Source organism: Xyrauchen texanus, chromosome 13 (genome assembly GCF_025860055.1).
Source record: "Xyrauchen texanus isolate HMW12.3.18 chromosome 13, RBS_HiC_50CHRs, whole genome shotgun sequence".
Taxonomy (NCBI): domain Eukaryota; kingdom Metazoa; phylum Chordata; class Actinopteri; order Cypriniformes; family Catostomidae; genus Xyrauchen; species Xyrauchen texanus.
In genome coordinates this window covers 27,542,913-27,784,331 of record NC_068288.1, presented here as the reverse complement: position 1 = coordinate 27,784,331, position 241,419 = coordinate 27,542,913, and the positions used below count along the sequence as shown (strand labels likewise).

At 38.8% G+C, this 241,419-nt stretch overlaps 3 protein-coding genes across 4 annotated transcripts; 2 read left to right on the top strand and 1 right to left on the bottom strand.

The window, feature by feature from the left end:
* Positions 1–812: 812 nt before the first annotated feature.
* LOC127653982 (vasculin-like protein 1) lies at positions 813–25,857 on the bottom strand. Its single transcript, XM_052140882.1, has 12 exons — positions 25,693–25,857; positions 22,546–23,764; positions 21,142–21,255; positions 20,803–20,932; positions 18,785–19,101; positions 18,203–18,278; positions 15,690–15,886; positions 15,284–15,424; positions 14,927–15,082; positions 9,500–9,618; positions 9,294–9,396; positions 813–2,758 (listed from the first exon to the last, which is right to left on the bottom strand). Exons 3-12 carry the CDS (start codon positions 21,199–21,201, stop codon positions 2,603–2,605), a joined length of 1,455 nt encoding a protein of 484 aa, XP_051996842.1. The 5' UTR covers positions 21,202–21,255; positions 22,546–23,764; positions 25,693–25,857; the 3' UTR covers positions 813–2,602.
* Positions 25,858–31,597: 5,740 nt separating this feature from the next.
* tmem69 (transmembrane protein 69) lies at positions 31,598–33,637 on the top strand. Its single transcript, XM_052140532.1, is given in 7 exon segments — positions 31,598–31,655; positions 33,055–33,168; positions 33,171–33,237; positions 33,239–33,318; positions 33,321–33,489; positions 33,491–33,576; positions 33,579–33,637. Coding segments are annotated over 7 exon segments (633 nt in total).
* A 1,891-nt stretch (positions 33,638–35,528) lies between these two features.
* On the top strand, positions 35,529–240,940 carry mast2 (microtubule associated serine/threonine kinase 2). 2 transcript variants are annotated; one of them, XM_052140868.1, is made up of 30 exons: positions 35,529–36,384; positions 102,395–102,539; positions 103,377–103,522; positions 173,519–173,550; positions 206,219–206,310; positions 212,670–212,745; positions 213,485–213,505; positions 216,230–216,308; positions 216,960–217,114; positions 221,291–221,366; positions 224,093–224,302; positions 226,885–226,986; positions 228,227–228,359; positions 228,482–228,549; positions 228,635–228,750; positions 229,094–229,302; positions 229,417–229,555; positions 229,799–229,931; positions 230,076–230,241; positions 230,387–230,488; positions 230,666–230,788; positions 230,934–231,043; positions 231,399–231,553; positions 231,983–232,275; positions 232,791–233,003; positions 234,335–234,561; positions 234,654–234,776; positions 234,878–235,014; positions 235,135–235,319; positions 235,615–240,940. In XM_052140868.1, the coding sequence occupies exons 1-30, from the start codon at positions 36,304–36,306 to the stop codon at positions 237,540–237,542; spliced, it is 5,775 nt and encodes a 1,924-aa protein (XP_051996828.1). In that variant the 5' UTR covers positions 35,529–36,303; the 3' UTR covers positions 237,543–240,940. The 2 variants fall into 2 exon arrangements, with proteins under 2 accessions (XP_051996828.1, XP_051996827.1); XM_052140867.1 differs by having other exon boundaries at positions 102,392–102,539.
* Positions 240,941–241,419: the final 479 nt, after the last annotated feature.

Below are 241,419 nucleotides of genomic sequence, written 5' to 3'. Positions count from 1 at the left end.
TATTCACATTCAAATGTGAAAACTCTTTGCATTTATAAAGTGACAAAAGGAAATTGTGAATACCATTATTTATTAAAAAGATATATATATATATTTTTTAATAATACACAATGCATTTTATTCATAACATGGCTCAATTGCAAGTGAAGTTTTTGGAATGAAAAAGTAAAAGGTTTGTTCTATTACTTACAAAAATTAAGTCAGGTGTCCTTGCCCTTGTAGGATGCACTGTTCTCACAGCTGCTTTTTCTGTCTCAGAGATACCCAACCGTCCTCTCTGTTAAGTTCCCGGGTATTTTAAGTCTGTGCCAATGCAGGATTTGGCCTTGTGCTAATCCAGGAGTCCAGTAGAATGGAATGCCAGGTTTCAATCCTGACAAATGTACGCCCTCAAACTTTCCATCTCACCACTGATCAATTAATTACTCTACAGAAGTTGAAAGCCCCCACTAATTTAAACGGAAAAAACCTGGACGTAATTTGGAATTGCAATGGTCCTTTGTAAAATGTTTAGTAAATTTACTGGTTAGAATGTACACCTAAACTTCCTTTATCTATTCACTGCATTTGTTGATAGGCGAGGTTTAGTTAAAGTTATAATCACCTTGGAAAAAGGGACAGATAAAGAATGGGTGGTAGATCAGGGTAAAGCAGCCCTTAAATTCTTTGAGCTAATTTATTTTCTTTAAAAAAAAAAAGTTTTTTTTTTTTTAACATGCATCTTCAGAACATTACCATTGGTCTTGATAAAATATTAAGAAATTGTATAGGTTTCCCCAAGCATTTCAGCAGAAAACGAAAGGCTGGACATGTTTGGAAAACTGATGCAAAATATTTATTAAAATCTTTCCTCTGTTCTTTTTCATTATGATGCAGTACGTTTATGTCTGCTTTGTCTAATACAGGTAAACCCATACATGACACCTTTTTTTTCTTCTCAAATCTGTAAATAATGTTATCAAAATAATCTTAATCTTCCAAAACTCACAATTTTTTTTATTTCTTATATTTTTTACAATCCACCCTGAATGTCAAGGCTGCAGAAACAATATAATGCAAACATAAGAAGAAAACTATTTATGTGGGAATTTTTACAGCTGTACCAAAATTAAAAAAAAGAAACTTAAGTCTGTGATAAAGCAATTTTTATACCCTATCATCAAGAACAAGGTACAAAAAAATAAAAGTAGATGCACAATTTACACCAGCAGTCCCTCATGAAATAAAGAACTGGATCATTACTTCACTGCCAGCAGCAGGGGTAGAACTCGGCCTCAAGATTTCTTAACCTCAAATGAACAGTTTAAAGAACAACATAGCGTGCAAGTCATCTTACTGAATCGCTCACACAAATTTCACAGTAATAACAAATCTTTGATAACTTCGATCAATTCCTGTATTGTAAACTTAAGCCCAATAATTTCTTACTTTTCTATTCCATTGGGTAGATTTTATTATGGTTCTTTGATGGAATAATTTTGGAACAAAACTTTCTAGTGTTTATTGTATAACCCTTATCATCTACATGGAATGAAAGCTTTGGAAAATGATGTTGTAAGCATGAAAAGCATGAGAACGCTTTTTATGAAGTCACTGAAATATTCAGGATTTCAATATGGCTCAAATCAAACTGCTTTAAGTTATTCAGGGGTAAAGAATCTGAACAAAACGGACAGTCTGTTTATGATTTTTTTCTTCTTTTTTTTTTTTTTCCTAGACAGAACCGAGCATCAGTGAATTTAACAGATTTATGCTGAACTGGTTTCCCAGAACCTTGCATATAAAACATTAGATCCTTCCATCCAAATGTAACCTTTATTCAAAAGCCAGCTCCTGACAAACTCTACCTTGAGCTAGGGTTCAAATCTAACTTTTAAACATCCTTTAAAGTATGCTCATATGTGTACATGGCAGACAAAATTAAATCAGGTATATTGGTATGAATTTGATACTGTAGAATGAAAACTGTGGAAATCAGCAGAGTTTGGTGGAACTGAAGCCAGAAATGGACTGATGTTCTAGCTGCCAGACTGCCCATGACAGTCCATTTAATGTTGCTTTAGTTCTTCCTTGCGGCAGGGATGACTGGCTTTAGTTCATTTCTATGAGGGACCGGGAGCAACATAGCAGTCAGCGGCTCACAATGATTGTTTCATCTTAACACTAATGCTACTAATTGTTCTCGCGAAAAAAAAAGAAAAGGTTTAGAAATGTGTCAAAGCCATTTTATAGAACATTCAGATGATGTCATATTTCATGTTAAATCACGGTTATAATTGGTGTTATTATTAATTAGTCTTTTCCCAAGCAAAACAAAAAAAAATCTGGTGGAGAGTGTGTGGCTTTCTTTGACATTTCTAGTTCAGGATAAAGAACAAAATGCAGACAAGGAGATAGAGGGGGGAAAAAATCAAATAGAAAGACCTATGAGGTGACAATTGAATGCTTTTTCTCTTCCTCTCCAACTGGGATATGACTGATGTTCCTTGTCCATGAAAACAAGTTTTTCTGTCTTTCTTTTCATTTGAAATAAATGGGTGTGATGGAGACAGATTAAGAGAAAGCGAGAATGGAAATTCAGGGAGGGGAGTTTAAAGCCACATTAGGTATCATCATCATCGGAGGACTGGCTGCTACTGCTCGTCTCAGACTCAGAGCCCTCTCCCAGGCCAGGTTCAGGGGTGATCCTCCAGGTTAGCAGGGCCCCACTACGTGGCTTTAAGAACACACCATTACGTCCCAGACCAATCTTCTTCATCTGACATAAAACACAGAATAAAGTCAGAGAGAAATGTATTGATTTCACAACAAATGTACATTCCTCGAAGGCTTGCTAGTACTGTTTTGAGCATTCAGACATTATTTCTTTATTTTTGCATGATGGACAATATAACGGGGGGTGGGGGGGGTACAGAGCTGTGTACAGACACCAGATTTTATTTCAGCGCACACACACAGAATGGACAGCTAGCAGACCGTGAAGAGATATTCACGGAATTTGACAAAGTGCTTGGGATTATAATTACTTACGCCACCTTTAAAGTGAATATTAGATGTAGGTTTTAATGAGTAAAATGTACCTCCCTAACCTAAAACTTCAACCAAAACTTAATTAATTGTGATCTAAAATCAAATGAGAGGTGAACTTTTGAATCACGTGTCAGCTTTCATGTTTGGCTAAGCGCGAACCGCAGTCTTCTTAGTTCTAAGACCAACACTATGAGGTGAGCCAATCACGTTGGAATAAGTGTGTAAAGGTAGGTGAGTCTGTAATAGAAGCGTTAAAATGTAGTTTTTTTAAATAATGCGTTCTAGTTAAAGTGGTTCGATACCACAACATAGCAGTGTGTGAGTAATAGTGTTAAAAATAAGTATTTATATGGTCATAATCAGCCGTTGTAGTTGTGATTTGTGTCAAAGTAAATAAAACGCACCATTGCTGTAGTGCCTCTAGTATTCATTTCACTAGAAAACCACAGCAAAATATACAACGGGGCACATAAATGTCAATTTGCAAAACTGTAACGTTCATCCTGAGACTAGGTTTGTCGTATTTCAATTATACTGAAGGCATACTTTAGATTTCAGTGAGAAACAAGGCAAAATGTAAGATATTATAATGGGAACATTTTTTGTAAAAAAGTGAAAGCAGAAAGAGCTTGCTTTCACTTTTGCTTTTCACTCAAGATTTAAAGCAAATTAAAAAATTTTCACTGTATGCCTTAGGTGCGATAGAGCGAGTGCAATACCGCCCCTGCTGCCCCGACTCTCCGGCCAACCTCCCGCTCCATTGTCCCCTCACTCGTGAACAAGACCCCGAGGTACTTGAACTCCTTCACTTGGGGCAAAACCTCATTCCCTACCTGGAGTACGCACTCCATCGGTTTCCTGCTGAGAACCATGGCCTCAGATTTAGAGGTGCTAATCCTCATCCCAGCTGCTTCACACTCGACTGCCAAGCGATCCAGTGAGAGCTGAAGGTCACGGACCGATGATGACATGAAGACAACATCATCTGCAAAAAGCAGCGATGAGATCCCCAGCCCACCGAACCGCACACCTTCCCCACCCCGACTACGCCTCGATATCCTGTCCATGAATATCACAAACAGGATTGGTGACAAAGCGCAGCCTTGGCGGAGACCAACCCCCACATGGAATGAACTCGACTTTGTGCCGAGGACCTGGACACAGCCCTCGCTTTGGACGTACAGAATAAAGTCAGCACCGTTGTCACGAAAAGAGAGCTGAGCCGAAAGGCAAAGCTCTCGATCTACCGGTCAATTTTTGATCCTACCCTCACCTATGGTCATGAAGGTTGGGTCATGACCGAAAGAACTAGGTCGCGAGTACAAGCGGCCGAAATGGGCTTCCTCAGAAGGGTGGCGGGCTTCTCCCTTAGAGATAGGGTGAGGAGCTCAGTCATCCGTGAGGAGCTCGGAGTAGAGCCACTGCTCCTTTGCGTTGAAAGGAGTCAGTTGAGGTGGTTTGGGCATCTGGTAAGGATGCCCCTGGCCGCCTCCCTAGGGAGGTGTTTCAGGCACGTCCAGCTGGGAGGAGGCCTCGGGAAGACCCAGGACTAGGTGGAGAGATTACATCTCCACACTGGCCTGGGAACGCCTCGGGTCAGCCCAGTCAGAGCTGGTTAATGTGGCTTGGGATAGGGAAGTTTGGGGCCCCCTGCTGGAGCAGCTGCCCCCGCGACCCGACTTCGGATAAGCGGTTGAAGATGGATGGATGGATGGATGTATGCCTTAGGACAGGGGTGCCCAATACGTCGATCGCAAAGGCAATGCTGGTAGATCGCACAAAATTTAAATGTACTTTCGTTCAATTTTAATAAAAATAATAATAATCCTTCTTTTAGTTTCTGTCTGACTTGCACTTGACGAGGAAATATTGACCAGGCGTGATTTTTGTTTATTCAGTTGCCATGACAACTAGGTTTGCGCATACGCACCTTCCAAGGGCTTCTGAGAACGGAGCACGAAATTGCGATGCTAGCAGTGTTTGAGACCTGCTACCAGCAGCTACTGCCTGGATTATGCAAAACTGTCTGATTCCATTCAGTGCAAGTCATCAGAATAAGGTAAATGCCCTGGCTATTGTAATTTATTGTGCTGTAGTTGTTTTGGGTTTAGTTTTAAAGTGAATGATATCAACATTGAACATTATTATATATTTTTTTATTAAATAGAAGATTAATTCCCTGTAGGGATACATGCAGTAGTCCCAACAAACATTTTCTTTTTTTAAATGAAACTGTTTTTTTTAGTTGGTAGATATTATTGAGTTGGTCATTTAAAAGTAGATCATCACGCAAAAAAGTGTGGGCACCCCTGCCTTAGGAAGACTTGGAATATGATGCATGAACAGCATGGACTACTTTGATGACACCTAGTTCTTAGTAAGCTTTATAGTGAGTCACCATCAACTGCCTTTGTACTGAAATCAGTGAACATCCTTTAAAATTCCTCCTTTTGTGTTGGAATGACATGAGGGTGAGTAAATGACAACAGAACTTTCATTTTTGGGTGAACTATTCTAGGGCGATACTAATTGCGACACTCATCAACAATATCTAAAAATTACAAAACCATAGAGCTGGGAAGTCGCCAACTATATTTAATAGTAGCCCATGGTATGAAATAAGCACCTGCCAAATGCGGGTATTTCATGCGCAGTAATTTTGCTCATCTGCTTGCCACTGTGAAGGGTGACCAAAGATGCGCACAAACACATTTTATTCTATTTTTAAGAAAAGGTGTCAATGCAAATGTCTGATTCACGCATGTAAAAAGTTATCACCGTTTATTCTCGGTTTCAGTCATCTGAAAACAGTTTGAAAGTGTCATCTATGAGAATGCTGCAAATGACCATCTCAGGAGTTCAGGTTTTAGAGTCAAGTTCACACTTAACATGCATTGTGAATGCAACTCTGTAGGTAGGTTGGGAGGGTTAAGTTTAAATGTAATCTGTTACAGATTACTTAATAAATGTAATCACATTATTTTTAATTACTTTTGGATTACTACAAGGGCACATATGTAAATAAAGTCAAGATAAAATCAATGTGATCTCTAAAACTTAAACATTTTCTGCTTGCATTCAAGTAATAATTTAAGAGTAATATTAAGAGTAGGCCTACTGTTGTAGCTATTATTATATCTACCGTAATTTCAGGACTATTGAGCGCACCTGAATATAAGCCGCACCCACTGAATTTAAAAAAAAATATTATTTTGAACATAAATAAGCCGCACCTGTCTATAAGCCGCAGGTGCCTACAGGTACATTGAAACAAATGAACTTTACACAGGCTTTAATGAAACACGGCTTGTAACAAAAATAAACAGGCTTTAACGAAACACGGTGTGGCAGCGGGGGCGTGGTCAAGCGCCCGTCCGGGAGAGAAAAGCGGTAAGGGTGCTTACATCAAGTGTAGAAAACTGTCACACTGGTGCCAGTGTGACAGTTTTCCCAAGAAGGACACGTGAAGCAGGGCACTTGACGTTCCAGGTAAATCTTTTAATGGCCACAGCAATGTTTACAATCAATTTTATAAAGTTTCTCAATTCTTGGTCTTCTATGCGCCAACACTAGACTGACGTGTGTCTGTCACTCACTCACTCTCTCACTGCTGCCTTTTTATGCCGCTCTCCCCACGCTTACTGAAATTAGACACAGGTGTTAGACATTAGCTCAGATGTAAGCGCCCTTACCGCTTTTCTCTCCTGGACGGGCGCTTGACCACGCCCCTGCTGCCACACACGGCTTGTAACAAAAAATTAGCAGTAAACAGTAGCCTAGCAAGAAAGTCATTGGTCACTATCTTCCTCCTCTTGTGCACATGAAACCACTGAAGTCATCTCCTTCGGTGTCGGAGTTGAATAGCCTCAGCTTTAGTTGTCTTTTTGCACTGAGTCAATTCATCACGCTGCTGTTTCCAACGTCTCCCATGCAGCAGCTCTATTTCCTTTTCCAACAGCCGTGTCTTGAGGGTGACAAAATGACTACCGTAATCAGAATGATGGGAAGTTTGAGCGCGCTCGATTTAATCTAAACAGTAAACAAAAAAGTTGTTTGACCTTAACCCGTTCGGCAATTTCATTGGTCTAATAAAAGCTTCATGCCGCCAAAAAACTGAGCACGTCACAGAATGTTTTTTTTTTTTTTAAATAAAATTTGAAAGCGGGAAAAATCCATATATTAGCCGCGTCGTTGTTTAAGCCGCGAGGTTCAAAGCGTGGGAAAAAAGTTGCAGCTTATAATCCGGAAATTACAGTAAAAGATAAAAGGGGGAGTGGGGTTGGTGACCTTGGTGTGCACACATGTTAAGTTTGTACAGAGATGATTTCACCTCTAAAGAACTAAACTGTGCCAAAAAAAATGACCAAAATAAATGACTAAAACAGCAATTGCGAGTGGGGTGGCCAGGCCACGGACACCCCTGGCCACCCCCTAGCTCTGCCACTGTTAAGACTGTATTCAATAGGTAGATCACATATCATCATCATTATTATTGTCATAATTAAATGCTGGAGTGTGTCTTCCCTCTGCTTGCTCATGATCCAAAGTCAAACATCACCAGATAACAGTAAATGGCAGATTTCTATGCGTATGTTTCTGTTTAAGGAGGATTTTAAAGTGGAAAAAAGTTGAGATTCCAAATAGAAAACAATATCTACTTTTAACAGATTTAAACTTTTAGTGTCTTTTCAATGACTTATTCCTAATTACTATAAGGGTTGAACAGGTTACATTTGCCAGAATGTCTCCCTCACCCAGACATTTGAACTGTTCTCAACAATAACTGATCAAAATCAGATACATTCTTCATTGATCTTTCTTTCCTAAGAACTTAAAACACATTTTCAATTAATTTGGTATTTATGTGTACAATTTGGATTTGTTAATAAATGATCAGGGATGCAAAATGATGAGAGGTGAAAAAGGAGAGAAAGTTTGATTTTTGCATCGCTGTTATATTCAAAACCTTTTTTTTTTTTCTTAAATTATGAAATTTTAGGTACTTCAATACAGAGTGGAACAACATACAGGATATCCATAATATAGTACAGTTCACATTAGCAACCATGCAAACCAGGTGATTTCTATGTCGTACCATCAATGATGCGTAATCGTGTCAGTTTTGTCAGCTACAACTGCTCCCGCCAATTGATGAGGGTCAAGGATTTCTTTGAGCACAAAAGCCAACTCATTTTAACACATTTTAATATTAACAAATTTTAGCTAACTTTCTGTGTGCCGATTACTACCTTCAAATTCTCAGGTTCTTGGATAATGAGAGCATCTTCACAGCTAGAAGGCATAATTTCCACCGAACTTTAATGTTGTTTCACTTTTAAAGAGCGATCAATGTCGAAATTTCCATGAAAATAATACATGTTCTTCCGTGGCCATCGCGATGAAGCAGCAGTTTGCCTCGAGAGCAGAGTGCTGATGCGAGACAGGTGTTATTTGCGCATGTGACAGTAGGATGTGCTCCTGACTCAAGTGAGTAATGAGACGCACATCTAAAGCATCTCTAACTCTAAACAGCTGTCTATAGGCCCATCGCTTTATGTCAGGAAAATTCACCATTTTGTTTGTCAGATATTAAAAATTGAAATACTGACAGTAATCCCAATTTTTTGAAAATGTAACTGTAATCATTTTAGGTTTCTTTATATAATTAGAACGGATCACAGTTACCTAAATTTTGTATTCTGCTTACCCAACATTACAAGTAATCCTTTATTCCCCAAGCCTGTTAGTAGGTTCACTTTATATAGATATATTTCTGTTAAATCATAAAATATAAAAAAACACATTTAAATTGTCTTTGATTTTAATTCGTAGGAGTAATTTTCCACCTGTTGTTGTAGATGGATGGTTGCCGTGATGTGGAATGAGATGTGGTTAAACACGATTTTTTTGACCACTTTGTTATTTTAATTGGTTTTTCGTTTAGTTTGAAATGCAATTAGAATTTAGAAATATCTTTGGTTTAAGTAAATATAAATTAATTACATTTAAGACAAATTAAAAAACAGTAAAGCAAATCTATTACATGCACCCTCAGCAGTGTGGGCAGGGGGACTGACGATGTAATCGGATATTGCAATGTTTTTTTTTATACAAATATCGTGAACATATTTCTTGTATATTGCCCAGCCTTAAACCATTCCTTTAAAGTTAAACATCTTGGCATTTTATGAGGGAAAAAATACACAAAACCCAAGATGGAAACTAAACATTTATTTACTTTTACATGTCTAAGTGACCCATACCTGTTCAGTTTTAGCTTGAAACTCCTTGAGTTCATCCTCAGTGAGGGGTTGGAAGTTGTCATCATTTTCTGGGTATTCCTGCCAACCCATGGCCTTCAGCAACCTGTCACAGAAAAAAAAAAAGAGAGAAGGGTGAGTATGTCGATAATGGACACTGCCTATGCATGGCTGGATGACTATTTGTGTGTATGTGTCATCACTCTGACCTGTGTTCAGCCTCCAGAGAGCTGGACAAGTGCTCTGTGTCTGAGTCACTGAGAGAGTGGGAGATGCCGTTCTCATGTCTTTCTCCAAATTCTTTTAGTTCAGGGGTACTTGCCTCTCCCTACACATAAGGACAACCCACAAACAATGGTTTTAGCAAGAATGTTGAACGCATAACCAAATCATTCATTTTGATCCTCAGTGTTCACTTGTCGATGACCAATATATCAGCGAGGCCAATAAATTGGACGATACTCATCAGCCGATACATTTTCCTGTTTGGCCGATATTTTTTTTGAGGGCTCTGAAAATCGCCTTTTTGCATGTGAAGTGACCGAGACATGTAAACGACCAGTCACGGTTCGTTTTGTTGTTACGTGCCATCGTGTTCCTACAATAATAGACGGGCATGCAACACAGTGTCATTTAAATGGTCCACATATCAGAGCCGTGCCAGACGCTTTGGAGTTCATAATATTAAAGTGCTTGCCCGTTTCATTCTGCCTCTCTCTCCTCAACAGTTCCCTGTAACTTTTTACTGTCTTGTCTAATGATAAAAATGCAATACCTATAAAACTAATATCATATAGTCAAATATTCGTTTTAAACAGATGTAATAAACCAACCTCACACAACTTCAGCAGATCCAGCACCCTATGGAGCGCTCATAAATCTTCCACAAACAGCCTCTCCTAAACAGTTCCCTTCTACTTTTAACTAACTTTTCTAATGAAAAATTGCAAATATCAATAAAAAAAAAAAATATATTATATACCATCTGCAAATATGCAGATATCTCGTTTAAACAAATGTAATTCACAAACCTAAAAAAAAATCCAGCGTTTTCTTCCCATCAAGCACTCATCTAATATCTTGCTTTGAAACACGTATTCTATCAGCCAGAATCAAAAATGCAGGATCAGGATCAAAAGATCCTCGGATTCACAAATCAAGATCCAAGAATGCAAGCAGGCGATCCAGGTCATTTAAACTGTCAAGAGATTTCTGCTCACGATGGATCCGTATGGAGCACCCGAGCGCAGCTTCAAAGTAAAAGCGCTTCACGAGTGCTAGGAGAAAATGTCAGATTCACTATGCACTGCACGTATGATTTGTTTCATTCTTTATATTTTGATTGCAAATGTGGGCATGCCATCCATGGTTGCTGGACTACTATGTGTACCATTATTTTCTTCCTAATATTACCAATTTCTAAAATGGGCAAATAAATGATTAAAATGATGAATAAACAGAAATCAGAAGAAACTGCTACCTACCAATTAAAATGTTGATACTTTTTACAAAGTTAAAGTTTTGAGTGAAATTGAGAAAATATACAGTAGAGCTAAATAAGAGTTCATAATTTCAATGTATTATTAAATGTTATTTACTATATTAAATTGTTTGATTTATCAGCATTGTATTGGCCTATCGGCCACCCTGCTCTGGATATCGGCCATTAAAAAAACAGATTGGATGATCATCAGTTTTCACCTATCAAAAGCATACATTGTTGACAATGGTAGGCTACGTGCCTACAACTAAACATTTAAAATGAAGCAATAGCCAACAGTGGTGCACCAATCAGGAAATGTGAAGCTGATACCAATCTCCGATTTTTTATGAAAACCGATACCAATTAATTATTTATTTTTAAAGTACCATTAGCCACACTTTTACAAGTTATATTGTGCAGTTATATGTTTAAGCCTCACACAGTAAAATTACAGTAATGCTACAAAAAGGTAGTACAACATTAACGTTGTTAACATGAACTAATGAACTTAATGTTCATTAGTTTACCATTACATTTTTTAAATCAAAAGTTGTATTAGTTAACATTAGTTAATGCACTATGAACTAACAAGATCAAACAATGAACAATAGCAATTTTATTAACTGACATTATAATTAATAAAATGGCTGTAAAAATATATTGTGCATTAATGTTAACAAATAGAACCTTTTTATAAAGTTACCAAAATTACAGTAAAATTACATTAATTTTGAATTGCAAACATTTATTTGTTTTGAAACAGTTATGAACAGTTCTGCTGTCAATATCAAAAGGTCATTGTGACATAATGGTAAGCAGTAAAAACCATTACACACAGCAGAGACACTTTCAAAAATAAGAAAAATATTTCCTTAAACTGCCCCAGTGAGAAATCATTAATATCTCTGATTTGTTTACTGTCTTTGGCATTTTGCTGTAACACAAATCACTAATTATTAAGCAAATGCATGAAGACAAGGTGCCGTTATAGTTGAAATGTAATTGCTGCGATTAGTGGTAATGTGACCAATATTATCTGATCTAAAAATTAATCTGATTTAAATTGGGATCCTCACAGAATAGCGCTGAGATGAGTGACTGATGAGATATTGAGAGCACCTGGAAAGCGTACATGTTTGATTGACACAGAGTGAGCATATCGAAGGAAAGTGAAGCTGAAAGTGCTCATGCTCGCTCAAACAGTCTCTATCGCTCAACACAATGTTTGATTGTCAAGACTCACATTACATACACCAAGACAAGCCCCAGGCCATTGAACTGAATACTCTTCTGGCCTCATTTGACTTGGAAAGACTACACACCACAGCAACTCACAGGTCGGGCAACCAGCTGGACCTCATTTTTACACGTAAGTGTACCACCTCTAATATTCTTGTTACACCTTTACATGTCTCTGATCACTACTTTGTTCAATTCAACATGATTCTCCCATCCATTGTAAAACCGACTCCGCCTTTGGTTTCCTTTCGCCGTAACCTCCGTTCCCTCTCACCCTCTCGCCTTTCCACTGATGTCTCTGCCTCACTTCCCACAATAAATGTATTTTCCATGCTTGATGTAAACAATGCCACAGACACATTTAGCTCTACTTTAACAACCTGTCTAGACAACATCTGTCCTCTCTCCTCTAGACCAGCACGGACTACACCACCCAGCCCCTGGCTGTCTGATGTCCTTCGTGAACATCGGACTGATCTCAGGGCAGCTGAGAGGAGATGGCGGAAATCTAAAGATCCAGCTGATCTAGGTAAATATCAGCTTCCGCTTGCAACTTTTTCAAATAACGTTAAAACTGCAAAAACTTCATATTACCAGACCAAGATCAACAGCACCACAGACCCTCGTAGCTTGTTTAGAACATTCAACACACTTCTCTCCCCTCCCCCTCCACCACCTGACACATCACTGACAGCAGATATATTCGTTTTTTACTGATAAGGTTACAGCCATCAGCAATACATTCACTGCACCACACCCTGTCAAACACCTGGCTCCTGTATGCAACTCTTCTTTCCCTATGTTCTCTCCTTTAACTGACACTGAGGTCTCTAATCTCCTCCTCTCCAACCACCCCACAACCTGTTCCCTTGACCCCATTCCATCACACCTTCTCCAGGCCATCTCTCCGTCCATCCTACCGGCACTTACATACATAATTAACACATCCCTTCTTGCAGGCACTTTTCCCACTATATTTAAGCAGGCTTGAGTAACCCCACTGCTGAAAAAACCTGCACTTAACCCCACACAGATAGAACACTACAGACCAGTCTCTCTCATCCCAGTTTTCAATCAGATCTACGCCTATCTCTCACAGAACAAGCTGTTGGATGACAATAAGTCAGGCTTCAAAAGTGGACACTCCACTAAGTCGCTGAGACAGGCGAAAGCTGAATACAGATCATCCGTTCTGATTCTGCTAGACCTTTCTGCTGCCTTTGACACAGTCAACCATCAGATCCTACTCTCCACCCTCTCTAAACTGGGCATCACTGGAACTGTGCTTGACTGGTTCAACTCTTATCTCTCAGAAAGGTCCTTTGAGGTAGCCTGGAGAGGGAGGTATCCAAGCCACACCAGTTACTTAATGGGGTACTTCAGAGATCAGTGCTTGGGCCACTTCTCTTCTCCATATACACAACATCACTGGGACCCATCATCCAGTCACATGGTTTCTCTTACCACTGCTACGCTGATGACACTCAACTCTACTTGTCCTTCCAGCCCAACGACACCACAGTGACCGCTTGAATTGCTGCCTGTCTGGCAGACATCTCAGCCTGGATGAAGGAACACGACCTTCAACTCAACCCAGCCAAGACCGAACTCCTTGTCTTTCCAGCCAACCCTGCTGTTGAACACAACATCACCATGCAGGTGGGTCCAACTACAGTTTCACCTTCCAAAACGGTCAGAAATCTAGGGGTAACCATTGATGATGAGCTAAATTTCACAGACCACATTTCAAAGACTGCAAGATCATGTAGCTTTACACTCTACAATATCAGAAAGATAAGACCCTTCCTCTCTGTACATGCCAAACAACTGCTCATTCAGTCCCTTGTCATAACTAGACTGGACCACTGTAATGCTCTCATTGCAGGCCTTCCTGCATGTGCTATTAGACCTCTCCAAATGATCCAGAATGCAGCAGCACATCTGGTCTTTAATGAACGTAAGAGAGCACGTTACACCACTTTTTGTCTCTCTCCACTGGCTGCCGGTTCATGCACGTATTAAATTCAAGGCCCTGATGCTGGCCTACAAAACAGTCACTGGGTCTGTTCCAGCATACCTAAAAACATTTATGCAGAGCTACGTTCCCACCAGAAGCCTGTGGTCGGCTAAGGAACGTCGCCTTGTCGTACCAAAACAAAGAGGCACCAAAACACTTTCCCGGACTTTCAGTTTCGTCATACCACGGTGGAAGCTAACTCACTCTCCATCTTCAAAAAACAGCTAAAAACACATCTTTTCCAAAAGCACTTAACCGGTCACTATTCTGATGATAGTGAAACTTTGTAATATGGCACTTTTTGTACCACTGTCTCCCTAAGATGATTCGCTGATGTTTTTCCTCTTTTGTAAGTTGCTTTGGATAAAAGCGTCTGCCAAATGAATAAATGTAAATGTACTCAATTTGTATACAAATGTTTATTTGTTGTTTAGTTCGTTTTTATACCGTTTACATACTCTTTATCCTCTCTGTGCTCACAGTGCAGTGAATCAGAATTACTACCATAATGACTAGAAAATGGGCATCTTAATATTCATACACTTGTAATTCTTGCATATTCATATGAATAACAGCATGTCTGAAAGTTTCAAATCATGAATGCCTAAAGGGGCCACACTGTCATACATCAAGGGCTGAGAAAGCGCTCATTCACTACAGTAGCAGAGTATGTGTGATTCCCTGCATGCTGCAAGAAAGATTGACCATGATTCTAGGATTTAAGATGAAGATTGGCCGATTTAGATCGGTGGCTGATCGATCGGTGCACCCCTAATAGCCAATACATCATATTTATACAGATTATATATTCATACATATGAGCCTTTATACTTATCAGCGGTCATGAAGTACAGCAACATCTAACAGACAACTGATCACAGCTAAATTCATCAGCACCTCTGCTGGGGTTCCTGGGCTGTGGCAGCCACTCACATCCCCGTTTCTCTCATCCTTTAGTCCACGGAGGAATTCACTCTTCCGGTCTGTACTGCGGCGCATCAGCTTTAGCCGTGAGGGGGTGATGTCTATGGGAGGGGTGGTGCTGGAAGGTGGCTATGGAGATTGAAAAGAGGGAAAGATAAATACAACAAAGACAAAAGAAAATGTTGGACAAGCAGACATATTGATTATTATTCTGCCAAGGATAAACTCAAAGGAGAGTATTGCAGACAAAAAAAACATTATCAGAAAGTTTCAATAAAAAATATAGAATGACATTGCTTCTATGCCTGACCCAATCATACTTCATCATACCTCTTTAGAAGTGCCATGGGCAGGTGCACTGACAGGCGTCAGAGGTTTGGTCACAGAAACAGGGCTGGTGAAGGCCGAATCCCGTCCAGAAAAATGCAAACCCACTTTAGCTTCCCTTCCATTGGGTTTCCATGGGCCAGACTACAAAGGGAGAGAATAACGTTATTCATAAAAGGAAAAATAATTTCACTGTCTGTTACACAAATGCCCTAATAATTACTTTGTTACAAAAAGTGTAGGAGTAAGAATCCTCTGCCTCTTCAAAGGAATCTCACATAAAAAAAAGAAAAAAGTTTGGCCTATAACATAAAATTAGTCATGCATGTCATTTGATACATCCGCTTAATGGATCACATCATTTAGTCATAAGTACTCTTTTTAAACCCACTAGCTCAAAATGCAGTACCTTGGTAGGGGCAGTGGTAGGTTTGGGCACCAAATTCTTGTAGACACTGGGCCCAGTGATGGGGACTTTAGAACCATTGACGGGTAGAGGGCCAGCACTTGCAAAGCCAGCTGAGAATGCAGCACTGGGGTCCTCCTTAGACACTTTCTTAATGACCAGCATCTTAGACATAGTCTGCTTAGCACTAGGGGGGTTTTCTGTAATGAGGGAAACATTTACGTTAGTGCGCTTTGCATCGGACACCTATCCACTGGAAGCTGGTTTTAAAAACTTCTACTTAATTTTATTAAGGTCATCCATAAGTTAGTGTGCAACTAAACCTTTATAAAATTCACAAATATAAACTGTACATTTGAAATGTTTTCTCTTCCAAGAAAACACTGAACAGATCTAAAATATTGATGACTGCACCAAACAGATTTTTGTCAGATCAAAAAACAACTTATTAATGAGATGGGCCCTCTGATAAAGGCCTGATTGGGCAGATACATGTTGGTGTTTTAAGATATAACCCTCTCTAATAAAGGCTTTGAAATTCCATGTGAGTGCCTGGATTTGGATTCATGTTTTCACCATACAGGGAAAAACCCACTTAAATTTGTATGTATTCTGTACCCTTTCTGGAGCACATGTGGCATTTTGGAGTACCAGATGTGCTCTTGGATATAATTTATTTTCAATTATTCTAATCAATTGACACTCCTAGTTTCAGTTAATATAATTTGAAAAAAAGCAGCTTTGTCATCATTATGGCAGTGCCAGAGGAAACATTAATGAGAGGGCTTTGGAATTATGTCTTGGACAAATGGGCGGCCTTAAAAAAGTTAAAAAGGTTGAGAACCATTAAAAAGCCAAAGTAAACTTCAGTTGTGCGCGCTGCTGCACGGAACTCGGACAATATGCGTGAAGCAAATTTTGTAATCAGCAAAGTCTGCGGACACTGTCCACGCGCAGCCCAGGTTCTCGACACGCAGACAAGTCCTCATCAATGCGTATCATCAGCGCATGCGACTGCCGTTGACAGTAATAAAAAGAGTATCACAACATAGTCATGGTGCAAATGCGTCGAATGCATTTGTATTCGCTCACAGTTAGAAGAGCATACATGGAAAGGCAAAGCGTTCAACTGGGCATGAATCGATCCGGAATGCATAACAAAGATAACCTGGGCCTTAAGCCTGCAATATATTCACATCGATGTTCTCAGAGCTAAAAACAAAAAGAAGTTTGCAACAATTGTGCAATAGCAATGGCATAATGTTTGTTAACATTCAAACACCAGCCACACTGCTGGGGGAGACGTTAAGGAGCATTTAAATATTACATGTAAAACCTCAACTAATATGACATTACAATGTGTTATCAAATGACTACTTGCCTCACTCTAGGAGTAGAATTCACATGAGATCAGTAAAAGATGCTGCTTTAACAACTTGATTATGATTTAAAGCAATATACACAGTATGCAGAATACAATTTTCAAATGGTCATGTTTGCATTCATGACGCTAATGCTCTAACACGCTATACGTGACCTTATGGACCAGTTACCATGTGTTATTGTATATTATTACGATGATACTACTACAAAAGAAGTATAAGAGTGCCAGACAGGTGTAAATGAGCAGAATACAGACAGAAAGAATGATGATGATTAGATGCATATCTCTAGTGTGAAAGGGTGAATGGCTTTCGGCATCAGACGCCACATGTATGCAGCAGCATCAAACAACAGCGTGAATGGGCACTTAAAAATACTTGAGTAGATTTGGTTTCTTTTGAAGACTAATGTAAAAAAACATATATATATAAAAAAATAAATAAATACAACATGGTTTTGGTAAATGCCTCTACGCAAATTATCCTAAAGATGTAGGTAAGCTTGCAATGGCTTGGTAACTCAGCACGCCGGTGTGTTTATGTTGACTGATATTAACTGACTGAAGAATGTAACTGGAATTTGTTGTCAACCTCAAAGTAGGTGGAGCACTGTGTCACAGCCACCGATGATGTGGACCAATGGCAGTATGAAGGCGTTTAGCAGCCGGTACAAAGTTTAAGATAGTTCATGCTGGCGAGCTGTTTCGAACCACAGAAACCAACAAAAAAAAAAAAAAGTTACGTCAGATTTGGTTTGAAATAACGTCACACTCGTTTGTTCTTTGATTTCGCTTGTAGTATATCGGGGCATTCACTCAAGAATGAGAATTTCACTCCATCTCTTACTACCTGCATTGGACTTGCAAGTATCAAATCCCGGTTCATGGCTATAACATGGCACATTGGATATTTTAGAATGGTTTTAAAATAAAAATATAAGATGAACCCTTCAATACGTCCCTTCAAAACAAACTGTTTGAATAAGAAATTAGTCAACACAGAGTAGAATATTTCACCTGTCAAATGAATTCCCGTGGTCTTCACATTACAATATCAGAATAATGTTAAAAGAAGACAAAAGATGAATTTGATTTAACTGAAATAAAGTGACTCCATAAATTAAAGCATTTTTACCCCATACTCCAGCTGGAGTCCCAACAGCACGAGGCTGATTTGCTGGCTTTCCAGTTGTCTCAGGGTTCAAGGAGGGCTGAAATTTACATAAACATAGGAAGCATGAGCTCAAACTCAGTATGCTGTCAGTACATGTATTGCATGTGAAGTATGACAGTAAATACATAATCATTTATTTCATGACTAGGTGAGGTGGAACCTCACTATACAAGTAGGCAAGCCAAAGAAGGGCTGAGTATTGATACAGATTTCTCCATTCCAGAACAATTCATTTGTGTATATTTCAATAATGTTTCAGATATGCAAGAGCTAATGCTATTTTTTTATGCAGGGCACTTTCTAACTTAGTACATTAAAAATATATGTATTTAACAAATGTTATTTTATCATAAGTTTTCAATTATAAATGTTATACAAGTATATAAATAAGTTACCAGTTTATTGACTATATTTATAATTTGTACAATTTCAAACCAAAATTTTGTTCTTTTAATAATCAATCTCGGATCGTCCAAATGAAGAATGCAATTAATCGATATATTTACCCAGCTCTAAGTCATAGTGATAAAAAAAAGCACTTACAAAATCCTCATCAGCAAACTTGAGTTTGTCGTCGTTGCGCTCCTCGTCAGAATATCTGTCCTGATATGCGCCACCTTTGCGTGTATGAAAGTTTCCATTACGCTGCCGGTGACTCCCTTGTCTGTCCCTCTCACCTCCACCACGTTTGATATGCCGAGCATGGTGGTGGTGAGGACCATCCTGGCCCCTCTGCGCCCCATGCCAGCTGGGGGTCTCCTTCCACCCTGGTCCACCTCCCAATCCCCCCTGACTGCCCTTTGCAACTCCAGAGTCTACAGAGTCATGTCTCAACAGAGATGGCTGCTGCCACCCATTACCTAAAGAGAAAATGAAAGCAGCTATCACACAGAGCACATGTAAATATACAGGAACACACAGGTTACTTAGAGGTAGGACATTTTCTCAATTAATTTGAATTTACGTTTTGACCATTTTATAAAAGAAGTTAAATGTTTTGAGATTTTGCATAAAAATATTAGCAAATGCAATAGAAAACATTTTTATAGCGCTTGGCTTGATGCCGCTACTAATCTGATCAGTTGCACATGTGTGCGTTCTCCAAATGAACAGTTTACAACACTGATGACATAAATATCATCTGTAATATTTCCTGTATGACTGTACAATGTGATGGAAGATCAAATTTGTCCATCATTCATGTATATACTGGCTTAAGAACATAAATGGCTTCAGCGCTCTGCGCATGTAGATGAACTGTCTCCTTTCTTTTCTTTAAACACTCAAAATGAAGTGTTAGTTACATGAGTTATGGGTGCTTCATATCAAATCATATGGATAGGTTATATGGAAGAATCAAACATCCACCGCTCCTTCCTTTACCGTGATGATTCAGATAAATCGTTAATTATTGAAGTGTAATGAAAAATAATTTCATACTGCAGGGCTGCTTAGCATGTACTGCTAGAGGGTGCCGTATGCCCTGGACTCGGCAGCAGTTTATGATTATACATACAAATTGTTTGATATAAATTTCTATATAGCGTTCCTTCTAGACAAACTTGATCTCTAGATAACGGTCTAGATAGACTTGGTTTACATAAAAATGAATAGCTTTATTGGCAAAGAAGTATTTAACAGTTTTCGTATTTTATACTATTATTTCTCAACATCTGGGTTTATTAGATTTGTATTTATTTTACATTTACACTATGTTGACAATTTCCTGTGTGGTGCAGTTTTTTGTTCTTACACACCACTAATGAAAATAACTTTATCAAGGTTGCCTTGCATTCTTATAAACATGTTATTTGAATCATGTTGGAGTTACTTTCAATTGAGCACATCCAAAAGTTGAAAAATCTAATTGCGAATCATCAATCATCCTTAAAGGTGCTATAAGCGAGCCGTTGGATTAGCCATGCCCCCTCTTTCCAAAACCCTGCCCGCTAAAGATACCAAAAAAGCTTTGAGACCGACACATGAAGAATCGGTTGTCAAAAACAACAGCAGCAAAATAGTGCCCTCAACTGACAACTGTTATGAGCAACATGCCATAAAAATGGCATTTAAGCTTCAATAATTTGCAATACTACAATACTATGAGAATGCAAAAAATTACTGACAGGAAGAAAGCATCAGCACAGACACATTTTTGTTTGCTGTTTACAGTCTAGAGCTGTCACAGAGACCGGTGAGATATCTCAGGACACTTATTTCATTAATATCTTTCAGGGAGTAGGACATTTTTTTTTAATTCCTTTCCATGAAATAAAATTAAATACATCACATACAGCACCTTTAAGATTGAAAAAAAAAAAAAAAAAGCCTTAGGTTAAATACCTTTCATTACTCTTTCACTGAAATGGTGCTGGTTTGTGAAATGATCTTAAAACTAATCTCAGAACTTTTCCACTGACTTGAGAATGTAATAATGATGTAACTTACTATGTTACTACATAACCTGCCCAGTTCCAGATCTGGCACCGGTTCTAGAGTCAGCATCCGGTCAATAGAAATATGTAATGTTTGAAGAAGTAAAGATTTGCATGTGCTACTACCTCCAGGGGCTCTGAGCGGGTCATTGTTGAAAAAGCCATCAGAGGAGTTGTGTCTGCGGCGGTTTACTCCCGGCTGGCTGTCTCCGCGGGGAAAGTGCTCTCCATGCTTATCAATGGGGGCAGCAGGGGACTAAATCACAGACACACACACAATTAAAAATATTTCATCTGCATTTAGCAGTTGCAGACAGGTTCAGCTTTAAAAAGCTTATTTTAGAAAGAATGCTTAGGCTTTCAACTCAAGAAATATAAGAATGGTCTTTGAGCCATGCTGTCCTGAATAAATAATAACAAAAAGCTTGCAAATCAATTAAAAGTCGAAACAATCTGTTACAATACCTTGGCGGGCTGAGGCGTGGAGAAGTTAAGCCAGGCAGGAACAAAGTCATGCTGCGCCATTTAGGTCCAGTGTCTCCCGTCAGTGGATGGAGGCATCAAACCTCATGGCCTGAACTAACAGTGCAAGCAACAACAAATCAACTATAGTCACCAGAGGTCTACCAATACATCGGTTTTATAGATTAATCTGTGCAGATAGTTGCATTTTGTAACTATTGGTAATCATAAAAAATAGATGCCGATTAAATTTTTTATAAATACTCTATGTTTTTCTATGGCCAAAACCCTTCACCTGGTAAACATATGGGCTATAAAAAGCTTGATTTGGTTCATATTCACATATTTTATAACAGAGCCAAAACTCTGTCATAATCAGTCCCCCGTGTATTTCGGGCTTGTTTAATAATTAAAAGTCCCACTTTAAGCCCCAAATCTTCAATTTAATTCTAATTATTGAGATTTTGATTGCACAAGAAACACGCATCTTATCACCTTTGTCAAAAGTATCACAAAATCAGCTATCGATTAACCTCTAATAACCACTATAACCTAGTACTACAAATACCGCCCACAAATATATGCAAACTCAATTAACATTTAATAAAACAGCATTTCATTTTTTTTTTAAAAACACTTTTCTAAAAGACAAGGTAACACAGCACTAAACGTTGTAATTCTGTGTAATCTCTTGGCCTTGGTATGATTGATCAAGCCTAGTGCATTTATACAGGTAGTTCCACAAAAATGACAATTTCAAACTTATTTTACTTCATCATGCAGCCATGATGTGTATTATAACATAATATGATACATCTCAGAAGTCTGCAGATTTCAAAACGTTTTGATGGTTTCCCCTTATGCAAGTGCTGCTTTCACAACTGTCATGTCCATAATGATTTATACCCCATTTATGTGAAAACAACAATGAATTAAAAAATAATATGTCCTTAGGAGTGCCAACACTTCTACATTCCGTGGCTATTATAATTTCTGGATTGTGCAATTCAAATCAAGAATTTTTACAAAATGTGTGGTCTTCCAAAAACTTGTCCATTTTTGTCACATCCGTAACGCAAGCTAATTTCCCGATCTAAACTGAGAAAAAAATAAAAACTCGTCCAGACTGAAATTTTTCTGATGTCTGGACTCTATCCGCAGGGTCTATGATTATACATAAAAATTGTTTGATACACTGGTAATGAGTACTTTATATGAAGTTAAATTTCACATATTTACTGAAAATGCCATATCCATAATGCTGGAATTCCCCATATACAAACTCTGCTAAAATTGTTTTAATTTTACTATATAATAAATGTCAAGTTTCATTAGAAAGAGGTAACTCATTCAAGATGCAATTAATAAAAAATAAAAACATTCCAGCCAAATTATGTGTCTCCTTACCCCAGAGACAAAGGCTCTGTAGTTCGATGGCCCTGTCCTTGGTTGTGTCTGTGCAGTGGGCCGACCAACGCACTCTCACAGGCTTAGCAGCCTCAGGATAACAGCGGCTCCTGCCACAGGCAAACTCCAGTTTCCAGGATGGTGCAGTGAGGAGGATGGAAGCAAAACTTATCCAAGCCAAAGGGAACTTGTCAACTTCCCACACAAGGTGAAATTGTAAGGTGATGGAAGAGATGGTGACGTTAGGCGTGTTGTTCTTGATCAATGTGACTGGCGTGTGGTTGTGGAAGAGTAGCGGAAGTGTTTGATCAGTAATGCCTGAGTGATTCTCCAGGACACCCGTTGTTCACAGACAGTGACGGCTTGCATTCAGGCTGTCCACATACAAACAATGAAACCCAATGTCTTTTGAAATGGAACTCTGTCCGTATGAGTCTCAGATTGACCAGTCTCTTACTCTGGGGGCTTGTGGTAGCAGCACGTTGTGCCTGCTCGGACACTCAGATGCTCCTTTACGAATTCATTTTCAGATGAAGACACACATACAATGACAAAAAACGGAAAGTGGGGTTGTACCACACAATGCTGTTTTGCGGAAAGTGGCGATCTAAATATGTTCACCACATCAAAACAGCGAAGGTGCTTTGTCAGGGCGAAAGGGGGAGGGGGGCTGATTTGTCACATCACAATAGCTAAGAGTGCTTAATGTTATGAAGTCATGAGAACTGCTTTAGCCTTCAACAGCTCATACTTTAGATGTTTCAGCTAACCAAAAAATAATCAAAAAACTTGACATGTTTAATTTGTGCTCCTCATAACTGAAAAATGCCTGGTAAACCAATATCATGTCAAGCTACCAGAAATATTGAAGGTAAATATGATCTGACCCCCAACAGCACTTCCAATCTTCCAGTTCATCAAATCAGAAAAGACTTCTGCGGATGAATAAATTGATGCCAAAGTGTGCAGATTCTTAACAGAGGTGTTGTTAAACACACTGTACCGTGCATTGGTGATTCAACAGCCACTCAACAAGACCAAATCAAAAGCGTCTGGGTGCAGGCAAACCTTGAACATTCACTTAGAATCAACAGCTCTACCCCAGTTTATATTATTGCATGTAGGGAGATCTCAGGTCTCTTAAAATCCTTGCACTCTGAGAAGAAATCCAACAGGATGTTCCTCCTCCAGATATTCACAATTAATCAGCAGACCAACCCTGTAAAATAACACAAACAATATTTTACATTAATAACATTAAACATTTTCAATCTTTTAGAAACAAATTTTTTTCTCCAATCATAATATATCAATGCCTATGCTTTGGACATCTAAAAGGAATAGTTTTCACAAAAATGTAATCACATAATTTACTCATCTTCATGCCATCCCAGATCTGTATGACTTACTTTCTTCAATAGAACACAAATGAAGATTTTTAGAAGAACATCTCAGCTCTGTAAGTCCATAGAATGCAAGTGAAAGGTGACCAAAACTTTGAAGCTCCAAAAAGTACATAAAGGCAGCATAAAAGTAATACATAACATCATGATTTAATCCATGTTTTCTGAAGTTATCTAATTGGTTTTGGGTGAGAACAAAGCAAAATATTATTCCTTTTTCACTACGAATCTTGACATCAGTAGTAGAATCCAATGGCAAGATGTACAATGCAAAAGTAGTTACATTTTGTCTGTTGTCACTCAAAATTGATTAGATTATTTCAGAAGACATGGATAAACCACTGGAGTCATATGGCTTACTTTTTAGCTGTCTTTATGTGCTTTTTAGAGCTTCAAAGTTTTGGTGCTATGACGCTACAGTGGAGGTATTCTTCAAACAAAAACAATCTATGTTTGTGTTCAGCAAAAGCAAAGAACTCATACACATCTGGGATGGCATGAGGGTGAGTAAATGATGAGAGAATTTTCATTTTTAGTGATCTATCCCTTTAAGCAAATCGATAGCAGTCTGACAAGCTACAGGCTAAAACAATGCAACATTTATTAAGCATGGAGTTTTTTTAACCTAATGTAATGTAATTCCTATTTAACCACAAAATAAATAAATGATAAATATGAAAGATTTATGAACTTGTAGTGAAAAAGCAATTCATATAAACTTGAACTTAATTAAATTCATGTCCATGTTATTTGACAATAACCCAAATACTGGCTTCTGACCTAAACATTCCGGTGCTGAAACACTAAAGTTTAACCGCTCACAGCAATTACAGGTTACAAATGTGCTACCAAAACTGATCCCATATTCATTTTAATAAAGCTACCTGCGAAAATCCCATGTTAAAAAGTGACCAACACAAATTCGTATCTTCTTTCATTTAACAGAAACGTGTTTTAACTGTAGTGTTTCGCTTCGCAAGAAAGTTATCTTTACAGAATAAAAGTTTGTAACACTTTTGCAAACTCAAGCTGAATCTGTCAGGGGCACTGAAGACGACTAGCTTGTGACAAAAGTTGAACTCTACTTATATTAGACTCCTTTTACAAGTGTCTGTTGCTTAAATTAACATTCTTAACATGACTAATCAGCACTCTGTCAGATTTTATAAGAAACATTTTTGTCAGCGGCCATGAATTATCTAGCTAACCTTACAGTAACATAAACTGAGTTATTTGGGTAATGTGTACAGTTAAAGTAGCAAGTAAACAAGTTGAATGCTAAAACCAAACTTGTAACTCACATCAGAGTTAGTTGCGTGATATTAACTTGAAATGTATTTATGATATTAGCAAACTAATCATTAATATATCCAGCGACGAGCTCCTGCATCTACCGTGGCTAATATTGGTGGGAAACATAGCAAATTAGAAGTAAATACGCATTTGCCTTCCTACTCACTGAACACTCGCTAGCACTGCATTTAGCATAGGAGGCCATTCAATGTGCGTATAAACCTCACAGTCCATGCTGACTGTTTAAAGCTGAGCTTTTTTGACTAAAGAGAATTTTAGGCATCATTAGACGCCTGGATAGCCAAGTAGCTGTAATATATAACGCGTATGTATGTTGTTTTAGCTACGGCGCGAGCTAAGCTAAGTTAGCATTCCGAACAGATATAAAGTGTTGTAAAATGGCTCCCTCTCGACACCAAACCTCTGAATAAACACTTCCACATTCACCTACCTTTTGATCCCTTGTCTGTCCCAATACGTAAATCGAAGACAACGATGCACCGCTTGTCAAGTCAATTTGACAGCTTGGAGGTTGTCGTATTACTGATTATGTATTTTGTTGTGTTTTTTAATCACACTCGTTCCGACTTTGCCAATCTCCGTCTAGCTTGTTCCTGTCTACTTCTGCACAGACCAGCTAATCGATCGCAGAGCGCCCTGACTGGCCGCGTCATAATAATCCCTTAACTCCAGCCAGCCGAAGGATTTTCTCATAATACAGCTTGAAACAAAGTTGTATTTAGTATGTTTTCACTACTCGTGAAATACACCTAGTAAGATGGTTATAAAAGATTATTTGAACAACGTCGCAAACAGTTTGCTCTATAGTAACGCAAATGTGAATCTCCTGGTGTCATCCCTTGAGTCCACGTTGTCTGAAAGAATTTGACTGCCATAAGCAAACTTGAAGTAATGCAAAAATAGCCAAACGTGTGTGGTCCTATATATTACAGATTACTTAAGAATACGCAGAGCAGTCATCAAAACTTGAACAGTTTGTGTGTGTGTGTGTGTGTGTGTGTGTGTGTGTGTGTGTGTGTGTGTGTGTGTGTGTGTGTGTGTGTGTGTGTGTGTGTGTGTATACTGCCCCTTGGGTGTAATAATAATCAAACTTTGAGAATTCATCATTATTAATTAATTAACTAATTAACTCCCTTGTTCAGTCTAACCATTTATTGTTCACATTCATTGTGTGCAATCTGTAGCCTATATTTAATTTTTATATTACTCTTACCTCTTCAGAGGATAGTTTACCCCCATAAATTAGCATTTTCTCATCATTTACTCCCCTTATGCACCTCCGATGTGTATGATGTTCTTTCATCTGCTGAACACAAATTAATATTTTCAGAAGAATTTCTCAGCTCTGTAGGTCCATACAATGCAAATTAATGGGTGCCAAATATTTGAAGGTCCAAAAATGACACTTAAGTCAGTATAAAAGTAATCCATATGACCCCAGTGGTTCATGTCTTCAGAAGTGATATGATAGAAAAGATAAATATTTAAGGCCTTTTTTTTTCCTATAAATTGTCCTCCTTGCTTATTTAATCTCCACTTTCACCAATAACATTCACATTCTTCTTGTATATCGCCACCTGCTAGGCAGGGAGAATAATTATCTGTTTCTCACCCACACCTGTCATATCACTTATAAAGATATGGATTAAAACACTGGAGTCATTTGGATTACTTTTATGCTCTATTTATGTGCTTTTTGGAATGCACACATTTACTTGCATTGTATGAATCTACAGAACTGCAATATTCTTCAAAAACTCAAAATTTCTGTTCTGCAGAAGAAAGAAACTCATACACATCTGGGATAGCATGTGGATGAGTAAATTATGAGAGAATTTTTATTTTTGGGTGAACTATCCCTTTAACAGAACTTTTCTAAATAATCCATAACGTACCTAAGCAACACATTTTCTGCTTGTCTATGCATGCACATACATACATTCATATATATATATATATATATATATATATATATATATATATATATATATATATATATATATATATATATATATTAAGGCTGTCGATTTAACGCGTTAATAATGAGAATGATGTAAAAAAATTTACGCATTTAATCGCAATGCTCAATGCTTTGCAACGCAAGCTTGTATTACCACCTGTTTACTCCAGAGGGCAGTAAGTGAAATTTCAGCTGTGTGAGCAACACACAGTTTATTACAGCAAACAAAACATTAACAACACTTCAGCGGACACATGCGTTATGTTCTTGCGTTCAAAACACTCAAAGGAGCGCAGAAGCGAACCTTGAGATTTGCGAGATTGAGTATTAAACTATATTTAACTTGACACAGGGACCTAAACATTTTACTTTTATGACGCAACACACCCGAGACGCGACACAAGCTTGTCTGACGCAGGTCGAATGGTCTTTACCTCACAAATATTTCATTACCAACAAGGTTAAGGAGGTGTCCTTTAAACTGTTACACCGTTTTTACCCAGTCAATCTTTATTTAAGAAACATGCTCCCTGAAATAGATCCACTTTGCTCCTTCAGTAATGCTGTAGATGAATCTGCCCATCACCTTTTTTGGGAATGTGTCCTCGCTGTAGTATTTTGGAGAAAATTTTGCTTGTTTGTACATACCTCTATTTTAACTAGTTTTTCTTTGCTTTATAAAAATTTTTTATTTGGTTTTCACAGTTTTGATAACTTAAGTTAATATTTTCTGATTAATCTGTTTATTTTTCTTGCCAAGGTTTTTTATACATAAGTGTAAATGTATGTCTATAAAGCCCCTATTTGCACTTTTTTGTGAAGACTTGAAATATTATTTAAATACTCTTTGTACCTCCAACAACTCCAAAGCATTGAAAACCATTGCACTATGTAATGAATATAATGTCATTATTGTAAAATATATCTGTAGTATTGTGTACTATGTATACCCCTGGCTTGTTTCTAAAAAAAAATAAAAAAATGTCTGACGCAGGTGTACATTGACGGGTCCTTAAACAAGCCCTCATAATAAATCTTCAACTGATTGACAAATTCACTTGTGAAATGGATTGTGGTGAACTGTATGCCAATGATTGTCTTATGAACAATAATATGGTAGTAAACAATACATTATTCTAAATCCGCTTTTTGTATTGTCTTATCAATGATTAACACTTCTGCTACAAGAATGTACTGCTTTTTAATTATCTGAATGTCTTTATATATATATATATATATATATATATATATATATATATATATATATATATATATATATATATAGTAATATTTAAAGATAACTATGTATAATTATTTCATCATTATATATTGAATTATTGTTATATGAGGGGCTTTCTCAGCAAATATTTGTATATACGATTAATCACGATTGATTAATCGGGACGCTATGTAATTAATTTGATTAAAAATTTTTAGCGATTGACAGCCCAAATATATATATATATATATATATATATATATATATATATATATATATATATATATATATATATACACACACACACAAACACTGGTGGCTGGCCAGAAGTTTGGAATAATGTACAGATTTTGCTCTTATGGAAAGTAATTGTTACTTTTATTCACCAAAGTTGCATTCAACTGATCACAATGTATATTCAGGACAGTAAGTAAACTTTAAAGTATTCTCATAAAAAATATCCTCCACATGCAGCAATGACAGCTTTGCAGATCCTTGGCATTCTGGCTGTCAGTTTGTCCAGATACTCAGGTAGTAAGGCCTGCCCCCCTGAGTCTTCTCTTTACTGTTGTACATGAAACTTGTGTTGAGTGGGTAGAATTCAATGAAGCTGTCAGCTGAGGACATGCGAGGCCTCTATTTCTCACACTAGAGACTCTGATGTACTTATCCTCGTTTAGTTGTATATCTGGCCTTCCATATCTCTTTCTGTCCTTGTTAGAGCCAGTTGTCCTTTGTCTTTGAAGACTATAGTGTATGTACACCTTTGTATGAAATCTTTGGCAATTTCAAGCATTGTGTAGCCTTCATTCCTCAAAACAATGATTGAATGATGAGTTACTAAAGCGGTTTCTTTTTTATTTTTTTGCCATTTTTGACCTAATATTGACCTTAAGACATGACAGTCTATTTCATACAGTGGCAACTCAAAAACAAAAACAAAGACAATGTTAAGCTTCCTTTAACAAACCAAATAGTTTCAGCTGTGTTTGATATAATGGCAAGTGATTTTCTAGTACCAAATTAGCAATTTAGCATGATTACTCAAGGATAAGGTGTTGGAGTGATGGCTGTTGGAAATGGGGCCTGACTTTTTTCAAATAGTGATGGTAATGTTTTTTTTACATCAGTAATGTCCAGACTATACTGTGTGATCAGTTGAATGCCACTTTGGTGAATTAAAGAAACAATTTCCTTCCAAAACAGCAAAATCTTTACATTATTCCAAACTTTTGGTTGCTCTCTCTCTCTCTCTCTCTCTCTCTCTCTATATATATATATATATCAAGTCAAGTGGTTTTTATTGTCGTTCAACCATATACAGTTAGTACAGTACATAGCGAAACGAGACAATGTTCCTCCAGGACCATGGTGCTACATACAACAACATAGGACAAACACAGAACCACATGAGACTACACATAACATTCCTACATAAAGTGCATGTGTAACTCATGAAAAAAGTACAGGACAGTGCAATAATTACTAAAAGGAACAGGACAATAGGCACAGTGAGAGACAGTGCATCACCGACCAGAACACCAGAATTTGTAATCGAGTAATGCAAAAAGATGACACTTCCTAAAAATGCCAAACGTAAACATAACATACTATGAAATAGTGTTCTATGGACATAGCAGTTATTGAGGTAGCAGCCAGGTATAAAGTGACAATGAATTAAGTGCAACTCTGGACACGTGTTTGTGTGTGTGTGTCAGTCCAGTCTCTGAGTATTGAGGAGTCTGATAGCTTGGGGGAAGAAGCTGTTACACAGTCTGGCCGTGAGGGCCCGAATGCTTCGGTACCTCTTGCCAGACGGCAGGAGGGTGAAGCGTTTGTGTGAGGGGTGTGTGGGGTTAGACCCCAATGATCTTCTCAGCTGTCCTCACTATCCTCTGCAGGGCTTTGCGGTCTGAAACGGTGCAAGTCACAAACCAAGCAGTGATGCAGCTGCTCAGGATGCTCTCAATAGTCCCTCTATAGAATGTAGTGAGGATGGGGGGGTGGGAGATGTGCTTTTCTCAGCCTTCGAAGAAAGTAGAGATGCTGCTTGGCTTTCTTGGTAATAGAGCTGGTGTTGAGGGACCAGGTGAGGTTCTCCACCAGATGAACACCAAGGAATTTGGTGCTCTTGACGATCTCCACAGAGGAGCCATCGATGTTCAGCGGAGAGTGGTCACTCTGTGCTCTCCTGAAGTCAACAACCATCTCTTTTGTTTTGTCCACATTCAGAGACAGGTTGTTGGATCTATACCAGTCCGTTAGCTGCCGCACCTCCTCTCTGTATGCTGACTCATTATTCTTGCTGATGAGACCCACCATGGTCATGTCATTGGCGAACTTGATGTGGTTCGATCTGTGCATTGCTGCAGAGTTGTCAGTCAGCAGAGTGAACAGCAGTGGACTGAGCACACAGCCCTGGGGGGCCCCAGTGCTCAGTGTAGTGGTGGTGGAGATGCTGTTCCCGATCCAGACTGACTGAGATCTCCCAGTCAGGAAGTCCAGGATCCAGTTGCAGAGGGAGGTGTCCAGGCCCAGCAGGTTCAGCTGAGGAATAATTGTGTTGAATGCTGAGCTGAAGTCTATGAACATCTTTCGAACGTATGAGTCCTTTTTATCTAGGTGGGTGAGGGCCAGATGGAGGGTGGTGGCAATGGCATCATCTGTTGAACAGTTAGGACGATACGCAAACTGCAGTGGGTCTAGTGAGGTGGGCAGCTGGGTCTTGATGTGCCTCATGACGAGCCTCTCGAAGCACTTCATGATGATGGGTGTGAGCGCAACAGCATGGTAGTCATTGAGGCAGGACACTGAAGACTTCTTCGGCATGGGACGATGGTGGTGGCCTTGAAGCACGTTGGAACGAAGGCGCTGCTCAGAGAGATGTTGAAGATGTCGGTAAGAACATCTGCCAGCTGGTCTGCACATCCCCTGAGCACTCTTGTCTGGTCCAGCAGCCTTCCGTGGGTTGAATCTACGTAGAGTTTTCCTCACATCAGCATTGGTAAGACAGAGCACCTGGTCGTTGGAAGGAGGGGTGGTCTTCCTCGCCACCACGTCGTTCTGCGCCTCAAACCGACCGTAGAAGTCATATCTGGAATGGAGGCATCTTTGTCACAGGTAACTGATGTTGTCCTGTAGTTGGTGATGGCCTGGATGCCCTGCCACATGTGCCGTGTCGCAGCTGTCCAGGAAGTGACTGTGGATTCTCTGGGTGTGTACGCACTGTGCCTCTCTGATGGCCTGGTACAGTTTGGCCCTCGCTGTTCTTAGGGCCGCCGTGTCACCTGCTCTGAAGGCTAGGGTCCTCAGCAGTGCACACACCTCCGCAGTCATCCACGGCTTCTGGTTTGAGCTTGTGGTGATGGTCTTGGAGAAAGTGATATCTTCAATGCACTTGCTGATGTAGATGATCACTGATGCTGTGTATTCCTCCAACTTGGTAGAGTCGCCATATGTTGCAGCCTCCCTGAACATGTGCCAGTCAGTATAATCAAAACAGTCTTGAAGAGCAGAGATGGCTCCTGCTGGCCAGGTTTTCACCTGCTTCTGAAGTGGTTTTGTGTGCCTGATGAGCTGTCTGTATGCTGGGATTAGCATAACAGAGATGTGGTCTGAGTAGCTGAGGTGGGCTTTGCCCGGTACGCGCCTGGGATGTTTGTGTAAACAAGATCTAGCGTGTTTGCCCCTCTCATTGCAAAGTCCACATACTGATGGAATTTAGGGAGCACTGTCTTGAGATTTTCATGGTTGAAATCTCCGGCGACAATAAACAGCCCGTCAGGGTGAGCATTCTGCAGTTCGCTAATAGCCCCATACAGTTCACAGAGCGCTTCCTTAGCATTAGCACTGGTGGGAATGTAAACTCCAGTTTTAATGACAGTGTTGAATTCCCTTGGTAAATAAAAAGGTCTGCATCTAACAGTCACAAGCTCCATCAGCGATGAGCAGTAGCTAGAGACTAGCATAGAGTTCTTGCACCATTCCATGTTGATGTAAATACCCAAGCCACCACCACGAGTCTTACCGCATAGAGCTGCATTTCTGTTAGTACGAAACGAGGTGAACCCGTCTAGCTGAATGGCGCCGTCCTGAACTCTGTCGCTGAGCCACGTCTCTGTGAAAACAAAGACGCAGCAGTCTCTAAATACACGCTGCGTAGTCTGCTGGAGTCTGATGTATTCCAGTTTATTGTCCAGGGAGCAAACATTTGAGAGCTGGATAGACGGAGGGTAGAGTCACATGGGGTAACCTCCTCGTAGTCACTATAATGTGGTTCTTGCTCTCGGTGGGGCGTGTGGTTGCATGTGGAGCTGTGTCTGTGGTTGCTGCGTTTGCACCACCACATGTGCTATGTCTTCACGTTAACACGCTCATCAAGCCAATTGATGAGATGCGTATGTTGATGGTCTCATACGCAGAGTCACTACACCATCACAAGGATTTATAGTGCTTTGGGCATTCCAAATTTGTGAAAAAAAGAAAGAAAAAGAAATTACATATAACTTGTATATACAAATTTCAAACAAAATTGTATTATTACTATTATAATTTATTTATTTATTTATTTATTAAAATGTTTCAATTCTTTTTGTTCGTCTCTTTAATAACAGGGAAGGCAGTGGAGTGGCCTTCTGCAGATGGCCAACAAGTCTGTTTAGGGCATCAGACTGATCACTGTTCACCACTGTTTACTAGAGGCTTAAATGGGCAGCTACCACCAAGACATTTGCCGGTGCTGCTCTAAGAACCCAGTCTTTCCACTTGTCTGCATAGAGACTAAAGAAAAGGCCACAAGAAGAGTCCACCAAGAGAACTTGATTTACATCGTTATGACATAGGAGACCTGAAGAAAGCTCCAAAGCCAGCCCTCTTTCTTGATTAGCTGGTCTCATTCTTTTTGTATCAGCTCCTCTACTTATGGCTGTTACAGAGCTGTATTTACCTAAAGTTGCATTTGCTAAAGTTTCATATGGACCCTCCATTGCTTCCTTTCTAGGTGGGGCACACTGGGGCTTTGCCTTGCCTGCCAGGAGTCCAGCAAAACCTGTCTAGTTTAGCCAGTAGTGTGATTTCATGGGTAGCACTCCTTTATAGCCATGACATTACAAAGTCTGCTTTACTTGTGATAATGGGGCTTTGCATTATTACCTGTCCCTGCTGCCCACAATCCCCCTCCCTCAAGCCACAGATTAAAGACACAAACTTTCCATATGGCTTATAATGAGTACTTCATCTGCTCAGCAGTTCAGAATAGAGGTGGATCCTTTGTTAAAATAGTTTTTTTACTTGATTTATAGAACGTTAAAACATTTTCTTATTCTTTCCTTACTATGACGGGCACAGACACAGAGGCTACAAGAGTCTAAAATGAATAGAATCTTAGATGCTGTTTATTGTTCAACCAAAATAAGGAAGATTTTGTGCATATTGTGGGACTTTTAGCTGTAAACAATCCCAAAACACACAAGTGGCTCTTATTTTGAAATGATGGTGAATTGGCCCCTGCAATACTCTAGATTTAAAGGGATAGTTCACTCAAATTGAAAATTCTCTCATAATTTACTCACTCTCATTCCATATGTGTGTGACTTCCTTCTGCACAACACAAATTAGGATTTTTATAAGAACATCTCAGTTTTGTAGGTCCTCATAATGCAAGTGAATGGTGGCTAAAAATTAGAATCTCCAAAAATCACAAAGTCAACATAAAAGTAATCCATGCGACTCCAGTGGTTAAATCCATGTCTTTAGAAGTGATATGATAGGTGTGGGTGGGAAACAGATCAATATTTAATACATTTGTTCTACGAATCTCCACTTTCACTTCCACATTCTTCTATTGTTGTTTGGGGATTCATATTTTTCATGCATATCACAACCTACTGGTTGGGGCTGGTCAAAGGTGGAGATTTATCAACAGATGAGGTTTAATGAGGAACAAGGTTTATTATTATTCACAAGATGGAGACACGATGTGCTGGCGGGGCATGTTTTCATATAGTCACAGTTTTCTTTGCCTGCGCTTGCTTTAATTTAGAAAACATATTAATATAATAATAATAATAATAATAATAATAATAATAATAATAATAATAAAAAAATATGCATTGAAGTGATGATCAAAATATGAATGAATATTGTCAAGAATGAATTATTGAGATATATCAATACCTACCTACCTCTAGTTCAATTGACTTTACTGCACCTGGGAAAATTACCCCAATGATTACATTTTACACACGTTTAATTTGCATTCTAAAGAAATGCATGTGAACTAGTGACTATGTGTGTTGATCACCCCAATCTCAGCTCAGAACATATGACTAATGAAAAAAATGTAATCTTCAGGCAATGATATTCAATTCAGTTTAATTCTGTAGTGCTTTTTACAATACACAATGCTTCAAAATCAGCAACAGAAAATAGAAAAATAGATAAATAGAAAAATAAAGCATAAAAGACATACGCCCTCTTCTTGAAAACCACCAAACCAATCATTCTTTTTTATGATTAATTATAATCAGTAAGTTATTTTTCAATTCCCATGAAGGTTGTTGAATAAATTCAGATTTTCTGAATTTTCTGTCCCTACCCCTTTAAAGATTCAAAACTTTATTACAGACTCAGGGTCAAATAAAAATACAAGACAATACATAAAATGAGCAGCGTACATTAAAAAAACCTATATGATTGCATAAGAAGGAAAGCGTTACATTCTGTATTAAAGTGGCATAACGTGTCCTAAATTGTCTACTTGAAATAATAATATTACTCAGTAGGCTCAGTAGATGGCACCAAAAACAAAGCAGTCGTTTCTCATAGAAAAACGGTATTTTCACTTGCCGCTAACCACTAGGGGAACAACGTTCCCAGGTCAGTGCTTTAGTGTTTATGCAGGACTCTGCCGCTCAGACTCGTTCTTAGGGACTGAACTCAGATCAGCATTTAGAGCGCAGCGATTTCCATTCACTTGATCCGATCTTCAGGAAGCCGCTAGATTTCCACCCCCCCAAAAAAGCAACGACATGAACCGGCTCTGATCAGCAATTACAATCGCCACCGGTCATTTCCCCCGCACCTGCCGAATAGTGAGAGTGGATAAGAGCGGCGCTACACGCGTGAATGATATAACGTTCCGTGTCAAAACAGAGCTCGCGCTCTCTAGACCTGACCAGACGCGATGAACAGACTGAGTTGAGCTCGCGCTGTTTTGTGGTTCAGCGGTTAAGTACGTCTCCAGTCAGGCAGTTGACTGGACGAGAAGTTCCTGTGTTTTAGGCTTTTTGTTATGGCTGAAATATCCGCGGAATGCTCAAGTATTAGTTTACAGAGGATAGAAAATCCGCGGACTAAAAACTGCAACAGACACGTTGGAAATGTTGCATTATTCAGTGTAATGTGACCTGGTTTATACGCTGAGGAGCTGATGCCCCAACTTGACAGAAACGAGGCCGAAGATTTTATTTACACATTGTTTCTAAATAGTCCTTTTATTTGTCTAAACCCGAAGCCGGACAACATTTGCGGATGTTGTCAAACTTAATCAGCAAACAGCTAGCGAGCTAGCGGTTGTCTCGACGCAGTTTACAGCAAAGTGAAGATAAAACAGGATTTGAGGGAAAACTGAAGAGCTGTCATGGCAACTCGGATTCTAATTTAGGAGTCGGGAGAGCAACACACAAACCCTTATGTCAGGAGGGCGATGATTCTGCCTTAGTGTATTTAGAGCAAAGTTGAGGAGAGCTTTGTTCGCCAGGTACCAGTGCAAGATCCGTTTCACCATCTAAATGCATTAAGCACCAGTCAGCAGGATTCATTGATAAAGTACTACAGTGTTTCCTCAGCCCTCATCCAGTAGAATGAAGAGAACCGAGACCAAAAACAAAAGGAAACTCTGCACCTCTGAGCAGCGGGAGAGCAGCACTGAAGGCAAAGATGAGGTGAGTGATTATGGTATGTTAACATTGAAACATTGCACTTTTATTTGAAATGCACTGTAAAACATGCTCATTGCTCCGTTTGACAGTACTACAAATATAGAACTGGGATACTGGTGCATGTGATGCTGATGCCCTGCGGGCTGAGCGCAATGCCTAATTGCAGTCCATCCATATGCACATTGACTTTTATATGAAGGATCTATATGATCTGTTGATTACGGATTAAGTACATTACGACTTTGACCAATTTCTTGAAATAATTTCTTATCAAGGCATGATGTGAAGTTTATTTCCCACATAATGTGTCTTGAGAGTTTTTAATTGGCTCTTTGTGTCCTGACACTGCTTGTGTATCAAGTTGATCAGGTGTCACATAGAGTGAGTAAATAATGCTTTTTTAAAAAATCAAGTGCAAAATTCCTACTATTTTGATTAAACAAAAGAGTATTTTCCTATTTGAAAGTGGTTTCTGATTTGAAGGTTTTCTAATTGACGGTTTCTCATAATTTGGCTAATAATGCATTTATGTATGGCAAACATCTATTTTTTTTCCTGGAATGTAACACCGTCTGATCTCATTCCTGAAATTTTTGATAAGCAGTCTGCTGTATTGTTTTAGATTCTTTGTCTCGGACCTATCCAAAGGTCAGGTTTGTGTTCTCCCCATAAATTTGGCAAGTTTGGCCATAGTAATCTTATCATAGCCAAGTGTAAATAAAATTCACCCAGTGAATGTTGTGATTCAGTGTTCATTGTTTCAATAATGTTGACAACAGATGAAGTCATTTAGGGAGTGGTAAAATCGAGTTGAGCTGTCTTAAACCTGACCCAGTTGGGACTTGGCAGTATTGTGGTGAACATTTGTAAAACAAGAAATCCTGGGGCATGATTTTTTTTTTTCGAGACAGTCTACAGTGCTGTGAAAAAGTATTTGCCCCATCCTGATTTCTATTGTTTTTGTGTACATGTCATACTAAATTGTTGCAAATTCAAATAAAACCTAACATTAAACAAAGGCAATATGAGTAAACACAAAATACAGTTTTTAAATGATAATGTTATTTATTGAAGTAAAAAAAGCTAACCAATACCAACTGAGCCTGTGTGAAAATTATTTGTCCCCTTTAGGGCTGCAACTAACAATTATTTTGATAATCGATTAATCTAACGATTAATAGAATGATTATTCACAGATTATTGCAAAGATTAATCCTTAGCCCTTTTACCGATTATTCAGCTTGTGACCCGACTTAAAAGGTTGGATTAAACGTGCTTACTAACAATAAATAGGACAAAATCATCTTTTAAAAATATCTCTAAAAGACATTCACTGAATTAACGGGAAAATAATACTTTTTATTAAGTTGAATTCAGGAAAGAAATTCACTGCAAAAAACCTATTGTTATAAAATCTATGAAACCGCATTATGGGGTTCAGTTGGAATAGATACACCCAGGCCTGATTACTGCCAGCCCTATTCAATCAAATCAACACCTAAATATAATGTTTTCAGCAGCATAAAGTTGGCTAAAAGGTCTCACACAGTAGCACACTATGCCAAGGTCAAAAGAAATTCCAGAAATTATGAAGAAAAAGGTGATTGAAATACATCAGTCTGGGAAGGGTTACAAAGCTATTTCAAAAGCTCTGGGACTCCAAAGAACCACAGTGAGAGCCATTATCACCAAATGAAGAAAACTTGGCACAGTAGTGATCCTTGCCAGATATGGTAAGAACCTTCCAAAATTCCTCCAAGAGCACAGCGACGACTCATCCAGGAAGTCACAAAAAATCCAAGGACAGCATCCAAGGAACTGCAGGCCTCTCTTGCATCAATAAATGTCACTGTTCATGACTCCACTATCAGAAAGACACAGGCTAAAAATGCCATCCATGGAAGAGAGGTGAAAACCACTGCTAATATGATGGGGTGGGGATGCTTGGCTGCTTCAGGGGCAGGGTGACTTGCCATAATTGAGGGTAAAATGAATTTGCTCTCTACCAGAAAATCCTAAAGGAGAAGGTCTGTGAGTTGAAGCTCAAGCGAGACAATGATCCAAAGCATAGGAGTAAGTCCACCTCTAAATGGCTCAAAAGAAGCAAAATGAAAGTTTTTGAGTGGCTTAGTCAAAGTCCTGGCTTGAACCCAATTGAGATGCTGTGGCAGGATCTTAAACGGGCAGTTCATGCTCTAAAACCCTCCAGTGTGGGTGAACTAAAGCAGTTCTGCAAATAAGACTGGGCCAAAATTCCACCACAGCATTGTGAAAGACTGAAGACTAAAGGTGGCACAACCAGCCATTAACTTTAAGGGGCAGTTTGTTTTTCACATGGGTGATATAGGTGTTGGATAACTTTTTAGCTTCAATAATAATAATAATATATATATATATATATTTTGAAAACTGTATTTTGAGTCTACTCAGGTTGCCTTTGTTTTATGTTATATCTGGTTTGAAGATCTAAAAAATGTAGTATGAAAAAAAAACAAGGAAGGGGCAACATACAGCACTGTATGTTTATGATGGTAAACCCAACTGTAATCTTACATGTGAATGTGAGAGGTTTTGGAAAAGGGTTTGTTTGTGTGTGTGTGGGTGCATGTCTGTATTGATGTTGAATGTATTGAAACATTATGCATATTAAAGGGATAGTTCACCCAAAAATGAAAATTCTCTCATTCTTTACTCACCCTCATGATATCCCAGGTGAGTATGACTTACTTTCTTCACCAGAATACATTTTAAGAAACAATATATAATATCTTAGCAGTAGGCCCTTAAATGCAAGTGAAAAATGATTTCTCTTTTGAAGCTGTAAAAATAAGACAGTCGGCATAAACGTCATCTATATGACTCAAGCATTTAAATGAATGTCTTCTTAAGTGACACGATCACTTTTTGTGTGAAAAAGATCAACATTTAAGTACTTTTTAACTATAAATCATCGCTTCTGTTAGGACTTACGAGAGGGTGGAGCCTAAGCGGTCTCTTGTGTGACGTATTCACAGTGCCATGATAAATTTAGTTGAGACATCCAGGATGAGCAAACAAACACACCATTGTGATAAAAGAAATTGATAAATACAGATCAGGGCTCAATGCTAAGGATTTTTTCTACTGGCCAGTGCTTCAGACTTTTACTTGCCCTGCCAAATTTTTCACTATCCTCAAAACAAAAATGAAAAATAGATGACACATCATGGCTTAGAAATATTGTCCAAAGATATTTTATTTAGTTTGGAATAATGTTCAGATTTTACTCTAAAGGAAAGAAATTGGTAATTTTATACATCAAAATGGCATTCGACCGATCACAATGTATAGTCAGGACATTAATAATGTGAAAAATTACTATTACATTTTGAAAAAAATGTTCAGAACTTCTGCTCAATGGGGTTAAGATCCATAACATTCTTTTCCAATTATCTGTTGTCCAATGTCTGTGTTTCTTTGCCCATTCTAACATTTTCTTATTATTTTTCTGTTTCAAAAGTGGCCTTTTCTTTGCGATTCTTTCCATAAGGCCTGCACCCCTGAGTCTTCTCTTTACTGTTGTACATGAAACTGGTGTTGAGCATGTAGAATTCAATGAAGCTGTCAGCTGAGGACATGCAAGGTGTCCATTTATCAAACTAGAGACTCTGATGTACTTATCCTCTTGTTTAGTTATGCTTAATTTAATGAACCAAATAGCTTTCAGCTGTGTTTGATATAATGGGAAGTGATTTTCTAGTATCAAATGATCAAATTACCATGATTTCTCATGGTAAGTTCTCAAGATGTTGGAGTGATAACTGCTGGAAACGGGGCCTGTCTAGATTTGATAAAAAAATTACTTTTTTCAAATAGTGATGGTGCTGTTTTTACATCAGTAATGTCCCGACTATAATTTGTGATCAGTTGAATGCCGCTTTGGTGAATTGAAGTACCAATTTCCTTCCGAAACAGCTAAATCTGTACATTATTCAATTTTTTTTGGCCACCAGTGTGTTTCATTCAAATTTATTTACCGATTCATTCAGATATCCATTTCTGATGAACAAGTCTAATTATACTTTTTCAATATACTATTCAAACCAGCGTGTCTACTAAGAGACTTTATCAGTGTTTAAATATCATAAGTGTTTTCCCTGCAAATTACAACAAAGCATATCATTTTGTGAATTGTTGTGCATGACCATCAAGGAATATACAAAAAAGACAACATTGCCTAAAAGTAATTACAGGTTTTAATTACATCCTGATGTCATTGTAGTCACATTTACTCTTAATTAATCCAGCTCCTTTCTCTCCTTGTTAAACGGGATTACCGAACTAAACGAGCGACATGCCTCCTCTGTCAATTGGTCATAATAAGATGCTGATCCTTGCTCATTCATAAATTGAATGAGGAAATGGGGTGTATTATTTCAGTGGCTCAAACCAATGATATGCTCCATCACAGCCCACAATCAAATGCTATTGGCTCACACTACAGTCAGTCTTTACATGTGGGAAAAGAAACCAAAGTGCCAAGTGCAGTGTTGCAGCTGTTTAGAACAGTTATGTGCTGATTGCAAAGTTACATCATTTTAGGGGGGTTGAATCCCTCCTAAAAAGGCCTAATAATGGCAATGGCTGCTGCTAAGACACTTGGAAATAAGTGAGGACAGTTCTAGGAGAGCGCGCTCGGTGTCTGCACGCTCGTGTGCTCACTAGACTGTTCCTCACTGCTTCCAGTATATTATGCACTCGCGCGATTGCAAGCTAAATATAATCACGCTCTCTCATCTCCGAGTGCTCGGTTAGAAGGCTTTGTTCACTCCATATATTTTTTGTGCTCTCTCGCTCATTGTCTGCTAACACTAACGTTATAAATGCAGCACTGGCCAGATTGGGCAAGTGACAGTTCCAGCAACCTGCCCGAACCTCTCTCACACTGGACCCGGGCCATCGGGCAGTCCTTATTGTCGAGCCCAGCAGACCTAAACCAAAACCAACCAAGCTACTGTACAGTGTTCCTCCTCACTAGTAAAATGTGCTGCCCTTCCTCTGTGACACACTGGCCTCAGTTCTTGTGTTTCAAATGCCACTGCTGTTAGTTAACACGTGCATACCTCTGCAGAACAAAAGCATGATTTAGAGTTAAAAAGTTCTTCAATATTTATCTCTTTCACACCAAAAGCTATCGTGTCGCTTTAGAAGACATTAATTTAATAGCTGGAGTCATATTGATGACATTTTAACAGATCAAGGACGGGCAAAGAGGAGACAGGAACCGGCTAAACGGTAAACATAAACTTTAATGGTAAACTTAAAACCAACATAAACAAACGTGCAGCGCAGCCATGTGTGTCTTTCTCTCTCTCAAACCTGTGCTTCCGGATAGTCTTTATCCCCTCCTGGCTGATTAGCCCAATTCAGGGCCGGCCTTGTGTCATCACGGGCCTGCTCTGCCGCCCTCCTCATCACACACCTCCATCGCTCATCTCAGGCCCGGCATGATGCTCTCCCCACCCCTCTACGACAGCGCATCCCTCCTCCCTCCCAGGTTTCAGCACTACTGTAACAGATAAAGGTCGGGCAAGGAGAAGGCGGGTACCGGCTGAACAGTCAACAAAGTTTTTATTTATTTATAATCCCTTTTCTCCCTAATTTGGCATGCCCAAATCCCACTACTATTTACTAGGTCCTTGTAGTGATGCGGTTACTCACCTCAGTCCGGGTGGCGGAGGACAAGTCTCAGTTGCCTCTGCTTCTGAGACAGTCAATCTGCGCATCTTATCACATGGCTCATTGTGCATGACTCTTCAGAGACTCACAGCATGATGAGGTTCATATTATTCTCCGCGATCCACGCGCAACTTACCATACACCCTATTGAGAGCGAGAACCACTAATCGTGCCCACGAACATCTGAGAAAGAAACTATCCTTCCCCTCTTTCAAGAAAACAAATTAGCCCAGACTTTGGGTTTATAGAAGGCTGCAACTAGGATTATACATTGTGAATTCATTACAGTAAAGTTTTTGTTAACCGGAAAATTCAAGGGATGGGTGTTACTGTAAGCTCATAGTCCTTTTTGGCAAGGCCACTGCACTCTCTTTGCTTGGACATTTCAAACGTTCACCATGTGCAAATCATTCCATTCTTCCTATATGATTGTAAATCAGAATGGAAATGAAAATCTTAACAGGTTTGGCTGTTTAGTTATTGAAGGGTTCTGTTTTTCCCATTTTCAACCTTTATGGTGGTGAGCTAAGCATCTGTGGGATTCATCTTTGTTTCCAAAGTTCCTGTCCCGGGTAGTTGCTGAACCATGTGATTGTAAAAGATCTCTGACCAGCACAGATGGCTTGGACTGGTGCAGTAAGCTGTTACATAAGCAAATCCCAACCCAAATCAGCTTTTAATCCCTGCATTTACTTGTATAAATATTTCTGATCATTTGAGGGATGAACTGACATAAGACATGGTTAGATAATGGAAAAATGGTTTCCAACATGTTGATTTTACTATAGACTAATTCCCTTTTGGAAGCATGTAATTGTGCATGTGCATTGCGGTGCTCTCAGATCAGTTAATGTGCATGAAATCAAAGTAATGCAAGTTTATGCATTCGTGCAATTCCAAACATTAGTAACCGTTACAAGTTATTATACAAATCTACAAACGCGGTATCAAAAATCATAATGTTTCTGATACCTTATTTCACCTGAAATATGTCAAACGTTTGATTAGGGGTTTATTGTGACATTTTTAAGCAGCCAAAATATTATCATTTATGTTTTTTATTTATAATATTAGCTATAATATCAGTTATCCGCTGTATCTTCACATGCTGGGTTACCATTTGGGTAACTATATGAATATTAAATATTGTGAAATTCTAAATGTGCAATAAGGTGATGGAGTTTATTCACAAAACGATGGTGTGTATTAAACATTTGTGATGATATTACTTTCAACTCCTTCTCACGACAATAATGTTTTTTTAACATAGCCCTTGACATTCAGAAGTGTTGAACCCACTGCTGGTCATTAAAGTGGGTCCTCACAATTCACCAGAATAGTTTAAGTGCTGGCTCTCCCAGGTATATGCACATACACTATATGGGCATAGTAGCTAGGGCTGCACGATTTGGACAAAAAGTCATATAACGATTATTTCGAAAAAGATTGCGATTATGATGGTAATGTTTTGCACTTGTTCAACTCAAAAAGGCTACTGGGGTTTTCACATTTGAGCCTTCTTAAAAATAACAAAACTGAGACCTTTTTTCAGTTCAACCACAACCAAATAAATCCATTGAGATTTGATATGATATGATTTAATATATGATTAGATATTTAGACCAGTGTTTCTCAACTGGTGGGTCGCAACCCAAACGAGTCAATAGTTCTTGTTGCACACACCAGAACAGTCTCTCTCTGGTCTCTCTCTTTCTGCCGACTGATGCGCTTTGTTTGCCTTTTCAGGTCTCCCTTTCGCCATTACTATAACGAGAGACAGGTATTAATGATAATGACAGCCCAGGTGACGAGCCTTACCGCTCTCCCTCTCCCACAGACAGACACATGACCACGCCCCCATCCCCATATACATACTGTACACAGTGAATAAGACATTTACTGATAACTCACGTGAAGCGCTTTTACTCTGAAGTTGCACTCACGTGATTGTGCAGTTTAAACGGTCTGGATCACCTGCTTGGATTGTCACGAAGTGACTGTCATGATTTCTGAATCAAAGGAAATTTTTATCCTGATCCTGAAGTTTTGATTCTGGCCGATAGAATGTGTACTTCAGAGGAAGATATTAGATGAGGGCTCGACAGGAAGAAAATGCTGGATTTTCGTGAGGTTCCTGAATTATATTTGTTTAAACGAGATATCTGCATATTTGCAGAAAGATTATAATAGATGTTTTATTGAAATTTACCTTTTATCATTAGAAAAGTTAAAAGTAACAGGGAAATGTTGAGGAGAGGCTGTTAGAATATGTGCTTAAGAGGAAGATTTATGAGCACTCCACAGGATGCTGGATCTGCTGAAGTTGTGTGAGGTTGGTTTATTACATCTGTTTAAACAAGATATGCATATATTTGGAGACTGTATATGATATTTGCATTTGTATCATTAGACAAGACAGTAAAAAGTTACAGGGAACTGTTGAGGAGAGAGAAGGAGAATGAAACGGGCGAACACTTCAATTTTATGAACTCAAACGTGTCTGCTGCGGCTTTGATATGCGGACCAGTTAAATGACACTGTATTGCACACTGGTCTACTATTGTAGTAACACGCTGGCATGTAACAACAAAACTGACTATGACTGGTCATTTACATGTCTAAGACATTTCACATGCAAACAGGCAATTCTCAGCACAAATTGAGAAACAAATCGGCCAAAGGGGAATATTTATCAGATTTATCAGTCTCCTATATATATATCGGTCGACCACTACTGATGAGACCCATTTCAATTCTAGTGAGACTTCTAGTTTAAAGCATTATGGAGGAAGTCAAGCCAAATATCTCAAGCAGTTGGCAGCCCCAACATGCCAAACAGCACTGAGGAAAAGAGCAACTATGCTATATGCTATTTTGTTTTTCATTACACATTATCACCTTTACAAAATAATTTCACGATTTTGACAACATTTTCTAGTTTCATGTGAAATAATCTATATCTATTAGACTTAATTTTTTATATCAACAGTGGCAGTTGTTATTGAAGTTTCGAAATGTGTATCGGCTTGTATTTTTTTCATAAATACTATAATTTATTATTATTATTATTACTAGTATTTAAGACTAGCTACATTGACCTAAACATGGTAATGAGGAGACTGCATGTTCTGTTTGAATGATGTTTGAAATTAAGAAACAAATGGGATGATAATAATGGGCTGATATAAATAAATACGCTCTTCAATTTTTAAAAGGGAGGAGAGAAAAATTAATGTAGCTTTTGTTGTTGACATCAACAACAAAAATAATGTCACTTGATGCATGCCCTTATACTTGAAAACCATGAACAAATCTATGCAAGATAAAAGGAAATATGACCAAGGATAGATTAAATACAGTTTACGTTTTTAACTATGATGGATCACCACTTGATGTCCAATGTAAAATTTTGGCCCGAAGGAAAAGTAGTTGAGAACCACTGAATTAGATAATGTGTGACTTGAAACTGATATCATTCTTAAGATGTGAAATCAGCCATGGTAACACTGGCATATGCCAGATTTGATAATCCATGCGCTACTGCATGACTTTGCAGAAAATTACAGTCATCCTTTTACAAGAAGTGAAATTTGATGGAATGGTATAGGTACCACTGGCCAGTCCAAAAATGTATCACACAACACCTTTTTACCCTGCAGATGTTTAGGATGTGTTGAACTAGATCAATGAACAAAAGAACCCAACCAATCAGATGTCTTTTTGATGACTTAAAGGTAAAGTGTGTTATTTTTGGGATGTTAAAATACTTTCACTTATGCTAGCTTAATATGCAGAGACTGTAAGTATACCATTTGTAGGTTGATTCCCCTGAACATTGTAAAAATTGGTCTGTTTGTTTGAGCAGCCAAACACAGCAACATTAACCAGTAGCATGAGTTTGGGGCTGGACTGTTTGTTGACCAATTGCAGATGGAGAGTCTATTTGCGATTCTGTTTGATGGTGCAGATCTGCCACAATTTAGCTTTAAGTTTTAGAACTCATTTAGCAAATCAAGCCATGGCATGTAAATCAATAGAAAAATAATCACAAGTGCTGTGTCATTACTTGTGGCAGTGACAACTGACGAGACAACACTGGTGTTGCTGTTGTTGACAGGCCAGCCTGAGGGCATATTAAGGCTGGAGTTACTGTGCCTCTGTAGCAGGTGTAGCACTGGAGAATAAGGTAGGTCAGAGAAGGCAGATCAATGCTACAAGCAGGAGCCTGTGATTGTACTATAACATATCATAAAAACAGCTTTTAATGTTAACAGTTTTAAAGCAATGAAAAGCACTATGGCTGTTCCACCAGTCACTAGAGAGGGGAGTGGTTCAATATTTTTAAGTAAAGTGCAAAGAGCATTGCAATTTGTAGGCAAAGGGAACTTCTTGGAAGAATCTAAAATATAACACATTTTGGATTTTGTTTAGTCACAACAATGATATGAACAAAATTATAAGAAAGGATGAGTAAGTGTTTAAAAAGTTTTGACCGGTAGAGAGAGAGAGAGAGATGTGTGTGTGTGTGTGTGTGTGTGTACACATATATATATTCACTTATCAGAATGCTGCCATTGGAACTTAAAGCGTTTTTCCACCATCAGGTCGAATGTTTCTGAGCACGCTTAGGAACTGTTCAATTAGCATTTCCACTTGAGCACGGTTGAGCATGGAACGATTATAATCTGTTCTCTGCCCGGATTTCTCTCCGGATTTGCTAACTGTGCTTAACCGTGCTGGTGGAATGTCTTTAGTTCATGTTGACTCATGATTTTCAATTTGCCAATGCCAAGGTGACAATTGTTTCAAGGTTGCTAGCCAAGTTAGCTTATATTTGGCTGAAGTTCATACAATTTAATAGAAATGAGTGTATGTTTAGTGTATCTTCATGATTTAAGGATAAACTAGTACAGCACATTATTTTTCTACATGCTTTTTTGTCTGTGAGGAACTGTAGATTATGCAAACTAGCTCATTAAAACTCATATATTAAATCAATATATTACCCATATAATATTTTTTCAACATATGTCCTTTTTAGCTAGTCTGGGAACTTTTACCTTGCTGTATGTGGGCTGTGTTTGTCTTGTGCTTTAGCAGTGTAAAAACCAAGGATAAATGGAGTCCTAAAAACTCCTCTGTTGCGCACTCGCTCCAATGATTACCTCTCACACCGTCGCCAACTGACGTGTTTGGTATGTACATTCTTATTCAGATTTTGCAGCACCACAGTGGAAAGGAACACATAACCGTACCTACTTGCCCGTATCTGCTCAGAATGGAACAGTTTTATATTAAGAACTGTTCGGCCCAGTGGAAGAAAAGTGGCTGAAGACTTTTCATATCCATAATTGGTTAAGGTTGAAAGTCATTTTTTAATAGGTAGCCAAATAATGCCATTTGTGACCTAGAAATATATACACTTCCTTGGTATGTTACAGATCTTAATGGGCTTTGATCTACAGGAGGCAGTTTACCATGGTGTTTTGTCTCGTGTTTTTCTATTTCCTTTATCTTCCCTTCTTATTCTATCTGCTCTCATCTCTACTGTCCTCATCTATTAAGCTTTCCACAATTCTGTTATTGTTAATTTCTCATAATTTAAAGCTCATGCAGCAGCATCATTATTATGGCTGAGCAAACTTTGTCTAATTTGCACACCCTGTGTAATTATTTAAATTCCTCTAGATTACAACCTTTGGCAATGCTTAGACCAGCACTCCATGTTATGTTAAACCTAACACGAATAGCTTAGTCCATCTTTTGTGATGAAGGTCTAGATTCAGACGCGTTAACAATATCTCAATATTTTGCGTCTAATGCTTTATACATAGGGGAATTGCCATAGTTAGGATCAGACAGTGGAAGAGAAATGAGTGTTTACAGTGCTATATAGTGTTCAGAAATCAGTTCAATATTGTATTGGGTTTTCACTATACAATATATTACAATACTTGTGTTACAATAAGACTTGTATTGCAATTTTTTTTTTGTTGTGATTTAACTAATTATCTACCTGGATCGGGATCGTCTCCGATACCAAAGCTTTTAGACAGATGGGGTATCGGTCCGACAAGCCCGATCCAAATCCAATATTGTGTGTTAGCCTTGTTCGTTACTATCATTACAAGGTCCAAAAATGACATTAAAGAACCATAAAAACACCATTAAAGCAGTTCATATGACTCGTGCATCTTATTCAAAGCCACTTGAAGACATGAGTTACAAAAGGCAGTGTTTAATAAGTAAATATAAAGTATTCGCAGTGCCAGCTTGTTAGTGAATGGTGCTGCTCTGTTGACACAAACTCACGCACAGGCTGGCTATTTTTAGCCTACACAGCGGTGCGCGATATTTGAGTGCTACTCAAGAACAGCATCTCAGATGTAGATGCTCAATAGTTCGGTTAAATTATAATATGCATTTAGAATGGCAATGGATGTGCATTTTACCAGAATTTGAATAAGCAAATTAAACTACTGTGAACTTGCCTACAAACAGACACATCAGGACTTCCTGGAGAGTTTAGAATGTCAAAATAGAAGCGTGAGGGTTTAAAATCAATTAAAATGATTGTCATCATTAGTATTAGTTTACAATTTATAACAATATTTAAGTTGAATGGGTTCCAAAAAATAACTGTGTGAATGAAAAGTGGACTGATGTCTCACAAGTAAATTGAACAAAAAAGAGATCTGAGTCCAGATGCAATTTGAAACATTTTTGGGAAAAAAAGACAAAAAAAAAAACTTCAAGTCTTCTTCTGAAGACTTGAAGACTGGAATTACTGTTTATTTTGCTGCTACATTGTCCATTATGCTAGTTAATAATAACGTTTTTTTAGTTCATTTATATTTAAATAATGTGTAGTTTGTTTATATCTAATGAGTGCTATAATCTTCATCTATCAAATTTAGAGGAAGAGGCTTATGGCTGAAGCATCTGGCATTTTCTTTCATGAAGTTTTAATATTTTCTTGCTTTTTTAAAAAAAAGTGCCACAATTGACAATGTCAATGTGTTTAGGTTTGCAAAATGGTATTGATTGTGACTACATTTTAGAGTGGTTCTGACAAGGCTAGGATTGATGCTGTCCACAGAAAATGGGAGTGTAATGATGCAGAAATGTTAAGTTACTGAATATGCACTGCGCAGTTCCAGGCCAGCTCTGCTTTAAACCTCAGAATATGTAAAACAGCAAAAAAATAAAAATAAATGTTAAGTAACATTCACTTGATGAATTCTGTTTAGAACAGGCTGTTAGGGTTCCTCTATTGGTCCGTTCACCACCGAGTTCAGCTGAATGCCACTGCTATCTAAATATTGCTACTCTACATACAACTGTACTGAATAAAAACAATGTGCTATTTTGCTGTTATTATGAAGCTGGAGTCTGGAGTAGTAGGAATCAGTACAAGTGAAACACCATATGAACTGTCTATTGAAGTGTTCCCCCCCTCATTTTACTTTTGACTTAATATTTGAGAATATGGACTGACTAAAAAGTGCATTTATTTATTTTATGCACATTAGTTGAAAATGAAATGCTCTTTTTTTAACAGCCAGTATAGGAATGTTCTATGCAATAATATAATGGTGCTGAATGGTTTATGTATTTATTATGCCCTCTTTAGGACTAAGGAAACAACGTCAATTTAAAAATCAACTGACTTTAAAATTTTAATATTTGTTCATATATATTTTAATTTTTTTATTTTATTTAAATAAGTACAATACATTTTCATGGTTCAGTCAGTACTGTTTATTTTTGTAATAAAGTTCAGCACTATTTTAAGTGGTAATTTTTCATTCAGTATCAATTTAAAAAACTATCGGTTGATTAATCAGTTATCGGCAGGTACTGCCCAACTTAGTTATTGTATCGGTAAAATCCACTATCAGTCGACCTCTATTTTAAATGGGTTGCATAAACACAATTTCTTGACTGTTTTCTGAAGGTTGGTTTCTTCGAAATTTTCATATAAACTTCAGTGAAATTAGTCAGAACTCTACGAAATAAAAAATTTGCAGCTGGTGTAAAATGCGATAGAGAGATTATGATGTTTGACGGGTCATTTCATTTATGATCACATCCATAGAAAACAGTGTTTCAAGTTTTACCTCAAGATGGTTTGTAATTGTTTTGGTTGGTGATATATTAAAATTCTATATATTGTCCCATCCTTTGTTTTTTGTGTCTTTTCCACATTTCTCCAAATCCCTCTTATACTCCAATCATAAGGGGTCACTCACGCAGGACACATTCATTAACAGTAGAGTGCATTGGAATGAGAGGTGATTTTCAAAGTATAACTACTTTTATCTTGACACAATTATCTTGTCTTGAGAGCACAGCGCTTAATGCACAAGATTTTAGATGTGACTTCAAATTGTTATTTGTTTTATTAAATTCTGTAACCGTTTCTTTCATCCATAGCATAGTTTGAAGACAGAGTGTGCTGTCTGAGAAAGCTGGAGTGTGTACATCATCACTCACAGCAAGCTGGGATTTATGCCAGGGTTTGGGGTTAAAACAATTCTTGGCGCAGCCTGACTTGCAGTAATAGTGTTATTGGGAGGCAAAAAATGTATGCTTCATTGACAGTGTTAGTTTATGTAGGCATTAGTCTAATAGTCTCCTCCTGTTTTAATTCTGTGTAACCAAACACACATACACACTAGTGTTGTCAAAAATACCAGTACTCCGGTACCAAGTCGGTACTGAAACACATTTTTTTTTACGATACCAGAATTTCTGAAGGTACCGGAGTACCGGGTCTAATAGGTACCCAATCAGAGTAGGGAACTTTTTACAACAAGCAAAAGATGGCGACAAGCAAAGCTGTTGCGGAGTCTGAACTGAATCTTGTCGAAAAGAAAAGTGGAAAAAGCCAGGTTCTTTGTATTTGAGGCTGATGAAAAGGGAAACATCATAGATCAGCAAAAACCTATTTGTAAACGGTGCTTTTGCAATTAATAAGCGGAGCCGGAGCTCTTTAAAGGAAACATCCCGGCGTTACAAATACAGTTATATTTAATGTGTTATAGCTTTATTAAAGTTCAAATAATACAGAAGCAGGTCATGTTAATAACTTTAAACTCAGAAACTGGCATTTCTCTGTGTGGTAAGCGCCTCTTCAATGAGTTGTGCGAATGTCTCGATCTAAGGGGGAGAGATTGAAACTGCACCCGGCTGAGAGAGACTCTGCCTCGGGGACACTCGTCCCTCGAGCGCGCACACTTAATGCAGCTAGATTAGAACTTATTTAATCATAATATCTATATATATGTCCATATGCATTTCTTATCGTGAAGAAAAATGACAATATCTCGCTTTATTAATACGAGAGCACTTTGCACATTAGTTTGGAAATAATTTTTTATTCATTCTTTTGTATGCTTGTTTATTTAGTTTTTTTTTTGTACTTGGTAAAAACTTAAAGTAAAAGTTGCAAAAGTTGAAGCAAATCTTATATAAGTGTTCAAAAATACTTTAAGCATACATTGTACAGTTTTGTTATAATTCAAATATAATATATTTAAATTAAAGTGTTGCTCAATGGCATATTTCTGTTCTTAGTTCTGCTGCTAATATTTTGTTAACTATGTTAGTAAAAGAGTGTTGTTTAGTAACCTGTTTTTGCTTTGGTACCGAAAATAGTATAGAGTACCGTGAAATTTCAATGGTATTGGTACCGACTACTGAAATTTTGGTACCTTGACAACACTAATACACACACATTTCTTCATACATCGGCTGCTAAGATGGAATTAGTTTGATGTTTGTGTACAAAACAAATGAACAATATTTTTTTTTGATAACTTGGTAAACCACACACATTCACACTGAAAGCATTCCCATTTTCTGATTACATCAACCTTACCTGACATTAAACTGGATACCTGCAAATGTGTAGATTAAAATCTTCACCAGTGGCTATGCCTTTTCAATAGGCCTCATTTCTGTGCCAAGGCTCATTAGAGTTGGTCAGTGATAGGGCTGGGCAATATGGACCAAAAATGATATCTCTGTATTTTTAGGCTGAATGGCAATACACAATATATATCTCTGTATTTTCTACGAAGTCAGCTAAAAGTTCAGTTGTAAGTCAAAGCCACATGTGAGATGGTAAATGAAGCTTGCATCAAGTCAAGTCAAGTGGTTTTTATTGTCGTTTCAACCATATACAGTTAGTACAATACACAGCAAAACGAGACAACGTTCCTCCAGGACCATGGTGCTACATAAAAACAACAAAGGACCAACATAGGACCACATGAGACTACACAACGAAATAAAATACCTATATAAACTACCTATATATACCTATATAAAGTGCACGTGCAAACATGTGCAAAAAGTACAGGACAGTACAACAAATTACTGACAATGAACAGGACAATAGACAGTGCAGCGCCGACCAGTACACAGTAGTGCAAAAAGATGACAGTTTCTAAAAATGTAAACATAACATACTATGAGATAATGTTCTATGCACATAGCAGTTATTGAGGTAGCAGACAGTTATAAAGTGACAGTTATTAAAGTGCAACTCAGGACACGTGTGTGTGTCAAACCAGTCTCTGAGTATTGAGGAGTCTGATGGCTTGGGGAAGAAGCTGTTACACAGTCTGGCCGTGAGGGCCCGAATGCTTCGGTACCTCTTGCCAGACGGGAGGAGGGTAAAGAGTTTGTGTGAGGGGTGTGTGGGGTCGTCCACAATGCTGGTTGCTTTGCGGATACAGTGTTTTTTGAAAATGTCTTTGATGGAGGGAAGAGAGACCCCAATGATCTTCTCAGCTGTCCTCACTATCCTCTGCAGGGCTTTGCGGTCCGAAACGGTGCAAGTCCCAAACCAGGCAGTGATGCAGCTGCTCAGGATGCTCTCAATAGTCCCTCTATAGAATGTAGTGAGGATGGGGGTTGGGAGATGTGCTTTCCTCAGCCTTCGAAGAAAGTAGAGACGCTGCTGGGCTTTCTTGGTGATAGAGCTGGTGTTGAGGTGTTGAGCTTATATGGTGTTGAGCTGGTGTCACTCTTTTGTTCCAGGGTAGAATACTTTTCAGGCTGTGAAAGGAGTTTAATACATACTGCAGGGAGGTTATTTTATGTTAAATTTAACATAAAGCCTCTAGAGGTCGACAGATATATCGGTTTCGCCGATTAATTGGCTTGGATAACAGATTTCTGGAACTATCTGTTATCTGCAAAAATCCACACAGATTTTTTTTCCCTGTTGCGTCCGGTGCTGGAACGGCGGGGAAGGGTCCACTGTCGTTATACAGAATGAGATAGGCCTCTAGAGGCTAAATAAAAATCACTTCACTGATGCCTTGTGGTGTTTGTTTTGACACGTGAGACTACACTCTGCATGGAGCTGAACTCTTCAGATGCGGATTTAAAACATCAACGAAAAGGTATATATACAGTACACTAGGGTTGGGCGATGTTCCCTAAATTGGCAGTTGACGATGTTGACAGTAAAACATCGCGATGGACGATGATATCGTCGGAGGGGCGGGTGGGGATTATATAATTTCATATAATTTTCAAAAATTATATGAAAAATTATAATTTCGTTATTTTACTAACCCAACTAATGACTCGTCGGCGCTTTATCAGTAGGTTGCACGACACGTGAAGCATTTTTTTTTTTTAGCTTTCACTTAAGAAGAGTTGTGCACTTTTTATTTTAATATATCTCTTTACATAAATACTATTTTCCAATTAAAAACTATAATTTCGTTATTTTACTCACTGATGAGCAAAAGGTCGAGGCAGAAATGACCATGTACCTGCAGGAAATGGCCATTGATGGGGAAGAGGAACCGCTGACTTGGTGGAAAACGAACGACAAAAGGTTTCCGTTCATGGCAAGATTAGCACGGAAATATCTGTGCATATGTGCTACCAGTACTCCATCAGAGCGGGTCTTCAGCACAGCGGGTAGTGTAGTTACTCCAATCCGCAGCTTATTAAAACCAGATAAAGTGAATATGTTGGTATTTCTGGCCAGAAACATCGAAATTTAAACATGGTCTATGGTGAAAGATATTAGACTTCTTTACATTTTTCGCCATTCGTTGCGGAGCTATTCGATTGTGCACATTATTTTTTAAACGTTCTTTTGTGTAGTTCATATGACCACTTTACAATATTTCAATAACATAATTTATTTTGTAGCCTGTGCTGAAGTTAATTGTGCTGCTAATTATAAGTGAAATGTTAATGCCGAGTTTCGGTCTGAGTGTTGTTCCCGTTTTCTTGTTCTTCTATGTTTTAATAAATGTGTGTTATTCATATTCACCTTGTTTCTTTCATTTGATTTTACATTATGGATTTATGGCCAAGGAAATTTTTCTTTAAAAGTATTAACCAGACAAAAAGTTATTTGACGTTCGCTGGTCTGGGTTTATCTTAAACTGCCACTTCAGTGTATACAAGAGCTATGTGACAATGAGCAAGATTTTCTGAGACACTACAACTACTAATAATTCATTAATAAAGGCTATTTTCTTGTAGCCTACAACATAAAATATTTTAATCTAAATGTACAGTGTAAGACATGTAAAAAAAAAAAGACAAGAAGTCAAGATCAATATTTGTGTAGCCTGCCTGACACGGTATTTTCACAGACTAAACGTCACGTCTCTGGCATATACTACAGTATTTAAAATAGCATATATGCATTAGTTATATTCTCAATTTAATTTACAGAGCAATCCCTGCAAAGTTTTTAGGTTAACTATAGAAGAGACTAGGATTAGTGTGTCACACTAGCAAGACTCGCAAAAGGGGGCGTGGCATCACGATGGTGGCTCTACATCGTGATGTTGGTCAGCCATCATCATCGTCCATCGGCACAACCCTACAGTACACTACAGTACAAGTTGTCATATCATTATAAAGTCATTTGTTGACTAGATGTTGCATTAGTAGAGAACAGCAGTATGTTTGCCAACAAGGCTGAGAGGACTAACATTAAAGCTAACCTCAATTGGTTAGAACAATGTGACAAAAATCCTACCCAAATGTTTAAATGTCATGATTGTTACCTTCTATTATTACTATCTATTTGCATTAGTTTATATCCAGCTAGTCATGTTTATGAATTCGTTATATATCCAGCTGGTCATGTTTATGAATTCGTTATATATCCAGCTAGTCATGTTTATGAATTCGTTATATATCCAGCTGGTAATGTTTATGAATTCGTTAGTCAGCTAAGTTGCATATTTAAAGCTAGTGACGTGAGAAAGCAAATTAATATCTTCATGTAGCCAAGAGAAACGTATAAATAAATCAGAAATGCATCTGATTTCAAATTTTATCTGTAATACGATGACTTCAGATCGATCAAATTGTTGTGCTGTTTCTAGCCTTTTTTTCTTTTTAATTAGACACAGCATCTAAAAACAGTGCTTCTGACAAGACGCTGAATAAACAAAAACAAAGCAAACTTTCGTCTAGCGAAGGTCTTCATAGAAAAACCAATGGATGGTTGTCAAAGCGTTCGATGTGAACAGCCCCTTACAGTTGGTGGAGCTATTTGGCCATTGCGTCTTGCCCTCTTATAAGAGTTTCTTAGATTAAGCAATGAGTGGTTTAAATGCTTTGTCAGGAAAGATGTTCAACTTGAAAATGTGTGTCTCCAGATCCTCGTTATATAGAAAATACCTAGATATATATTGTTTATTGCCATTCAGCCTAAAAATACAGAGGTTTGGTCCATATTGCCCAGCCCTATCACTGACCAACTCTAATGAGCCTTGGCACGGAAATGAGGCCTCTTGAAAAGGCATGGCCACTGGTGAAGATTTGAATCTACACATTTACAATCAGTTATTCTGTTTCAGTCTGTTGTGTTCCATCTGTTGAACAGCCCCACGTTTAGCCGAATACCACTGCTATCTGTGAATATTTCTACTCTACATACTACTGTACTGAATAAAAAGCAATGTCCTATTTCACTGGTATTATAGATTGAGTCTGGGGTAGTGTACTGTAGCATCAGTGCAAGTATAACGCCTTGTGAACTGCCTATTGAAGCCCCCCATTTTACTTTTGACTTAACATTTGAGAATATGGACCAACTAAAACTTTTTATTTATTTATTTGATGCACATTAGTTGAAAATGAAATGCTCTTTTTAACAGCCAGGATAGGAATGCTCTATGCAATAATATAATGGTTCCATAGTGTTTAAGTATTATGTCAATTAAAAAAATCAGCTGACTTTAAAATTTGAATATTAGCCTAGTTCATATATTTTATTGTTTATATATTTATTTCATTTGAAAGTGCAATACACTATTTTAGTGTTTTTTTTGTTATTTTTTCATTCAGTATCAATTTTAAAAACTAGCGGTTGATTAATCAGTGCAACAAGGTAAAAGGGAAAGGAAGAGGAGGCAAGAACCGGATTGACAATATTTAATAATGAACAAATGCACAAATGTTCCCGTAACACACACTCTGTAGCATTGCCGTCTCCGGTCGGCCCTTATCTCTCTCGGAGGCTTGATTTGCCTGATTAGGAGCCGGGTTTGCGGAATCACCGCCCTCCGCCCTGCCACAATTGGTTATCGGCAAGTTCCGACCAACTTAGTTATCGGTAAAATCCACTATCGGTCGACCTCTGAAAGCCTCCATCACCATCATTTGCAGCAGGGGTGCTCACAGTTCTATGAGGACTACTTTTCCATAATTTTACTGCAGCAAGATCTACCATACACATATACATTTATCACAATACCAAAATTTCTGTAGTCTTAAGTGAAATGTGATGATTTTTGATACAAGCTTCAATACCTCAACAAATAATTGACACTAACACTAACTAATTTGTTAATTATACAATTTCTCAAGTTATTATACAAGAGTACTAAAAAGTCATTAGTAAAATAACAAAAGAAAAGAAATGTATAGAAAACAACACTATAGAATAAAAAGTATATATAATTTTATACTATAAAATTACTGATATGGTGGCCGATATAGCTAATTTTTGAGCTGGAATGAAAACAGACATTTTCTATGTGGATTGTGCACTGATTTTGCACCGAATAGACTAATGACATGACATTGGAAAAAATCCAAGTTACTAGCAGTGTCAACCATATTTACTCTAAAACTGAACACATTTTTAGGAGCATATTTTAAGAACAAATAACTTACCCTGTGGGCTAATGACATTTACAATCTGGAGGCATGAAGAGAGAAACTGATGGGTGTGAGATTTAGTACGGAATCATTATATTGATGATACTTTGCCACACAGTTCATAACTCCATTTAATGGTGAGGGTTAAACAGTTAGGTCTACTGATGAGACTGTTGAGATATTTTATTACCAGTGGGCATAATATATGTGGAAATACATTTGATTATGCAAAGTTTATGGTAATTAGCTTATGCAAAATAAAATCCAATTTAATGGCCAGGGTTTTCAACAAGGCACTAGATTAGGGGCAAGTCTTGAGTGTCATGCTCCATGGCCCTCTTATTACTGTGGAGGTTTTCAAGTTGCTCCTTTCTTCTTTTTTTAATACCCTTGGTAGATAGAGATGGGGAGGAGGGGAATCGGAACAAAAACGTCTCTGATCCTACTTGAATATTGTAGACACTGTCACACCGCATCGGCCACTGTCAATTTGAAGTCTCAAATTGTATTGATTTTGCAATTAGATTTTTAAAAGCACCCTAATTAAGGAAAGTTAATCTTCCTTTTACATGTGTTGGTGTTGCCTAGAATTTTGTTATACAGTAATAAGTTAGAATCGTGTGCTGGTTTTTGGATGATGAATGGTCAAAAATGACCATGTTATTCATGTTTGTGCCAGTTTAGTTAATTTTTTTTATGTATAACCTTTTTCAACTTAAATATTGTTTTTCCTAAATATTTGATTTGAAAATAAAATGTGCTTACCTTGATTCAAATTTAAGCCATCTAAAGATATGCTAATTCATATGCTAATCTCAGTCACAGCATAAATGGGGTTCAGATGGCACAGCTGCAAAACCATCTCATTTAATTTTTCCTCCAGATGATGAGCACACAAGAAGCTCCAACATTTAAGGCCCATGTATACTTAGTTTTTGCATGTTCCGGATCGGCTCGCGCCTGGTCGACCGTGTTGCCATTGTGACTATACTCGTATGACCGCGAGCGAATACGAATGCGTTAAACGTATGCCCACTACAACCTCTTTGTGAAACTCTTTTAGTGGAGTCAATGGCCAGCACATGTGGCTACGTTGCATACAGATGAATACCGCATCCGCTAGTTGAGAAAATCTGGCTAGCGCGCAGTCATGCCACATGGACTGGCTTATGATGACATTTCCGTCACGCATACTGTGGGTGGAGCGATCTGCAACGCAGATGAGCAAAGTACACTTTGGCCTGTAGAGGTAATTAAGGAACGACACCACATCTATTGTTATTTTGATGGCTGAGAAGCCAAATTCTTTAGATGGAGACATTTCCTTCACTCCTTTCATTCATCTAATATGAGTCCAATGGAATACAAAGCTATTACAGCTTTAGAATATGAATAGAAAGGTGCAATTGTCTGTTTTAATTTTCTGCTGTGCTTGATGTGAGTATCAATGGCCAGACAGCCACTTTGTCACCTTCACTGCTAAATGTTTTAAGTTTGGAACTTTTTTGAAACTGCACATAGCAAATTCATGTTGAAATGTTACAAGAGCACATCTGTATTTTCCTTGTATAGTCTTATATAGGTTCAAGTTAAAAATCAAGGCATATTCGGCCCCTAGAAATTCTGAATTATTTTCTGCAAATAAAAATCCTGTTACTCTAATCAACTAACTTCATTCTTGGAACATTGTCCAGTGTTTGGAAGAGTGTTTCTACTGTAGTGAGTCCTTTATTCATTGTAGACAGTTATGGTGTGCTCATAGCTCTTGTTGCCAATGAACTTTTCCCTTGATTAGCTCAGTGAAAGGCCATTGCTGTCAAGCACTGTGGGGAGTGGCCCATTCAGAGGCTTTTTTTCTGCTGTTAATGACCTTTGATGAGATCACTGAGTCCTATCACACTGGGGGGTAATGCTCTCAGCCAAGTGTTTCGATTGGTGTGAAACTGCTGACCCCACCTGCTAGCTGAATAAATAAATAATCACTGTTTTCACATACTTTATCTCAGTACACTGGACTATATTTTACATGTTCTTGAGAAAACAATGATTTGTGCCTATACACAAAATGCAAGGCCTATGTAATCCGTTTGATATTTTTCCCAGGTTACATTTTATTTTTTCCCCAAAGTCTGCTTACCATTTTTTTAATTCTGTTTTAAAGTTTGATTACATTTTATCATAAAAATCATGAATCATAAAAATCAGTGTAATCGAAGATAACTAAGTTGGTCAGAACCTGCCGATAACCAATTAATTTGTAGAACTTAAATAAAATGAAAACAAAACAATGACTTTTCAACAAACCATTCATTATTTTTATTAAATTAAGTGCTTGCAGATCCTCACAGCAGATTCCAAAACAACATGGAATTAGTACTTGTAAAATATTTAGTTGCACTTAAACCTGTGAAATTGGATAAGGTAAAAAAATATGCCTCTGTCCAAAACATTGACCTTTTAAACAAATTGACATCAAGAGAGAATGTTTACACTTTGACATGAACCTCTTTTTCTCCTTTTTTTTGTTTGCAATTATCACATCAACTAGCCTTTGTGTCAGTCTTATGGGTAATATATATATTGGCATGCCATGCACCATGTCAGGCTTCATGAGATAAAGAAGAAGACACAGCTTACAGATGCACTCCAATCTTTCCAAACAATTTCAGGTGATGTAGATCGGAAAGTACGAGGAAATTATACTAAATAATTAAATACAGAAGCACTCTTGTAAAATAAAGCAGAGCCGGAGCTGCCGTTCTGCTTGAGCAAAACTTGCATGTCAGAGCTTCTTTAAAGGAAACTTCTTTTTTTTATTGATCCGTTGATATATAACAAATAAAAACACAACATATATACATTGAATCAATATTTAACCCCCACTATTACCCCTCCCCAATCACCAACCCCACCCTGACCCTCAAAGAACACCCCTGTGGTCACATATAAGAATACACACTCAAAACAAAATATAATAATCATACATAATTAAAACTATTCTCTCCACAGCCCCACCCAAGAGTCCCCCAAAAATGCTAAATAACTGCCCCATTTCCTATCAAACAAATCCCAAAACCCAGCCTTCTACATGACACCTCATTGAAAGCTGCCACCCTCCCCATCTCCGCACATCACTCCGGAAATGAGGGCACTCCAGCTGACTTCCATCCAACTAAAATAATCTGCTTGCCAATCATAACACTGGTCAGAACCCAATTTTTATGTGTTTATCCCCCATATTGATGTCTGCCCCATCACCCAAAATACAGAGTCTGGGGCAAAATGAAATTTTATTACTCAATATGTCACATATAAAACTCTGGACCTTCAACCAAAATTCTTGGTTCTTAACAGACTACCAAAAAACATGTTTTGTGTCTCCATCTTCTGATTGGCATCGCCAGCAGGTGGGTGTGTCTTTAAGACCAAGCCTATACAATCTAGAGGGGGTCCAATAGAATCTATCTAAAATCATAAGTTGCATTAGGTGCACCCTTGCATCTGTAGATACAGACTTGAAATTTTTTAGAATCCTAGCCCACACTCCTTCCTCTTCCATCCATCCATCCATCGTCAACCGCTTATCCTGTGTACAGGGTCGCGGGGGGCTGGAGCCTATCCCAGCTAACATTGGGCGAAAGGCGGGGGACACCCTGGACAGGTCGCCAGTCCATCGCAGGGCCTCCTTCCTCATACCAAGTTTAAATCTTTCTCCCATAATCTCTTGGTAGAAGATAAAGCTCCATCCCCCAGACTCTGAATTAGCAGGGAGTAATACACTGATGCCTCATGAACTTTTCCAAAAGCAGTAATCACCTCTCCCAGAGTATCTGCTGCTTTAAGGGTGTGTGTACTACTCCCCAAAATAGTACAGAGCAGGTGGCACAGCTGTAAATACCTATAGAACTGATATCTGGTCTTCGAATCACAAAATGTTGAACCAAATTTTCAAAGGATCTCAACATAACTCTCATATAGGTCACCGAGTGTAGTAACCCCCTTCACAATCCACTCTGATCAGCAGAAAGGGGACTTATTAATATGTAATTTGACGTTTAACCATATGCTCAAGGCAACATTTAAATAAATGTCCTAATTAAAAATTCTGGAAACTTTTGTCCATACAAAGTGCAAATGTGAGATAATGAGGTGTAACTTAACTTCTCCGATTAGTTTGATAGAAAGGCTTTGCAATTTTGAAATAGGGGCAAGAACTTCTTGTTCAATGTAAAACCAGGAAGGGGCTCTCTCAGGTGGAAGTGACCAATGAGCCAAATGTCTGAGACGGAATGCATAATAATAAAACATATTGTTGGGTAAGCCTAGCCCAGCTTTGTCAATCAGCCTATATAATTTATTGAAATGTAATCTGGGATGCATTCTCTGAAAGCAGGTGTAAATATATTATGTTGCTTCTCAGGCTTTTTAAGGATTTTTAGATATTTTTAAATGGAAAAAAAACAAAAACACTTGATAACAATCTGATTATTTTTTACTGAATTTAACTTAATATTTTTTCCCCCTTTAATTCAGTGAATGTCATTTAGAGGGATTTTCAAAGATGATTTTGTCCTCTTTATTGTTAGTAAGCACATTTAACTCTTTCCCCGCCAAACACGGAATTTTCCGGGTTTTATGAAAAAACGCTTCCCCGCCAAACGCGGAATTTTCCGGGTATCCGTGTTTTAGGTGGTATACGGTAAGGAAGACCCGCGCGCATGTTTTGAAACAGTACGCTTTGATCAAAGAAACAGACTGCGATCATCTCAAATGTGAAGTGGAACACCATACTAATACTAAAGCACTTGTTTGATAAAAATGCCTTTTTCTCAGCTTTTTGTCCGAAATGTTGTTTTTGACAAAACCTACCTCTGTTCAAGTGGCAATAAAAAAAGAACAAATGAAGATAAAATAAAATCGTTTTTTTTGCCTAAAAGCAGAGGCTCAGATCTTTATTTTGATATATAGCATCTTCATATATTCTTGGAAGAAAATATTCTGCGGGACATTAAAGTTTAGCGAAAATCGTCAAAAACCCTGGCGGTGGCTGGCAACTTTTTTTAAAAACGCTGGCGGGGAAAGAGTTAATACAACCTTTTAAGTCTGTTAGGAGCTAATGATTTATCGTTTATTGCAATAATTGCTTGAATAGCCGAATTCCGTTCTAATAATCGTTAGATTAGTCGATTATCAAAATAATCGTTAGTTGCAGCCCTAGTTCCCATTGTCTTGTGTGTCTTAACCTTTATGAATCCTCTTTAAATAATTTTTTAATGGCCTTTTTTGGCTTTATTTTAAATGGGATTGGAAAAGTAGAGAGGTGACAGGAAATGAGAGGGAGAAGATTGGGAATGGGATCGGGAAAGGAACTCATGAGTCAGGACTCGAACTCAGGCTTATGACTCAGTGTGAAAGTTGTCCACCTTGATGAGATCTATATGTGTACAAAGTTTGGTGACTGTTCCTCAAAAGGGATGTACTACATAGCCCCCCAAACATGCCCATGTTCTAGGTGGTGCCACAGAGCCCTGCCTGCAGCCCCCCCACCTTTAACTCAGTCATGCCCTAATGGCCAGCAACTCTGATGTGTGTGCAAACTTTCAAGAGTTTTCACAAATGTTATGTACCCCTAAAGTACCGAAAAGCTTGAAAAGAATAAAAAAAGAAAATAAATAATAATCCTTAGAAGAACAATAGGGTCTCGCACTTTCAGTGCTTGGGCCATAATAATCCTTAGAAGAACAATAGTGTCTCGCACTTTCAGTGCTTGGGCCCTAATAATATTAGCGTAGATGCCATTCAGTTTATTGCAGAGTTATAGATCATGATCAATGTTTTTGGTTTCTGGTTCCGGCAGACCTAACTAAAGCAGCCTAAATGTGAGTTCAAGGATAAATTAGGTGTATGCCTGCTAAATAGATGAGTCTTTAGTCTAGACTTAAACTGAGTGAGTATGTCTGCATCTCAATCAGAGTTAGGGAGACTATTCCATAGTTTAGGAGCCAAACATGAAAAGAATCTACCTCCTTTTGTGGATTTTGATATTCTAGGAACTATTAACAGGCCAGAAGTTTGCGATCGTAATGAACGTGATGGAATATAGCATGGTAGAAGGTTACTTAAGTACTCCGGAGCTAGACCATTCAAAGCTTTGTATGTAGTAAACAGAATTTTAAAATTAATACGAAATTTAACAGGTAGCCAATGTAACGATTATAAAATGGGGCTAATATGATCATATTTCTTGGTTCTAGTCAGCAATCTGGCTGCTGCATTTTGAACCAATTAAAGTTTATTTATTGAACTTGCTGGACATCCTCCAAGTAATGCATTACTATAATCAAGTCTAATATGAATTAGTTTTTCGGCATCAGCAACCGAGCATGTGTCGTAATTTAGCAATATTTCTTAGATGGAAGAACGCTGTTCTACAAACATTTGTAATTTGATTTTCAAAGGACAGATTGGTATGAAATATAACACCTAATTCTTTGCTGTTTAAGACTATGTCTGTTTAAGACAAAGCCCATGTTCCTTAGATCTGCCTAAATCTCTAGATCTTTTAATAAACTTATTTTTTTTTTAAGTTTTGTCCTCCTTTTTGAACTTTTACAAATATATATTTTTATTGATAGGAGGATTAATTGAACTGAGCTTATACTGGGCCAGTGGGGGGCACTCCTTGTGAGATTTTTTTTTAAATAATAATAATTACATAATAAATTAATAACCACTTGACCACAATAACCACATCTAAGACAAACTTGAACAGAATAGGTGTAATTTTAAAGTAATTTTCTTACACTGCGCTTAACTCTGGGTTAACTTAATTCATAATCCCTCTTTTAACCCTGGGTAAAGCAAACTTTCACACTTGCTTGGCGACATTTTACAGAAGAGAAGAGCAGCTCCATTGACATGTTGCCGCAAGCTGCATTCATCCAACCATTGTTATCGACACCACAAATATGCAAATAAGTACATTAACCCGGAGTTTATACATTTACAGTGTGAAACTTCGGAACATGTATACCCAGGATTAATTATTAATCCAGGGTAAAGTATGAACATTGTGAAACCTAAAACAGGATAACCCAGTATTCCGTTTACAGGGGGAACAGAATAACTTGGGGTTATCGGTTATCGTGGCATCAAAAGCCCTTCAGAGGCCAACATTAATGTATGAAATTCCCACTGACACATACATATAAAAAACAGGAGTGGCTTTTTGTCACTTTTTCTTTGTTATTTCCTAAACGTACATATAACACAAACAATGACATATCGTAATTTACAGCAGACTATCCTCATTCAAACAAGCCAAAACACAATATAATATGATGAGTAATAGATCTTGAAACATTCCTCAAAAAGTGTACAGTTGACGTTTACATACACCTTAGCCAAATACATTTAAACTCCATTTTTCACAATTCTTGACATTTAGGGTGTATTCACACTTGGCAGGTTTAGTTCGATTAAAATGAATTCTGGTGCGATTGCTCTATTAGTGCGGTTCATTTGAACTAGTGTAAATGCTGCCACCCGAACCTTGGTGCACACCAAACAAGCAGACCAAGATCTCCTGAATAGTGGGTCTCGGTCCGCTTCCAAACGAACTCTAGTGCGGTTCGATTGATATATGAACACAGCATGGACCAAAGACGTCTAAACGGACCAAAAACAGAAAGTAATTAGCCTAATACTGACCTCAAGCATACCTGGTTCTTCTTATCATAGTAGCTATGTTGCCCATTACAGTTCAGTATAGGCGTCGGAAAAGCCATCAGCCGTTCTTGTAGTATATCTTCATTTATGTGTACAAATGAGGAATTCCTGGTGCTGTTTTGACTCCTTTACACATTTTATTAACTCTTTGTTTGTTCTCAGCTGGTAAAAATAACACCACATAAATTAATCCAATAAGTGCATTTAGCCCAGCAGCCAGCATTGTTTTGAATGTTCGGCAAGTTCCCTTGCAAAATATATGTCATAAAAGCTGTTCAATCAGGTTGTGACCTTATCTTTATGCCTTTTGTTTTGTATCATTAGGTTTGGTGTTAAAAATGCCAGTATGAACGCTAAGCGAACCAGAACTAAATCTATCATTTTCTTTTTTTGGTCCGAACCAAGAGAACCGAACTACAAGTGTGAACACACCCTTAATCGTAGAAAACATTCCCTGTCTTACGTCATTTTTATTTTAAGAATGTGAAATGTCAGAATAATACTAGAGAGAAGGATTTATTTCAGCTTTTATTTCTTTCATCACATTCCCAGTGAGTCAGAAGTTTACATACAATTTTGTTAGCATTGCCTTTAAATTATTTACCTTGGGTCAAATATTTTGGGTAGCCTTCCACAAGCTATTCACAATACGTTGCTGGAATTTTGGCCCATTCCTCCAGACAGAACTTGTGACAGAATTGGTGTAACTGAGTCAGGTTTGTAGGCCTTCTTGCTCGCACACGCTTTTTCAGTTCTGCCCACATATTTTCTATCAGATTGAGTTCAGGGCTTTGTGATGGCCACTCCAATACCTTGACTTTGTTGCATCATTCCCCAGTTAACTTAGTGTATGCAAACGTCTAACCAACTGGAATTGTGATCTAGTCAATTAATAGTGAAACAATCTGTCTGTAAACAATTGTTGGAAAAAATACTTGTCATGCACAAATTAGACGTCCTAAATGACTTGATAAAACTATAGTTTGCTAATATAAAATCTGTGGAGTTTTTAAAAACAAAGTGAAATAAATTTTTTTTTTTTATAATTATCTATTTTTTGGTGTGTTTTCAGATACCATATGTGAACAAAGTCAAGGAATTTTATTCCAACTGGATTAAGGAAAAAAAATATTTGTAAGAAATAAAAAAGTAATCCCAATTCAAAATGACAGTAACACAACATAAGGGTTAAGATGTAGACGATTGGGCTAAACTTGAGGCTTGCTTTCCTTGTAATCATATTTCTGTAATGCTGTATAAAGCATAACAATTAGTAGAGTTCTGAATCTTCTCTGGCCTCATGATTCGATGTGATTACGATTCAAATGGTAATGATTTGATTATAAAATTATTCACGATGCATCTTGTCCTTCAATATCTTTCTTTTGATCAGTTTCATCAAAATATTTTTTTTACAAATGTTTTTCCCTTTCAGCTTTTTATTTAACTGCAGTTTCAGTATGAGCTGTGAACGAAACTTGGAACATCCACAAGATAAATAAATAAATGGTTCTATAGTTTAAAAGAGTATCTCAGTTTCTCAATTTCTTTCTTTAGAACAATTAAAACAATTAAATGAAAACATCACCAACATTTCCCGAACCACTGCCACATAATTATTTTCTTCTACGTTTCCACTGTTGTGTGCAAATCAGTGCAATTTTGGGTGCAAGCTCATCTTTCATGTTGTTTGTTGGCATCTTATCACAAATAAACTCTCCCTTTGCTATGTGCGTGTGTTTATGAAAGAATTTCGGGATCGTAGTTTCATTTGGGCACAAATGGTCATGTGTTTGATACAGCTGGTCTGCAAACAGTCTTTTTTGTGCACTTGACTTTAGTGTATGCACTTAACTCGCGTCTTTGATTCCACATCTGTCTTTGTGTGCACCACTGCTCTGCCGTGATTTAAACTGAACTCAAAATCGATTCTGATTCTTTTGAGAATCGATTCAGTATCGTTTGAGAATGAATCGCGATGCATCGCTTAAAACAATTTTTTCCAAAAGCTCTAACAATTAGCTTAATCCTGGTACTTCAGTTTTTCATCTTTAGTGCATCTAATGACAGCACTGTCCTCACACTGATCCTTTCACCTGCAGTGCTGCTCATGGGCCTTTGCCTGGTATTAGCTTAGACCTTGGCTGTACAGAGACATGTTGAATTTGTTTCTATTTAATCCTCTGCATTATATCTGAACCTATCCATATCAGAACCTGCAGGCATGCATGTCTGCAATATATTGCTTGGGCATGTCAAGTGTATCTGGAAGGATTCTATATTGCGAATCTGGCTGTTGTCTCTTGAAACATCCTGTTTATGAATCATCATTCTCAGTCTCTGTTATCATCTTTCATCTCATCTGTTGGGACTTGTCTCAGAAGTGTAATCCTTTTTCTTTGAAACAGAAAGTTTATGCAAGCTGCTGTGCTCATGATGCTTTGTCGTGCCGCACACTGCACGTTAACAGATTTAGTGCTTATAACTTGCAGATTTCTTCTTCCCAAAAACTTCCAAAAAATTCAGAAATGTTATATATATTATTTTGTACTTTCAATTTTTTTTTTATTTTATCCTATTTTTCCTATTTGGAATGCCCAATTCCCACTACTTAGTAGATCCTCATGGTGGCGTGGTTACTCACCTCAATCCGGGTGGTGGAGCACAAGTCTCAGTTGCCTCCGCTTCTGAGACAGTCAATCCACACATCTTATCTCGTGGCTCACTGTGCATGCTACCCTCCACGATCCATGCACAAATTACCACGCGCCCCATTGAGATTGAGAATCACTTTATCGCGACCATGAGAAGGTTACACCTTTTGACTCTACCCTCCCTAGCAACAGGCCAATTTGGTTGCTTAGGAGACCTGGCTGGAGTCACTCAGCACACCATGGATTCGAACTCGCGACTCCAGGGGTGGTAATCAGTGTCAATACTCACTGAGCTACCCAGGCCCTGAAACAGAAAGAATCTTTAATCTAACACAGAATAAGCACATGTAGGAATATGCAAATTTACAAAGTATAAACAAAGCTTTGCATGCTTAATTTTATTTGAAAAAGACAATTTGATACAACAAGCTTGCATACAGCAACATTGGTGTGGTCTTGTGGTACACAACATTCAATAAACTCTACAATGTCTAATTGTACAGCATTTGAACAGTGAAATTCTGTTCATAGAAATTTTTCAAAAACCTGTTTAGTGGTTAAATGATAGTCTAAAACATCAAAATTTCATGTTATGCTCATAATAAACAGAAAAATAATATTACATAAAGAACACTCAATCTGTTATGCTTTATAACTGGCTTAATGTAGTTTTTTCTGAGTGTCCTTTATGCCAGTATGGTTCAGTTTAAAGCATTGTAAGCATTTCTAATAGATCTGAAACAGATTTACACCCTCTGTGAACTTGCAATAAAAAGTATGCCAAGAATACACTCAAGCATTTTTCGTTTTGTTAGTTTATGCTGTAAAGTTTGTTTGAAACAAACGAATATTTATGTATTAAAGTAAAAGTTTTGTAAACTCTCAGTGAAGACCTCCTCTCATGAGAAATTTGTCCAAAGAATCTTGGCCTATGTTTCAAGGCATGGTGTGATAGCCTCATTTTTGTTTTACAAGGCATGATCTTGAATAAGTCAGAATTCCAATCTTTCATAGTTCACATTCAGGTCTTGGCTGAGGGTCTGACTTCTCACTTCTCCATTGCACACAGCATTATTGGTTTGTCTTGGCTTTGAAAGTAAGAGGGTGGTGGGGTTCAAATGGAGAACTGGCAGAGTCATGTTACACTGTGTAACACACAATTACATAACCAGCAAGAAGCACTGCTGAACCATTAACAATTAATTAGTTAAACATTTGTAATCGATTCACATCCCTGTTTTTTTATAATTTTTTATAATTATGTACTCCAAGGAATGAGGATTTCAGAGATGACCAGATTGAGATTATGAGACTAGTATTGAATTTGGGATTATCTGCTACCTGAAGCACATTCATGCATTCAACTTATCTGCTCTCCTTGGGTCTTCCGTGATCCTTCCCCTGCAGTCAAGTGAAACGTTTGGTGGCGCATTTGCCAATGTTTTGTCTCTCACAGCCCAGAGCCCACTCTCTCCTTTGTTTAGGTGTGAGAAGATTAAAAAAGGTAGAGACCACATCTGCTAAAATACAGAACGTTGTTCTGATCCCTTATAATACCGGATGATAAGGACCGTTGGCAACTGTGATGCGACACACATGACTGAAAGTTTAGTAATCAACGTGTGGACATGCTGGCCCAATTTTAAGCTGCTCATCGGGAATTCTTCTGGTCCTCCCGATTACCACCTGATTATGTACGTTGTTAAAATTGCTGTTTTTGTGGTTAAAAGACCCTATTTTCCAAAAGATGATTGTAGATTTGTGCTTCTTTAGATTTTCTTCAGGATTGGTGGATCTGGAAAAACTCAGGATTTGACATAAATTATTATATTTTATAGATCATGGTCTTTGTTATTGCATCTGATCTAATAAGATTTAAAAAGACTGTTTGTGTAATTTTCTAATTGTCTTTTGCATTTATTTTGAATACATAACAGTATTTTGCAGTACATAACTTGACCAGTCTAAACCAGCTGTTAAGTCTCAATATTGAATAAGTCTAATATTATTTACATGTGGACCAATAATTTAAGTAGTAAAGACATGTTTTACATGTCATCTGGTTGTTATATGATGCGCTTTAGTAGTGTTAAACATATGAGGGTATGTATTCATCAACATGTCTGACAAAATGATATAGGCCTAGAGCTTTTCACACTTGAAAATATTAAGCCAGGGTCATCATAAACCCTGGGTAAATGAAATTCTGGGTTATCTGGTTTCAAGTTTCATAAAAAGTTTCATACTTTACCTGGGGTTAATGTTCCGAGATTTCACACTGTATGTTCTTAAACCCTGGGCTAACGTTCTTATTTGCATATTTGCAGCATCAATAAATGTCCCCAAGCAAACCAGCTGTTTTTGTCTTTCGTCTTCTGAAACAAAGCTCGAAAACACATGCAAAAGGAATACTGTCTCTTTGTCACTCTAGTTATCTTACTCTGCCCCAGAGCAGGGTTTTAAAACTCCAGGTTAAAAGCAGTGCTAACCCCCTTTCAAAATTACAAATGCGAAACTTTGCTTTACCCAGAGGTTAATAGCAGGGTTTAAAAAGGTGATAACTCGGGGTTAAGTGCAGTGTGAAAAGCCCTACTGAAACCAGTTAAAACTGGTTTTGTTGATAGTAAAAAAAACTCAAGTGTCAGGAATTAACTTTTCTTTAATGGACAATATTTGCCACCTGGAATTGATTTTCAGGGAATTTTTTATTATTTATTTTTTTGCTTTTTTAAAGGCAATTTCTTTTTTCTTACATGGTGAATCACGTCATCCTTTCATGTCAAATAATTAAATGTAATCAAATTATTCAATCTGAATTATGAGATACAATATAGGTTGTTACCAATAATAGTGCAATATTACCTCATTGACCACTGAGCCTCTGAAGAAGGACTTCTTGCTTTTGCATGCTAAAATGTTAACAGCTTACAGTATTTATCACTGAGAGGTGAAGTTCCAGTTGCATAGAAGCTGTAGGTGCAACCTTCTGCATTTAAAATACAAAATTACAGTAGAAACAGTAGAAAGAAGTGAGAGAAGGACAAATCAGCATTAGTCAAGATTTAAGAATTTCAGTGGTTTAAAAGAGCAATTATTGTGTACATTATATTGTGACATCATGATACTAGAAACTGTTAGGGGAATGTTTTTAGGCTTAAAGTTAGTTTGTCCAAAACCTTAGAGATTTTGTAACTTTGCTGTTACGAAATTACCCCTGACAGATGCTTTTAAGAGTGTCCAGGTTTACATCAATAGTTAAGTGATCTGCAGAAAAAAGATAAGCAAAAAAGTCTTGTCTTGTTTAGGCTCTGCCTGCATTTAATCTCATATTATCTGTTTTATTATAATTGTCTCACATACTGTATGTTACACTGTACATTCCTACAGCTGTCAAAACGTCACACCACTCCTTTCCAAGAGCAATTTGACCTTTCTACCGTTCCTTGCATTACCCTGATAATGCTAGTGTCTCGGTTTTATTGAATGGCTTTTCAACTGGCTATGCAGGCCGACACCCTGGCACAGCCCCAGCACATGAGAACATAGTCCTGTCATTTCCATGGAGTTAGTGCACAAACATCCACTCTTTCATTTAGCTGATCCTGGACACCTACTGCACATCTGGAATACATCAGTGCATATGCACTCAAGCTTCAAACTGACTAATGGTACATTGTGTTGCTAACTACATGCACATGTACAGTAGGCATTAGACAACAAGCGTGGACACACGCACATACATATCGATAAATCACAACTCTTTGGGAAGATGAAGCAGAGGAGTAGATGAGGGTTAAAGGATTTTTCTTTCAGGTCTGGTGGAGATGATTTAAGGAATGTTCAGGCCATCGGTTAAATCTCTTTTTTTCAGTTAAAATCAAATCATTTTATTGTCACACTACTATGTACACAAGTGCAACAGTAGGTGAAAGTCTTGTGTGCAGTTCCGAGCAACATAGCAGTCATGACAGTGATGAGACATATACCAATTTACAATAAACAACATTTACATATAAAATGTACATTACTTAGACAACACAATACTAATACAATGTACAGTAAACAATACAAACAATATAGAATACACATACAATAAAAAAAATAAAATAAAGATTATATAAAAAATATATATACATAAGTTGTATTGAGGAGAATATATTTGACAGTCCAGTGTGAGATATAAGATTCATAAAGTGCAGTGCTGATTATTGATCGTGAGAGATCAAGTGTTCAAAAGTCTGATTGCTTGGGGGAAGAAGCTGTCATGTAGTCGGCTGGTGCGGGTCCTGATGGAAGCAGTGAGAGCAGCCCATGACTCGGGTGGCTGGAGTCTCTGATGATCCTCCAAGCTTTTTTCACACACTGCCTGTTATATATGTCCTGGAGGGAGGGGAAGCTCACCTCCGATGATGTTTCTGGCAGTTCGCACCACCCTTTGCAGGTCTTTGCGGTTGCGGCCTCAGTGTGGACAGACCATGTGAGTTCCTCAGTAATGTGGACACTGAGGAACTTGAAACTGCTGACTCCACCGGTGCTCCATTAATGGTGATGGCTCTGTCTTTCTTCCTGAAGTCCACTACAAGCTCCTTGTAGTCTTTCTTCCTGAAGTCCACTACAAGCTCCTTGGTCTTACTGACATTGAGGGAAAGGTTGTGCTCTTGACACCAGCGTGTCAGAGTGTGCACCTCCTCTCTGTAGGCTGTTTCATCATTTCAGTCAATTCAGTAACCTACCACCGTTGTATCTTCAGCAAACTTAATGATGGCATTGGAGCTTTATGTTGCCACACAGTCGTGTGTACAGGTAATACACGAGTGGGCTGAGAACACAGCCCTGTGGGGCTCCAGTGTTGAGGGTCAGTGATGAGGAGATGTTGCTGCCCATTCTAACCACCTGACGTCTGCCTGACAGGAAATCCGCAACAGAGACGGAGAGTGAACCAACCTCTGTAGTGTCGGCCGCGAGTGCTCTCACCACGAGGGCGGTGTTGTTGTCCTCGAATCGAGCATAAAATGTGTTAAGCTCATCTGGGAGAGAGGCAGCGGTGTTCACGGTGGAGTTTTTATTCCCTTTGTAGTCCGTGATGATGTTAATTCACTGCCACATACTTCTAGAGTCGGTGGTGTCCTTCAAGTTTGTGCCTGTACTGGTGTTTGGTTGCAGTGATAGTGTTACGGAGGGCCTAACTGGCTTGTTTACGCTCTTCTGTGTTCCCGGAATTAAAAACGGAGGTCCACGCATTAAGTGCCACGCGAACATCGCCGTTAACCCATGATTTCTGGTTGGGGTAGATCCGTATTGTTTTGGTTGGCACAACGTCCTCTACGCACTTCCTGTTGAAACACGTTATGCTATCAGCGTAAGCCTCGATGTCATCATCAGAGGCGGACCGGAACATCTCCTGGTCCGCGTGATCAAAACAGTCTTGTAGCGCAGAGTCTGATTGGCCTAACCAGCACTGGATCGTTCTGAGAGTGGGTGCTTCCTGTTTCAGTTTCTGCCTGTAAGCGGGCAGAAGCAGAACTTAAGAGTGGTCTGATTTGCCAAATGGTGGGTGGGGGAAGGATTTGTAGCCATCCCGGAAAGGAGAATAGCAATGGTCCAAAACCTGGTCCCCTTGTGTGTTGGTGGTATTTTGGTGCTATTGTTTTAAAATTGGCTTTGTTAAACTCAAAGACAAAAAAAACTGTAAACAAAACAAACAATAAACTGCAGTGATGTGTCGGAGCTCGCAACGCAGCAGCCATACTTGGCGCCATCTTGAGTCCAATCTCCAGTTTTATATGTCATTGAAGGGAGAGAGAGTAGAAAGTTTAACTGACTGTAGTCATGTATGTTTGCAGAATTTCTTGTTTAAAGAGGTTTTATTTATTTATTTAAAATGTTCTTTTCTTTGGTTTTAGATTCTTGCAACTAAATATTTTTTTTCCCAGCACCATGGCAGTTAAGATTATCCCAGATCATCTTTCACTGTGGAGGACATGGTTCTGAGGATTGCATTAGTGCTGCATTATATTGCTCCAGAATAATGTTTTTACTTGACACAGTGTTTAAACAGTGCCGGTCCTATGTGAGACGCTGAATAAAAATGTCAAAAGACATTCGTCCAGCATGTGTTTACATAGGAAAACAATGAGAAAACAGAACAGACGTACGCAAAAACACGTTCGTGTGAATGGCAATTAACTCGTTATACTGTATATAAATGTATATGCATTTAAATAAATGTTATTCTTGAATCGGGAGCCGTTCAGGTTTGCAGGCCCTTATGACGTCAAAAGTGCAAAGGTACCACCACGGCTGGCAAAGAGATCCGTGCGAGTAGCTTAGATCTGTCCTCATTAAAACCTGAGCGAGCAGCGCATAGTCCACCATATTTATCTCCTCGCTAGAACCACTTGTGCTAAATTGAGAATGTTCCAACTATGAGGTAAACATGGCAAATGTTCTGTTGTTGGCTGCAAGAGTGAACACAAGAGTCTTCATGTACTTTCCTGGGGTATCCATGGAACCAGCAGGAAAGGCACAGCCCACTTCCAGAAAGGGGTGTGGGGAGCAGCAGCTCCTTTGCATTTAAAGCCACAGACACTAAAACAGCCTGTTTGGAACAGGGCTACAAAACAGGGGTATAAAGGCACGGTAGAATAAACAATCTTTTGAGCTGAAACTTGACAGACACATTCTGGGGACACCGGAGGCTTATATTAAATTGTGTAAAAAGGGACACAATATGTCCCCTTTAAAGACACTCTGGCATGCAAGTTTTGCTCTTGCGGAACTCCAGCGCTGGCTCTGCTTTGCATCTGCATTTACTTATTTTGTATTTTTGTATTATAATTTCCCTCATGCTTTGCGATCGACATCACCTTAAGCTGTTTGGAAAATTTGGAGGCTGAACTGTGAGCTGTGCTTTCTTCCTCTCCTCTATCATGCACTCAAGCTCCTTTCACGTGCCATCGTTAGTGTTTCATATGATTTGATGTTATGTTAAATGAGATCAAATGACTTTTTGAAAAAGAAAATTTTTGTCAACAATTTTTTTATTGCAGACGTTGTGGATAACGTGGACTTATCATTTCAACCCTAATATATATAAGAATCTTTCTTTAAATTATTTATTTTGAAAACACAGTGGCTGATGGCCAACAATTCTTAATGTGAAGGTTCATTTATACATGTCTGCACTATGCATATGTCTTCAACGAAATTACAATACAGATTTTAGAGCCGGTGGTGGGTCTTCAATCTCTGGCTTATTTAAGTCCAACATATTTATATTGTGTTTAGTTCCATCACAGTTGGGAAAAATAGCAAGCTAGCAGAATAAACTTCACATGCATTTATCTGGTCCACAGTTTCTATACCGTGTAGCACTCTATTCTGTTTTGGTTCTGTGCAGTCCCGTGTTTCTCCGCAATCTTTTTTTAATTTTAGTTCTACGCGGTTTGTGTTCATTATCTCTTGTTTTAATATTGGTTTCACACATGACAAGATATTGTAATCACCTGTGTGACTGTGTGTACACTAGGGTTGTGCCGATGGACGATATCATCGTCCATCGTGATGGCTGACCAACATCACGATGTAGAGCCACCATCGTGATGCCACGCCCCCTTTTGCGAGTCTTGCTAGTGTGACTCACTAATCCTAGTCTCTTCTATAGTTAACCTAAAAAACTTTGCAGGGATTGCTCTGTAAATTAAATTGAGAATATAACTAATGCATATATGCTATTTTAAATACTGTAGTTTATGCCAGAGACGTGACGTGTTAGTCTGTGAAAATACCGTGTCAGGCAGGCTACACAAATATTGATCTTGACATTGTTAGCTTCTTGTCTTTTTTTTACATGTCTTACACTGTACATTTAGATTAAAATATTTTATGTTGTAGGCTACAAGAAAATAGCCTTTATTAATGAATTATTAGTAGTTGTAGTGTCTCAGAAAATCTTGCTCATTGTCACATAGCTCTTGTATACACTGAAGCGGCAGTTTAAGATAAACCCAGACCAGCGAATGTCAAATAACTTTTGTCTGGTTAATACTTTTAAAGAAAAATTTCCTTGGCCATAAATCCATAATGTCAAATCAAATGAAAAAAACAAGGTGAATATGAATAACACACATTTATTAAAACATAGAAGAACAACAAATGAAACGGGAACAACACTCAGACCGAAACTCGGCATTAACATTTCACTTACAATTAGCAGCACAATTAACTTCAGCACAGGCTACAAAATAAATTATGTTATTGAAATATTGTAAAGTGGTCATATGAACTACACAAATGAACGTTTAAAAAATAATATGCAAAATCGAATAGCTCCGCAACGGATGGTGAAAAATGCGTAAAGAAGTTTAATATCTTTCACCATAGACCATGTTTAAATTTCGATGTTTCTGGCCAGAAATACCAACATATTCACTTTATCTGGTTTTAAGAAGCTGCGGATTGGAGTAACTACACTACCCGCTGTGCTGAAGACCCGCTCTGATGGAGTACTGGTAGCACATATGCACAGATATTTCCGTGCTAATCTTGCCATGAACGGAAACCTTTTGTCGTTCGTTTTCACCAAGTCAGCGGGTCCTCTTCCCCATCAATGGCCATTTCCTGCAGGTACATGGTCATTTCTGCCTCGACCTTTTGCTCATCAGTGAGTAAAATAACGAAATGATAGTTTTTAAGTGGAAAATAGTATTTATGTAAAGAGATATATTAAAATAAAAAGTGCACAACTCCTCTTAAGTGAAAGCTAAAAAAAAAAAAATGCTTCACGTGTCGTGCAACCTACTGATAAAGCGCCGACGAGTCATTAGTTGGGTAGTCAAATAACGAAATTATATAATCCCGCCACGCCCCCAACCCCCCAACCCCACCGACGATATAATGCCGATGTATCACACAATTTAATAAAGTAAATAACAAACATAACATTTTAAATAATAATAATAAACTCTTATTTGGCACTATATTTACTAAATTTCTCACAAAACTTAAAAATAATATTGTATTTTAAATGGTAGATAGCAGTTTCTTCAGATTTCAGATTTAGTTATCAAATTTTAGTAATTTATTTGCACATTTGAAATTGTTAATATATTAGGAAGAAAATAACTGTACACACAGTAGTCCAGCAAACATGGATGGCATGTTCACATTAGCAATCGCAATTTCTCAAAAACATATCTAATCAAATCAATTGTACATATACAGTGCATAGTGAATAAGTAATTTACTTATTGCACACGTGAAGCACTTGTACCTTGGGCTGCATCCGAAAATGTAGGCAGCTGACTTGCTACTTTGCTGCCTAATCAGTTAATGGCTTAACTGACATCTGTTTTGAATGTATGGAACTCTTAAGGTAACTGGTCTCCAAACAATTTGAAAAGCGCCTTATTTTAATCGTACCTCCATATACAGCCTCTGGAGGCAGCATCTTCCTGATTTCGGATGCAGCCTTGAAGTTGCACTCACACGCTCATGATGATCCAGCTCAAGCCTCCATCTCCTGACAGTTTAAACCGCTTGGATTGCCACAGACAGACCACCATGATTTGTGAATGAGAGGAACTTTTTGATTTTGGCTGATAGAATACACGCTTCAGTGGAGGATATTAGTTTAGCGCTTGAAGGGAAGAAAATGTTGGATTTTTGTGAGGATTGTGAATTATATAATTTTAAGTGAGATATCTGTGTGGCAGACAAACCTCTCTTCTTTGGGAAAGGAGGAAGCAGGAACCAGATTAACAATCAAAAAGACTTTAATTCAGCATAAACACTGAACTGAAACATAACAAAAGCACACACAAAACACTGCCGCATGTGTCTCTCTGACATCCCTGGCTCCTCTTTTTATCTCTCTCCCGCTGATTGGGCAACTCTGTGCCAGGCGTGAATCCTCACGGCCCAGCCACGCCCTCCTCGTCACAATCTGCATATTTGCAGATGGTATATAATACAAGTTTGATTGATATTTGCGTTTTATCATTAGAAAAGTGACAGGGAATATGTGCTTCAGAGGAAGATTTATGAGTGCTCCACAGGACTCTGGATCTGCTCAAGTTGTGTGAGGTTGGTTTATTACATCTGTTTGAACAAGATGAGCACGTATTTGCAGATGGTATATGATATTAGTTTTATTTATATTTGCCTTTTTATCATTAGACAAGACAGTTAAAAGTTACAAGGAATTGTTGAGGAGAGAGAAGGAGAACGAAGCAGGCAAGCACTTTAAAATTATGATTGCATGTAACAACAAAATGAACCTTGAGTGGTTGTTTTCATATCTCAGATGCTTCAAATGCAAGCAGGTGATTTTAGGCGCCCTCAAGATCGGCCAAAGAGATAATTAAAATAATCAGAATAAATTGGCCGTTACGATATGTCAGTTGACCACTAATACATATATTTAATACAAAAATAAATAAACATGTTTATCTTAATGCTACTTCGATTAATAGATAAATATAGGAAGCTGTAATTGTGCAGAGTTCCACACTAACAGGTTTACTCTCTGACAAGTATTGTTTCTCTAATTCTTTATGTTTAGTCTTTGAATGCACTGCTGTTACAGCCATCAAGCGCCACTTGTTCACTGTTGGACCTCAAAATACTCTGCTGTGATCAGTGTTCCTATTATTATGCATAATATAGTAATATTTTATTTGAAAGGTGTTGTGGAAAATATTTGTCATTATATTTTGAAGAACAGACGAAAGAAATGCAGGCGGAAAATCTGTCTGATTTGCTTTTTTATCAGAAGTTAATTTGTGCTTTGGTGCCCATGCGCACAGTGTGACCGTGTCTCACGGAACATGCTCAAATGGTGAGTTCTCATTTTTTTTTCAGTCATCTGTGAGCAGTTTTTAAGAATAGTGTTGTCTAGAATGCTGCATTGGATCTCAGACTATCTCTGGATGCATATGCAAATAATATGCAACGACACTGGGACTACAGGTGAATTGTCATGTGTGTCATAATTCAGTACATCCCCTGAAATGGTTCTTGACAAGTTTACTCTTTAGCCTCAATTTGTTTGTTGCAAAATTACAGTGTGAAAACAGTTGTCAATTCAGAAACAAATGTTCTTCGATAGACATTTCTTTCTGAGAAAAAGGATTTAACTTATATTTTTATGAAGTTCTTATATCAAAATATCAAATCGCAATACTTATAGAATTGCGATATCGCAATACGTATTGAATCGGTTAGGAAATATCGTTGTAATATCGAATCGGGAGGTCTGTGGCAATGTCCAGCTCTAATGTGTGTGTGTACTGTATATACTGTCTTCCTTATGGTTATCAAGCAATTCTGTGATTTGGCAAATAAAAACAGCCATTTGGCTCCTAAATGCTGATGGCTTCAAAGGAACTTTTTTTATTCTTTATAGCTATGCGGTCAGGTTAAATCATTAAATCCCTGTTCACAACGCAAACGGCATTGTCACTTGGTGTCGCTAGACTCTGCGATCTTTGTCGCTGGTGGGTATCTCTACTGCTGTCGCATTAATGTTATTGGTGGACTGCAAGTCTGGCCATAGTTGCTTTGGAAATTCTGATTACAGATTATACTGCTGGTAAAACTAAGATTCATTCATTCTACTATGATGAAGAATGAATTCTGTTGCTTCGAAATATGAAAGTTTTTCACAAGAGTGTTTTTGTATTACCTGCAGCAGCGCTCACTGTATCATATCATTAACAAGATGAAAGATCTATCAATGCATGAATCAAACTCACTCGGAATGCCGACCCGTTTTTCCATGCATCATTTATATTAAGTTATATCCATGTATGGAGTTACAGACAAATGATAGAACAGTGAAATCGCTCACAGTAATTGTAACTTCTCTGTCTTACCTGCACTTGCCTTCACTCGACTCCTGTATCTCACACTCACTGTCTGGAGACGGGTGATGTAAGCTCCACTGCCTTCATTCTCATTGGTTGTTGCTCGTGAATATCACTTTTCATTTGCATAAAGTTAAACTTTTCTCAACTTTGCGTTGTCGCCAATGGTCATTGCTGCTTGTGCACGCCGAATGTGCAATTAGTGATTCTTGAGTGCTGTAAATATAATGCACTCATTAGCCTCATGTGTGTGAGTATTTGTAATACATTACAGAGAACAGCGCTGCATACATTTAGTAAGTGCAGCTTACAGTATATATCTATTTACATAAATCGCAGCCCTTGTGGCACTACATATCGTGATTTTTTAAAAAAAAATTTTAATAATCATTCAGCCCTACCACAGAAAAATATATGTGTATGTAAAAAAACTTGCGGTCCTGCTATAAAACAAGCGCAGAATGACAATCAAAGTGAGAAAAGTAAATGGAAGTGGAAGTAAAAACTCTGGGTGGCAAGACATGGGGAGACTTGATTAAAATAAATTCTATTCATTTTGTAATAGTCCTATCACAATAAAATTACCTTTGATTCACTTGATACACTGCTGACATTGTGAAAAAAACAAAACAACAACACTGTCGCTCCCCCATGGTTCTAATCTTATAGGTTTTTAAGTGTTTTTGTTGTGTGTATTTTTCTGTGATAAACTCTGTAAATAGCACACCGCTTGTGCGAATGAAAAAGGTCCAGTAGCTTGCAGTCGCGGGCATGGCAGACTGTGGCAGAGTGTTTATGGTTGTATTCCTGAAGGATTGACTGATTTAATGAGCTGTTGTCTGTACCGCAGTGGATGCTGCTCTGACCTATGGATGTAGCAGGAGGCTGTTGAACTATTCTTGGTTTATCAGGCAAATCTTTTTTGTAATTTATTTTTTAATAAAGATTAAAGATTAATGTCTTTCAATTTGGTGAACACAACTTGCTAGTACCCACAAAGCTCCCACCTCTGTTGTTGTTTCTAATCCAGCTTGATTCTCTTGCAAATAGTATAGCATCTTCGACAGTTTTCTTTTTAGTTTGAAATGTGTAAACTAGTGATTTGTGCACACTAACAGGTTTACGCTTGGACAAATATTGTTTCTCTAATTTTTACGTTTAGTCGTTGAATGCTCTGCTGGTGCATTGAAAATGAAAAGGCCATTTAATCACCGGTGTCTGATATTTTGCTTTATTGAGACTGTCTGAATCGGCCAATAACCATGCTTGGCCTGTTTATTTAATTTGAGCAATTTAATGTTAACATGTTGATCATTGGTATTCATAAAAAAAACTTTAACTGTGTTGTCCCCAGGGAGGGACCAGAAGCAGATAGAAGGAATTGAAAAACCTGGGATTTTTCAAAAGGATGGAGGAATTATGGTTTGACACAAATGTTTAGGTTTGAAAATGCCCTGCCAGGGCTGATGGATTAGGGATGCAGAGCTGTATTTCATTACAGTTAAGGAGTAGGTGCTGAAGCCATGCACCCTCTACAAGATGAATGCCCTGTCATTGATGCCATGAACCAGTGGGCCGTACAATGAGACCTAAGAGTGTAGAGGGGGATGCAAACACTTATTAAAACTTGATGTACCTTATTCCCAGTAAAATATTGAGTTGGTTGTTGTTGTCGACTTGATTTATTTTTGTGCTCTAGTGAAATTGAGGTGCAGAACAGTCTCGCTCATACTCATTCTTTCCCCCAATTTTTGCTGCTTAAAATCAATTTGCTACATGTCACCAGTGTCAGAGCAGGTAAATAAGTCCACTACACCAGCGTATGTACTATTGGTTTGTTAAAGTCAGAGGAGGGGGTGGTGGGGGGGTTTGATTGAAGATTAAGAAAAATAAATTATGTACACAGATAAATCATATATAATAGAAACAGCAACATCCAGTGCAAAAATAAGAAATGCCAATTCTGAATTGTGATTAATGTTAGGGTGTGTTCACACTTGGCAGGTTTGGTTCGCCAAAAAGAAAATCTGGAGCGATTGCTCTGTTTGTGCCAGACACATTTGAACAATTGTGAACACTGCCACCCGAACCTTGGCGCGCACTAAACAAGCAAACCGAGACCGCCTGAAAAGTGGGTCTCAGTCCGCTTCCAAACGAACTCTGGTACTGTTCGATTGATATATGAATGCAACATGGACCAAAAACAGGAAGTCATTTGCCTAATACTGACCTCTAGCATACATGGTTCTTCTCATCATAGGAGCTATGTTTCCATTACAGTTCGGTACTGGTGTCAGAACCGCCCGTCAGCTGTCCTTGCAACATAATTTCATTTGTGTGTACAATTCCTGGCAAATTTCTGCCGTTGTTTTGACTCCTTTACACATTTTATTAACTCTTCATTCGTTCTCAGCTGGTAAAAATACCACCATATTTACATACATCCAATGAGCACCTTTTGCCAGCATTGTTTTGGATGTTCGGTAAGTTCCGTCAAAAAATATATGTCATAAAAGCAGTCCAATCAGGTTGTGAATTTTCCCTGATGCCTTTGGTTTTGTATCATTAGGTTCGGTGTTAAAAATGCCAGTGCGAACGCTAAACGAACCAGGACAGAATGTATCATTTACATTTTTGGTCCAGACCAAGAGAACCGAACTACAAGTGTGAACACACACTTAAAGGAGAAGTGTATAATTGTTTTCAATGTTACAATATTTTCTTCTGTTCCACAGGTTTTTCTGGGTCTTTGGTGGTGGCTGATGTATATGGTCATCCACATGCTCAGAGTGGTTTATTACTTAATTGCAATTAATTAATATATAACAATTACTTATTTGCATTTCATGTTCACATTTAAAGTTAGTTAGCCACTGCAACCTTTCAAATTCTACACTGTGTAATCAAAGTAGACTTACTAGTGGTCAACCAGTAGTATCGCTGAGGCCGATAATCAGCCAATTTTTCTGACTTCTTTAATTCTCAGCATTGGTCATTAAATATTCCTGTTTGGTCGATTTGTTTCTTGAGGGCGCCGAAAATCGGCTGCTTGCATGTGAAGCGACTGAGACACAGAAATGACCAGTCACGGTTAATTTTGTTGTTACGTGCCATCGTGTTACAACAATAATAGACCGGTGTGCAACTCGGTCTCATTTAAACGGTCCACATTTCAGAGCCGTGGCAGATGCATTTGAGGTCATAATGTTAAAGTGCTTGCCTGTTTAATTCTCCCTCTCTCTCCTCAACAGTTTCATATAACTTTTAATTGTCTTTTCTAATGATAAAAGGCAAATATCAATAAAACTTCTATTATACTGTTTGCAAATATGCAGATACCTTGTTTAAACAGATGTAATTCACGAACCTCATGAAAATCCAGCGCTTTCTTCCCGTCGAGCGCTCATCTAGTTTCTTCCTCTGAAACACGCATTCTATCAGCCAGAATCAAAACTTCAGGATCAGGATCAAAAGTTCCTCTGATTGCAAATCATGATGGTCAGTCCGTGACAATTCAAGCAGGTGATCCAGGCCATTTAAACTGTCATGAGATTGCTGCTCACGCTGGATCCGTACGAGCATGTAAGAGCAACTTCAAAGTAAAAGCGCTTCATGTGTGCTTTAAGTAAATGTCTTATTCACTATGCACTGAATGTACAATTTGTTTGAGTCTGTATTTTTTAAGAAAATGTGATCGCTTATGTGGACGTGCCATACCTGGTTGATGGACTACTGTGTGTACTGTTATTTACTTCCTTTCTTCCTAATACATTACCAATTTCGGCATGTGCAAATAAAACTATTTGATGACTAAACAGAAACAAGAAGAAACTGCCATCTACCATTTCAAATACAATCTAATTTTTTTTAGATTCTTTCTAAAGTTTTTTGTGAACTTTTGTAAATACAGTGCAAAATAAGAGTTAGAATTTATTTTTTCTTTTAGCAATTTTATGTTTATGTTATTTACTATATTAAATTGTGTGATATATCAGCGTTGTATTGGCCTGTCGGCCACCCTGCTCTCTGGATATCTGCATTGGCCATTAAAAAACCCCATTTCAGATCACTAAAACTTACATATAAGTAAAACTTGGCACATTGACTCTTTCCTCCTCAGTGTTGTTTAGAATGGTGGAACTCTAGCCATTTGAAAGGTTTGACGTCTCCATAGAGGTTTAAACAAGAAAATTCTCATAAGATTTTAAATGGGTCATCAGTTTTGTGGTTTGTGCCACCATATCAAGGGAAGCTCTGTTGAAATGTGTGCACTCCGGAGATACAGTAGGACAGAGCAGAGCGGATTAATTGCACGAGTGGTTCAATGGCTCACGTGAAATCCTGGCTTCAATCGCATCATGCAAATACGCATGCAAATATTCAAACCTGAGATGAATATTATTACATTTACTTCGGCTACCCTAAATTTCCCTTTAATGCGATTGTGCATTTAAAATAGCCATGCTATGGTTTCTAAATGTACACTACCTCTAAAACATATGGTGTTTAACTGCAGGTTAAGCACTTTTTTCCACAAGTAAACACCTCCAATTGGTTGCCAGCAGTCATGTTGCTGCAAGCAGCCTATCAATTTATGATCCCTCAATACATTTTAAATTAAGATTCTTTAGAATCCATGCATTTTAAACATACAGTAACTGAGATGGATATATCAGAGATCTGCTTTTAAGAACCCTCTCTGAAAAGAACTTGCTGGTACTTGCTCTTGACAGAGTTACTGTTGTTTTAACGATGCCTGCATTGTGGTGCTCTTTGTGTCTGTAGATTTAGTCAGGTTTTTTTATGAAACAGTTTAACAGAAGCACGGGAACATTACACTTGTACTCTGAAGTGATGTCATTGCTATGTAATTTCAGCTTCTCCAGTGCCACGCTACCAGCAGGGCGTGACATCATGGGAACTAACTGATTAGTTCTGTTAGGTTTGCGGTTGGTTTGTTTGGCTGCGTTTTTGTATTTCATCTTAAAGCTTAGGAGCTAAGAAGCAATTGCTGCTCACCCTCCTCTTCCCACCGTCTAATAAACAATTCATTGAGCCTGAATTTAGCCCTGTGGACCTTTCTAAATATTTGCCTTTTCTTCATGTTGGATGATCCTTTGTGCAAAATAGCAGTGCTAACTTTCACACACATAGTGTTTCAGTAGAAACTCACAACTGTGTTTTTCTACAAGGGATTTAAATTGGAGTGTGTATGCTTTGTATGCCACATGTGTACATCGAATGATTAAAAAAAAAAATCTCATATCTGACAAATATTTGGCAGGAAAACGACTCAGTTACTAACGTAACCTCGGTTCCCTGAGAGGAGGGAACGAGTATTGCGTAAGTAGCTTACGCTATGGGAAAACTCAGTTTCTCGAGAAATATTGAAGTCTTTATGTAAAACGCATTGCAGCTGCACAGCAGACAGCAATGAGCGAGGCAGCTCGGTCATTGGCTGTGCTGCGGCATCTTGCTCGAACCAATGACAGGGCGACTCTGAACGCGCGACCAATGAGCGCGCTTCACGCCCGCACGCTCTGAGCCCGCCAAGATTGGCGTGGCTAAGGCTATATATTAGGCGCCCCGTCATGAGAGTTCTTTAGGTTCAATCGACTGAAGCGACTGACCAAGCACAAGCACGGCAGCTTACGCAATACTCATTCCCTCCTCTCAGGGAACCGAGGTTACGTTAGTAACCGAGTCGTTCACTTTCGAGAGGTCTCTCCTATTGCGTAAGTAGCTTAAGCTATGGGAACACCATGCAAAACGCCGTGCGTGCTGACTTCGCTCTATAAAGCCAGAGGCAGATGCCTGAGCCTTAAAGCAAAGTGATTCAACGAGCCGGCCAACGGCGAGCTATATAATGGGATAATACAGAGCGCCTTTGCCCCAAGGTGGCCCATGGTGGGGCGCTCATAGTAAAAACACACGCACATATCTTATGTACTGATTTATCTATTTACTGATATGCATAAAAAACTCCCTAAGTCAGTCAGAGACGGACCTTATAAGGGAGGAGATAATTCTCAGCATATATGTACTCCAGTCCATACTACAGTCAGGCTGATAGAATGTTGGAATGCAATGAGGGAACCTGTAGGTTATAAAACCTGATAAATGTCGAGGCGAGGCCCAGCCTGCCGCCGCACAAATATCCTCAATGGGTATCCCACTCGACCATGCCCACGAGGAGGCCATGCTCCTCGTAGAGTGAGCTCTGACGCCTAAGGGGCATTGAAGGCCCTTGGCTTCATAAGCCAGCGCTATAGCATCTACTATCCAGCGCGATATTCTTTGCTTTGAAACTGCGAGACCTTTAGTGCGGCCGCCAAAGCATACGAATAATTGTTCCGTCTGTCTGAACGGGGCAGAACGTTCCAAATATACTCTGAGCGCCCTGACCGGGCAGAGTAAATTAGCATCGCTTTCGTCTGCTGAAGACGATAGCACTGCCAGAGATATCACCTGTATACTCTGAAGGGTGTGGAGAGCACTTTAGGAATATACCCGTGCTTTGGCCTAAGGACAACTCTGCAGTCGTTAGGTCCAAATTCCAGGCAAGCAGCGCTTGATGACAGCGCGTGCAGGTCGCCCACTCTCTTGACTGAGGCGAGTGCCAGCAAGAGCGCAGTTTTGAGCGAGAGCTGTTTAAGGTGCACGGTTCGGAGAGGTTCGAACGGGGCACTCTTGAGTGCGCCCAGGACCGTGGCCAGGTCCCAGATCGGTACCGAGGGGGGGCGAGGATGGTTCATCCTCCTAGCGCCTCTTAGGAAACGAATGATTAGGTAATTTTTCCCTAATGAGCGTCCTTTATCAGGATTGTGTGACGCCGCTATGGCAGCCACATAGACTTTGAGCGTGGAGGGTGTGCGGCCCGCCTCCAGCAGCTCTTGCAAAAAGGCGAGTACACTTGGTATCTTGCACGATTTGGGGTTCAAGCTCTTGGTATCACACCAGTCACTGAACACTTTCCACTTTTGGGCATATAAGCGCCTCGTAGAGGGTGCTCGCGCCTCAGTGATGGTTCTCAACACTCCGCTGGGGAGGTTCTCTGGAACCCGTTGAGGGGCCATGCATGAAGGGCCCACAGATCGGGCGGGGATGAAGAATCATCCCGCTGGCCTGCCTGAGGAGGTCCAGCCTCAACGGAATCGGCCATGGGGCAGATTGCATCATCTGCATCAGTTCTGGAAACCACGTCTGGTTCTTCCAGAGTGGGGCTACCAGGAGCACTGCACATTTCACCTCCCTGATCCGACTGATGACCTGAGGTAGCATCGCGATCGGGGAAAAGCATACAAGGGGCGGCTCGGCCAGACTTGGGCGAAGCGTCCGTGCTCTTTGAGAAGAAAAGAGGGCAGTGCGCATTTTCCCTGGAGGCGAAGAGGTCGACCTCTGCTTCGCCCAAGGTTTGCCATAACCACTGGACCGTCAGGGGGTGGAGAGACCATTCTCCTGGGAGAACCTTGTCTCTGGACAGCATGTCCGCTCCCTGGTTCAGGATGCCTGGCACATGCGCTGCTCTCAGCGAGCGCAGGTTGTGCTGTGACCATAAGATGAGCTCCCTGGCCATAGAGTGCAGGGAGCTCGACCTGAGTCCACCCTGGCGATTTATATACGACACTACCGTCATGTTGTCCGTTCGGACCAGGACGTGTTCGTTTTTCAGGTACGGAAGCAGGGCTCTGAGAGCCAAGGCGACCACTTTCATTTCCAGACAGTTTATATGTAGGCGCTTCTCCGGGTTTGACAAAAAACCGGACACAGGCCTGCCCTCGTAAAGGGCCCCCCATCCTATTTTGGAGGTATCTGTTGTGATCATTTTTCTCTGCGTGTTCACGCCCAGACTCACGCCGGTTTGATACCAGTCGACGGCCTTCCAGGGCGTCAGGGCTTTTATACAGCCGTGATTCGCTCTGATTAAAAAGTGGCCCGAGCGCCACGCTTGAGTGGGGACACGGCTCTTGAGCCAGCGTTGGAGAGGACGCATGTGCAACAATCCTAGCTGGAGTACAGCTGATGCCGAGGCCATGAGACAGAGCATCCTTTGAAATCGTTTGACGGGGGCGTGCGCGCCCACTCTGAATGATGTTGCAAGGCGCCGAATAGCGAGCGTGCGCTCTGGTGAGAGGCGCGCCGTCATCTGCACTGAGTCTAGCACTATTCCCAGAAAAGAGATATTCTGGCTGGGGATAGCACGCTCTTTGCAAAATTGATTCTCAGACCCAGACATTCTAGATGACTGATAATCCAAGATCTGTGCGTCGTTAACTGACTCTCTGATTGTGCTAGGATTAGCCAATCGTCGAGGTAATTCAGTATTGCGACTCCCGCTGTCTCAGCGGGAAAGTGCTAGCGTCCATACATTCCGTGAATGTACGGGGGCCCATGATAGGTCGAATGGTAGTACTGTGTACTGGTATGACTGTCCCTCGAAAGCGAATCTCAGAAATGGCCTGTGATGAGGCGCTATCGGAATGTGAAAGTAAGCGTCTTTCAAATCCACTGATAGAAACCAATCCCCAGGGCGAACTTGCGCGAGGATATGAGGATACGTTAACATTCTGAACGAGCGAATCATTAAAGCTTTGTTCAGATGTCTGAGATCTAGGATGGGGCGGAGGCCACCGTCCATTTTCGGGACGAGAGAGTAGCGGCTGTAAAAACCCGCCTCGCTCATAGAGGGAGGAACAGTTTCTATAGCGCTCTTCTCTATCAGTTTGAGCACCTCGGTGCGTAGAACATGTGAAACATCTTTCCTCACTTTCGTCTTGACCACCGCTGAAAAGCGGGGTGGTCTGCGAGCGAATTGAAGCGAGTAACCGTGTCTTATTATGTTCAAAACCCATTTTGGCATGTCGGGATTTTTCCCAGGCTTTTGCTCGCACAGATATGGGCTGAATGCTGGCTGGGGGCGTGTCGCAGTGACGTATGGACCCTGCCGGCGAATTGCCTTGTGCTAACACTGAGCTTACAGCTCTCAGAGGCGCGGGAGCGCGCTAAGCAGCTTTGTTGAGTGCCGAGTGCAGGGGTGCGTTTGAGATTACAGGCACGCACGCTATCTCCGTAATGCTCGCAGCATGAGCTGGAGAAATGTTTGAAACTGTATAGACAGTGTTTACGGGTGGGGGTGCATACATTGCGATAGGCACGCGCGCCACTTTCATAAAGCTTCCCGTTCTTAGCGGGGAGTTTCTTGGCTTGCGCGCCGCATCTGTGATGCTCGCGGCATGGGCCAGAGAACTGTTTGAAACTGTATGGGCAGCGCTTATGGGTGGGGGTTCATATACCGTAGTAGGCACGCGCGCCATTTTCATAAAGCCTCCGCTCATGGCGGGGGTTTTGGGCATTCATACAGTGTTTGTGTGTAGGGGTGCTTGCATGACAGCAGGCACGCGCGTTACCTTTATAGTATTTCCCGCTTTTACTGGGGAAGTGTTTATAACTGTGGGAACAGTGCTTGTGTGTAGTGGTGCATACATGACAATAGGCACACGATCTACATTTATGGGGCGTCCAGCTTGAGCTGGGGAAGTATTCGGCACTGTTTGGACAGTATTGATATGTGGGAATGCGCACTTTAGTGTGGACACGTGACCCCTTAGTGACACAGGCAGAAAATGTGATTTCTGTGTGTTGCCGTTAAAACGGCGTTTGATTGCAGGTGAGCGAGTTCTGTGACTGGCCCATTGACTGCAGTACAGACATTTCCAGCCGCTTGTAAGGGGACTGGGTAATGTTTTACACGTTTTGGAGAGACGGGAGGCGCCGCCCTGGCTCGCTGCTGCAGCTGAGGCGGTCTCTGGCGGCTCTGTGACGAGCTGGAGTGCTTAGGCAGGAAGTGACGCATAGCCTGCGAATTCTTCTGGGCTTCGTTCAGCGAACTCTTTTACCGCCGGTCCGAACAGGCCGCTTGGGGGCGATAGGCGCGTCGAGGAATGGCACCTTATCCGCGTCCTTCATTTCTGTTAGCGTCAGCCACAGGTGGCGCTCAAGGACAGTCAGGTTAGCCATGGCCCGGCCGATGGATTGGGCGGTGGCCTTTGTGGCTCGCAGGGCTACATCAGTGGCGCTGCGCAGGTCCTTGAAAGCCTCAGGTTCAGGTCCAGCATATGCGCGACCGGCGAGAGCTGAGGTAGATCTGCAGGGCTTCGAGGGATGAGAAGCTTTGGCTTTCCATCCAGCGGTGGAGGGTGGGCACAGATGGTTGGCCATAGCCTCCTCGAGGGGCGGGGTTCCCTCGTAGCCTCTTTCTCTCGCACCGTGCACCAGGAGAGCGAGGAAGAGAAAGAAGGCTTCAGGCGAGCAGAGTGCGGGGCTTTCCACGACTTTGTGAGTTCGTCATGAACTTCGGGAAGAAAGGGGAGGGTCTCTGTCGAGGGCCTGCCGGCGCCCTTGCAGGAACCACTCATCCAGCCGGCTGCGGGCGGGTTCTTCCGGAGAAGACCAGTCGAGCCCGAGGTCTTCCACGGCTTTGGACAGTATGCAGACGATTTCTGAGTCCATGCTGGTGCCCCTGCTCGTGTCCGCTAGTGTCGACGGCACGGGGTCGAAGGCCGAGCCCGGCCAGTCGTCGGATGCAGCATCAATGGAAAGGCTGTCATCCTTTTCACCCGAACGAGACGAGACCCAGCGCTCCGGAGGGGTGCTGGTCTGCCTGCGTGAATAGAACTGGCGGCAGGGAGTCCTCGGGTGGTCTCCGTGAGCGGCGCTTTTTCTTGCGCGGCTCGAACAGAGGGGATGGCAGCACGGTGGTAGCAGGGTCGTTCGCGGCGAAGGCGGCAAAGCGAGCGCGCAGCACGGTGAGGCCCAGGGAGTCACATTCGGGGCATCCGCCTCGAGTGAGAGCAGCTTCTGCGTGGTCAGGTCCCAGGCAGCGAGTGCAGATAATGTGACGGTCCCCGTCAGGAAGAGGGCCTCTGCACGAGGCGCAGGTCGAAGGCATTTTAAACAACGCCTCGAATTTGCTCTGTAGGCTTGTCGACGGCGGGCGAAAAGACTCCAATAATCCAGAGGATCCAGCGAAGAGAAGGTCTTTGCTGAAGGAGATTAAATCTAAAGAACTCTCATGACGGGGCGCCTAATATATAGCCTTATCTTGGCGGGCTCTGAGCGCTCGGGCGTGAAGAGCGCTCATTGGTCGCGCGTTCAGAGTCGCCCCGTCATTGGTTCGAGCAAGTTGCCGCAGCACAGCCAATGACCGAGCTGCCTCGCTCATTGCTGTCTGCTGTGCAGCTGCAATGCGTTTTACATAAAGACTTCAATATTTCTCGAGAAACTGAGTTTTCCCATAGCGTAAGCTACTTACGCAATAGGAGAGACCTCTCGAAAGGGAACTGTCTCTTCTCTGTCTCTGAGAACACACTCAGAAACACCCACATTTCCTCACAGTATCATGATATTATAAACTATTTTTTGATACAAGCAAAGAGAGTCAGTACCACTATGCAGATAACAGAAACCGTGTCCGCTTTCTCAGTACCGTAATTTCCGGACTATAAGCCGCAACTTTTTTCCCACGCTTTGAACCTCGCGGCTTATACAATGACGCGGCTAATATATGGATTTTTCCCGCTTTCAAATTTTATAAAAAAAAAAAACATTCTGTGACGTGCTCAGTTTTTTGGCGGCGTGAAGCTTTCATTAGACCAATGAAATTGCCGAACGGAAGGTCAAAACAACTTTTTTTGTTTACTGTTTAGATTAAATCGAGCGCGCTCAAACTTCCCATCATTCTGATTACGGTAGTAATTTTGTCACCCTCACCATGGCAAAGACATGGAGAAACGCATATGATGCTGCTTTCAAGTTGAAGGCGATTGATCTGGCTGCTGCAGGGGAGCTTGGTCTTAATGAGTCGATGATAAGACGCTGGAAACAGCAGCGTGAGGAATTGACTCAGTGCAAAAAGACAACTAAATCTGAGGCTATTCAACTCAGACACCGAAGGAGATGACTTCAGTGGTTTCAGTGCACAGGACGAGGAAGATAGTGACCAATGACTTTCTTGGTAGGCTACTGTTTACTGCAAATGTTTTATTACAAGCCGTGTGTGGCAGCGGGGGCGTGGTCAAGTGCCCATCTGGGAGAGAAAAGCTGTAAGGGCGCTTACACCTGCGCTTAAATTATGTCTAACACTGGTGTCTAATTTCAAGTGCCCTGCTTCACGTGTCCTTCTTGGGAAAACTGTCACACTGGCACCAGTGTGACAGTTTTCAGCAGGGCACATGACGTTCCAGGTAAGGCTTTTAATGGCCACAGCAATGTTTACAATCAATTTTATAAAGTTTCTCAATTCTTCTATGCGCCAACCCTAGACTGACGTGTGTCACTCTCTCAGCTCTGTGGCTTGCTGCCTTTTTATACCGCTCTCCCCATGCTTACTGAAATTAGACACCAGTGTTAGACATAATTTAGCTCAGGTGTAAGCGCCCTTACCGCTTTTCTCTCCCGGACGGGCGCTTGACCACGCCCCCGCTGCCACACCGTGTTTCGTTAAAGCCTATTTATTTTTGTTACGAGCCGTGTTTCATTAAAGCCTGTGTAAAGTTCATTTGTTTCAATGTACCGGTAGGCACCTGCGGCTTATAGACAGGTGCGGCTTATTTATGTTCAAAATAATATTTTATTTAAAAATCAGTGGGTGCGGCTTATATTCAGGTGCGCTCAATAGTCCAGAAATTACGGTATTTTTCTTCTTGCTGATGCTCTGATGTCATATAATCCTCCCTTGCATGGGTCTATTGAGCTAAACATCATGTTAATCAGATTGAACTCAGTTAGTCATCTCCAGTGATAAGCCAATGCATTTCCCTTTTTTAAATTTTTTTAATCATTGTCCTTCAGTAGACGCCAACCTGTGGTATAGTGAGCTGCTGTCAGTCTGATTAGGTGTAAATGGAGAGATATGCCTGGATGAGTGAGTGGACAGGAGACAATTGAAATTAGCTTAGCCACAAGTGTGCAACATGAGCTGGCTATAAACATACAGAGCTTTTGCTGGAAAGTCATTAAAGCCTTGTTTATGCTTTCACCTGGCACTGCAGCACACCTGACCACTGACTGCATGCACACTTCCTTAAATTCTAGAGGCTTTAATACTTGACGCGCCCGCCGTTGTACAATGGCAGTAGAATGGCATTGTTATTATAAGATGGTAAAGCTTTGTTAAAATGTTTGATTTATCTAACACCTTCAAATACCTCTTTTATTTATTTTATTGCTATATTAACCTACTTGTATTGTGTTTTTGTTATCAGTGGTTTGTTTTTGTATAGCTAATTTTGCCTCACACAAGTCATTCATTTTCAGATTACATTGTCCTATCACCCAGCCCTATTGCATAAGAGCACTGTTCCTGAAACAAAACTTTTTTTTCTCATTCATATATTTTGAAATATTTTGGCTATCAAATTAACATAGCCTATAAATCTCCTGATTTGGAATGAGGAGCTTAAGAAAAATGTACTTACATTTTTTTTAAAACATTTCACAATGAAAATTAGTCAAAGACATGATTCATACACTAAAAAAGGTTAATGTAAAGTTATTATTGTATCATTAACAAAGTTTTATTTAACATCCAGGCTATTTATTCAGATATTATTTTTATTAATAATATTATTATTAACTACACTGTAGCATTTGGATAAGACCTGATAAACGTAATTAATATACAACATCCATCCGTCACATAAGTGAAATGAGCCGATGAGCAAGGAAGCAGGCTATAGCATAGAGAATGATAGTGTTACTCACTAGGGCAGTATATTTTGAATAAAAGGACCAAACAGTCAAGTAATTTAGCATGTGAGCACGACACCAAACTGATGCGTAGCGTGAGAAGTAGTAGTTGTGTGAGGAACAGGCTGAAATTTGAGTTGCTGTTCACTGATAATATTCCCCTCTGCAGTAGCTTTCTAAGGAATAGTTCACCACAAGATGAAAAGTTTCTCATGTATTCACCCGCATTGACTTTTTTTCTGTATGATGTGGTTTTGTCCATACAAGTCAATGGGGTCCAAATGGGACATAAAGGCAGCGTAAAATTGTAAAATGAATAAAACTCCCTTTTCACTATAAATTTTGACATACTGGAGGTTTCGTTTCGAGACAGTCACGGTATCATTTTACATCTAGGAGACATTGCCGTTTTCATTTTCTAATGTTTATCAACTTTTTGGTGACCTTGGTTGAATTTATAAGTGTCCCAATAAAAAATAAATAACTCAACCCCCAAGTCTATCATTTTAACTTGCGTCCACAATTTCAAAATAGCCTAACTGGCTATGAAAACCGCAAAGCTGGCAACACTGTGTCTGTTTTTTTTTACAGCGTTCTGTGCATGCGTCAAAAATGTGGAAGTGTGTGAACAAGCTTCTCTCATGAACGTGCTAAGGAGATTGCAGATGTCAGGATTTGAAGTGAATAACTTTAAATAATTGTATCGCTTCAGAAGATATTATTAAACCACTGGAGTCTTTTGACCCCATTAACTTACATTGTGTGGACAAAAGCACATCATCTATCCTTCAAAATGTCTTTATGTTCCAAAGAAGCAGGAAATACTAATGGTTTGAGATGGCATAAGTGAGTAAATGATGAGAGAAGGATCATTTGTGTGTGAACAATATCATTAAAGGATTAGTTAACCCAAGAAGGAAAATTCTCTCATAATTTACTCACTCATGCCATCCCAGATGTGTATGACTGACTTTCTTTCTTCAGAACACAAATTAAGATTTGTAGAAGAATGTTTCAGCTCTGTAGGTCCATAAAATGCAAGTGAATGGGTGCCAAAATTTTGACGCTCCAAAAAGCACATATAGCCATTTTAAAAGTCTTTTTAAGCGAAACTCTGTAAGAAATGAATCAATATTTAACAAATTTTTTTTTTACAAAAAATCCACGAGGGTCAAGGTCAAGCACGTTGGAAAATTCATGCGAGAACTTACACGTGAAATCCGAAAATAAAATGGACAGTGTTGTTTACAACCGAGAAGCATATACAATCATACATAGATGCCTCATTCGAGTGGCTTAAATATGGCAACTGCAGCGCCATCTTGGAACAGTGAACAAGGAGAGCTGTTTGAATCTGTTTCAATTCGAGTGAGTGGAGGAGATGCCTTAGACCGAGCTCCTTACTCAGACCACTGCATAAACTCCTTTTGTGTCGAAACCGTATCATGGTCCATAGAAACAGCTGCTAATAAGGGATCATTGTATGAATGTCTATGCTGAGGTCACGCAAGAGGCAGTTTGAACTCCACCCTTGTCAACGTACAAACCTCAAGGTGGCAGGAAGCGAACATTCTAAGTAAAAAAAGTTCTAAATATTGATCTATTTCTTACACCTAGCATTTCACTTCAGAAGACATTAATTAGACCACTGGAATCATATGGATTATTTCTATGATGGCTATATGTGCTATTTGGAGCTTCAAAAAGTTGGCACCCATTCACTTGCATTTTATGGACCTACAGAACTGAAATATTCTTCTAAAAATCTTAATTTGTGTTCTGCTGTCATACACACCTAGGGTGGCATGAGATTGAGCAAATTATGAGAGAATTAACATTTTTGGGTGAACTATTTCTTTAAACCTCATTCACGCTTCCATACATTCAAACTAGTGGTGTTTGGCATCATAGACACCAAACGTGATAAGTCATATTTAAATATACATGTAAATTTAAGAGCTTTGCATTGGGAAAGATTTTCACAGAATAGCAATTAAAAAATCTTCTTTTAAACTTTGGAAAAGAGCCCCTTGAGACATTCTGCTTAGCATCTCCTATCTTTTTCGATGGAGGAAAGAAGAACTTACTGGCTTGGTAAACATTAGGGTAAGTAAATGATCACATAATGTGAATTTTTGGGTGACCTACTTCAAGTTCCCACACTGACTTAAATTCTGCTATTATTACTTGGCAATGTGCAAACATGCTTGAGTAGTTCTGCAGCTGTCAGTCATAGTACAGACTAGTCATTTCACAATCTTCCACTTTCTGTTTCACAAACACTATGATCCACTAGCTGAATTTTTTTTGCTTTATCACTTCCTTCAAAACAAAACCCACGTTTAAACCCTGTTGAAGTGTATGTCCCAAGGCAGATGAGCCTGTCCCTCTCAGAACTTGTTTTCACGTGTAGTCCATGATCCTCAGCTGATTAGCCCCAGGACTCCAGACTGACATCATGGTCACCCAGCCCCCTTCGCAACCTGATGCTGTTGACACAGGCAGGATTTATCAACGACTACATCTTCCAGCCTGTCATTGATGGAGTGTGTGCTTTCTCACCTGCACTATAGCTATTTGCAGGAAATGGATGGCTGTGGGTGCAAATTAGCTGCATTTGAGGGGTTAAAAGCATAATTGGCAGTTATAACAGTCCTAAGAAGAATATAAGTGGTACCGTGTCACTGAAAATGACTTGTCCGAGCGTTAGTTTCTTTAAATTTAAAACAAAGAGGAGCACTTGAAACATGCACCATTTCTGTTTCTTCAGGGTTTTTTCCTTTTTTTCTGGCTTCAGTGGTCATAGGATTGCTTTTGGTTTGTGTTTTCACTTGGTTTTTGTGTGAGCCAGTAAGAATATTCAAGTTTGTTTGCTTTGAGTCTCTCTGGCGGAAACACTTTTTTTGAGGCTCTCGTGGGCTCTGGTGTGGTTTTATGAGCGCATTTGAAACAAACAGGCCTTCCAGATGTTTCTGGAATCATGTGACACCACAGAGAGGATGTGACTAGTGTAAGGTTCGGTTTCCCTGGTGACGTCTGTTTCCCAGCCTGATGATGGAAAGAACCCTGAAACATTAGGAGTATGAATAATTTAAGTTGATTATTTACATGGCTCACAGTGTTTGTTAGCATTTTGTAACTTTACATTTCTTGTTTTTTATTCTCTACTTGGTAATCTGCTGATGGCAAAATACAGGCCAGAAAGACCTCATTTAGCAATTGATTATTCACCTGTGACTGTGTTTATGTGTGATGCGTAGCCCATTTCCACCGAAATGGCGATGTGGTTTATGTGCCGAGCTGGTTCACGGCCAGGACAATCTAAAACCTTTTGCAAACGGGCCACACTTTTCCACTGACCTGAGATCTGCATGAGAACAGTGATGCAATGGGCTATGTGGTATTTTACGTGACTACCTCACCTGCCCATAACAAACATTGCACATTGTAATGTTTATGTATACAACTTACTCCTGTTTTTAGGGACATAATTAAATCTACAGAGAAATGCAATCCAACGTTTTTACATTGCTTAACTAGATTGCCAGAGATGACCTCTATGCTTTTTTTTTTTACTTTGTTTTTATTTTTTTTTAACATCACAAAACAAAAACAACCAAAACATTTAATTGACAGCAGGCTCAGGCTTATTTCACTAGTATAGGCTGCATATTTAGTACAGTACACTATGACATAACAGGAGGTCAGTAGGCACTGCAGGAGAAAGGTTAATGATACATAGTACTGATAATAGTAAAAAAAACAAATCATAATTTAAGTCAGCATCAAGACAAGTACATTTGAATTGTCACCCACCTTTGTTGAAAGGTATTGATTCTTAACTGTAATGTAGCAGTAATATTTTCCATAAAGTACACTTGTTTTAGTCTCTGTGTCCATTGTGTTAAAGTAGGTGCATGGGGTTTCATCCAGTTCACCGTGATCATTTTCCTGGCAGTCATAAGGAGTATGTGTAATGCGCACAATTTATTTTTATAAACATACCAGGAGGGGTTCCATCAAGCAGAAAAACCAATGGGATTTTGGCATATCTATTCCTAGGGTTCCCTGGATCTAGCACATAATTATATATCTTACAGAGGATTGTGATTACCTCATTTGTATAAACCTTATAGAATTCCCCTGGAAACCTGGGGACTTGTTATTTTTAAGTTTAGTGAAAACATCTTTTACTTCCTCTTCTGTTATTGGGAAGGTTAGCTCCTACACTACTAATTCTGTTTATCTAATAATTTTAACTGAGTCAAGGAACGTAGTGATTTTGTCCTTATCTATTAGTTCTTGGCCTTCATATAGTTTCTTATAGTATACTGCAAAAGCATCTATGTCCATAGGTTGTGTTAACATAACTGTAGTGTCCGGGTGACTGAACTTAGGAAATGTTCTGCTAGCTTGAGTTTTATGTAATTGAAAGGCCAGCAGTCAGCTTCCTTTGTTACACATCTCATAATATTTCCTATTCGTGAATCTAAGTGCTTCTACTGCTGTATATGTAAGTAGTTCATTTAACTTCTGTCTTTTCTGTTTGAAATGTTCCAAAACCCTAACATCTAATGTTTGTCTATGTTTGATTTCAAGCATCTTAATTTATGCTTCTAATTCATTTAGTTTGGCTAGTCTTAATGTCTTAAATCTGGATGCGATCTCAATTATTTTCCCCTAATTACCGCTTTGGCTCCCTCCCACAAAATAGCTGGGGTAACAGTCTCATTATCATTCAATTCAAAATTATTTCTTTGCTCTTCTTGGGCTAGTGGGTCACTCAGTATTGAAACATTGAGCCTCCAGTATCTAACTGTCCTATTTTGTCCCAGTCTTAATTTTAGACCAACAATAGCATGATCCGATTGGGATAAAGGTTCTATACTACATTCTGCTATCCTGTGCGAGTCCGTTTTGGAAATACAAAATAAATCTGTTCTAGAATAGCTGCTGTGTACTTGTGACATTTATGTAAAATATTTTCCTCTACGATGAATGTATCGCCAGAAATCAGTCTGACCCAACTGTTATAATTCCAATAAATGGTTTAAATTTTCTTGGCTGAAGTCCCCTCTCTGCTGGTAATCTGTCATTAATATTGTTCACCACACAGTTGAAATCCCCTCCAATAAGAAACATCCCCTCTCCTTTATCCACCAGAAGAGAAAATACCCTTTTTAAAAATTGTGGGCAGTCCTCATTTGGTCCATATATGTTTAAAACAGTCATATTAGTACCCCCAGATTTGCCAGTTATCATTATATATATATATATATATACCCTCTTTGTCTTTTTATATTTGTTCCATGTTAAAAAAGTGTTGCACATTGTTATGGTTACCCTGTCTTGTTTCACTGTTGCCCTCTTGTTTTCCATCTTGTCACTTTTGCACTTCTTAGTTTTCACTTTAGTCCCTTATGTAACTCCATAGTCCTCTGTTAGCGTTCGTGTTCCCTGTCATTGTTTTCACCTGCCCTCATTAGTTTGCCGTTTGCTTCTGTTAATCACCTTATCATCTTGTTTGAGTTCTGTTCGTTCATTGGCCCCTTTTTCCCTTGCTTGTGTATTTATACCCTGTGTCTTTGTTCAGTCTTTGTCGATCGTTGTTTGATGTTAACCCGGTGTATCTTTCCTTCCCGAGTTCCCTGTTCGTGTCTACCTTGGTCAGCTTACTCAGTTTATGTTTCATTTCCCCATCGTGGGTTGTTACTTTGTGTTTTTCCTGTGTTGTTCATTTAATAAAGTTCAACTGCGTTTGGATCCGCATCTCCTCGTCTGCCTCGTTACTCAAGCGTAACACACATGCCAAAAAGGATAGCCTCCCCTCTTTTCCTCCTTTCATATGAAGCTCTATATACCTGATCTACCCATTCTGTCTTCAATTTCAGATGCTCTTTTTCTGACAAATGGGTTTCCTGTAACATTGCAATTGAGCACTTTAATTTCTTAAGTTGGTTCATTATTTTCTTTCTATCGGGCTGCTCAACCCCTTTATGTTGTAACTAACACATATTGAATTATCCATATTTTCTTATTGTAACTCTGCTAGGTAGCACACTGTAAGATATTTGGTATGCAACATTTACTGTAGAAGGGAACCGTTAAAGTGCCCTCGTTCTCACACCATTATATGTAAGATATTTGGTACTGATGAATTTAGACGCAAACTGTTTACGTGCCCGTCTTCTAACACCAATATATGTAAGGGAATTTAAGGTCTTGCAATATGTGAGCTATGAACTAAATTAAACTGTCCTTATTGTACATTATTAGGTAATGAAATGTATAATGGAATTAGTCACGTTCGACAACCATTATAAATTAGATAAATTACAAATAACTAAAAATCGTAAATACAACGCCTCTTTGTATCCGTTCACTATTTCTACTAAGGAATTAGCTTTAATAAGTGAATTGTGATTAATTCACTTATTGGAGTAATATTATTCTCATGGCTTATTGAAAATAATATCACAAGTATTTAGGTATAGCTTTGAACGAACTCTTTTAGAAACAGTGATGAGATTATTTATCAAAATATACCACAGTCATTCATCTTTGAATCCAGACAAACTTTATTACTATTCTCAACATAAATCGAATCTAACACATATATGAGACATGTTGGTGAAAAGAGGGACAGAATGTGAAATAAACGAACAGAACATCAGTACAAGAAAATGAACTATATGGAGTCTGTTGACAATGCCTTAAGAACCATTTAACCTTATTTGAGTCTACATCGATTTGCTATTTCCAAAGTATTTAACAAATACACCAGCACTTTGAGCACAATATTGGAGATGTACTTGCCTGTAGTGGTGTTTCCTTATGTTCTTTGTGTTGCTTGGTTGCATTAAATTAGGTTGTTTAGAGTGTCTTGACCATTTTATTGTTGGTCGATGGAAGTTGATTCTTGGTCTGTTAATTTATGATGCTGAGGAATTCCAGGATTAAAAAGGTTTGGTTTTTCCTAGATTCAAATAATGTTGTTTCAATTCTTCTGCATGTATGATCCAACAACAAGTTTAAACTGTATGGAGAACAGAGAAGTATCACTGGATTGAGCTGGTATGAAATCATAGCTGTCAAATGAAAACGATTATTCATAACAAGAACAAACTATTTTACAAGTCCCGACTTCCAATTGTTCCACTGGCGGAATGGGAACAAGACTGTAATATTAAAAGAACACATAACTGCGGCCAGTTCCTGGTGTTCAGAGAGCAGAGAGTTGTGACTTGAGCTCTCTGGGGAATCATGTGTGCACCGCTTGCAGCCATCCCTGTAATGCAGGTCCTTTGGAGCATCCCAATATTGTGGGTGTTTCTCACACAAGATCAGTTCAAAGGCTATCCATCTATTTGTATGAATTAACTTAGTTGTTTTCTTTCCTGACATCTATCAAAGCTGCAATATTACCACTGTTTGTGTTTGGCAGAGGTAAAAGTTTGACATAGTATTTTACTTCGGTACGTGAGTAAAGATGTACTCACAAAATGAAATTAAATAAAAGTCCAGAACATCTGTTTCCAGTCTCTAGTCTCAATTCAATTTCTTTATCAGTTCTTGTGAAGGCCTTGAGGTCTGCGTCCGATAGCAGGTTTATTTTTTCGGTTTACATCTGCCTCTTCCCTGCGTTGTTCATCTCACCTTTGACCGTTCGTGCACTTGTCGATCTCACTCGTCAACATCATCTTTTATGCTCATGTCCCACAGCGTTTGCACCGCATCTATTAGGGAATAGAAAGTCTTTTCACCTGTATCCATGTGAATCCTTATCTGTGCCGGGTAGAGACATTTTGCTTTCACATTCTTTAATCTGAGCTGATTAATGACGTCCCTGACCTGGCCTCTTTTCCTCTGAAGCTCTGGAGAGTAGTCGTTATCAAAGTATATCTGTTTTGTCTTATACATTTTCTGCTTCTGTGACCATGCTTGACGTGTAACTGCTTCCTTGACTGAGTAGTCCAGGAATTTTCATTGATCATTGATCTCGGCGGGGCAGTCGAATCTTTAGGTTTAGGTGCGAGTGCACTGTGCGCTCTTTTAAACTTTATATCCACATCAGTTAGTGTCGGTAGGGCGCAGTTAAGTATTTCCTTCACAAATTCCGCAGGATTGTCTCATTCACTTCCCTCATGGATTCGATAAATTAGTAAATTATTGCGCCGTAGTCTGTTTTGTAAGTCCTCACACATGACTGAAAGATCAATCTTATGTTGAAGCAGAAAGCGGAGCGCCCTCTCTCGCTTCATTCCAGAATCTTGTGTTGTGTTAATACGTTCCTCCGTTTCCTTTATCCTCACCTCAATTTTAGCAATTTGTCCTTTCAGATCCTGAACAGACGTCTCCAACTTTTGATTATGGCCTTCTTGGTTTTCCTTTCTTAGTTGTTTTAATTATTTTTGATTGCAGAAATGTCCGGAAGGCTTGTTAGCTTGATGATTTCTTCCTTTCGTCTTTTTATCTTGAGTTTTCACTTCTGTTCGAATTTTTGTTGTGCCTGGTAGTTGTACTAGTCTTTAAGCCTTAGATAATCACACTTTGCCAAATCTAATTAAATCTGCCAGTAATTAATGCATTAGATCAACAGAGCCAAACTTTTAGACTGTTTTCATTCCTGTTGTGTCACCGGAAGTCAGGTGCGGACTGGCCATTGGGAGAACCGTGACTTTTCCCGGTGGGCCGGCTGTGAAATGGGGCCACATGGGCCACCGCATTATGCCGAACGTGCCACAAAACGGCGTCCCCCGCTCAACAACTTTTGGGCCAGTTACTATGTAAAATCCCAGGCCGAATTTGCTTCCCAGTCTGCCCCTGCCGGAAGTCCATGTATGCAGTTTTTAATGCGGCTTAACTTGCTTAAAGTACTTTGCACTGTAACAGTGGAATTATTATTAACAATGGTGTAGCAGATGGATATATTTGGTGCTTTGCCATTTCATATAATACTATGTTTATGTCTTGATTGAGATTGAGACCTTACATGTTGTCAGCTTGTTAACCATTATCAGTGTAGGAATGTGCATGTAAATACTCTCATTGTTACATTGAAGACATATTTCTTATTACATATATAATTTATGTGTCCATTGAAAAGAGGAAAAAACTCCTAATCTTTGTGTATTTCAGCAGGAGCTGCCGGCGCCTCCTCCCCTGCTATTCAGGAAGCTAAGCAACCCCGACCTATCTCCTGCTGCAGGAAAGACCAAACTGCAGCGGCAGCTCAGTCAGGATGACAGCAGAGCTCGACGCAGCAGTATGGTGGGCATGCTTACCGGTAAGACACAAGCACATGTTACAACACAAGTGTGTTTGGTCTGGTGAAACGGAACCATGAGGAAATGAATGAGAGTAGTTCGGTCACATGACACTGTTCCACATATGTATTATTGTAGTACAATAGCATTGCTGCTGGCACACAGATAGAGACATACCCAGCCTCAAATACATCTAATTCCTCATTCTTTCTCATTGGCACTTGCTGTATTTGCTTGGCAGGCATCCATCCACAAATCAATGCAAATCAAAAGAAACATAAGAAATTATTGTTTTGCATTAATATAGGAAGGAAGCTTATTCAGACCATTAGGATATTTAGCATAGGATACCCTTCCATAATTATCAGTAGCCTACTATAATGTGAAAAAATTATATATTATGGCAAATAATTCACATAAATACAAGTACCTTTGTGAAGTACAATTACTGAATTTAATTTATGCTCATTTTAATTAAAAAAAGTGTCAGAAAAGGATGATTTTCATTACCAATTTTCGGTAATGAGAATTTTTATTTTGTAATACGGTAATGATAATTTGGGGGAGAAATAAGTGCAAAAATCTTATTGATCCTAACAATGTTTTTAGAATGGTTAAAAATGCTTTATATTTTTATGCATTATATAAATGCCTATATATATTTTTCTGATTATTTTGGGGGAATTTTGACTTGGACATTTCTTGAGATTTACCCATATTTACCCATGTAGAGAGAGATGATCAACCAGAAAGAGCTTGTAGGGTGGCTTAGATTTGGCTCTCAACTACAGAAAAGAGACTGGTGTATCCTGACTGCTCAAGATGCTCATATACTCTGTTTCCTCTGTGTGCCGCAGGAAAGCAGCTTCTGCCTCTGTCTAGCAGCATGCATGGTGGAGTGAGTCAGCTTGCCTGGCAACCGCACGCAGGAGAACCCAATAACTTGGTCCGCATGCGGAGTCAGTCATTTGGCCAGTCTGCCCCCTCTCTTACAGTGGGACTGGTGAGCACACACACACACTCACACACACACACACACGCACGCACACGCACACACACACACACACACACAACCCTCTCTATCTGTTTCTGTCCAAACACAAGCCCATGCCTGCACAAGACTTCAAATTGATAAAACCTAATGTTTTAAAAGGACAGTACCTACCATGTGGTGATGATGCATGACTAGAGCACATCATCAATTCTGCTCATGGATGTGGGAATCTCATGAAACCTATCAAAAACATGTCTAGGTCATTTTCCAGTCCAAATTAAAAGAAGGAATTAAGAATTATGAGGAATATATTTAGCCTGATAATACATTTCTCAAATAAGCTTCATTTGTTTTTTGCAAAATATAATTCAATTTTTGGGTGAAATGTTAATTTGAAATGTTTTAGTGAGATTCACTTGTAAATTTGTTCCTTTACCTGCTGATCAAATGCAGTATCTCTGTAGACAGGCCACATCAGGCAAAAAGAAAACAGCATTAGGTGTGGCTGGTCTTTGTGTTTGTGTATATGCATGTTTAGAAATGTTAGCAGCTATGTGTGTCAGTGTGCCAATTTAACTTTATCAGATCTGACCCACAGACAAGAGATGTAATATCTGCTGTATGTGAAAATGTATTGATTAAATTAGTCTGTTGCACAGTTTAAAGCCTAGTTCCATAGCTACATCTGCTGCCCATAGTGGGTACTACACTATTCAGATTGGAAAACTTTACTATTAATGTCCCGGTCAGACCAGAGTTTTTAGTATGTTTTACTTAAGACAGGTGGGTAATGTAATGTAGTAAGTATTTGTTTAGTCTCAGTTAGGGTTGTTGCAGGAATTTACTATACATTAAAACATTTACTATGCATTAAAACTTGCTCTATTACCAGTGTAGACTCAAGCAAAGCATTTAACCCAACTATGAGGTGTTCACACAGGACACTTTCTTGCACACAGGACACGTTCTTGCATTCAAAAACAGCAAAATTGGAGCACAGTGGAATGAAATGGAACACATGAGTCTAGAAATGGTTGTTTGTACCCAGCAGGTGGCAGCATTGTCCATATCTTGCAAACAAAGAAGCATTGAATAAGCTGCTCACTGATGTAGAACTAAACTGCACAAAGCTTGAATGGATAAAGTGCAACACAGAGTCTGCATGATTATCTCAGCCCTTATGTTTATGGAAGGAGAATGTACTCAGAACTGCACTGAAGCATAGTGCCTTAATAAAGTGGTAATTAATATGCCAGTGCTTAAGCAGGTTCTCTTTAAAGAGGCCTTGTCTGTTGAAAGGGAAGCAATGGACACAGTAATTGCTGCTTATTGTGCTGTGTGTGCCAGCATACAACAGCATGCTGATATTAAGATGTTCTAGTTTGCAGTTATGTAAGGTGGAGAGGCTGTAATTAATATTACTTTTATATTAGGAGTCTGAAAATGAATGCGATATTATACACAATATGGTCAAAAGTTTGTGGACACCTGAACACCAACATTCAAAATTTGCTTGTTGAACATTTAATTTGAAAACCATAGAGATTACTCTCACTCTTTGCTGCTATATCTAGGTCAGACATTGATGGACCCTGGCTTTCAGTATGCATCCAATTAATTCCTAAGGTGTTCAGTGAGGTTCAGGTCTGGGGTTTGTGCAGACCAGTCAAGTTCTTCCACAATACTTATGGACCTCACTTTGTGCACAGGGGTATTGTCATGCTGGCACAGAAAAGGGCCCTCACCAAACGGTTGCCATAATGTTATATAGAATGCCATTGTTTGCTTTAGCATTATGATTTGTCTTCACTGGAATTAAAGGGAATAGCCAAACATATTCATTAAAAGAGGTTGTCCAAAAACATTTGGCAATATAGTGTACATTATCTTTAAATCTGTTACCTGTTTTGAATTAGGACATCATTCAACAACTGTCATCAGTGCAATGAATGTAATTTGAAAGCTTTTTAAATGAATATGAATTCAATTGATCACTGGTTTAAATGAGAAATAACCTCATGATGCTAAAGTCGTAAACACTACAAGCAAGTGATATCATAAATATAATTTCTATCATTTTGATGCAACAATATTCTAGAGGATTGACAAGGAAATGACACATTTATATGTGAGCAATCTGTTTGATAAATTATGCTGAATATCATATTAACCAGCATCCAGGAAATTGCTAGTAGAAAACATATGCTGAGATAGGGTTTTTTGTATTAATAATCATACTTTTTTTGTGGTTCTAATGAATTTTGTTCTTGCTCTTGGTATGCCTATACTAATTATTAGGAAATAATGTGAAATAGACATATTATGAGTAACAGTTTTGACATCTCTAGTAAGATATTCTTTTTTTTGGCATGAATGTATGTGGAAATGACCCAGGGTTGGTTTACCCTGTTGTGATGTAGTTCATAATCCTCAGGTCCAGGCTGTGAGGGCAGTGGAGCTGATCCTTCGGGGCTTTATTGTGTCAGGCGTGGGAAAGACACAGAAGTGGTGCCTGGGTGTCTTAAGGGGAACCATGCAGTACAGGCAGATGGTGTTTACCTTCCAACTACGGGCATGGAGCTGTGTTTGTGTGTGCGTGCGTGCATGCGTTTCTGTAGGGACAGAATTTTTTGGGATGTAATTGGATACATGTGTTTGTGTGGTGATATTTGTTTGACATGAACCATAACTGATCATGATGGTGATACATCTGATCAGATTTAATAAGATTTATGGTTGTGCCAGTTACCCAGAAGGGGTACACGTTGTGTGCTAAGGCAAGCATCACAACTACTTTTGCTTATATCGAGGGTTAAGGATTTGAACAGACCCCTAACTCTTAGTATTAAACTTAGGTTTGTAAGTCATGCCGGTCCATTTTTGCTTGCATGATAGCTCAAGCTGTGTGGCTTGTAGAGGAGTGCTGTGCTTATTTAAGTGGGTTGATTTTTGCAGGGATGATGATCAAAAGACCCAGAACACACTAGCAATGCCCTAGTAACAACTCAGAACACACATTGCAACTGCATAATGATGCGCTAAAAAATAAGAACGACTAAGTAACCAAACACAACACCCTAGCATTGTGGCGCCAAGTGTTGCCCAGGTAAGCGCCACAAACATTTTCCTTAGAAAATTTACAAATTGATTTTATACAATTGTTTATATATATATGAATTTACATAGGCCTACTGTATATTGTGTTTCTCAGTGTGCATTCTTATGTGTTCTTATGTTCTTGTGGACTTGTTCAATATCATCATCCAGTGCTGAAGTTAAATTCTTGCACTCAATAATGCAAGTGCAGAGAATGCATACAATTTCAAGTATTTGTTCTTGATGTCGAATGATGTGACTTGTGGGCAGACCCATTTGAAGTCCCAGTAGTTATAGTGGGAGATGAAAGACATTATTCACATTTTCCCTCGAGTTTCCTGCTGTAAGCTTGCAAAAGTCTGATTGCTTCTGAAAGTTGTCATACTCTGTCCAAAAAATGTGTTTTGTTGTGCATCATTTTAATAAAGTAATAAACACATGGAAACGAGTGTTAATAGTACCGATTATTCAGTGCAGATAGTTGATTTATGGAATCGGTTATTGGAAAAATCTATGCTGATAATTGCTGATAGTTTTTTCATCATTTCAAAATAAAAGTCCCTGGTTTGTTTTTGGGGTTGTTTATACTTAAAAATATGCACCAAAAATTATTTTTTTTCTGGTTAAAATTGTGATTTTAGTTTAATAACTGCATCTGGGATTTTATTCATTTTGGACTCATTGTCTGTGCCGTCATATTTCGGAAGTATAATACATTTTTTTGACATTATATAAATCTATTTAATAAGCTATCGTCCGATTAATTGTTATTAGCCTTTCTTACCACCTTAGTTATCGGTATCTGCAAAATCAGTCGAGCTCTAGTCAACAGAATTTTAGTCTTTTAACTAGTTCTGCAAATCATCATTGGTGTGATAATAATGATAATGCTGTCACTGGTGTGATAATGCCAGTATTTCTCTCACTGGCTTCAAATGTAATGGGGCGGTCAATTGCGCAACAGGACAGGGTCTCAAAGCTTGCAATAGATGCATTATATGTCCTCCTGTCCTTCCGAATTTGTTTTTCCAAGTAGCTTTTTCAATACTGGTTTTTATAAGAATGCAAGTCCATTTTCTACATTCTTAGCATTGAGAACCACTTTTGTTTTTCTGATACTGCTACAATATACAGTATGCTGTGTGTGAAGAGAATGTGGTAGTCTGTCTCTTCTGTTTTGTATTTGTGAAGGGGTAGCAGGAAATTGTAGTCTTTTGATCACCCACACGCCACTGTGGTTTTGTTCAGTTATTTTAACAGCAAACATCTAGGGAAGTAACAAGGTATTTTTTATGTCCTTTTGGAGATCAAAATTGAGATGCCAATGAGATTGGAGCCTGGAAACAGTGGCATTAGCATACCATCAAATTTGCATATAATTTGCATATAAGCTGGGGGAAAAAAGGAAAGGTTGTGCTAATGTTGTAAGCAATGTTGTCACTTACAGTTTTTGTCCCCTTGCTTATTATACTGTGTATGTTTTTTTTTTATTTATTTTTTTTAGCTATGTTTATTGCTTCAAATAGTACATTAAGATAAAATAGTGGGTGCCATTACAATGCAAAACTATATTTTATCAACAGATATAGCATTTTCCTTTTGCTTACAAAGGCACTAGGGTTAAATTGTGCACCGGTCATATATTTTAAATGGTGATTTGTTTTCCCTTCCCAGGGATTCTGGTCTTTAGTGTGATATATGGAGCTTTTAAAGCCAGTCTGAGGCTCACATAAGTAGCTGTGGCTTTTGTGAATTGACAGTCAATGCTATGCCACCTAAATCTTTTAAACTGAGAGTGAAATCTGTTTGCAACCTTTTAAAATATTAGCCTGCTTTGATATCTCTGCTCATTTTTGGTGGTTGGATAATAAATGTGAAACCTGGAGGCAATAGAGGACACAAGGAAGAAAAAAACTAAACTAAACAGGAAGCCAGAATGTTTGCTCCTGTCCCGTCGTCAAACAAGAGATTACAAACAAAGTGAGTGAATATGTACAGTATGAAATATTTAAAAGGAAATTATGAATAATTACTTAAAAGACCCTCATCTGTGCTGCCAACCAACCCAAGGTGACGACAGCAGTAGAGGCTGCTGGGATCTGTGTTTCTGTCTACCTATTTGTTGTGCTGTTAGCTTTTTTACATTTACCCTCTCTGCTTGTTTCCTTTATCTGATTGCAACTTTTGTGTTTTGCTTTGCACCTGCTGTTTCTATCTTCAAGCTCTTAATCTGATGTTTTTGCCTTTGGCCCAAACCGTGAGATGATCTATGATGCAAAGAAATTGAACCAAAGTTTGCAAGATACCATGGTGGGAAAAAAGTAATCTGTTTGACAGGTTTTTAAAATCTGATCTATATCAAACCAGTTTAACTCCCCCCACACACAACACACAATATTTCATGTTTTATTTATTTAGATTTTGCCTGATAGTGAAACATTAGCAATCGTTTGAGTTTCACAACATGTTAATCAGTTGAGCTCTATATAAAACAGGGATAGTTCACCCAAAAATTAACAATATACAATGTAGCTGAAAGTTGACTGACACTGGTGTACCACCTAACGTCTCGTTTTGGGTTCCAGGGAAGTTTGAAACTTTGAGTAAATGATGACATAATTTCCATTTATGTGTGAACTATCCATTTCAAGTATACTGTCCTTCCCTGCTTCGAATATTCTGAAAACCAAAAGGAAAGGTCTGGAAACTGCAAAGTGTCCCCATCCACCTTGTAACTACAGGGAGTGATGACTCACTCTTTTCTTTTTAAGGGTAAGCATTTAATAACCAGTGAGCCGAGGGAAAGAGGAAGACAAAACACATTCCCACAATGTTCCCACATGTTTCTATTCACTGCCTTCAATAGCTTCACCTGTCCAGGTAGTAGGAAATGTTCATTATTCATTTCTGGACGTGGGATGTAGAAGTCAGAAATTGAGGATTGCTACACTTAGCCTACATACTGAAGAATGCATTAAGGTTATAACTGTGTTGCAGCATGACCTGCTCAAGGAGATAAGAGTCAAAAATCCTAAATGTGAGTCTACAGTACGTTATGTAAGAGGTACAGCTCTCTCAAGAGTGTGTCCTGAGAATGCACGAAGATCTGCCCAATCAAACATTAACAATTTACTAGTAGGGTTCCTGTAGTTATGGATAACCTGGAAATATCAGGGAATTTTCCAGGTCATGGAAACTCATGGAAATGGACAAAATCGTAAAATAACAGATGTGTAAAAGGACATTTCTGTAGTTTAAGTGATAGTTTACCCAAAAATGAAAGTTCTCTCTTCATTTACTTAACCTCATGCATCTAAGATGTGTATGAATTTTTCTTCTGCAGAACAAACAAAGAAAATTATATTTTAAGAATATATCAGCTCTGTAGGTGCATACAATGCAAGTGAATGGGTGCCGAAATTTTGAAGCTCCAAAAAGCAGATCAAGTCAGCATAAACATAATCCATCAAACTGCAGTGGGTAAATGTATTCTGAAGTGATCCAGTTGGTCTTTGGTTAGAAGAGACCAAAGTGTAACTCCTTTTTCACTGTACATCCTGTCTACTTTGTGATCATGATTTCATGCTCAATTACACTTCTTAGCGCCATCTAGCACTCTGCACATGCGTCAAGTTCTAGAAAGTGTAATTGAGCTTGAAATAATGATCACGTCTAGAGACTGCAATGGTAAGATGTACAGTGAAGAGTTTTGTGGATTACTTTTATTAGCTTTCTAGGCCTGGTTACCATTCTTTTGCATTGTATGGACCTAGGGAGCTGAGATATTCTTATAAAAATCTTAATTTGTGTTCAGCAGAACATCTGTGATGGCATGAGGGTGCACCACAGCAACTCTAGTTCTTGTCCTTGGTATTTTTAGATGAGCTGTTTTAAGTAGAAATAGCCTTTTGATGTAACAGGCAATCTGAGTCATTATTTATGTTTCATTTATGCAACCAGGGTTTGCACAAGAATATACATATTTTTATTGGTTTTGAAAAGGCACATTAGTTGCCCTTCTTCAAGTAAAAAAAACAAGTGAGAAAATGTCTTTCTAAGTGTCAAAAAACTGTGCTTAATTTATTTTATCTCCTATTCTTTCCCTCTCTCTTCTGTCATCACATTATCTTGCTATAATTTTATCTTTCCTCGTTTCACATTACAGAACTTGTTCTTATCCTCAGTTGTCAAAGCTGTGACCTTTTAAAACTCACACAGAGGCATGATTCCAGCTTAAATTGGTCAGAATATCACGAGATCTTCTGCTCAAATTACCCCTGTGGATCTAGCAATTATGAGACCATTCTGAAATACTCTGTTAGTCATTAATGTTCAAGTTTCAAAAACAGATGATAAATAGGGGTGTAACAATCCATCAATCTGGATGTGAAAACGCTCCACCACTCCCTGGTTCTTTTGACAGCACAGAAAAGGAGTGCTGTCTATAGGTGCTTAAACTCAAGGTTTGACATGATTTATGATATTTCATGGATCAAATTCATTGTTGTCACATCTGCTTTATTTAGACCCATTCCCCCCTCAGGTACTGTTGGTAGAATTTAACTTTTCATGAAGGAATCGCACAAACTCTGATTGCAAACAGCTGTTTTCAATTTCCAATGTGCAATCTCTGTGACAGATATCAGGCCAAATATGATCTAACGATGATCTTATGTGAACAATAGCCATGTAAGATAACGGGAAGAACGGAACCCCATCTCTACCATCGCAGTGCATAGGCTATTGTTTGTGAAAGGATATGTTAATTTTAAAAGTATTACATTATTATTACATAATTTTTATTATGTCTTTGCATTTATATTAACTGCAGTTAGTAACTTCTTCAATCGAAACAGCTGTTATTACGTTTGAATTCTGATGAACATTGATGATCACATGTGTGTGACTTATTTTTATATTATTTAAAAAATAGGCACATAATATCATTTCATATCGATCGCAGGCCCCTGGATCAAATCGAAATAGCATTGCAGCAGACTTTGAGGTATCGGCAAACATTGGATCGCTGCCTAAGAGAATTGATATCTTATCTTAATGAAAATGATGCTAATGCTAATATATCTTTTATGACCAGTAACGCTTAGTTTGTGTTATTTATTTTAAAACGTATGAATATGACGAGACTATCTAGCTATACCAAATCTGTTCATAGCAAATGAGCTGATCAAAATTTAGTTAATTACCCCTGTCTCAACAAGACTCTTAAATCTCTTTTGTCTTTCTTCCTCCCAGTGGTGAGATTCTGGTTGACTGAGTCCAGATAGCAATTAGGATGCATATGAAAAATTAAACACTTCTGCTTGAGATCAGTGCACATTTGGAGCACAGAGTCAATAAACACAGCACAACATTACTCTTGGCTTCCGGCAACTAATTTTCCAGAAATAATTGTCTAACGAGGTTTTGGCTTTGTTTTTGCAGTCTCTTTCTTTCTTGTTTTTTTTTTTTTCTTTCTTAAACAAGCCAAATTACTAAAGAAACCCCTTTTCTCTTTCTGTTTTGAAGCTAATCAAGTGCAAAAGACTTTGATGCTTTTTGCTGTGAAGTTTGCTCCATATTTTCTGAAGTGGATTGTGTTTCATGCTCTTTGGTACTTCAACAGCCTGGGCATTACTGACAGACTCTGACATTCACGGGTGTACATTCATAAAAACCCTTCAAAAATATGTGCAAAAATAAACTTTTAAAGGTGTTTCAATGTCAAAACTGTTTCTTGTATCCCAGCTAAAAGGGATAGTTCACCCAAAAGGAGAATTCTCTCATTATTTACTCACCCTCATGATATTCCAGGTGTATAACTTACTTTCTTCACCAGAACATGTTTGAAGAAAAATAAAATAATATTTAGCTTAGTAGGCCCTTAAAATGCAAACAAATGGAGATTTCTCTTTTGAAGCTCTAAAAAGTCACCAACAATCAGAAAACATTATCCATACGACACCAGCTGTTAAATGAATGTCTTCAAAAGCAACATAATTGCTTTTAGTGTGAAAAAAGATCAATATTTAAGTACTTTTGAACTATAATCAAATGCTTCACTAAAAGGTGGAGTTCAAGCAGTATCTCGTGTGATGTATTCACATTGCCGTGGATACAGGTGTAATCTCACATTCTCCACTTGGTTGAGATATCCAGGATGAGCTCACAAATGCACTATTGTTAATAAAGAAATGAAATACAGATCTAATCAAATCAATACAGATCTAAACCAAAACCAACCAACAAACTGTACAGCGTTCCTCCTACACAGTTGTAAACAGCGTTGCTCTTCCACTGTGATGCACTTTCGTCAGCTCTCGCGTGTTTCAAATGCCAATGCGATTATGTCACACGTGCGTACCGCTGCTCACCGGAAGCGTGATTTAGAGTTAAAAAAAATACTTGAATATTTATCTTATTAACACTAATAGCGATCATCACCTTAGAAGACATTCATTTAACATATGGTGTTGTATGGATGAAGTTATGCTGACTGTCTGTGGTTTTTGGAGCTTCAAAAGAGAAATCTCCTTTCACTTGCATTTTAAGGACCTACTGAGCTAAGATATTTTTCAATTTTTCTTCAAATGTGTTGTGGTGATGAAAGTCATACACACCTGGGATATCATGAGGGTGAGTAAATTAACTTTACTCACTTTAGTTAAATTAACTTTAGTTGGCTCTGCACTTTATTGTAATTTAATATAATTCTTGGTTGATTCCCCCAAAACTAGTAAACGCTGTGGGTCTAGGGCACTATCAAAACATTGCTCTGTTTGCAATCAAAGGCTCAACCAATGACATCCATTTTAACTGTTGATCGCTTCGTTCAGGAGCGGGTTTGGTTATTAGCAATAATTAATAATTATCAAAGATAATTCTTAATGATTAAAATCAAAAGAACATTGATTAGAATCAACATTAGCTTATTAATCCTTCAAATCAACCATCATCAAAGACAACTATCAATTATCAAAATCAATGGAATATTAATTATTATCAAAGACAACTATTAATTATTAAAATCAATAGAAGATTGATTAAAACCAGCATTAGCTTATTAATACTTCAAATCAACAATCATCAAAGATAACTCATCAATGATCAAAATCAATAGAATATTAATAAGGATTAATATTGCCATGGTACCACCCTGGAATCAGGGACTAATAACCAGACACTATAACAGTCTGAATATAGGATGGTTCTCTTAGGAAAGTTGACGTCTGGAGAATATAGAAATTCAAAATGAAAACAATGAAGGCTTGAATTCGAGCACTGACATCCCCTACCAGCCCTTGACACAGGTGCATGCAGAACAATACCAAAACACTTCTCTTTAAAGTATAACAAAGTTTATTGGTGCAGTAATATCAGTTAATAATTAATCCAATGCAGTCGATAAACTTCCGACTTCCAACTACAAACTAAACAGTAACATGATTAGATATGGTAACAAATAAGCCTATAATACATGAGAGGAATGTATGTGTTTGTGTGTGTGTGTGTGTGTGTGTTGGATGAAGTTATGCTGACTGTCTGTGGTTTTTGGAGCTTCAAAAGAGAAATCTCCTTTCACTTGCATTTGGTAACAAATACCACCGAAGCTGGTTCTAGCGATCGTGGGAGAGAAGGCAACCATTAGTTTTATCACTCAGATGCGGTAAACGACCCGTAATCCATCCGCCGCAGTCGTTGGTTCTTTAATGGATACACTCAGTGTGCTGGACTCACCCGCGATGGTGGAAATGCTCAAACAGACAAACTTGATCGATTTGTTTGATTTTGGCGCCGTTTGTGTTATCAGGCTTTGAGTGTTCCTACAGGCCGCAGTCAGGCTTTATGACCGTATTTAGGCCTGCCTATGTCTCCTATCTGATTACATGAGGCCCAACATAACCTATTGTAAGTCTGATTGCTTAGAAACGTAATAGCACACCTCTCCTCAACAAGCCACATGTTTTTTTCATTCATGTTGATGCATTTGACAAACCTCAAACCCCTAACCCAAGTATAAGCAATAGTAATAGGGATTCTACCAAGCACGACTTATAATGACATCACTTATATCTCTGTGATGCAGTGAGTGGTTGAGGAATATTTATGGCCTATGCTATAAATTACGCACCCCCCTCCCCATGGCACATCCATTTGATGACACCTCTTTGTCTATATCTTCAGCTTGATGACCTGACAGTTAGAATAAGGCTACGATCCCACATCAACCTAAATTTCACACACACCTCATCGCTCCCCTTAGACAAGGTGTCGATCTTGGGGTGTCTTGATTTGTCAGTTTTTAAATTAGTTGGAGATGGAAATAGCTATCGTTCTCCTCAAGAGACTTAACAAGTGCTATGAGCCTTATCCCATTGCAGTCTGTCATGTATAGATGTTCTCAACTTCTATTTCTCGATTTTTGTATATACACTTCGTTATACTCTATCTTCTCATCTTTGGACCTATTTTAACTTGGTTGCTATAGATTAATGTATTTAAACGGGTAGTTCTGCCAGAAAATGTAAATTCTGTTATAATTTATTCAGGCTCAACTTGTTGTTCTAATACTGTTTGACACTCTTTCTTCTGTGGAACACAGATTGACCATTCACTTTTATTGTATGGAAAAGAATATAATGAAAGTGAAAGGTGACTTAGGTTTGGAACAACATGTGGGTGAATAAATGAAGGAATTTTGGTAAGCTATCCCATGTGTGTTGTTAAGTTAAAACAAGCGTAATATAAAGTATTGATGTGCTTTAATTGCTACTTTATATGGTTATTATGAGAGATTGATTTCAAATGCATTAGCTATAGGTGCTCAGGGAGGGTGTTTAATTGCTGTCGGTGGTGGACTGTATCTCTGCCTTAAGGCAAGAGCTGATGTCTGTTTCAGCTCACCTGCTAATTTCACTTCATACACACGCTCCCAACCCATCTGTTCAACGATCCATGCATGGTTTGTGTATTTACTACAAGTAAAATGTGTGTTGCTATGTGTAGTGTGTGCCTGCTTATGCACCTGCTTAGTGGAGAATGGGCTGGGCTTTGTGTGTCTGGTTTCAAAGTATGCAGCTGCCTGGTAAATATTTATAAATCTATTAGCATGTGTTAAACAGATTCTTAGCCTTAACAGTGGTTTCCATGCACAAACCAGACTCTTGGCAGACAATTGTGTGTGCCTTGGGCTTTTGGCTTGGTTGGGTCGGTTTAACCTTTGGCTGGGTGAATGATGATTGCTTTACACTTTTTGTATGATCCCCATTGACTTTTCCGTTTGTTTGCATTTTTATTGTTGTTCCATAGTTATTGACACACTATATCTGTTACATTTGACTTTTCTTATATTTGTGTATTTAGCAGACCCTATGTTTGTGCCAATTAATTCAGGATGTAGCCAAGATGTCAGAGTCAAATAATAAAGGGATAGTTCACATATGGAATTCTGACATCATTCACTCATTCTCTTGTTGTTCCAGTAAGACTTTATTTTCTTCTGTAGAACACAAAAGTAGATGTTAGGCAGGATGTTAGCCTCTTTCATCGTTCACCTTCTCCATTCACTTTTTCCATGCAATGAAAGTGATAGTGAGGTCATTAGGAGGTCTCTGTATCATACTACTTCATCTTTGTTGCTTTAATAATTTTGTTTGCTCATATCATCAGTAACATGATCCGCTCAACACACTCGCTCCCTCTTTCTCCTGCATGTTCTTTATCTTTGGTTGCTGGCTGTGCTCTAGATTCAGGTGGTTATTTGAGGTCAACTCAACTAAATGCCATTTCACTTATAGATCAGATCTATTTCTTCAGCAAACACTGCTAGAGATAAAAGCCACGTGAGGTTGCTGTGGAAACTGTCCAGGCTGTTATGAATGTTGTCTTTTTTTGAATTGATTCACATTTTCATTTTTTTTTTACTCTCTCTGATGCTCCTTATGTCACTCTCACAATCAATTGCAAGATTTGACTTGTTTGAGGGGGTCGAGGTTTCTGTATTTATTAAAACAGATTGAATCCACCATGTGTCTAGCTGGATCTAGCCTTGACTTAATGTCAAGATCTGCATTTATATAGTTTCAATTTCAGCTAGTTCCATCAAATAGAAGTGGACATTTTTTCCCATTATATTCTTCACACAGTCCGTAAAGTCCATACCTGCCAACACTCCTGATTTTACCAGGTTTCTCCCATTTTTCCACCCCCCCTCCTGCTGCACTCCCGATTTACAATTTCTCCTGATAATCTCACGATTTTCCGAATCCACACTTTGCTCGTGAGAATGTATTAGACCTCCAGGTGGAGTTGCCGCCCATCCTTTAATACTAAAGTGGAGGGTGTGGTAAGGGACTGTCTGAAAAGTACACACATTGTAAGATGTACAAAATTACACAGATCCAACAACGTAGGAATACAATCACTGAGTCATGAAGTCAAGACAGTAAAGTGAAGTGAATTATTATTATTTTTTTAATTAAATAATATACAAAAATACATATAAACAAACACAGATGTATACATAAGATAAAGAAGATATATAATTGAAGACCTAAATATAATTATAGTTTTTATAATTCATAGGTCTGGAAAGTTCTCAGCCACTAGCGAGAAGGCAAGGGAGGCAGTGTCACTATTTGCTCATTTCAATAACATTGAAGGCCTGAGCGTGGCATGAATGTGAGGGCGATAACCACCGAATATAGACAAAGTCACATAAGTGGTGACATTGGCTCAGATTAGCGCAGATTCGTCTAATATGCTGTCTATCAATCAATGCAATAAACCCCTCTTCTCATGCTCATCTCCGCAGATCGCTATGTGTTGGACAAACTGAATTAAGTGTAAAAACTATCTGCAAATAAAACAACTAACCGACATGGATAACAGCACTTTTGGTCACGTCCAAATCAAAATGAACTTGAAATGACCTGAAACAGGAAATGGTGTGCTAGAAGCCCCTTGAACGCTTGCTCTTAAATGTGGCAGCTTGTGCCTTCATGAAACATTCACTGTTTACCAAGGAGTAGATAAATAAAAACCCATATCGGTTGACCACTAAATGTAGGACAATAGGCATTTTTACAATTTTGTTAAAATGTTTGCATTATATATTTTTATGTAGGCCTACTTTTTTTATATCATATGTTGTGAAATCTCATATGTCAGATTTCAATTTTAATTTGTGTGTTAAAAAAAATTTATGTCAGATTTCAGATTTGTATTGGTTTAACCTGAAAGCTATGTAAATGTAAACTGGAACTGAAATAGGAATTTGAAAAAACCTGAGATGGCACTCTGCCTCATCATTTCAAACGTCCACCACACGCCACTGTTCTCAGCATATAAGAAAAGGTATACCATTTAATTTTTTATTAATAATTCAAAAACTAAAAAAGCTAAAACTGTGAAGGATGTGGTAAGGGACCATCTGAATACATGGTCATTTTCTTGGTATTATTTATCTTCAATAATATTATACTGATCGGTACTGCAGCTCCCTATACGCATATTGCACAGCCTGCATAGGTACCTGCTCCCTATGGGGCCACCACCTTACTCCACCTACTGCCGTTCATCACACACACACACACACACACACTCACACATGGTGAACATGGTGCCTTCAGGCATTTGGAAATTGTTCCCAAGGATCTACCAGACTTGTGGAGCTCCACAATTTTTTTCTGAGGTATTTGCTGATTTCTTTAAATTTTTCCATGATGTCAAGCAAAGAGGCACTGAGTTTGAATGCCTTAAAATACATTCACGAGTACACTTCCAGTTCAGTACACCTCCTATCAGAAGCTAATTGTCTAAAGATTTGACATAATTTTCTGTAATCCAAGCTGCTTAAAGGCACATTTAACTTGGTGTATGTGAACTTCAAACTCACTGGAATTGTGATAGTCAATTAAAAGTGAAACAATCTGTCTGTAAAAATTACTCATGGCAAAATAGATGCCAAAATTTGGAATAATGTACAGATTTTACTGTTTCGGAAGGAAATTGGTACTTTAATTCACCATGGTGGCATTCAACTCATCACAAAGTATAGTCAGGACACTACTGATTTAAAAAACAGCACCATCACTATTTGGAAATATTTATTTTTGATCAAATCTAGACAGGACCTATTCACAGCAGCCATCAATCACTCCAACACCTTTTCCTTGAGTAATCATGCAAAATTGTTAATTTGGTACTAGAAAATCACTTGCCATTATATCAAACACAGTTGAAAGCTATTTGGTTCAATAAATAAAGCTTAAAATTGTCTTTGTATCTGGCATGTCTTAAGGAAAACATTATTTTAACCCTTTACAGTAAAGATCTTTCAAATACAGTGTCCTGAAATTGACATTACTTTTTGCTCTCTCTCTCTCTCTCTCTCTCTCTCTCTCTCTCTCTCTCTCTCTCTCTCTCTCTCTCTCAGATTAGAGGACCGGAACTAACTGTGATTTTTCAGCCTAATGATGGCTTGCTTCACTGATAGTGACAGCTCTTTGGATCTCATATTGAGAGTTGACAGCAACAGATTCCAAATGCAAATAGCACACTTGAAATGAACTCTGGACCTTTTATCTGCTCCTTGTAAATGGGATAATGAGGGAATAACACACACCTGGCCATGAAAGAGCTGAGCAGCCAATTGTCCCATTACTTTTGGTCCCTTAAAAAGTGGGAGGCACATATACAAACTGTTGTAATTCCTACACCGTTCACCTGATTTGGATGTAAATACCCTCAAATTAAAGCTGAAAGTCTGCAGTTAAAGCACATCTTGTTCGTTTCATTTCAAATCCAATGTGGTGGTGTATAGAGCCAAAAAGATTAGAATTGTGTCGATGTCCCAATATTTATGGACCTGACTGTATATATGTATTTGTATGTGTATATATATATGTATATATATGTATACACACACACACACACACACACACACACACACACACACACAGTATATACAGACTTACAGGGGCTTACAAGCGTTTTTGCAGAAAAATATTTATTACTATTTAAAAACTTAAATTGTAAAAACTTAATTTCCAAGTTACATTTTAATATAATCCTAGATTTTCAATGAAGTCTCAAACTTTTGAACCCTGCTTTATATCATTATATAATTTTATATCATGCTTTTTCTGTCTCCTATTGAAGACAAAGTTGAGGCCTGTTAACATACTGCTGACCATGTTCTCTCCTCATTTCGGCTGAGACATCTCCATCAATTATACATGGACTTTTTAGAGTCTAGATCCAAATATGGGTTTAAATACATCAAGCTAGTCTCCAGTTCTTTCCCTATTTGATCAGATGCTCTTAGACAGGATGTGATGAGCCAGGAAACAACGGTTATTGAGTTTGCACAGCGATTGATTGAGTCAAGTCTGGATCAACCAGGAAGGAACTCAAGTCTCCCTTTTAATTAACCTGCTTGTATCTTCAGACTGTCTGTCGATACAGCAGCTAGCCCTGTGTCTCACTCAACACCACTGTAAGACAACGTGTAAATAAGCTCACCCCGCTGGAACAAAGTGTCGAGGACTGTGTGATATTTGTCATCTGCTCATTAAACAATGCCAGTGCAGTTGATCATGGTCCTGTGTTACTTGCTGTTGCTGTAATTTAGCTACACTTGCAGCCAAAAGATTGGAATAATGTACAGATTTTGCTGTTTCGGAAGGAAATTGGAACTTTAATTCACCAAAATGGCATTCAGCTGATCACAAAGTATAGTCAGGACATTTACTTTTTCACTATATAGCTCCATCACTATTTGAAAAAAGTAATTTTTTTATAAAATCTAGACAGGACCCATTCACAGCAGCCATCACTCCAACACCTTTTCCTTGAGTAATCATGCTAAATTGCTAATTTGGTACTAGAAAATCACTTACCATTATATCAAACACAGTTGAAAGCTATTTGGTTTGTTAAATGAAGCTTAACATTTTCTTTTGTATTTGTTTTTGAGTTGCCACCGTATGAAATAGACTGGCATGTCTTAAGGTCATTATTAGGTCAAAAATGACAAAAAAGAAGCAGCTTTCTCTAGAAACTCGTCAAAGATTGAAGGCTATGCAATGCTTGAAATTGCCAAAAAACTGAAGACTGCATACAATGGTGTACTCAACAGTCTTCAAAGACAAAGGACAACTGGCTCTAACAAGGACAGAAAGAGATATGGAAGGCCCAGATTAAACTAAACAAGAGTATAAGTACATCAGAGTCTCTAGTTTGAGAAATAGATGCGTCACGTGTCCTCAGCTGACAGCTTCATTGAATTCTACCCACTTTTGATGAAAGCGTCTGCCAAATGAATAAATGTAAATGTACCCATTTACCCGAACACCAGTTTCATGTACAACAGTTAAGAGAATGCCACTTTGGTTAATAAAAGTACCAATTTCTTTACATAAGAGCAAAATCTGTTTATTCCAAACTTTTGGCCGCCAGTGTATATGAAAGCACATCTGTGGTTGGTACAGTACATTTGCCTTATGGAAAGACAAGTGAAATTAACTGCCTTTGTTGTGGAGCCCAGGGGTGTGGAGTTTCACACTTTCAAAAGCTGAAATTTCACACCATTTATGAGCCCCAAGTCTAAAATAATTAAAAACCAGACAATGAGTCAAACAAGCTTTTTTCCTCTATTTTTAATTTATATCCATACAGATACTTTTGCATAAACATTATTCTCTTATTATGACTTCTGCTGTAGGAAAAGTGCCACATTGAAAGAGAGAAATTAAATGTTGCTGTAAGGAATAAAAGCATATCTGTGTAGCTTTTTAACGAGAACCATGAAGAGAAGGGAAATATGACAATGACTGAGTTGATTGTGTTGCTCCATCTTCTTTAATGAGGCAGCAAGATGAAAGAAACTAGTCTACCACTAAAGCCAGGCTGCTGAGTATTCAGAAAATAATACATTATTTTGTGATTGTTTTGTTTAGTTTGTGTGTGTGTTTGTGAGTGTGTATGTGATGCTAACAGCATCTAGGCATATCTTATGTTGCTGGTGGATCAAGAAATTCCATCTATTCTAGTACAGATTTTGATTGGTTGACCTCAGCAGCTGTAAACTACATTAATTCATTAATTGGTAGTTTTAGTTTGCACTGTGATATATCTACTGTGTAGGATGCAGGTAAACCTCAGTAAATAGATGAGCTTTAATTAAGAGAGAGTTATGAAATGACATCACACTTTGACTTGGTGATTCTCTCTTATCGGTTTTGATGGTCCTTGCATTAAAATCCATGCCATTTAACACAAGGATTGTGGATCCCATCAACTGCCCAAAAGCACACAAAGTTTTTACCTGTTAAAATGTGGTAAAAATCTGCCCAGATACAAATTATGGAGGGATGGGTGAAGATTGAGTTGGCTTGCCAATTAGTGAGAGTTAGAGTTGACAAATGAAAGGAAATTAACAATTCTGGTTTCAATTCTGATTTCTCTTAAAGTTTCAGGTTTTTTAACAATTACATTTACAATTTGTAAATCATGATTCTTTTAGTGCTTTTGAGGAAGACTTATATGAAGTAAGAAATGCAATTCTTATGTTTACTGCCCTTAGCAGTCTGTTACCAAATTATGAGATCTTTAATATTTTAATTGAACAGATTCTTGAAAAAGGTGTGCTTTTGCAGACCTTTTAATTAAGATAATAATTTCTTTTTTTTAAATGAATATACCTCTAATTACAACAGATTTCATAATGTATAACTTCTGCTCATTGTCATATGAACAACCAGTCAGTAAGCACTCCGATTTAAGTCTTATGAGTTGGACATGAAATTAATATCTTGAACAAGTTTTCGATTCAGTAAAAACAACCAGCTGATAAGTCATTGTTTTGAAGGTAGTGTATTGCGGTGAATAGAAGAAAAAAAACCTACTCATAAGTCATAAGATCAATTTGTTCTGGAATCAGAATCTAGTCATTGCACAAGTTTCACGCCATATATTCTCAAACAGTGCTGTCAAAAGTACCAGTACTAGTCAATACTTAAGTAAAAACGATGTCGTGATACCAGTGTTTCTGCAGTACTGGTAGAAGAGCACCGACTCAATCCGATACCCTTGTGATGTCTGACCAGTGATGGGCCGTGCATTTAAAGTCTAGGCCTGTAGTGTGATTCATGCCATTTAGAAAACACAGTTTCACAACGAATAAGACACCCGATGCCTTTGGGCATCATACATTGTGTTGCAGCTAACTAATAATACCAATTGACATATTAAAAACACGTCCACACATGAAAGCCAGAACTTGAAATGACACTTAATGCTCAAGCAAGCCTAATTTTATTAAATGAACGTCTCCCGAACAGACATTCAAAAATCATAATTTTTCATATGTATCTACAAAGGTGGTGTATAATACCTTGAAAAATATATCTAATAATATTTGCGATTTAAATGTTGCTTGCAATAAATTTCGTATTGTTAGGGTTAGGGATGGGCACGAGGACTCTGTACTCGGACGTGGCAGCAATGATCGATCATGAAAACGATGATCGATAGTGAACATCGTTGATGTGACTTTTCACTTAATTCGAAATCCAGTGACAATTACCTGACAAAAACAAACATGTCAAAGAATTATTGTCACTGACTAAACCTCCCCGCCCTGCATGACGTAACACACACCTGCATCTTGACGAAATGAATGAAGATTTCCACTCGAGATTCCAAGTTTGATATCAAATATAAAGTGTCATTCCGTTGCACTTTCCCAAGTTGAAAGGTGGACTCTCTGAGTTGAATGGAACACTTCATGAATCATCAAAACAACAATACAGAATATTGCAGCTTTCCTCACGAGCAAACATTTGGACACACACACCAGGCAAGTGTTTCAAACAGCGCAGATAAATGGAACACAATGCAGCATCTTCAAAACTGAACTTAAACTTAACATGCATATTAAAACACAGTGGTTAAGGGCATCTCCTTTTATATGAAAATAGAAGGTTCAGACAGTCACTCATGCGCACTTACTAAGATTGCTATGGTAACCTGAAGGAAGCGTATTGTGCACATTCTTTCAGAGTTAAGCAATGAAACGTCACATAATGACAAAATATGATGCATTATATATTGATTACGCAATCTTTTGTACATTTTGTAACATACTATTTTATAACTTATTATAAGCCTATAATAATGAATAGATGATACACTGGAACAATAAGATGCAATGCAGCAGACATGTTATTATATATACAGTTATGAACATGCAGTTACCCCTTGAGTACTCGACGAGTACTCAAGTAATTAGTCAGAGTACTCGAGTAGACAAAATGACCAAACTGCCCATCCCTAGTCAGGGTACACTGTTATGCTGCATTCCATTCAAGTTGGATGTGGGATATTCCTACTTGATATCTCTGACCATAGATGCATTCCATTCCCTGATATTCGGAAGATGATGTTTTAGGAAACAAATCTGCAAGAAATGGAAATGGGACCTGTCTAGATTTGATCAAAAAGTGACTTTTTTCAAATAGAGTTGGTGCTGTTTTTTACATCAGTAATATCCTGACGATACTTTGTAATCAGTTGAAGGCCACTTTGGTGACAATTTCCTTCCGATACAGCAAAATCTGTACATTATTCCAAACTTTTGGCCGCCAGTATACATATTCATGTGGGAATTTGCTGTATCTAAATCTTTCATCATTGACAATATTCATCCATCTTTTTATCCTCACTTCAATTAATATTTGGTTATTTTGAGTAGATTATCAAGTGTTCTAAATTAAAACGAGGGCATGCAAAGCAAAAGTGCAGCGTTATAGAAATGTGCCACCACAGCTGCATCTGGGATTTAATACATTTTGGACTTATTGTCTGTGCCCATCATTGTAAGGAAATACTAAGATAATTTTTTTGTTTTACTTTCTATTAATACATTTTAATAACTATCGGCTGATTAATTGGTTATCTGCCTTTTTCACCATCTTACACATCAGTACATTCAACATCATTCAACCTCTGTACTGTAGTGCCACAGAGATTTGTTTTGTTGGATAATTCAGTTCTTATGACACATTGAGGGTGAATTTGCATCTCAAGATATTATAAATATACTTCTACTACACAAGATTTTGTTGTTATTGTGAGTATACACAAATAAAAGTAGACACTTTATAGTTTTTAATGATGCCTTAGACTTATCTGTATACCCAAAAATGACAGAGTATTTTAAGTTGTTTCTGCTGTAATGACGAAAATATCCAGCAGGACGCGCCGGCGCGTCCGTCGACCCCAGAGGGTTAAAAGCAGGGGAGACGATAATCATTGTTTTTTAAGAAATAAGATTATATTAATTATTATAAAAATTTACTTGTCTACTGTGGGTTGAAGAGAGATCCACTATTATAACTATCATGACACCTATTTGACAGCATTGATGCATGGGATCAGTTACTCAAATCAGCAAACTGAAGTTGATTTGTCACTACAAACTGCAAGCCACTGTCCCACTTGCATTCATAGTCAGCAATGGTGCAAAGGTTTCTATGTATCATGAGCAGTGATAGATGAGCATTCAGGATGGTGGATGAAATGTGGTATTGATAGTCTGTCTGGCAGCTTCCCAAACACAAGAACATCCCTGTAGAAAGTGCTTAGCTTGTGAAAAGACTCCCAGTGTGGGGCTGAGAAAAGTAATACAACCATGTTTTTCAATTGGTACAAGATTGGAAAAATTATGCAAGTGACTGAAAATTTGCAACAGTCCCTGAGTGTTATAGATTCTTAGAGACTTTGCAGACCAACTCCCTGTGCTTTTAACCTCAGAGTGAACCCAGCAGATGTTATAATATGTGGTTCCTCTTGTAGCAAAATAAATCACAACAGCTACTCCGAGAACTCCCTCATGGAGTTCCTTCATGGAGGTGAATAAACAGCTGAATTACTTTTTATTATATATTGTTATATATTGTTGTTTATTGTCATATATTATCTATATGTGTTTGTTTGTTTCTAAATTACATTTTGGATCATTTCCAGCTTAATGTGTTTTGATGATGAGAATGCCTTGCCACAGGCCTTAATCTTACACTGTAAATAAATCTGTTGTTTATAAAAAAAAAAAAACTGTGGTTGCCAGAATAATTATGCCAAAATTTAAAGAACTTTACAGAACAATGTAATACAATATAATAATAATAATAATAACAATAATAATAATAATAATAATAATAATAATAATAATGATAATTATGATTAAATTATAAACTTAATATATTAACCTTCTGAAACTGTAAAAATCTGCTTTTCACTTTATAATTTACATTTACATTTATGCATTTGGCAGACGCTTTTATCCAAAGCAACTTACAGAGCCCTTATTACAGGGACAATCCCCCCGAAGCAACCTGGAGTTAAGTTCCTTGCTCAAGGACACAATGGTGGTGACTGTGGGGTTCGAACCAGTGTCCTTCTGATTACCAGATTACCAGTTATGTGCTTAGACCACTACACCACCACCACTCCAGAAAACAATATAATGTATTGTTAATCACCGTAGTAATTACAGAAGGGCACGAAGTTCATCAATAGTTGCCCTTCCAGGAGCAATGAGCAGTAAACCTGTAGTGACAGTGCGCAGTGTACTCTCTTGTTAAACATAATATGAATTTTAACCGTTAATTATACGAGAAAATCCTACTTTTTACATATATATTATGTTTTTATGATTTTTTTAACAACATTTTACCATAAAACTACATGTATTGTCTTTTTAAATACATACATACATACATACATTTATATATAAATAAACATTACAGATATTTTACGGTAACAACTCGTTAACCAATTTTCATTTTTTATTCGTACAGTCTTTTACCGTTAAAATTACAGACATTTTTTACAGTGTACGAATATGGTGATCCTTCCCCAATAGAATTGTCATTGTTGCAATGAATAGAACAGAACGATTGTGTTCTTGATTCATGAAAAAGACCCGGTTCAAAAGAGTCATTTGTTAACTCTCGCACTGGGTTTTATTGTTGCGTTCGGTGCAGCGAATTTGCTCAGGACAAAAAAAAAAATATATATATATATATATTTTTGATAACTCAGTCAGTGCCTAACAGTAGCTGTCTGTCAATAGCTTTCTGTTTTTTTCTGTTTTGCCAACAAGTGTGACATTTTACCTCTACCATACTTACTGTAGCTTGCCTGAGGGAGCGGTCTGACAACTTAAGAGTTGAATGACAAGACTTCCAGTGAAATTGAGGTAAGAGAGTGGATAAAGCGAGTTTATTACAGGGGCTCCTATCTTGATGTTCTCTATGCCTTATGAGAATGCATGCAACGTTGTTAAGCTAGCATGTCTACTTCTGGACGCAAGCTTGCTTTTATGTTTGTTTAACATGCAGTGATTGTTGTACACAGAAAAAAAAGGAAATCGTTTATGAAACTAAATTCTGTATTGCAAAACATTAAGCAGTGAATTCACTTAACAGTTTTGGCACTTTGCAAATTATTCAGTGCAAAAACGTAAAACTTACTCTGTAACTACCCACATTGTAGTTTAAGCTGGCACAAATCAGCATGGAAATAATGCTGCATCTTGAGTATTTAAATTAGGATAATTGTTGTTTCTTTCTTCACAAACATGCCACCTTTGTATGTACTGTAAATTAGGCCCATTAATAGGCTGTTCTGTTCACAAACCCTGTGCTATTTGCCTGGCGTAATCAACATTTGTGCTTTTACCATTCATGGAAAGCAGATGGTAAACTACATTTTTATTCAAAAGAGATGTTTGTGTATAGTTTATATCAAACATGGCAGTAATAATTCATCAAATAATAATCAAATTATGGGGGAAGATTCTTGTAACCTGGCATATCTCAAGATTTTCTGTGTAATCTAGTGCACTTTCAGGTATCTGGATCACAGATGTAATGCTGTACAGTCCCAGCAGAGTGTGTCTGCGGCATTCTCCGCAATATGGTGCTCAAATTGCAGTCAGCAAAGATTTTGTTCGCATTTTTGCCATTGCCTGATCTGAACAATTTCTCTAGTGAATTGGCCGTTAAACCAGCGCACAGTGCATGCAAATAAACAGCACATTTACCGGGTGCAATTAATTCTTATTTTTATTTATTTTTTAATTTTTAAGAGCAATACTAGCTAGATTGTTCAGTATTATTTAAAACAAAAGCTTTGTGAATAGCACTTATTACATAAACAATCAACATTTTATGTAAAGGTATGGGAAAGTTCCACAAATTATGAGTTTTCAATGTACTAAAGTGACTTTGCAGGACATGTTTCTGTAAGATATATTTGCTACAGTTTTTTTTGTAATTGAAGCATACAGCACATTTCCCTGATTTTCCCATTGTCGTATAGTCCACCTATCCTTCATTCACACTGAGTGCACCGAGTGCATAAAGATAAATACAATTTAGCCCACCATATACAAGATATGCCTTTGAAAAGCTTGGAGCTCTTCTTTTTTGGTGGGAAACTTGCTTAGCACTTCATTATTATTTGCCCCTGACGATGCTGTTTCTTGGAAGCAGCCTTCGCCTACTCTCCACTGCCACTTTCAGATACAACCCTCTCTTCTGAGCTCTCAAAAACACCCTCTGCTGCAGTCTGATCAGCTCTCTAATCAGAGAATGCCTTTAATAGCCTCACATCACTATGAGAACGCTTAAATGCCATCTGGTTTCATTTGACATTCGGTGGGAATTTAAGTCACATGATTCAGTACACTGGTTTTACATGTTTAAAAGCAATCATCATATAAAGATTCAGGTTTACATGTTCAGCTTTTTGCCTATAAATAGAGCAGGTGACCTCATGACTTGAAAAAAATTTATAAATCTGATAACGTTCAATTAAATTAGAATATTATAATCTCTCTTAAAAGGATTGTTTACCTAAAAATGAAAATTCTGTCATCACTTACTGGTGTTTACATTAAATGTTATCCTCAGTAACCTTTCACTTTCGTTGCATTTTTTTCCATACAATAAAAGTGAGTTGTCTCCGAAACTAACATTCTGCCTAACATCTCCTTTTGTGTTTCATGGAGAAGATAAATTAATTTGGGTTTGGAACAAAATGAGGGTGAATAAATGATAACAGATTTGTTTTTACTATTTTTGGGTGAACTAGTCCTATGAATTTTTAAATACTAAGGAAGAGCCTTCAAATTCATTTTTGTGTTTTCATCATTAATTTATAGTTTAGTTCTCAACAGGCACACTTATTGTAACCCTGGCGGCTCCAGAATATGCCGTTTAAGTTTTACAGAAATATTTTCCTTTTGCTAGATGGTGCATCAAATTAATTTTCGCTTTCCTCGTTCCCTGGGGAAGCTTAAATGTTTTTTGTTGTGTTATCTATCACTTATATGTAATGGTACACTAGATTAATGGCATCCATTTCTGCTGTCAGGTTTGCTTTTAGCCGTCCCTGACTTCATCATTATGTGCCCAGCGAATGGCTCTGGGACATTACTTTTCAACTCAATGAGAACTGCAGTCCACCAATACTGACACTTGCTTGTTCACATGTAATTTGAAGTGAGAACAGCTTCATAGCTTAATTACCCCAGAGATGTACTTTACTAAAAAATAACATACCATTGTAACATCCACACACTAATATGGCTATATTGTACATTACATGTGCCACAGTACACACTTACTCATGCAGAATTATTGTATATGTTTCCATAATAATGCTGTTCTAACATTTTATACTGCCAGCTTTAGCCCAGTTTACTCACTTTGGAAAGCAGTTCCCACGGTGATTATAAAGAGATTTAACTACCAGGACCCCCTGCCTTCAGACAACTTATTATTATCTGATAAACCAAGGTTTTGGGCCAGGAACTGAACTATATATCAGGTTTATGCTGAATATTGGTTCATCAATTTTGATGAATGTATTAGGTCATCCAGGTAGCACATGCATCCAGAAATGTAATATATTATGCACAGTATATATACTGCATATTAGAGATTCACCAATGTATTAGCCAAACATCAGTATCGGTCCATAAGTAAGGGATAATGTACAGACAGCTGGTTGTTATCGCTAAATAAACCCCTTCAGGGTGATACCTGATCACCCTATCTGGGTTTATTTTGCAATAACAACCTGCTGACTGTACATTATCCCTTACTTAAAACCCGATACTGGTGTTTGGTTAATACATTGGTGCAGCTCTAATATGCAGTATCGCTGTACAGCAAAATTCCATCTTCGGTTTGCCCCAGAGTTCTATTGGTGTTTATTTAGTAAATAACAGCCTTTAGACTACTCATCATTCAATTTATTACAATACTACTTTCCAAATAATTTAATAAATGGTCATAATTTATTTATGTGAGCTGAAATTATTTTATTAACTTACTTGTAGAGAATGCACAGTTATCCGAGAAGTAGGAAAGATGACGCAATACCCGGATGACCATTCTAAAATCTCTTAATCCCCGGATGTGAGGTTGTAACTCAGAAAGCTTACCTTTTATCGCAGGTTCTGCTTTATGAGGAGATATAAATATTCAACATGGTGGAGGAGAGAACTGTTTCTACAGTGAATGACTCTTGAACTGGCTGCACAAAATACTCGAGGGGAGCCCCCAATTGGACGGCTTTTTTTACACAGAGAAAATAGGATGTATTTGACCAGAATTCCTGTTATCTTCAGCAAGCTGACTAACACAACACTTCTGTTTGGGACTGGAATTGAGACAGATGCTGGTAATCGAACAATCGTGTTCTCTTTGTTTCTCCAATGACTTGTTAGAAACAGCCTAAGCCATAGTTTGTAAAGTGACATTTCTAATTAGTTACGGTGGCTTGTGTACATCTTTTGAACTATCAACGGCAGATCCTGATCCATGGCATAAGTATTTAGTTCCATGCACAAATGCATTTTTTGTGACAGTCATTCATTTTTCCTAATTGTTTTAATCTACTTGTTCTTTGAACTGTTATATAAAAGCAATGTCACTCTCGCAATTGTGGTGTATGCCCCTAAATCGGCATGGCTGTGATTACCTGTGGCTATTCGACTGCAGCCTACATTCTGATGTAGGGCCATACAGTACTCTTGCTTATGTGATATTGCTTAACTAACAATGAACAATATTTATTTTACAGCATGTATTAATCTTCGCTAATGTTCATTTCAATTTTTTTTAACTGTGCATCCCTACTGCATATTGCATATGCAGGACCAGTATTATGTTAGAATGCTATTTTGAACCTAGCTATATCGTTGTTTAGCTTTAGCTGTACTAACTGTTCTTCAAATTTGCCTGTTGATGTTCTGGAGTGTTCACATGCTTGCGCCGTTAGCATGCAACCCAAAGAGCTTATACCATAACTCAGTCTCGTGACCTCTTCAAATCCATAACTGTGATTATGCTGTCTGTTTCTCTGGACTCATGCATAGATCAATGAGCGTTTCTGCTGTATCCCTCAGGATTAAATGGTGGAGAGTGATTTGTGGGAGTCCATGTCCTGTTTGAAACAGGAGCAGTGACTGTGGTGTTTTTTTTGGGGCAGGGCTATCTTATTTCATGAACAGACAGAGAATTTTGACATGCGTCAGCTCTCCATGCATCAAAGTGCCTCCCAGGTGCAGGTCATTGAGTGTAACAATGGCAAACCTGCACTGGTAATGTTATACAGTCATTCAAAGCCTCACAGGATGTCTGGATTAAGCATATTCATAAATCATGTACATTTACAGCATACTATTCATTAGAACCAGTCACTAATAAGGCAGTATGATCCTTCTGTCCTAGTGGTGGACTAAAAGAGATGTGGTTTTTGTCCTTGATCTTTCTGCAGTATGCCAAAATCGTGTACAAGTGTCCATAACATGTCATGTTTGAGACCAAAACCAAGCAAAAGAGCAGCATTGTTTGTTCCTGTGACTGTAAAATTTAGTTGCGGCACAATAACACCCTCAAATGACAAACATTATAAGTCATAGCCTTAATGATCCACTTCAAATACAACACTATGAGAACAATGATTGACAGGTGAAAAGCATCAATGTCCGCGGTCCACGGCCACATTCTTGTTTGCTGTTACAAAGTCTACAGCTGTCACCGAGACCAGTGAGATATCTCAGGACACTTAATACATTAATATCTTTAAGAGAGTATGACAATTTTGCATACTCTTCCATGAAAAAACTTACAGCTTCTCACATAATAGCACTGAAATGAGTGACTCATGAGAGGCTGAGAACACCTGGTACTGAGCATGTTGGAGAGAATGAAATTGAGAGCATGCTTAATCGCTCAAAATGTCTCTATTGCATCACACAACGTAAGACTGTCTTGACACATTACATCATGTTTACTCAGATTTGTATTTGCATCTTTATTTGTTGTTTGATCCATATTCACATCAGTTTGCAGTATCTTTGTACTTTTCGTCTCTTAACTGTATTGTGAGTCAGAATAGCTTTAGAATTGCCGGCATCCATTGTCATGCTCTGAGGGCTTACCAAGTGCACGTTCATGAAAGTAGCAGTGTATGTGTGCATGCTACAAGTGCATGCAATTAATATAATATCGGCTCTGAATCTAAGCACGATCAGCTGTTTGCAGATTTAAGACCAATAGCAAACGGTGGCCGATCGATCGGTGCATCTTGGCAACACTCAACTACAGTGTCTCGCAGGAGAAGGATCACTCTTTGCACTCCTGTTTGTAGTTGCCACATCACATTGCTGAATAACTTGGGTACATTTTGTCGCTGATATTGTGAACAGGGCTTTAGTCACTGATAAGCAGTGTTTATGTCTAGAATACAAGTGTTTTCTAGTTTTGTTTGTGTGGTAACCATAACCATTCATCTGTTGCCTGTTGATAAGTTGCTTGAATAATTTCTAAGAATGTTTACAGTCCTGTACGCATTGACACTATCCTGTACGTTATTGTTTGTATTCATGCATGTTTATTTGCATAAATCAGCCTTGGCTCTGCTAACACTGACTAAAAATACTTAGCCTGTCCCAGCGTTTCTCATTGCCCTGCAGACATTATTAAATATAAGAAACAGAGGCTGCCTTTAAGAGCAGATGCCTCTCTCTCACACCTTTGTTTATCTGGTAGAATTTTAGTTACTGAGTAACTGCATGAGATAGCGCCCTGTTTTCAGAGAGAAATTTCCATTGATAAGACTTGTGTCAGTGGGCTTTTTAAGCTCTCTGGTCATTAAGTTTACCATTGACCCTTCAAACAACAGAGTATAAGTGTTAAAGGTCTTATGAGGTCACTGTTCATCTTTATCTGTCGTGTGCATTTATACAGGAGAATATATATATATTTTATATTCGAAGAAATTATAAATTTTAAGTAATATATTTATGTATTGGGTTGGGTAAAAATCTAGATTTTCCGATGCGTCGCTGTCTTCATCTGAATGATCTTGATAGCAGTTATTATTATTTATTTTTTTTGCCCCTTTTCTCCCCAATTTGGAATGCCTAAGCATGGTGTTGAACACGCGTGGTGACTCGCCTCAACCAGGGTGGCTGGACAAATTTCAGTTGCCTCCGCATCTGAGGCCGTCAATCTTCGCATCTTATCACGTGGCTTGTTGAGCGTGTTACCGTGGAGGCATAGTGCGTTTGGAGGCTTCACGCTATTCTCTTCAGCATCCACGCACAACTGGCCACGCGCCTCAACGAGAATGAGAAGCACATTATAGCGACCACAACAAGGTTACCCCATGTGACTCTACCCTACCTAGCAACTGGGCAAATTTGATTGCTTACGAGACCTGGCTGGAGTCACTCAGCATGCCCTGAATTCGAACTTGCGACTCCATGGGAGGTAGACAGCGTTTTTACTTGCTGATCTACCCAGGCCCCCCTCGATATCAATTCTTCAATCCGAAGATCAATCTTTTACTCTGTGTGAAACTCTGCACTACAAAGTGAGGAAATCACTTGTTTTTGCAACCAAATTTCGCGCTATATGGCTAAAATGAAGGTATTTGGCAACTGGCTGATACGTTTTTAGATTTCAATCACCAGTGATTGTGTAGTATAGCAGTGGCGTATTCAGCAGTGAAATTTCACTGCGTGTTTTGCGAGTACAAGTTGTTCTGTGTAATGCCTGTCCAAAGACAAGATCCACATGATTTGTCATTGAATAGTGTCTCTTTTAATACCCTTTCTGTTCTCTATATTCAGTTGTTGATCATAAACAAAAACAAAAACAAAAAAATAAAATTTTTATTCTAATCATGCATAGCGCAGATGAGATAAAGCTATTCGAGTGTCTCTCGCTAAACTGCGCTCTTTACAGAAATGCTGGTTTTGTCAAAGAGACAGTATCGGTTTTAGCACGTGTTCAGCAAGTCATTGTAAATACTTGAAAATAGTACAAATAATGCAAATAAACAATAAACATGTAACAATTTATTTTATATGTCATTTATTGGTAAATAACAAGTTAAATTATGAAAATATAAATTTGACTAAATATGTTTTTTTTATATATATGTATTAAAACATATTTAGTCAAATTTATATTTTCATAATTTAACTAGTTTTAAGGTCCCCTGTATAATTAACAGCATTGGCTGGACAAATAGACATAAGTGCTGTGAAAATATACTGTGAAAAACATGCATTGCATGAAAAAGTGTGTGGTTGTGTTTATTTGCAAGGATATTTTGTAGTGCAACAACATGGATAGACAAAATGACCTAGTTTAGCAAAGAACAGCAAAAGTTATTATTTGCCATCAATTGCCAGAAATGCTTTTTTTTTATCCTCTGGAAAAATATGCTCCCAAGCTTCCGTAGCGGTTGTTACCCCCTTTGGCTACATCTCCCCTTGTAGATGGTATTCTCCTTATGGAACACCAGATCTACATGATGTTGAATGACTACTGACTTCTTTTAAGTAGGAGTGTATGTTTTTCAGTAAGTAATTAAAGATAAAAAAAAAATCTAATTTAAGATTAGTAAATTGTTTCAATAACAAATAATGTCTGGTCAGCTGATCATTATCTTAAAATAAACCTAGACGTGGTGTCACCTAATGTATCACCTAAATCACCCTGTATGAGTTAATTGGGATAAAGACTTGCTGACTGCACATTCTGCTTATTACATGGCTATTCACCAAATAAATAAATAAATGGATGGGAAACATTGTTTTGAGTAGATTTGTTTTATTATGTGAGAAATTAAGGCGCAACTTGTTGTATGAGAGATATGAAACAAACTGAGCTATGTAGGAAATTGGTTTAGCAGTTGTTATAATAATATTCCATAATTGAGTAATTAGAATTAAGTATTCTATTGTCACATAATAAAATGATACAAATAATTTTTTTTTCATACACATTTATCTATATACAAATAGGTTATTGTCAAAATGACAAACAAACTGCTTTCTAGACAAATGTGAAAATAGACAAACCTTGCATAAAGTTTACTGAAGTTTTTCACAAAACTATTTCAGTAAAACTTTACAATAAGGTCCCTGTGGCAGGGTGGAGGGTGGGGCCGGGTTGTGATTCTACACATCCGGTCCTTTATCAGGCTAATTAAGCCTCCGAGTGGGATAAAGGCGACTGCGGAAGATGGTGCGGGAGAGAGAGATAATTTACGGACATGTCCGTAATGTGTGTTTGTATTTTGTTTAAGTCTCTCATTAAACTATTATTTATGTCGTCAAGCCGGTTTTCGCCGCCTCCTTTCCATTGAACTGCGTTACACTGGTGCCGAAATCTGGGAAGGAGGAGGGATGCCCGTCACGGAGTCCTCGACACTGCTGTCCACCCAGGGGAACTTCACTGCATCTGCTGGGGGAGGGAGTAGCCCAACCGCCCAGACGCGGTGAATGGCCGCCGTCCGCGATGCGAGTGGGGACTGGACTGGAGGAGGGAAGTGACTCCCCGACCGCCTGGAGCGGTAGGGCCGCTGCCAGGGGCGGAGGAGTGTCCCCAGGAGTCACCGTGAATGCGGAGGGGCATTCTTTCCACCGGGGCTCGTGGGTCTGACTCCGGTCCGCCTGGGGAGGCTGATCGAGGACCAAGTACGTTTTTTTTTCCATCTCTCTCTCTCACTGCCACTCCGCATTGGACTTTTCCCTTTCGTTTAAATTTTACAGTGCTTTTTGGGTGGTACTTCACTGTTTCAGGAAGTACCCCCCCTATTTAATTATTTCTGTTTCCCTCCCCTTGTCCCCGGAGTCACCGTGAATGCGGAGGGGTGTTCTTTCCGCCGGAGGTCGTGGGTCTGACTCCGGTCCGCCTGGGGAGGCTGATCGAGGACCAAGTATGTTTTTTTTTCCATCTCTCACTCTCTCTCTCACTGCCGCTCCGCATTGGACTTTTCCCTCTCGTTTAAATTTGACAGTGCTTTTTGGGTGGTACTTCACTGTTACAGGAAGTACCCCCCCTATTTAATTATTTCTGTTTCCCTCCCCTTGTCCCCTCCCTCGTCCAGGTAGACGGGGATGACCTGCCGGCAGAAGTCACGCCCCTCCCCAGGGAAAGAGAGGGGGGGGGGGAGTGTACGTCATGCCGTGGGCTCCCCAGCCTGAGAGAACGAGGGAGGAATGTGGCAGGGCGGAGGGCTACACACCCGGTGGTTCTACACACCCGGTCCCTTATCAGGCTAATCAAGCCTCCGTGAGGGATAAAGGCCGACTACGGAGGATGGTGCGGGAGAGAGAGATCGTTTATGGACATGTCCGTCATGTGTGTGTTGTTGTCTTTTGTTTAAGTTTATAATTAAAATAGAATTGATATTGCCAAGCCGGTTCTCACCTTCTCCTTTCCATTGAACTACGTTACAGTCCCTTTTTCATATTAGTTAACGTGAACTAATATTGAACAATAATATTACTGCTTTGATTAATCTTGGTATGTTATTTTCAACATACTAATACATTTTTCAAATGAAAATTTTATTTTGAAGCTGCACTATGTCAGACTTAGCAATACAAATAACAAAGTGATAAAAAAAATCTTATATATAACCATATAAATATATGGTCATTTATGCTGCCTAAAGCAAAAAAAAATTTAACTCAATTTTAGGTTCAAGGTGAACGTGTCTTGTAATTCCTTATGATTTAATCACTTTTGTCTTTGTTTATTTAATACAAAGATTCTTGTATATATTACTGAACCTGCAGAGTTGCGTTCACAATGTGTACGAGTGAACTAAACTCGCAGTACCTCACGAGATGATCGGAGATCATTTGCAGCATTCTCATAGACTACATTATTCTTGCAAACAGTATTCAGTTGAATGAAACCGAGAAAAAGGAGTGATAACTCTTACATGCGCTTGTTTCATGAGACAGGGTCCTGCTGCATGCCTCTGAACAGTGAATCAGACACGAGCATTGATGGCTTTTCTTTTGTCTGTTCTTAAAAATATAATAAAGTGTGTTTCTTCAAACTACTCAGCATGAAAAATCTGCATTTGCCGAGTGTTCATTTCAAACCTTATTCACCAGAAGTAGGCTGTAAAATTCAGGAGAAAGGAAACCAAAACATTGTCATTGACTTCAAGCTTTGCATTCGCACCCATAATTTCTGTTGGAAAAGTATCTCTAGAAAGTTTGAAACGATCATGTGTTGGTGAATGGTGAGAGAACTGGCGAGCCATTTAACAAAGAGCCACAGGTTCCCGACCCATGAACTATAACAACGATTGCTCGCTCAGTACCACAGCCGCTGACGTTAGCATCCCTAATTTTCTGTCGTCTGTGCTCTCTGAGATGTGTCTGATCATAGATTTTAGATATACAAAGCAAAAAAACTCCAACCACAATATCTCAAAAATCGCACTGACACCAATAATGCACTTCAGTTTACCTCATAAGTCCCGCATTCTAAGTAAAAGAGCCAATCGTCAATTGGTAAAGTCATCGTCACTGTAGATGTTAAACAGACCCGGGACCCGAAGTACAAGAATGGGACCCGACCTGGACCCGGCTTACCGGTTAAAATATGGACCTGAACCCGTACAGGTCCCAGGTCGGGTCGCGGGTCCTCTGGTTCGGGTGGACCCGTGAAGGCCTCCTAGCCAGAACACTACTGGCGCAATGTATTCTTCCGCAAATTGCTTGCAATTTAAAATTTCAACCACAGATGTCGCTAGAGAGCACAAAGTTCCGTAATGCAGCTCTAACATTAACGTATTATGATGAAGTCACAATGAACATTTATATTTTTATAAACTAACATTTATTAAGATTATTATATGCTGTATAAGATATACCTAATGGTAACTAATGCATTAACTAATGCCCTTGTTAGCAAATGGAACCTTATTGTAAATTGTTACCACTATATCTACATCTGTAACAGCTCTGATTTGTGGTTTTCCACATTCTTACCGTACCCACCCTTTTCAATTCTAACCCTGAGCATTCATGGTTACAATGGTTTTTGCACTCTGACCTCCAGTGATCTTAATACAGACATGTGCACACCAAACTGCATACACTACTCCATCCAAATACTGTATTTTGCTTATCTTCAGGGCCTCACCTGATCATAAAATGGCTCCCTGCCACCTCTTCACTGCTTGTGTGGGAGGAAAGAGCTTGTTTTCTGTGCCAGTCTATCTCTCTCTCATACACTCTCTCTCTCTCTCTCTCTCACACACACTCTCTCTCTCTCTCAACTACTATCTCCTGTTCTTCACTCACATTTATGCTATCTTGCCTATTCGGTTAGAAAGAAAAGAGCTGGATGATTAATATTAGATATAGGTATGGCAGTGGCAACGTTCTGCCTATGGACAATTATCCCTCTTGCTTTTGTTCCTCCCGTCCCTTGAGATGAACACAGCCGCTGCAAATGTATCACTGTACTGAAAGAAAGCCCTGCACAATTTCATTAAACTGTCATTGCTGCATGCAGCGATGTTAAGCTCATATTTTTCTTTACAAAAAACAGACACCCTGTTTGAAATAAAAGGACAGGCATATAGTAAAGAATAGGACAGGTTTGTAAATTGAGTTTGTGCTCGTCTCAATAGTATGTTAGAATAGTAAGGATGGAGAGAGAGAGAGAGAGAGAGAGAGAGAGAGAGAGAGAGAGAGAGAGAGAGAGAGAGAGAGAGAGATTGTTTGTATGCATGTGTGTGTGTTTTTTATGTTTTAGGGGTAAATCAGACTGTTGAGCAGAATGGCATAGAATGGAGTGAAGGGGTGGGGCCTTTTGGCTCCCCATTCATATTATGCAAATACCTTTGAGCCTGAGCATGCCTGATTGGCTGGCTGGATGTGTTGCTGGCTGATAGGATGGATAAAGCAGCTTTCAGCAGTGAGGCACTGGGGAGAGGAGGAGAGTGCTTATAAGGAACGGAGAGAGAAACGGAAGATACAGAAACCTTTTCATGTACAGCACAAGCAAAGAAGAAGCAGCTAGTTCATTGATTTGGCCACCTGCGTTTACTGGCTGTGCACTAAGAGAAGATTGCGCAAAGGGAAGATCTTTTGAAACAAGATTAATGTGATTTGATTGTGACTCTTCTGTGGCCGCTCCTCCAGCAGGCAGCCCATTCACAAAGAGCGGACCGCTTTAAACGCTGTGACGGGACAAGATTGAAATGTTTTCAGGAAATGTTGAGTGACACTCCTCCTGCTCCCTCCTTTTACATGGATTGTTCATCTTGTCCTCGAACTTGGCTGTTTTCAGGAGACCAAGCTTGGCCATTGTTCAGTTTATCTGGCTGAGCTATGCCAAGGAGGCATGCGAAGAAAAAGCAGACAAGCAATCGGTGTGAGTTCAGCATCTCTTTGCACCTTCCACTGAAAAGACAGCTCCGCCAGCACAGCTTTTGTCATCTGCCCGTCTGGCAAATGAGAGACGGAGGCCTCACGGCAGAGGGGAATGGAATCCAGCCATGCAGCTCTGACTGGAGTTGTTGTTTGCCTTTTTCTGTCAGTGGGCAGCTACTGCTTCCAGATAATCTCAAGAGTGTAGGCTGAAAATATTCCCTGACTGCTCCCCTTTCCTTCTATTCTGGGAATGCCTTCTCACTTATAGCCACTCTTGGGCAAAGACAAGTGACACAATTTACTTGATTAGTTGGATTAACTTACTAGGTGGAAGGATGCTTGGCTTCCCGTGGGGCTTAAACTTCACTTGGTTAGTTTAATGCAGTCTTCTTTGAAAGTGTTGCTTTAGGTCTGAATATTTTTCTATTTTCAGGTGCCATTTTTATCAATAACTGCCCATCGGTTGTACAGTGGCGGTTGTTTACATAGAAATAGAAGATATCAGAGAATCTCTGAAGATTGTGAAGTGAAGGAGAGGCACAGGAGAAGAATTCCACCTTTCTTCCTTGAGCACGGGGTGGAATGATGTTTTGATGATAGCGGAAATGTACGGATGAATGATGGAAGAGTTTTAGGGAAACACAGATTCCAGCCATTTCACACTCTTCAGAAAGAGGAGCGTTACAGAGACATTCTGTTCTGAAAGCTGGCCTTTCTCTGAACCGCCAAAAGCAGACAGTGAACAGATAACAAGAATATGAGCCATGTTCTGAACTCATCTCCTACTCTCAATTGACTCTTGTTCAAACATTGACAATCAGTGTGTCCTTCTGTTGACCCGTTTTCTCAAATTTTCTGTTTTCTGCTCCTGGATTAAATGTTGGAAATCTACACTGTCAAACAAAGGACAGATTTTAATTGTTTTTTATTTTGCAAAGAGTTTTTGCCTGCATTTTTACAGGCTCACTTTGGAACAATTGCACTCAAGACTGTTGTAGCATGTGGTAAAGTTGTTTAAGTCATTTGCTAATTTTGTATGATGACCACATCTCTTTTTTTCTTTGGTTACTGTGGATGGGTATGACATCAGTAAAGAGTACATTTCCAGCACTAAAACTGATGAGCCAGCCAGGTTTTGCCAATCTCTACATGAATCCCATCACTGATGTCTCAAGGAATTCTGGTGACTCTTGGGACTTTATCCTGTATTAGGAAAGTAAAGCAACTTCGCTAAAGTCAGCATCCAGACACAAGGCAGTAGAATGGATGACTCCAGTATATTGAGGCGGAGAGGTCTCCAGGTAAGAATTAATATCTCTAGTGACTTAAAACGCATTATAAAACATCCTATAAAGGATGTTTAAACTTTTCTTTTGTGGCTTTTTGGTGTTTTTCAGTGTGACATTCTATACACGTTTTTTTTTCTTCTTATATAATTAGTGTTTACTTTCTGTTTTACACCTCAAATTATCTGGGAGACTAAATGGAATATTTGTAATTAAAAAAACAATTGTTGCACCACAGGACCAATAAAGTAATTTGCAAAAATCTAAAGGGTGATTACAAATAGTGAAAAATAAATGGTGACCAGTTACAGCATCTAATTTACATTCCCTAATATGTGCAGATATATTTGAACCTAAAATCTAGATAATCCATGAACAAAACGTTAATGGACATTTATCAACTCTCTTTTTATTACCATCCCTGCTGTGCCCCTTGGTATTACTCCACTAAAATATTAGTATGCCTCATTCATTTTTCCAATTAGTCACAATATTTCATCATTCCAATGTGATTTCTTGCACAGTCTTTATTATTGCTGCTATCTGTCAGCACTTCATAAACTTTAAGCACTGTAGAAAGCAAGGAAACTGGCTTTGGAACAAAATAGGAACCATTTTGTCAACTAATGTAAGCTTTTCAAATGTGAATGCATGGCTCTCACTGATAACATATTACAGTGCTATGGGATGGATTTTAAATGAATACCTAGCTGAAAACAGCATTTTTTGCACCAACGGCAGATGCAGTTTATCACATTTGCTTGTCTGTCCCTCATTCCTCAAATTATTTGCTTTCCAGCTGCCCCAACTCTTTTCTGCTTTGAATATTTATAGGAACTGTCAATAGTCATCATAATGACTCAGTGCTTTACGTTACTACAGACTAACTGTTTGTGTGAGTGGCCATACTTTTAAAGACTGAATCAGAAAGAGAGAGAAGTGGACATAGAAATGATTAAAAAGTGTTTTAGATTAATATTTTAATCTTGCTCAATACTAGGAGTAGGAAGAAGAAACCTTTAACCAGTCAAGCATTAATTTGCCCCAATCCCCCACCCCACTCCCGCTTGTTACCCTCTCATCATGTGGCCAACTCAACTCTTTGTTGTTTCAGTTATCATGCACTTACCTTCCCCCAGTGTAACAAGACCTGTACATTCAGGCTGCGACTCGCCTCGCACAACACAGACACATATCTTGCCTATATATATACAGTACACTTCAGTAGACATGCACATTAATGCGTAATCACTAAGAGCACATGCTAAACTGGGAAGTATAATCATGCACACATCAACAAATTTATTCCTGGCCCTTTTCACACCCACCTCCTCTACAGTCTTCAGTTTTTCTTTAATAATATAATGGCATAGGAGTGTGTTCTGTAACTGCTTTCAGTCAACATGCTGATACAAATAAATACAACAAAATTCAACTCATCCCTTCTTTATTTAAAAAAGGCTAAAATCTCAGTTTTAGTAATTCACTTACCATTTGAGTGAATGGGGCCAGTACATAAAGATTAAAATTAGGGATGTCCCTATACCATTTTTTTGAGAATGAGTAGGAGTACCGATACTTCATTTTTGGTACTCACCAATACCGAGTCAGATACAATTTTTTTTTTCTTCTCTGAACTCAATCAAGTTTATTTACATTTTATCATGAAAATGGTGTTTAGATAAATAAATGAATTAAAATTTAATCAAATGAAAATATAACAATTAATTTATAGCATAATATTGTATTATTATATAGGGGTCAAACCCTGAAAGGGCTTCATGAAGTTGACTGCAGGCATGCCAAAATGGACTTCATGTTGTATCTCTGCAATTTTGCTCATAAATGCCAAAAAAAGGCAGATGCATTTTAAAAGTGTTCTCTGCTTTTACTTACATTGACATAACTCTTAAGTGAAATTACATATTTTCACCTAAATTGACACTTATATAAGGGCTCAACCTGAGAACATACAGAAAAAGTTGCTGGGTTTGGCCATTTGGTTGCTCTAAAACAGGGAACAATATGAAAGTGGCTCTGAATATAGAAACATTGGTCCGATTAATTTCAAAATTTGCATGCAGCGTCTTTTCATTCAGTGTCTTTGTGGGATTTGCCTTCATTGATCATGAAGACAGTTGCATATATTGAGAAACATGGCAGCCATTGGCAAATCATCAACAAATGTTTGCATTTTTGCTTGTTTGTTAGATTGTGTGGGTCATGCAGAGAACAATGATACCATGGTTGGCCATGATTAGATTTTTTTGTAAACTTTTTGTTACAGTAAGTCCTATACAGTAATCAAATAACAATTGTCCAGTCAAAATGAAATTTAAATCTGTTGATTATTTGCGGACCATGTCTCAAAATATTAGCAAATAGATTTTTGTTGTTTAGAATTGTTTCACAAACAAGTAGTAAAAAAATACCAAAGAGGAATTAAGGCTGTTGCATTTGCTTGGTAAAATGAAATATTTTAGGACCTTGCCCTGTGGGGTCATTGTGAATTCTGGATGCCCTGTAGTAAATGATGGCGAAATGTGCTTGCTTGAAATATTTAAATAAATTTTAATTTTTTTTCAATTGAGTTACTGTCATGGAAATAATCACAACTTTTTTTGTTTAAATTGGATTAAACTATGCATTGCATAGATGTCTATAAATGTATTGCATATAACTCTATGAATGTACAAAACGACTTTTCCAATTGTTTCCCTAAAAATCCTACAAAGTGCTTGAGAATAAACTAAACAATGTATAGTGTGCAGTGTTGCACATAACACCCTCTGCACAACCTCGATTAAATACTCTTTATCAATGTACTAATAGCCAAAAGATCAAGAGCTTTTGTTCTGCTGAGATAGAGATTTTAATGTGCAACTAGTACATGCAAATAGAACAGTAGTGTATCTTGAGAAACATGGCCATAAATGTTTGGTTTTTATCTTTAACTCATACAGCATTTATCAGAATTCTAACTTAAAATGTTTCACGATGCTTCTTTCGCTGCTCATGCTGCCGATAGTTGTCTTGACCCCGGTATTGCTGCTTGTAGCTATATTTATTATTATTATTATTTTTCAAATTAAGTGCTTCTATACAGAACCTCACAGCACAATCCAAAATACAACATTCAAATTATATTTTGTCAAAAAATGTGCTTCACAACAGAGCATCACAGATGTTAGATATTACTTTTATTATTAATTAAAATTAATACTGATTTATTTTTATTATTAGTAATATTAGTAGTTGTATTGCAGTGAATATTACATAACTTTACAATAGTGATATATTTCTGTCATACTTTTTTCCTATAAATGTAGCTTTTATTTTGATGAAGCTTTTATTTTGATGAAGCTTTTATTTTTAAGTGTTTCTGTGTTGTTTTGACCAAGGAGCTCTGATGTTATGATGGCAGAATTCCACTCTGGAAAAGCCATTCGCTACGTGTCTCAAAGTGATTATTATCCAGGGACGAGTGCTGCTCCTGATGCTGTGTGTACTTTGGTGTTTGCACTTTTAAGTGTCAAGAGCAGGACAGGCACAGTTTGTTTTCATTGTGGTTAACAGTGTGGTTTTTAAGGCACTTCACTGTTCTTTCACTCTGTTCAGCCTTGCTTTGTGTAAGGTTGTCTGTGTTTTTGCCCATCGGCTGTGGAGCTGGATGAGGTTGTGGGGATCTCTGTGTTGTGCCTGTTCATTGAACTGTACAGTGGGAGTTCTGTCTCTGTAAATCCACCTTAGGCCTTTCTATCTGCCAGAGCTGGACAATGAGATGCAGTAGGCTCATTCGGCTGCCTATTGGAAACTCTCATTTAACTTAATATCCTGTTTCTTAAATCAATCCGAACATGACTTTGGCTACATTCACACTGCAGCAGAATATGGTTTTCAGTATTGTCTTAGATTGTTAAATACAGTTATGCATACAGAGTTCTGTTTAAAACTAGAGTGACAACCATATTATGTAACCAAACTGACTCCTTTATGATGAAGTGTCTAATTTCTATACCACTAGCATCACAAAATAGAATTGCAAAATGAATTATTGTTTTCGAACAGCTGTCTCAAATACTTCCCGTCTGTCATTGGTGAACAAACAGATTGCTTGTCTTTGCAACAGTTCTCAAATCAGTTGTGTGGTCTGCTAATGCTGCACTCTACACTCATTCGGTTAATGGACATGGAACAGATTAAGTCACAAAATTGTATGTTAAATAATGTTGTCAATTCTGAAAATTTTTCTGAAAAGATTTTCTGTTTGCGTTCTTATTTACTTTTGTCACTGTCACTGTGGTGGGATTTTCATTCATACAAAAAAAAACATATGTGAAAAAAACTTGTAAAACTTACAAAAACTTGTATGAACAGGACATTTTGAGAGTCACTCCTGTGAGTAAATAAAGTTCTCAAATCCCAAACAGTGACTGTGTGAACATTCAGTCAACAAACTCACAAAACACTACAGAGAACTTTACTGATACTAAACTTAAACTGTGGCTCTTTGAGATCTATACTTTTTACAAACATATTGACTGATTGCTGATGAATAGGTCATTGTGGCTTTAAGCCATGTGTCCTCTTAATGCTCTAAAGTGGTCTGGGCAGTTAGTCACATGCGGTCTGGACCCAATATGGCTGCCCAGTGCGAAAGCACAGTGCCCTGGAAAGCCACATTTGGCAGTGTTTATGGGAAGAGGTTAAAGGCTGAGGGGGAGACTAAATCTCTGTAATGCCTCTGAGTGGTCCCTTGAGGCCCAGTCCTGTTAAATGCCTTTTCCTCAATGTCAGTGCTCAGACACATGTGCCTGAAAATCAAACACTTAGTGTACTGGACATGGAATCATTTATGTGTAAAATTTATGTAATGGTATGACATTGTACAGTATGTCTTTGTAAGAAAGAAATTACATTTTGCAACCTTACACCCACAGTTTGCCAGTAAGAAGTTTATTAATTATTGCTTCATTCAGACTTCTTGTCCTACATTAATCGACTTAATATTTGAAGGTTGTAGCAATTGTCCTGTTACATAATTTCAGGATGTTTTTCTGCTTGTTCTTATTCCTTAAGAAGAATCATAATATGTCAGAGGGATAGGCATAGATACTTGAAAGTGACCGCAATGAACAATCACAAAAACATAAATAAAATTATTAGAGTTGAAAGAATTACATGATCTGCTGATTAATTAATTGAATGAAAGAAAAAATCCCCAAAATTTGAATTCTCTACTCATTTATTCACCCTCATGCCATTCCAGATGTGTATTACTTTATTTCTTCTGCAGAACACAAATTGTGATTTTTAGAAGAATATTTCAGCTCTGGATTCCAAAATGTTGATGCTCCAAAACGCACATAAATGCATCATAAAATAATCCAAAAGACTCCAGTGTTTTAATCCATATTTTCAGAAGTAATATGATAGGTGCTGGAGACAAACGGGTAAATATTCAAGTCCTTTTTTGCTTGAAATTCTTCTCCCTGCCTAGTAGGGGGCAGTATGCATGAAGAATGTGAATCACCAAAAACAGAAGAAGAAGATAAAAGTGATCTGTTTTCACCCACACCTATAATATCACTTCTGGAGACTGATTTAACCACTGGAGTCTTATGGATTACTTTTATGCTGACTTTAGGTGCTTTTTGGAGCTTCAAAATTTTGGCACCCTGTCACTTCTTAAAATCTTAATTAGAGTTCAGCGGATGAAAGAAAGTTATACACATCTGGGATGTCATAAGGGTCATTAAATGATCAGAGAATTTTCAGAGATATTTAATCACAAATATCAATATTTACCGAGAAAGGCCCCCAAATAAAGATAATGTTTTACTTAATAATTAAAATGGTAAAAAAATGAGTTAGCATATATTTTTGGTCAAGGTATTCTTGCTGTAGACAGACAATTTTGGAGTGTCTCACTTTGTTGCATCACATCTCACTACTTTTCAGCATCTCTTGTCATAAGCGCTGTGATTGTAGGACATTATGTCAAGTTAAACGTAGTTTGAAACTTTGAAAATGGCATCTCGAGAGCCCTGCATTTTGTTGTGCTTGGTTCAATTCTTAAGCGCAAGGGAGCATCATTTGTGGAAGGCTTAGCTGCCCCCGCGTACTGGACTCTACTATCACAAATTCATAAATACATCAATGTTGTACATCATGCTTGAATTGCTCCTATGATAGAAACATTCAGTCAGGGGTCATGATCAATTTCATGGTTTTTTCATACATTATTTAGCAAATAATTCTTTGCACAAAATGAACACGTTAAATGCATTCTTTGCCTCTTTTTCCCATGTGTGAGTAGACATGTGGCACTGCATAAGTTAACGTGGTTCCAAAGCGCCTTTAGACCATAACGTTTTAATTGGGAAATTAAATGTACATTTAAAATGAAACAAATGTCATCATCTCTGGCATGGATGACAAGGAAAGACAATAAAATTACTAGTTGATAGCCTAGTCTTAAAAATATTAAAATATTCCATTTAGACTTTTATGATTTCGAAATGTTCTTTCAGGGGAAACCCCTAAACCCACATACATATCATTCCACAGTAACAAGGGCTTCTATGCTCCCATACTTGGGTATCTGAATGTAAAGAAGTATAAAAATATATCATTTGAATGTAACAAATAATCAAACAAATGCTGGACTGCTGTCATTATGCTTAAAAACGTACAGATGATCGTTAAACATTCATATCCAAATGCACTCGATTGATAAATGAATGTTTTTAATATTTTGGTAAAAGATCCCTCCAACTCCACTGTCTCGGGGCCCACAGTGCAGTTTTGTAGTGACTATTTTGACTGTTTAGTATTAATTTTTCTGCCAACTTGGAAATGTAAAATAAAAAGTGCAATGTGCAAATGTGAATGTATATCGTGATAAACATTGATATTGAATGATATAAAAGAATATTGTGATAAAATATTTGGCCATATCGCCCAGCCCTAGTTCTTGCTTTTAAAAACAGCTAGACAGAGCGCAACTGAATGTAACAGCACGCTGGGGTTCCAAGTATTTGGCAAATTTACCTGTCAAGTACTTCATCATTTGAAAGATGCACACTTTTAAAATGTCCTTCCCTGCAAGCCAGCTAGTCTCATGAGTCCAGGGATTAGATGTGGAATTTCATTTGTGGAGAAAGTGAAACAATAGCCTCTCTGTAAAAACTGGAAGCTGATTGAACCATGTTGGCTCATCTATATCATCTGCATTTGCATGTCGCATGCTCTGATGTGATGACATACCAATGGACACCACTTCGTTTTTTAATCTGTGTTGTGATGATGTTAAGATATACTTAAGCTTTTCCAGCTCTCTGAAGTTCACTATTGTTTGTTTAGCTTAGCACTAAGTCCATTATTAAACCTTTTTTCTTTTTTATACTTACCCCCTGTGATATATTGGGGAATATAAGAATCTTGACTGAATTGGTTTTTGGCAGTAATTGGTAAACTGCACCCTTTGTTTAAGGGTTAATATTGGGAATCCAGGTCTCTATAGCGCTGTTATTTGTTTGATGAGCTAGAGATAGTGGTGTTGAAAAAAACAGTGCCTTTGGTCTTCGGGTGCAGATGAGCTATTGAGTAGTGGCCTGAAAAAGTGCCACTGGGCTCTTCATGTTTCTGTTTCTCCCATTTCCTGACAGGTTGGAGTGTTAAATTGTTCTTATGCCCTAGTGCGTTTGTAGACAAGGATTTCAGACATCAGGAGATTGTACCTGCAGGCTGTTTTGAATCGCAATAAAAGGGAGGAGGTGATGGAGTGTGTGCAGCTTTTGGGGAATGAGCTCTTTAGGAGGTAGTTCAGCATGTATTGGGTTATTTTTTGGCTCCCATTGCTTTTTATCAACCACACAGGTGCAGTGACCCACTTTATTTATATCCTTGTTCAACTGCTGGTCCTGATGAGCACTTGTCTTTACCTTTTAACTGAATCAACATATTTTTCAGAAATGTCATATTTATCAAGATTCTTGATACTGACATTGATGATAATACTACAGCAAAAAAAAAAAAAAATATATATATATATATTTTAAAGGGATAGTTCACCCAAAAATATAAATTGTCTCATTATTTACTCACCCAGGTGTGTATGACTTTCTTTCCTCACCAGATCACATTTGAAGAAAAATTGAAAAAAATCTTAGCTCAGTAGGTCCTTAAAATGCAAGTGAATGGCAATTTCTGTTTTGAAGGTCCAAAAAGAACAGACAGTCAGCATAAACATCATCCATATGTCTTCTAAAGCAAAACGATCACTTTTGGTGTGAAAAAATATCAATATTTAAGTACTTAATTATATTCATATTATATTTAAGCAGTCCTTCTTCTCACTTGTAAACATCGTTGCTCTTCCGCTGGTACGCACTTGCATCTGTTCTTCATTTTTCATATGCCAATGCGATTACGTCATGTCGATGATACGCACACTGTCGACCAGAAGCATTATTTAGAGTTAAAAAAAGTACTTAAATATTTATATTTTTCACACCAAAAGTGATCGTTTTGCTTTAGAAGACATACATTTAACAGTTAGAGTCGTATGGATGAAGTTTATGCTGACTTTTTGGAGCTTCAAAAGAGAAATTGCCATTCACTTGCATTTTAAGGACCTACTGAGCTAAGATATTTTTCTATTTTTCTTCAAATGTGTTCTGCTGAAGAAAGTCATACACACCTGGGATATCATGAGGGTGAGCAAATAATGAGAGAATTGAGTATTGAGCATTTTTTCTGCCAATTTTAAGTACAAAATCTAAACTAAAAAGAAAACGCAATTAACCATTTCTGTTTCTCAAATTTTCTGCAAAGTATGTGCCAAAAATGTAATCAAATAATAAAATTTTCATTTAAAATTTTTCAGTGACATGCATCACATCAAATTTAAAATAAAACTAAATAATTCAATTTTCATTTACATTTTTACACAAATTAAAAACAAAAATGCAACTGATGATTTGGCATTCCATTTTCATTCCTATCTAGAGGCAAGACTGCCAATAGTCAAATTTAAAGAATAAATGATTGAATGATATAGCAATTCTGTTGTTGTAATAATAATTCTTTATACATAAAAAATGAAATAAAAACTGAAGGTTGCATTTTAATTTGAATTCTGCCATTATTTTGTGTTAACATTAAGAAAATGCTTTTTCTTTTTCACATTTGCCTTTTAATTTTAAGATTGTAGTGAAAATAGAATGTCAAATCATCAACTGTATTTTAGTTTTTAATTTGTGTAAAAATGTAAATTAATTATTTCATTTTATTAAAAATGTAGACACTTTGAAAAAGGAAAGGCTTAATTTGGTTTTAATTTTCAATTTATTTAAAATCAGCAGAAAATATGCTCAAGTCAATATTCTGTACTAAATAAAGAACAAATATTTTTTTTATAATTAATAATTAAAAACAATATATCAAAGATACCAATTATGTAAACAGTGCTTGTAGGTATCCCACTAAACATAAAAAATATATATATATATATATATATATATATATATATATATATATATATATATATATATATATACATATATATATATATACACACACACACACACACACACACACACACACACACACACACACACACACGTTGTGTTTCCATGTTTTATGGGGACTTTCCATAGACATAATGGTTTTTATACTGTACAAACTTTATATTCTATCCCCTAAACCTAACCCTACCCCTAAACCTAACCATCACAGAAAACTTTCTGCATTTTTACATTTTCAAAAAACATAATTTAGTATGATTTATAAGCTGTTTTCCTCATGGGGACCGACAAAATGTCCCCACAAGGTCAAAAATTTCAGGTTTTACTATCCTTATGGGGACATTTGTTCCCCACAAAGTGATAAATACACGCACACACACACACACACACACACACACACACACACACACACACACACACACACACACACACACAGTTTATTCTTTCAAAATGATAGAGTGCATATTCCTGCCCATCAAGGAAGGCAATCCATGTGTAAAAACCACCTGGTGCTGTTTCAGTAAATCCCCAGCATGCGGAAAACTTCAGATAATAATTTTTTTTAACCCTGTCTTCTGGCAGTCTAACAATATCGACGCAACTGGTTCTAATTCAGCAAGGATTTATTGTATTGGGACTGTGCAAGCAAAAACAGCATATCAAGTAATCTACTTTTGGATTAAAAGTAGTCAGAATGGGTTCAAGGTGTCTTAAACAGGCACAATTGTTTTAAAGAGTATGGTGAAGTACTGGTGTTTGAAGTGTATGCTGAGTACAAACGTCCATGGCCTGCTCCAGGATCCTGCCAACAGACAGTTGTGAGAACAGAAGGCCATTAGCCTGCAGGTGCTCAGTGAGTTGGTACGGAGTCAGACTGTGCATTTTCAAGGAATCAATGCAGGCTTCATATAAGGCTGGGCAGGTAAGAGATAAAGCTTAAGGTTTGCAAGAAGTGCTTCAGTCTTTCATTAAAATGTTTTGAGGACCAAGTTGATAGTTGGCAAAGTCAATATATTTAGAATCTTTTGGTATTTTGTAAAGTGTTTGCAGAAGGCAGCACTGTGTTGAGTTTCCTCAAACATTCGCAGTAGGAAACTTAGGTAATAACTCCGCTTGATCGGCTTGACCTGCATACTCCATTCAAAGTTTGTTTTGTAGGTATTTTGAGTCTTTGGTGTGGTTTTTTGTAAACTTTATGCTTTAAAGGAAATTTAAGATTGACGTTTGAAAATCTCCCATTGACTTGCATTGATAGAATGTTCAGTATTCAAAATGTAACTGTCCACAATAACTACAATGTCATTTTGAATACTGGATTGACAGTTGCTGTATGAATTTACTGAATCGTTCTCGATTGTTTTTTGTTATTATTTAGCATTTAAAGTCATATTTAATATTAACAGCAATAATAGAAAACTATTAGCAAAACTTTAACAGACATCTCTTCCTTTCATTTAAAATACACTGAGATATATACAGTACATTTCATTTCGATCTGATATATTCCATAACAGTCCTTTTTTGTTTCTTGGTTAATGGTCATTTTTTTAAATTAGATTACATAAACAATATTGCATAACATTTAAAACTGTGAAAAACAATGCTTGGTTTTTGAGGATTATTTCAACCTCAAGTGCTCCAAATATTTACCAACGCAACAAAACACCCCTCAGATATGTATATGAAGATACACTATGTCTGTATACACCCTCAGCACCCTCAGTTCTCTGTCTCTTTACGTCTTTCTTAATCAAATCCTTGCTAGGGTGTAACTGAAACCTCATGATTACTGACGCAGCACTGGAAAAGCATTGTATTTCACACAGTGGAATCGATATTCATGGCAATTGCTCGTGACCACTCTCTGACCAGAACATGCTCTTACCAAGAAAGGACTGTTTCTGATGGCTCAGCAATTTATTCGTTACGGCATTAGTCTAGTTACCACACAACCCCCGTACAAGAGATTTGCATTTTCATTGTGTTTCTTTGTTACCATTTAATGTAGTGACATTCTACAATATCATAATTAAAGGATGTAAAAAAAAAATATATAAAATACTATGCTCTAAAAATGGCTGTTCGCTTCAGAGTTGAAATACTCATATCTGTTTCCCATTAAAGACATTACTATCCTAAGCTCCTCTTTTGGCCTGCATGAGATATGCTTGAATGAACAGGAGCTCTGTGAAAGTCATATTGCTCTTGTGTACTGCACTTTGATTGAAGGAAGCTCATTCTGTAAGGGCGTTCAGACTGCTGAGATGCTGGTGTCCTAGTTGTGTCTGTCCTCATAACAATATAGTGTAATCTGAACACTCAGGAAGTACGGTATTTCAGACTCTTATTTCCTAGTACAACCCATTTCCCTGAAAATAAAACACTTCACCGAAAGCCTTTAGTATGATTTTACGATGATGCTCTTGTAAGAGATCCAAAGCCCTCTACTGTCAATTAATCCGTATCATAACCTAACACGATGCGTTAAGTTTCCAGTCACAAGCATCCTGTCTGTCCATATTGAACAAAGTAATGCTGCATGATGTATCACAATTACAGCCAATCAGAACATATTTGTTGGATTTTGGACCAGTGAGAGTTCACAGTGGATGGGGCTAGCTGGGTTGATACCAAGTTATGTATATGCATATGTGCACTGCTTGCAGTTGGTCAGACTTTTCTTAACACAAATGTGCCCTAAAAGGTTACAATAAGCGCAGGAGAAGGTGAAATGCAGGATATTAAAGTAACAAAGGAAGATAGAAGAGATGAAAATAAAAAGAACAAATTGAAAGAAAATAGGAGTCAGAATTACTTTTTTCAGTCACATTCTGTTTGCATCTTATCCATTTGTTGTGCGCAATAATTTTGGCTTTCCTGTTAGCACAGTAAAGCCCTTTTTCTTTTCTTTTTTCTAAACCTAAGCTGGTTAAGACTGCTTAACAAACCTGGACTTCAGAATTGTAGATGTTTGAATCAAGACAATGTTGTCTACATTTCCTCCTGCTTTGGGTAGTGAGGCAGTACTGCCAGCCCTCATGTCAAAGACATGGATTAATGCATTAAGAGTGCACTTTGAGACTAATGTGAGAGCATGAGCTCATCGCTTTAGACTGAACAGAGGAGGGGTGAATGAGAGAAGGGAAAATGCCAGAAAGAGAGTGGACTCAGCTGCCAAGGTTTGAAACACACAAACACACTAAACCTGGACTTGAATTGGTGACTTCATGGCAGACAGTATTACTTACCTGCCCTTCGAGCAGGCTTAATCAGCGTTGTCCCCCTTATCTTTGAGATGAGAGTTTAAGAGATTTCATGTGCATTGCAATGTATACGCATGGGGACTTTTAATTTTAATTAGTCAATCTCCCACTTAGAATTTGGGATACGTTTAATGTTACTTGAATTGGTGCCGTTTTAGTACATTTCTGTCTTTTTTACTGTGGAATTCTTTGTTAACAAATTATTCTAAACATTATTGTGACATATTGTTTTCTAAAAAGTAACTAAGGCTATCTTCCCAAAGGCAGAATTTTTTCTCAGATCTTTATATCAGCATCTCCAGCTCTACGTGTTTAGATGCGCTGTTCCTGCGAATGTTGACGGGGGAGAGTAGGGCGGTGGATGCCACAAATGGGGCCCCTCTGGAAGTTGTGGGACAAATGTGTTAATTTTTGGAGACTGCCCTTATGAAAAACATAAACGATGACAAAACATCCATTGCTAAGCCTAAATGCATTTTGACTGGAAAAAAGTATATTTAGCACTTTCAAAATCTGCAATTAAATGTTGAATGGTCTGCACTTATATAGCACCTTTTTAAGCCTTAACGGTATTCAAAGCGTTTTACACTGCGTCTCATTCACCCATTCACACACACATTCATACACCAATGGCGGCAGAGCTGCTATGTAAGGTGCTAGCCTGCCATTGGGAGCAACTTGGGGTTCAGTGTCTTGCCCAAGGACACTTCGGCATGTGGGGTCGTGTGGGCCGGGATTCGAACCACCAACCCTGCGATTAGTGGTCGCCCCTTTTAAACTTGCAATTAACTATGAAAATCATGCGATTAATCTTGATTAAATATTTTAAACGACTGACAGCAATAAAAAGCTGATATATTTAATAAATCTGAGTTTTTCCCTTTCAGAAACTTGAATCGTGGACAAAAAAGACAAGCAGCAATAAAAAAACTACTCATTATGAAAAGATTGCCACAATTTTTTAGTAAGTGAGACAAAATCAGGTCTATTGTTCATGAATTTCTTGTGTTGCAGTAAAATTTGGCTATTAAGTTGGCCTTTATTGCTTTGCGGTTGAAGAATAGAGGAGAATGCCAGCATAGTGTCTAGACACCCCCCCTGCCAACACTTGGCCGTAGGCTAACGCCTGTTTCCAAACACTGTTTGAACAAAAACAACACGTTTGGACAAATGAGCACACTGCCTCTTTTCCTTCACTCCTAACACTTCTTTCCCAGTGGAAACTACAATACTATGACTGTTACATCGCAGTTTTTGTCTTGCTTTTGCTTCACTTTTTCTTTTGTCTGGCAGTGGAGAAGCCTCTGGTCCCTGCTGTTGAACCTCTCTCAGTAGGCATTAATCAAATGCAGAGCAAAATAGCAGTATGTTGGTAGTGTGTCTATCTGTTCGCGCAGTTGGGGGCGGTTTCTGATCGTCTTTCTCTCGTGTGGTGTCCTCCCTGGGGAGCCAGACCTCCGTCTACCATCACACAGCCATTCTCCTTCAGCTTCCAGTAATGAGCACCATTGCTCCTTTTGTCTCTCTGTTGTTCTGGTGCTCTTTTGCTGGCCATAGCGGATTCATGGCATCCTTGCCTAGATGGCTCTGTGCATCTCCTTATTTTGACATTTTCTATTTTTTCTCTGCGTTTGGAGCTACTTGCTGCATCTTAACTCAACCGGGTGTGGCATGTTGCCATCTTGTACAGTCTTTCTTATCAAGTATTTTGTCCTCCCATTATATTTCTGTTGCCTTCTGGGCTATAATTTTCATATTGTGTTTATAGGTACAGTTTATCCAAAAACAATTTTTTTTATCATTTAATCACCCTCATGTTGCTCCAAACATGTATGACGTTCTTTGTCCTGTGGACAAAAGGAGATGTTATGCAGCGTGTTGGAATTGTATGGAGAATGAAAGTGATTGGTAACTGAGGCTAACATTCTGTTTTTGTGTTCCACAGAAGATTTGTGAGTAAGCAATATGTGGTTGGGGTAGATGGGTGTTGATAAATATTCCAAAAGCGTGAATTAAATATATTTGTGTTGTTTATGTCAGGTAATTTAGTTGCACCTGGGAATGGAACACTGACTAGAAAAGAAGTAGTGTCTTTGTTTGCCTAATGGACACAGACTCGCAGTCATGGGGGACATGACTCATGAGTGAGAAGGGGATGTCAGAGACATGGAGCAGATGGAGCAAATATAACTTCAGTATAGTCCTACAGGAGCAGGGGATTAGTTTACTTGCCTCATTTGAATGTACTCTGAAAATATGTTAAATAAAAAATGAATAGCTATTTCTAAATCAAATATCTGGGTCACAAGCATGTTGTTTGGATTCCAGCCCATGTATCCTGGCCTGTCCTGTTTGGCCAAAACAATGTTCCGGTCATGCTAAATTTCACAATATTGTTGCAACTATGATATAAAACATCTAGTTAATGAATATATATCACACACCACCTATTAGGCTAACCTTGTAGTAATGAAAGGATGGCACTTAATGAATTTGCTTATCAAAGCAAATTTAACTGATATTATACTCACAAAATAGCATATAAACTTGTACATTATTGTTGAAGTATAGCCTAGAGTATTGTGGATTGTATAAATATTAGATGTCAGTCTATTTAAATTCTAAATAGAATTAATTACATGGTATGCCGATTAATTAATCACAATTAATAGCAAATATAAATATTTGCTCAAATAACAATAATTCAATATATAATGATTAAATAAGTCTAAATAGTTATATTTAAATAATTATAAATATATTTATTATAAAAAAGGTATAATTCACATAATTAAAATGCATTACATTGTAGTGGCAGACAAGTGAAGCATTGATAAGACAATGCAAAAATTGCTGTAGAATGCAATATATTGATTATTTCCATATTATTGAACATAAGCCAACCATTGGCCTACAGTACACAGCAATCAATCTGGCAACTGAATGCATCTATCTGTCCGAGATACTGTAGATTTATTACAAGTGCTTGTCTAAGGATGCAACAATGTACACTTTCGTCAGATGGATGCTTTTGGAGCATCTCACTTTGGTTGCGTTGCATCAAAAACGTACCGTTTTTAGGTCGCTTGAGATCCCTGCTTTTGGATTTGCTCTCCATCAAGCCGTGTTTGAAAGTAAGACCGAGACTCATCTTGTGCTGTCTATTGTAGGTAAGTGTGGTTGTTCTCTGTATAAGATACATGTTGCCTAAACAGCTGAAGGTTTGCTTACTGCCCCCCGGAGAAAACAGGTAGTACTTCAAGCTTGAATTCTTGCATGGTAGGAATATTCCTTATTATGGTCTGGGGACATAATTAATTGCTTTAATTTTTTAAATGTTTTTTACTTAATTAATTGCACTGAATTAACGTGTTAAATCAACAGCCCTATGTATTATATGATGTTGGCGGGATGTCCGTCTGAAAACTTTGTGAATTTCTGTGATTATTTCAAAATGACATAACCTTAGTATCCATTTGGATTTATGCTGCAACCTCATCTCAGTTCATCAACCGTAATCTAATTGAACTTGCCCAACCCAAATCATCCTAAAAATAATGTTCTGTATGTCCATTAACTTTTCTAAACTCCAGTATTTACCTTTACCATTTTCAACAGATTGAAAATGGTTTAGTGTATATATTTACAGATATAACACTTCACTATTCTTTCCTACTGCCTGACTGTTTAATGTATACATACAAGTACCTGAAATGACCTAGTTTTTTTCAAATACTTTTCCACTCTCAGATGCGTAGCTCTGTTACTGTCACTTTTGTTGCTTAGAGCAAAACACTACTAAATATCACCATGATCAAACCATATGCAGCAAAGTGCTGTATTGTTCAAGCCCCATTGCGATGAGGCAATGTAGATGTGCTAACAATCCTTCCGACATTGTGTTTTGAAACCCCTTAATCGATGGCAGGTGAATGTCACCCTGTATGTAGGAGACGGATGAGCTCGCTTTGAATATCTCAGCCAGTGTAGAGCTCTTCAGAGATCTGACAGAACGTAGCAGCAGCATCGTAGCCTTAGCCTGACGCTAATGCAAAATGATTGCAGTGAAAACATGCAGTAGTGCTGGCACTAGCTTATAGCTCTACGGTTCAAATAAAGGTAAAAACAACTTTGCTGTCAAACACACACACATGCACACATAAATTGTCAAATACGCTTCCCGCTTGAAAAGCTGGAACAGCATTACTGCATTTTTTTTTCAAAGGTTTAAAAAAGCCTGCCAATCTTTACACCAGCATTGTGTTTATTTTTCTCTCTACATTATCTCCACTTAGAAATATCATTGAGGTATGTAGATTTAATTTGCATATGCTAATTTTAATTAGGATTAGTGTTTTCTTTTGCACATTTCCTACAGTTTCATAGTCAGTATGAATAGCTTGACTGATCACCAGATTATGAATGAAGTAGGGTCTAGAAATCCTTATCTGCCAAAAAGCACACCATTATAGTGGGGATAATTACTTATTACTCCCTTGCAACAACACAAGGAGATGCTTATATTTCACAACTGCTAATTGTGCTGATTTAGCCCTTACACAGTGTGTTGGCAGCAGCCATCCAAGTTCTTTGTGTGTGTGATGATGCCAAGGCCATCACTTAAGACCTGCAGCTTCATCCATCTGAAGTGTTTTACAGATTTTCTCTCTTCCGTTTTCCCTCCCTCTGTTCTTTTATTCACTTCTCTTAATCCTCATCTGTTCTGCGTCCTGTCTTTCCCTGTGGCCTGCCTGAGTCATCTTCCTGTCCTACATATTTCCAGCACCAGCTCAAATTAATTTGAATGAGCATCGTAAGGTAAATGACATCTATAGGAAACCGAAGAGCTATTAACATAACATTAAACATAGCATTAACATATATTACTAATGCGCATACTTGGGGTAAGGGATTTGAACAAACCACCATACCTTGTTAATACTTTTCGGTGCATAACTCATCCTGCGCCTTTGCACCTTATGTGCTACGGACATGAGTGATACCTCAAATTGTGCAATTACTTTCCTAAATGATCAGACATGAGATTTACAAGGAAACAGAATGTCACATGCCCTGTTTACACTTGGTTTTAAGATGCTTTTTAGTCGACCTGACACATCACCATTTACACCTGGTTGTAATATGTGTCTCCTTTGACCACTTCTATTCAGATTTTGTTGGGGGTCGTCATAATTCCGTCATGATTTGCAGCGGGTAATTGACAGTTGAGTGTGTAGTGCTTATCTGCTGTTCAAGCACATTTGAGCGGATGAGCATTTTCTTTGCTACAAACCCAGTACGAGCCCAGGTCACATACATTTTCGACCACCTCCGAATGTGGTTGAAATAGACAAATATGAAAAAATGTTTGCCCCCATTTACATCTGTTTTTAACATCGTCCTATTTTAAACAGATCGCCCAAAATGCATCTTAACGTCAGGTGTAAACGGGGCATGTTTTGCACAGGCAAGTTGCACTCACAAATTCTCAAACATATATATAAAAAAGGCTAGTTTGCAGAATCGTTAAGAGCTTCACACTTTGCATTCAATTACAACTAAGCTAAACTATATTGAAATCCTAAACATAATAATAATATTAGTATGTTTAGGATTTCAATAAAGACTTTCTTTGTTTGGCACAGGTTTCAGTAGTCCATCATCCTCTGTTCAAGTCCAGCAGTTTTCAATCAATCATTGTTCAGTAATGATGTCTGCTCTGCCACAGGCGTCGCACATCCCTTCTAATGTATATTGTTCTATGTGTAACAATGACCCAGTTAATTAATATCCTCCTAGAAAATATAATTCTTAGATCCTTCCCTCTCTCTCTATTTCTCTCACCTCTCTCATCAGTTTCATTTCCCTGCTTGCTTGTTCATTGCTAGCAATTAGTTTGGACAGCCATAGTGCTACGCTCCATTTGTTTTATGAGATGCTTAATCAGCTTCAGACTGGCTTTATGCTGCTTGATGCTTTATGCAGGCACTTCTAGTCATTGGACTACACCCTTCTTGACCTTTTAATGTTTTAATATAGTGACAGGAAGTGTTGGGGGACTTGCCTCTGCCAACTAAGAGTTCAAAATATGCCAAACACTTAGTTATAGCTATGTGTGTATTGTTGGCTATAGAAATGGTAAGGTCCTTTGAGAATTACCATCTAATTCAAGTCAGAGTGGTCTGTTCTTTCTATAGTTTTATACTGTATAAAGGATAACTTAAAATTTTTTGTTGTGCTTTGACTGAGGTATCACAAATATCTTCTGTGACTGGTGGATCAACACCAAGAAAAACTACTTGTCTTTATAAAAGAAAAAAACAACAACATTATTTTGCAACTGGTGAAACCAGCTAGTCACTCATCTAATCAGAAGAGTATAAAATGGTGTTTTAAGATAACTGATGATATGTCTGTTGTTTAAATTATTACCTATAATTCCAAGCAGAGCTTTAGCCTTGCCCCAGTGCACTGCACTGTTTGTTATTAACACTTTTATTGATTCCCGTAAAAAAAAAAAAAATGTAACCCCCATTATTTCCCCCTCCCCAACACCACCCTGTCACTCTCTGTGGTCAAAGCCTAAATTACACAATGCACACATATAAACAAACAAAATTTTCTCTCTCTACATGGTCCTCACTAAGAGCCTTCTAGAGAGGACAAATATCTGTCCCATTTCTTACCAAACACATCCAATCTACCAAGCTGCTTATATGACAGCTTTTCAAATGCTGCCACCCTGCCCAATTTGATGAACCACTCTTGAAATGAGGGAGCACCTATTCACCTCCATCCTCTAAGAATCTAGTTTGGACCCAGCTTTAATTAACGCCCCATCTGCCGGCAGGTTATCCCCGTCTACCTGGATGAGGGAGGGGACAAGCGGAGGAAAAAAATAATAATTTGGCACCTACTCGCCGTAACGGCGATCATGCCAAATTAACAAAAACATTTTAAGAAAAGGGAGGGAAAGGCCAACTCTGAGCGGCAGTGGAAAAGAGAAAGGAGAGAGAGGAAAAAATGACACTTACTGACGCATACACTTACTTACAAGAACTCGCTGGTTCTCCGATACGCCATAACTTGGTCCTCTGCCACTCCTCCAACCTCCAACGGACGACAGCCACGCCTCTCCGAACAGATCGGAGACAGTCTTCCGGCCCCTGGCAGACGGAACACCCTGCCGTGTCCTCGGGAGACAGAAGGGGTCTCCCACCTTCCCACTGGCGGTCGGTGGTCTCATACGTGGTCTCATACTCTGCGTTTCAGCGGCTGGTAGGGGTCTCCTCCACTGCTGGCAGTGGCCCTGATTGCTCCAGGCGGTCGGTTAGGAGTGCCTTCTCCCTTCGTGTTCGGCGGCGGTTCGTCCGCTCTCAATCCTCCAGTGGATAGGGGCTGCTCCGTTGGGGTGGATGGTAGTGGTGAGGACTCTACTACGGCGCATCCCTCCTCCTTCCCGGGTTTCGGAACCAGTGTAAAGGGATTAATGGAAAGGAGGAGGCGAGAACTGGCTTGACGATAAAAATAATAGTTTAATGAAAAGCTAAACAAAAAGACAAAAACACAAAGGTGTCGGACAGCTGCTCGTAAATCTCTCTCTCTCTGTCCCACTGCAGTCTCTAGTCAGCCTTTATCCCTCTCTGAGGCTTGATTAGCCTGATTAGGGGCTGGGTGTGTAGCATCAAGACCCTCCTCCGCCCTTTCACACTCCCCCATCACCCAATATACAAAGTCTGGGGCAGAATGAAATTTGAGTATCTAAAACCTCAAAGATATTTTGACTGAAATCTTACCCAGAAATCTTGAATCTTAGTGCAAAACCACAGAGCATGGGCCATGTCTCCATCCTCCAACTGACATCACCAGCAGGTAGGTGTGTCTTTTAAACCAAGTCTAAACAATCTATAGGGAATCCAGTAGAAAATATATCAAAATGCAAAATCTTAAACTGAATATGGTGTACCCTTGAATCCCTAGACATAGATTTAAGAATTAAAAAAAATACCCCATCCACTACCAAATTAAAATCTCTTTCCCATAACCTCTTAAGAGCTGTTAAGTCTACATCACAAAGAGCCTGAATCAACGAGGACGAGCACTGCACTGTTAGATAATCTTGTACAATACAGTATTTTAGCCTCAATTTACAACACATATAGTATCTTTCCACATACAAAGCTCTTGGACATAGTTGCTGATATTTTAGGAGGGATTTTTCCTTCTGTGTAGTGCTGCTGTAGCATCATAACCCCTCTGTCCTTTTCTGAGAAACTCAGGCAGGGATCTGGGCATCTCCTGGGTCCACTGTAATTAGTTCATAAGCCCTGTGTAATGAAATCATCCAAGAGTTCTGCAATGTGTCCAGGCGTATAGTGTACTTGCATTCTTCTCTCTCAAGTAGAATAGCCTTTAGTTTACATAACAGCCATGAACATGATTTGCTAAATGTGAATATTGTCAATATTAAAGATTACTCTAGAATTTAGATTGCTTCAAAGCTAACAGACATAAACTAAACTTGGAGTTTAATTTCAATGGGGTTTCAGAGGCTGTTCACACTGAACATCTGTTTGTATCTGTTTTTCAGTTGTTGTTTTTTAATGTAAACATGCACTAGACAACAGTTCTTATTTCATTTTGAGTTGTACATTAATAACTTGTGCATCAGTAAGCAATTCATTCTGTAACATCTGACTGATCTAAGTGTTTTTGATTCTCTAAAAAGATCTGGCTCATTAGAGTAATTCGTTTGGGAATCAAACTACTCTAGACAAGCTGCATGTTTCACAATGTAGATTCAGTAGGGGGCAGCGCTGGCACTAAAATGTGCTGCAGGGAGCATTGCCAGAATATTTTAGGACCGTGTTCGGTCCGCATCGGGGATAAATTGCACGTGTTAACCAGCAAAAGAACTGAAAGTCATGAAAATCCAACAGTTCTTGTATTTTTTTTTTAAATGAAACAAGTTCTGAACAAGAACCAGTTCTCGGTTCCCAACCCTAGTCCCACTCTGTCCCATCATGGCCTCCAACAGGATTATCCTGCCTGCATCTGTAATCCTCTGTTTAGGCAATGTGCCAGCCATTCGTTCAAACACAGAGTGTGGCGTGATTGAGGTGCCATGTGCCTGTCCTGGCACTCTTGTCATCCCGCACACAGCCTGTCACTATCCGAGGCTGTCCAAGAACCCTGGTGAGGTCTTGAGGGAATCAGGGAGCTCACACTTTTAGCCAGAGTCATCTGTTTTCTTCCGGGAAGCCTGTGGACACTACTGGGCTTGGGATAGAACAGCACTTTGACAGCTGTCATCAAAATCTTCTGCTCCAAGTGCAAATTTCTTAGTAGTGCTTGCTATGGTAAGCATTATAATTCATTTTCCTGATATTTGTGTTAATGGTTTTGGAACAAACCCCTTACCCTAAGGCCTCATCCACACTGGTCCGTTTTTGTCTGAAAACCCTTTTTCTTTTTTCTTAACGTCATTGTTTTGCATAGTATGCAGTACTATGGTGCGTTTTCGAAAGGCAGCATTTTTTGTGGAGCAAAATTTAGTTTCAGTGTAGATGTGAGGCTTAAACGTGGCAGAACCAATGCGTTTTTTTTTCACCCAAAAACATATTAGTGTGGAAGTGGCCTAAGTATTAAACTTCAGCATGTAACACAATCCACACTGCTTCTGCTACAGGTATGAATTATACCTCAGGTCTTGCTGCATGTTGAGGAAAAGGTGTGCTATTATTTTCCATAGCCATGTGACTTTTTGCCTGGTTAATGTCAAAATGTTCAAAACATCCCATTATCTTGCATTAAAGGGGGGACATAGTCTTTTGGCTAACCACCAAGTAACACCTAACAGTCTAGCAACCATCTGGAACACCTGACCAACTGCACAGCAATGCCCTGGAACAGCATTATGATTGAGAACTATACACTTGCTGGGTATGGCAAAACCTAAGTGGAGCCTGATTCTTCCTATAATTAATCTCATAATGATGCAAAATAAATGTTAAATGTATGTTTTCTTCTTGATGTATGGCTACATGGCCTCAAGAGCTCTTTTGTAATTAGCTCTGCTAGCTAGAAATCTGTGCTTGAGGGCATGACATTACAAGTCAGCACTAATCAGGGAGAGATTTAAAGCTGTCACACAAACATATAACTGCTACTCAGGAGGATAGCTAGATCCAATCAGGTTCTGTTCTACCCTAGGTCACGTGAGGTTACAATGAAATTGCGTGTTATCTAGATACAATGGTCACATGGTTTAACCCCTGTAACCTGAAATCTGCCATCTCCGTAAACTCCTGTAACAGTGTAAACACAGAATTGCTTATCACGCAGCAGCTTCTGATGGCTCTAACTGTCTCCAGGAGTCCATTTGTGCAGCGTGGTAGTGCTTTCGGCCCATCTCCCTGATTACATTTCCCTGCACTACGGCTTGCTGTCATGCTGGATGGACTTAAAAAATATTAATGGGCTCCATTGGGGAGATTGCTTTTGTGTGAGAGCAGGGGGCCTGCTTCAAGCTGTCACTCTGGCTAATTTCTTTGCTCAGCCCTTTAGCCCATGGCAATGACACCATCTTGGCTGGGATGCTGTTGTGTGTATGTGTGTCTCTGTGTAGCAGGGCAACTGCTCCCTGGTCTCCTGCAGACCCCACCCTCCATATGCCCTAATGTAATCAGTCTGGCAGAACAGAGATCATTTGGTTCAGATTACATGTCTTTTTACTATATGAAATACTTTCAGTAATGTGGTAATGTATATTTTTGCACAAAGTAGATGTGATGTCTTTCTCAGCTTGATACTCATTAATTTTAGGCACACATCAAACAAAATGCCAACCTATACTTTGGTTTTCCGTGTGCCACTACTTCTCCCACACATTGCACAATGTAAATGTGCTTTGTCTGTACATGCACCTGCCAACTGGACTTCAGCAACAGTAATGAAAATCCATTGGTGGGGGGGCAGACAGTCTTTGCAGGGGCTTTTTTTTTTTTTTTCAATAGAGAAACAATTTTATACTTATATTAAAATTACTACAACTGTGTACAAATATGGTTATAATGCCTGTGATATCATATATAATTTAAATTACTAAACCTGATTCCAGAAACATAGAGAGCTGGCTTTGATATTCGTTCTGTATTTACATTTTTAACAAATAAAATGCATGCTAATCAGTACACACTAGTAGTTAGTAAATAAAACTATTTTATTTCTGATTGAGTGAATTTCTGGAAAGAGAAAATTGGCTAGGGTTGCTGAGCAGTAGCTGAGCACCACGACAAAAATAAAAATGGGACATCTGACAACTGAAGACATTTCTAGTGTATACACATTCGTAAAACTTAGTTTGTGCTATGATGCGCAAAAATACTGTCTAGGTAGACAGCTCACTAGGTTTTGAAAGAACAGCATAGGGGCCATTCACACCGAATATGTCCCTAGACATAGATTTAAGATTTTTTTTTTTAAATACTTTCCCATTCCCCATAACTCTCTTTCCCATAACCTCTTAAGAGCTGTTAAGTTGTGTTATCAGTTGTTTTCCATCCATCCATCCATCCATCCATCGTCAACCGCTTATCCTGTGTACAGGGTCGCGGGGGCTGGAGCCTATCCCAGCTAACATTGGGCGAAAGGCGGGGGACACCCCGGACAGGTCGCCAGTCCATCGCAGATCAGTTGTTTTCCTAAGTACTAATTCACTAGATGGACATCTTTGATTGTTGCGCTGCATCGTCATTCTTGCAAAGGGGCACCATATTTTTAAGATGCATATCAAGTTAAAAAAACTTTAAAATTAAAACATTGTTTTATTCTACCTTTTTTAGTGCAAGAATGCATTGCGTCTGAACAGCTGTTTCAGTCCGGCTTTGTTTAAGCCCTATTTTTTTCTGCATTCAGTGGAGAGCTGTATATAATAGATGTGAACATTTCTGTGGCACACTCTCCCTTCTGTCACTCAAAAACAAAGCTGGGTTCAGTTCTCCTGAACATGGCCACAAGCACACACACCATCCAGATATCAGATCAGACAGTGTTCCAGAACTAATCAGATTTGGCAATGAGTGTAGATGCTCACTCCATCTTACTCACAAAAGCTAACAAGGTTTAGTCTATGCACAGCTCCCGGAGGCTGATGCATCCATACCTGTGTTCAAATAGAGCAGTGGGAATGCATTGACGAGCACTTCAGGCTTGTTAGGGAGTGAGGGGAAGGTTACAGAAGTCAAGAGAAAGCGAGAGAGCAAGATGGGAGCACCTTTTCTGACAGCACAGATGGAAAGTGATCAATTTGAAATAAAAAACAGGAAAATCTGCCATATACAGTTCAAGTGAGAAGTTTACATACACTTAGGTTGAAGTTATTAAAAATAATTTTTAATCACTCCATTTCTTATAAGCAAACTATAGTTTTGGCAAGTCGTTTAGGACATCTATTTTTTGCCTGACACAAGTAATTTTTCCAAAAGCTGTCTACAAACAGATTGTTTCACTTTTAATTGACTATATCACAATTCCAGTGGGTCAGAAGTTTACATTCACTGAGTTAACGCTGCCTTTTAAGCAGCTTTGAAAAAAATAGGCAATTAGCCAAGTAGCTTCTGACAGGCTAATTGGAGTCAATTGGAGGTGTACCTATGGATGTATTTTAAGGCCTATACCTTCAAACTCAATGCTTCTTTGCTTGACATCATGGGAAAATAAAAAGAAACTCAGCCTTCAAAAGGCTACATAAAAATAAATTGTGGACCCCCACAAGTCTGGTTCAACCTTGGGAGCCATTTCCATTTTCTGAAGGTACCACATTCATCTGTACAAACAATAGTACGCAAGTATAAACACCATGGGACCACACAGCCTTCATACCACTCAGGAAGGAGACAAATATTGTTTGGTGCAAAAAGTGCAAAAATCAATCCCAGAGCAACTGCAAAGGACCTTGTGAAGATGCTGGAGGAAACAGGTTGACAAGTATCTATATCCACAGTCAAATGAGTCCTATATCGACATAACCTGAAAGGCTGTTTAGTAAGGAAGAAGCCACTACTCCAAAACCGCCATAAAAAAGCCGGACTACAGTTTGCAAGTGCACATGGGGACAAAGATCTTACTTTGTGGATACAGTCAGGTCATCTTATCTGCTCCTTGTAAATGGGGTAATGAGGGAATAACACACACCTGGCCATGGAACAGCTGAGCAGCCAATTGTCCCATTTCTTTTGGTCCCTTAAAAAGTGGGAGGCACATATACAAACTGTTGTAATTCCTACACCGTTCACCTGATTTGGATGTAAATACCCTCAAATTAAAGCTGAAAGTCTGCAGTTAAAGCACATCTTGTTCGTTTCATTTCAAATCCATTGTGGTGGTGTATAGAGCCAAAAAGATTAGAATTGTGTCGATGTCCCAATATTTATGGACCTGAATGTAAATGTCCTCTGGTCTAATGAAACAAAACGTGAACTGTTTAGAACAATTATTCGACTATTCTTTGATTATGGCAATGATTAATCATTACCTCTTAACCAATTATTCATCTTGTACTCTTACTTAAAAGGTTGTATTAAATGTGCTTACTAACAATAAAGAGTAAAAAATAATTGTCACAAGGTTCAATAAATGAGAAAGCGGGAGACGACAATTCCAACTCGGGTATGTCACTCTTTATTCTCATTAGCAAAAACATGTTTGCATAAGGCGCAACGGTGAAGCTTCACAACGGCAATGGCCAACACACAAATTGCTTCAGTTTTCTCCCCCAGTCACATGCACACACATAGTCTTTACGGCATTTTTTTCTCTCTTGAGCTCTCTATTGACTGGGCACCTTTTTATCTCCCCTGTGTCTCACTGTGAACATGGAAACAGCAATTACCAGCAATTAATCTCAGGTGAAAATCCTTGCTGTTTCCGCTCTCCCCAGACAAGCGCTCGACCACACCCTCACCTCCACAGTCATCTTTAAAAATACCTCTAAATGTCATTCACTGAGGTAAAGGGTGGGGTTGGGGGGGGAAGGGGTTTATTAAGTTTAATTCAGTAAAAAAATTCACTGAAATTCAAGTGTTTTTGTCTTGTTTTCAATTTAAAATAGTCTAAAAATTCTTAAAATAAGATACATTTACTTGAGAAGCAACATATAAGATATTTAGAATTGCTTTAAGAGAATGTATCTTAAATATAAGTGTATTTTGTATATAAGTGTATTTGCAGTAAAGACAAAATGTTCTTATATTCAAGATCTATTCTCTAAAAGCAAGTCTAAATATATTATATGCTGCTTCTCAGGTGAATGCATTTAAGGATTTATTGATATTTTATAATATTTGTATTTTAAATGTTATATTCAACATTCTCAGATAACAATTTTAAACAGTAACTGTATAGCTGCTAAAGTAAATGTAGGTTGTTTTAAAGGAGTTTTAGATATTTATATTGGAAAACAAGCCAAAACAAAAACAATTCAAACACGTACTCTAATGGAGCGAAGACAACCTCACTCACCTTTCTGTTCACTTCAATCCATCTTTAACTCACTGCCTCTTATTAATAAAGCTTCGTATTGCCAATTTTCTTCTGTTTTATTGTCGACGTTGTCGATAACTTCAACTAATCATTTTAGCCCTATGCCAAAGTTGTGTCAAAACTGCTTAAGGACAACAAAGTCAAGGTATTGGAGTGGCCATCACATAGCCCTGAAAACAATCTGATAGAAAATTTGTGGGCAGAACTGAAAAAGCATGTGCGAGCAAGGAGTCCTACAAACCTGACTCTATCTGGAGGAATGGGCCAAAATTCCAGCAACTAATTGTGAGGAGCTTGTGGAAGGCTATCCAAAATGTTTGACCCAAGTTTCAATTTAAAGGCAATGCTAACAAAAACTAACAAAGTCTATATAAACTTCTGACCCACTGGGAATGTGATGAAAGAAATAAAACTGAAATAAATTGTTCAAATGTTTTCTACGATTAAATGTCAGGACTTGTGAAAAACTGAGTTTAAATGTATTTGGCTAAGGTGTATGTAAAGTTCTGACTTCAACTGTGTAAAGCCTGTTGGCATATCAGGCTGGTATTGGTGGAATAGCTAATTAAAAAGTAAGCCCGTTTTGCTATGGCTGCACTTTGAGAAGTTGATGTGTTAATATTCTGTAGATGGGTCAGGAGGATGTCAGGGTTCTCTGCTTTCATCTTATGTGGGGAGACTTCTTGCAGATACGTTCTGAATACAGTTGCAGCTCTCTCCCTCGAAAGCTCCTCTGCTGGCTCCGGTCCACTGTTTAACGTTTACTATGGTCTATCATGTGCATTCTTTTCTGATATCCCTGAAGTCATTAAAGCTGGATTTAGTGGGAAGCTGATGATTTTTAGTGCATTCAAATGAGTTACTGTATCGTCTCAGTCAGAGACATGATAGAACAAGAACAATTGAAAATGTTCTCTGTGCCAACATGTCCATCACCGACATCCATGGTTGGGACAACAATTATAATACAAGTTATAATTAAGTTTCTATTAGGGCACAGTGATATAAGCAAAAATGTATATGTTTGTAGATAACAATGTATTTCATATAATACACATTTTTATGTAAAATAAATAAATAAATAAATAGAAATAAATAGTAAAGAAACCTTTTCAATTAAAACTAAAATTTGTTTTTGAGATGTCATGTAAATTGTGATGAAACAAAATTGGCATTTAGGCTATGTATCGAATTGGTTCAGTTGGTACCCAAATTCTACAGAACTGGTTCAAAATTAGTTTTTTCCTCAAAGCTTTTCCATATATATTTATTGTACCATATTTTAGGTACACGTATCTAGTAGAAGTACAGCCAGTTTTCATATTGTATTGACTTTTTTTGTTTTTCCTCTCTCAAAATGTGTCACTAAAGAAACAAAGAAATATACTGTAATACAAAGGATTTTATTGATTAAAAATGTGTTTCATCCCCTTCTGAAGATTATTTTTTATGAATTTTTGTAGAAGATTTTCACAGACAAATCAATTCAAATGACAATTTTATAAGATTAATCAAAAACTAAATTTTCTCTGTAAAATACATAAATTCTGTCATATTGAAACTAAACGAATATTTAATCAATCGTTATCATTAAAGTTTAGTTAATAGCTTGTGTTTCATAAGTGACCACAATATTGTGTTTGCAAGGTTATATGACATTCCCTCAAATGTTTTGCTTATATACAAACACTATAGATTTGTTATAAATAAAATGTTTATAAATTAAATTTAATTAAATAATGGTAATATTTTTTTAGACATAATTGTTAGAATCATCCGTATATAGAAGGACAACACTAATTTTTAATTGTCAACTACAACTTGTCCTACAACTTGTTTTTCATTCAGATGAGGAATAGATTAAAATAATAACTCCAGTGGTTTTAGTTTTAAAAATAAAAGCTCAACAGTAATATTATTAGTAAGTCTTAGCTTTCTTAAAGGGTTAGTTCATCCAGCAATTTAAATTCTCTCATCATTTACTCACCCTCATGAAATCCCAAATGTGAATGACTTTCTTTCTTCTACTGAACACAAACAAAGATTTGTAGAAGAATATTTCAGCTCTGTTTGTCCATAAAATGCAAGTGAATGTTTGCCAAAATGTTAAAGCTCCCAAATCCATATACGGGCAACATAAAAGTACTCCAGACCACTGGGGTGGTTAAATCCATATATTCAGAAGAGATTACATAGGTATGGGTGAGAACAAATCAAGAGTTATGTCATTTTTTTACTATAAATTCTCCTCCCTGCTCAATCAATGTCCACTTTCATTTTCACAATCTCCTTATGTTTTTGGTGAGTCACATTATTTGTGCATATCGCCCCCTACTGTTCAGGGAGGAGAATTTATTATAAAAATGACGTAAATATTTATCTGTTCCTCGACCACACCTATAATATCATGTCTGGACTCATGGATTTAACCACTGGAGTCTTATGGATTTCTTTTATGCTCAAAATTTTGGCATCCATTCACTTCCATTGTATGGACCTTCAGAGCTGAGATATTCTGCTAAAATTCTTCAGTTGTGTTCTGCAGAAGAAGAAAGTAAATCACGAGAGAATTTGCATTTTTGGGTGAACTATCCCTTTAAATAATGTGTCATCTACTGGTTTTTCATTTTAAAATAGTACATCAATCAGCCCTTTTTTTATTCACTAAATCCTTTTTTCTGAATGATTAACTGCATGAAAATCAATCCCAAGTTACTGTTATAATGCTATGCAAACTGCATTTATTTACAATTCTATTTTTTTCTGTTTTAATGCCTATTCTGCATTTGAAAGTGACAGCTAAGCCTGATGAAAGGAAATATGGTGTCAACAGAATGTGCTCACTACCAAGTGCTTTGTTTGTGTTGCCGGATGAGTTGAATCAGTAAGGATCAGTACTTGCATGCCCTGTACACCCACACAGCTAATGGATGTTGGGCCCTGTGAACACAACCCATAATTCAATGTAATGACTTATCTAAAAGCCAGTGATTGTGTTGGCTATTTGTCAATCAAGGGCACAAATAGAGTGTTGTGATTTTGTTTGATAGGAATATTTAACACTCAGTTTCAAAGTGACTGTTTCCATGGGCAACCTGACCCTTTCAATATGACCAATATTTGCCGGGTTACTATGCTATAGCTAATTATATGGCATGTCTTGACCTCATATGCTCCATACAAGTGTTTCCTGTACTGTTTATTTCCCTGTTTCAGGCAGAATTGGATACAGATATCCCATATGCTGGGTGATAAATTTCATAGATCTGTTCCAGAACCTTCACATCCACACTAAATCCACAGATTTTCTAAAAACAAAAACAAAAAAAAAAAGCAACAGCAGCTGTTCCAGTGTCGATGAGAGGCGTACTGTAAATTTAGCAGCATCCTAACTGTCATGGACCCTCATACTGTAAGTGACTGATCTGGAATGCTCAACGTAGGCAGCAACTCCGTACTCCACAAATAGTGCTTCACATAGGAGACTCGACTTACATTTGATTCCTTCAGATTTTTATGTTTGGACGTTTCCAAGCTAATACTGCATTAAACAATATAAAAATAGTGCTGTCGAAGTTACCGCATTTAACGCAATTTTTTTTATCACCGTTAATGCATAATATGACCCTTTGAATGTCACATGCATTACCATCAGGAAAACAGCTGGATGGAAACATTATGCTGAGCCTGCGACAAGCATTTTATCAATGTAGCATAGCAGTAGAAAATGCACGCAAAGCACAGATAGAGCTCATAATATTGTAACATCATTACAGTGGCAAGACAGCTGCCATTTGAACGCCAGACTGCGAGGCGCGGTGTGAGCACCAAGTAATAGTGCGAGCGCGAGGCTATTGTCTGTGTTCCGCAACTGCTACTGGGTTCTTAAATAACATACAACATGCGAGTAAGGGCAGCAGGTGGAGTTTCTGGTACCCCCCCTAGGAAGTTGGTGCCCTACACAGACTGTGTAATATGCAATATGCTGCTGTCTCCAAGATTTTGTGTGGATGACTAAAAAATACATCTAGATGAAGCATGTTTTGTCCACTCATGTTTATAAACATATTGTGATTAATCGCGATTATCTAAAAATAAATGTGTGATTAATCACTTAAAAATTTTACTCATTTGACAACTCATTTGACAACCCTAAAAAAATACATAGCACACACAAATATTGGGTAAAATAGTCCATTTGTATTAACACGGTACTATTTTGTTGGTACTTTTCACTATTGAATGAAATGTAAATATTTAGAATCAATGTTTATCTCACCTCTTCAGTCATCCCTTCTTTTTTTCCCCACAGAGTTTGTTGCAATGCATTCTGAGATAGCCTTATCCATGAAGGACACATGCGATGATGCCTTAGAATTTGACTAAAATAATTACTTTGGGAGTGCGCCTATGATGGCTTTGGAATTGTCTTTACTGTTTTCCAAGAGTGTAGTTAATATCAATCACTGCTGAATTGTTTTGTTGTGTAGTGTTTGTTTATGTGAAGTGTACACATGGTACAGTGTGTTTGCACTCCTATGTATATTTATACTAGTGAATCTGGTCTCTGTGTATGACAGATGGAATGGTCTTATTCTGTGTCTGTAAGCTCTGTCCCATGGGTCCTCTGAACTCATTATCAGTTGTCTTTTCTTGGTCCAGCTATTAGTATGCATGCACTACTGTTAGGTAAATCTGGCCAAGAGTGTGTAAAATGTATTCACTTTTGCCATCTAGTGTTTGTTTATTGTTGTTTTTTTTTATATACCTTTAAGATGGGTAGAAAGAGACTTGTGTTATGCTTGATACAGTTCACAATTCCACTCAAACATTAGTTGAATTTTAAATAGATGTACATTTCCAGGCCAAGAACTCCTTAGTGGATAGAGAGCTGAGGTACATACTTTTACATAGTGATGTTGTGATACTTACATATACATGCAAACAAAGCCATTAAAATGAACATGGATGTACATAGTTGTACATTACATTTCAACTTTACTTAGTTACTACATTGTGATATGGAAGGGACAATGAAACATTTAGCTGAACTTCAGCTTCTTAACTTTAGCTTTGGTTAAATGTAACTTATTGGTTTTTTTGTAATTTTATTTAATTGTATTTATATTTATATTTTTTCACAAAAATGTGTTTGATATCAATCTACTGTAGTTGCAGACCATCTCCAGTATCACTGTAGACCCCTTTTTGATGACCCACAGTAGAATCTAATTTTTTAAATAATTGTACAAAAGACGTGTGTTTTAATTCAGAGGCCTCTCTTGTTGAACCACACAAATAGATCTTATACTGTAAATTGTAATCTGGGTTGAATTATAATAGTTGAATTGTGCCATCTGGTGGATGGTTTAATGCCTGCATAAGCTATAAGTGTCTGTAGTATCTTATATGCTCATAGATCAGCAGCTCTTCCATTTGCATAGTTTTTGTGTAATAGACACTTAAATTCAATTTACAATTAATCTTGTTTTCGTTCTTTATTTCAGAAGGAGCTGAGTCTTCCCAGAAGAGGCAGTTTGTGAGTACCTGGTTTCATTTATTTATTTATTTTTCTCAGGAGGTAGAGTGAAATCTCAGTTTATATCGAGGGCCCTTAAGTCCAGTGAATACGGTCTATTGTGAAGAACCACGCCTGGGGGAAAATCGTTTTATTAAATCTTTCCTGAGTGAAGTGGATGATGTGCTCATTCAGGAAAGATGCGTTTAGTGCTGGTCATCTGTTTTAATTACGCTTAAGTGTGTCCTGTGTGTTGTTACTTAAAACTCTTTAAAATACAGTAGGAGTACGGCGGTGAAGTACAGATAAGGCTTATGTGAAGTGTTTACTTTGGTGTCCCACTTTGCATGTGCTGGTACTAATTCAGTTGGTATTTTTTATTTGCAGATAATTTGCAGTCATTCTGTTCTGCTTGGTTCTCTATACAAAGTTCACAGTCACAGATCAACACCGGACTAATACATAACATGTCCAATTTAGGCACTCCAGCATCAGTCATTCAGACTAGCTCTTATTGCTTGGATATCTTTGTCACACTTGATTGCAAGAAAATAATGACAAACGATGAGTTTATTGAGTACATGTAGAATGCAACTCTGTTAATGTATGCAGTGGATGGCATACTTGGCACAAATTTTATTTCACAATTCAAATTCTAGTAAGGTTTAGATATAATCAAGTGAACATATAATGACTGCAATGCTTAATTGATAAATATATATTAAATTAATGATGTATTTATAAATATTACATTCGAAAATGAACTGATTTCTTTTAATAATGCCATCAAAAATATTTTTTATTCTTTCGATTAGCCTCTGAATCCCTCATACAGGATTGTTAGTTATTATAGGCAGCAAATGTTATATTGACCAGATGGAGGCATCTCATTAGACGGGATGATACACAGTCATTCAATTTGGATGCCTTCATACATTTGGATAGTGCCTGAAAAGGCATAATTTTTTAACATTTATGACGGCCTGTGTCTATTCCTACCAGAACATTGAGTAGTCAATTCGATTTCTACTGCACATGCACATGGACAGGGTCACTGAGGTCGTAAGGTGACCGGTAGGGAGAATGACAGTCAGATAACTGTAGCCCTTTTCCAACAGCTGAGCATCTCTGTCCCCGTTCTGACACACCTATGTTTATCTTTCTGGCTATTTATTTTTAACTCCCTACCAGCAAAGAATTTGCACTTTTCACAGCCAATCATAAGAAAACACCATATTCGCATCAGGAGGTGGGGGTGTGCAAGACAGTGTTTTGTGTGTAAAATTGTGTGTGTGAGCATAATTTTGTTGTGCTACATGCACAGGGTTTTATGTTTTGTTGTCTTTGTAAGGTTCAGATTGACCAGCAGGGGTGGGCAGAATGCCTGCTATTGTGAGGGTTCAGTGAGTTTATTCCACCCGCTGCTGGATTACTGAACTTAATCAAATCAGGCTTTCTATTCAACCACACTGTTAGTCAGTGAGCTCTCATTTTATCCCTCATTCATTTAGAGGTTTGGTACTTCACTATCTGACTCTCATCTCCTTTTCATTCTTATCCCTCTCACCTTTTTACTTTTCTTTATCTTCCTTGAAAGGCAGGGTTCCCACGGTCATGGAAGACCTTGAAATATCTGGGAATTTGTTTATTGTGATTTGCAGGCCTGCAAAAGTCATGAACATGAATGTCATGGAAAGTTCTGTAGTCAGTATTATTTTTTTGTGTAATGCTCAGCTCTAAAATACTTAATTGGCTAGAACATTCTCTTTATGGAGTGAAAGCTCTGTAAATTGATTTTTTTTTAAATCCTTATCCACTATTCACAAACAACTGGAAGTTGAAAAATTAAATGTGCATCATTTACTCACCCTCATGTAGTTCCAAACCTGTATGACTTTCTTTCTTCAGTGGAGCTCAAAATATGTTTAACAAAATGTTGGAACTGCTCCATACAATGAAAGTGAATATAGTACATAGAGTGTGGAACAACCAAATGTAAAAAAACTCCATAAATGCATTGCGAAAATACTATAGATTATTAATAAGTTATAATTTAGCTTTGTTTGAGGAAATGTAAGTCTTCTCTGCAGTTGCGGCTTTCAAATCCCATTTGCGCTTGCACATATTTAAGCTTGGTGCATTGCACTTGGCTTCAAGATTTTTTAGTGTCATTGATGGCAAAATTGATGTTTCTGTTTTGACGTGCAAAGTTTAAACATTCGCAAACGCAAATGAGATTTGAGAGCTACGGTTGAGGGAAGATAGCGACATTAGGTTTGTCTCTCACACAAAGCTATCAAATGGATAGAAAATTTGGAATATAGAACACAGGTCATATGCACTTCTTTTATGGTTTTTGGAGCTTGACAGCTGCTGTTTTTTTTTTGTTTTTTTTTTTTGCATGAGAATATTCTTCAAACAAACTCCTTATGTATTTTTAGGATACAAAGAAAGCCATATGCATTTGAAACATCATGATTGTTGAACTATTATGCATTAACACTTCACACAAACACAGAGCTATAGATCGCGTGTCATTGTTATTTCATTAGGCTTTCATGTCGCTGCGTTTCTGTGTTAAAATCAGTCAGGTTTAGCGCTCATGTTTGTGCTTCTCTGTCCTTTGATCCTGATCCTGGCTCTTGTCTCTTTGCTGGTGTGAGGGGCTACATTTAGCCAATTGTTTTTGCTGGGAACAGTGGATAGGACGTTGATGTTATATTGGTTCCCAGAAGTGTCTACGGAGATGGACCAGTGTGAGGTAGGGGCAACAGCTGCACCTCCCCCAGGGTCTTGTGATATCATGAGAATGCCTTCTCACTCATAGCTTGTTGTGTTTGTGTCTCTGACTGACTTGCCAACATTCACAGACTAGCAGCAGAGCTATGAGGAGATTGAAGCTTTGCTGCCACCTTAAAATGTTGATGTCTAATTTGCCCAAGTATTTGGATTCTCCGCTCTTCACTTTTGAACTGTTATATAACATCCACTCTTCAGACTGAAGGAAAGACATTAAGTTCCTGGACACAACATTAAGAGGACTGTCATTTGAATACAAATACCATCATGGCTTCAGTCACACAAAAATAGATACTTGCTTTGGTAGCGGTCAAACTGAGACTGGATAAAGGGACATATAATAGTCTACAACAGACATGGCTGGATTTGCAGAGACTTCTATTGTCAGAGCTAGTAGTTGTATGGCAGACTTCATCAGTAGGTTACGCTTTTGCACTAGTTACAGCTCAGAGTGAAAAGTGGTGCCTTTCCCGTTTTTTTGTTTGTCTTTTCATTTACTCATGAACATGAAAAAAAGAAAGGAACGACTTGGAGCCCCCAACCTGCGCTTACAGTAAGAGTTACTTTAGCTCGCAAGTTCACATCATACATGACAATTTTGAGCCTACAAAATATGCATGTATTCCTTTACAGATTACATTTTAAGGAATGTTCCAGGTTCAATACAAGTTAGGCTCAATTAACAGAATTTGTGGTTTAGATTTATTGCTAATTTATTTTATAAAAGAGCAAAAATCGCCTTTACAGTGAAACAATTACAATGCAATTGAATGGATCCAGTCCATAAACATTAAAAGTTTTGGCGCTAGATGTAAACAATATTTATGTTGTCATGATGTATTCACAATGCACGTTAACCGCGAACTGGCACAGCACCTCCTGAGATGATTAGAGATCATTTGCAGCATTCTCATAGATGACATTTTTCTTGCAAACAGTTTTCAGATGAATGAAACAGAGAAAAAAAGAGTGAAAACTCTTTACATGCACTTGTTTCAAGAGACAGGCTCACGCTGTATGCCTCTGAACCAGTGGTGTTGTAGTGACTGAATAGGTGGGCATACTGTGAATTTATCTAGGAAAAATGGGTAACACTTTATACTTGCTATAATTAATAAACTTATACAGACATTACCTTATACATAATAAACTGTTAACCATTGTATACAGTTGCAATCAAAATTATTCAACCTCCATTGCAAATCAGGTTTATTGTCAAAATGTATAGACTTTCAGCTGTTTGCAATGCACAAATCAAGCAAAAGCAATTGAAATAGCTCAACACAATGAATACTTCAAGTGGTTCCAAATTCAACTGAAAATGCAACTTTTAATGACTTCTCCAGTCTCATAGTTATACAACTCCTTCATGGCAGGCAACTTTAGTACTTCGTAGAGCACCCTTTTGCTGTTATGACAAACCAGCTTCTGGCAGCGTTCCTGAGGAATCTTAGCCCATTCCTCATGAACAATGGCCTCCAGTTCAGTAATATTCTTGGATTTGCGTGCTGCAACCACCTTCTTCAAATCCCACCAGAGATTTTTTATGGGGTTCAAGTCAGGTGACTATGATGGCCACTGTTGAATCTTCCAGGACTTAGTCTGCAAACAAGCCTTGGTGGAATTTGAGGTATGCTTGGGATCATTGTCCTGTTGGAAGTTTCAATGATGCCCTAGCTTCAGCTTCCTCACAGACTTCATGACATTTTCTCCTAGGATTTCCTGATACGTCAAAGAATCCATCTTGCCTTCCACATGCTGCAGGTTTCCAGTGCCAGAGGATGCAAAGCAGCCCCAGAGCATCACCGAGCCACCACCATGCTTGACCGTGGGCAAATTGTTTTGTCAGTGTATGCTTCATTCCTCTTCCTCCAGTTATACCGCTGATCCATCGTGCCGAAAAGTTCCAGTTTTGTTTCACTGCTCCACAGAACAGAATCCCAAAACATCTTTGGCTTATTTATATGATTATAAACTCGGAGTTCTGGCATGGAAACCTTCTGCATTTAGTACGCGCCTTACTGTGCTCACTGAAACCTCAGTGCCTGTTGCCACCAAGTCTTGCTGCAGGTATTTTGCAGTCACTCGAGGGTTTTCTACAACCTGCCTTCTCAGAAATCTGGTTGCACGTTTGATAGCTTCCTTTTTCTGCCCTGTCCAGGTAGTGTAACCACTGTTCCCTTAACTTTGATCTTGTGAACTATGCTTCCAACGTTGTCTCTAGAAACATTCAGTGCCTTCACTAACTTTTTGTATCCTGTTCCTTGTTTGTTATGAAATTTTTGGACCATTCTTTCTACCATTCTTTCTAATATTTCTAACATGCAGTCAAATGTGACACTCAACAAACCCCTAGCCAGGTCAAATATTTCATGTGTTCCAGCTCAAGCACACCTGGTGCAACTAATGAAGCCCTTGATTAGTTGCATCAGTTGTGCTTGAGATAACACCTGTTCTGCATATTTGTGCTGTTGTGAGGGATTCTATTCAATGGGTTGAATAATTTTGAGACTGGAGAAGTCATTATAAGTTGCATTTTCAGTTGAATTTGGGGAAACTACTTGAAGCATTTTTTGTGTTGAGCTATTTCAATTGCTTTTGTTGATTTGTTCATTGCAAACAGCTGAAAGTCTGTAAATTTTGACAGTAAACCTTATTTGCAATGGGGGTTGAATAATATTTATTGCAACAAGGTAATGATTATTGAGTGTAGTAATGTTCACGTTACCATTGCATCTTATATTACAATATACAGTAAGAAACAATGGTTGGGCTATTTGAATACAAAAAATTGTGTTCTGTGTATATTGAAAGTGCTCTTCTATTAAATTAAGATTATTTGATATCACGTAGGAAAAAAGGCAGCACTGACAGCAGTATAAGTCAGAAAAAAAATAACATTTGATACAAAAACTAGTATGGTGCAGTGACACTCAGTATTTTCCCAAAGTTTAATATCATAAGTTTTAATTGAAATGCACTCATATTTTTCACTTTTAGCAGCAAAGTAAATATGCAGTGCAAATTATGGTGACTCCAGCACTGCTGGCCCATCAGCATTTCACTGTAGAGGCAAGAAATGTCCTGCCCATTATTGAACTATTAAACGTTATTGACTAGAAGAAACAAATGTTCTGATTGGTAGCTCAGCTGAGTCAAAATTTCTATCTGCCCATGCCTTCAGTTGCGGTCCCGCCTCCTGCTCCTCCGTGTGGGATTAGAGACAATCTCTGTACACTTATTTATTTATTTTTTTTATAATAATCACAATTCACTCAAAGGTGCTGCGGTATCACCTCAGTATAATTAAAAGTTGTGGGTCAAAAGCGCCCTTGCTGTTCTGGCGGCCATGTGTATTATCACTCATTTTAGGTAGGCATACGCAAAATCCTTTGAAAGATAGGTGGGCATACGACATATGCCTGCATATGTCCTAGACCAATGGTTCTCAACAATTTTGACTTCAAGGTCCCCATTGTCTGAGAAAATATTCGAAGGCCCCCCTGTAGGCTATTAGATATTTATATTAGATATTTCCTTAACTTGTGATTCCAGAAATGTCTAGAACTGTATATTCTTCATATCAAGCAAGCTGTTGAAGGGAGTTATACATTTTTTAGCATTTTCAGTAAGATGAATTATAATAATTATAGAAAAATTATAATAATCTATCATATTTTAAATAATTTGAATAGATCTTTATGCCCGCTGGAAGTGTGCTGAGGCCCCCTAGTGGTTGAGGACCACTGCCCTAGACTACACTACTGCTCTGAACAAACAGCGATTCAGACACGGGCATTGACGGCTTTATTTTAATATAATAAAATATGTTTCTTCAGTGCGTATTTTTGAGAATAACAGCATTTCTTGTCATGTGTCACTCCGAGATGTCTTACAGGTTGCCCGCTGGTTGTGGGTAGATAAGCAAAATTACTTGCTTATGAAATAAATTTGGACGAGGAGCTGGATTCAGCCTCTTTGTATTTTGCGGTGACATGTTTTAGTTTCACACCCTGTCCTCTGTTTAATATATTTGGCGACTTCCCAGATCCATGGTTTTGCTATTTCCCGATATTGTCGGTCATCATCTGTCAATTGAGTGTCGCAATCGGCATTAGGATCTTTGTAAGATATCTTCATTATCCGATAACATCGTCCTATCACCCAGCCCTATTATGAACAGTACAGTGCCTTACTGTAAACGCAATTTTTGCTTCTTTTTATTTTTAGTGTATAATAATTTTTTGGTGGTATTCAACGTTATGCCACAGATTGAGCTTAACTTGAAATCATTTTGGATCATCAATTCTTTCTTCTTTCTATGCTTAAATTGAGGGCAGTTGACATGGTGCCATTTAAATTTTTCCAATGCATGTGTTTTAGCTGTTGAGGTTTCTAAACATGACCATAGCATTAACTTTTTACAAAAACAGAATACAGACTTCTCTGACCTCCCTGGCAGTAAAGCACTGGGTTTCCTCTGTCTCTGTGGTAACCCGATACCTGCTTTTCCCTCATGCACTCAGTCCTGGCTGAATTCCGAACTCTTGGTCCGGTTGATTGACAGCCACAGTGTGTGTCTCAGCTTACAGCTTCCAAAAAGAACAGAATTCCAAAAAGGCTCAAAGAAATAAGAAGGAAAGTCCATCCTCAGCAGAGTGTGTTTGTTTATGATTCAGTCATGTCAAATGCCAGCTTATTGCCTAGTCAGCTCCTCTTGCCCCTTGTCAGCACTGTATTCGTGGCATTTGGCCTGTTGCCCTGATGCCCAGCTTTACCCAAGAAGATACACTCGACCCTGGGCTGCACCTCTGAGAGCAAAAGATGTCTGCCTTGGCAAGATGAAGTATCTCCCTCTTGACTCAAAACCAAGTTTTCTATTAGGGGTGGCCGATATACCAGTATACATGATAAACCAGTAGAAATTTGGCAACCGTGTACATTTTAGATTATGGTCTGTATCGCAATAACACAAAATCGCCACAACCTGACAAGAAATGTGCACCGCATTCTATTCACGTCACATGTATGAGGTACACATTCTGTCAGAGAAATGGAGGAAGACGGAGCAGCTTCAGTTGAGACAGATAATTAAAGAAACAGGGTTTTTCAGATAGGCTACTGACAATTTTTCAGCGGCCACTCATTCAATGACATTCATCTTGCATTCTAATAAAATATTGCTTCTCATTTGAAACATGCTTAAGCCTGAAACCGGACCCGAAATCGCTTACTATCTAATTTCTTCTCCTAGCAAGTACTGTTGCAATAGGCTGTATTTTATGTAAGCATATACGCAACATTCGTAACAGTACTGAAACTGTAAACATACAAAGTTTTAATAAGGCACAGCAGTCCGTTAGTACACTAGAGCAGGAGGGGGAAAAAAACTATTTCCTTACTGTTTATTTGCTGAAACTTCCCTTGGTGAAGAACAATCTGAAATAATTTGATACAATGCAAGCCTGAACTTGTTTGGAATGTTGAATCTTTGTGACAACTGCACTAAAAACAATCTATATGCAGCGCAAAGAATGAAACTGAGTAATGTGAAAAGGCATCATATATTATATTGGTGACAGTATGAAAAAGTACATCCTACTGAAAAATCTACCTACTTGCTTACATGACTGTCTAAGAGAATTGACAATTTCTCTTCAACTCTTCTCTTTCTCTGCCCGGTTGTGCTACAGTTCAGATGAAACATCAAATATGCACTGGTGCTCCTGCCAATGTTCCACATATTTTTCCTCAATTTCTTCGGTCCAATGAGACTTTCTTGATACCGCAGCCTTGCTAGATGATGTTCTATTGCAGGTACATCAGGACTCCTCCCACTGAAACTTTCCGTGCCCCGTTTCTTGCTCTCATTGGCTGTAGGTCAACGCTGCAGTTGTAGATCGCATCTTTGATAATTCATACATTGCGTTTGTCGCTCACGGGAGCGAGCTCTGATTTGCCTATGATTTTGGGCTTTTGTCGCCGATCTCAACAAAACTGTCGGCGAATGAAAATCGGGCCTTAAATCGTGTAGCGTAAACTCTGCATAACTCGTCCTTTCGCACGTGTCTATGAGTGAGGACGTGTGGAGGAAACAAGTTCGGTAAGCCTGTTTATTTTTCATTAATTACAAACCTAAACCCGACCCGAACCCAAAGTCTTACTTGAAAAACTGAATTGAACCTGGCCTGAAACCCCGTTTCGGGTCCCGTTGGGTCCGTGTCAGAGTCCTCTAGATCACGCTACTCAATCCGGTTTTGAACAAAGTTCTAAATTTACATGACTCGTTTGAATTCTACTGAATTTTTTTTCCCTTAAAGCGCTATGGAGGAAGGAAAACATTTTAAAGGCGAGAGAGCCCGAAATTCTAGCCAACACTATCCACGAACACAGCTAAAAAAGTTGTCATAAAACAACAATTATGTGTCATCTCTTATGCAGATTTTTTAAACTATACATCATAACCCTTAATACAATTCAGTTTGAATTATGTTAGATATAAAACCAGACATGTTTGCTTTCAGATATTCAAATATTCTCTACTGTGATAACTTCAATCATTTAGTCAATATTAGACTGAAATGTGGTATAATGTGACATTTAGCATTGTGGTAAGGTTGATTTTAAACCAAATGTATTTATTTATTTTACTCTGACAATGTTTGTCAAGTTCCAAATAAAGAGATAATCATATAAGAGGATGTCGCTACATTTAATTAAATTACTAGATTATTCAAAAATAGGCATTACAAAATAGTTATTTGATATATAAATACATTTTTATTCCTGTCGGTGCACAGCCATTTTCAGATCTCTCCAGAGATGTTCAATCGAGTTCAAGTCTGGGGTCTGGCTGGGCCACTCAAGGACATTCACAGAGATGTTCCATAACCACTCCTTTGCTATCTTGGCTGTGTGCTTAGGGTTGTTGTCCTGTTGGAAGATGAACCTTTGACCCAGTCTGAGGTCCAGAGCGCTCTGGAGCAGGTTTTCATCAAGGATGTCTCTGTACATTGCTGCATTCATCTTTCCCTCGATCCTGACTAGTCTCCCAGTCCATGCCGCTGAAAAACATATCCAAAGGATGATGCTGCTACCACCATGCTTCACTGTAGGGATGGTATTGGCCAGGTGATGAGCAGTGCCTGGTTTCCTCCAGACATGACGCTTGCCATTCAGGCCAATTTTTGTATCATCAGACCAGAGAATTTTGTTTCTCATGGTCTGAGACTCCTTCAGGTACCTTTTGGCAAACTCCAGGCGGGCTGTCATGTGCCTTTTACTGAGGAGTGGCTTCTGTCTGGCCACTCTACCATATAGGCCTGATTGGTGGCTTACTAAGGCCCTTCTCCCCTGATCGCTCAGTTTGACCGGGCGGCCAGCTCTAGGAAGAGTCCTGGTGGTTCCAAACTTCTTCCATTTACGGATGATGGAGGCCACTGTGCTCACTGTGACCTTCAATGCTGCAGAAATATTTCTGTACCCTTCCCCAGATCTGTGCCTCGATACAGTCCTGTCTCGGAGGTCTACAGACAATTCATTGGACTTCGTGGCTTGGTTTGTGCTCTGACATGCACTGTTAACTGTGGGACCTTATATAGACAGGTGTGTGCCTTTCCAAATCATGTCCAATCAACTGAATTTACCACAGGTGGACTCCAATCAAGTTGTAGAAACATCTCAAGGATGATCAGTTCAATTTTGAGTGTCATTGCAAAGGCTGTGAATACTTTTTTTAGGGCTGTCGATTTAATGCGTTAATAACGTGCGATTAATTTTATAAAAAATAACGCGTTGAAAAAATTTACGCAATTAATCGCTATGCCTGTTTGCACATGACGTCACGTCACTGCGTTGCTGTGGCGCGAAATGCAGATGGAGGGCAGGAAGTGATTTTCTACATAGGATTATTAGCATACAAGCACTATCACAAACTCAAAATGCCTATGTTTTGAATAGTTTACGGTTGCTCAAATCGACCAAACCGAGAAACCACAAGGAGCTTTTTATCATGTACCAAATGTTGTTGTTCATAAGGGGGGAAAATGCAAGAAATTTACTGAAAAACACTGGACAACCTGCGTCTGCGGTTTAGAGGAGCCGAGTCGTATAATGCTCATGTGTGCAGTGAGCACTTCGTCAAAGGTTAGTTAATACAACTTAGGTGGCTATGTTTATGTAACGTTAGCTGTTTCTGTACTTTGTAAAGATAAATAAATATTTTTTTATTTTCTTTGTTTGTTTGAGTTTGTACCCCTGTTAAGCGAATTACAAAGCCTTTACAGGCGAACGCAAATAACTTACCCTGCCATGCAATTGCAATGAGCTGTTATGACTTCTCCGTTTTGTTTACAGATGATCCATGTCTTAAGTGGCGTTTCGGCAGACTTTTGAGAGTGGTTAAACTAATCACGTAAACAACCGCAACGCTAACATCGAGAGCGCCGCAGTGTTTAATGTTTGTTGCTAGGTTAATTCACAGGTCAAAAAAGTTGTATGCCTCCATTCTTTTGTATGCTTTAATTTGTGTTCTGGAGTAGAAGGATGTCTGGAGGACAAGGTAGTTGCTTATATCTAATGCCTCGATGGCAGGCAAGTATTCAGTTGAAAAAGCGCTCCTTTTCAAACATAAGGATCAAGTCACATATATGTTGTGATTTTCTGTTTATTCCTTTCTCTCGTAATATCGTCTAAACTAGTAAAGTATGGACTTTCCTCCATCTCGTCCATTGTGCTTTTCACTTCCTGCCCTCCATCTGAATTTTGCACGTCATATGAATCACATGACTGCAAACAAGCTAAGTAGTAAACTATGTTTAACTTGACACAGTGACCTAAACATTTTATGTTTATGTCGCAACACACCCGTGACGCTACACAAGCATGTCTGACGCAGGTGTACATTGACGGGTCCTTAAACAAGTCCTCATAATAATTGTCAGACTGATTGACAAATTCACTTGTGAAATGGATTGCTGTGAACTGTATGCCTATGATTGCTTATGTTCAATAATATGGTAGTAAACAATACATTGTATTCTAAAGCCGCTTTTTGTATTGTCTTATCAATTATTAACACTTCTGCTACAAGAATGTAATGCATTTTAATTATCTGGATATTCTTTCATTTTATATATATATATATATATATATATATATATATATATATATATTTAAAGATAACTGTATAATTATTTCATCATTATATATTTAATTATTGTTATATGAGGGGCTTTCTCAGCAAATATTTGTATATGCGATTTAAATGTGATTAATCCCGATTAAATAATCGGGTCACCATGTGATTAATTCTCAAAAAACATTTTAGCGATTGACAGCCCTACTTTTTTTATTTTTAATACATTTGCAAAGATTTCAAACAAACTTCTTTCACGTGGTCATTATGGGAGGAAAATAATGAATTTAATCAATTTTGGAATAAGGCTGTAACAGCAAAATGTGAAAAAAGTGAAGTGCTGTGAATACTTTCTGGATGCACTGTAATGTATATCGTTATCGTGATGTAAAACCATTCATATAATGATATATACGATTTTGGTCATATCGCCCACCCCTATTTTCTATATAGCATTTGACAAATTCTGTTACATTTTAAGTTTACTTTAGTTTGATCATTATTCAGGCCTATTCACACTGAGACATCAAAACAAAACAATGCATTCCTGTTGATTCCTTTTCACCAAATGTGAAAATTCACCCTGCATCAAAGTGATTTTTAAATGTTTTGCTCTATATGTTGTCGCAGCGAGCAAAGCAAAAATAAACATATGGCCAACAGTTGCAAGCAAAGTAGGAATTAGGTTATTTACTTTACTATTTTTATTATTATCGTATTTCATGATATGATAATGAAATCATGATATCATGAAACAAACTAGTATTTGTTATCAGTTAAATGCAAAAGATCAACAAATAGCAATAATAATATAATATCGCATAATTAAAATACATTGGTTAAAGATAAAATACATTGGTTACAGCTTGCATTTCACAAATATCGCTGTATTAATGAAAACATGATACTTTGTGACTCTGCCCCTCCCACAATTATTTTAGCATAATTTTGTAGATTGTAAACGGCACAAAGCATAAATTCTGATATAACAGCAAGCAGAATGAAGTTTCTCCCTTCTTACTGCTGGAGGTCTCTTTTAGACTTGAATGCTGCCCGGACTGAATGTACCCCAGAGCCTGACAGAATGGTCATCCTATCCTAGTGCATGCCAGCTATAGCTTCAGTGTGCCCAGTCTATGTGTGTGTGTACACTACTGCTGAACAAGCCTGTCACCAAAATCTCTCAAGAATACAAGGGCAACAGACTGTCATACAAACAGCTCAAAACTGAATTTTGTTTTTTTTTATGTTCAACTGCCATGTCATACTGCAACTTTTACTGAGAGGGAGCAAGAGAGGAGTTCATTTCACACTGTGTGCTTGAAGTATGGACATGAACTGAAGCATACATATTGAGAGTGTAAAATGAAGCCTTTGCCCTGGTCATGTTTACGAACGGCTGTAGGTCATCCTACCTTTTCATGCCTCCACACATATATACAAAGACGAACACTCAAATACTTTTTTTTTTTTAATCACTCGTGTTCCTCCTTGCTTTCCTCTCCTGCCACATTCACTTAAAAGAATCTGGCCAACTGCTCAGTACCGTTGTCATGGCAACAGCAGCCTCCTGCAGCATCTACTCTCCCCTACATCCTCTTACTCTCCTCCTCTCTTCCTCCTGTCCCCTGGTGGACCCGAGGGGCCAGTGTCTGCCCCTGCGCTTGCCTCCAGAGCTAATCCCTTCTTCTGGAGGTAAGGTTATGAATTGAGAGAATTCCTGCCCTTGCCCCTGGTCCAACCTTCCTCACTACAGCATGCATGCATGCAGACAGCTCTGCTGTGTCTCATATTTTTGTCTAATTTGTGTAAATGTTGTCTAATGAGGTTGTGTAGTAAAATGACTGAAATCTCCAGGCTGGTTACTTAAATGTTGTTGGTTCAATCACTGCATGAAGTGAACTGTGAGTCATCACCATTGTGCCCTTGAGCAAGGCTATTTAAGCAAGATTGCCCATGTCCATTTAGTGTGCTGGTTTAAAGTGTCTTCCAAAATGAATGCTTACTCATTTGTGTTTTTCAGTGGCTGATACTGATGTCTTGAGATCAATGTGATGTCAATATATATTTCAATTTAATGATTGCAAATTGAAAACTTTTTTTTTTCTCATAATATTTCATCAGAATTCACAAATAAATTGGATTATAGGGGGCCTGGGTAGCTCCGCTATTATTGATGCTGAATACCACCCCTGAAGTCGTGAGTTCAAATCCAGGGCGTGCTAAGTGACTGGTCTCCTAAGCAACCAAATTGGGCCAGTTGCTAGGGAGGGTAGAGTCACATGGGGTAACCTCCTCGTGGTCGCGATTAGGGGTTCTCGCTCTCAATGGGGCACGTGTTAAATTGTGCGTGGATCGCGGAGAGTAGCATGAGCCTCCACATGCTGTGAGTATCCGCGGTGTTATGCACAGTGAACCAGGTGATAAAATGCACGAAATGACTGTCTCAGAAGTGCAGGCAACTGAGACTTGTCCTCCGTTACTTGGATTGAGGTGAGTAACTGCACCACCGCGAGGACCTACTAAGTAGTGGGAATTGGGCATTCCAAACTGGGAGAAAAGGGGATAACAAAATTATTTAAATAAAAATATAAATGTGGATTATTCATTGAAAAATCTACAAGTCCATAGATTTTGTATGTCTCACAAGGGAAAGATACCACTTCTGTGAATCTGCCAAGAAGGCATGATTATCGCAAGTGCCAATAATCCCAGAATGGCCAAATATCCAACTTTTTCGTGAACGTGGATGTCCATCCATCCATCCATCGTCAACCGCTTATCCTGTGTACAGGGTCGCGGGGAACGTGGATGTGTTCGACTATTTTCAATTTCCGGTCTCCAATGTTTTCACTTCCATCGGCGTATATTCTTAGTGTGTAATGTGATATTTAAGGTATTACATTTGTAAAAATGGTCAGAAAAACATGTGGTTCTATAGTGCCTATAATTCACAGAATTATCATGAATTGTCATGAAGTGATGGTCCGAGCTGAGTTACGTTGATATAATTAGCTACTTTGAGTTATTATGACAGCCAACAACATTTAAGCCTGAAATTTATTTTTTCAAATTTTTTGGTAGTTTTTCATTGTGTCTCAAGACCAGAAACAGAAAACAGGCAATTAGAATTATCATGGCACCGCCAGTTTATTGGCCTGGCTGATATCAGTCTCTATCTATTACTAATAACAATAGCTTGATCATTCATTGAGGACCTACTGAATTATGAATGGATGGATGAAATAGATGATAGATGATGGATGGATGGTTTCCGATATACTGTATATTGCATAAATTCTTCTGGCAATATCAATACTTGCACCCTGTGTAAACATTTTAATTGTTCTGTTTATGTATTTACTGTATATAATGTCTAGCATTCGAACAATGAAGTAACATTTTTGTGCAGCTATATCTGACGAAACCACAATTGTAATATTGTAATAGTTTGCTTAAGCCCTGCTCATTAACTGAAGTTTGAGTGTGTTACCTTTGTGTGTTGACTGCCTGTACAACAGAATGAGAGTGATTCTGCTTGGAGACACATGCAATAGAGCTGATCTGCACTAATGAGCTGCTCTGGAATGTCAGAACACAGTGTTCTCTCTCATTTGTCTGTGTGTATGTGTCTGTCCACCTTGGTGGGCACATCCTGCTCTCGGGTGTCCTCTAGTTGCAGGTTAAGTATATTTTCACTGAAGTGTAGGGATACAATGCATGTACTTTTTTGGCATTGTAGGTGTACAGGATAAACAGCACAGTTTATGGAATACCACTATGTGTTATTTAGAGGGCGCAGAGGTCTTCAGGATCAGTGTGGAGTCTTTATGACCTTCAATTCACATTCAGCAGAGCTTGAGGAAATCTCAGCAGCATACTTTGTTGTATTCATGCTTAAATACTGCCTTGCCTTCTGCTGACCTGTCTTCACAGTTTCACTGTATACCCCAGTATAAAAATTGACGGTTATCATACCATGTACATTTTCTTATCTACAGTAGGCTATTAAGAAAAAAAATGCAACCAGACGGAGAATCTCACATGCACATGCGCATATCCTTTCCTTCTCGACTGCCTGTCAGACTCGTCAACTTGCGCCACACACACACATGCAGCGGAGGAAATGTCAGAGAGAAGCAGGTCTGACATAAGTGAGTGTGTGTTTGTGTGTGTGAGTTAAAGCAGTGTTTCTCAACTGGTGGGTCGTGTCCAAAAGTGGGTCGCAGTTCTATTTGGACAGCAGGGAAAGAACAATGACTTGGTTCTCACATTAAAGATATTCCGGCAGCCGTCCAAGTGATAGCCTATTTAGGACTGCCGAGGCAGATCTCATGATAATCTCGCAATCAGCTAAAGGCTTCTCATCTGCACTTTCGCACTAGTGTAACGGAACCAGCTCGCGATCATGATCTACTCTTCTCTCTGGCGCGTATGTGCAATGTCCAGGCTTGCGGAGCTCAGACCTAAAAACTGATTTCAATTCTAGTGAGACCTTTCTAGTTTAAAGCGTTACAGAGGAAGTCAAGTCGAATCTCTCAAACAGTAGCAGCCCTGACATGCCAAACAGAACTGAAGAAAAGAGCAACACTGTGTTATGCGCTAAAAAATAAAATCATTACACATCATCACCGTTACAAAATTGTTTCAGGATTTTACATTATTAAAAGTAACTGTTTCTTATGTATAGTTTCTTATGAAATAATCTTAATGTAGAATCTATTTGACCTCATTTTATATCAGAACTGGCATTTGTATTTAAAGTTTCAGGATGTTTTTCAGCTATTAATTTTTTATCATAAATACTATATAATTTGTTATTATTATTACTATTATTAAAGACTAGCTACACTGACCTAACAATGGTAATGAGGAGCATATCCTCCTGTGTAATATGTATGTTCTGTTTGAATGATGTTTGAAATTAGAAAACAAACGGGATAATAATGGGCTGATAAAAAAAAGTAAATATGCTCTTCAATTTTTAAAAGGGGGAGAGAAAGCTTCCTGTAGATTTGACATTGAACAACAAAAATAATGTCACTTGGTGCATGTCCCTGTACTTCAAAACCATGAACAAAACAATATAAAAGGAAATGCGACCCAGGATACATTAAATACAGGTTACATTTTTACTATGGTGGTTAACCTCTTGAACTTGTGATGTCTTCTGAGATGGTTATTATACCGTGAAAATCTCATACCGTTGCAACCCTAGTGATGACTATAATAGAAAATATGTTCAAAATGATTTGCTCTCCTTTTGAAGCTTCTTTTGCCCCTGTGACATGATGCACCAGATACCATATCCAAGATGTTATCGTTTAAGTGGAAAGTGTTTATTTTTTTTAAGTTCCCTGCAGGTTTAGACCAACAGAGAAGCTGCAGGAAATCAAGTCTTAAACCCTTTTAGAACTGCAGCTGTTAGAGCTCAACTCAACAGGGCACCCAAGAGACAGAAAGGGAGCTGTTCCAAAGACAGCTTCTTATTCTTTTTCTCCAACACGGTCTCTTCTCTCACTGGTTATTTTCCCATACATAAGAGGGGTTTGAGCTAATTTGACGGAACCCTCTCTTATTTTATTGGGCCAGCGCTGCATTGTCACTATATCATGTGTCCATTCTTTTTGACTTGCAAACTTGTGTAGGGCTGCCTAAAAGTAGCGATTTTCTTGATTAATCACGACCTTCATTTGAACAGTCCAAGATCGATTTTAAAAATCCAAAGATTAATTATTTACTATTATTTTCGAATTTACTTGAAGTTTGGTTGTGTTGATTGTTATATTGGTTAATCATTTTGAAATGTATCAAAAGTTAGAAGGTCCACTATATAATAATACAGTGTAAAGTAGTCAATGGAAATAAGGAGGCGAGAACTGGCTTGACGATATAAATAATAGTTTAATATAAAACTTAAACAGTTGACACACACACATGACGGACATGTCCGTAAATGATCTCTCTCTCCCGCACAATCCTCTGCAGCCGCCCTTTATCCCTCTCGGAGACTTGATTAGCCTAATACTGGACCGGGTGTGTAGGATCACGACCCGGCCCTGCCCTCCGCCCTGCCACATACAGCAGTACTTAAGAGAGAGAATTTCTTTCAAATGTAGGCAAAATTAACATTATAACTGAAATGAATCAGAATCAAATCAAATAATTTTGATATAGAATCAAATCGAGAGCTTGTTAATCAGAATCTAATCACATTGGGAAATCTGTATGAATTGAACATTAATTTAGCAAATTCTGGTGATTTCACTGATGACATAGAGTAGCTCTGTTTGGTTGAAATTGTGAGAAAGACAAGTGATGGTCGTGGAAGGATCAATTAGCATCAGTTGGTTTCAGTTAGCATCAGCTTTTTCAATTTAACAACTCATTAATGTTTTGCACTGTTTCCTGTTGTTTTCAAGGGTATGTATGTATAATTTACTGTAAATAGCTGTACAATTTCATGCTATCTGAAGTATGTTTTCTTATTATCATCATTGGTCTGATTTGTCCAATATACCGCAAGTCTATAACATGAGGGTTTATTTCTTCAAATTAAAGATGAATAATCTTTTTCTGTGCCATAATTTTATAAAAAAAAATGTATCCATCCTTTCTACTGTATTAAATTTTTTTATGCCTCATTTCAGTTAAGCATGTGAAAGTCTAAATTAGATTATTTTTAAACAGACAAAACTATATAGATATATTAAATATATTTTTTTACATTTTTTTTTAAATGATCGTCTATCAGTATCTGCCTAAATTTCAATATGGTTACATCCCTAATAACATTATAAATACCCTATATATTACAACATATCATATCAGCACTGATTATGTGCAGTTACACTTATTTGGTGTGTATGGTTGTGTGTGGTATTAGGTAGAGGTGTTTTCTCTCTCTAACTGTTTGTTCTTTGATGTGTGTCTGGAGCGACTGAACCCCTGGTGTCAGTTATCTCAAGGTGACACAGGGCCGCCATGCTTGTCTGCATCTACCCTACTGCTAAACCGCTGACACACACACACACACACACACACACACACACACACACACACACACACACACACACACACACACACACACACACACACACACACACCATATCATATCAACCAGCCATTCATATTTTTTGATTCCCTATATTTCACTCTTTATTTTTTTCTTGATCAGCTTGGTCCAAAAAAATCCACATTGAACAATCTGCCTTATTCTAGGCCTGAACCATTTGACTTGAGCAAAATAATCCTCTGTGTGTGTGTGTGTACTTTAATCCCGTCATACTGTCACTTTTACCAGGGATGCTGCACTGAATGTTCTTGTCAAATCCAGTGATTTCCAGCTGACAGTACATCCAGCATTAAAATGTATCACAATTTCTCTAAATTTCTATCCAGCATTGGCCTGTAATTGGCGGTAATTTACTCATTTTGGTCCTGTTTTTGCATCTTTAGAAGTACATTTATTGCTGTGTATTTGAGTGAGAAGGTGAAGGAGAGAGAGGAGCGGTGGGTGTGAAGGAGAGCGAGAGAGTGAGAGAGAGAGAGAGAGAGAGAGAGAGAGAGTGAGAGTGAGAATGAGAATGAGAGAAAGCATATGACGGCTTCTCACACAAGCTCTAGCAGTGTCACAGGTTGCTGCCGCAGCAGCAGGAACATCATCACAGCCCTGCTATCACAGGAAGCGTGCACGTTTAGCCAGCTGTTCTTCCCTCTCTGCTGTTTTTATCACATTGAATCTCTGGATGACAGCCATGTTAGTGTACCAATATCATGTCTGACTCATTCTGGACCGTGCTGTCCAATTTCTCCCTGCCGGATAGAAGCATGCTCCGCCGATCCAAGAGGTACAGCTCACTTTTTCTCTCTCTCTGCTTTTCTCTTTTTATCTTTCCATCTCTCACTCTCTATTCTCTCCACCTCTGTAACTTATTTGTTCCCCCTTTCTCATGGTAGTCAGGTAACATGATTTTTCAGTTGATGGAATACTGCAAGGTAATGTCAAGAGGTTTTGCATATATGTGTTTTGGGGGTCTGTGCAGATTTTTGCAATCTGAAGATGCACAAATATTTCTTTTAGGGTTAGATTATTAAGGCATTAAACTAGGTCTGCACCATGTGATCGAAAAACAAACATGTGTGTAAATACATGATCTGTTAATTTTTTTGGTGTATTCCAGTGGTCACACTAAATTCAAGTGCTCATGCACCTTGCACCATGTCTGCCCCTCTCGGTCAGTGTGTGCAAAGGTAGCCCTTGGACAAGGGGCACAAATTATAACATGGCCAGACCTGCACACACACACACACACACACACACACATACTCATATTGGTGCGGCTATCCATATGAGGACTCTCCATAGACACAATGAGTTTAATACTGTACAAACTATAGATTCTATCCCCTAATGCCTTCTACACACTACACAACTTTCAAAGACGTCAGATTGTGGCACCGTTCATATTACACAACTGTCTGTCTCGTCATGGAAGTTTTTGCATTTTCAATCTACACGACAAATCAGCGACAGGGGTTAACACATTACAAAACATTTCACTATTGACGAATCCCTGACGACTCTGCCTGGACTCCAAATTATTTCTCAACAGAGTACACGTGAGAAGTGATACGAGATACAAAAACTAATGCATGATCATATGTTAAGCATTTCAGAATATGATCTGTATGTTTTTAATTACCTAAAGGCAGCATATATTTTATTGGTTACAATATTAAAAAGTACATTCTACTGATCAATTTACCTATTTGCTTACCTGTCTGTCCAAGAGAATTGACAATTTCTCTCCAACTCTTCTCTTTCTCTGCCCGGTTGTGCTACAGTTCAGATGAAACATCAAATATGCACTGGTGCTCCTGCCAATGTTCCACTAATTGTTCCTCCATTTCTTCGGTCCAATGAGACTTTCTTGATACCGCAGACATGCTAGTTGATGTTCTGTTGCAGGTAAATCATGACTCCTCCCACTGAAACTTTCTGTGCCCCGTTTCTTGCTCTCATTGGCTCTAGGTCAACGGTGCAGTTGTATTCAGTCAAAACATATTTCACATTGTGCGATTTGGAATCGCAGACAGGTCCATATATTTAACATACTAGATATCTCGCTGATATCGGCGACACGTCGGCACTTCTCTCAAATCGCGTCTTTGATAATTCCTACATTGCGATCGTCGTTCATTGATAATTAATACATTGCGATCGTCGTTCATGGGAGCGAGCTCTGATTTGCCTACAATGTCAGGCTTTTGTCGTCGATATCCACAAAAGTGTCGGCGAGAGAAAATTGGGCTTAAATTCATGTAGTGTAAACTCTACCTTACAAAACTTTTTGCATTTTTAAATTTTCAAAAAAACATTTAGTATGCTTTTTAAGCAATTTGTATTATGGGGACACTAGAAATGTCCTCATAAACCACATTTATAGCATAATACCCTTGTAACCACATAGCAATAATAGCAATAATAGTCTTTCATAACATGACCTACCGTGTTGGTGTGGACTTACACACAGATGCACATGCCAATTTGCAAGCACACACACACATACAGTAGATAGAGATGTACACAGATTCAGTCTTTCTCTGTTCCTGTAATGGTCTCCATCATTCCCAGCTTGTGTTTTTCATGTAGCCAAGCATGACGGATGAAGGGAGGGCACTGTACTTGCATAGCAACAGAGCAGAGACTGAAGTAGAGAGATGTGCTTCTTTCTACTCCCTTACTATCTGGTTCTCTGTCTTTTTCAGTAAAGTAATATAATTACAGTAATGCTGGATGTCAGTAGGCATGAGTTTAATGTGAATATATACAGTATATACACAACCCCAATTCCAAAGAATGTTGGGACAGTATGGAAAATTATTTGTAAAGTTATTTGTAAATTCTTATCATCCTGTACAAGCCTATTGGATATTGTCAATTGATTTATTTATTAAATTTACGCATTTTAAATCAGATGATTGCAACATGGTCCAAAAAAAATCGAGTGTTTACCACTGTGTTACATCACCATTTCTCGTATTAAGCATTTGGGCACTGAAGACACAAGTTTGTTAAGTTTGCTAGCATAATTTCCCCCATTCATCCATTGTGCATGTCTTCAGCTTCTCAGTTGTATGTGGCCTTCGTTGCTGTATTGTGCACTTCATTATGCGCCACACATTCTCAATTGGAGACAGAGACATACACTTGCATGAATGCCAATGAAATAATGATTTTTGTCACTTTAACCAATCAAATAATCAATTTAATTTGTATTCAGTTTAAAGAAATATTCACACACTTTTTTTTTTTCACTTGATCTTTTTAAAAAGCCTCCCTTTAGACTTCCCTCAGTGTTCTACAGGTGTGTTTGTGTTTGTAGTGAACAGTCTGGATGTACTTGTTAGGCCCATTTTTTCTTTCTTATTCTTTTAACAGCGATAGTATCCAAAAGCAACTTCTTTGCACTAAGTGCAAATAGTGTTAGATGCTATTTGCACCCCTAATTAAAAACTAACATGCAGTTTAGGGGTATCACTACAGCATGTTCATTGCGTTTGTTTAGAGTCCCACAGACACCCTACACCAACCCTCTACCCATATACCTAACCCTAACCTTCCCTTACAAAAATTTAGATTTTTCTACAGTAACCACTGTAGAAAATCATACTAACACTGACCACATAATTAGACATGGTTATATTAACTATATTAACACCATATTACTGTAGTAACACAAAAAAACATGGCTACTACAATAGTACTCAAGTAAAAATTTTATCCAGATAAAACCCTTCTCTCAACTATAATCACCTCTGTATAAAAACCAATGTGTTTATGTGATGTCATCGCTAAAATAGTGAAACAAACTGCTCTGGTATTGTGGATTTGTTTTACCATGAAAACATGTGCTAGGCCTATATGGGCGATGGATGTCATTGACTGTTTCCAGGATCTCCTGCCATGTGTGATGCATTTTTAAGATGCAGTATCAAGTTAAAAGAACTTGAACTTTTTAAAACTTGTCTTGAGTCCCCTCCGTTCTGTTTAATTTGTTGTATTGTGTCTAGCTTGTCTATGTGGATGGCCTCTAACTGCACTCACCAACTTGCATCAAGTCAACTTCACTCCAGTGTGAAATTTTCCTAAGGTTTCCCAAAAGTTTTGATAAGTGATCATGCTACAAAGTGAATTTATCGTACTTTTTAGCTCAACAGAAACTTTACATAACCAGTGAAAGTATTAGAACCCATGTAGTAATGTCACAGCTACTGCTGTGTTTAATAGTGACCAAATCACCATTTTATCCCCCTCTATCCTTTGAGCCTTCTGTTTTTCCTCTTTGTATTCCCATCTCTTCCTTGTCTGCCTATTCTGTGCACACTGTCCAATGCTCTCCAGCATTCTTATTACAGTCACTCCACATGAGACTTAACTGTGTGTGTGTGTGTGTGTGTGTGTGTGTGTGTGTGTGTGTGTGTGTGTGTGTGTGTGTGTGTGTGTGTGTGTGTGTGTGTGTGTGTGTGTGTGTGTGTGTGAAGTCGCTTTGAACCTCTCATCCAACATTCAGCAGAACCAATTTCAATTCTTTCAGCTGGTTTGATTGTCCCCTTTCCTGATAATATAGAATGAGCCATTGATTTCACTCTTTCTCGTTTTCATCTTTCTCTGCTGGGCTAAAACTCAATACAGCCACTTAGCCTGTAGATTAGCCTGTGCGTTTTAGAAAGTGAAGGAGCAGTGCTGTAATGGTTGATGTGTATCTTTATTTTAATTACCACAGACTATGTGGTAGCCTGTGGTCACCTTATTTAAATTTTTCCAGATGAAAATTGGTCTAATTTAAAGCAAATATCATGGTTGTGCACAATATTGACAGCACTTCGATTATAGGAAGGAAGCTTGTGTTTATAACTCAAGGCTGAATCAATCTGAGCTCATTGACTAATCTATCCATGAATATAGCTGATCCGGTGTGGTTGCTTTGCATCTCATGAAGCCTCCTGTTCTCTGTTAGCTAATGCTTTCCAAACCTCAAATCAGGTCAAACTTATTATAAAAGAGGCAAAGCATTTATTTATTTTCTCATTTTTGTCCACTCAACCTGTCCACAGTGTTGAGCAGGGTTGAGCGCCCAGCTAGCAGGTGTTTGCTCATAATTGCAGTTTTCAGTATTAATAGGCTCCTTGCATCTGTTCATGGTAATTACTCCGTTCAGCTCATTTCATTTGTCAGCGTGAGCTCTAAACCGGAAACCGTTTTGTTTCCTCAGGCCATGAGGTGGATAATCATTTGATATGCTAAAAGTGGAAATTGCTCCGGATACTTTCATCACATTTGAACTGCTGTTATCTGTATTTCCTTCTGATTATGCATGTTTGTGTGCAGTTCTATATTAGTGTTTGCCGATTTTTTTACCATCTGTTCATGTTTAGCGATCTCTTTATATGATGTAAATATAATGTAGGTGTATTATGCTGTAAATGCTGTCGTCTCTCTGTGTTTGTTATCGCATTAGATGGCATATAAGGCTTTAAACACATCTGTCTTATCAAAGGGGATTTCTAGTCATAATCCTGGCTTAATGCAGTGATGGTTTTCATGTCCCTGTGTAATATGTACTGAATGCAGATACACACGTAGACAGCTGTTCGCATGGACTTCTTGTTCAGCTATTACATGTCATACTGTCACTTGTCACTGTCATGACTGGTTAGGTCAAAACAAATCACATTTACATAGAAGTGATAGCATGAATCACTTGTTGCTTTATCGCGTCATAACAGCTTTGACAGGATTATGGAGTGTTCTTATTGTGTGCTAATAACACAAGAAAACTGGAAAAGGATCCAGGGATGTATGGATTTGAAGTAATTTTGCAGCTCAAAGATTTCAGGAGTGCACTGTTCAAAGCATCTCTTATTATCTTGCACAGAAGGAGTGTAATTTCTGTCTATCATCCACTGAGACTCTGCCACATTTCTCATGAATAAAAAATCCATTATACCATTTCATCTGGCTCTGGCTAATGTACAATCAAGATCAGAAGATCAAACTGATCTGAATGGAAAAGCACTCACTATCTCTCTCAATCACAGTCATGCATTCTCGCAAACATGTGTGGTGTGTGTTTGTATAAACCAAAGCATCCCACATCCTAAAAATGTGTGTCCAAGGCTATGCACTCTGTTTGTGCATTAGTGTACACATATGTGGGCTCTTTTACTAGAGTTTTTATTCTGTCATGTACAATCTAATGGGAATCTAATCCAGGATAAGTAATTGTGTGAGTGGATTATCGTTTGCTTAGGTGGCTCACCTTCAGAGAGTTGCAATGCACTGAATTGATGCAAACTAAACAAGAATTTAAAACAAGCATAGTGTTTCTATTTACCAAGACGCATTAACAAAATGCAAAAGCACTGTATCGTAGAATAAAGCCTGCAGAAACCAGACAAGTTAACTTTTAAACTTTATTTTCATAGTTGTTAATTAAATCCAAACCTAAACAAGTTCTCCCAAACCTAACATGTCATTTAAAGCTGCCCAAAACAATTCTAGCCACTCAAATTGGTCAAAATGAAGCTTAATAAACTCAAATGAGCCCAGACGAAAATTAAAACAAGCAGGTTTGCTTGCAAATAAAATGTTAATTTCTCTGTGTTTAGAAGTCGGAGGGAAGCAATTCTCTCCCCAATTACTGTAATAAGGGATAACTTTCTTTTCACACCCGTGAACACTGCACAGCTGCTCATATTATTAGTATGTAAATTGTACCGGGGCTTTTCACTGCCAAGTTTCCCCCTGCTTTGTTTTCTGATGATGGAATGATGGTTTAATGAGAACCTACAACTCTTTTTCAGCAACAGTGCACTTCACATCCAAGCTAAATTGATTGCAACAAAAATTTTGAAAACTCATATCATATCAAACAATTTCTACCCACGCACCTTCTAGCAGGGGATCATATAATTACATTAGTATTATGGCAACATTATAAACTGTTCTGGAGAACGAGCGTTTGTCCGATGTCAGGTTGTGTTCCTATGTGTTAAAGTTTCACAGCAGTACTGGTAGGGGATGGGTGTTTTCCAAGCTTAGTGTGTTAGGAAACACTTGAGTAACCAGTACAGTTTAAAGCTGAACATCGTGGTAAAGCAGCTTGAGCAGAGGAAAGCAATACTCAAAAGTACTTACAAAAGTTAATAGTATGGACAAATGCAAAGCTTATAAGACAAAACTATAAACAACTAAAAAACATGGAAAGATACTTATTATAGGGATGTACCGATACTGTGCTCATGTACTGTACTACAAAAAATGCTCTGATACAAAATACCAATACCATCTGATGAACGAATGTCATTACATAAACATTCAGCCTACAAATAAAAAACATGTTATGTCCTAGTGAGATTATTTAACCACAAAAGCTGCGTTATATTTAGATAAATATATAGTTTTCATGTAATTCAAATGTGAGCGCTTGTGAATGTGTTGAGACTGTATTGTGCTGATTCCAACTGCTCGTACCTTCTAAAGCTTCTCCTTGGCTCATACAGGGAAAACACCATCATGAGCATCACGTGCTCTCTGTATGTAACAGTAAACAGGGTAAAAATTCTGGCGCAGATCAAGAGAACATACTTATTTAATTAAATAGCAACCTTTGCTGTTTTCACATAGTTTTCCAGGAGGGGATTCTGCCATGATAATGTCTGAGCTCCTTGGTCAAAACAACACAGAAACACTTCAAAATAAAAACTTCGTCAAAGTTTATAGGAAAAATAAATATATCACAGCTGTGAAGTTATGCAATATTCACTGTAATACTACTACTAATAATAATAATAAATCAGTAGTAATTGTATAATACTTAAACAATATCTCAAATCTGTGATGCTCTTTTATGCAGCACTTCATTTGGCGAAATATCCCTATGTTGTATTTTGGATTGTCCTGTGAGGTTCTGTATATAAGCACTTCATTTGATAAAAAAAAAATACAGTATGTTGAAAATTAACTGTTACATTTTCATTTGATTAAAGTTTTAATGAGAGTTAGTGTTACAGTTTTAGCCTGTGAGTCATTGATTTTCTGTTGCTTTTTCTTGCTTTTCTTCTTTCTCTCTCCTACCCCTCACTTTCTTTCTTGTAATCACTCCCGCTGTGACTGTACTTATCTCTAAACCTCCATTACACACTGAGTGATGGCTGGCACTGTGAAAATGGTGCAGGTCATTTTTTCTGCAACAATAGGCTTACTGCATGATTCTTTTTACTTGGACCAAGAGGCATTCATGTAATTATCCAGCACGTTTTAAAGAAATAGTTTACCCCCAAAAATCTGAGATTATTTACTCACCCTCATGTTGTTCTAAACAAGTATGCTGTTATTTTTTCTGTGGAGTATTTTAAAGAATCTTCGCACAGCTTTCTTCCATACTATGACAGTGAATGGTGATCACGGCTGTCAAATCGCAACAAAACAAATCCCCTTAAATGTAGTCAATACAACAGACTAATGATAAACAGTCTAGCAGTGCATGAGGTCTCGAATAATTCACAGCTCGGCTTTCTGTTCTGACCAAGCAGCAGGGATATGTGTGTGTCTGTGTCAATGGTCTTCTCACATTGAATCAAGGAACACTCATCACTTACTGTTCACCACTCTACTCAGTTTTGAAAGCTTGTTCTAGTGGCCAGTCATCTCTCCTCTCCGCAATGAAGCGTGAGATGCTAATGTCCTAACGGCAGGTCTCAAGATTCATTTTAGAGTTCGAGTTTTTCCCCTATTAGCTCGAGCTGGAGGCTTTTAGCATATAAGTCAGACTGATGTTAGTTTGCTCTTTCAGCCTTGTTAAAAAAAGCAGGTTTGTGTGACCTGAATGGGAGAGTCACAGTCAGAACCTGCCATTTAGAGATGGAGTAAGTCTGTACTGGAAACTGTTGGCAAGCCTTTCTGAATGGGCATACTCTCTCAGACTGTAATAATGTAACATCCAGACTCTGACCTGTTTGTATATTTGGTTCATTTTGCATCACTGTTCATAACTGTATGTGTTATGAACGAGCAGCGAAGGCAGACGAGGAGATGCGGATCCAGTTGCAGTTCAACTTTATTTCATAAACAAACAGGCAAAACACAAAGGAAAATCCTCAATGGGGAAATAAACATAAAACTAGAAAACACGGGCAGGGAACACACACACACCAGGCTAACAACATTCAACGAACGACAAGGAGTGAACAAAAAGCAGGGCTTAAATACACAGGGAGTGATAATATAAATGATAAACAGGTGTGAACAATGACACAAAATGGCAGTGAAGATGGCAGGAGGATTCTGGGAAGTGTAGTTCTTAAACAAAGACAAGTGAACACGAAGGCTAACACAGAGACTAAGGAGCTACACAAGGGACAAAAGTGAAAACTAAGGAAAGCAAAGGTGACAAAAATGGCAGACAAAGGGCAACAGTGAAACAAGACAAGGAATTCCTAACATAGCCCCCCCTCAAGGATCGGATTCCAGACGATCACAGTGACATAAAACAAAACAAAAAATGTCCATGACTGGGGGGGGGCTTGAGGTGGGCAGACAGACCAAGGGGGCAACAACGGGCAGACAGGCAGTCCAGGGGGCAATGAAGGGTAGACAGGAAGTCCAAGGGTGCACAAAGGGCAGGCAGGAAGTCCAAGGGGGCAAAGAGGGCAGGCAGGAAGTCCAAGGGGGCACAAAGGGCAGGCAGGAAGTCCAAGGGGGCACAGATGGCAGGCAGGAAGTTCAAGCGGGCACAAAGGGCAAGGACAGGTTCAGGTGGTCTGGGAGATGGTCACTGGGCAAGGACAGGTTTGGGGAACGTGGGAGGAGGCCACTGGACAGGGACTGGGTCAGGAGGCCTGGGAGGAGGCCACAGGACAGGGACTGGGTCAGGGGGCCTGGGAGGAGGCCACAGGATGGGAACAGGGTCAGGAGGCCTGGGAGGAGGCCACAGGACAGGGACTGGGTCAGGAGGCCTGGGAGGAGGCCACAGGACAGGCACTGGGTCAGGAGGCCTGGGAGGAGGCCACAGGACAGGCACTGGGTCAGGAGGCCTGGGAGGAGGCCACAGGACAGGGAACGGGTCAGGAGGCCTGGGGGAAGGCCACAGGACGGGAACAGGGTCAGAAGGCCTGGGAGGAGGCCACAAAGGCGGTGACCTGGAAGGCTCTGGCGGCGGAGCCGTAGGAGGCTCGGGAGGCGGAGCCGCAGGAGGCTCGGGAGGCTCTGAGGGCGGAGCCATAGGAGGCTCAGGAGGCGGAGCCGAGGGAGGCTCAGCTGAGGGAGGCTCTGGAGGCGGAGCTGAGGGAGGCTCTGGCGGCTCAGAGGCCTCAGGGGGCGGAGCCGTGGGAGGTTCAGGAGGCAGAGCCGAGGGAGGAGGAACCATGGAAAGCTTGGGAGGCTCAGGGGGCGGAGCCGCAGGAGGCTCGGGAGGCGGAGCCGTAGGAGGCTCGGGAGGCTCAGCTGAGGGAGGCTCTGGAGGCGGAGCTGAGGGAGGCTCTGGAGGCTCAGAGGCCTCAGGGGGCGGAGCCGTGGGAGGCTCAGGAGGCAGAGCCGAGGGAGGAGGAACCACGGAAAGCTCGGGAGGCTCAGTGGGCAGAGCCGTGAGAGGCTGAGGAGGCAGAGCAGAGGGAGGCTCAAGAGGCGGAGCCCTGGGAATCTCGGGAGGTGCCCTGGCAGACTCGAGAGACTTGAGAGATGGAGCCCTGGGAGGAGGAGCCCTGGGTGGCTCGGGAGACTTGAGAGGCGGAGCCCTGGGAGGCTCAAGAGACTTGAGGGGTGGAGCCCTGGGAGGCTCAAGAGACTTGAGGGGTGGAGCCCTGGGAGGCTCAAGAGGAGCCCTGGAAGACTCGAGAGGCGGAGCCCTGGGAGGCTCGAGAGGCTTGAGAGGCAGAGCCCTGGGAGGCTCGAGAGGCGGAGCCCTGGGAGGCTCGAGAGGCGGAGCCCTGGGAGGCTCGAGAGGCGGAGCCCTGGGAGGCTCGAGAGGCGGAGCCCTGGAAAGCTCGGGAGGCGGAGCTCTGGAAGGCTCGAGAGGCGGAGCCCTGGGAGGCTCGAGAGGCGGAGCTCTGGAAAGCTTGGGAGGCGGAGCTCTGGAAAGCTCGAGAGGCGGAGCTCTGGAAAGCTCGAGAGGCGGAGCTCTGGAAAGCTCGGGAGGCTCGGAAGGCGGAGCTCTGGAAAGCTCGGGAGGCGGAGCTCTGGAAAGCTCGGGAGGCTCGGAAGGCAGAGCTCTGGAAAGCTCGGGAGGCTCGGAAGGCAGAGCTCTGGAAAGCTCGGGAGGCTCGGAAGGCAGAGCTCTAGGAAGCTCGGGAGGCGGAGCTCTGGAAAGCTCGGAAGGCGGAGCTCTGGAAAGCTCGGGAGGCTTGGAAGGCGGAGCTCTGGAAAGCTCGGGAGGCAGAGCTCTGGAAAGCTCGGGAGGCTTGGGAGGCGGAGCCCTGGAAGGCTCGGGAGGCGGAGTCCTGGGAGGCTCGAGAGGCTTGAGAGGCGGAGCCCTGGGAGGCTTGAGAGGTGAAGCTCTGGAAAGCTCGGGAGGCTCAGAAGGCGGAGCTCTGGGAAGCTCGGAAGGCGGAGCTCTGGAAAGCTCGGAAGGCGGAGCTCTGGAAAGCTCGGGAGGCTCGGAAGGCGGAGCTCTAGGAAGCTCGGGAGGCGGAGCTCTGGAAAGCTCGGAAGGCGGAGCTCTGGAAAGCTCGGGAGGCTCGGAAGGCGGAGCTCTGGAAAGCTCGGGAGGCAGAGCTCTGGAAAGCTCGGGAGGCTTGGGAGGCGGAGCCCTGGAAGGCTCGGGAGGCGGAGTCCTGGGAGGCTTGAGAGGCTTGAGAGGCTTGAGAGGCGGAGCCCTGGGAGGCTTGAGAGGTGAAGCTCTGGAAAGCTCGGGAGGCTCAGAAGGCGGAGCTCTGGGAAGCTCGGAAGGCGGAGCTCTGGAAAGCTCGGAAGGCGGAGCTCTGGAAAGCTCGGGAGGCTCGGAAGGTGGAGCTCTAGCAAGCTCGGAAGGCGGAGCTCTGGGAAGCTCGGAAGGCGGAGCTCTGGGAAGCTCGGGAGGCTTGAGGGGCGCAGGCTCTAGGATGGGCATGACCATTGGCGCTGGCTTTTGGTCAGTCCTGGCTATTGGCGTTGGCCCGGGAACGGTCGAGGCTACAGGCGCTGGCTCAGGGACGGTCGAGGCTACAGGCGCTGGCTCAGGGACGGTCGAGGCTACAGGCGCTGGCTCAGGGACGGTCGAGGCTACAGGCGCTGGCTCAGGGACGGTCGAGGCTACAGGCGCTGGCTCACGGACCTCTGAGGCGACAGGCGCTGGCTCACTGACCTCTGAGGCGACAGGCACTGGCTGGGTGACCGTGGTATGCGCTGGCTTGGGTTCGCTGACCGTGGCTGACGAAGGCTCTGGCTCGCAGACCGGGGCAAGCGAGGGCTCTGGCTCGCAGACCGTAGCTGACGAGGGCTCTGGCTCGCAGACCGGGGCAGGCTCTGGTTCTGGCTCGCTGACCGTAGCTGACGAGGGCTCTGGCTCGCAGACCGGGGCAGGCGAGGGCTCTGGCTCGCTGACCGTAGCTGACGAGGGCTCTGGCTCGCAGAACGGGGCAGGCGAGGGCTCTGGCTCGCTGACCGTAGCTGGCGAGGGCTCTGGCTCGCTGACCGGGGCAGGCGAGGGCTCTGGCTCGCTGACCGGAGCAGGCGAGGGCTCTGGCTCGCTGACCGGAGCAGGCGAGGGCTCTGGCTCGCTGACCGGGGCAGGCGTGGGCTCTGGCTCGCTGGCCGTGGCAGGCGTGGGCTCTGGCTCGCTGGCCGTGGCAGGCGGAGACTGGGGAGCAGAAGCCTTTCCTCTTCTCCTCCTCCGCCGGGCAGACGAAGTGGACCGTGCAGGCTCACTGACCAAGGCAGGCGTGAAGGTACGAACCACGGGCGAGTGGAGGGTTATTACTGTGGGAGGAGTGGCAGAGTTCTCCTCGATGGCGTCCACAGTTAACGGTGAACCGCAGGCCAGCAGAGTCTCCTCCACCTAACGCGTGGAGCGCCCAGCCGCTGCTGCCTGTGGCAACCGCTCCTTAAGCGCGGGTGCAGATTGCGCCTGAAGAAGACCACCAGAGAGGAGTCCGGAAATCCGAGATACCCGCCAGCTTAAGGAAGTCGCAGATGTGGTCCTCTATAGGGCGGTCCTCTTGCTTCAAGCAGAGCAGGTGGAAGTTTGCTCGTTGAACCGCTGGATCCATAGTGTGGTCGTTCGTTCTGTTATGAACGAGCAGCGAAGGCAGACGAGGAGATGCGGATCCAGTTGCAGTTCAACTTTATTTCATAAACAAACAGGCAAAACACAAAGGAAAACCCTCAATGGGGAAATAAACATAAAACTAGAAAACACGGGCAGGGAACACACACACACCAGGCTAACAACATTCAACGAACGACAAGGAGTGAACAAAAAGCAGGGCTTAAATACACAGGGAGTGATAATATAAATGATAAACAGGTGTGAACAATGACACAAAATGGCAGTGAAGATGGCAGGAGGATTCTGGGAAGTGTAGTTCTTAAACAAAGACAAGTGAACACGAAGGCTAACACAGAGACTAAGGAGCTACACAAGGGACAAAAGTGAAAACTAAGGAAAGCAAAGGTGACAAAAATGGCAGACAAAGGGCAACAGTGAAACAAGACAAGGAATTCCTAACAGTATGGGACAAATCATAATAATATTTTTGTTTGTTTTTCTTGTATAGCTGTCGGACGAGCAACAGGAAGAGTTTGATAGTGACATCCAGCACCTCTCCCACACTGCCTCGCCCCCATTCACCACTGCACGGACTTCCAGGTAAAATCTCTCTCGCTCAATCTCTTTATCGACAGTTTTTAAGGTATCATTGGCATGCATGTCAGACTCAATTAGATTCAACTGTGAGCGTTAGCTTCAGGTGTGCTGTTTTTGAGGTGCACACGTCTGACATGTTGTTACTTATGTAGAGCATGTCAAATCTGTCACTAATGAAGTTAATTTCTGTTTGAATGCTGCCTGTGTAGATAGTGGACAGTGAGGCAGCTCACTAAGATTTGGAACAGAGCCATACACACAGAAATACATACACTTCATTGGTAACACACACATACGTGCTACGGGCTATGCGCTGTGTGTGGCAGCTGTCCACAACATGTTAAACCTCGATAACACCCATCATATCTCATGTGGTCAAAGAGAAATTCCAATATGATGTAGTGATCTCTCATCTAATTCACAGGCATTAAGAATGGATTGACTGATATTGCCTGTTAGGGATTGGATTTGTGCTGTCTGCTTCTAAATCTGTCATTCTGTCTCTGAAATGTGTCATATTAACCTTTCCCAGCAAGACGGTCGCCTTAAACAAATCACTGCTGTATATATAAAGACTAGGCTGGAGTTGTGGTTGAATAAATGGTGAAGATGGACACTTTCAGATTATTTGTCATTTACATAGTTTTAAAATATTTTCCAAATGGCTTAGCTCCTCATACAATACAATTTTAAATAGCTAAAGATCTCCTGTTCATCCCATAGTAGTTTAGGATGAATGTTATGCTGATTTTTAGTCATAGAAGAATGTGCACAATGATAAAGATGATTAATCTTAAACTTCATGCAATTAATCATTCTCAATTTTCACTGTACGGTTGAGTGTATTTTATGATGTAGGCCTAAATGTGAGAGTATGTGAACCAAACATTCTTTAATTCTACAGAATCACTAATGACAATCTGCCCTAACAAAGACACACTTGCCTTACAATTGGCCACTATTGGTGTATTATTAAAAAAAATAGCAAAATTCCTGGATAATAACCCCACTGTTAAGCACTCATTATTAAAATTGTAAATAAAAATATTGACTTAAGAGCATTACTAAGATGTAAGAGATCAAGTTAAAGGAAAGTTTCATGAGAAAACAAAAATAATGTATTGGTGGCCAAAAGATGCCATTGGTCAAGAAAAAAAAAGTACAGAGTATGCCAAAAACCACAATATTGACCCAGTTGTACCATGGGGAGAGATTTTGTGGTCCAAAGAATCAAAGATTAAGATAAGTTTTTTGACTCAAATTCAAACTGATTTACCTCAGAAACCACCATACTGTATCTGCAGTGAAGTATGGTGATGGCAGTTTCATATTTTGGCACTGGCACATACCAGGCCAAATTCACATAGGACTGGCTGAAGATAAGAAAAGGTGAATGTCCTGAAATGTTCTAGTCATTGTCTTTATCTAAATCCAGTTGGAATTTATAAGGCATTAAATAAAAATTGTGCTGCACAGACTAATCTGACTAACTTTAATATCCTAGAGACAATCTACTTGGAAAGACGTCAATATCACACCTGAATAGTGTATGAAGCTGTTACATACTCGCTCCAGAAAACTTAAAGCTGTCGTTGCTGTAAAAGGTTGCTTTAAAATATTAAACGTATTTAAGTAAACATTAAGTTTGCAAATAATAAAATTCGGTGATTGACTACAAACTTTTTTTTCTAACATTAAAAATGGTTTGATTTGAGTGTTTTGTACTAAAAACGTCAGACATGTGTCATCCAGTAAACAGAGAGAATTGTTTAGTAGTTTGAATACTTTGCAAACCAGTTGTCAAGCTAGTGCTTTAATAAAGCTGAAGCCTGAGATAAAACACTTAATAAAACTGCAGCTGCAACAGTGGGTTTGTTTCCCGTGTCGCTTCCACATTCCACAAAATCTGAGCATTAAAGTGAAATAAAAGATCAGCTGTCAAAGCCAGCAGCCTGTGTGTGTGTGTGTGTGTGTGTGTGTGTGTGTGTGTGTGTGTGTGTGTGTGTGTGTGTGTGTGTGTGTGTGTGTGTGTGTGTGTGTGTGTGTGAGAGAGAGAGAGAGGAGGTGAGTGAAGCTGTGTGAGGAGGTGAGTGAAGCTGTGTTTAAAACAGGGCTCAGAATAGGAGCATACATAATGTACACAGTTTGCGCTCAGACTCTTCAGCTTGCATCTTTTAGTGACAAATACTGTGCTGCAGTTCACAACATGGGAATACTTTCATCTGCTCATCAGCCCCCTCCTGTTACTGAAATACTGGAATTGCTAAACCATCAAAACGACTGGCCAAAGTGCTGCAAATTGTAAGCAATCTAACTTTGATAAAACGAATGATAAAACGAGCAAAATCCTATAGATTTAGCATAGGGCCATAGAGTTTTGGGGGTTATCTCTTTTGATTTAGGGCTGTAAGAAACAACCTAGCTGCTACCCAGAAAACCCTAGCAACCACATGGAAATGCACTTAAAATACAGAACACGTTATCATCAAGTTTTGCACCGACAAGCGCCGACTTGCATGTAAAAGCTTAAAACTGCAATTAAATCCAGCATTACTTGTATCACGGTTTTATTAGGCTAAATATTGTGCTTTGCATTAGGGTTGCTGAAAGAAAACTCTTGTTTGTTTGTGCTGTTTGCATCAAGAAGTACAGCATCAATGAAAGCAACATGCTACAGCTTCACAATGATCGCAATGTTTTAAATGCAAATCTAAAAGCGAACATTAAACCAATTGTGGCTTCATTTAAAGCATTTCAAAGCCATTAGAAACATTTTAATGTGACTACCAACAGGAGGAGCAGAGGTGAAATTATTTAAAACTCTGAAAAGCACAATAAACAGGGGATTAGTATTGCCAAACTGTGCTGATTACAGTCTGTTTCAAGAAGCTATTTACCAGGTTATGACACTAGCAGCTGAAGTATTAATACTGCAGTGCTATGTGAGATGCCATTAATATATACAAAATGAACAGAAAGAATGGAGCGGCTCTCACTAGTGTGACACTACCATCTCTGCAGCAGAATAGGTTAATCACTGTAAAACTAAATTGATCATTCCATGAAAAATATTTGTGTTCAATCAGCACTGTTTAATGCTTTCTTGTTATTTGATTACAAGCAAAGCCTGGTGCCATGGCATGTATCCAACACTGTTTGTCAGTTTCAGCCCTCAGCCTTCCCATAGTTTTCCTGATATCGACACACATTCTCTTTAGCTATGTTTACACCCCAAACCAAAGTGCACAATTTCGATTATGGCTCCTATTTGTATTTTTCATGCCGTTTTTCACATGAACATTTAAATGTGAAATGCACCCTACCCTGGTATATTCATCATAACGTCATTAACAAATGCATAATATAATTTAATAGAATTATATAATTTGATTCTGAAATTAGGACTCATCTTACATCTGTGCATTAGCAATAACATTTTAACTCTCTGTTGTCAACGTTCAAACCAAGTGTTACATTTGAGACCTAATGTCTCTCAATGTATATTTTAAACAAAGATATGTTTGCACCTTTGTGTGTAATACTTCGTATTGTACAATATATACAGTCAATTATTTGTTAACAATTAAAATAAGGTTGTATTTATTAACATTAGTAAATGCAATATGTATTGTGAACTAACAATGAACAACATTTTTTGCAGCATCTATTTATCTTGGTAATGTTCATTTTTAAAATTAAATTGCTCATTGTAATGTAGTTGACTAATGTGAAGAAACACAAGCCTGTTCTAAAATGTTATTAATTATTTTGTAATTCATGTCAAATGAAAATAAAGCACGTAATTATGATGAATGTTGAGTTACATGGACACTGATATCACTACATGCCTGTTCACACTGAAGCCATGTTACATTTTAAACGCACGCACGCATGCACACACGCTGTGATACAAAAACAGATCTGTGTTACATTGGGGGGGGCACATTCAACATTTAAATGTGGTGTAAGCTTACATTAGCCCTGTGTAATTCAACAGGGTGCTAATTGGTGAGCTCTCCATTTTTCTATTCCAGCTTCTCTGCAGCTGTGTATAGTATGAGAAACTGTCTACTATCTCTTCATGATGAAAAATAAGCAGGTGCATTGCTGAGCAGCACACTACTGTGCCATTCGAGTTATCTCTTCTATGCTCTCCTAGCCCCTCCATGACGGGATTCTCCTTTAAATTAATGTATCTCAGTAACAGATATGCACTGTTGCGTGTCCCGGTCCAGCTGTGCGCAGCTGTTCTACAGTCACTTCCTGACAAAGAATTATGCTCTCATTAATATTTAAGATTTGGCACTGGCCACTTGCCGAATGGGGTGGGGGTGGTGGGGGACCTAAACCTTACCACACAGTCCAGATAGGAACCCCCACTGCTCTTGTTGGCTGGGTTGATTGATAATGGGTGGGTCTGTGCTCTTTAATTCACAAATGACTAAGAATAGTGGTTTTCAAATGAAATTTTGTTCTTTTATATCCATTAACTCTAGTCATGGCAGTAATGGCTGGATTTGTATGGCCTCTTATGGTCATCTATTCGCCTGTACTCTTTAAATAATTAATCCCAAATTCTGATGTAAAAATTTACACATTATGAAGAGCCCAGTATTTGAAATCTAATTTAAAATATAACTGAATTAAAGATAAAGAATGTAACCTCTTAGCAAAATCCCTTGAATATTAATTTAATCTTGAATCCTCAAAAAAGGTTCCTTTGCTCATCGTCCTCACGCCATTGAATGACAGTCACTATGCAACACCATTCCACTTGAGGCATATTTGATGGAGAGGACTAGGGGTCTAGAGTCTTTAAAAAAATCAAAGACAGTCGGCCTCGTTTGTGACACAACGTATATGATGACCTCCCCTGGTTTTTCTTTCCCTTCTACTTGAGAGTTCCCATTCACTGTGCTGGAGTGGTGATGCAATTTTATTACTCCAACATTAACAACTGTCCATTACCGCCAGAGATGTTACCACGCGCAGCACAAACATATGGCACTAAGCTGTGGTCAAAAAGGATTTCCAAAACGTCTTGTGGTGTGGTGTAGTGGTCTAAACCACATAACTGGTAAACTGTTAATCAGAAGGTCGCTGGTTCGATCCCCACAGTGTCCTTGAGCAAGGCACTTAACTCCAGGTTGCTCCGGGGGGATTGTCCCTGTAATAAGTGCACTGTAAGTCGCTTTGGATAAAAGCGTCTGCCAAATGCATAAATGTAAATGTCTTTTGGATTATAAACTCCGAGATGTGGATTCGGATGGTAAATAAATTACCACGCGACCTTGGTGTTTGTCAAAAAACAGTAGGTAATTTGACTGGGAATTTTCTCGCAGGAGGTTGGAGATAAACATCGACATTTCGGATTCAGGTGGGAGTAAAATCACTGACTACCCCCTGTAAATGCTGGAATTACCTCAAGTCCCCATGTAATATAATTGCCATCCGAATAGGGCTTAACACTTGCTCCTTAGCATCCTGTGCCATGAGAGTGGAATAGAATCAAGCTTAGAAGCCACTGCCTCTCCTAACTTCAAGAAACACATATATTTGGCTGCCAGCAGAATCAATGTCTCTCCAATGTTATGTGCCAAATTGACAAATATTGACAAATTCCACTCTTGTTACAACATTTTTCTTACCTTGAAAGGCTTGAAGTTTTCATGGTGCACACCACACTTTGAAAACCTATGGTCTAGAGCACTTAAACAGGGTCTGAGTGCCTTACTTTTTAAGCAATGATCTATTCTCAAAGAGCAGCACAGGAGAAAAGACCTTTGATCAAAGAGTGTTTTATCCTGTACCTCAATGTGCCTGCCCTATAAGTCCACTCTCCTAAAGGGTTTTGTTATCTTTAAAGGGCTTTGATGAATAAAATAAAGGGAAAGATTGACAGAAGAGGCGAGACCAGTAGGGCAATTTTATTTACTTAAGATGGGCATTATGTAACTGCAGGCTGCCTGAAGTGAACTGATGTGTTTCTCTTGACAGGCTGATTTAAACTAATTTTGTTTCAGTTGGTGTGTTTGATAGTATTGAGATATAAAGCCTGCAAACAGCCTGTTCATGTAGCAAAAATTGGAATATGTCCAAAGAGTCTGATCAGATAATGAGTGGCAACGTCCACTCAACGCTTTAAATTGAAAACACAATGTTGTGTGCATGTACACCTCTTCCACACTGTAACAGCATTTTTCTCCAATTTTTACATTTGAAAACACTCTTTATTGCAGCATTCTTTAGAAAACGAAGACATTAGTAAAACAGAGTTTTCAAACGTAAATGCATTAGTGGGGAAATGGAAGTGGACAAGTTGTAAATAATCCCCTATATCTCATGTTTTGGGTCCTTTTCAGGGAGCAGTCCATTGGACAGTCCTCGCAACTTCTCCCCAAACACTGCTGCCCACTTCTCCTTTGTGCCAGCTCGCAGGTGAGTGACATCACAGGACAAGCGTCATAATATTTAAAATATTAGATAAACTTTAATTGGTTCAAAGAGCAATGGACAAAATTATTGAGATTTCTGTAGATTTACAAATGTGGAGTCTTGGTAAACATCTTGTAAAAAGCCTATCAAGGGATTGGTGATGTAAAGTTTACAAAGATGTGTTTTGAATTCAGCATCTAAAATATCTCTTACCTCCCCTTGCTAGTATATAGTAATTGTCATACTTTGTTGCTCATCTGCTGGTTATTAAGAACCCAATTCTAAATTATTTTGTATTGTCCCATGGTCCTCCACTGTGGCTCTGAATAATGGCAGAATGAATGTTAATGAGTGAATCTGAATTGGTAATTGAGCAGCAAAAGATGAAAATGCTTTAACAACTGAGAGAGAACACTCAGAGCTGATGACCTCCAGCTTAATGAAAAGGATTCATTTGAATGTCAGCAATAGAGCAAAGACCATTAAGTCAGTGAGCCAGATTCCCTCATGGGCCAACAGTGCCATCTAATGGACTAAGAACAATACTGTAACATGCAAGAACAATACTTGAGACACAAATGGCTTGCCACACATCAAAATCAAATTCGTACAGATGTGTGTGATGTGCTTTATTGAATGTAATTTGATGTGTGATGTGAGAGATGTGCATAGAATCAGTACATAAACACACCGATGCCCCCAAGGTTGTGTCCTTGTTAATGCTGTACTCTCTTCCATGCAGTCATGGACACAGGGCTGACAGGTAATCATCACCCTACTTCCCTTATGGCATAATTTTCTGTGTCTGCTTCCAGCATGGCTGTCCATACAGAACATCATGTTTGTATTTCATTAGGGCTGACAGTCAGATTTGTTTTAAAAACACCTCCGACAAGTTTATTTATGTATCAGAGTTATGATTTATTAATTGTCCCACTGCAATCAGCCAGCTAAATATAAACAGCTGGACTATGTGCCAAGAACTGATATCCAATCATCAAATATGTTCCACAAGGTTCACCCTCACTGACATCTGCGCTTTACATAAATCATTTCATTTATTATATTTGTATGTTTGTGTAAGGAGCTTAAAAACCGAAATATTATATCTACATGCTTTCTTGTGGAATGTTATTTTATCAAAATGATTTATAGTTCATAGTAAATTGAAGCTCCATAAAAATCTGCTTTGGAAAAGGTATACATTTGATTGGTATCCAAAATCACTGTACTGATTTCAAATTTTTTGCACATTGTAATCAGAGTTTAAAGGTGTAGTTCACCTATAAATGAAAATGATAATAAGTTTCTCACGATCATGTCCTTCTAAATGACTCCGTATGACTTACTTTCTCAAACGGAACACAAAAATATATGAATATCACAGTCTGTATTTTCAATACTATGGCAGTTAATAGCAATTCTCTAGTTCTATGGAGTCAATATGATACCTTATATATTAGCAAAAATATTAAGTATAGCAAAAGACAAAGCTGAAAAAATATTAGCTAAAAAGCTGCATGAAGCACAAACACTCTGTAATCAGAACCTTTACCCTAAAACAGCCAAAAGTCTGTTGCAAATTAAAAATGGATTTCAATTCTTGGGTTTTGTTTACATTATACATATTGTTTTTTGCAGTTAAACACAGCTTTGTCTTTTGTAATTCTTTATTTTTTTTTGCAAATATAAAAGGCATAATTTTGTCTCCATTAAGTTCACCCAAAAATGAAAATTCTCTCAATAGTTACTTATCTTTTAAGCCATCCCAGATGTGTATGACTTTCCTTCTTAAGCAGAACCGAAGTTAATATTTGTATAAGCACAATTCAGCTCTGTTTGTCCATACAATGCAAATAAACGGGTGCCATTAAGCTGCTGGCTATTTGACAGTCCAAAAGTCATATTTAGTTCGCATAAAAGTCATCCATGTGACTCCAGTCGATCAGTTAATGTCTTCTGAAGCAAACTAACAGTTTTATGTAAGAAACAAATCTATTATTAAAATGTTTTTAACTTTAAATCGTTGCTTCCGGCCAGCACTGTATTTTTATTTGACATGGACTAACTTCCGAGTGACGTTCGTTCCTCTGTTGTATATAAAGCGCGCACTTCTGACTTCTCGCATGAACGCGCCATTGTGCTTGTGTCACATATGCGTCAACTGCTGGAAGGAATGTATTTTTTCTTTTTTTTTCTTTCATGAAGCTTCACTTATTGATTTGTTTCTTACACAAAACTGTTAGTTTGCTTCAGAAGACAATTGATCAACTGGAGTCGTGTGGATTACTTTTATGCTGCCTAAATATGCCTTTTGGACCGCCAGCAGCCTAATGGCACCGGTTTACTTTATTGTATGGATGAACTAAGCTGAAATCTGCTTGTAAAAATCTTCACTTCGGTTTTGCTGAAGAAGGAAATGGCTTAAAGGAAAGTAAATAAAAAGAGGATTTACATTTTTTGGTGAACTAACCCTTTAACGATTGAAAAAGAACCCATAAATGTCATAAAAGTACTCCTTTTTTAAGCTTCAAAGTGAGTCACTATGAACTGCCATTGTATGGAAAAGACAGACTGCATTATTCATTAAAACATCTCCTCTTGTGTTAAGAAAGAAATACAGCATTGTAATGACAAGGGTGAGTAAATTGTGAGAATTGTTTTGTGTGAACTATCCCTTTAAATACAGCATGTAATGTAATTGAAGTTCATTATTTTGTCCATGTACAGGGCTGCTGAATGTCTACTGAATTCCTAATATATCAATCATTGTTTTATGTGCTTGAGTGAACGTGCTGCTGTTGTGTGCAAAAAGACATCATGCCACATTAGTTATATTATTGACTGCATGAAATGGCTTCATATGTGTATGTGCTGCTCCTGTAAGTGCAGCTTTGCCTTCATCATTGATGCTTATAGCTCCCATACATGTGTTTATTGAAGTGCGCAGTTGAATCTACAGTTGCAATGTGTTTTTGTGCATATTTTAATTATATGCTGTGGTCAGTCTGCTGTAATTGTCTGATATTTTATCAGTATTGGTCTGATTGTAGCTGGTGTTATTTATCTAGTGTAATCTTGATTATATCCGGAAAAATATTAGCAATATTTTGCAGTGATTAGCTAAAGGAAAAGTTCACCAAAAATTTAAAAATATGTCATCCTTTGCTCACTCTCATGTTGTGTCAAACCAGTACGAACCAGTTTCTTTCTTCCGTGGAACACAAAAGGAGACATTAGGGAGTGTTAGCCTCGGTCTCCATTCACTTTCATTGCATCTTTTTTTTTGCATAATGTGAATGGTGACTGAGGCTAACATTCTGCCTAAGATCTGTTTGCCATGGAAGAAAGTTGCAATGACATGCGGAAATGGGTTTGGAATGACATGGGTATGAGTAAATGTTGACAGAATTTTTAGTGAACGATTCCTTTTAATATGAGCCAAACTCTGATTTCCTAATTTCCTGGTTTATTCTCTCTCTTTTAGGACAGATGGCCGCCGCTGGTCTCTTGCCTCACTGCCATCCTCTGGATATGGAACTAATACCCCCAGCTCAACAGTCTCGGTGAGTGTGTGTTTGTCTGTTGTTGCTCGTGTTTTCTTGTATCCCCCTTTGTTGCATTGACCCCAAATGTATGTACTTTTCACTGTTTGGTATTGCATTTGAGTTCTAGTCTTAACCTTGCCCCGAGGGTTTATCCTATTGACCCTACAGTGAAATAAACTCTTAAGTACAAAGCAGCTCCCTTTTGCCTGAGCTAGAGCCAGTGGCCTCATATTGATGCGTTCACTTGAAAAGAGTTCTGTCTTTGAACATTGACTGTAACTCAGTCAGGTTGTTTTTTCCAAGGGGAATGAGTTCAATCCACACAAGCCCCATGAAAGTCTGCTTGGAAAGATAAAAATGCATTTTTAAATGTATGCCAAACTTTTCTAAGGCTGTAAAGCTAAATAAGTCACCTTTCTTTTAAAATTAAGTAAAACTTTCAAAAATGTTCACAATTAAAATAAATAATAAAACAAATCTTTAAAATTAAAGATTAAAGATCTCTAAAATTTTAGGACCAAGATTTTTTGCTTTGTGATGTTTCATGACAATAAACAATGGCCTGTATAGATCCACAATATTCCGCCAACGACGGCAGTTGATTGACAGTCAGAGCAGCCTATGCAATGCCTTCTATCCTTGTAATCCCTCCCTCTCTGCTTCTCACAGTCATCATGTTCATCTCAGGAGAAGCTGCACCAGTTGCCCTTCCAGCCTACCGCAGATGAGCTGCACTTCTTCACCAAACACTTCAGCTCAGAGAGCATCACGGATGAGGACGGGAGGAGATCTCCAGCAATGCGACCCCGCTCCCGCAGTCTCAGGTACACACACATTCCCTTTCTACAGCAATCATAAGTTGGCCTTCAACTGAACATGATGCCTCAAGTGTACATGTCAGCTGGGCCCTCAGGCTTTCACTCACTCCTAAAGGCCAAATCTTCAGCTCTGACAGAAAACTGTCACACCTCATTCTTTAGACTCTTGGCTTCTTCTGCCAAGGCAGCAGACACATTATTTAGCCTTTGTTCCCTTCACACTGATGCCTCTTCATTCTTCTGCCATAACACTTTCTTTCTGACTCTCTCTGTCTATATCGGGGAATCTCATGAAATCTGTCAAAAACACATCCAGGTCATATTTCACCCCAAAATCAAAAGAAAGACATAAGAAATCAACTTAAAGCGAAACACCTGGATGCATTATGGTATGATAAGGGTGCTTAATTGTCATTGACAAAAAAAGTCACAATGTAAAACTAACTTATAGATAGAAAGGTAATGTTACAGTTGTAGGGTTCATATTCTTTATACAAAATATAACTCATTTAATTTTTTTCTTGATTTTGAGGTGAAATGTGACCTTGACATCTTTTCGTGAGATTCCCCTATCTGTCTTTTTTATTTAGGTCTTCTTGTCTACTGTCTCTCTCTTTCGCCAATGTAGATCTGTATGGTGACTCCACTAGTCACTCACACTTCTTCCAGACCTGCTAGACTGAATCATTTCTTCAAGGCCACTAGTAAAGACACTATCTCCCTTATGAACATCTCTCTATCTCTCTCTCTTCTCTGTCTCTCTCTCTCTTTCTTACCCCACTGTCTCTCTGACAAGATAACTTATTCAGGAAACACTTTCCTTCCCTCCTTCAGTATCTAGACACACACAGCAGGGGCTTCAGCTCTCCAGAATTAGATCCATAAATATTGGATGAGGAAGTTAGCTTTGCTGTTGCCACATATTACAGATTACTACTTCCCAGGATTATCCATTTTTCATGGTGAAAGAAACGAAAGAGGGATGAAAAGGCTGGACAAGGAAGGAGGTTGCTGGAATTGCAGTCAAAGCCCAAAATGGTTAATTAGAGTCAAGAAAAATGTGCAGTAGTATGCTAATTTTATGGTCTTGGATAGCAGACATGCAGAGAGAATTGACAGAAATTATGCTTCATGCAGCGAACGCAGGCAGTTCTCCATCATTCTCTCTCTTTCAGTCTTTTAACTCACTAAACACACACACACACACACACACACACACACACACACACACACACACACACACACACACACACACACACACACACTCTTTATGAGTAATGAGCTCAACATAAAATGGTCATCATCCATCATCCAAGTGTCATTTGGTAGCAGTAGCTGGAGGTTTCAAGTAAGAATATTATTCTAATGAAGAGCTCAATGCCACAATATAAGTCTTACATTCTGGATTAATTTAGTTCATTCCTTTAGTTAAAATTAACCAGAATATTTAGGAATTGTGTCCAAATTAATGTGTGTTTGTGTTGTATAGCTTTGTCTGTGTTTGGTTGCTCCCATGATCTCATTCAAGAATGTGTATGTGTGTATGTTAGTGCAGACAACTCTGTCACGACCAATTAACTAGCTGATTTCCCTGCTCTCCTGCTCCTCAGAGGGATTTAGAGGTCATTCTGTGCTCAACTGTGACACATTTACACAAACTCATCCCCTCCTCTCTCTCTCTTGCAATCCCTCCCTTTGTTTTCCTTTGTTCTACGTGATAGCATCTCGCTGATAGTTTTCACTTTAACAGCTCAAGTTCTTTTCAGATCAGTGCAGCTGTCAGAGAAATAAATGCAGAAGTAGATTTTTACATTTTCTGAAGAAAATGTGATTGGTGCTTGCTTTTACAAAAATGTCATGGGAGGTTGGCAAGACATTATTATGAAGTTGCAAATGTGTTTGATGTTTTTTAACATGTTACTATGTGGTTGCAAGTGTATATAAGGTGGGTACTAGAGGATTGTTAGGTCATCTGCTAGGCGATCACAAAAATAAAAGTACACCTCTCTTCAACAAGTTGCACGATTTAAGGTATCATTGATGTCCACTAGAAATAACAATTAAAATACACACCTTAGATTTAGAGGTGCAAGTTATGGCAAAAATTCATAGAAAAAAACCTCTTAAAATATAGGCTAATTTAATTGCCAAAACCAAAGTTTTGGCAATCAGTGTCAAGGTATGGATTTTTCATACCTTGAAAAAGTCTAATTGCTGAAACTTTAGTAAATACAATTGTGCAGTTTAAATCTTTTTTTTTTTTCCCCAATATTATTTATTTCCAAAGTACAAATATTAGCAGGACAATTTGTGTGCTAATTTTATTATAAGCAATAGTAATGGTGATGCTTCTCTTAAAGGGAAAGTTAGTTTACCCAAAAAAGAAAGTTCTCACATCATTTACTCACCCTCATGCCATCCCAGATGTGTATGACTTTATTTGATTTGCAGAACACAAACAAAGATTTTTAAAAGAACAGTTCAGCTCTGAAATATAGTGCAATTGAAGGCAATATAAAAGTTATCCATTAGGCTCCAGTGGTTAAATCCTTATCTTCTGAAGCAAGATTATAGGTATGGGTGAAAAACAGATTAATATTTAAGTATTTTTCTAAAAGAAATCTGCACTTTCATTTTCACATTCTATTGTGATTTTCACATACAGTCACCTACTGGTTGGAGCTGGTCAAAGGTTGAAATTTGTAGTTAAAAATGACTTAGATATTGATCTGTTTCTCACTATCATATTGTTCAGAAGATATGGATTTAACCATTGGATTACTTTTATGCCTCTTTTATTTTATTTTTGGACATTACAAGTTTTGGTCACCATTCTCTTGCATTGTATGGACCAAAAGAGCTGAAATATTCTTCTAAAAATCTCTGTGTTCTGCTGAAGAATGAAAGTCGTACACATCTGGGATGGCATGATGGTTAGTAAATGATAAGTCAATTTTCATTTTTGGGTGAACTATCCCTTTAAAAAGCACCATAAATATGTTGCATACTAATGACAATGAAAAAAATTCAGCTGTATGTTGCAAAAATCCCTCTTTATCCCTCTATTTTTCTTTTTATACTTTTCCAACAAATTAAAATACTCTCCCCCGTAACAAAACACAGATGGGAAAAGATGTCCTTCAATTAAATCCATTTGGCTTAAAATTATAAGATTCTTTTTCAAGGTAATTTCCATAAATAAATAAAAAATATAATTTTGGCAGTTGCAGGGACACTTGTGCTTAGATTAGAGAAAAATAATTATATTCCCTAATTATAATCTGCCTGAATGCAGAATGTTATTGCGGCGCTGAAGTTTCACATTGATCCTTTGCACAAACAAAATTCTTTATTTAATAAAAGCAGAAGTTTGCTTCAAGGCATTTCCTTCCTTTAATTTTCCTTCTCTTTTCTCTCTCCCTCACTCAGCAGGAGAAATATTCTCAATGTAATTGTTAATGCAGCTCCCTTCGGCTGCGAATCAATCTCTGTCAAGGTTAACCTTTTCTAACTGCACCAGTTGGTCTGAAAGTCATTTTGATTAAAATGTCTCAAGTAGTTTGAAGATTTGACTAGAATATTTCTCTCCTGTCTCTTATTGTTATTGACACACCTGTAGATGAGCCAGTTTAGTGTGTGCTTGTGTGTGCATTGGCACATTGCTAAACGGCACCCTGTAATTTAACCAGATGTGCTGTGGTGAGTATGCGTTCACTCAATCAGAATGGCTAATAGGAAGCGTGAGCCTTCGATTGATGACATCTAGCATTACCTCATCCTCAGTGTCACATGACCAGCTTACCTTTACTAACTGGAGTGACTCATGGGTCACAGCTGTATCTGTAATCTGTGTCCCAATATGAAAAGCTCACAAACACATATCATACATGCCATATCTCGCAATATTCCCTGAGGAGCAAGTCGAGTTTTATCACTTTGGTTCAGCATGAATGAGGTTGGATGAGTCATAATACAGGCTTTGCAGTCATGCCGTTCAGCTATAGGCTACTTAATTTGTTTGAATGCAAAAGGACATTATGGTTGAAATGATAAGCTCTACAGGCTTGATCTTCTTAAATGTAAAAAATAAAGACATTTCAGGTAAGACCCTCTGCAGTGTTTCCAACCTAATTTGCTTATTTATTTCTCCACGTACACTTGTTTCTTTCTCCTCTTGTTCAGCCCTGGACGCTCACCTATATCCTTTGACCATGAGATCATTATGATGAACCATGTCTACAAGGAGCGTTTCCCAAAGGTGAGCTGTAAAACAACGTTGGTAAACTTGCACAACTGAAGGACACTAATTGAGGAGGAGGCGTGGCCGGGCCGTGAGGGTGCACGGCTGGAGCTGAATCAGCTGATCAGCGGGAGAGCGAGATAAAGGGGAGCCGGAGATGCCAGTTCTCGAGAGAGAGAGAAGCACACAGCCACGTCGTGTGTGTGTGTGTGTGTCTGTGTTCATGTTTGTTTTATGTTGTTTTAAGTTGAGTTTTACCATTAAAATTTATGTTTACTGTTCAGCCGGTTCCCGCCTCTTCCTTACTGTTACAGTTAAAGGATAGGCAAGGAAGAGGCGAGAACCGGCTGAATGCAATGGTTCAACTAAATTGGTAGGATAATTTAATGGTAAAACTCAACTTAAAACAACATAAAACAAACATGAACACAGACACACACGACGTGGCTGTGTGCTTCTCTCTCTCTCTTGAACTGGCATCTCTGGCTCCCCTTTATCTCGCTCTGATGCTGGTCAGATGGTTCACCGCTGGACACACCCTCCTCCTCGTCATAAACTAATTTTCATTCCCTGTTGCTTGATGGCTATCGAAATACACTACAGTTACATCTAACTATGGCCTGCTCAGCCATATCGAAATGTCTTTTAATTTTTCCAACAATTGTTTACTCACAGATTTTTTTCACTTTTAATTGACTATATCACAATTCCAGTGGGTCTTAGTGTTTACATACACTAAGTTAACTGTGCCTTTAAGCAGCTTGGAAAATTCCAGAAAATGATGCCAAGCCTTTAGGCAATTAGCCAATTAGCTTCTGATAGGCTAAATTGATTGAATTGGATAGGTACCTGTTGATGTATTTTAAGGCCTACCTTCAAACTCAATGCCTCTTTGCTTGACATCATGGTAAAATCAAAAGAAATCAGCTAAGACCTTAGAAAAAAAATTGTGGACCTCCACAAGTCTGGTTCATCTTTGGGAGCAATTTCCAAATGCCTGAAGGTACCACATCCATCTGTACAAACAATAATATGCAAGTATAAACACCTTGGGACCACACAGCCATCATATCACTCAGGAAGGAGACACATTCTGTCTCCCAGATCTAAATGTAGTTTGGCGTGAAAACTGTAAATCAATCCCAGTACAACAGCAAACAGCTCCAAAACCAGCATAAAAAAAGCCAGACTACAGTTTGCAAGTGCACATGGTGGACAAAGATCTTACTTTTTGGAGAAATGTCCTCTGGTCTGATGAAACAAAAATTTTACTGTTTGGCCATAAAGTCCATCATTATATTTGGAGGAAAAAGGGTAAGGCTTGCAAGCTGAAGAACACCATCTCATGCATGAAGCATGTGGGTGGCGGTATCATGCTGTGGGGTGCTTTGCTGCAGGAGGGACTGGCACACTTCACAAAATAGATGGCATCATGAGGAAGGAAAATTATGTGGATATGTTGAAGCAACATCTCAAGACATCAGCTAGGAAGTTAAAGCTTGGTCACAAATGGGTCTTCCAAATGGACAATGACCCCAAGCATACTTCCAAATTTGTGGCAAAATGGCTTAAGGACAACAAAGTTTTTTGGAGTGGCCATCACAAAGCCCTGACTTCAGTCTGATAGAAAGTTTGTGGGCTGAACTGAAAAAGCATGTGCGAGTAAGAAGGCCTACAAACCTGACTCAGTTACACCAATTCTGCCACAGTTCAGTCTGGAGGAATGGGACAAAATTCCAGCAACTTATTTTGAGGAGCTTGTAGAAGGCTACCCAAAACATTTGACCCAATTTAAACAATTTAAAGGCAATGCTACCAAATAATAACAAAGTATATGTAAACTTCTGACCCACTGGGAATGTGATGAAAGAAATAAAAGCTGAAATAAATATTTCTCTCTACTATTATTCTGACATTTCACATTCTTAAAATAAAGAAGTGATCCTAACTGACCTAAGACAGGGAATGTTTTCTATGATTAAATGTCAGAAATTGTAGGGGCCTGGGTAGCTCAGCTAGTATTGACTCCCACCCCTGTTGTCGTGAGTTTGAATCCAGGGCGTGCTGAGTGACTCCAGTCAGGTCTCCTAAGCAACCAAGGTTGGCCTGGTTGCTTAGGAGGGTAACCTCCACGTGCTTACTATAATGTGTGGTTCTCGCTCTCGGTGGGGCACGTGGTGAGTTGTGCATGGAAACGTGTAACGCACTCAACAAGTCACGTGATAAGATGCGCAGACTGATGGTCTCAGATAAGGAGGCAACTGAGATTTGTCCTCTGCCACCCGAATTGAGGGGAGCCACTACGTCACCATGAGGACTTTGGGAATTGGGAGTGCATTGGGAATTGGGCATTCCAAATTGGGGAGAAAAAAGTTCAGGAATTGTGAAAAACAGAGTTTAAATGTTTGGCTAAGGTGTATGTAAACTTCTTACTTCAACTGTATATAAAATGAATGGTTTCAACTCAATTGTGATTGGATGAGCTGCTTTTGAAGCCATTGTTAAATGACCATAAACACATCTCTGTGACCGCACATTCTGTAATAACAACCCTTATCCATTGTAAAATCACTTTAATGCATGTTTTTTTAGTAATATCCAAAGAGTTGTAAAGGCTTTGGAATCTGGATGCTTCTCTTTCGTTTTTTTATTTTTTTTGCATTGGCCTTTTAGAATTCAACCCTTACTATTCCAATACACTGGAAAGCATGTTAAAGCCTGTCACCTTCTTTTCTGTCACACAGGCTACTGCTCAGATGGAGGAACGGCTGGCTGAATTCATATCCTCTTCAACCCCTGACAAAGTCATGCCACTAGCTGACGGCGTCCTGAGCTTCATTCACCATCAGGTCATTGAACTGTCCCGTGACTGCCTGGACAAATCCCATGAGGGTCTCATCACCTCCCGCTACTTCTACGAACTACAGGAGAACCTTGAGAAATTGCACCAGGATGTGAGTAACCAAAGACAGTTGTTTGTGTGTATTGGTAGGTTTATTTAGCTATTCTTAAAGGACAAAATTGGGAAATCTGTCAAATCATCTCTTTAGCTGCATCTGGGGATGTCCTGAAAGGTAAAAAATATCTATATAATCAAAATGGATATATATTGGTTCATAAATAATAACTCAACTCAACTTTTTTAAATCCTAAAAATGGAAAAGTTTGTCTTTTATGGTTAGGGTTTGTCTATAGTAATTTTCTTTATATAAAACAATAAAGGTCTATGGTATCTCATATGGGTTAGGGTAAGGGTCTGATGTCTTGATTAGCTCAGTCACTGTGCCACAGGGGCATTAGTCAGCGTTATGACTCCCAGAGGTCCCATTCTAATCCTCCCGATCGCATGTGTAGGAATGTTTGTGTGTGTGTGTGTGTGTGTTTGTTGTGCATTGTTCGGAAAGGGGTGTGCAGCACCTTCCTGATTTTAATTTCACACCCCAGTAACCACTGCTAGTGATGGATGAGTGTCCCCCACCCAATAGGAGGGTGCAGTGAGTGAGAGACCGAGAGAGAGGAAAAGGGAGGGTGGAAGGAGGGATCAGGTCAGGTTTTCCTCTTTTTTTTTTTTTTTTTTTTGGTCAGTTGTCCATAACCATCCTGTTCCTGTTGTCTGCCAGAATCGAAAATGCGCGTGTGCATACCGTGATCTCATGCAACTGTTACGCTATCACCGCACCCGCCACACATGTGCATGTACTTGGCATTCAGGCGAGTAGGGATGACATCATCCAGGCCGTGCTAATTGGCTGGTTTTGTTTGGACGCGGATTGTGACAGGTGGGCCAGACGGGGATTGCGGTATATATTGCATCTTCAGCAGGTGCACTCCGGAAAGCAAACATTCCAGACCTCTCCATTTAACGCTTCCTCGCTCGATGAGAGGATGTCCCACGTTTCGTGGCAGAGGCGACTAGAGGAAGAGGAGGTTCTTCAGCATATTTTAAAGCGCTGGGAGCAGAACACACTCCAGAACCATGAGGACCTAACAGTTGAGTTTCTCATTGTTTTCACTTTGCAGGGTTCCATGGCGTCAAGGTCAGAGTCTGATCGGTATGGTTTTATTTTGGTGTCTTGTTGACACAGTATTTCTTGCACTCAAACCTTGGTTTTATATTCCTGATTTTCTATACCTGGCAGAGTTTTCTTTCCATCAAATTGAGATTTTGAGTAATTTAATTTTTTTTATTTCTTTCATACCAAAATTATAGAACACAAAATTTAGCCCATAATGTATTATGTTTTAGCTTGCAGTTTCATAAATGATTTATTTTTGCATTGGCAAGTCTGTTTTTTTTTCCTGTTTTTTTCAGGTCACATTTTTTTCTTTGTTGTAAGATTTTATTGACCTGGACTGTTTGAAATGCCTTCCTTGTTTTGTCCAAGGCTAATAGGATTTATAAGCTTAACTGGGCATTTGTCTTGAGGCCAGACTGGTTGAATCTTTTTTAAATGACCAGTCTATGTCATTCAGTCTCCCATGGTTGCATCATTAAAAACCACATGAGCCAAACCACATTCTTTTGACCTCATGCATTCTGGAAGCATCTAGTCTGATTTCCTTAGGCAGTGTATGCCAAATCAAGACCTACATCTCACTCTTAACTTTTGTCTGTCTGTAGTATATTTACTCAGAGATGCTTTATTACTGCATGTATGCGGTTCACTGGTGGTTTTGTTACCTGTATAAATTATTCAGAGGCTGATTAGACGTTCCCTGAGGTGTCAGAGATGGCTCTATTACTGTCAGCATGCTGTTTAACCATCTACTCTATCCCATTGATGAACTCTCTCCTTTATGTACTGTCTGGACACTTCATTCACTTGAATCTATTCTTTTAGTAAAAAAAAAAAAAAAAAAAAAATTTTTTATATATATATAAAATTATTATTTTAGTCAAATGATTATTGACTTGACACAGACAGCTTTTGATCTTAATACACATTTATTTGGCTAAGTTTATTATGTGTGTTGCATACTAAACGTGCTGCATAATAGGCATACTATATATGTAAAAATATGTAAATAAATTATATAGAAAATATACTATGAAAATATATGTTTATAAGTATAATTTGTGAAATGCTACATTGTCACTTGATCTCAATTCATTGTCACATGATCTGATTATGTTGTTACATGTTCTCACAATGTTGCAGTTCTGCAAATTCCGCCCAATTATTATTATTATTATTTCAGAATTAGAGTTATTTTGCATTCATTGAAGTTTTTAAAACATAAAACAATTTTGGCAGTCTAATAAAATATTGAGTCAAGAAAGCGATTTTAGAAGTCACTATTGATATTACTTCCAGTTAATTGTTACAGTGGAAATGGAAGGTCAGGTCAAATGCATTACATTGTGGCATACAGTAATTTCTCACTCAGTGTGCTCTGATTGTATACTAATTATTTTGATAAATGTAATTGGTAATTTGGGTATAAGATGCATGCATGCTCTATACTGCATAGTACAAAATTAGTATATTAGTATGCTATTCTGAACTTATAATTTGTCTTCTCTGTTTGTTACAAGGCTCATGAACGCTCAGAGAGTATGGAGGTGACTTTTGTCACCCAGTTAGTGAAGAAGCTGATGATTGTCATCGCTCGGCCTGCCCGTCTGCTAGAGTGTCTGGTAAGCATTGATATTTTAAAGGCCTCTAATCTTCTATCCCTGGCATTATTTTAGCAAGACTTCAGAACAAACTGCTTTTCCATATTTAATGAAGTACATTCTCGGTACCATTCAATTAAAATGGTAAATTTGTCAGGGGAAAATATTTTGAATCAAAGCTACCATGTAAAGCTGCTGATGGGTTGTATTCATAGTGTTTTTCACTTTGTGATCTTTTTTTATTATTATTGTTTTTAAAACAACAAACCTACAAATTGTCTTGTGGTCACTCCTCCCATTGATTAAGTTTGCTTTAGCTATGTGTTATTAAACCACAGTACAGTTGACAAAAATGCAAACACAAAAGCTGCTGTGATTTCCACAGTGATTGCAGAGCTCATAGTCGTGGCCTCATGTGCATTTTGAGTAATCTGGTGCAGTCAGCAGTATGACAACATACAGTGCTGATGTAGGACCAGCAGCTGAGAGAGGAAATTAGCTGTTAACCTGCTCTGCTTCATGTGAAGCACAATACATGCAAAATACCTCATTGTGACACCATGAGACAAACCTCCCTGAATAAGCTCAAAATAAATATTCCAAACTGTGAATTTAAGAAATTGGTTTTGACTCTTTGATTTGTTAGCTTGTTTTGTTTTCCATTAAGTGATTTAATTTTAAAACAGTTGTTTGTTCAATACAAAAGGCATCATTTAATTTGTAAAATGCCCTAATTATTAGCTATATGAGAGGTTGGAAATACAATGCACCCCACAACAAAAAATATATTTATCAAAACATAACAAAAGTTGATAGAGGAGAAAAGTGATGATGTAATGATGATGGTTTTATTTGACTGGATCTAGACCCAAACCTGCAAGTGTTGTGACCAGTGATAAATTGATCATTCTAGTTCAATGTTGAAATAAAAACTTTTATTTTATAAGAGGACTAACAAAACAACTGCCATAAAGAAATATGGTATTACTATGGTTTTTGGAAATGTTACCATGCAAATACTATTTCGTTTTTATTTTTTGCGGATATGTACCATAGTAATACCATGGCATTCTTTGGAGTACCTTGGAAACTGTTATTACCATGATATATGATGATGGTAATCATGCAGTACCATGGCATACAAGCAGGATGGTTGTTGCCTCCCAAAAAATTTATTCAACAAGTGATTAGTTACTGCCTTTTATTTGATGTCACATAGTTTATTCAGCCATGGGTTTAATTCTTCCTGTGTGTGTTGTAGGAGTTTGATCCAGAGGAGTTCTACCACCTGTTAGAGGCTGCTGAGGGTCATGCTAAAGAGGGTCAGGGCATCAAGTCCGACATCCCACGATACATCATCAACCAGCTGGGCCTCACCAGGGACCCCCTTGAGGGTAAGAAACACTGACTAAAGTCATTGGTATTACATTTTTAGATCAGATAGTAGAATAACATTTGTGTTATTGTGTTAACACCAGTCCATTTCCCTTTCCTGTTTCTCTGTGTGTTGCTCTAGAAATGGCCCAGCTGAGCAGCTATGATAGTTGTAAGCCTGAAACACCAGAAACCGAGGAGTCCACAGAAGTGAGTAATAGAATTCTTCAGAGAAGTCTCTCTTTACTCAAATAACAAAATTCACCAAAGATAATGTGGCTGTATTTGTGTGCAGAGTCGAGGAGCCACCGTACAGCCACCCCAGCCCCAGCCTCAGCCCAAGCCCAAAACTAAACCCCCTCGTGAGGAGGACTTTGAGACCATTAAACTCATCAGTAATGGAGCTTATGGGTAAGAAAACAGGATCTCACAGCTTCGATAATGATAACAAATGCTCAGATGGTACATCTTTAGAATGCCATCATCTGCTTGCTATTGTCACCGGTCCTGCTCGACCCGCTCCGAATGGGATCCGAACCGGCATCTCTGGTATGGGAGGCAGGCACGCTAATGAGGAGGCTATAGGCTACAGACTCTAGCGTCAGTTGCTAGTGCACCTCTTGAGGCCAGGGGGCTGAGGTTTACACACACTGCACAGCACGTACCAGCTGGCTACCGTTGCACTATAACAAATTGTCATAGGAAAAAGGACAGTTAAGAAGCTAAACCATTCCACATGTCTCTGTCCATTTAGGGCTGTATTTCTGGTGAGGCATAAGGAAACCCGTCAGCGCTTTGCCATGAAGAAGATCAACAAGCAGAACCTGATCCTCAGGAACCAGATCCAGCAGGCCTTTGTGGAAAGAGACATCCTGACATTTGCAGAGAACCCTTTCGTTGTTAGCATGTTCTGTTCCTTCGAGACAAGGAGACATCTGTGCATGGTTATGGAGTATGTGGAGGGTAAGTGATACTCAAATATCTGCATAGAGATTGCGAATGCTCAAGGGATACACATTTACAGAGTGGTGCTCAAGTCTTAGCTGTAGTTGAAGCTGTTTGTGTGCTTGTCTGAAGGTGGTGACTGTGCCACTCTGCTGAAGCACATTGGAGCTCTGCCTGTGGACATGGCACGCATGTACTTTGCTGAGACAGTTCTAGCACTGGAATACCTTCACAACTACGGCATTGTGCACAGAGACCTCAAACCTGACAAGTAAGCGCATAACACAAGCTGCACCTAAAGATGTGTACCATATTGGTGTAGGAATATTTGCCCTTGTTTCCTTAGTGTAGAAAGTATAGTCACTATTGTTAGCCCGATATTTCATCTTAATTTTAAAGAATATTAAAAGATATGCTTAGACTGGAACTGATTGGTAGACCTTAGTTTCTGGGATAGAAGGTCTTTTGATATTCATTAATGTCAGACTATAAGAAATGATCTGTCTTTCAACAGTCTCCTGATCACATCAATGGGACACATCAAACTGACAGACTTTGGCTTGTCGAAAATTGGTTTAATGAGCTTAACAACTAATCTATATGAAGGTCACATTGAAAAAGACACCCGAGAATTTCTGGACAAACAGGTAAAGGTGTCTAGGACTGTCTGGGACTATTTATTGACTATATTGTTACATTCTTGCCTGGCATATTTTATCAAATGAAACACTGGACTTCTCAGAACTTGGAACAAAAATTTCTTTATTGGGCTCTCAATCCTTTTCCATCAGGTGTGTGGTACTCCTGAATACATAGCTCCAGAAGTCATTCTGAGGCAGGGCTATGGTAAGCCGGTGGACTGGTGGGCAATGGGAGTCATTTTGTATGAGTTTCTGGTGGGCTGTGCTCCCTTCTTTGGGGACACACCTGAGGAACTTTTTGGACAAGTCATCAGTGGTTAGTGTCATTTGAAAACGAAAATACAAAAAGTCTGTATTACATGTGACAGGAAATGTCATTACTGTTGCATTAAATTTGATATCAAATAACTAATTGGTGTTATAGAAAGTCCCCTCAGAAATATGGTTTGTTTGGATCCTAGACGAGATAATCTGGCCAGAGGGTGATGACGCTTTACCTTCTGATGCTCAAGATCTCATCTCCAAGCTACTGCGGCAAAACCCTCTGGAACGTCTGGGGACAGGTCCGCTAGCACTCACACAGACACTCCCTCCCCTTGATCTATTCCTGGGTTAAGTCTTAGAGCAATGACTTGACCGATCTGCTGAGATTAATACTGTATGAATCAATCTGAACAAAAAATCTTGAAAAGACTCTGTGAGGAATATTTGAAGAAATTGTCTCTCTTTCCATCTTACAGGGAGTGCATTTGAGGTGAAACAGCACCGCTTCTTCACTGATCTGGACTGGAATGGACTTCTGAGGCAGAAGGCGGAGTTCATTCCTCAGTTGGAGTCAGAGGATGACACTAGCTACTTTGACAGTATGTCGTCAAACAGCAGGGACTGTAGTAGAGTAAAATTCATAACAAGACATACTCACTCTCTCCTGTACCTGCTACACAGACACACGCCACATGGGGCTACGTTCTCTAAAACAATCTAAGATTTCTCTCTCTTTGACACTAGCACGGTCAGATCGGTATCATCATGTGGACTCAGAGGAAGAGGATGACACAAACGATGATGACCATTTGGAGATCCGTCAGTTCTCATCCTGCTCACCACGATTCAGCAAGGTATGAAGAAACAAGTGCAAACATCCAAACACCCTTAATGGCGGCAACTGTAATATAATAAAGACATTGGTGTTCAATAAATGGTTACGTTTATTAATAATAATTAGATGAAACTATTCTTATACCAAGAGAAATACAGTTGCTCCAAAATATTCTTGGACAGTGATGCTGCAGTTGTATTAAATGTGCGTATTTCATTGCATTAGACATTCCGTTAGTAAATGAAAAGACGATTCAAAGTTATTTTCAAAAATGTCTAAGAAAAGTGAAGTTACTTCTAAAAAATGTAACACTTTTAATACTGTTTATGGTAACCAAGTAACTTGGCTCCTCTCTGCTGATGCCCCTCTCTCAGGTGTATAGTAGTATGGAGCGTCTGTCCTTACATGAAGAGAAGCGCACCCCTCCTCCCACTAAGCGTAGTCTGAGTGAAGAGGGAGGGGAGCGAATTGACAGCCTCAGTGGCCTAAAGTCACGAGATCGAAGCTGGCTGGTAGGCTCGCCTGAGATGTGAGTATAACACCTGAAATGATTGTAAAACTAGTGAATTAAACCGCTAAATAAAACCAAAAAAGAAAATGCATACCAAGTCAAAATATTACATTGATATTTTTATGAAATGATCCATGATAAAGTAGATTTTACTAGATTCTACTAAAGTAGAATTATTTAAAATATGTTCAACCAAAATTTGCACAAGAGCACAAAAGAGGTGGAAGTGCAAGAGAGAAACATTAGTTAAAAAGAATGCATTAAATAAATGCTTTTTAATCAATTTAATACATTTTTAAATGCTATAAAGAAATATGATCAAAACCCAAATTTTTTAGCACAGAAGTTTATTTTTACTTTTCAATTGGGAAACATTGTTAAATATATTTCTAAAAAATATGATCCTGTTTTTGTAATATTGGAATGAATATGTCTGCTCTCTTATAGCCTACGGAAGCGTCTCTCTGTTTCTGAGTCTTCTCACACAGAGAGCGACTCCAGTCCGCCTCTAACAGTGCGTCGCCGCTGTTGCTCAGCCATCTTCGAAATGCCTCGATTCGCCATCTCTAGTGAAGAGGATGGGGGAGTGGGGGGCAGGAAGACTACTGTGAGGGGCACTCGCGGGGAAGATCTGCCCCAGGCCATACCAGAGCTCCCTGTAGAGAGAGAGCTGCGGCTGGATGAATCGCCCACCACACCAGGTTCCACATCCAGCCAGATCAGCCAATCCACACTTACACGTCAGTAAATTCAGTACTTACTAGAATTACTCTGCAGATGAGTATTTCTTCTAGCTTTAGCCATGATTGTTCTAGCTTACATGCTGATTAAGACTTGCAATAAAGTGTAAAGAGCATCTTCATGCATGTAAAACAGTTGTTCATGACTTGAAATTACATCATAATGAATCCAGGGTTACCATGGTCATTGCAAAACTTTGACAGATATTTTTACAATTTCCAGGCCTGGAAAAAACATATGTAAAGAATAAAATCTTGATAGTCATGGAAAATTGTCAAATAAAAAAAATGATCTAGAATCGTTTTAACAAATTTATAAATCAGATTAATTTGCAAATTGAGTCTGAATTATTATTATTTTTTTTTTAATTCACATTGACTAATTACAAACAACTGGAATGGTCAAGGCAAAGCTATGGAAATTAATTGGTCAAAGTGTAGGATCATTTGGATTGTTTCTGTGTACACATCACTGCTCATGTATCACCTCTGTTTGTGTGCGTATTTGTGTTCAGCGGGAAGTTTCAGTGATATGTTGGATCGGGGCTCTCCTCGCTGCGGTGTTGAAGGTTCTGAAAACTCCACTCCTAAAGCCATCAGTGACCTGGCGGCCCGCAGAGCTCGTCACAGACTGCTGTCAGGAGACACAGAAAAACACACATCACGCCCACTCAACAAGGTCATCAAATCAGCCTCAGCCACCACGCTTTCACTCATGATCCCTACCGGTAAGTGTTCATGACTGGTTACCATGATTTTACCAAGTAAAATCATGTGTGGCTGTGTGGCTATATATATTTTGGCGAGGTTATTAAGTGTCAAACTAAAGATTTTTCTATACCTCATCACTTTTCATATGTCTTCTTGATCATTAAGATCAGTAAACAAGTTACTTCTTACTATTCAGTGGTCAAACTTAAAACTCAAAGGGCATATAGCCATTTCTGTCCCGGGTCCGAGGCTGTGCAGCTTGTCACATGAAATAAGAGCCGCCAACACTATCACTATATATTGGAGGAATTTTCCCCCATTTCTCTGTTATGCTGGTCTTCAGCTGTGCAATTGTACAGAGTGTTTGTTTCTGTATTTTGTGCTTCATAATGTGCCAAATATACCAATTGGAGACAAGTCAGGACTGCAGGAAGTAAAATCTAGCACCCGCACTCTCAGCTTATGCATACACACCCATGCACATGTAATCAGGCAAGTATGTGGTTTGACGTTGTCCTGCTGGAATATGAAGTGATGTCCCTGGAAAAGACGGTGTCCGGATGGCAGAATATGCTGCTCCAAAATTTGTACAAATCTTTTCTGAATTAATGGTGCCCTCACAGATGTGCTAGTTACCCACATCATGGGCACTGGCACACATTCTATACTATGATGCTAAAGATAGCTTCGTTCTTTTCCTCTTTGGCTTGGAGAAAACAACGGCTGTTTTTTTTCCAGACGTGGACTCATCGGACCACAAAACACTATTCAATTGTTCTACATTTTATCTTAGATGAGACTGGGCCCATAGAAGTTTGTGGTGCTTCTGGACACTGGTGATTAATGGCTTCTGCTTTGCATAGTAAAGCATTATCTTTCGTCAAATTAATCTGAGATCAGCAACATTCAGAAGTGGTTTTCCAGCAGGACAACGCCAAACCACGTACTGCCTGGATTACAAGTGCATGGCTGCGTAAACAATGAGTGCAGGTGCTAGATTTGCCTGCCCGCTGTCCTGACCTGTCTCCAATTGATAAAGTGTGGCACGTTATGAAGTGCAAAATATGGCAAGGAATACCCTGTATAATTGTGCAGATGAAGACCTGCATAATGGATGAATGGGGGAATATTCTGCTTGCTAAACTAAACAAATTTGTGTCTTCAGTACCCAAACACTTAATACATGTTATTAAAAAAATAATACATCTGTCCCAACATTTTTGTAATCAGGGTTGTTTGTTACTCCAAGAACATGCCCTACTTGGCATGAGTGCATCAAACAGGTTAACTGAGGAGCAATTTCTTTTGTCTTTTTTTTTAATTTTTAATTTTTTATTTTTATTTGCAGATCACCATGGTGCCTCTCCTCTGGCCAGCCCCATGTCCCCTCACTCTCAGTCCTCCAACCCCTCATCACGTGACTCCTCACCAAGCCGAGATCTGTCCCCAGCTGTCTGCAACGTTAAACCCGCCATCGTCATCCACCGAGCCGGCAAGAAATATGGCTTTACCCTGCGCGCCATCAGGGTCTACATGGGTGACACGGACATTTATACCATGCACCACATGGTCTGGGTGAGTAGTGTTAGACCACTATACTTTAGTGATGCCATTAGATAACAAAAAAGCATGTGGTTATGAGTGGACTAACATGTGTGACTTTTCAGCATGTAGAGGACGGGGGACCTGCCCATGAGGCTGGACTGAGAGAGGGAGATCTTATCACACATGTTAACGGAGAGCCTGTCCATGGACTTGTGCACACAGAAGTTGTAGAACTCATCCTGAAGGTTTGTTCACAGCCAAGATCTGATGTGCTTCTGTGTTTTTTTATGTTGTGGATATTCTGAAGATTATTTTCTCTTTTTTCTTTTTTTTTTTTTTTATGCAGAGTGGCAGTAAAGTTTCTATCTGTGCTACTCCCTTTGAGAATACTTCCATTAAGGTTGGCCCTGCACGCAAAACCAGCTACAAGTCCAAAATGGCCCGGCGCAATAAAAAAAACAAAACCAGAGAAGGACAAGACAGGTAAAGTCCAACATATTTTTTATCTAAATGTTAATGTCCCACACAATTTGTCCTAAATTCAATTCCTGAGAATAACACGTTCTCTCCCAGTAATGACCTGTATCTGCTTGTTCACTACAGTAAGAAGAGGAACTCGCTGTTCCGTAAGATCACTAAGCAGGCGACCCTTCTCCATACAAGTCGCAGTCTGTCTTCTCTGAACCGCTCAGTTTCATCTGGGGAGAGTGTTCCGGGGTCTCCCACACACATGTCACCTCGTTCACCGACACAGGGCTGTCGTTCCACACCTGACTCTGCCCACTCAGGTGCAGCCATCAACTTCCTCTCACAATATTTATCATAATAATATACGATACTGTGCAAACAACATGTAGTATACAAAACATATTGTAATTATGATGTACAAACATTTTCTTCATGTCTATTTATATTTATTGTGTAAACTTAATATTTGATTCGCTGTGGTGACATTGGTATCATGAAAAAAGGGGGAAATCATAATAAATCAAGATAAATAGCTATGCTGTTTAATTTAATTCCTATTCATATTTCTTGTGTGACCTAATCTCTGTGCTATTACCTTCTCTTCCTCTAATACAGTTGGTGGGAACTCATCACAGAGTAGCTCTCCCAGCTCTAGTGTGCCAAACTCTCCTGCCAGTTCTGGTCAGATCAGACCCAGCTCCTTGCATGGTCTGGCCCCCAAACTGCAGCGCCAGTACCGCTCCCCCCGCCGCAAGTCCGCAGGCAACATCCCTTTATCCCCACTGGCTCGCACACCATCCCCAACCCCTCAGAGTACTTCCCCCCAGCGCTCTCCTTCACCTCTGCCAAGTCACGCACTCATCGCTTCTTCAATAGGCCAGTCCTTCCCTGTAAAACTCCATTCTTCGCCTCCGCTAGTACGACAAATATCCCGGCCGAAGAGTGCAGACCCTCCTCGCTCGCCTCTTCTCAAACGCGTCCAGTCGGCTGAGAAACTTGCATCCTCTCTTTCTTCGTCATCTTCTTCTCCCTCTCCTTCCTCTACTGCTGATAAAAAGCTGCCAGTTGGTGCCAGCCGCAAACACAGTCTTGATACCTCACATTCTGAGTTTAAAAAGGAGATGCTGCAGCGAGATCCTAGCCTACAGAGCCTGCAGGAGTCCGCCAGTGAAACTTTACTGGGAGGGCGAGTGTCTCCTGCAGAAAAGGGCAGCCTGCATAAGAGTTCAGTTCGCAAACTGGGCCGGCAAGATTGTCCTGAGTCTGGAACTGGAAGTCTGGGACTTGTTCCTGGGAAGAGTAAACTGAAAGACAAGCTGTCTGCCATACGCCAGGATCGTGCTGAGCGTCGTGAGTCTCTTCAGAAGCAGGATGCTATCCATGAGGTGGATTCCTCAGAGGATGAGACAGACGAAGGCTCAGAAGACAGCCAGGATGGACGCAGGACAAGCTACATTCCTCCTAGCCATGTCCTGCGGCCCAGTACTGTAATAGCCTCCCCTCTTACGATCAGGATGGGACCAGCAGCTCCACCAACACTGGGCTTGATACTCTCCACAGTTGCACCCTCAATCTCACCTCAGCCCAGCCGAGGACTGCAGGTACAAAGCCAAATTACCACTCAAACTTCAACCTCAGCACCAATGCAAGCTGCAGCCAAGGCCCCAGATAAGAATCTCACAAAACCTGTAAAAAATACTGCGACCCATGACTCCAGTTCAACACTAGCTGAAGACTCAAAGGGAGAGTTATGTCCACAAGACTCTCAATCCAGTGTTAGAGCATCTGCACCTCAGCCTAGCCCTCTGTCCACCACCTTCTCAACCCCCGGCAGCGCCTTTACCTCTGTTAACAAAGACCCATTCGTCAAACCTGCCACACCTCCTCTGCATCAGAGGACCCCCAAAACTTCTGAGTCCAAGTCCAAAACAAGTAGCCCTGCTTCATTGGTAGATAGGGATACCCCTGTTGCTACCACACCAACTGGAGGCATCACCAAGGAAATGAAGGAGGCTGACAACCGCAGGCAGGCTGCAGCTGCGGCCGCCACTGCTACACCCTCTGCATTTACTGCTTCTGAGAGCAGAATGGACAAAGTTGTATCTCAACTAGCCACTGTTGCAAAGAGTGTGTTGGTCCCTGTTAAACTCAACATCCCAGGAAATAAAGAGGTTTCGGAGTGGACAAAGGACCAGCGTCCCAGTCAGTCAGTTGCCACCCACCCAAAGATAAAAGAGTGTCGTCTTGAATATCCTGATTCTCCTGACTGTTCGAGTCAATCTGCTGGTTCTGGCTCTCTGCGATTGTCTAAATCACCCTCTAAACAAACACCATCCAAACCAGAGGCAGCCTCAACTCCTCAAAGGTCTGTAGAGGTTCCTGGGTCTTCCAAAATACCTGCTCCAAACTCCCAAGCTGGGGAAGAGCAACAGGCAACTCTGCGAAGCAGCACTACACCAAGGTCTAGGTCCGAACCTCAGTCACAGGCCCAGTCACAGCCCAGTTCCAATTTGTCACAAGACAAATCAAACAAGCCAACGTAGCAAAAAAAAAATCTATTTTCTCCAGCTTTAACTAATTTAGCTTGACTATTAGCGGACAAGTACAAAAGGCAGTTTCATGTCAGTATCCCAGTGAAAAGATTGTGGAAAGATAGGGGGGTAAGAGATATGAGGTGTTTACAGATGAATCCAACAGCTTAATTTCAGTATATTTTATGCGCTGCCATTTACAAAATAATTCAGGCTGTGTAATTGCTTTACTTTTCTTGTGACTCCTTTTAAGCATTTTTTTTTCTGTCGCTAGAAAATCTATTGAAATACATGGTTCTGTGCCCTAAGAGACCATGCTTGCATACAGTATATTACCTTTTCATATTATCTCTGTATTACTTCAAAGATCATCTCTGTAGTCGGTATAGAGGTGCTTTAAAGCACCACCTCAAAATATTACTCGTCTGTCTCTGTGCTATTCATCTTTGGAAGAAGACATTGCAGCAATAAGAGTAGCGTATGATGAGCAATTTTTACAAACACAAAAAGTTAATATCATTGCACCCATAGGATTTAAAGAAAAAACAAACAAAAATTTCCACCCCTCTCACTTGCACTTGTGCCGGTTTTTAGTTGTAACAACTGAATGTCTATAAAAATCCCTCTCAAGGGACATCCATCAGTAATGTTGTAACGGAAATGGAAAATTGGATTTACAAAGTGGTAGAATGATTGCTATAATTTGCATGAATTGGACCCTAAAGAGCAAGTAATTTGCACAATATTTCTAGATCATATGTTTGGTTTTATCCTTTTGTTTTCAGGGGGGTCAGCAGTTTTAGAAATGTCAAGCGGACCATTGTTTTTACTTCGCATATTTTTTTTTCACTCATTTTAATATCTGGACCAATTTGCTGTTGTCTCTGTTTATTGGTTTACCTCTGTTTTTAAATGCAGACTTGTACCTGGAGTGTGTGTTTGTGTGCCTGTGTACAGAAAATCTTGAGTGTTTGTTTGTGTGGGATCTTACAATATATAATGGATATTTAAAAAAAGTCTGTTCTTTGTTAGATTTATGGCTTGGGAGTGTGTTTTTGATTAGTGTCCTATCTTTGCCATAGCAGCTATATCTGATACAGACCTTTACCAGGCAAAGATGTATTTGCACAAACTCTTTTTATTTTGTGTGTCATTTATATGAAAACCAATAAATACAGAATCCAATTAGATCCCAGGCTTGGTTGGGGTCTTGAGGGGTTTGACCAGTAAGTAGACTGTGGTACCTTGTCATATTATATTGACATAATGATTTGTTAACACCATAATGTATTTAGAGTGAGTTAAGCATAACCTGCTCTTGTGGAACCTATCAAGCTTATTTGTATTTTCCCTGTATTTCACATTTCTAATGAAATTACACAAAGGTATGTATTGTGTTTCCACTAACTTTACCACCAATTTGTGCTCAATGCATAGTTTACCACATGCCCCTGTTAGAAAAGAGATCTTGTTGCTCAGAAGAAGTATTGCTATTTCCTACATATGATCCTGCCTATGTGGAAAATTTCTAGTGATGTTAGTCTGTATGACTGAGTCACATGATGATGTACATATGTACAGTTGTGATATAACTTTACTCATGTTTTGTCCATATGAAATGTAAATGGATGTCTTTGGAAACCCAAAGGAATGGAGCTGTTGATAGCACTGCTGCCTGAAGCTTAATTTCTAATGACCCTAATTAACCTGGGCACATGAGCAGTGAGACAATGCACTTGTAAGGAGAAGGGCATTTTGTTGAAGTTTGAAATGCATTTATGGGCAATCAGGTTTAAAATAGTGTTTGCACTGTTGCGTCTAGAGAAAATTGATTGATCTTACACCGCAGTGACCAAGGCAGAAATGCTCACTGTTGGAATCCTTATAAAGAAAACCAAATCATGATGTCCTCAAGAGATGTCCTACTGTACAACTAAATCACACTCTATATGTAACATTCTCATACTTAGATTTAAAGCTTAGTCTCAGAGCTACAGAGAACTTGAAAAGCTCAATATTAACTGCATTTCTAGGGCTTATAGGACCTGCTCTTTTATGTTGACATATGTTATAACTTGAGAGATGATTTGTTAATGGCACACTTTTGTATTTTGTTTAAATGTGCCCAAGCATATATTTTAGTTTAGATAATGGCAGACCACTAGTGATTACTTATTTGGCTGTGCTGTATTACAGATTTTACAGTGTTAAAGGCATAGTTCTCCCAAAAATATCAATTCTGTCATCATTTACTCACCCTAATGTTGTTCCAGACTCTTTGGAATTTCTTTCTTCCATGGAACACTAAAGGGGATGTTAGGCAGAATGTTAGCCTCAGTCACCCTTTACTTTGTTTACATACAACAAAAATGAATGGTAACTAAGGTAAATAATGACAGAATTAAAATTTGGGGGTGAACTATTCCTTCAACACTTGAAACTCTGTCACATACTTTGTCTGCAGTTTAATTTACACAATGACAAGTCTAGTGTTCGCTTTCCCCCCCTTCCCAATGAAGTCTGATTATAAACTACATTCTATCCACTGTGCTTTAAAAAAAAAAAGTGTTGTAATTTTGAATTTGTGAACGCATTGAATCCATCTCTGCTCCCTTTTTACCAAAGTCACTAGCTGCTGTGGGCTATGAAAGTGAGAGCTAACTGCCTTCTCACTTACATGATGTAAATGATAATGATGCTTGGGCTATTTGTTGAGGTGAAGTCAGGTGTCAGAGCACCTGAGGTGGTCATCCATCAATGTACCGCAGCCACATGGCACCATACACGCACTAGTGAAATGTAATCTCACACACTTTCTAAAGCAAATTCACCAGCCATCTCTCACCTCTGGCATAGCTCAGCTCTTTAAGAAAACCTTTGGAGCACACATACAAACACTACTTACATCTACCCATTATTAATATACATGTACACTGATCAACCACTAAGTTCAACCACTGCCCTCCCCAAAAGTGTGTGCATGTCAGATCCAAATAGTAGCTCAGATGGCTCACTTTTATGTAAATATTAATTATTCTGAGTGTTTACTTTAAAAAGAACAGAAGCTAATTGGTGCAATGGTAACTGCCTTAGACATGACGCATAGCTGAAATTGGACAATGCATAGATATTATGTGTATTCTATGAGCTAACACTCCCGTAAAGTTGTGAGTGAGTCAGTGGTGATACTATGTTGTTGTGGATATAGGACACTGTCCATGTGTCCATCATGTTGTCTTCTAAGGCTTAAGGAGATGTGATGTGGTTGTATAGGGACAAGTGAGTAGAAATGGGCAAAGAAAAAAAAAACTGCTTGAGTTGAATCAGTGCAATATCTTAAAATTTTATATTGTGGTATAAGACGCATGTTTGTTGTCAATCCTTCCTTATGAATAATAAAGATTTTTTTTTAAAAGTAAATCTGCATGTTGTCTTTAATACTTTATTCATTGTGTGCAAGTTACATGACTCGTACGACTAGATGTGTGAAATATATTTCTATCGACATAAAAGTGTTGCATTGAGCAGAGCTGACTGACTTTTTTGTTATTTTGATATTTTAGATCAGTGGTTCTCGATCTTTTTGAGTATCCATCTGTTTTTGTTTGTCCATTTTCACTTTGTGTGCTGTCGGGTTTTCTGAATAAGCTATAAGTAGCCAGCCATAATAGTAGTGCTGCAACACCAAATTTCAGTAGTAAATCAGCATAATATGTGGCTAGAACTGCTGTAAAACTGTAGAACCGAAGAAGAAAATGTACTTATAAAAAATGTTTTACTAAGGCTGTTTAGTTTATGTTTGATTTACTTTTTAATTATTATTATTATTATTCAGTGTGTTTTATTAAACTCAAAAAATAACTTGTAAAAAGATGTATGCAATTAAGCA

Coding starts and splice junctions, on each gene's coding strand:
- LOC127653982 (XM_052140882.1), bottom strand. CDS start 21,201: ATGGCGCAGCATGACTTTGTTCCTGCCTGGCTTAACTTCTCCACGCCT. Junction 18,279..18,784: donor AGTTTGCTGATGAGGATTTT/GTAAGTGCTTTT, acceptor TGTAAATTTCAG/CCCTCCTTGAACCCTGAGAC. Junction 9,397..9,499: donor TCTCTGGAGGCTGAACACAG/GTCAGAGTGATG, acceptor TTTCTGTGACAG/GTTGCTGAAGGCCATGGGTT.
- mast2 (XM_052140867.1), top strand. CDS start 36,304: ATGAAGAGAACCGAGACCAAAAACAAAAGGAAACTCTGCACCTCTGAG. Junction 224,303..226,884: donor TTGAGAAATTGCACCAGGAT/GTGAGTAACCAA, acceptor GTTTGTTACAAG/GCTCATGAACGCTCAGAGAG. Junction 230,789..230,933: donor TGACACTAGCTACTTTGACA/GTATGTCGTCAA, acceptor CTTTGACACTAG/CACGGTCAGATCGGTATCAT.